At 32.5% G+C, this 288,358-nt stretch overlaps 2 protein-coding genes across 3 annotated transcripts; both read left to right on the top strand.

Moving 5' to 3' along the window:
• Window positions 1–28,007: 28,007 nt before the first annotated feature.
• On the top strand, window positions 28,008–57,595 carry LOC130449136 (uncharacterized). Its single transcript, XM_056786828.1, has 7 exons — window positions 28,008–28,095; window positions 28,887–29,154; window positions 30,795–30,988; window positions 41,439–41,687; window positions 52,874–53,057; window positions 54,922–55,094; window positions 56,929–57,595. Exons 2-7 carry the CDS (start codon window positions 28,947–28,949, stop codon window positions 57,133–57,135), a joined length of 1,215 nt encoding a protein of 404 aa, XP_056642806.1. The 5' UTR covers window positions 28,008–28,095; window positions 28,887–28,946; the 3' UTR covers window positions 57,136–57,595.
• A 106,752-nt stretch (window positions 57,596–164,347) lies between these two features.
• On the top strand, window positions 164,348–285,588 carry LOC130448545 (lachesin). Of its 2 annotated transcripts, none has more exons than XM_056785958.1 (10): window positions 164,348–164,449; window positions 200,467–200,564; window positions 257,331–257,538; window positions 280,822–280,980; window positions 281,057–281,185; window positions 282,385–282,522; window positions 283,348–283,497; window positions 284,238–284,285; window positions 284,456–284,557; window positions 285,223–285,588. In XM_056785958.1, the coding sequence occupies exons 1-10, from the start codon at window positions 164,377–164,379 to the stop codon at window positions 285,354–285,356; spliced, it is 1,239 nt and encodes a 412-aa protein (XP_056641936.1). In that variant the 5' UTR covers window positions 164,348–164,376; the 3' UTR covers window positions 285,357–285,588. The 2 variants fall into 2 exon arrangements, with proteins under 2 accessions (XP_056641936.1, XP_056641937.1); XM_056785959.1 differs by lacking the exon at window positions 164,348–164,449 and adding an exon at window positions 199,136–199,192.
• The last annotated feature ends 2,770 nt before the right edge of the window (window positions 285,589–288,358 follow it).

Below are 288,358 nucleotides of genomic sequence, written 5' to 3'. Positions count from 1 at the left end.
TACATCTACATCTGCAGTAGAAGAGATAATCTGTTTTAACACGTCAGTGAACATCTCAGAACATCAGATCCAAAACTAATTAAAGCAACGTGCTAACCAGAAATCCAAACTCAGGATCTAGAGGATTTCCTTGTTTCCTTGGAATGTTTGCTTCAATTCTAATGATCCTTTGGTACAAACAAGATTTCAGAAGTAATCTGGAAAGCTTCAAGGGCTTCGTCGACAACAATCCAATGTTTTATAAAAACTATACCAGAGCTTACACTCTTGTGATTGCTTCTTTGCTTTCCTTTATTCTTTCGTGGATTTAGTGGATTTCAATGAAGGAATCTACTTAATCTAACTGGATGATATGATAGGTCTTCACTTCTTGTAATGTTCTGAAGGTTACTTCCATGATATTCGCTTTAGATCCAACTTTCAGTAGATCTACTAGATCCTGATGAACTAAACGGCGTTTACTATTTGCTTCAAGTTGATATTTTACTCAAGAGCATCTCCACTTTGTAGATACGTCGTCTTAGTCTTGTCCACCAAGTAATTTTCGTTTTGTATTCCAATCTAGATCCAAGATGATTCCTAGGTATTTGTTCTGATGTCCAAGTTGTCTTCTGGTGGATTTTTCGAAGTAAACAACTTGAGTTTCAACCGCTGGATGCACCTGGTGGTAATGGTATGGTATTGATCACCTTGAGGATTCATTATAATGACTGGTATTGAACTGTACGACAAAACTAGCTAAAACAAATGTATTTTCCAGTACAAATCGGCGACAAAACATATGTGAATTCGTACATAGTTGTACTAGAATGATTGCTTGGTTATTTCCCACAATTATATTTATATTTTACATAAAAATGATGTGGTAACATTGATAAGACGTTGATGTGATCTATATCTTTGTTTTGAACCAATTTCCCAAACAATGGTTGGATTTAAATTGATTCTATTCAAATAGATTGTGTCCAAGTTTCATTTTGTTATTATCAACATAACATAATATTTTAATGTTAATGTAAATCGAGTTGATATCTAAATTATCCACGATGTATTTCAAACAGGATATAAAACTCGTAAAACAGTAATAAAATATTCTCGGTGGTGCTGTAATTGTGCTTAATGAATATTTATTGGCATCTCGTCGGTGTGTTATGTTACATTATACGGGTTTTGTGCATGAGCAACACCAATAAAGACTATCTACCAGGGACGTCACAACGAACATGTTTCATTTCACTTTATAAAACGATTACAGGATGTCTTCTCGAAACAAACACGTTTCTAAAGCTATTAGACCACTTGGTTAAGTCTAAACTGGTTCCATTTAGTTGTTTGATCGATTAACTTCGAGTATGACTCTAGAAAACTTGAAACTTTAAGACCACGATGTGGTGTTGCATCTTCTTGTTGGAACCAAACACTGCGCTCTAGTTTTTTCCTGTTATTTCGATTTGGAACTACCATAATTGAGTCCAGAAGTACTTCTATAGGAAAATAAACCAATACAACTTCCTCTGACGATTTATATCCAAGGATAAACTATTTGGAGGCGCTGGATGTGTTAGAATCCAGTGGTGAGTACTGACAATCATCTCCTGGGAGTTGATTTTTGTATAGGTGCAGTCTTCCTAGTCTTGCAGATTCTGCAGTATCCCCATTTCAAGACTTCACCTCGAACATGCTTCATTCGACTTTATAAAACGATTACAGGATGTCTTCTCGAAACAAACACGTTTCTAAAGCTATTAGACTACTTGGTTAAGTCTAAACTGGTTCCATTTAGTTGTTTGGTGGATTAACTTCGAGTGTGACTCTAGAAAACTTGAAACTTTAAAACCAAGATGTGGTGTTGCATCTTCTTGTTGGAACCAAACACTGCGCTCTAGTTTTTTCCTTTTATTTCGATTTGGAACTACCATAATTGAGTCCAGAAGTACTGCTATAGGAAAATAAACCAATACAACTTGCTCTGACGATTTATATCCAAATATAAACTATTAGGAGGCACTGGATGTGTTAGAATCCAGTGGTGAGTACTGACAATCATCTCCTGGGAGTTGATACTTGTATAGGTGCAGTCTTCCTAGTCTTGCAGATTCTGCAGTATCCCCATTTCAAGACTTCACCTCGAACATGCTTCATTCGACTTTATAAAACGATTACAGGATGTCTTCTCGAAAAAAACACGTTTCTAAAGCTATTAGACTACTAGGTTAAATCTAAACTGGTTCCATTTAGTTGTTTGATCGATTAACTTCGAGTATGACTCTAGAAAACTTGAAACTTTAAGACCACGATGTGGTGTTGCATCTTCTTGTTGGAACCAAACACTGCGCTCTAGTTTTTTCCTTTTATTTCGATTTGGAACTACCATAATTGAGTCCAGAAGTACTGCTATAGGAAAATAAACCAATACAACTTGCTCTGACGATTTATATCCAAATATAAACTATTAGGAGGCACTGGATGTGTTAGAATCCAGTGGTGAGTACTGACAATCATCTCCTGGGAGTTGATACTTGTATAGGTGCAGTCTTCCTAGTCTTGCAGATTCTGCAGTATCCCCATTTCAAGACTTCACCTCGAACATGCTTCATTCGACTTTATAAAACGATTACAGGATGTCTTCTCGAAAAAAACACGTTTCTAAAGCTATTAGACTACTTGGTTAAGTCTAAACTGGTTCCATTTAGTTGTTTGGTGGATTAACTTCGAGTGTGACTCTAGAAAACTTGAAACTTTAAAACCAAGATGTGGTGTTGCATCTTCTTGTTGGAACCAAACACTGCGCTCTAGTTTTTTCCTTTTATTTCGATTTGGAACTACCATAATTGAGTCCAGAAGTACTGCTATAGGAAAATAAACCAATACAACTTGCTCTGACGATTTATATCCAAATATAAACTATTAGGAGGCACTGGATGTGTTAGAATCCAGTGGTGAGTACTGACAATCATCTCCTGGGAGTTGATACTTGTATAGGTGCAGTCTTCCTAGTCTTGCAGATTCTGCAGTATCCCCATTTCAAGACTTCACCTCGAACATGCTTCATTCGACTTTATAAAACGATTACAGGATGTCTTCTCGAAAAAAACACGTTTCTAAAGCTATTAGACCACTTGGTTAAGTCTAAACTGGTTCCATTTAGTTGTTTGATCGATTAACTTCGAGTATGACTCTAGAAAACTTGAAACTTTAAGACCACGATGTGGTGTTGCATCTTCTTGTTGGAACCAAACACTGCGCTCTAGTTTTTTCCTGTTATTTCGATTTGGAACTACCATAATTGAGTCCAGAAGTACTTCTATAGGAAAATAAACCAATACAACTTCCTCTGACGATTTATATCCAAGGATAAACTATTTGGAGGCGCTGGATGTGTTAGAATCCAGTGGTGAGTACTGACAATCATCTCCTGGGAGTTGATTTTTGTATAGGTGCAGTCTTCCTAGTCTTGCAGATTCTGCAGTATCCCCATTTCAAGACTTCACCTCGAACATGCTTCATTCGACTTTATAAAACGATTACAGGATGTCTTCTCGAAACAAACACGTTTCTAAAGCTATTAGACCACTTGGTTAAGTCTAAACTGGTTCCATTTAGTTGTTTGGTGGATTAACTTCGAGTGTGACTCTAGAAAACTTGAAACTTTAAGACCAAGATGTGGTGTTGCATCTTCTTGTTGGAACCAAACACTGCGCTCTAGTTTTTTCCTTTTATTTGGATTTGGAACTACCATAATTGAGTCCAGAAGTACTTCTATAGGAAAATCAACCAATACAACTTGCTCTGACGATTTATATCCAAATATAAACTATTTGGAGGCGCTGGATGTGTTAGAATCCAGTGGTGAGTACTGACAATCATCTCCTGGGAGTTGATTTTTGTATAGATACAGTCTTCCTAGTCTTGCAGATTCTGCAGTATCCCCATTTCAAGACTTCACCTCGAACATGCTTCATTCGACTTTATAAAACGATTACAGGATGTCTTCTCGAAACAAACACGTTTCTAAAGCTATTAGACTACTTGGTTAAGTCTAAACTGGTTCCATTTAGTTGTTTGGTGGATTAACTTCGAGTGTGACTCTAGAAAACTTGAAACTTTAAAACCAAGATGTGGTGTTGCATCTTCTTGTTGGAACCAAACACTGCGCTCTAGTTTTTTCCTTTTATTTCGATTTGGAACTACCATAATTGAGTCCAGAAGTACTGCTATAGGAAAATAAACCAATACAACTTGCTCTGACGATTTATATCCAAATATAAACTATTAGGAGGCACTGGATGTGTTAGAATCCAGTGGTGAGTACTGACAATCATCTCCTGGGAGTTGATACTTGTATAGGTGCAGTCTTCCTAGTCTTGCAGATTCTGCAGTATCCCCATTTCAAGACTTCACCTCGAACATGCTTCATTCGACTTTATAAAACGATTACAGGATGTCTTCTCGAAACAAACACGTTTCTAAAGCTATTAGACCACTTGGTTAAGTCTAAACTGGTTCCATTTAGTTGTTTGGTGGATTAACTTCGAGTATGACTCTAGAAAACTTGAAACTTTAAGACCAAGATGTGGTGTTGCATCTTCTTGTTGGAACCAAACACTGCGCTCTAGTTTTTTCCTTTTATTTGGATTTGGAACTACCATAATTGAGTCCAGAAGTACTTCTATAGGAAAATAAACCAATACAACTTCCTCTGACGATTTATATCCAAGGATAAACTATTTGGAGGCGCTGGATGTGTTAGAATCCAGTGGTGAGTACTGACAATCATCTCCTGGGAGTTGATTTTTGTATAGGTGCAGTCTTCCTAATCTTCCAGATTCTGCAGTATCCCCATTTCAAGACTTCACCTCGAACATGCTTCATTCGACTTTATAAAACGATTACAGGATGTCTTCTCGAAAAAAACACGTTTCTAAAGCTATTAGACTACTAGGTTAAATCTAAACTGGTTCCATTTAGTTGTTTGATCGATTAACTTCGAGTATGACTCTAGAAAACTTGAAACTTTAAGACCACGATGTGGTGTTGCATCTTCTTGTTGGAACCAAACACTGCGCTCTAGTTTTTTCCTTTTATTTCGATTTGGAACTACCATAATTGAGTCCAGAAGTACTGCTATAGGAAAATAAACCAATACAACTTGCTCTGACGATTTATATCCAAATATAAACTATTAGGAGGCACTGGATGTGTTAGAATCCAGTGGTGAGTACTGACAATCATCTCCTGGGAGTTGATACTTGTATAGGTGCAGTCTTCCTAGTCTTGCAGATTCTGCAGTATCCCCATTTCAAGACTTCACCTCGAACATGCTTCATTCGACTTTATAAAACGATTACAGGATGTCTTCTCGAAACAAACACGTTTCTAAAGCTATTAGACCACTTGGTTAAGTCTAAACTGGTTCCATTTAGTTGTTTGGTGGATTAACTTCGAGTGTGACTCTAGAAAACTTGAAACTTTAAGACCAAGATGTGGTGTTGCATCTTCTTGTTGGAACCAAACACTGCGCTCTAGTTTTTTCCTTTTATTTGGATTTGGAACTACCATAATTGAGTCCAGAAGTACTTCTATAGGAAAATCAACCAATACAACTTGCTCTGACGATTTATATCCAAATATAAACTATTTGGAGGCGCTGGATGTGTTAGAATCCAGTGGTGAGTACTGACAATCATCTCCTGGGAGTTGATTTTTGTATAGATACAGTCTTCCTAGTCTTGCAGATTCTGCAGTATCCCCATTTCAAGACTTCACCTCGAACATGCTTCATTCGACTTTATAAAACGATTACAGGATGTCTTCTCGAAACAAACACGTTTCTAAAGCTATTAGACTACTTGGTTAAGTCTAAACTGGTTCCATTTAGTTGTTTGGTGGATTAACTTCGAGTGTGACTCTAGAAAACTTGAAACTTTAAAACCAAGATGTGGTGTTGCATCTTCTTGTTGGAACCAAACACTGCGCTCTAGTTTTTTCCTTTTATTTGGATTTGGAACTACCATAATTGAGTCCAGAAGTACTTCTATAGGAAAATAAACCAATACAACTTGTTCTGGCCATTTTTATCCAAATATAAACTATTTGGAGGCGCTGGATGTGTTAGAATCCAGTGGTGAGTACTGACAATCATCTCCTGGGAGTTGATTTTTGTATAGGTGCAGTCTTCCTAGTCTTGCAGATTCTGCAGTATCCCCATTTCAAGACTTCACCTCGAACATGCTTCATTCGACTTTATAAAACGATTACAGGATGTCTTCTCGAAAAAAACACGTTTCTAAAGCTATTAGACTACTAGGTTAAGTCTAAACTGGTTCCATTTAGTTGTTTGATCGATTAACTTCGAGTATGACTCTAGAAAACTTGAAACTTTAAGACCACGATGTGGTGTTGCATCTTCTTGTTGGAACCAAACACTGCGCTCTAGTTTTTTCCTTTTATTTCGATTTGGAACTACCATAATTGAGTCCAGAAGTACTGCTATAGGAAAATAAACCAATACAACTTCCTCTGACGATTTATATCCAAGGATAAACTATTTGGAGGCGCTGGATGTGTTAGAATCCAGTGGTGAGTACTGACAATCATCTCCTGGGAGTTGATACTTGTATAGGTGCAGTCTTCCTAGTCTTCCAGATGCTACAGTATCCACATTTGATTAAATTTTGCACAAATTCCGTTCACTGGGTTTCTAGTAGCTGGAGATGTTTCAAAATGTGTCAGATAAAGCACACACCAGGCTTAAGATTTGAGGTAGACAAATAAAAAGAAATATTTACGATTGATGTGTTGTCGTGGTGAAAATTCAGTACCCTTCTGCGATTGGTGGATTTTTTCGACAACTTCTGGTAAACAAATGCATTTAGAAGAGCGAGAGGTACTTGGTGGGCGGACAGCTTTTGTTGGATTCGACCGGTTTTGAAAGTAAGCTGGAATTTCGTCTGGAAAGATCCAGGATTCGTCGCTTGGTACGATCTTATAGTAACAAATACTTTCGACAGTTCAATGTTCATGTAATATTGAATGTATGCGAGTGAAATTAATGTCCGACATTCATTTTTCTTCGCGATCTGTTCGTTTTGATTAATCGTAAATTATTTCGCATATTTTTCTTTTCCTTTAGCGGCGAACGGCACTCTCTTCGTGAAATAGGGAACGAAAAGATCTCGAAGACAAAAGGAAATGGGCTTTCAAGAGCATTAACGAGCGAAACTTCTGATGAAGCGACAAAGTGCTGATTTGTAGTGAAAGACTAATGGCTCTTTGACTTACAAGTTTCCGCCCAAAGAATTCTAAGCGACTACGGTCGCCAAATACACAACAACGTTGCCGGATTTAATGTACATAACTCGGGTATTCTTTCCTAAAAATAATCTATTGAAAAACATCACTAGATGTAGTTTTTAACATTTTGACAAAACTACTAGCAACGCGTTGTGATGAAATTCGATAAACTAATATCCGACTGTGGTAGAGGGCGCCAGTTATATGAAACTGGCAACATCGGCGAGGTATTTCCGACTTTATGGTTTTAGATTTTTGTGTTTCCGCCCTCGCGTACCAAGTTAATTCAATTGCTTGCAGGCCACTTGATTAAACGTAACGCGCTGGAAATCGCCCGGTGCTCCACTATGAAATGCCAACCGACTCCGCCCATATTTCTTTGATTCTTCTAATGAAGGCGCTAAGATTAATGAGGCAAACATTTCACCCCGCGTCTACTATGCTCCATCCCATTGATCATAGCGAAATTCTCAATTTATCACATGATTTTCAATTCAAATTATGACGTACTTGAACACGCTTCATACAACAAGGAGTCGAACGAAGAGACTTTTCAAAAAGGTAAATTATTCGATAATATAGATGGAAATGTATTGTTTCCTTTGGTTTTATTTTATTCTCCGTAGCGATAGAAAACTATACGGGGTGTCCCACGACGAGTTAAAACTATCTGTATAAGGCAAAATACTAATTTCTACGTTTGGGTTGATGAATCAACTAAAATATTTTCGAATATGGCTGTAACTTTGTTATTTTATATGAAACACCCTATATATTAATACATTTTTGAAATCTACATAAAATTTTGGTATACTTTTGTCTGAAAAGTTTCCTAGAAAATGCATAACTTTTTGAGTTATTAATTTTTTTTGTAAAAAATTTGACAGTTGCAGACCCTTATAAATTATTTTTTTACGAAAATACCCTTAAAGATATGAAAATGGTTTCTGTTCGGTTACTTTTAGAAAAGTCAGACGTATTTGAATCTACGTCGAAAAACTTTTTATTTTATACAGGGTGTGTATAAAAAGTGTTCAAAGTTTAACTTTATAAATATCAAATTTCTTTATTTTTTTAAATAGAACCACCCGGTTTTTTCTATTTTAATGCATTCAGGGGTAAAAAAATAAGGAAAATTCATGTATACTTTTTTTCTATACCTAAACCTTACCGTTATCCAGATATTTAATGTTTTCTGTAAATTTTTAGAGATGCAGGTGTGGTCTAACTTTGAACACTTTTTATACACACCCTGTATAAAAAAAATTTTTTCAACATAGATTCGAATACGTCTGACTATGCTAAAAGCAACTGAATAGAAATCATTTTCATATCTTTAAGGGTATCATCGTGAAAAAATAATTTATAAGGGTCTGTAACTGCCAAAATTTTTACAAAAAAATTAATAGCTCAAAAAGTATGCATTATTCGAGAAAAGTTTTTAGACAAAAATATGTCAGAATTTCACGTAGATTTCAAAAATGTATTAAAATACAGGGTGTTCTATTTGAGTGGACTTTCTGTTTCATATTATTAAATCTTAATTTTCAACCCTAAATATCCAAAAATTACTTATCCAAATCTGTTCCAACATTTTTTTGAGCACTGGTAAATAATTTCGGAAATTCTCCACCAGCAAAAAGATTTTTATTTGTGAACAAAATTCAGTTCGTAATGTCCTTGATCGTTGAATATAAAGTTGAGAATCCGCAAGCTCGGTACTAAACAACAATTTTCAAAATTGAAATTGATATAAACTGACATTTAAAAAATTCCATGGAAAAACAAAATTTATCGTTTGAACATTCCTTAGTTCGAATTTTGAACTTTGTTGATGTCTTGTGGATCTATAAACGCGTCCTGGAGATACCCTGGACAGAATCATCAACGACGAAGTACCAAGGTCGCAAAAAAAGCTGTTGACAATTATAAAGATAAAAAAAACATTTTACAAAACCGCAAATAGCTACTGCTACATAACTTTAAAGAAGAAATTGATGTAATTTAGACTTTTGCCGAGCAGGAAATTCAAAAAAAGAAAATTTCGATAACAAAAATTTTGTATTAAAACAACCTTCACTTTTCTTATTAATTTTTTTTAAATAGAATCACGAATCAAAGTTTTTTTTGTAATTTATTGTTGTCATAACTATCATACAACAAAATTTTCAAGGAATTTTCACAAGTCTAATTATCTGAAGAATGAAATTTATTGGTTTAGAAACTGGTTTTTCTAGTTTTATTTGTAAAAAAATTGTTTTTCTATATAAAATTTCAGTTTTTTGTATCAAAAAAGGCTTCTGATTATTCACAATTTTGAAAAAAAGGCTTTTCCAAATCTATTTTCTTGATAATTGGTTTTTATCGATTTAGAAAATGGTTTTTCCAAGTCTAATTTCCTGAAGAATGATATTTATTGGTTAAGAAACTGGGTTTTTTAATTGTTTTTTGTAAAAAAATTGTTTTTCTATATAAAATTTCAGTTTTTTGTATCAAAAAAGGCTTCTGATTATTCACAATTTTGAAAAAAGGCTTTTCCAAATCTATTTTCTTGACAAATGGTTGTTTTTGATTTAGAAAATGGTTTTTCCAAGTCTAATTACCCGAAGAATGATATTTATTGGTTTAGAAACTGGGTTTTCTAAAATTTTTTTGCAAAAAAATAGTTTTTCTATATAAAATTTCAGTTTTTTGTATCAAAAAAGGCTTCTGATTATTCACAATTTTGAAAAAAGGCTTTTCCAAATCCATTTTTTTGACAAATGGTTGTTTTTGATTTCGAAAATGGTTTTTCCAAGTCTAATTACCCGAAGAATGATATTTATTGGTTTAGAAACTGGTTTTTCTAGTTTTATTTGTAAAAAAATTGTTTTTCTATATAAAATTTCAGTTTTTTGTATCAAAAAAGGCTTCTGATTATTCACAATTTTGAAAAAAAGGCTTTTCCAAATCTATTTTCTTGATAATTGGTTTTTATCGATTTAGAAAATGGTTTTTCCAAGTCTAATTTCCTGAAGAATGATATTTATTGGTTAAGAAACTGGGTTTTTTAATTGTTTTTTGTAAAAAAATTGTTTTTCTATATAAAATTTCAGTTTTTTGTATCAAAAAAGGCTTCTGATTATTCACAATTTTGAAAAAAGGCTTTTCCAAATCTATTTTCTTGACAAATGGTTGTTTTTGATTTAGAAAATGGTTTTTCCAAGTCTAATTACCCGAAGAATGATATTTATTGGTTTAGAAACTGGGTTTTCTAAAATTTTTTTGCAAAAAAATAGTTTTTCTATATAAAATTTCAGTTTTTTGTATCAAAAAAGGCTTCTGATTATTCACAATTTTGAAAAAAGGCTTTTCCAAATCCATTTTTTTGACAAATGGTTGTTTTTGATTTCGAAAATGGTTTTTCCAAGTCTAATTACCCGAAGAATGATATTTATTGGTTTAGAAACTGGTTTTACTAGTTTTATTTGTAAAAAAATTGTCTTTCCATATAAAATTTCAATTTTTTGTATCAAAAAAGGCTTCTGACTATTTACAATTTTAAAAAATGTAGTTTCCAAATCTATTTTCCTGACGAATGGTTTTTATCGATTTAGAAAATGGTTTTTAGATAAAAAGATAAAAAAAAACAATTTACAAAACCGCAAATAGCTACTGCTACATAACATTAAAGAAAAAATTGATGTAATTGAGACTTTTGCTGAGCAGAAAATTCAAAAAAAGAAAATTTCGATAACAAAACTTTTGTATTAAAACAACCTTCACATTCCCTTATCAATTTTTTCAAATAGAATCACGAATCAAAGTTTTTTTTTGTAATTTATTATTGTCATAACTATCATACAACAAAATTTCCAAGGAAATTTGACAAATTTTAAAACGGTGTTAATTTCTTTATATTAATTTGAGTTTTGTAAGAAAAATTGTGGTGGGTTATTATTAGTTTCAACAGAAATATGGGGCAGAGTTGTTACTATTTAATAATTTAAAAGGATCAATGATTTAGTAGAAATTATGAAATTAATATTATATCAACGAGCCATTAATATATTATAGAAGAGAAACGAACGTCAAACGAAATGATAAATTATTCGACATGTGTGTAATGGGAAAGTTTATCTGCATTCAACAGAGCTGTTCATTCATCGTTATTTTATATCTATATTCGGCTTGACATTGATGTATGGTACGTGCACTTATTCATTTTACGACAGGCCGTCGGGACGCCCGCGTCGGTTTTCCGCCATAGGCGTTGCTTGCGATACAAAATCTCGTTAACATTTACACCAAAAAAAATCTACATACAACATGAAAGTACGTAGAAAATCCCCAAACAGATGATTTATTAGAACATATTAAAAATGTATCCCAGGATATTCGTGATTATGTCAGTTAGTACTTTCCAGCTCTATGGTTTCCAAGAAAACCATCAACTACTGTCTTAAAACTGATCCAGGCTTTTTTCTCTTTATTCCTGATTAATTTTACGAAAATATCACAATTCATAATTGTGTAACAGTCATTGTAGTATTTGAATTAACCGTTGAAACCTAACCTAACCTAACCTAACTTAACTTAACCTAGATACTTCTCTAAAAAATGAAATTTGATCACAATCAGGGGCTGCTGTTATCAACCACCTCATCAAGAAAAATCCATGAAAGAGTTTTCGATAAAAACAACTCCTGCTTTTGATTGGATTCCATTTTGTAGAGAAATATGTAGGTTAGGTTAAGTTAGGTTAGGTTAGGTTAGGTTAGGTTTCAACGGTTAATTTAAATATCACAATTACTGAAAAATAATTACAATTATTTGGTTTAACAGATTTTAACCACGATACTAGTATCTTGTCTTCACTTTTTGGAAGATTTAAGTCATTGAGAACTTGAATTTTGGATTCAGATTGAAAAACGAATTCAGAATGTACGGATACAGATGAACTTCGTGATTTCGGACTGCCTTCAGAGAGTAGTCGCTTTTCCAATGGCTCTTTTGAGTTTAGTTGTGTTTTTCGGTTTTTTATGTCAAAAAAGGCTTTTCACTATCCCCAATTTCGAAAAACGGCTTTTCCAAATCTATTTTCCTGACGTATGGTTTTTATCGATTTAGAAAATGGTATTTCCAAGTTTAATTTCCTGAAGAATGATATTTATTGGTTTAGAAACTGGTTTTTCTAAATATTTTTTACAAAAAAATTATTTTCCTATATAAAATTACAGTTTTTTGTGAAACGAAAAAGGTTTCTCTATCCCCAATTTTGAAAAACGGCTTTTACAAATCTATTTTCGTAACGAACGGTTCTTATCGATTCGGAAAATGGTTTTTTTAAGTTTAATTTCCCGAAGAATGTTATTTATTGGTTTATAAACTGGTTTTTCTAAATATTTTTTACAAAAAAATTATTTTCCTATATAAAATTACAGTTTTTTGTGAAACGAAAAAGGTTTCTCTATCCCCAATTTTGAAAAACGGCTTTTACAAATCTATTTTCGTAACGAACGGTTCTTATCGATTCGGAAAATGGTTTTTTTTAAGTTTAATTTCCCGAAGAATGTTATTTATTGGTTTATAAACTGGTTTTTCTAAATTTTTATGAAAAAAAAATGATTTTCCTATATAAAATTTGTTCAGAAATTCGTTACAAACGTGTAATTTTACAAGAAAATGAATTTTCTCTTTTTATTTGGCTCTTCTGAGTTTAGTTTTTTCAACAAATGGTATTTTGTGTCAAAAAAGGCTTTTCTCTATCCCCAATTTTGAAAAATGGCTTTTCTAAATCTATTTTCGTAACGAAAGGTTCTTAAAGATATAAAAAATGGTTTTTCCAAGTCTAATTTCCTGACGAATGGCTTAGAAACTGATTTTTCTAAATATTTTTTGCAAGAAAATTATTTTCCTATTTAAAATTACAGTTTTTTGTGACACAAAAAGGTTTCTCTATCCCCAATTTCGAAAAATCGAGTTCCAAATCAGTTTTCGTAACGAACGGTTCTTATCGATTCAGAAAATGGTTTTTCCAAGTTTAATTTCCACACAAATGGTTTAGAAACGGGTTTTTTTAAATATTTTTTGTAAAAAAATTGTTTTTCTATATAAAATTACAGTTTTTTGTTAGACAAAAAAGGGTTCACTATCCCATATTTTGAAAAAAAGTTTTTCAAATCTATTTTCTTGACAAATGGTTTTTATCGATTTAGAAAATGGTTTTTCCAAGTTTAATTTCCCGATGAATGCTATTTATTGGTTTAGAAACTGGTTTTTCTAAATATTTTTTGCAAGAAAATTATTTTCCTATTTAAAATTACAGTTTTTTGTGACATAAAAAGGTTTCTCTATCCCCAATTTCGAAAAATCGAGTTCCAAATCAGTTTTCGTAACGAACGGTTCTTATCGATTCAGAAAATGGTTTTTCCAAGTTTAATTTCCACACAAATGGTTTAGAAACGGGTTTTTTAAAATATTTTTTGCAAAAAATTGTTTTTCTATATAAAATTACAGTTTTTTGTGAAACAAAAAAGGTTTCTCTATTCCCAATTTTGAAAAACGGCTTTTCCAAATCTATTTTCTTGACAAATGGTTTTTATCGATTTAGAAAATGGTTTTTCCAAGTCTAATTTCCCGATGAATGCTATTTATTGGTTTAGAAACTGGTTTTTCTAAATATTTTTTACAAAAAAATTATTTTCCTATATAAAATTACAGTTTTTTGGGACACAAAAAGGTTTCTCTATCCCCAATTTTGAAAAATGGCTTTTTCCAAATTTATTTTCCTGACGAAAGGTTCTTAACTATTCAGAAAATGGTTTTTTCAAGTTTAATTTCCACACAAATGGTTTAGAAACTGGTTTTTTTTAAATATTTTTTGCAAAAAATTGTTTTTCTATATAAAATTACAGTTTTTTGTTACACAAAAAAGGTTTCTCTATCCCCAATTTTGAAAAATGGCTTTTTCCAAATTTATTTTCCTGACGAAAGGTTCTTAACTATTCAGAAAATGGTTTTTCCAAGTTTAATTTCCACACAAATGGTTTAGAAACGGGTTTTTTTAAATATTTTTTGCAAAAAATTGTTTTTCTATATAAAATTACAGTTTTTTGTGAAACAAAAAAGGATTCTCTATCCCCAATTTTGAAAAATGGCTTTTCCAAATTTATTTTCCTGACGAAAGGTTCTTAACTATTCAGAAAATGGTTTTTTCAAGTTTAATTTCCACACAAATGGTTTAGATACTGGTTTTTTTTAAATATTTTTTGCAAAAAATTGTTTTTCTATATAAAATTACAGTTTTTTGTTACACAAAAAAGGTTTCACTATCCCATATTTTGAAAAATGGCTTTTCCAAATCTATTTTCTCGACAAATGGTTTTTATCGATTTAGAAAATGGTTTTTCCAAGTTTAATTTCCCGATGAATGCTATTTATTGGTTTAGAAACTGGTTTTTCTAAATATTTTTTACAAAAAAATTATTTTCCTATATAAAATTACAGTTTTTTGGGACACAAAAAGGTTTCTCTATCCCCAATTTTGAAAAATGGCTTTTTCCAAATTTATTTTCCTGACGAAAGGTTCTTAACTATTCAGAAAATGGTTTTTTCAAGTTTAATTTCCACACAAATGGTTTAGAAACTGGTTTTTTTAAATATTTTTTGCAAAAAATTATTTTCCTATATAAAATTACAGTTTTTTGGGACACAAAAAGGTTTCTCTATCCCCAATTTTGAAAAATGGCTTTTTCCAAATTTATTTTCCTGACGAAAGGTTCTTAACTATTCAGAAAATGGTTTTTCCAAGTTTAATTTCCACACAAATGGTTTAGAAACTGGTTTTTTTAAATATTTTTTGCAAAAAATTGTTTTTCTATATAAAATTACAGTTTTTTGTGAAACAAAAAGGTTTCTCTATCCCCAATTTTGAAAAATGGCTTTTCCAAATTTATTTTCCTGACGAAAGGTTCTTAACTATTCAGAAAATGGTTTTTCCAAGTTTAATTTCCATACAAATGGTTTAGAAACGGTTTTTTTTAAATATTTTTTGCAAAAAATTGTTTTTCTATATAAAATTACAGTTTTTTGTTACACAAAAAAGCTTTCACTATCCCATATTTTGAAAAATGGCTTTTCCAAATCTATTTTCTCGACAAATGGTTTTTATCGATTTAGAAAATGGTTTTTCCAAGTTTAATTTCCCGATGAATGCTATTTATTGGTTTAGAAACTGGTTTTTCTAAATATTTTTTACAAAAAAATTATTTTCCTATATAAAATTACAGTTTTTTGTGACACAAAAAGGTTTCTCTATCCCCAATTTCGAAAAATCGAGTTTTCAAATCTGTTCCAATTGTTGTTCAAGTAAAGGATTTTCTTCTGTATGTGGTATTGAAGCAGATGTGGAAAGTAGATCAGAATGAGTTATAATTCACCTCTGATTGGATTCACAATTAAAAAATAACAATCAGTGTAAAAATCACTGGGTTCCCTCCAAATTCTCAGCACTGCTAACTTCGTTATTCTTTTCTTGGACCAGCCTACAATAAAACTTACCTAAACCTACTTCATTGTATTATAAGATAGTTAATACAATAAAAAAAGAAAAAATTGACTTGTAATTACAAGTAGAGCCCATCTTTTGTCTTGATTTTAACTTGTAGATTAAAGTAAGCTAGATATGCTTGACAAACCTTTAAATTTGTACTTAAATCAATATTTTCTATCTTAATTTAATAAATTGTACGCAAATTCCCATTGTAAACAAACGCACGCAGCTTTCTAATGTCCAAATTTTTCATTTAATACGTTCCGTTTCGTGGTTTTTCTTCAGCATTTCTGGAAAACTCGACTACTGCGCTGCTGGTCTTCGTCTGGTCGTCCAGTCTCGTCTAAACTTCACTCCTCAATATTTTACTGTTGTTAACGAATGTGGACGCCTATGTACGTCGTGTCGTGGTGCGGAGTTGTGCGGTGTCACTCCCCACTGACATGCTGATTGATTACACCCGCTACATTTACTAAATAACACACTTTACTGCTTCATTATTGTTTGCGTCGACTTAACGGACTGTGTGGCAGATATAAATTATATTTTGTTCTATCCTCTCTGTTCGTTTTATGTTTTTCTATTCGCTTAATTGCGTCGTCGAGGACATTTTTACCACTTTACAGGAATAAAAGGAAAATGATACGAATATCAACTACGTTTTTCATCTATAGATTTTCTATGGAAACGTTTATATCACGAAAAAATGACTTACGAAGAAATTTTTGGATGTTTCGTTTGGAAAATACGTTTAAGAATATTTGTAGAAGCAAAACTACAGCAATTTATTTTCTGAAAATCTCTTGGACATTCAACAAACTTTCGGGTTGTCACCAAAATGTCGAAAACGTGTCCAAAACTTTTAGAAATTGTACCAAAATTCTCAGCATTATCTAAACTGTTCTAAAACCTGAGTGAATTGACGCTACGGACGTTGTAGAACCTCTTGCTCTCGGAAAACTGTCCCCTCCATTCTTCTCAATGCTGTACTTTTCCCCACAGCCATTTTAGTTCCTATTCTACGTCGTCCTGCTTTAGCCAGTATGCAAGTTTGTCGACGTAACCTCTCCATACAATGTTAAAACTTATGCGCTAATACTCTTTGGTCTTGGCTTGAACCAAAGATGCGCCGAGGTGCTTTCCTCTCCCAAAAGTTGAGTCTCAAATGGCTTTAATACTGCACGGTTGATCCATTTTGGACCTGCTGAATCAGCATCTTCTGCTGTAACACAGTTTCCTATATCTCCAGTGCAGTCCAGATAGACCCAAGGTATTTGGAGAAGACATAGATTGTTTCTTCATTGAATATCATCTTTAAACTCTACGTCTTTTCTAATTAGCAGATCAACAAAGTCTATTCAGACCACCTTCTGTCTTAATAGGTTGTGTAGGGTTCTTCCAGGGTTAGTCTACAGTCATCAAGTGCTTCAGACTTCTCCTGACCTTCACCTAGTAGTTGGTGTTGCGCGACCACGTCTTATTAACTTGTCTAGAGGACAATGTCTCCCTCCTCGGGCTAGAGATTGAGCTTGGGGATTAGCATTTACCTAATTAACCTGGTTATAACTTCCGGAATGGTTGCAGGTAAAATATTGGCTTTTGTCCAGTCCAAACTTTATTTTATTGTTGTGTAAAGCTTGGGGTTGTAGAAGAGCCATGAAATCCGGAAACCACCTGAAGAAATTTTCGAGTGTGTCGCATTGAATTTTTGTTTTGAAAAGTTACAAATGCGAATCGCTTATCTCGGGGAGAGAGGCACTTCGGAGCTCCCTGCGGGACACGCCGACTCGACTAGTGAGTAATAGCCGTTGCCACTAGGGTAAGAGACTGCTGTCTGCTCTTCCGCCGCCACGTCCGTTGGCCCCTAACCCCAACAATTTATCTTCTCGGGAGCCTTATCCGCCACCCCCGAACGCTCAACTGCCGGCACTCTCAATATTTCTATCGCATCACTCACAGAACAAAGATTTATTATCATAATTTGTAAGACGTAACTTCGTCTCTTTGCCGGTGATGAATGATGTCACAAAATGAGGAAAGGAAAATGAACAACATTATTCACGGAGAAAATTTTCAAGTCGGCATATTGCACTTTCAAAAAAAAAATATCCCGTACGACAGTTTTTCGTGGAGGTTTTTCTTTGTTTCGTGGTTTGAAAAGATTTGAGTCGAAATAAATGCGGAAGCAATAGAATTATCATATAATACAGATTGTCTTCTGGAAGTTTATAAAAGAAATTTTCTTCTCTTCCGAACCAAACACTTCATATTTTTTTGGTTTTAAAAGCCGATTATTATCAAAGTTTTTGTTTTTTGTGAAAAATGAGGTTATTAGAAAAAATACAAGTTTCAAATTCAATCAACTAATCCCTTCAGTAGACTTTCAGGACGAAAATAAATCATTTACGGTCGTAATCAACATTCGAAAACACTTTGATTCCTTATTGTTCGAGGTAAACTCATAATTGTATTTGATAAATAGAAAATTTTGCGTTAAAATTAACGAAGATATAGCAGGGCCTTACCATATCAATGGTGGAGTACCGCAAGGTTCAGTTTTATCACCGTTGTTCAATCCATATTTACTTTTAACCTAATTTGAATGAATTAAATTCAAAGAACCCCTATATTGATCAAATAGATACATAAAATGCCAATTTTTGAACAAGTAGACTTGAAAAGCCAATTTTTGGTGAAAATTCAATTTTAAGAACCCCGATTTTTATCAAATAGATACATAAAATACCAATTTTTGAACAAGTAGACTTGGAAATCCAATTTTTGGTAAAAATTCAATTCAAAATACTCCTATTTTGATCAAATAGATACACAAAATACCAATTTTTGAGCAAGTAGACTTGAAAAGCCAATTTTTAATGAAAATTCAATTCAAAGAACCCCGATTTTGATTAAATAGATCCATAAAATGCCAATTTTTGAACAAGTAAACTTGAAAATCCAATTTTTGGTAAAAAGGTAAAAATTCAATTCAAAATACCCCTATTTTGATCAAATAGATACATAAAATACCAATTTTTGAGCAAGTAGACTTAAAAAGCCAATTTTTAATGAAAATTCAATTCAAAGAACCCCGATTTTGATTAAATAGATCCATAAAATGCCAATTTTTGAATAGACTTGAAAAGCCAATTTTTAGTGAAAATTCAATTCTAAGAACCCCAATTGTGATTAAATAAATCCATAAAATGCCAATTTTTGAACAAATAGACTTGAAAAGCCAATTTTTAGTGAAAATTCAATTCAAAAAACCCCGATTTTGATTAAATAGATCCATAAAATGCCAATTTATGAACATGTAGACTTGAAAAGCCAATTTTTGGTGAAAATTCAAGTTAAAATAAGCGAAGGTATAGCAGGGCCTTACCACATCAATGCTCTAGTACCGCAAGGATCAATTTTATCACTTTTGTTATATCCCTTTTTACTTTTAACTTAATATTACCTAAGCTGATGCCTAATTCTTCGGCCATATCGCTTACAGTACAACATCGGTCTTCCAAAATCAGTTTTTCTACAGCGTTTTCGTTCTTATCGCTGTTATTTTAAAACAACTTTGCTACTTTTTCTCTGTTTTTTCGGGCACCATTCGCACATTTGAATCTTGAACATGGTACGTCATTATCTTTCATGGATAAAAAGTGAGGTTACGCGGTCCCGGTTGTTTTCTACGCTATCTAACAGAGCAGTTTATACAAAAATTACAACTACCCTCGTATGAAATGAAAACCGAAAAGATGCGATGACGTTTGAATGTCTCTAACGCATCATTTTGTTAAGATAAATAAAATCTCGAAAGTGAAATGTATGAGGTTAGAGATTTACCAAAAATTATAGGTTTTATGAGTTTTACTTATACCGAACGGCGTTCGATATAAATTTTCCTTTATTCTGGTTGTGTCATACGAAATGGGGCAGTTTCCCCGATACCTAATGGTTATTGCTTCTCTCCAACGGACATATTGCTTTCCATCTACTGCAACGTGTGCTGGCCATTCATCACTGAATATACCTACAGCTGCACCGATATTCCGCGGTTCCCTTTCGAATACTTTCCTTTCGTTTTTCCGGAAAATGCAATAAGAATCACCTTGCGATTCCAATGATATACAATATGAAACTGTAATTCGGTAACAATTCATATACGGGATGTCTCAATTTAACGATGCGACTCTATCGTTTGTTTCAATTGATTATCAGAGATGGCGGTAGTTACGTGTTATTTGAAAGGTCTCAGTTCGACCAATATAAAAGCTGAACTGGATTTTGCTCTGGATAAGACTATTCCTTAGATATCGATAGTGAAATATTGGGTAGCAGACTTTAAACGGGACGAAAACCAGCATCGCAGTGGTCGACCAAATGGGAAGAGGATTTTTTTTGAAAACGCGTCTAAAAGAGTCAATTTTTGATTGAATTGAACCGAAGAAAACTAATTTTTGACAAAATTATATAAAAAGCCATTTTTCGATCAAACCAAATTCATATCAACCGATTTTTAAACAAATGATACTTAGCAAACTATTTTATAACAAAAATGAATTTAGAAAAACAAACTTTTAAAGAAATTAAATTTAAGAAACCTTTTTTGACCGCATGGAAATCGAAAAGTGAATTTTTTTTTCAAATTAGACGTAGAAATCCAATTTTACATGACGTTGTATTCAAAGAAGCCAATTTTCTATGAAATAAAACAGTAAAAACCAAATGTTACTGAGTGGAACCAATTTTTGTTAACACCAAAATTGAAAAGCCGTTTTGTACAAAGCAATTTTTTAAAAATTCATCCTTAAAAAACCATTTTACGACCAAAATGAACAAAAAATAACAAACTTTCTATATAGGGTCCATTTATAACCAAATTGAATGCCAATTTTTGAACAAATAGACTTAAAAACCAATTTTTGATAAGAAAAATTGAAAAAAATCCAAATTTTGATTAAATTGAGTCGCAGAATGACAATTTTTGAACAAATAGGTTTAAAAAGCTAATTTTTGATGAAATGTAAAGTGAAAAATTCAATTTAGTGACAAAATTATAATTATAAAGCCAATTTTTGGAAAAAATTCAATTCAAAGAGCCCCATTTTTGATCAAATTGAACCACAGATTGCCAATTTTTGAATGTTATTCGGAAAAGTCCATTTTTTGATAAAAATATAACTATAGAACCAATTTTTGAACCACAGAAACCCAATTTTTCAACAAATAGACTTGAAAAACCGATTTTTGGTAGAAAATTCGATTGAAAGAACCCCAATTTTGATTAAATTGAATCGCAGAATGAAAATTTTTTAATAAATAGGCTTAAAAAGATCATTTTTGACGAAATATGTATCGAAAGCCAATTTTTGTTAATTATTCAATTTTTATCAAATTTTTATCAAATTGTAACGCCAATTTTTGAATTTGATTCGGAAAAGCTCATTTTTTTCAAAAATTATTATCATAAAACCAATTTTTTAACCACAGAATCCCAATTTTGGAGCAAATAGACTTGAAAAGCTAATTTTTGGTAAAAATTCAATTCAAAATTTTTGAACGAATTTTTTATTCGAAAAAGTCCATTTTGTGACACAATTACAATAGTAAAACCAATTTTTGAATCACAGAATCCAGGAAAGTAAAAGGGTCCTTTTATAAGCAAATTAAACGCCAACTTTGAACAAATAGTCTTGAAGAGCCAATTTTTGGTAGTAATTCAATTCAAAATTCTCAATTTTGATCAAATAGAACCATGGAATGTCAATTTTTAAACGAATGTGTGACGAAAAATTCCATTTTGTGACAAAATTACAATGATAAAACCAATTTTTGAACCACAAGTACCCAATTTTTGAACAAATAAACTTAGTAAGCCAATTTTTGAACAAATAGTCTTGAAAAGCCAATTTTTGGTAGAAATTCAATCCAAAGAACCCCAATTTTGATCGAATAGAACCACAGAATGTCAATTTTTGAACGAATTTTATTCGAAAAAGTCTATTTTGTGACACAATTACAATGATAAAAACAATTTTTCAAGCACAGATACCCAATTTTTGAACAAATAGACTTGAAAAGCCAATTTTTGAACAAATAGTCTAGAAAAGCCAATTTTTGGTAAAAATTCAATCCAAAACCCCCAATTTTGATAAAATAGAATGCCAATTTTTGAACGAAGTTTATTCGAAAAAGTCCATTTTGTGACACAATTACAATAGTAAGACCAATTTTTGAATCACAGAATCCAGGAAAGTAAAAGGGTCCTTTTATAAGCAAATTAAACGCCAACTTTGAACAAATAGTCTTGAAGAGCCAATTTTTGGTAGTAATTCAATTCAAAATTCTCAATTTTGATCAAATAGAACCATGGAATGTCAATTTTTAAACGAATGTTTGACGAAAAATTCCATTTTGTGACAAAATTACAATGATAAAACCAATTTTTGAAACACAGATACCCAACAAATAGACTTGAAAATCCAATTTTTGAACAAATATACTTGAAAAACCCATTTTTGGTATTTATTATATATAATTTTATTCAAAGAACTCCAATTTTGATCAAATTGAGTCGCAAAAAGACAATTTTTGAATAAATAGGCTTCAAGCGGTATTGAACGATCGTCGACTGAAAGTGCACGATGTATTAGACATAGTAGGCATTTCAAAAAGTGAAATACATCGCATATTAACTGAAAATTTGGTAATGAGAAAACTGTACACAAGATACAAAAACAAAAAATGTTTCCATCGGGTGAACCGGATGAAACGTAGCTCCACGTGGATCTTCACACCCGAATCAAAAGAACAACCAAAACAATGGATTGAACTAGGTAGAACCGGCTCCAAAGAAGACAAAGACTGTTCCATCTGTAATCCAGGTCATGGTGTTGGTTTTTTTGGGATAATATCCATTAATCTTGGAAAAGGAAAAACTATTTTATTTATTCGCGAAGAAATAAAGCAAAAACGGCCGTTGCAAGATATGGTAAGGTTTAGAAATGTATGGTAATTGTAATTTAAGGTCGATTGGATTGATAAGTATAATGATTGTCCATTAAAACCAAAATCTGTGTATATAAATCAAACCCTTATAAATTTATTCATAGTAACATTAATCTTTTCCGTTATTAAAAACGAGAAATCATAAATAAACTTCCATTTTACAAACGGAACGGCAACAAACTATAAAATAAAAATACGTTGCCGAATTTAAATTTACAGTCATCCTCGGATAGTGTTAAGGAATTATACGCTCCGGCGGGTAAATGAGACGTGTCTACGTACATACATATACATGTCATCTAGACAGATATAAATAGGGAAGATGAACGGTTTCTTTTAGGCACTCGCTTACATTCGCCGTTTCTCAAGCATTACAAGCGTGAGGGTGATTTTTCACAGTCCGAGAAAGACTCGGGTGGAAAGCCAAGACGTACGGCCTGCCTCATCGCTCTCAAATTCTGTCGGCCCCATCTTTTTACTTCTTTTAGTACAGGCGATAACAACATTTTATCGAATTTTTATATCAAATATAGTTCAACGAAAAAAACGGGAAACAATCAATTTTCCCCTAAAGATTCTTGAACAAATATTAATTTTTGGGGGTGTTATTTGTGTTTTATCTGTATCTAATGGGGATTTTTCTAAGCTCAGAATCGCATTTGTAGAGCTCGTGCAATGTTACTCGAATATAAAATCCGATGTTCCTCGTCATTTTTTCTGTGTACTCGTTCCAACTTTTCCTCGCACTTTATCCGAAATTTAATAGATCAAATCTAAGAGTGATATAATTTTCACGTTTTCTTGAATATTGTTAAACATTATATCGTCTCTCAAACATTGTTTCTTCGTCGCAAATTCTATATTAGTTTGAGTATAATTTTCGAAATTTTCGCATCTTCAATACTTTCTCGTTAACCCTCGTATCAAAAATCAGGAGCTTGTGATGGAATAAAAGCTTCTTCTCGTTCAATTTTGATCAAATTCAACCACAGAATGCCGATTTTTGAACGAATGTTTGACGAAAAATTTCATTTTGTGACAAAATTACAAAGATACAACCAATTTTTCAACCACTGATACCCAATTTTTGAACAAATAGACTTAATAAGCCAATTTTTGATCAAATAGTCTTGATAAGCCAATTTTTGGTAAAAATTCAATCCAAATCCCCCAATTTTGATAAAATAGAACCACAGAATACCAATTTTTGAAAGAATTTTATTCGAAAAAGTCCATTTTATGACACAATTACAATTATAAAACCAATTTTTGAACCACAGATACCCAATTTTTGAACAAATAGACTTAATAAGCCAATTTTTGATCAAATAGTCTTGATAAGCCAATTTTTGGTAAAAATTCAATCCAAAACCCCCAATTTTGATCGAATAGAACCACAGAATGCCAATTTTTGAACGAATTGTATTCGAAAAAGTCCATTTTGTGACACAATTACAATTATAAAACCAATTTTTGAACCACAGGTACCCAATTTTTGAACAAATAGACTTAATAGGCCAGTTTTTGAACAAATAGTCTTGATAAGCCAATTTTTGGTAAAAATTCAATCCAAATCTCCCAATTTAGATAAAATAGAACCACAGAATACCAATTTTTGAACGAATTTTATTCGAAAAAGTCCATTTTGTGACACAATTACAATTATAAAACCAATTTTTGAACCACAGGTACCCAATTTTTGAACAAATAGACTTAATAGGCCAGTTTTTGAACAAATAGTCTTGATAAGCCAATTTTTGGTAAAAATTCAATCCAAATCTCCCAATTTAGATAAAATAGAACCACAGAATACCAATTTTTGAACGAATTTTATTCGAAAAAGTCCATTTTGTGACACAATTACAATTATAAAACCAATTTTTGAACCACAGGTACCCAATTTTTGAACAAATAGACTTGAAAAGCCAATTGTTGGTAAAAATTCAATTCAAAAACCCCAATTTTGATCGAATAGAACCACAAAATGCCAATTTTTGAACGAATTTTATTCGAAAAAAAACCATTTTGTGACACAATTACAATTATAAAACCAATTTTTGACCCACAGATACCCAATTTTTGAACAAATAGACTTGAAAAGCCAATTGTTGGTAAAAATTCAATTCAAAAACCCCAATTTTGATCGAATAGAACCACAAAATACCAATTTTTGAACGAATTTTATTCGAAAAAAAACCATTTTGTGACACAATTACAATTATAAAACCAATTTTTGAACCACAGGTACCCAGTTTTTGAACAAATAGACTTAATAACCCAATTTTTGATCAAATAGTCTTGATAAGCCAATTTTTGATAAAAATCCAATTTTTCAACAAATAGACTCCAAAAACCAATTTTTGGTAGAAAATTCGATTCAAATAAACCCAATTTTGATCCATAAGAACGAATATAAAATCCGATGTTCCTCGTCCTTTTTTCTGGGTACTCGTTCCAACTTTTTCTCGCACTTTATCCGAAATTTAATAGATCAAATCTAGAAGTGATATTCTACATTAGTTTGAACATAATTTTCGAAATTTCCGCATCTTCAATACTTTCTCGTTAACCCTCGTATCAAAAATCAGGAACTTGTGATAGAATGAAAGCTTCTTCTCGTTGTATAAGAGGCCGATTCTGTGCGTGCGTATGCAAATCGCGTAGTTGATAAAATGCAGATCGAAATTTTTGCGGGCTATCAACTATAATCATGATGTCAGGCTCACGCCCGACAGACATGTAAACCAGACAGTTAACTGACAGCCTGACTGCGCCGTACGGACAACTGACAGGAACAACTTGCTCGATATATATATATATATATATATATATATATATATACATATGTATTCAGCTGAAGCCGCAACGCAACACGCCACAAGGATGAATATTAGAATGGATCAGACGATGGGAGAAAATTTATTAAACGCACCTGCTTCACCCTACTACTATCTCTGCGGAACTATTAATGATCAACTATAATATATATGTTTGTTTTTGCCGAAGTCTTATGAAAATAAATTGATGATAAATTAATATTAAATAGATATGGGGGCTTTAGGGATAAATCCTATTTAACATCTACATAATTAACTTGTTGATTAGCTCTGTATTATACTTAATATATATAATCTCTTATAAATAAATAATAAAATACTTAGTATTCGAGAACTCATTGAATTAGTAGCGCCATCTTCAAGTTAACAACACAACTAAAATATAATCCAAAATAATTTATGTTAATATAATTAATATGAAGTGATATTTATAAAAACTGTTTATTGTTTCTATATTTTCACAAAGTATATAGTTCTTAATATAATATTAAATGAATGATTAATAAAATATTTCAGTTGACATTAATATAATGAGTAGCGCCATCTCACAAAAAATAGCATAACCTATATATTTTATAAGCGTCAAAATAAGCAGATTTCTACCGCGATACCATCTAAAAATGGTAATATTTATGTTTATCGTTTCATATATTTTCCCAATTTATTACAAAATCTTTGAAATATATAGTGTATAATATAATATTCGAGAGACGTTTAATAAAATATTACAGTTTACATAAATAGAATGTGTTACGCCATCTTAAAGACAGTAGCATAAGCTGTACCTAATATATCCGTCAAAATAAGCAGATTTCTTTCTGGATATCATTTGAAGAAAATGAAATTTATGTTAATCGTTTCATATATTTTCACAATTTTTCCAAAATCTTTGAAATATATGATGTTTAATATAATATTTGATAAACGATTAATAAAATATTTCAGTTGACATAAGTATAATGTGCAGCGCCCTATTACAAACAATAGCATAAGTCTCAAAATAAGCAGATATTTTACTCGTTACAAAATGATATTAATAAAAACTATTCATCGTTCCAAATATTTTCTCTGTTATACAAAAAATATTTGAAATATATAATGAGTAATGTAATATCCATTGACATAAAATAATTTTAGTTTAAATGAATAAAATATGCAGCGCCATCTTTGAGATAGTTCTATAATATCTATTACATTTTGTCAGAATTGTATTAGCGAAAACTGCAAATATTCTCAACAGGTTATAAAACTTTAATGTATTTATAGCCTGGTCAATTTTCGCAAATTTATAGAGTGGCAAGAAAAAAGTTGTAACAGAAAATTTTTGCAATAATGAGTAGTTATTAGTTCATATCATTTCTATATATATATAGGAGGGAGAAGTTAATTGCAAATATCAGAAAAATTCCAACTTAATTATATATAATGATGAAGTAGTCGATTTATAAGGTGGAATTATATTTATATCAATCACTTGGTATCCCTGCTTCAACTCCAAATGGTTTTTGTTTTTCGCCTATACGAAAATACTAAGATTTTTTTGATTATTTTTTCAATAAAGTAGTTCGTTATTATAAAATTTTCAACTATAAAAACGATATATTCAATAAATTTTAAAAAATTCAAGATGGCGTTCATTTCCCTTAATGTAGTAAACAGATTTGATAATAATGTTTTTATTTCCGCCAGGTTATTAATATTTTTTATTTTTCCAACAAATTGCGACTGGCCTATTTATTTTTAATATATAAAAAATAAATAGAAGAAATCTGCAGCGCTATCTTTGAAATAATTATACTACTTCAAACAAAGAGAATCGTATTACAGGAAACTGCGAATGTCTCATCTCAGTACTATTAAATCTGGATAGATGGCGGCTAAAGCATTTTGTCACGTTTAATAACAAAAAGAATTTAATAATTTCAGACAATTCTCTACATAAAAATTCAAAACTCAATATGTTCTTTCGAATTAATTATACAATCAGGATTTTAAAAGTGTTATAGTAGTTCAACTGGATTATTGTTGAATTAAAATTATTGGGAAAACTTCCGTGAATAATTATTTCATAGATGGCGCTAACAGCCCCATTCGATTCATTTTAATTCTATACAGATTACAAAATTTCTGGTGATTCTTAATTTCATTATATTTTGTTTTAACACGATAAAAACGATATAATTTAATAATTTGTGGCTAAATATATAGAATGATAACAGTATCTACATATATAAGTCTATTCGAAAGTTATGTAATCATATGAAAGATGGCGCTAGCATCTCCTTTTGTATCTTTTAGATTATAAATTCTTATGGAATGTTTGATTTTTATCAAATATCAGTTGATTATTGAATTTATTGATATGAATATTATATTTTGTAAAAAAGAGGTAAAAACAATGGAAGGAAACAACCACCATTATCTGTAAGTATGTGTCAGTTAGTAGTTACGTAATTTTATGTAGGATGGCGCTACTACCTTTTTTGTTTGTTTTTGTCTTTGAATTCTAAGTTTTATTTTCTATATTATGAATACTGTGATAATTAAATTTCTCTAAATATCCATTAAACGATGTATCAATAGTATTTATTCAATGATAAACAAAATATTACAACTGTCATTTTCTGTATATTATAAAGTAATCTGCTTATTTCGACATACGTCAGTTAGAGGTTATGTAGCTTTCTAGAAGATGACGCTACAAACATTTATTTATTTTTTGAAATACTGAGAATTGTGTCTAGACTAGAAATTGTTTAGTAACTTGTAATTTTTTTGTGCGTTTACGGAATAGAATAATTGTTTTCTACTCATAACGATTCATACGAATTATTTTAATATGAACTTTGTTACCAGGTTATCTTATATGCATTATAATATATAATTTCAGATAAGACAATTAGTAATAATGTTAAATCTTACTTTGTATTATATGAAGTACTATACAAATTTGTGTAGTACTACATATAATTGTATAGTTTTTTTAAATATGTACTGATAACGATCGATGTGTGTTCCATATACTTTATTAAAAATTATCATTCGAGTGGAATTTAGCGAAGGTTTTTATTGAATATTCTCGTTTCCCACAATTAATTGAAAATGTGGACAATTAGGTCCGAAGGTTATTCTTATTTTATCTCTAACCATTCAAGTATGCAAAGCGAAATAATCTCATACTTCTGATTTATAAAAAAAAACTTATTCGGATTTAGATAAATGAAATTTATAAGGAAGATTTGAATCGCGACAGTGTGTGAGCAGCACGTCGCACAATGGCGAAAAAAAACAGACAAAAAAAATATCAAAACAGCAACGGGGGGCACATCGAAGATAGTAGTAACTTAATATTCGATCCTATGTCGGTGACTTGGTTGGAAAAATACGATAAAATAGTTTCTAGAATATGGAATAAAGTACCAACTAGCGTTGGGAAGGTTATAGCGACAGTTGCTACTTTTTTAGTTGGAATATCAATAAATGGTAAGTACGAATCTTTGTTCGGAACAAAAAAAAATTGACATCATTCAATTTTGTGAACAAAAATTATATTATAAACTATTGTTGATACTTTAAAACGCGTATTCTCATATAGAAACGTTTTAAAATAACATCGTTGCCAAATTTATCTTTTTTCTTAGTCTATAGGGAAATTAAGTTTCTTATTTAGCCTCCTACAAATAAAGAATCGTAAAAAAACTCACGTTTTTGTTATTATTATATCAGGTATCATTTTAGTCGAGATTTTAAACGTTTTCAATGCGATTTTTTCCCTTACGTTCCTTGCGAAAGCTTGTATTTTATGTATATGTCTAGTTAGAGACTTCTTCAATCTTTCGATTGATTTATCACCTTTTAAAAATCACAATTTTATTTTCTTGATGTGTAGGGGGGTCAGTGTAAAGCTAAAACCAAATTTGCGGGGTCGCCATCTTTGTCCCACGGCCGCCATCTTGAAAATAGGGGTTGAAATGGTTTTTACGATATATCTCTTAAACTATTTATTTGATAAGAAAATTTTGTTAACATTTTTTGTTGCAAATTAAATTCTCTACAACTTTGGTCAAGTAACTTTTTGTCGTAAAACTATAAACAAAAAAGTTATGTATATATATATATATAATAAAAATAATTAATTAATAATTAATCATTAATAATATTGCAAAATTTGTATGATAACAACAAAATAAAAAAAAAATAAAAATAATAACTGATGACATATTATTAGTACACACGTATAATACAGGTGTAGTTAAAAGTACTGAAAAATGGTACTCACTTCGGAGCGCTGTAAAACCTTAGCTATTGACTTAATGAAAAAATGATGCAAATAAAAGTTGTTCCTCAAAAAACGATCTACAAAAATGGTCAGATATCATTTTATCGTAAAATGATAAAAAAAAGTTACATCGAAAAATTTTTTTCTGAAATTTCTGAAGATTTTCGCTTATAACTTTTTTGTTTATAGTTTTACGACAAAAAGTTACTGGAGCAAAGTTGTAGAGAATTCAATTTGCAACAAAAAGTGTTGACAAATTTTTTTTATCGAATAAATAGTTTAAGAGATATATCGTAAAAACCATTTCAACCACTATTTTCAAGATGGCGGCCGTGGGACAACGGTGGCGACCCCACAAACTTGGTTTTAGCTTTACACTGACCCCCCTACACATCAAAAAAATTAAAAAACAACCTAAAATGTAACTCTTCGAAATATTCCTACCAGACAGTCTGCGATAAACAGTGGCGTGGCTTAGTGAGATTCAAATAGTCTGGGGTGTCAAATCTCATACACATGTCTCGCATTTTTAATCTGATTGTTTTAACTTAGCATTAACTATAATAATTTAGTTCATAGATGTAGTAAACTGAGTCAGGATTTTTCTTATACAAATTCTAATGAAATGCTACGAAACTTCTGCTTGCCAGGGGAATTTCTACCGGTTTTTTTTTCTATGTAAACTACAATAATGAAAATTATTATTTAGTTCTAGTTTGGAATTGATCTAATTTATTTTCTGTACCGTAACTAGAGCTTGAAACAAGTTCGTAAACTAATTTAATGAACCCCTAAAGATTGTACCTGGAACTTTGCATTAAGATGTTTTATTTTTTTATTTTAGGCGACTGGGTAAATTTGTTCGTACATCTTAGGAAACAACTAGGTTATGCCACTGGTCGATCTCTAAGCGAGACTTCGATAATGTGGAATAGTATTTCTATAGAAAATCTGAGATTAACAAACTTTTCCTTTTATTTTATTTCGTCTTGCGTTGTTTCTTACACGATGTATTTTGGAGTCGGAGGATTTCTACACGTAAGTTACAACAAAAATCATCAAATCAATCATTAATTTATACGAGAACCACTCTGTATATTTTCGTAGTTATTACATCTTTCAAACCTTTTCACAAGAAAAAATTTCTTGGGGTTGATATTTGTGTCTCGGATCTCTAGTTTCAATATCTAGTCTGTCTTGATAAGAATCGAAGATTATTTTGTGTAATGGATGACATTTTCTATGTATACACCATCATTACACCATTACTACACCATTACTACACCAATACTACACCATTACTACACCAATACTCACGATATTACACGCGCGTTTCGATAACCAAGTTAACGTCTTCAGAGACTGGTGGTTTCGGTTCCAGAAATTGTATACACGTCATTTATTTTTGCCGAGAGGGTTGAAAAAATAAATAATGCAATACGACAATACCTCCAGTAATTTTTTTAAAAATGTGTTGAAATTATGAGTCACTCGAGACAAAACTAAAAACGACCCAGAGAAACTATTTCCGGAATTTTAAGCCTACTTATAGAGGGCGAATTTGTAAATATAGAAAAACTCAATAGTTCGGTAATTAAATCATTTGCACGAAAGTTCTTTCAAACAATATCAAATTTATAAAAATCGGTTAAACAGAACCGGACTTACAAACATTTTTTCGTAGTAGGATTCCCACTCTCCCCTACATCTTATTTGGAGAGATAGACTGAAACTTGTGGAATGAAAAATACGCTAAATTTATAGAAAAAATCGATTAAATTATAAAAAATACTATTTAATCGAGTATATGTTAAAAAATTTTGTTTTTTAATTTCATATTATTAAATATTTTAACGACGGCGTTTTTTAGTTGTCCACCCCGTATATAAACTAATATTAAATAATGTAAATGATCGTTTCTTACATTCTACAATAGATTGAATTATTAATTTAGCTAAATGGGGAACCTAGATTTATAATATTTGAAAAAAAATCATAATATCTATAAGATATGAAATAACGCCCTCTAGCATCCCCGTTCCTTATTAAATTTCTTAGAATTTATATATTTTGTATTAATGGACGAAAGTTCTTTCAAACAATATCAAGTTTATAAAAATCGATTAAACAGAACCGGACTTACAGACATTTTTTCGTAGTAGGATTCCCACTCTCCCCTACGTCTTATTTGAAGAGATAGACTGAAACTTGTGGAATTAAAAATGCGCTGAATTTATAGAAAAAATCGATTAAATTATAAAAAATACTATAGAATCGATTATACGTTAAAAAATTTTGTTTTTTAATTTCATATTTTTAAATATTTTAACGACGGCGTTTTTTAGTTGTCCACCCCGTATATAAACTAATACTAAATAATGTAAATGATCATTTTTTACATTCTACAATAGATTAAATTACCAATTTAGCTAAATGGGGTAGCTACATTTATAATATTTGAATAGAAATCATAATATCTATAAGATATGAAACAACGCCCTCTAGCATCCACGTTCCTTAATAAATTGCTTAGAATTTATATATTTTGTATTAATGGACGAAAGTTCTTTCAAACAATATCAAGTTTATAAAAATCGGTTAAACAGAACCGGACTTACAGACATTTTTTCGTAGTAGGATTCCCACTCTCCCCTACGTCTTATTTGAAGAGATAGGCTGAAACTTGTGGAATTAAAAATGCGCTGAATTTATAGAAAAAATCGATTAAATTATAAAAAATACTATAGAATCGAGTATACGTTAAAAAATTTTGTTTTTTAATTTCATATTATTAAATATTTTAACGACGGCGTTTCTTAGTTGTCCACCCCGTATATAAACTAATACTAAATAATGTAAATGATCATTTTTTACATTCTACAATAGATTAAATTACCAATTTAGCTAAATGGGGTAGCTACATTTATAATATTTGAATAGAAATCATAATATCTATAAGATATGAAACAACGCCCTCTAGCATCCACGTTCCTTATTAAATTGCTTAGAATTTATATATTTTGTATTAATGGACGAAAGTTCTTTCAAACAATATCAAGTTTATAAAAATCGGTTAAACAGAACCGGACTTACAGACATTTTTTCGTAGTAGGATTCCCACTCTCCCCTACGTCTTATTTGAAGAGATAGACTGAAACTTGTGGAATGAAAAATACGCTAAATTTATAGAAAAAGTCGATTAAATTATAAAAAATACTATATAATCGAGTATACGTTAAAAAATTTTGTTTTTTAATTTCATATTATTAAATATTTTAACGACGGCGTTTCTTAGTTGTCCACCCCGTATATAAACTAATACTAAATAATGTAAATGATCATTTTTTACATTCTACAATAGATTAAATTACCAATTTAGCTAAATGGGGTAGCTACATTTATAATATTTGAATAGAAATCATAATATCTATAAGATATGAAACAACGCCCTCTAGCATCCACGTTCCTTATTAAATTGCTTAGAATTTATATATTTTGTATTAATGGACGAAAGTTCTTTCAAACAATATCAAGTTTATAAAAATCGGTTAAACAGAACCGGACTTACAGACATTTTTTCGTAGTAGGATTCCCACTCTCCCCTACGTCTTATTTGAAGAGATAGACTGAAACTTGTGGAATGAAAAATACGCTAAATTTATAGAAAAAGTCGATTAAATTATAAAAAATACTATATAATCGAGTATACGTTAAAAAATTTTGTTTTTTAATTTCATATTATTAAATATTTTAACGACGGCGTTTCTTAGTTGTCCACCCCGTATATAAACTAATACTAAATAATGTAAATGATCATTTTTTACATTCTACAATAGATTAAATTACCAATTTAGCTAAATGGGGTAGCTACATTTATAATATTTGAATAGAAATCATAATATCTATAAGATATGAAACAACGCCCTCTAGCATCCACGTTCCTTATTAAATTGCTTAGAATTTATATATTTTGTATTAATGGACGAAAGTTCTTTCAAACAATATCAAGTTTATAAAAATCGGTTAAACAGAACCGGACTTACAGACATTTTTTCGTAGTAGGATTCCCACTCTCCCCTACGTCTTATTTGAAGAGATAGACTGAAACTTGTGGAATGAAAAATACGCTAAATTTATAGAAAAAGTCGATTAAATTATAAAAAATACTATATAATCGAGTATACGTTAAAAAATTTTGTTTTTTAATTTCATATTATTAAATATTTTAACGACGGCGTTTCTTAGTTGTCCACTCCGTATATAAACTAATACTAAATAATGTAAATGATCATTTTTTACATTCTACAATAGATTAAATTACCAATTTAGCTAAATGGGGTAGCTACATTTATAATATTTGAATAGAAATCATAATATCTATAAGATATGAAACAACGCCCTCTAGCATCCACGTTCCTTATTAAATTGCTTAGAATTTATATATTTTGTATTAATGGACGAAAGTTCTTTCAAACAATATCAAGTTTATAAAAATCGGTTAAACAGAACCGGACTTACAGACATTTTTTCGTAGTAGGATTCCCACTCTCCCCTACGTCTTATTTGAAGAGATAGACTGAAACTTGTGGAATGAAAAATACGCTAAATTTATAGAAAAAGTCGATTAAATTATAAAAAATACTATATAATCGAGTATACGTTAAAAAATTTTGTTTTTTAATTTCATATTATTAAATATTTTAACGACGGCGTTTCTTAGTTGTCCACCCCGTATATAAACTAATACTAAATAATGTAAATGATCATTTTTTACATTCTACAATAGATTAAATTACCAATTTAGCTAAATGGGGTAGCTACATTTATAATATTTGAATAGAAATCATAATATCTATAAGATATGAAACAACGCCCTCTAGCATTCACGTCTCTAATAAAATTGCTTAGAATTTATATATTTTGTATTAATGGACGAAAGTTCTTTCAAAAAATATCAAGTTTATAAAAATCGGTTAAACAGAACCGGACTTACAGACATTTTTTCGTAGTAGGATTCCCACTCTCCCCTACGTCTTATTTGAAGAGATAGACTGAAACTTGTGGAATTAAAAATGCGCTGAATTTATAGAAAAAATCGATTAAATTATAAAAAATACTATAGAATCGATTATACGTTAAAAAATTTTGTTTTTTAATTTCATATTTTTAAATATTTTAACGACGGCGTTTTTTAGTTGTCCACCCCGTATATAAACTAATACTAAATAATGTAAATGATCATTTTTTACATTCTACAATAGATTAAATTACCAATTTAGCTAAATGGGGTAGCTACATTTATAATATTTGAATAGAAATCATAATATCTATAAGATATGAAACAACGCCCTCTAGCATCCACGTTCCTTAATAAATTGCTTAGAATTTATATATTTTGTATTAATGGACGAAAGTTCTTTCAAACAATATCAAGTTTATAAAAATCGGTTAAACAGAACCGGACTTACAGACATTTTTTCGTAGTAGGATTCCCACTCTCCCCTACGTCTTATTTGAAGAGATAGGCTGAAACTTGTGGAATTAAAAATGCGCTGAATTTATAGAAAAAATCGATTAAATTATAAAAAATACTATAGAATCGAGTATACGTTAAAAAATTTTGTTTTTTAATTTCATATTATTAAATATTTTAACGACGGCGTTTCTTAGTTGTCCACCCCGTATATAAACTAATACTAAATAATGTAAATGATCATTTTTTACATTCTACAATAGATTAAATTACCAATTTAGCTAAATGGGGTAGCTACATTTATAATATTTGAATAGAAATCATAATATCTATAAGATATGAAACAACGCCCTCTAGCATCCACGTTCCTTATTAAATTGCTTAGAATTTATATATTTTGTATTAATGGACGAAAGTTCTTTCAAACAATATCAAGTTTATAAAAATCGGTTAAACAGAACCGGACTTACAGACATTTTTTCGTAGTAGGATTCCCACTCTCCCCTACGTCTTATTTGAAGAGATAGACTGAAACTTGTGGAATGAAAAATACGCTAAATTTATAGAAAAAGTCGATTAAATTATAAAAAATACTATATAATCGAGTATACGTTAAAAAATTTTGTTTTTTAATTTCATATTATTAAATATTTTAACGACGGCGTTTCTTAGTTGTCCACCCCGTATATAAACTAATACTAAATAATGTAAATGATCATTTTTTACATTCTACAATAGATTAAATTACCAATTTAGCTAAATGGGGTAGCTACATTTATAATATTTGAATAGAAATCATAATATCTATAAGATATGAAACAACGCCCTCTAGCATCCACGTTCCTTATTAAATTGCTTAGAATTTATATATTTTGTATTAATGGACGAAAGTTCTTTCAAACAATATCAAGTTTATAAAAATCGGTTAAACAGAACCGGACTTACAGACATTTTTTCGTAGTAGGATTCCCACTCTCCCCTACGTCTTATTTGAAGAGATAGACTGAAACTTGTGGAATGAAAAATACGCTAAATTTATAGAAAAAGTCGATTAAATTATAAAAAATACTATATAATCGAGTATACGTTAAAAAATTTTGTTTTTTAATTTCATATTATTAAATATTTTAACGACGGCGTTTCTTAGTTGTCCACCCCGTATATAAACTAATACTAAATAATGTAAATGATCATTTTTTACATTCTACAATAGATTAAATTACCAATTTAGCTAAATGGGGTAGCTACATTTATAATATTTGAATAGAAATCATAATATCTATAAGATATGAAACAACGCCCTCTAGCATTCACGTCTCTAATAAAATTGCTTAGAATTTATATATTTTGTATTAATGGACGAAAGTTCTTTCAAAAAATATCAAGTTTATAAAAATCGGTTAAACAGAACCGGACTTACAGACATTTTTTCGTAGTAGGATTCCCACTCTCCCCTACGTCTTATTTGAAGAGATAGACTGAAACTTGTGGAATGAAAAATACGCTAAATTTATAGAAAAAATCGATTAAATTATAAAAAATACTATATAATCGAGTATACGTTGAAAAATTTTGTTTTTTAATTTCATATTATTAAATATTTTAACGACGGCGTTTTTTAGTTGTCCACCCCGTATATAAACTAATATTAAATAATGTAAATGATCGTTTCTTACATTCTACAATAGATTGAATTATTAATTTAGCTAAATGGGGTAGTTATATTTATAATATTTAATTTTTAGATTGTAAATTCCGCGTATAAAAATTGAAAATTGCAAATTTTGAATCTCATTGTATTTATACGTACATACGCGTACCTATGTTATAAAATAGGTCTTAAAACTTTATGATAGACCTTTGTTTGCTCGCTTTCAAGCGACACATGTTTATACTGAATCGTAAAAAAGGTAATTGGCACCCTAGCACTCTATCTTTTTATTTCACCCGTCCGAGTGAAAAATCTGCGTGGAAACGAGTGTATACCCCTAATTTTCGCCACTTCTTCTTTTCTTTTTTGTGTGCATAAACCATTTTTCAATTGGACGATGTTTGTGATACCATGAGAAGGAAATAAAACGCTCATATCCTCAAATTTATACCTACAAAACATTTTCGTTGTATCTCTGCTCATTCTATTTGTACAAAATTGTTTGGAATGTTAAGCGGCGTATATTATTTAGTCAAAAAAAGTACTAGAGTACAGAGTTTAAGTTTAAATTATGAATTATAAGAATTGTTTGTTGCTTATTTGGACAAGAAAATGGCTTCTGGAATGATAATCTTTCAAAAAATAGTTTTTCAAATTTAATTTCGTCGAAAAATGGTGATCTCAAATTTAATTCGGACCAAACATGTCTTCCTCAAATTATATTTAGTTCTAAAGAGTTTTTTCAAATTCAATTTGGACAAAAAATGACTTCTCCAGGGATATTCTTCCTAAAATGGCTGTTGAAACATTAATTTGGACAAAAAATGGCTTCTCGATGAATATTCTTCCTAAAATGGCTGCTGAAACATTAATTTGGACAAAACATGGCTTCTCGATGGATATTCTTCCTAAAATGGCTGCTGAAATATTAATTTGGACAAAAAATGGCTTCTCGATGGATATTCTTCCTAAAATGGCTGCTGAAACATTAATTTGGACAAAACATGGCTTCTCGATGGATATTCTTCCTAAAATGGCTGCTGAAACATTAATTTGGACAAAATATGGCTTCTCGATGGATTTTCTTCCTAAAATGGCTGCTGAAACATTAATTTGGACAAAAAATGGCTTCTCGATGGATATTCTTCCTAAAATGGCTGCTGAAACATTAATTTGGACAAAAAATGGCTTCTCGATGGATTTTCTCCCTAAAATGGCTGCTGAAACATTAATTTGGACAAAAAATGGCTTCTCGATGGATTTTCTTCCTAAAATGGCTGCTGAAACATTAATTTGGACAAAACATGGCTTCTCGATGGATATTCTTCCTAAAATGGCTGCTGAAATATTAATTTGGACAAAAAATGGCTTCTCGATGGATATTCTTCCTAAAATGGCTGCTGAAACATTAATTTGGACAAAAAATGGCTTCTCGATGGATATTCTTCCTAAAATTGCTGCTGAAACATTAATTTGGACAAAAAATGGCTTCTCGATGTATTTTCTTCCTAAAATGGCTGCTGAAACATTAATTTGGACAAAAAATGGCTTCTCGATGGATTTTCTTCCTAAAATGGCTGTTCTATAATCAAATCGGACAGAAAATGGCTTTCTCAAATTGTATGTCATAAAGAGCTCCTTGTCATCAAATTTATCGAGATTGTAGTTAAAAATAAACTTCTATTTACTCCTGTAAGTAAGTAAGTAATAAGTAAGTAATATTCATATTGCTAAGAGAACGAAATTATTAACACTGTCACAATGAAGACCGTACAAATACATTTGTCCCACTCTGTATACATTATCTATGCAGTTACGTCATAAAATTAAAAATTTATTAAAAACTAGGGACGAAATAACTTATATTCGGGCTAGAAGTTTTTAGAAATACCTCGTATATAACTGAAATAATAACTCTGATTCCAATATTTCAAAATCCGTTTTGTTTCATTTTTATTGCATGAAAGTTGCAAACTAAGTACAAAATAATAGAGAAAATTTGAGGTTAGGAATCTGTTTAATTTTACTATTAAAGTTTTTGTTAGTGGCAGCCATGATGTAATGACAAGAGACACGTGACGTACAATATATATGCAATATTTCGATCTTGCAACATAAATTGCTCGACTATTTTTTTTTCGTTTCGTTTTTATATTTTTGTAATAGCTGTAATTATTTACTAATAGGTTGTTGGCCATTTGGAGTTGAAATAAATATTTGAATTTTGGTTTACTCGTTTATATAACACGTTGTTATAATTTTCTAATCGAAATTTCGATACAAATCTCACCTAAGAGAGTGAGAGATTAGATAAAAAGCGTACGTGTAAATTTCACTTATTAATCATAATTATTTTGGATTTTACTATCTAATCTGAACCCCCCATGCATTTGCTTTGTTTATTTACATATTTGAGAGATGATTTCTATGAATATTTAGTTGAATAATTTCCTTTGACAAAGAATGGTTTTTTCAAATATAGTTTGGACATAAATGGCTTCGTAAGCTTTTAATTTGTCTTGAAGAGATTTTTCTAATTTAATTTGGACAAAAAATGGCTTCTGGAATGATACTCTTTCAAAAAACAGCTTTTTCAAATGTAAATCGGACAAAAAATGGCTTCCTCAAATTGTATTATGACATAAGGAACTCCTTGACATTTAATATCGTTAAAAAATGGTGCTTTCAAATTTAATTTGAACAAAAAATGCTTGTCTTGATTCTTTTCTGTCTTAAAGAGCTTTATCCAATTCAATTTGGACGAAAAAGGCTGTTTTAAAATTAATTCGGACAAAAAATGGCTTCTGGAATGATAATCTTTCAAAAAATGGTTTTTCAAATTTAATTTCCTCAAAAAATGATAATCTCAAATTTAATTCGGACCTAACATGTCTTCCTCGAATTATATTTGGTTCTAAACAGCTTTTTCAAATTCAATTTGGACAGAAAATGGCTTCCCCAAATTGTAATGTGTCAGAAAGAACTATTTGACATTTAATTTGGACAAAAAATGGCTTCTGGAATGATAATCTTTCAAAAAATGGTTTTTTAAATTTAATTTCCTCAAAAAATGATGATCTCAAATTTAATTCGGACCTAACATGTCTTCCTCGAATTATATTTGGTTCTAAACAGCTTTTTCAAATTCAATTTGGACAGAAAATGGCTTCCCCAAATTGTAATGTGTCAGAAAGAACTATTTGACATTTAATTTGGACAAAAAATGGCTTCTGGAATGATAATCTTTCAAAAAATGGTTTTTTAAATTTAATTTCCTCAAAAAATGATGATCTCAAATTTAATTCGGACCTAACATGTCTTCCTCGAATTATATTTGGTTCTAAACAGCTTTTTCAAATTCAATTTGGACAGAAAATGGCTTCCCCAAATTGTAATGTGTCAGAAAGAACTATTTGACATTTAATTTGGACAAAAAATGGCTTCTGGAATGATAATCTTTCAAAAAATGGTTTTTTAAATTTAATTTCCTCAAAAAATGATGATCTCAAATTTAATTCGGACCTAACATGTCTTCCTCGAATTATATTTGGTTCTAAACAGCTTTTTCAAATTCAATTTGGACAGAAAATGGCTTCCCCAAATTGTAATGTGTCAGAAAGAACTATTTGACATTTAATTTGGACAAAAAATGGCTTCTGGAATGATAATCTTTCAAAAAATGGTTTTTTAAATTTAATTTCCTCAAAAAATGATGATCTCAAATTTAATTCGGACCTAACATGTCTTCCTCGAATTATATTTGGTTCTAAACAGCTTTTTCAAATTCAATTTGGACAGAAAATGGCTTCCCCAAATTGTAATGTGTCAGAAAGAACTATTTGACATTTAATTTGGACAAAAAATGGCTTCTGGAATGATAATCTTTCAAAAAATGGTTTTTTAAATTTAATTTCCTCAAAAAATGATGATCTCAAATTTAATTCGGACCTAACATGTCTTCCTCGAATTATATTTGGTTCTAAACAGCTTTTTCAAATTCAATTTGGACAGAAAATGGCTTCCCCAAATTGTAATGTGTCAGAAAGAACTATTTGACATTTAATTTGGACAAAAAATGGCTTCTGGAATGATAATCTTTCAAAAAATGGTTTTTTAAATTTAATTTCCTCAAAAAATGATGATCTCAAATTTAATTCGGACCTAACATGTCTTCCTCGAATTATATTTGGTTCTAAGCAGCTTTTTCAAATTCATTTTGGACAAAAAATGGCTTTCCCAAATTGTAATGTGTCAGAAAGAACTCTTTGATATGTAATTTGGACAAAAAATGACTTCTGGGATGATAATCTTTCAAAAAAACGGGTTTCTTGAAGTTTACATTCATATTTTCATATTTATTTCAGTGGTACTATTACGTACGTCAACGAGACCGACCGTACGAATGGAAGTGCCAACCGACGAAATGGTTGAGTCCAGAACTTGAAAGACACGAAATAATATTGGGAACATTCTCATTAACATTAAACATGACTGTATCAGCCATTTTAGCAACTTATATTGCAAACGGCGGTTACTGTACCGTTTATTACCAAATAAGTGACTACGGATGGTTCTGGTTCTTATTACAATTCCCAATCATCTATATCATTTTGGTAAGTGAGAAGAAAAAACAATAATAATGAAATTCCAAACATATTTAGTAATATTCGATGTTTGGTGTTGGTAATATTGTCGCAGTTTTCAAACCTGACTGTCTATTTGGAGTTAACGTCAAACTTTGTTATTATAATGACGTTTCTATGAACTGATCTCGAGTTTTAGGACGTTTCGATTCGAAACATATTTAGTAATATTCGATGTTTGGTGTTGGTAATATTGTCGTAGTTTTCAAACCTGACTGTCTATTTGGAGTTAACGTCAAACTTTGTTATCATAATGACGTTTCTATGAACTTAACTCGAGTCTTAGGACGTTTCGATTCGAAACATATTTAGTAATATTCGATGTTTGGTGTTGGTAATATTGTCGTAGTTTTCAAACCTGACTGTCTATTTGGAGTTAACGTCAAACTTTGTTATCATAATGACGTTTCTATGAACTTAACTCGAGTCTTAGGACGTTTCGATTCGAAACATTTTTAGTAATATTCGATGTTTGGTGTTGGTAATATTGTCGTAGTTTTCAAACCTGACTGTCTATTTGGAGTTAACGTGTTAACGTCAAACTTTGATATTATAATGACGTTTCTATGAACTTAACTCGAGTTTTAGGACGTTTCGATTCGAAACATTTTTAGTAATATTCGATGTTTGGTGTTGGTAATATTGTCGTAGTTTTCAAACCTGACTGTCTATTTGGAGTTAACGTCAAACTTTGTTATCATAATGACGTTTCTATGAACTTAACTCGAGTCTTAGGACGTTTCGATTCGAAACATTTTTAGTAATATTCGATGTTTGGTGTTGGTAATATTGTCGTAGTTTTCAAACCTGACTGTCTATTTGGAGTTAACGTCAAACTTTGTTATCATAATGACGTTTCTATGAACTTAACTCGAGTTTTAGGACGTTTCGATTCGAAACATTTTTAGTAATATTCGATGTTTGGTGTTGGTAATATTGTCGTAGTTTTCAAACCTGACTGTCTATTTGGAGTTAACGTCAAACTTTGTTATTATAATGACGTTTCTATGAACTTAACTCGAGTCTTAGGACGTTTCGATTCGAAACATTTTTAGTAATATTCGATGTTTGGTGTTGGTAATATTGTCGTTGTTTTCAAACCTGACTGTCTATTTGGAGTTAACGTCAAACTTTGTTATTATAATGATGTTTCTATGAACTTAACTCGAGTCTTAGGACGTTTCGATTCGAAACATTTTTAGTAATATTCGATGTTTGGTGTTGGTAATATTGTCGTAGTTTTCAAACCTGACTGTCTATTTGGAGTTAACGTGTTAACGTCAAACTTTGTTATTATAATGACGTTTCTATGAACTGAACTCGAGTTTTAGGACGTTTCGATTCGAAACATATTTAGTAATATTCGATGTTTGGTGTTGGTAATATTGTCGTAGTTTTCAAACCTGACTGTCTATTTGGAGTTAACGTCAAACTTTGTTATTATAATGACGTTTCTATGAACTTAACTCGAGTCTTAGGACGTTTCGATTCGAAACATTTTTAGTAATATTCGATGTTTGGTGTTGGTAATATTGTCGTTGTTTTCAAACCTGACTGTCTATTTGGAGTTAACGTCAAACTTTGTTATTATAATGATGTTTCTGTGAACTGAACTCGAGTTTTAGGACGTTTCGATTCGAAACATATTTAGTAATATTCGATGTTTGGTGTTGGTAATATTGTCGTAGTTTTCAAACCTGACTGTCTATTTGGAGTTAACGTCAAACTTTGTTATTATAATGACGTTTCTGTGAACTGAACTCGAGTTTTAGGACGTTTTCTATGAATGTTAACGGGTTTCAGAATGTGCTGCATATTTTCTTCACGCTTAATGAATCTTTCATTCCATTTATTGCCCTATAAATCAGCGAATTTAATAGTAGAAATTTCCGAATCACCTAGTATAGTCATTAAACTATAACTAAATCTACTACCCAGCCGGGTAGGTAATTTACCTGGGCATATCTTGTATTAAAGGGTCCGTAAAAGAGGTTAATACCCATGGGCGAGTTCGCTACGGACTTTTTTACGTTTAAGAGGTTACACTAATTTTTACGAGAATATCGTGCGACAGTCGTAAAAACGAGGTAAGTTCTTTTTAATATTAGATATGTTGCAAGTATATTTTTAAAAGCGACGATAGCCGAACGAGATAACCGCATAAAATGCGCTTCTTTTTCATATCCAGACCGACTTTATGAGTCGTAAAAGTAACGCTAAACTTATAAAACTATCGATCTAAATACAGATCGTCCGTTCCAACCGTCAACAACAATCTCTGGGGTTTACTTTAAACACGTTTAAATTCGTTTGTCGAAGTTTCAATTAACGCAATTTCTAAGAGATGGCGCGCGCGGACTCTTCCTTTTCAATAGCTCTTCTAAGTACACGATTTTACACCGTCGGTGTAGTTTCGTTCGTTAGCGAGTGCAGACACGGAAGAATTCGATTCAAGGGACTCGGAAGTGTGGATGAAACCTCTTCAAGAATTGTCAAACGAAGAAGAATTTGAAGAGGATCATCCACTAGAATTGAATTGAAGATATACTAAACGAAATTGACCGCAAATCAAACACAGAAGAAGGGAATATGTGATTAAGTTGAAAAAATCTCCCCAATCAAAGTGTACACACTGAAAATTCAGCATCTTTTTCAGATGAATCAGAGATACATTTCAGAGAAGATGAAAGCGGTAATGGTAAATCTGCAAATTTTCCTTATACACTCGACTCATTCTCCGATGGATTTCCGCAGCCTTCATCTTGTAGAAAACGAATCACACTTGGCTGTAGCACAACGCCGACTGACGCCTGAATGTTAACAATCGGAGGTTGAAAAGTAAACGCCACTCGTATCAGAGCAGTTGCTTAAGTTTTTCGGAATCTGTTTGGAGAGATCAAAGTCATCCAATCCATAAATTAGGTAATGTTTTTTTTCAAAGGCACCATATAGATCACTGGAGATGAAAAATGATAATTCAAACGGAATGTGGAATATAAGAGACTTGAAAATGTGATTCTGATATAGTAAAGTCGAAAAGTTTGTTCAGGAACATATGATAAATGACCCCAATCTTGATATGAAAATATATAAAGTTGTAGGAAATAATTTCATTAAGCTTGCCCATAAAAGACGAAACGCATTTTCCTCTATTATAGAGTAAATTATAGCAGCGAAATTTGTGAAATTGCTCGTCTGCAAAAAAGCTTAAATTAGTGTATAATCACAAAATTATGTTTCCACTTTAACACATTTTATTAGTCTCTCTGCTGTTTCTTAAGATTCGTTTAGGAAAAAAAATTAGGCCTGTCCAAATGAAAACGAATCTACATCGTTGTTTCTACGTTTTTCAATATACGATGTAGACTTAAGGACCTAGGAAGTCATGCATTCCAAATTCCACACACAATTAAATTGAATTTAACGAATGCAAGATGCTGATGAGGTCCCCGCACCAAATACCGAACAACTCGTCGGTTTATGTGGGAACGGTCGAGATAATTAACGAAACCAGAAAAATAGACAATCGATGAAGCATTTATTGAGTGAAGACCTAGAGGAAATGCCCTTAGAAGTAGACGTTTTCCAGGTACGGTATTTTATAATTTTGTTTTCCGAAGTCCCGGTCTAAAAACCCATTTTAGTAACATAAAAGAAGTAAATTGCTGGTCGTTGACATTCCCTTTCCTGAAAGAAAACTTTAAATTTTGAAAGTAATTAAACACCTCATAGAATTCTTCGGTAAAGTCGCACTAAAGCCTCTCCGTGCTTGCCGTTCTGATTACTTGCAAATGATACTTCAGCGAGGGCATATTGCACTCGACGAAATTATATACGAGACTTTGTTAGAGAAAAAAACGGGGTAGACAAAAGATAAAAGGAAACTGTCTACAGAGAATTTGATAAAATGCGATTGATGATGATGTACGAGGATTGTACGAAACTTGGACCAAAATAGCGTACGAATTAACATTGAGAAAAAATACAGTTGGCCAGCTTTTGCTGATGATAATCCGATCCACAGGTGAAAAGGATTTTGAAAAACCATTCAGGATATTCATAAAAACACAAGAAACAAAAAAAAAGGAGAAGGACAAACCAGGAAATGAAGGAACTGTATGATGTATAAGATATTTAAGATCCAGAAGATTCGGACAAAGAAAATGACTGGCAGGAGGAAAACTCAAGGATTAACACAGGCGTTTGGTACTGGAAGGTAAAGGCAAGGATATAGAAAGGAATTAAGGAAAAAATTATTACCACGTAATGTGTATAGATGTCCTGTGTGTAGTATAACATAAACACTCAATAACAAAAAATCGGACAATCAGATTTGGCCTTTTAATTTCATTTATTTGAATAAATTGATGTTTTCATTTGGTTGATTCATTTATCAAAAAAAAATTGCCACTAATATCGGATATTTCTCTATTTGATACGAGAAAGGACTCTGACCCTGTTTGGCATCGAAAAAATTGAATTTTGGACGTACTTTAAACGCATTTTTCACGAAAAGCTATTTGAAGGATAATTTAGAAATGTTTTAGAGGATTCAAATCGGGGGATTGAGCAGGCCAGTCCAGAACGTTGATTCCCATTTACTCCAAGTAACAATTCTGGAAACTTTTTGCCATTTTGATAGCCGTTATCGTAGTGGTATCGTGTGGACCCACCATTACATGCATTTTCCAACTTTTGGATCGCACCGACATTTGTTTGCACTGTCTAGTTTACACAGACAAAATTCTATAGTATTTTATGGAAATGTGTATCGTGTGGACCCAGCATTACATGCATTTTCCAACTTTTGGATCGCATCGACATTTGTTTGCACTGTCTAGTTTGCACAGACAAAATTCTATAGTATTTTATGGAAGTGTGTATCGTGTGGACCCAGCATTAAATGCATTTTCCAACTTTTGGATCGCACCGACATTTGTTTGCACTGTCTAGTTTGCACAGACAAAATTCTATAGTATTTTATGGAAGTCTGTATCGTGTGGACCCACCATTACATGCATTTTCCAACTTTTGGATCGCACCGAAATTTGTTTGCACTGTCTAGTTTGCACAGACAAAATTCTATAGTATTTTATGGAAGTGTGTATCGTGTGGACCCACCATTACATGCATTTTCCAACTTTTGGATCGCACCGACATTTGTTTGCACTGTCTAGTTTGCACAGACAAAATTCTATAGTATTTTATGGAAGTGTGTATCGTGTGGACCCACCATTACATGCATTTTCCAACTTTTGGATCGCACCGACATTTGTTTGCACTGTCTAGTTTGCACAGACAAAATTCTATAGTATTTTATGGAAGTGTGTATCGTGTGGACCCAGCATTACATGCATTTTCCAACTTTTGGATCGCACCGACATTTGTTTGCACTGTCTAGTTTGCACAGACAAAATTCTATAGTATTTTATCGTGTGGACCCAGCATTACATGCATTTTCCAACTTTTGGATCGCACCGAAATTTGTTTGCACTGTCTAGTTTGCACAGACAAAATTCTATAGTATTTTATGGAAGTCTGTATCGTGTGGACCCACCATTACATGCATTTTCCAACTTTTGGATCGCACCGAAATTTGTTTGCACTGTCTAGTTTGCACAGACAAAATTCTATAGTATTTTATGGAAGTGTGTATCGTGTGGACCCACCATTACATGCATTTTCCAACTTTTGGATCGCACCGACATTTGTTTGCACTGTCTAGTTTGCACAGACAAAATTCTATAGTATTTTATGGAAGTGTGTATCGTGTGGACCCAGCATTACATGCATTTTCCAACTTTTGGATCGCAGCGACATTTGTTTGCACTGTCTAGTTTGCACAGACAAAATTCTATAGAATTTTAAGGAAGTCTGTATCGTGTGGACCCAGCATTACATGCATTTTCCAACTTTTGGATCGCACCGACATTTGTTTGCACTATCTAGTTTGCACAGACAAAATTCCATAGAATTTTAAGGAAGTCTGTATCGTGTGGACCCAGCATTACATGCATTTTCCAACTTTTGGATCGCACCGACATTTGTTTGCACTGTCTACTTTGCACAGACAAAATTCTATAGAATTTTAAGGAAGTCTGTATCGTGTGGACCCAGCATTACATGCATTTTCCAACTTTTGGATCGCACCGACATTTGTTTGCACTGTCTAGTTTACACAGACAAAATTCTATAGTATTTTATGGAAGTGTGTATCGTGTGGACCCAGCATTACATGCATTTTCCAACTTTTGGATCGCACCGAAATTTGTTTGCACTGTCTAGTTTGCACAGACAAAATTCTATAGTATTTTATGGAAGTGTGTATCGTGTGGACCCAGCATTACATGCATTTTCCAACTTTTGGATCGCACCGAAATTTGTTTGCACTGTCTAGTTTGCACAGACAAAATTCTATAGTATTTTATGGAAGTGTGTATCGTGTGGACCCAGCATTACATGCATTTTCCAACTTTTGGATCGCACCGACATTTGTTTGCACTGTCTAGTTTGCACAGACAAAATTCTATAGTATTTTATGGAAGTGTGTATCGTGTGGACCCACCATTACATGCATTTTCCAACTTTTGGATCGCACCGACATTTGTTTGCACTGTCTAGTTTGCACAGACAAAATTCTATAGTATTTTATGGAAGTGTGTATCGTGTGGACCCAGCATTACATGCATTTTCCAACTTTTGGATCGCACCGACATTTGTTTGCACTGTCTAGTTTGCACAGACAAAATTCTATAGTATTTTATGGAAGTGTGTATCGTGTGGACCCAGCATTACATGCATTTTCCAACTTTTGGATCGCACCGACATTTGTTTGCACTGTCTAGTTTGCACAGACAAAATTCTATAGTATTTTATGGAAGTCTGTATCGTGTGGACCCACCATTACATGCATTTTCCAACTTTTGGATCGCACCGAAATTTGTTTGCACTGTCTAGTTTGCACAGACAAAATTCTATAGTATTTTATGGAAGTGTGTATCGTGTGGACCCACCATTACATGCATTTTCCAACTTTTGGATCGCACCGACATTTGTTTGCACTGTCTAGTTTGCACAGACAAAATTCTATAGTATTTTATGGAAGTGTGTATCGTGTGGACCCACCATTACATGCATTTTCCAACTTTTGGATCGCACCGACATTTGTTTGCACTGTCTAGTTTGCACAGACAAAATTCTATAGTATTTTATGGAAGTGTGTATCGTGTGGACCCAGCATTACATGCATTTTCCAACTTTTGGATCGCACCGACATTTGTTTGCACTGTCTAGTTTGCACAGACAAAATTCTATAGTATTTTATGGAAGTGTGTATCGTGTGGACCCACCATTACATGCATTTTCCAACTTTTGGATCGCACCGACATTTGTTTGCACTGTCTAGTTTGCACAGACAAAATTCTATAGTATTTTATGGAAGTGTGTATCGTGTGGACCCAGCATTACATGCATTTTCCAACTTTTGGATCGCACCGACATTTGTTTGCACTGTCTAGTTTGCACAGACAAAATTCTATAGTATTTTATGGAAGTCTGTATCGTGTGGACCCACCATTACATGCATTTTCCAACTTTTGGATCGCACCGAAATTTGTTTGCACTGTCTAGTTTGCACAGACAAAATTCTATAGTATTTTATGGAAGTCTGTATCGTGTGGACCCACCATTACATGCATTTTCCAACTTTTGGATCGCACCGACATTTGTTTGCACTGTCTAGTTTGCACAGACAAAATTCTATAGTATTTTATGGAAGTGTGTATCGTGTGGACCCAGCATTACATGCATTTTCCAACTTTTGGATCGCACCGACATTTGTTTGCACTGTCTAGTTTGCACAGACAAAATTCTATAGTATTTTATGGAAGTGTGTATCGTGTGGACCCACCATTACATGCATTTTCCAACTTTTGGATCGCACCGACATTTGTTTGCACTGTCTAGTTTGCACAGACAAAATTCTATAGTATTTTATGGAAGTGTGTATCGTGTGGACCCAGCATTACATGCATTTTCCAACTTTTGGATCGCACCGACATTTGTTTGCACTGTCTAGTTTGCACAGACAAAATTCTATAGTATTTTATGGAAGTCTGTATCGTGTGGACCCACCATTACATGCATTTTCCAACTTTTGGATCGCACCGAAATTTGTTTGCACTGTCTAGTTTGCACAGACAAAATTCTATAGTATTTTATGGAAGTGTGTATCGTGTGGACCCACCATTACATGCATTTTCCAACTTTTGGATCGCACCGACATTTGTTTGCACTGTCTAGTTTGCACAGACAAAATTCTATAGTATTTTATGGAAGTGTGTATCGTGTGTACCCACCATTACATGCATTTTCCAACTTTTGGATCGCACCGACATTTGTTTGCACTGTCTAGTTTGCACAGACAAAATTCTATAGTATTTTATGGAAGTGTGTATCGTGTGGACCCAGCATTACATGCATTTTCCAACTTTTGGATCGCACCGACATTTGTTTGCACTGTCTAGTTTGCACAGACAAAATTCTATAGTATTTTATGGAAGTGTGTATCGTGTGGACCCACCATTACATGCATTTTCCAACTTTTGGATCGCACCGACATTTGTTTGCACTGTCTAGTTTGCACAGACAAAATTCTATAGTATTTTATGGAAGTGTGTATCGTGTGGACCCAGCATTACATGCATTTTCCAACTTTTGGATCGCACCGACATTTGTTTGCACTGTCTAGTTTGCACAGACAAAATTCTATAGTATTTTATGGAAGTCTGTATCGTGTGGACCCACCATTACATGCATTTTCCAACTTTTGGATCGCACCGAAATTTGTTTGCACTGTCTAGTTTGCACAGACAAAATTCTATAGTATTTTATGGAAGTGTGTATCGTGTGGACCCACCATTACATGCATTTTCCAACTTTTGGATCGCACCGACATTTGTTTGCACTGTCTAGTTTGCACAGACAAAATTCTATAGTATTTTATGGAAGTGTGTATCGTGTGTACCCACCATTACATGCATTTTCCAACTTTTGGATCGCACCGACATTTGTTTGCACTGTCTAGTTTGCACAGACAAAATTCTATAGTATTTTATGGAAGTGTGTATCGTGTGGACCCACCATTACATGCATTTTCCAACTTTTGGATCGCACCGACATTTGTTTGCACTGTCTAGTTTGCACAGACAAAATTCTATAGTATTTTATGGAAGTGTGTATCGTGTGGACCCAGCATTACATGCATTTTCCAACTTTTGGATCGCACCGAAATTTGTTTGCACTGTCTAGTTTGCACAGACAAAATTCTATAGTATTTTATGGAAGTGTGTATCGTGTGGACCCACCATTACATGCATTTTCCAACTTTTGGATCGCACCGACATTTGTTTGCACTGTCTAGTTTACACAGACAAAATTCTATGGAATTTTATGGAAGTGTGATCGTGTGGACCCACCATAAGAGACAAATCTATATCCGTCTAAATCACAAGCAGATCTTTTTTAATTTTGGATTTTGGATGATATTTAACATCAAAGTTTCTGCTACAACTTATAATTTTTCGATTACAACAACCTAAAATCACCCCTCGTATTATTTTTCTTTTAAATATTGAAATTTGTAGTTACCTTCGACAATAGAATTATCCATGTGTGTATGGAACAGTCGATAAATTTTCCATTTTATGACATCAACTCGATTCATTTATTTGTGAATAGAGCCATTTCATATTCATTGATTTTAGAAGTTGGGTTAGGTTCGAATATAGGGTTAGGCCGATACGATTTTCAGTTAACATTGTTATAGTATCAAAATTCATATTGATAAAGTGTTAATGGTTATATAAATATAAATAAGTTGGTATTCAATCTCTTGCGGACTATAAAATCGAATCCTAACGCTAGTCACTTTATTGATTGATATATTCATAACCAGAAAGTTGCTATTAAAATTTAAATAATTGTTAATTGCATCCGTTTGTTCTTTCCCAATTAATGTCACCAAATAATCCAACGGGTTTCATATACGCGGCATCCCAAAAACAATGACGACTCGATAAGATAAAAAATGTCGTGGTTTTTACGATTTTACCGAAACCACTGACAACATTGTAATAAAATATATTTTGTAAGCTTGTACATCCCATAAATTTGTCTTTATATATGACTCTTATAGAGGGCGCTAATTACAACGTTTCATACTAAATAGTTACAGTACAAATTATTTTACAGTTTTCTACTTATCGTAGAAACTTTTTTTGAAAACGTACCTTCGGTTATTAGAGTTTCTCTTGAAAATGACAAAGTTTTATGCGACATTACCACAAAAAAGAGAAGTTTTAGAACCAAATTGTTCATGGTATGAAAGTGAAATTTATCGAATCGACTGATAAACAACTTCTACGATATTTTAAGGTTATGTCACTATTAATTAACCCCTCAGAAACTGTTTTTATAGAGGTATATTGCCCTAAATTGGGACAAACATACATAAAATTAACAACATTATGATATTTAATATTATTGAATTATTAAAACAATCGATTCAGGCTGCACCTTCGCGTTCAAAAGTCCCTAGAAAAAAATCTGTAGCCTTTTTTCTTTTTCTGATGTTAGTTTTCGGTCTTAGCTTCATAATGAGTAATATTTGTTGATATCCCCGTCCAATTCATCGAGGAACCTTCTTCAAATACCCCGTTTTTCATTATTAAACACTGCGCGAAATTTTCTCTTGGTATTCTGAAGACTTGTCGTCAGTCCAATCAAGGTAAACTGCTCGGGTTAATTTTCTATCCATGTCTTCGTTACCAGTCTTTTGGTAACGAAGGTAAACATCGGAAACAACGGACTAAACTCATGGTCAGCGTACTGGTCACTATTTTCAGATGGAATTCTTGTGGATTATTGAGGGAAATGTGTATCGGTCGACGTTTGATGGATAAAAAGCGGAAAAGAAATTTTTATTGAAACGAAGGTTCATTGGAATTGACCTTGATAAACTCCAGATTGATTTTTTGTTTATTATTTAGTATAAAAGCGTCATCAATGACTTTGCAATAGCAAGGGTATCGCCTGAGTCGTTTTTTTTTCTTCTAACGAGTGTAGTTACTATAAAATATCATTTTGTTCGTTTACAGGATTACGTAACGTATTGGATTCACAGGATATATCATTTCCCATGGCTGTACGTCAGATTTCACAAGCTGCACCATAAATATAAGCAACCAACTGCGTTTTCAGTTACTGCTATACATCCAGTGGAATCCCTTAACATTCAATTGTTATTAATCATACCATTATTTACGATTCCGGTACATTGGTGTAAGTTTCAACAATTATTTCGAAATTTTCAAAAAATTTAGAGGTTATTTTAGCGATTTTTTTAGGCTTTCTTAGTGATTTTTCCACTTTAACAACAGTAGTTTGTCTTAAATTGATTCAAAAACACGTTTTTAACTTTAAGGAATCATCTACATCATCTTTATCATAGTTAGCAGAAGTTTTGATGGTTGAAGCTGATTTTTAAGGGACTTACACACTAGTTTTTTATCTGAAAGAGATTTTACATGATTGTAGCACCTTAACGAATCTTTTCCTTCATCTACATCATCTTTATCATCTTTAGCAAAAGTTTTGATGGTTGAAGCTGATTTTTAAGGGACTTGCACACTAGTTTTTTATCTGAAAGAGATTTTACATGATTGTAGCACCTTAACGAATCTTTTTCTTCATCTACATCGTCTTTATCATAATTAGCAGAAGTTTTGATGGTTGAAGCTGATTTTTAAGGGATTTGCACACTAGTTTTTTATCTGGATGAGATTTTACACGATTGTAGCACCTTAACGAATCTTTTTCTTCATCTACATCATCTTTATCATAATTAGCAGAAGTTTTGATGGTTGAAGCTGATTTTTAAGGGACTTGCACACTAGTTTTTTATCTGGATGAGATGTTACATGATTGTAGCACCTTAACGAATCTTTTTCTTCATCTACATCATCTTTATCATAATTAGCAGAAGTTTTGATGGTTGAAGCTGATTTTTAAGGGATTTGCACACTAGTTTTTTATCTGGATGAGATTTTACACGATTGTAGCACCTTAACGAATCTTTTTCTTCATCTACATCATCTTTATCATAATTAGCAGAAGTTCTGATGGTTGAAGCTGATTTTTAAGGGACTTGCACACTAGTTTTTTATCTGAAAGAGATTTTACATGATTGTAGCACCTTAACGAATCTTTTTCTTCATCTACATCATCTTTATCATAATTAGCAGAAGTTTTGATGGTTGAAGCTGATTTTTAAGGGACTTGCACACTAGTTTTTTATCTGAAAGAGATTTTACATGATTGTAGCACCTTAACGAATCTTTTTCTTCATCTACATCGTCTTTATCATAGTTAGCAGAAGTTTTGATGGTTGAAGCTGATTTTTAAGGGACTTACACACTAGTTTTTTATCTGAATGAGATTTTACACGATTGTAGTACCTTAACGAATCTTTTTCTTCATCTACATCATCTTTATCATAGTTAGCAGAAGCTAGCAGAATGGTTGAAGCTGATTTTAGGGGAATAAGTACTTTCGCTTTTTACTGACATAGAGCGTTGCTTCATTTTTTGAATGACTTATCTAGTGTTGTAAGTTGCGGGTGCAAAAACTATTCACAACATATTTTACTGCTGCATCTCCATTTAACTCAAATAATCAACATTTGCGACCTTTTCTTGAAAAGAATCATCAATGGTGATGAAAATTTGGTCCAGTAGTTTGTCTTAAATTGATTCAAAAACACGTTTTTAACTTTAAGGAAGAGAAAGAAGTCGTTGGATGATAGATCCGGTGCATAGGTTGGACGTTGTTGCACTCATCTTAAATCTGTGCTACAAACATACAAAAAAAGCACGCAAGATTGAAATTGAGCTGCATAAAATCATTTGATGCTTTCCTCAAGTCTTCTAAATAAGATTTGAAAGATTTCCGTATGGAAATAATCCACCAGCACTTTGAATGTTTGTTGTAAACTATTTTCATTGTTGAATTAATTTTGTAATTCATTTCTAATCAATCTGTGTGCAAAATATGATAAAAAAATCGCTTCTTTATCCAGTTTTCGAATAATTCTAACCTCAAAATATCATTATTATTATTATATAGTGAGTTAACGATATATTTTTAGTGTCTTACTACACGGTGGTAATTTACAATTATTACCATGGAATAATCGACCATTCCGGAGTAAATTTTAAGGCTTATTGGTGGCAGCCGTGGCAACCAGATGCCATTTTCCACGATAATCATCATCAATATTTTCACGTCAACTTCGGATTCAATCTATCAATATGGGATAAGGTGAAAGAATATGCCATGTAATTGCACGGACTGCTACTTTGGTTAAAAAACATCTAAAACGACTAACTATATATTCGATTCCAATATTTCTTTCAATTGAGGATACTCAGAGGAGTAGCAATCCATGTAATTGTATTAACTAAGAACTAAAGACGTTTAACTATGGTATATCGTACAAAATTTTATCTCCCGATGATTTTTTGAGTTATTTATAGAGATTTTCTAATAGTTCGAGTCCTTCAAAGCAACAGTTGCTTTATTTTTCATCAAAATACGTAATACCATGGTATCAGCTACAGATCAATGGAAAAAGGATTGGAAAGGAAGGTAGATAGTAGCAAAACCAATTATTGGAACCACCTACAAGGGTTGAGACAAGCAAATACCCTTCTGGGAAACTACAACCAGAGTGGATCTGCCTGATGTATCACCACAAGTAAAAACACTTGAAGATACTAGACCTAGCAGAGGACGAAACCTCCATCCACATTCTCTCGATGTTTAAAACACTAAGAAGCTCCGGAGCACTACACCTGGGTGCTTATGAAATAGAAGACGAAAATCTCTGGTAATTAAAACCATCCTGAAAGTTTAACATTGAGATTAGGAGTCGCTAAGGATCAGATCTGGTGGATATAATGGAAAATTTTCGGATAACTATGATAGTTATTCAAAATTAGTTAAAAACAAAATGAGACGTCTGGTTATTTTCGTTATAACTTACCAAACTATTCATATTTGAAAAACATCAATAAAAATCCTTGGATCAGGACGAAATTTCAAAAAAGAAGCTTCGCACTCCCGGTGCTCAATCTCTCTAATTGAAAGCTAAATGTTGGGGCTCCAAAAGGTCGTTAAATAACATCTCTATAGTGTCGTCTTATTTGGATACTGAAACGAATAATACCCGCTAGAAAAAATATATTTCAATTCGATTTTTTTGAAAATTTACTCCGCAGCTTATTAACGAATCTTCTCCGGTCTAAATATTCTTAATCAAGGATATAAAAGATTGATTAATTGTTTTTTAACTATAGATCTAGAGACTCCCAATATTCGATTTGAATTTTCATACGAAATTAATGCGAAAGTCATTAAATATCCACCGTATTTGTCCGATTTGGTTATCTGCGATTTCTGGTAAGTCTTCAGCATAAACGTGGTCGACGTTTTACTCTCAAAGATGAAGCAAGAAAATTCCAAAAAGAAATTGAGTACCCACCATATTTTCCTGATATTTCGCTCCGTGATTTTGATCTTATTCAAGAGGTGGTTGGCACTACGACATCTTTCGCGGCAAATGATAATAGAAAGAAATGTTGGTTGCTGTCATTTGTCTTAAGAAAGATAAAGATATTTTCGTGTGACTAACGTTGAAATTGCCAACCAATCAGGGCACTTTGACTTGAAGTTTTTGACGTCAATCAAACACGTCAAGTGTCAGTCACTCACTGATGACGTGGTCGTCTTCGTCCGTAAGCTCCATCTATGTGTACTTTATCTTCAACTTTATCTTTATTTGTATTTATCTTGCTGTGCTTTCCACGAAAATTATTCCGTTTAAGCCATTTAATCTGGCGTCATCGAAATGTTTGGACATTTACTCGTGACCTGCGTTTAGGTTTTCACATTGTCTGTAGATCTTTGAGGTTAGGTATCGTTAGATTCGAAGCTGGAAGACCTAGTAGGACGAAGTTGATGGTATTCAACTGTATTTGGATACTAACCTGACGTATTACGTGCTAAAAAATTGACTACATATTAGAGATAAAAATCATCGGGAATAAATCGATTTATATTTTGTTTGTTATGATAATTATTGTGTATTTCCCAGTTACATGGTACGTTTAGATTGAAAGATCGCGTCTACAGAGAAGACATCTTCTTCGGAAACGGTAAAGCGATCCAAGAAGTTAGCGAGGCGGAACTTTTGGAAGATATAAAAGAAAGACAATCCGAAAACCCTTTGGCCTATAAAAATAATAAATTGGATTACGAATTATCGCCAGCACAAATCAAAAGACTCAAATCTAAAAAATAACAGCTTAGGAAGTATTTAAATCGGATTTCAAGAGGGTTAACTCGTTGAGAAACACGAGTTAGAAATCGATTGTGAATTTGTTATTTTATGAAGAGAATTATTTATGGTATAGGCAATTTTAAGTAAATATTATTCAAAAATTGTTTATTTTTTTTTATTTTAATATTTGAAATGCTCGGAAACTAACCCTTTTTGTTTTAAATTTACTAATTCATCGACAGATACCTCGGCATCTTCCACAACGTACATAATCTGAAAATTATTGATACCATCGTCAGTTTAGCATTAATTTTGATGCACCCCGTACCAATCCATTTCAATAGATCTTCTCACAGTCAGACATCCAGTATTATACTGGATTTTGTTATTAGTTTCGGCTTTTTGGATTTGTTTTCAGCTTTCAATCTCTCTTTCCGAACCTTTGATGCTGCCGAAACTTTTTCTTCATCTACATCATCTTTATCCTCGTTAGCAGAAGTTTTAATGGTCGAAGTTGATTTTTAAGGGACTTGTACACTAGTTTTTCGTTCGAATGAGATTTTACATGATTGTAGCACATTAACGAATCTTTTTCTTCATCTACATCGTCTTTATCATAGTTAGCAGAAGCTTTGATGGTTGAAGCTGATTTTTAAGGAACTTGCACTCTAGTTTTTCGTTCGAATGAGATTTTACATGATTGTAGCACATTAACGAATCTTTTTCTTCATCTACATCGTCTTTATCATAGTTAGCAGAAGCTTTGATGGTTGAAGCTGATTTTTAAGGAACTTGCACTCTAGTTTTTCGTTCGAATGAGATTTTACATGATTGTAGCACCTTAACGAATCTTTTTCTTCATCTACATCATCTTTAGCAGAAGTTTTAATGGTTGAAGCTGATTTTTAAGGAACTTGCACTCTAGTTTTTCGTCCGAATGAGATTTTACATGATTGTAGCACCTTAACGAATCTTTTTCTTCATCTACATCATCTTTATCATAATTAGCAGAAGTTTTAATGGTTGAAGCTGATTTTAAAGGGACTTACACTCTAGTTTTTCGTCCGAATGAGATTTTACATGATTGTAGTACCTTAACGAATCTTTTTCTTCATCTACATCGTCTTTATCATAATTAGCAGAAGTTTTAATGGTTGAAGCTGATTTTTAAGGAACTTGCACTCTAGTTTTTCGTTCGAATGAGATTTTACATGATTGTAGCACCTTAACGAATCTTTTTCTTCATCTACATCATCTTTAGCAGAAGTTTTAATGGTTGAAGCTGATTTTTAAGGAACTTGCACTCTAGTTTTTCGTCCGAATGAGATTTTACATGATTGTAGCACCTTAACGAATCTTTTTCTTCATCTACATCATCTTTAGCAGAAGTTTTAATGGTTGAAGCTGATTTTTAAGGAACTTGCACTCTAGTTTTTCGTCCGAATGAGATTTTACATGATTGTAGCACCTTAACGAATCTTTTTCTTCATCTACATCATCTTTATCATAATTAGCAGAAGTTTTGATGGTTGAAGCTGATTTTTAAGGAACTTGCACTCTAGTTTTTCGTTCGAATGAGATTTTACATGATTGTAGCACCTTAACGAATCTTTTTCTTCATCTACATCATCTTTAGCAGAAGTTTTAATGGTTGAAGCTGATTTTTAAGGAACTTGCACTCTAGTTTTTCGTCCGGATGAGATTTTACATGATTGTAGTACCTTAACGAATCTTTTTCTTCATCTACATCGTCTTTATCATAATTAGCAGAAGTTTTAATGGTTGAAGCTGATTTTTAAGGAACTTGCACTCTAGTTTTTCGTTCGAATGAGATTTTACATGATTGTAGCACCTTAACGAATCTTTTTCTTCATCTACATCATCTTTAGCAGAAGTTTTAATGGTTGAAGCTGATTTTTAAGGAACTTGCACTCTAGTTTTTCGTCCGAATGAGATTTTACATGATTGTAGCACCTTAACGAATCTTTTTCTTCATCTACATCATCTTTATCATAATTAGCAGAAGTTTTGATGGTTGAAGCTGATTTTTAAGGAACTTGCACTCTAGTTTTTCGTTCGAATGAGATTTTACATGATTGTAGCACCTTAACGAATCTTTTTCTTCATCTACATCATCTTTAGCAGAAGTTTTAATGGTTGAAGCTGATTTTTAAGGAACTTGCACTCTAGTTTTTCGTTCGAATGAGATTTTACATGATTGTAGCACCTTAACGAATCTTTTTCTTCATCTACATCATCTTTAGCAGAAGTTTTAATGGTTGAAGCTGATTTTTAAGGAACTTGCACTCTAGTTTTTCGTTCGAATGAGATTTTACATGATTGTAGCACCTTAACGAATCTTTTTCTTCATCTACATCATCTTTAGCAGAAGTTTTAATGGTTGAAGCTGATTTTTAAGGAACTTGCACTCTAGTTTTTCGTTCGAATGAGATTTTACATGATTGTAGCACCTTAACGAATCTTTTTCTTCATCTACATCATCTTTAGCAGAAGTTTTAATGGTTGAAGCTGATTTTTAAGGAACTTGCACTCTAGTTTTTCGTTCGAATGAGATTTTACATGATTGTAGCACCTTAACGAATCTTTTTCTTCATCTACATCATCTTTAGCAGAAGTTTTAATGGTTGAAGCTGATTTTTAAGGAACTTGCACTCTAGTTTTTCGTTCGAATGAGATTTTACATGATTGTAGCACCTTAACGAATCTTTTTCTTCATCTACATCATCTTTAGCAGAAGTTTTAATGGTTGAAGCTGATTTTTAAGGAACTTGCACTCTAGTTTTTCGTTCGAATGAGATTTTACATGATTGTAGCACCTTAACGAATCTTTTTCTTCATCTACATCATCTTTAGCAGAAGTTTTAATGGTTGAAGCTGATTTTTAAGGAACTTGCACTCTAGTTTTTCGTCCGAATGAGATTTTACATGATTGTAGTACCTTAACGAATCTTTTTCTTCATCTACATCGTCTTTATCATAATTAGCAGAAGTTTTAATGGTTGAAGCTGATTTTTAAGGAACTTGCACTCTAGTTTTTCGTTCGAATGAGATTTTACATGATTGTAGCACCTTAACGAATCTTTTTCTTCATCTACATCATCTTTAGCAGAAGTTTTAATGGTTGAAGCTGATTTTTAAGGAACTTGCACTCTAGTTTTTCGTTCGAATGAGATTTTACATGATTGTAGCACCTTAACGAATCTTTTTCTTCATCTACATCATCTTTAGCAGAAGTTTTAATGGTTGAAGCTGATTTTTAAGGAACTTGCACTCTAGTTTTTCGTCCGAATGAGATTTTACATGATTGTAGCACCTTAACGAATCTTTTTCTTCATCTACATCGTCTTTATCATAATTAGCAGAAGTTTTAATGGTTGAAGCTGATTTTTAAGGAACTTGCACTCTAGTTTTTCGTCCGGATGAGATTTTACATGATTGTAGTACCTTAACGAATCTTTTTCTTCATCTACATCGTCTTTATCATAATTAGCAGAAGTTTTAATGGTTGAAGCTGATTTTTAAGGAACTTGCACTCTAGTTTTTCGTTCGAATGAGATTTTACATGATTGTAGCACCTTAACGAATCTTTTTCTTCATCTACATCATCTTTAGCAGAAGTTTTAATGGTTGAAGCTGATTTTTAAGGAACTTGCACTCTAGTTTTTCGTCCGAATGAGATTTTACATGATTGTAGCACCTTAACGAATCTTTTTCTTCATCTACATCATCTTTATCATAATTAGCAGAAGTTTTGATGGTTGAAGCTGATTTTTAAGGAACTTGCACTCTAGTTTTTCGTTCGAATGAGATTTTACATGATTGTAGCACCTTAACGAATCTTTTTCTTCATCTACATCATCTTTAGCAGAAGTTTTAATGGTTGAAGCTGATTTTTAAGGAACTTGCACTCTAGTTTTTCGTTCGAATGAGATTTTACATGATTGTAGCACCTTAACGAATCTTTTTCTTCATCTACATCATCTTTAGCAGAAGTTTTAATGGTTGAAGCTGATTTTTAAGGAACTTGCACTCTAGTTTTTCGTTCGAATGAGATTTTACATGATTGTAGCACCTTAACGAATCTTTTTCTTCATCTACATCATCTTTAGCAGAAGTTTTAATGGTTGAAGCTGATTTTTAAGGAACTTGCACTCTAGTTTTTCGTTCGAATGAGATTTTACATGATTGTAGCACCTTAACGAATCTTTTTCTTCATCTACATCATCTTTAGCAGAAGTTTTAATGGTTGAAGCTGATTTTTAAGGAACTTGCACTCTAGTTTTTCGTTCGAATGAGATTTTACATGATTGTAGCACCTTAACGAATCTTTTTCTTCATCTACATCATCTTTAGCAGAAGTTTTAATGGTTGAAGCTGATTTTTAAGGAACTTGCACTCTAGTTTTTCGTTCGAATGAGATTTTACATGATTGTAGCACCTTAACGAATCTTTTTCTTCATCTACATCATCTTTAGCAGAAGTTTTAATGGTTGAAGCTGATTTTTAAGGAACTTGCACTCTAGTTTTTCGTTCGAATGAGATTTTACATGATTGTAGCACCTTAACGAATCTTTTTCTTCATCTACATCATCTTTAGCAGAAGTTTTAATGGTTGAAGCTGATTTTTAAGGAACTTGCACTCTAGTTTTTCGTCCGAATGAGATTTTACATGATTGTAGTACCTTAACGAATCTTTTTCTTCATCTACATCGTCTTTATCATAATTAGCAGAAGTTTTAATGGTTGAAGCTGATTTTTAAGGAACTTGCACTCTAGTTTTTCGTTCGAATGAGATTTTACATGATTGTAGCACCTTAACGAATCTTTTTCTTCATCTACATCATCTTTAGCAGAAGTTTTAATGGTTGAAGCTGATTTTTAAGGAACTTGCACTCTAGTTTTTCGTTCGAATGAGATTTTACATGATTGTAGCACCTTAACGAATCTTTTTCTTCATCTACATCATCTTTAGCAGAAGTTTTAATGGTTGAAGCTGATTTTTAAGGAACTTGCACTCTAGTTTTTCGTCCGAATGAGATTTTACATGATTGTAGCACCTTAACGAATCTTTTTCTTCATCTACATCGTCTTTATCATAATTAGCAGAAGTTTTAATGGTTGAAGCTGATTTTTAAGGAACTTGCACTCTAGTTTTTCGTCCGAATGAGATTTTACATGATTGTAGCACCTTAACGAATCTTTTTCTTCATCTACATCATCTTTATCATAATTAGCAGAAGTTTTGATGGTTGAAGCTGATTTTTAAGGAACTTGCACTCTAGTTTTTCGTTCGAATGAGATTTTACATGATTGTAGCACCTTAACGAATCTTTTTCTTCATCTACATCATCTTTAGCAGAAGTTTTAATGGTTGAAGCTGATTTTTAAGGAACTTGCACTCTAGTTTTTCGTCCGAATGAGATTTTACATGATTGTAGCACCTTAACGAATCTTTTTCTTCATCTACATCATCTTTATCATAATTAGCAGAAGTTTTGATGGTTGAAGCTGATTTTTAAGGAACTTGCACTCTAGTTTTTCGTTCGAATGAGATTTTACATGATTGTAGCACCTTAACGAATCTTTTTCTTCATCTACATCATCTTTAGCAGAAGTTTTAATGGTTGAAGCTGATTTTTAAGGAACTTGCACTCTAGTTTTTCGTCCGAATGAGATTTTACATGATTGTAGTACCTTAACGAATCTTTTTCTTCATCTACATCGTCTTTATCATAATTAGCAGAAGTTTTAATGGTTGAAGCTGATTTTTAAGGAACTTGCACTCTAGTTTTTCGTTCGAATGAGATTTTACATGATTGTAGCACCTTAACGAATCTTTTTCTTCATCTACATCATCTTTAGCAGAAGTTTTAATGGTTGAAGCTGATTTTTAAGGAACTTGCACTCTAGTTTTTCGTCCGAATGAGATTTTACATGATTGTAGCACCTTAACGAATCTTTTTCTTCATCTACATCATCTTTATCATAATTAGCAGAAGTTTTGATGGTTGAAGCTGATTTTTAAGGGACTTGCACACTAGTTTTTTATCTGAATGAGATTTTACATGATTGTAGCACCTTAACGAATCTTTTTCTTCATCTACATCATCTTTATCATAATTAGCAGAAGTTTTGATGGTTGAAGCTGATTTTTAAGGGACTTGCACACTAGTTTTTTATCTGAATGAGATTTTACACGATTGTAGTACCTTAACGAATCTTTTTCTTCATCTACATCGTCTTTATCATAATTAGCAGAAGTTTTGATGGTTGAAGCTGATTTTTAAGGGATTTGCACACTAGTTCTTTATCTGGATGAGATTTTACACGATTGTAGCACCTTAACGAATCTTTTTCTTCATCTACATCGTCTTTATCATAGTTAGCAGAAGTTTTGATGGTTGAAGCTGATTTTTAAGGGACTTACACACTAGTTTTTCGTCCGAATGAGATTTTACATGATTGTAGCACATTAACGAATCTTTTTCTTCATCTACATCATCTTTATCATAGTTAGCAGAAGCTAGCAGAATGGTTGAAGCTGATTTTAGGGGAATAAGTACTTTCGCTTTTTACTGACATAGAGCGTTGCTTCATTTTTTGAATGACTTATCTAGTGTTGTAAGTTGCGGGTGCAGAAACTATTCACAACATATTTTACTGCTGCATCTCCATTTAACTCAAATAATCAACATTTGCGACCTTTTCTTGAAAAGAATCATCAATGGTGATGAAAATTTGGTCCTGCACAGTAACATAGATTATGGAGCAAACATTAGGAATCAACACAAACCACATCGAAAGCTCAAAAACATCTAGGAAAGCTCATGATGTCAGTTTGGTGTGATTGTGAGTTTTTTTGAGCTGCTTCCAAAGAACCAAACGATCAATTATGATGTTTACTGTCAATTGATGAAACTGGATGAAATAATCAAAAAAAAACGGTCAGAATTGTCAAATCTGAAAGGTTTAGTGATCAACCGTGATAATGTAGAGTGGCAACTCGAGGGAAACCATTGGACTAGGCTGGGAAATGATGCCACATCCCCTATACAGCCCTGATCTGGCACCATCTGATTACCATTTATTTCGAAGTTTGCAGTATTCTTAGAATGGTAAAAGTTTCAATCGCACCTGGTTCAGTTTTTTGTCGATGAGGACCAGAAATCTGATAAAAGAAAAATGGAAAAAGGTCATTAAGCAAAATGGAAAATATATTATTGATTAAAAACTATTTTTTGTTTTATTTTATACTACAAAACCGAAATTACTTTGTTACTAACCCAAATATCTGATAATTCACCTTTAGAATTTTATCGTATAGTAAAAATTCATCAGATTTCGTCGATTTTTTTTTAAATATTAGTTTTTGTGGTAAAAATATCATGTAAACATACTTTTTCAGGTTTAATTTTTGATAATTTTCTATAAGTAGAAGTATGAAGTTTATAAAAAAAGATAAAAATGATAAAACTCCCTGTCAAAATTGACATTTTCTAACATATTAACTGTATCATCAAATACAAATGAATAAAATAATTTGTAACGTAAAGTTGATGTTTCTTTACATCGAAATAGATTCTTCGATATTCTTCAGGTGGTAATTCACCGGAAAATTCCCAGGAAAGTTATTAATAAACTCTCCTTACCTTGTTTAAGCTCAATGAAAGAACCTTGGGGTAAAATCACACCCTAAAACCTCCACTTAAGATTTTGGAGAAGCGTCTCGAGATATTCAGCCTCTTCATTCAAAGCAAAAGTCTACTGAACTTCATCCAACTTACTAAACCAGTATTTTCACCCTTTGGATCATTACTTACCCTCTAGCAAGGATCTACGAAGAAGTTACCTCCCCAAATGTGAGTTGGGTCGGGTTTAAAACGTCTCGATTTTTCTACGATTCTCTGCGGAAAAAAAAAACATTTTTTCCAGTGTATTTACTGTATTTAAGTTAATAAAATGAACGCATTTATCTTCCTCTCAGGTTTTCTGGTTTCAAAACGGTTCTGGTATGTGTGCAATAATTGGTAATTGTAAAGAAACGGCAAGTCAAAATAAATAAGTGACTTGTATGCGAAGTACAACTCAACTACAAGTATTTTTTTGAAACACCGGCGGAATTCAAATTCGGAAAATTAATGTAAATTCACGACGCGTTTCTAGCGAGATTCAATATTTAGTTGATAAACATTCACCCCTTTTTACTCTTTATTCAACGTACAGGATGATTTTGCAATAATCGTTTGAAATAATTTGTTTAAAATATGCATTCGACAATATATTTATGGTGTTATTTTGAATAGCCCGCTATTTCGGTAAATGTCACTTTTGAAGCTGTCATTTTTTGACATTTGACAAGTAGAAACTACGCCATTAATGAAAATGCGTTCAACAATGCGTTGAAATTATTAAAATTCACTATAAAAATGGTGAAAGTTTGGCAAAGACGGTTCGTGAAACTAAAACGTTTTTGGGTCGACGTGAAGCACCTTCTCGGACCCCAATACAGAAATTGGTGGAAAAATTTGAGCTGTTGGGACAAGTTAGTGATGTGAGGAATAAAACCCGAGCACGTCGCTCAAGAACAACTGAGAATATTGTTGATGTAGCCCAAAGTGTTGAAGAAAACCCAGGTTTGTCCATTCCACAAACGTCATTACACCGTATTTTGCATAAAGACTTGGGTCTTAAGACCTATAAAGTTCAGTTAACACAAGAACTCAAGCCGGCCGATCATCGACAACGTCGTGTCTTTGCTGATTGGTCCTTGAAATGCATTTCCACCTTGGTGGTTACGTCAATAAACAAAATTGTCGAATCTGGGGCTCGGAAAACCCAAGAGTTATTGTTGAAAATCCTCTCTATCCTCAACGCGTGACTGTTTGGTGCGGTTTATGGTCTGGCGGTGTCATTGGACCTTACTTTTTCGAAAATGAGGCTGGAACAACAGTTACGGTGAATGGATTGCGTTATCGAGAGATGATTAATGATTTTTTATGACCGGAATTGGATGGTATTGATTTGGACAACGTTTACTTCCAACAAGACGGCGCTACGTGCCACACTAGCAACGAAACCATCTCGATCTTTTACGGGAAGAGGTGATCACAATTGGCCACCGAGATCTTGTGATTTAACACCCTGCGACTTTTTCCTTTGGGGCCACGTGAAAGTTAAGGTCTACGCCAACAGTCCAGCATCGATTCGAGACCTCAAAGATGGAATTCGTGAGGCTATCGAGGACATAGGGCAGCCGCTTTGCAATTTGGTTACCTTCCTCTTTACAATGAAATAAACATCCGATTATTGATCTCAAAAAATGGCATTTTAGATGGATGGAATTTTAGAATAAGGGCTACAAAATTTGCCCCAAATCTACCAATAATCGCTCAGTAAAGTTGTACCAAGAATGTTATAAAAATTGGGATGACAAGCAAAGAGGTTCAATCTAAATCTTTCCGTATCGAAAGTTAACAAGATAATAAAAATACACAAAACATTTGATCGAAATAGTCGAAGAAACATCTCCAAGCCGCCCACTACAACACTACAACCAGATTCCAGAAGCCTGGAGATGAGCTGGTCGAAACTTTGAACTAGAACTTCTTTTAACAAAGAGAGAAAACAAATTTTCCAATAAAATGAAATATATCAGAATTAGACATTCCACGTTTTGTACATTTTTTTTTCTTTTCCGTATTATCTGAGAAACCCCGATACGACTGTAGTGAATAATATCGTGGGTTTCCTCCACTGTCCATAATCAGCGAAATCGGATAATATGGAAATTCTATATTATTGTTTGGTCTCGATGACTCGAGCTGTTCAACCCAGAATTGATACATTGCAAAGTTGGTGTTGATTTAAACGACAGGGGTGCGATTTAACAAGTTGGCGTGATGATTTCTGAGGGCTAAGATAGAGTGTTGACAAATGGTTAGGAAACGGGAAATAAACACAATTTGGGGCGTTTCTCGTTAGTCAATTATAAACAGAATCATGTTACGTCGTATCAAATATTCCTGGCAGCTAAACAGTTTACAGGACGATCTGGTTCAGGTTAAGGAATATTATTCATATTAATTCAGAATTAGATCGAGAGATTTTCCGGAATTGTATCCACTTTATTATACCTGGTGGGAAATTAAGAACCACCGTCGGCTTCGAAAATTATTTTCGCACTTTAAAGTCCATAGTTATTCGAAAATATAAAATTGGGAAAGCAAAATTTTTCGATATTTACTCTTCGATTAATTCTGAGTATATTTCATTTCAAAAGTTTTAGTCTATACCTTCGAATAATAGATGGGGAAAAGTGGGAAAGTTGGTTAATCGAAAATGTGACTCCCAGATCAAGAACCGATCAATTCTCACAAATTTCCACACTATTATTTATTACATGACGAGTGAAACGCTTTCAGAAGTTTCAATATTGACACCAAATCAATTTTCATATACTCCAACTCCATCGATTCTTTCGCGGACCCCTGGACCAACTGGACAACTTCTAAAATGACAATTCGGCTTTTCTATTAACCGACTTACCCTGATGTTGGGTATTCTGTATTTAACGGGCCCTCATCCCTCCTTTTGTTATTTTTTTTATTCTTGAAGCTGCAGTATGATCTGTTTCTGAGATACGGTAAGTTTTATCCAAAAAAAAACTTCAAATCAAAGTTGTAGATCTTAAAATTCTCTACAAAATTGGTTTTTATGATTTTCTTTCTAGGAGGTACCATTCCTTATACATGATAACACAAATTTCCTCACCACCTGTGAGTTTTTGGCCTACTCCACTAACTGTAATGACAATTTTTGGATAATTTAATTGTTGCGTTAACTGTTATTTCGATTTCTTCAGATATTTTGATCGAATCCCATACTCTACTTCAACAGTCACGTTTTCCTTTTCCTGGATGTTTATAAATCGTTCAAATTATTGGCCTTTTCATTGAAAATCACAGGAAACTTCCTCTACTATATTCAACTGGACATTTGAGCAGGTTTGAGCTTGGCAATTGGTACACAGCAACAAATCAATATCTGCAACTACGATTGTTGCGTCAAATTTTTCTATTGCTGTTTCGAAACTTTGATCCAAAGTTTTTTTTTTTTTTTGATAAAACTAATTTGTAATGGCGAACCCGAGCTCGTTCCACTGATATTTTGTGTCTAAATTGACCGGACTATTATATACCAGATTCGATCAAAGCTTTCACCTCTCAGTTATTGAGATCTACTTGAATGTATAATGCGCGGTTTGCTGTAAACTAACTACTTACTATCCTATATATATATATTTAACTAGTTTTCATTAATAATTATAAGTATCCTTGCCCTTGATTCTTGGAAGTTTGCGTTTGAAATTGATATCTCAAAGGGAGCTTATTGAGGCTTAAAATATACCTCGATTCAATGGTATTAATCAAAATTCAAATATCAGAGAATCGTAGAAAATACATAATTAAGAAACTAATAGATTTTGTTAAAAGAATTAACATAAAAAAATTTAACTATACAAGGATGATTATGAAGTTATGATGTACGAGGTCTAGTTATTAAGAACTGCGCGCCTAGATGGCGCCCTAAACGGGGAGGGAGGTAAAAAACGAGTAGTGTGTTTGGTATTTAGATATCTTGTCTATGCACGACTCAAAACACGTTTCCGTCACCATTATAGTATTTGGCAAAAGCGATTTTAAACGAACATGCTATAAATTGTTGCAAGGGGTCTATGGGGACAATTCTCTATCTCGCGCGCGTGTTTTTGAGTAATATAAGTGCTTTATTTAGAGCCGAAAGAGCACTGAACATGACCAGCGCTCAAGTCGTCCTGTGACTGTTTCAACATGACAAAAGTTTGTGCGAAAAAATCTGACTCCTGACCAAAAACTTTTTCGTCAACGAGTCTGCTCGGATTTACTCGAAAGTTTAGAAAAAGATCTGCTTTGAAAGGGACCTTTGAATTAATGGAAGTGGAGGAAAAGCAAAAAAACAGCAAATCTTCTAAAGGCACTCACCAAAGAAGTGCAGACCACTAAAATCGTCATAGAAGTGCCTGGTTTGACCTAGAGATCATCACTATCACATGTGACCAAGTTGATAGTCCGGATAATCGCGAATCCATATAACTGAGGGTCGGATAATCGCGAATCCGCTTTACCGAGGGCCGGATAATCGCGAATCCGTATTACCGAGGGCCGGATAATCGCGAATCCGCTTTACTGAGGGGCGGATAATCGCGAATCCGCTTTACCGAGGGCCGGATAATCGCGAATCCGTTTTACCGAGGGCCGGATAATCGCGAACCCGCTTTACTGAGGGCCGGATAATCGCGAATCCGTTTTACTGATGACCGGATAATCGCGAATCCGTATAACTGAGGGCCGGATAATCGAGTTTCTACTGTCCTTTCATTTGAAAACCTTTAGCCCAACCAATATAAAAACTGAACTAGATTCTACTCTGAGGTGACGACTCTAGAAACATTGAAGGAAATTCACAAAGTGTGAGTTAGTAGACTGAAAAAGTGCGATACATCGCATATTAATTGAAAATTAGGGCATGTGAAAGCTGGACGCGAGATGGGTTCCGCGTTAGCTCACAATGGAACAAAAACAGTATCGTGGAGATGTTTCCATCGAGTGTTTCATAGAAATAAATTCGAATTTCCATCCATTACTCCACATCCAAGTCAAAATAATGGACCGAAAAGGGAGAACCGGCTCCAAAGGAGGCGAAGACCGTTTCGTCTGAAGTTTACTCTGGTTATAGTTTTCCAGATGAGTTTTTAGCCCAATAATTGATTTCCCTTCTATCTTCGCCTATCTTGGAGCACGTTTTGTTCGCAGACTAGGTGGTCAAAGATTTTCCAACATTTATTGGCTATTTTCAGGAGCTGGAGGATTCTTATTATAAAAAGTGTATCTGAACTTATCGAACATCGTTGGGTAAAGCGTTTTTCCGAAATATTTGTGTTGATCCAGATACTTCTGGGTGCAACTTTAAAGAGTGGTTCGAACAAACGATAAATCTTCCTCCTCAGAACTGTATAACATTAAAAAATAATGTAAATTAGTTAAAAATATGTCTTGCAGGTGCAAAATTTAACTTTGGGGTGTATATCGGGTTTTAGATAAGTCATTATAGAGTATTTCGATTAATTCCTAATTGAAATCATCACTTTTATCGATTATAATTATTAAAAGTAATCTAAAACCACGGTAGCGGCGGCGTTGATGTAACGATTCTTATAGCCAAGACAGCGCGTCACCCTCTAGTGCGGTGACGGTGTCGACGGCGGCAACCGGAATAGTTTGCGTGCCGCGAACAGAATGTGTTTCTTGCGTGATTTTATTCGATTCGATTTCTCAAAATAAAAACAAAAGAAGTTCATCTGTGTGCCTAAATTATATTTTTCACTTAACTTTTCACACATATTTCAATTCATGACACCGCGATATTTTTCGAATATACACAATCATCTACCACATCTCCAAACACCCTCAAATCCCTTTAAACACCCTTAAAATATCTACGAAATCTCTGTGGATTTTTTTTAAAAGTATTTAATCAACGAGCGTTGTTCCATGCGATTCATTTTGATGCTGAAATCATTTAGATGTAAAAATATGTTGTAATACTTGATAATTATGAATAAAAAATGCAAAACGAATAATTTTTGATATACGAATAACTTTGTAACGACTTTATACGGTTTGTATGAAACTTTGAGAGAGAGTTAAATAGATTTTCTGACATTATTAAATAAGATTTGCTACTGTATATTTGTTAAGGGTTATATTCAGCGTAACATTCATTTGCTTATATAATTTGCGAATGATACTACTCCAGTTAAATTGGTTTATTCCATGAGAGAGGATTATGCGTTATTTGTTAAAATGCGTATTCAAGCCAATTTGAATAACTTCAGCTATCATTAGATTTGATGATAGCAGGAACGTACCTACTCGAATAAATCGTTTACTAAATGAATGTAGAGGAAAAAATATTTTGTTGCACAAAGGACGAAACCTCCAGCTCCGAAGCACGACTCCTGGGAACCCTTGGAGTAGACGACGGCAATTAAAACCATTTAACATTCTAGACTTTTTAAAATGATCGATGGATCAGCCGTAAACACAGGAGGATTCCATGGATCCTTTGGGTCGCAGACGAGACCCCAAATTTAATTATACGTACAAAGGACAAAACAGATTCTACAGAAGGTCTTTTGAAAATAAGAACGCAGAAATTAGATTCTGCTTGATGTTTGATACAAACAAAATGCGTCGCAACCAAGTCCAAACACACTGTCCAGTAGCCAAATTTGTCATTGGACAACAGATCAATCCTACATAGTGTCCAAAGTCTCCAAATCAAGCGGAAAGTCAGGGATTCTGGTTCTAAGTCCACCCGATCTCAAGGATCTCGAGAGGACCCAACCTATGAACAGTCCATTTCAAATTTGTTGAGCTTTTGTGGTCTAGATTAAACGAATTTACTTTCTCCTGGTGATAAAAACTCAAAAATGTCAGTTTTTGTAGGAGTTCCACATCAAATTTTCCATTAACATTATGAAAAAAATTAAAGAATCGCAAGAAAAGGTACCGCCGAAGACAAACAGATGATACCGAAGAAGTAGTTGATTTGTATCGAATCAAATAGAGTTGGGTGTCGCGTTTTTTCCGACTGAAAAGGAAGAACCGGCTCCAAAGAAGGTTTTTTCATTGATTATATAGAAAAAGAAAAGAAATGATAATACATTTGATTAAGAAAAAAGTGTTGTTTCATCAAGACGATACACCAGCTCAGACATTCGTTGTTGCAAAGGACAAAATTGATGAAATAAAGTTTGAATTGCTACCTATTAGCCAGATTTACTTCCTTCGGACTATTTTTTCTTCCCAGACTTGCAAAAATGCGTTTTTTTATTGGGCCACGTGCTTCTGGGACCACGCACATATTTTTATTTATGAATTTGGTATACAAATTCGTTTTTTTTTTATTTTGAGTACGAAATTTTGGAATTCCATAATGCCGGCACGATTAACGAAAAAAAAATAAGCGTTTATGTGGGCGCGGAACTTAATATTTGTATTTGATTATAGTCCGTTCATACCAATTCATCGCAAAACCGAATTAATACGTAATAATTATAAACAACAAAAACGGCGTCGTGTAGATGTTTCTATCTGGCGTTTGGCGATGTTTCACATAATTAAAGCCGAATTTTTGCACAGTTTCATAACCATGGACGAAATATAGGTCCATCATTTCACAACAAAACCAAAACAATGGACTGATAAAAGAAAACCGGCTACAAAAACAGGAAAGACCATTGTATGTGCAGGCAAGGTCATGCTGCCGGTTTTTTCGATTGCGCGTTGGATAATTTTCATTGAAAAAGGAAAAACTATCAACGGAGGGTATTATACGAACTTTTTGTAAAGTTTCAGCCAAGATATCAAATCAAAATTGCCGCATTTGATTAAGAAGAAAATGTTGTTTCATCAAGACGATGCACCAGCTCAGACATTCCTTATTGCAATAGACAAAATTGATGAAATAAAGTTTGAATTGCTACCTATTAGCCAGATTTACTTCCTTCGGACTATTTTCTCTTCCCAGACTTGTAAAAATGCGTTTTTTTATTGGGTCAGGTACTTCTGGGACCACACACATATTTTTATTTATAGCAACTGTTATGAATTTGGTATACAAATTTGTTTTTTTTTTATTTTGAGTACGAAATTTTGGAATTCCATAATGCCGGCACGATTAACGAAAAAAAATGAGCGTTTATGTGGGCGCGGAACTTAATATTTGTATTTGATTATAGTCCGTTCATACCAATTCATCGCAAAACCGAATTAATACGTAATAATTATAAACAACAAAAACGGCGTCGTGTATATGTTTCTATCTGGTGTTTGGCGATGTTTCACATAATTAAAGCCGAATTTTTGCACAGTTTCATAACCATGGACGATATATAGGTCCATTACTTCACAACAAAACCAAAACAATGGACTGATAAGAGAAAACCGGCTGCAAAAAGAGCAAAGACCGTTGTATGTGCAGGCAAGGTCATGCAGCCGGTTTTTTCGATTGCGCGTTGAATAATTTTCATTGAAAAAGAAAAAACTATCAACGGAAGGTATTATACGAACTTTTCGCAAAGTTTCAGCCAAGAAATCGAGTAAAAATTGCCGCATTTGATTAAGAAGAAAAACATTCGTTGTTGCAATGGACAAAATTGATGAAATAAAGTTTGAATTGTTACCTATTAGCCAGATTTAGCACCATCGGACTACTGTCTGTTCCCAGACTTGACAAAAATAGTTCGTAGTCAAAGATTTTCCAATAATGAAGGGGTAACATCGGTATTTAATGGCTATTTTGAGTTAAAAAGAGATTTCGTTGAAAAATAAATACAGTTTTCCTAAAATTTTTGTGTTTTCTTCATTGTGACCATCCTCGTACATCCATATAAATTCACTTAGTTCTTAAAATCACTGAAATCCATGCTAGAAAAACTACTAAACTTCTTTATATATATATATATATATTATATATATATAATAAAACACTAAAAAAACCAAAGAAGTTATATATCAAGTGCCTTGTACTAAATATGACGATGTCTACATAGGGCAGACATCACAATATTTAGAAAATAGATTAAGAACTCATCCATAGGATAAAAAAAAAAACAGAATTGCTTTAACGAACCATGAAATATCGAAAAAAAAATATATAAATTCAATTATACAGATTCAAAAATTCTTGGAACGGAATCTAATACATGAAAAAAGAGAATTTTTGAACGAAAAAGCTATAATTGATGAAATAATTTAACAAAAACTAATAGTTCTATTTTGTAAATCATAAAACTACGAATAATTTAATATTTGAGATGTAAGGACTAAGGAAAAGTTAATTTTTCTTATTTGAAGAAAATTCTAGTTGGATTTAATCCACATTTCGATATTCAGGTGATTGATTAATTAATATTAATACGCGAATTGTCAGTGTCGAATATTTTGACTTGAATAAAAGTCGAAACGTCAAATTTTTTGCATCTTTTAAAAAATTATCAAAAAGAAAACTAATTTTGGAAAATAAGAGACCTAAAATCGAGAGCATTTCGATGCATTAATATATCAAAAGGTCTAAGAAATAATTAATTAATATTGAGTTAATAATTTGATAATTAGAATTTTAATTACAGTTGACGAAGACCGATTCGAAGTTACTACTTCTGCGTTAATTATTTCTTTTTAAAAGTTAGGGTGGTGCTTAAAAAAGTCGAAAAAACAAACTAAAATATGTTCTTACCTGCGAAAAACCAATTAGTCATTAATTAGAATTGAATAGGTTCGAATCTCATTACTGTTAACGTTTCAAAATCCTTTACGATCTGTTTGACCACTATACGTTACGAAAAAATGTTTAATTAAAACACTTTAGTCGTGTGGGTATTTTAAACTCGATTTAAAAGTAAAACTTCACAAAATAAAGTAAAATGACGCCATAGGAATAAAATCACGAGGAGATAAATCGGGTTACCACAACTAGTACCCGATTGAGATTGAGGTTAATTCAAAGATTCCATTTTTTGGGTGTGTGGCGTTGCACAGAATTTTGTTGGAACTAAATGATTCTCAAGCTCGATTTGAGAAAATTTTCTTTTACATAACGGAGTTCACCATTGGTCTTGGGACTACAATTTCCTCAAAGAACTTGGAATCATTAATCGCAGCTGCATAAAAAATGATGAAACGTTTAGATGATTTATGATTGATTGTTTCTATATTCTCTATTGATCAAATGGATGGATTCCAGTGACCTAGTGACCATTATAACAATTAATTTCCAGTGGCTAAATGATAACGAAATAAATTTCTAAAAAAAATGATTACGGTTCTGTTTAAAATCCGGAGATTTGCTGATGCTGCAAGTGATTCTGGTTATTAGGAGAAAATGAAAGTTTCAATCAAGTTTGCGATTTGTTAAGACGTTTCCAGAGAGATCGAGACACTGATGAGTTTGTTTTAAACAGACGAGACGCCAAGAATATATTAACTCATTTCGAAGTTGTTTTCTCAACGTTTTGACTTCAAATGTCAGTTAATTTTCTTTACGCCGATATTTAAAGCAAATATTTTACAATGGTAATGGAAATTTGCGCTTAGATCGACATAATCGAGATTAAAATCAACGAAAGTTTATTGTCGATTAGGCTCGAGAGATTTTCGAATTGAAATATATATATTTGTTTGATGGAAATATGGAATTTTTCCATAAAACTGATTACAACGTTTCTTTGTAACAACGAAAACAAACAATATCGAAAAACTTCCTCCGTATTCTGATGGTGACAGTGTATTTGTTCAAATTTCATCTTTGTACGTTGTTTTCGTACCTTTCATGAAAGATTAAAAGCGTTTGTCAGACTCCCTTTTAAGTTTGTCGGTCTGTGAAAAATATTTACGTAGTTGACCAAATCCGTTTTATCCTTTCATTCAAAAACGAACGTTCATCTAAAATGTTTAACGTTACACAACTGGAGTTTTGTTTTTGTATTTGTTAATCGGACCGCGAACTTTAACTGTTTTAAATTACCGTTACCCCGCCATGAACAATAAGTTTGTTAACGTAAAAGTAAAACTTTGTTATAGTCCGTTCATACCAACAAAAACGGCGTCGTGTATATGTTTCTATCTGGCGTTTGGCGATGTTTCACATAATTAAAGCCGAATTTTTGCACAGTTTCATAGCCATGGACGAAATATAGGTCCATCATTTCACAACAAAACCAAAACAATGGACTGATAAGAGAAAATCGGCTACAAAATGAGCAAAGACCGTTGTATGTGCAGGCAAGGTCATGCTGCCGGTTTTTTCGATTGCGCGTTGGATAATTTTCATTGAAAAAGAAAAAACTATCAACGGAGGGTATTATACGAACTTTTTGCAAAGTTTCAGCCAAGAAATCGAGTAAAAATTGCCGCAATTGGGTGAAAAAAAAGTGTTGTTTCGTCGAGACGATGCACCAGCTCAGACATTCGCCAGATTTACTTCCTTCGGACTATTTTCTCTTCCCAGACTTGCAAAAATGCGTTTTTTTATTGGGCCACGTGCTTCTGGGACCACACACATATTTTTATTTATGAATATGGTATACAAATTCGTTTTTTTTTATTTTGAGTACGAAATTTTGGAATTCTATAATGCCGGCACGATTAACGAAAAAAAATGAGCGTTTATGTGGGCGCGGAACTTAATATTTGTATTTGATTATAGTCCGTTCATACCAATTCATCGCAAAACCGAATTAATACGTAATAATTATAAACAACAAAAACGGAGTCCTGTATATGTTTCTATCTGGCGTTTGGCGATGTTTCACATAATTAAAGCCAAATTTTTGCACAGTTTCATAGCCATGGACGAAATATAGGTCCATCATTTCACAACAAAACCAAAACAATGGACTGATAAGAGAAAACTGGCTACAAAAAGAGAAAAGACCGTTGTATGTGCAGGCAAGGTCATGCTGCCGGTTTTTTCGATTGCGCGTTGGATAATTTTCATTAAAAAAGAAAAAACTATCAACGGAGGGTATTATACGAACTTTTTGCAAAGTTTCAGCCAAGAAATCGAGTAAAAATTGCCGCAATTGGGTGAAAAAAAAGTGTTGTTTCGTCGAGACGATGCACCAGCTCAGACATTCGCCAGATTTACTTCCTTCGGACTATTTTCTCTTCCCAGACTTGCAAAAATGCGTTTTTTTATTGGGCCACGTGCTTCTGGGACCACACACATATTTTTATTTATGAATATGGTATACAAATTCGTTTTTTTTTTATTTTGAGTACGAAATTTTGGAATTCTATAATGCCGGCACGATTAACGAAAAAAAATGAGCGTTTATGTGGGCGCGGAACTTAATATTTGTATTTGATTATAGTCCGTTCATACCAATTCATCGCAAAACCGAATTAATACGTAATAATTATAAACAACAAAAACGGAGTCCTGTATATGTTTCTATCTGGCGTTTGGCGATGTTTCACATAATTAAAGCCAAATTTTTGCACAGTTTCATAGCCATGGACGAAATATAGGTCCATCATTTCACAACAAAACCAAAACAATGGACTGATAAGAGAAAACTGGCTACAAAAAGAGAAAAGACCGTTGTATGTGCAGGCAAGGTCATGCTGCCGGTTTTTTCGATTGCGCGTTGGATAATTTTCATTGAAAAAGAAAAAACTATCAACGGAGGGTATTATACGAACTTTTTGCAAAGTTTCAGCCAAGAAATCGAGTAAAAATTGCCGCAATTGGGTGAAAAAAAAGTGTTGTTTCGTCGAGACGATGCACCAGCTCAGACATTCGCCAGATTTACTTCCTTCGGACTATTTTCTCTTCCCAGACTTGCAAAAATGCGTTTTTTTATTGGGCCACGTGCTTCTGGGACCACACACATATTTTTATTTATGAATATGGTATACAAATTCGTTTTTTTTTTATTTTGAGTACGAAATTTTGGAATTCCATAATGCCGGCACGATTAACGAAAAAAAATGAGCGTTTATGTGGGCGCGGAACTTAATATTTGTATTTGATTATAGTCCGTTCATACCAATTCATCGCAAAACCGAATTAATACGTAATAATTATAAACAACAAAAACGGAGTCCTGTATATGTTTCTATCTGGCGTTTGGCGATGTTTCACATAATTAAAGCCAAATTTTTGCACAGTTTCATAGCCATGGACGAAATATAGGTCCATCATTTCACAACAAAACCAAAACAATGGACTGATAAGAGAAAACTGGCTACAAAAAGAGAAAAGACCGTTGTATGTGCAGGCAAGGTCATGCTGCCGGTTTTTTCGATTGCGCGTTGGATAATTTTCATTAAAAAAGAAAAAACTATCAACGGAGGGTATTATACGAACTTTTTGCAAAGTTTCAGCCAAGAAATCGAGTAAAAATTGCCGCAATTGGGTGAAAAAAAAGTGTTGTTTCGTCGAGACGATGCACCAGCTCAGACATTCGCCAGATTTACTTCCTTCGGACTATTTTCTCTTCCCAGACTTGCAAAAATGCGTTTTTTTATTGGGCCACGTGCTTCTGGGACCACACACATATTTTTATTTATGAATATGGTATACAAATTCGTTTTTTTTTTATTTTGAGTACGAAATTTTGGAATTCTATAATGCCGGCACGATTAACGAAAAAAAATGAGCGTTTATGTGGGCGCGGAACTTAATATTTGTATTTGATTATAGTCCGTTCATACCAATTCATCGCAAAACCGAATTAATACGTAATAATTATAAACAACAAAAACGGAGTCCTGTATATGTTTCTATCTGGCGTTTGGCGATGTTTCACATAATTAAAGCCAAATTTTTGCACAGTTTCATAGCCATGGACGAAATATAGGTCCATCATTTCACAACAAAACCAAAACAATGGACTGATAAGAGAAAACTGGCTACAAAAAGAGAAAAGACCGTTGTATGTGCAGGCAAGGTCATGCTGCCGGTTTTTTCGATTGCGCGTTGGATAATTTTCATTGAAAAAGAAAAAACTATCAACGGAGGGTATTATACGAACTTTTTGCAAAGTTTCAGCCAAGAAATCGAGTAAAAATTGCCGCAATTGGGTGAAAAAAAAGTGTTGTTCCGTCGAGACGATGCACCAGCTCAGACATTCGCCAGATTTACTTCCTTCGGACTATTTTCTCTTCCCAGACTTGCAAAAATGCGTTTTTTTATTGGACCACGTGCTTCTGGGACCAATTACATATTTTTATTTATGAATATGGTATACAAATTCGTTTTTTTTTATTTTGAGTACGAAATTTTGGAATTCCATAATGCCGGCACGATTAACGAAAAAAAATGAGCGTTTATGTGGGCGCGGAACTTAATATTTGTATTTGATTATAGTCCGTTCATACCAATCCATCGTAAAACCGAATTAATACGTAATAATTATAAACAACAAAAACGGCGTCGTGTATATGTTTCTATCTGGCGTTTGGCGATGTTTCACATAATTAAAGCCGAATTTTTGCACAGTTTCATAACCATGGACGAAATATAGGTCCATCACTTCACAACAAAACCAAAACAATGGACTGATAAGAGAGAAACGGCTACAAAAAGAGCAAAGACCGTTGTATGTGCAGGCAAGGTCATGCTGCCGGTTTTTTCGATTGCGCGTTGAATAATTTTCATTGAAAAAGAAAAAACTATCAACGGAGGGTATTATACGAACTTTTTGCAAAGTTTCAGCCAAGAAATCGAGTAAAAATTGCCGCAATTGGGTGAAAAGAAAGTGTTGTTTCGTCGAGACGATGCACCAGCTCAGACATTCGCCAGATTTACTTCCTTCGGACTATTTTCTCTTCCCAGACTTGCAAAAATGCGTTTTTTCATTGGGCCAGGTACTTCTGGGACCACACACATATTTTTATTTATGAATTTGGTATACAAATTTGGGCGCGGAACTTAATATTTGTATTTGATTATAGTCCGTTCATCCGAACGATATAAAAAACTTTTCATTTCTTCATTATCACTATTTAAATTGATTTTAAAAAAAATATTTTGTTGTAGTCGCTTAAAGAAGCATTTCAATCAGAAAAATATAATTTATCGATCTACGTAAGAGGTGAGGGCGCTGTTATTGTCTCCGGAGACTTTTTATGGCAACTCGGAGGTTGCCTATTAACCTTTTACAGCACCCTCCGCAACGATATTTTACAAAGTAAATATCATAGGCCAGTCGTTTCAATTATAATTTCATATACCGTAATTGTTTAAATTATTTATTTGACCCCAAGTTCAAAGTATCATTACATTTGATATACCATACGAATATGGTTCCAGAAGTACCTGGTCCAACCTAGAGATGGCGCGGTAGTTGCTTGTACTATACACTGTATTAGTTTTAGTGAATTTGTAAATGTATACAATACTTTGGTCTTAGCCCAACGACTAGATTCTACTCTGGGTGAGACTGCTCATTCGATATCAACAGTAAAATATTGTATAGCTAAGTTTAGACGAGACTGTACGGTTTACGAAGACCAACAACCCAAAGGTAACGAAATGTTGAAGAAAATCCACGAAACGGAACTGGATAACCGTCGATTTAAAGTGGGAAAACAAGCAGAATTACTACTTCTGTAACCATGCTTGTATTTAGGTCCTGTGGTAGATTGCTGAAAGTTATTTTATGTCTTATAATCAATTTGCAATTGCAGTAGCACTAAGCAAATCTGCTAGTATGAGATGATTGGCTGCATCTGATGAAACAGCTACAACGTTGAGATTTAGATAGAATCTAATTATAGTATGGAAAATTTGTGCTAATTACAGTATATTACAAGACTTAGTTCTTAATGAATTTATCGGCTTTTTTCCTGGTCTATTAACTTACCACTAACAATATTTTATAGAGGACTATTAAGGTATAATGAAGATATTTACATGCGTAATATAATTTTTGCCAGAAAGCCCAATAATTAGGTACATGGAAATTTCAGTATAACTTCTTCATTATTATGAACGTTTTTGAGAACGAACTAATTTAATGGCCGGAATTATATTCGCCAACTAGTTCCGTAATAAAAAAAGAACAAAGTCTTTTCGTTCTTTTATTTTTTATGATTGTAACAGACACGTAATTATTTCTTTTGTTAAATAATTGATTTAACTAATCATCACGGTTTTGTAAGACATCGCCGTATGCGCGTAAACGTTCCGATCGACGTCTGAACGCCAGACGCAGCGTCAACTGTCAATACATCTCAGACGCGAACGACGACGTCTCGTCCACAACACTAGTGTTAGGCAGGCAGCGTAGAGCCAAGTCTTTGGTGGTAATTATATGAAGAATCGGATCAAACATTTCCTCCTCGATATCATTCGTTTCCGATCCAGAAATTGAGTTCAATAACAACAATTGTTTTGTTCGATTGCTGAAAAAGTCGCGAACTGCAAATCGGATCCAGATCCCACCGTTACAATACAAGAAAATCTCCTTCTGGAGTATGTTTGGTGCGACTCAATTCGAGCGAATCTTCAATCTACAAAAGATAGAGATTTACTTGTCTAAACAGTAAGTCTCACTGCAAGGACTTCTTCTGACACTTCCTGAAGCATACCTACCTACTTAACGTTTAGAATCAGTCAATGGCTCAATATTTTACAATCCAATAAAAATGCACAATCACTTGCCAATTGAAATCATCGTTTCCCGCATTTCGCAAGACATATTTTGTTACTGATTTGAGTTTTCTTCTGTATAATGAAATTTTATTATATTTGTATCTTTATTTAGTTATTTTTATGTTTGTTCAAGATTCAGTTTACAAATTGTAACAATATTTTTGACAATTAAGCATTTTTTTCTCAACTAGTGCTGAGTATATAATAAAACTACCATCGAAAAGGCACAATTCGAAGAGAAAGTTGCTTGTCACTTTTCGTTTGTTTCTTTATCAAATTTCGACATTTTGTGTTGACGCCATATACGACGTTTACGCCTCAATGGTTCGAAATAATTAAAGACGCGGCGTACAGCGTTCGAATTGCGTCCAAGGTGTCCACACGCGAGCGTCAGCGTCTGAAAGCCGACGGCGTTTATAGGCAATTAGAAAAAATCATATTAAACAGTCAAAAATATGAAAATTCGGATCGGTGATGGTTTCGGGATGTTTTGGAGGAAAAATGATTGGAGATCTGGTCAAAATTGAAGGAATTTTGAAAAAAGAGGCATTACAAATATTAAAGGAAGCTTCACCACGCTCTGGTCAACCCCTGAGTGACCTCTTTCTACTTTACATCGTTGGAACATCCTGAAAAACAAATAGAATCAAATAGACGACGATTATTTATCGACATTATCTTCTTGCTTTCTGCTTTCAGTATCTACTAGTGCCGTTTAACTTTGTATCAAAAATGATTCTGAGAAGTAGTTGTATCCGAACCTAGGGGATGATTTCCAATAACAAAAAACGAATCCTCGCTTACGCACAAGATGTTTGAAAGGAAAACAAAAGGATATGGACTTCGCATAAAGGAACAAGGTATATGAATAGCTGCAACCAATCAAAAGCGACGATAGAGTCGATGAAGTCCAGGAGTTCGAATACCTGGAAGTGACAGCGACAAACGGAGAAGGTGAAACCAGCGAAATCGACAGAAGACTTGCGGGAGGTAACAAAACGTTTGGAGCCTTAGAGAAAGGGATTTACTGAGAGAAGATGGTCAAGCTGAGATGGAATATGTGGTTAGAGAAAGGGAAGATCCTTGTTAAAGGATGAAGGAGCGAAGATAGAAGCATTCAGAGAAGATTTAGAAAGAATTGGAATAGAGAAGCAGCCGCGAACAAAAATATAGTGAAGCGGACTCCAAGCTTTGTGCTTATAAGATCTGTTAAGCAAAAACTATTGACTGGTAGTGTATACTTTATGGAAATATAATGGAAATTTCATGATGAATTTGTTGGTTTAACATCGGTTGGGACAAATAAATTCTACTAAATTCTTGATTTCTTTATAGATGCATGCGACTAATTTTTTACGTCTCGTTGCAAGCGAGAGAAAGGTTTTGTAAAAGGTTAATAGACAACCTCTGGGATACCGTAAAATGCCCCTCGAGACAATAACATCGCCCTCTGTTTTTACATCGATCGATATATTATAGTCCTCTGGTTTCTACTAGCTTGTTATCGCAATAATAGAAACGTCTGTAAAATATCGATTATGAATTAGATATCAGACTCGATAATTTAATCAAAAACATTTTTTTTTTATTCCATTCTGATCTTACAGACTGAAAGTTATGAATAACTACGATAAAAAAAGGGTTAATACGTCTTTTGAAGGGATGGTACAAATGGTACAAATCGAGCAGAAACCCATGAATTTTCTATACAACACGTCAACATGTTCGAAAAATCCAAACAAGCGGTTTATTTACAGTATTTCTTTTAAATAATTTCGAAGAAAATCTATGTATTTTGTTTCTTTTTGTTCTAGAGCTTTGTAGAATTTTATTTAGGTGTATAAATGTGAAAGTGACTTATTTAAGTGATATTTATAAGTAAATTATTGTAAGTTAAGTGTAAAATGAGTTAAGAGCTTAAGACTAGACTAGAAAGAGTGGAAATAAAAATATTATAGTATAGTCGAAGAGCTGAATAACCTCATTGATTCCAAGTTGTTGTATTCATGGAAATCACTTGATTATTACTTCTACTGGTTCAAACCTGTACATAGTATGACCAGACAGGTTTTAATATCTGTTTCTTTTCTTTCTTTGGAATCTTGGACGTCTAATTCTAAATTTGTGATCTTTTGGAACAAGTAGAAATGTTGGAAGATCGTCGACTGAAAGTACGACTTAGCAGACATTCCAAACTGAAAATTTGAACATGAGAAATCTGTGCACAAGATGGCTGCCGCGTTTCCAAATACCGTTTCATTTGGAGGTTATGGTGTCGGTTTTTTGGGATTATTTTTGATCGACTTTGATCCTGAAAAACAAAAAAGTTTCTTTTAAATTAATAATATAGAATAAGCAAATAAATGTCCTCTAACACGGTCCGAATATTGTCTATTTGGCATTGAAACTTTTCACATTAGATTTGTGGCGGATGCCATAAAAAGAAATTGGTATTTTCGAGTTATGTGGAGTCTTTTCTTTGCGTTTATTCTTCGGAAACTTCGAAATAGACCAATCAAAACATACAACAAATAATTTCGTCATCAACGTTTTGAACTCGACTCGAGTTTACATAAGATGTACAAAGTTAATGAACCTCTTCGTCAAACACAATCTTCTTATTTTAATCCCATCGATATATTTTCGAAATACTAACATCATTCAATAGAGACAGATTGATTAGGAGGTAAAGTAACACCGTCTACTCGTACTCTAAGGTATCGAAATTAACTGTGTTGCCCCGCGTTGATCAAACAACACCCGACTGACAATCAATCTAGTTGGCGCCTTGTTGAGCTGCGGCGAGGGCAAGTGACTTAATAATAAATCATAACTTTTAATTACGTAACCTCCTCATATTTCATTTGCTAATGGAGGTAATTGGATGGATGAACTTTTCATTTGGAGACAAGTCATTTGTCGAGATTTTCCCTTCGGAGGTCTCCTCAGCTTTGAAATTTCAATTAATCGTTCATATTATTTTTATGTTTAGAAAATTTATGCGACTACGATTTTAATTACCGAGTTTCGAAAGTTTCGCGGAAAATTTTTAACAAGCAAAACGAGCTTAAATTACAGTAATTTCTGACTGATTTATTACTTGTATCAATCATGATTAATGTTTATTTTTCAAAGGGAATCAAACAAGCAGAACGTTGTCGTTTGTTGAAGACGATTCGCGTCTATAAATTTTCCTAATACTGAGAATCAGTGAAGGTTTTTTCTGCTGGCGAGCAAAATAATTTACCATACCAAAATCGATGATTATCTCTCCTCTACCCAAGTATAATCAGCGATTATTCTTAGTTTGAAGACACGACGTGGATAAGCCCCGTATTTCAATTCCGATATCGAGTATCCGTTGTCGCAATCTGCGGTTAGACGTGACTAACATCACAGCGACTTGTCCTTGAACGTCTGCCCCAACCGCCGCGTCTTCTACTACGTCTTAAGAATGTTAAGGATCGGAGAGAACAAGCCATCTACCTTGTTGACATAGATAATATATTTTCGTCTTGTATATATTTTTTAGAGTGTATCAATTCCTTAATATTCTCCACCTTTTTTAACATACGCCGTGTTTCAATTCCGATATCGAGTATCCGTTGTCGCAATCTGCGGTTAGACGCGACTAACATCACAGCGACTTGTCCTTGAACGTCTGCCCCAACCACCACATCCTCTACTACGTCTTAAGAATGTTAAGGATCGGAGAGAACAAGCCATCTACCTTGTTGACATAGATAATATATTTTCGTCTTGTATATATTTTTTAGAGTGTATCAATTTCTTAATATTCTCCACCTTTTTTAACATACGCCGTGTTTCAATTCCGATATCGAGTATCCGTTATCGCAATCTGCGGTTAGACGCGACTAACATCACAGCGACTTGTCCTTGAACGTCTGCCCCAACCGCCACATTCTTTACTATGCCTTAAGCAGACCATCATAGAAGCTAGAAAATAGAAAATTTTGTAAATAAGAACTAAAAATATACGTCCCGTAAGATCCTAGCAAAATATGCCACCAGAAACAGTACAAATTATAAAATTATGTCAGGGAATGTTGCATGAAGTTATTAAGGTCAGAAATCTCCAGAGGAAAAAAGTTATTTCAACGTTATTTTATAGTTATTTTATACAACAGGTAGATCAAGAAAGTGAAATTAATAACGACATTGAAAAAATTATGGGTGTAATGACAAACAAGAGATTGCTACAACAAAATTCTTCATGGAAAGACCACGAAGAAGCTGACGAGAAATAACAGATAAGAAGATAAGGCGGCTGGAACTAGAAGATGGTGGATAGAATTAATAACGATGAAGAATATGTTGAAGAATATTTCGAAGCGAATACATAGAGTCTCTTCAGTATCGTTTTTCGGTGATAAAGAATTGATGAGGCCAATTAGAACCGATGAACGTAGATTCTGCTTGGAGGAAATCAATATTTCATCTCGATATGGAATAACTCGTTATCACAAACTTATGCTCACATAAAATTGTTTAAGCCACTAAATTGGTCACAATTACAGTGTCTGACGTGCGTTTCGATTACCAAGTTATCGTCTTCAGAGACTTTGAAGGTAATTTTCTTTAAACTCGTACAGATATTGAGACTTTTGAAACTGGAAAACGAGCTGTGAATGTAAATACAGGTCGCAATGAAGAAATAAACGAATACTGTTGGAATTTAATCCCAACAATAGTAATTAGTGTTATTTCGCGGAATATATAATGTGCCGAAGCAATTAACAAAATATAGGTAATATATTTATATTTATTCCTCTCTGTTTTTAGTTACTACATTACAATTATTACTAGTATTTGCATACATTAACTTAGTATGTGGTTTTACTTGATGAATTCATTAAAATTTATACGAAGTTAATGAGAAATTCGTTTGCAATTTAATTTATTTTCATTGGATGGTTAATGTTTATTGAAAATGACCAGTCACAAATCAATTTTGTCCTGACCAGGACGGAAATTTACTGAAAATTATTATGAAAAAATATCTTCAAGAAGACGTACGGATTGTAATTTATCTAAAAAACTACTAAAAAATTATTTGTTACCTCATAATACATTATTTGACACTCGATGTTGCTTGATAGACATTCTGTGAGTACAAGATATCAAATTGTTCAATATTTGACAGTTTATGGGTGGCCAAAACGTCGTTTATCATATTTGTTAACTGTCTTAAATAATAAATATTGTTTACTTAAAATTGGCATCAAGAGAAACGTAAAAAAATCAAGTCACATGACTGTTTTGGTTATAAATTGCACTAACTACCATCTCGCGGAAAAAATTAGTACTACAAAATGTATTTATGAAAATAATTAAAGACGTTAATAATTTTCATATTGCTTTTTATTTGAATTAGAGTTTTATTCCACTCGACGACGACCATTCTTGAATACAGAGACATTGATAGCATTTTTTCGATATATCCTGTATAATATTCTGTATGCGGAGTGGACACAATGATGATTTTTTGACATCGATTTCTTACCCTACCTTTTAACCCCCTTGTGACATCGACATACGCCTTGTATATACCTTTTTAATCCGTTTTTGAAATCGATAGCATTTTTTTACATACACCCTATATATACCCCTTTTGATATCGTTAGTATTTTTTTTCCGATACAATTTGTATACGACTTTTTGATATCCTCGTGACATAGATGGTTTTTTCTTACGCTTTTTTACTTCCATTTTAATATTGATAGTTATTGTCGACCCTGTATAACATGTATGACTGTATAGAACGTCTCCCACCCCACGGCCTTTTTGACGTCGATATCAATATTTTCAATATCCTCCACCTTTTTTAACATACGCCTTGTTTCAATTCCGATATCGAGTATCCGTTGTCGCAATCTGCGGTTAGACGCGACTAACATCACAGCGGCTTGTCCTTGAACGTCTGCCCCAACCACCACATCCTCTACTACGTCTTAAGAATGTTAAGGATCGGAGAGAACAAGCCATCTACCTAGTTGACATAGATAATATATTTTCGTCTTGTATATATTTTTTAGAGTGTATCAATTTCTTAATATTCTCCACCTTTTTTAACATACGCCGTGTTTCAATTCCGATATCGAGTATCCGTTGTCGCAATCTGCGGTTAGACGCGACTAACATCACAGCGACTTGTCCTTGAACGTCTACCCCAACCACCACATCCTCTACTACGTCTTAAGAATGTTAAGGATCGGAGAGAACAAGCCATCTACCTAGTTGACATAGATAATATATTTTCGTCTTGTATATATTTTTTAGAGTGTATCAATTTCTTAATATTCTCCACCTTTTTTAACATACGCCGTGTTTCAATTTCGATATCGAGTATCCGTTGTCGCAATCTGCGGTTAGACGTGACTAACATCACAGCGACTTGTCCTTGAACGTCTGCCCCAACCACCACATCCTCTACTACGTCTTAAGAATGTTAAGGATCGGAGAGAACAAGCTATTTACCTAGTTGACATAGATAATATATTTTCGTCTTGTATATATTTTTTAAAGTGTATCAATTCCTTAATATTCTCCACCTTTTTTAACATACGCCGTGTTTCAATTCCGATATCGAGTATCCGTTGTCGCAATCTGCGGTTAGACGCGACTAACATCACAGCGACTTGTCCTTGAACGTCTGCCCCAACCACCACATCCTCTACTACGTCTTAAGAATGTTAAGGATCGGAGAGAACAAGCCATCTACCTTGTTGACATAGATAATATATTTTCGTCTTGTATATATTTTTTAGAGTGTATCAATTTCTTAATATTCTCCACCTTTTTTAACATACGCCGTGTTTCAATTCCGATATCGAGTATCCGTTGTCGCAATCTGCGGTTAGACGCGACTAACATCACAGCGACTTGTCCTTGAACGTCTACCCCAACCACCACATCCTCTACTACGTCTTAAGAATGTTAAGGATCGGAGAGAACAAGCCATCTACCTTGTTGACATAGATAATATATTTTCGTCTTGTATATATTTTTTAGAGTGTATCAATTTCTTAATATTCTCCACCTTTTTTAACATACGCCGTGTTTCAATTCCGATATCGAGTATCCGTTGTCGCAATCTGCGGTTAGACGCGACTAACATCACAGCGACTTGTCCTTGAACGTCTACCCCAACCACCACATCCTCTACTACGTCTTAAGAATGTTAAGGATCGGAGAGAACAAGCCATCTACCTAGTTGACATAGATAATATATTTTCGTCTTGTATATATTTTTTAGAGTGTATCAATTTCTTAATATTCTCCACCTTTTTTAACATACGCCGTGTTTCAATTCCGATATCGAGTATCCGTTGTCGCAATCTGCGGTTAGACGCGACTAACATCACAGCGACTTGTCCTTGAACGTCTACCCCAACCACCACATCCTCTACTACGTCTTAAGAATGTTAAGGATCGGAGAGAACAAGCCATCTACCTAGTTGACATAGATAATATATTTTCGTCTTGTATATATTTTTTAGAGTGTATCAATTTCTTAATATTCTCCACCTTTTTTAACATACGCCGTGTTTCAATTTCGATATCGAGTATCCGTTGTCGCAATCTGCGGTTAGACGTGACTAACATCACAGCGACTTGTCCTTGAACGTCTGCCCCAACCACCACATCCTCTACTACGTCTTAAGAATGTTAAGGATCGGAGAGAACAAGCTATTTACCTAGTTGACATAGATAATATATTTTCGTCTTGTATATATTTTTTAAAGTGTATCAATTCCTTAATATTCTCCACCTTTTTTAACATACGCCGTGTTTCAATTCCGATATCGAGTATCCGTTGTCGCAATCTGCGGTTAGACGCGACTAACATCACAGCGACTTGTCCTTGAACGTCTGCCCCAACCACCACATCCTCTACTACGTCTTAAGAATGTTAAGGATCGGAGAGAACAAGCCATCTACCTTGTTGACATAGATAATATATTTTCGTCTTGTATATATTTTTTAGAGTGTATCAATTTCTTATTATTCTCCACCTTTTTTAACATACGCCGTGTTTCAATTCCGATATCGAGTATCCGTTGTCGCAATCTGCGGTTAGACGCGACTAACATCACAGCGACTTGTCCTTGAACGTCTGCCCCAACCGCCGCGTCTTCTACTACGTCTTAAGAATGTTAAGGATCGGAGAGAACAAGCTATTTACCTAGTTGACATAGATAATATATTTTCGTCTTGTATATATTTTTTAAAGTGTATCAATTCCTTAATATTCTCCACCTTTTTTAACATACGCCGTGTTTCAATTCCGATATCGAGTATCCGTTGTCGCAATCTGCGGTTAGACGCGACTAACATCACAGCGACTTGTCCTTGAACGTCTGCCCCAACCACCACATCCTCTACTACGTCTTAAGAATGTTAAGGATCGGAGAGAACAAGCCATCTACCTTGTTGACATAGATAATATATTTTCGTCTTGTATATATTTTTTAGAGTGTATCAATTTCTTATTATTCTCCACCTTTTTTAACATACGCCGTGTTTCAATTCCGATATCGAGTATCCGTTGTCGCAATCTGCGGTTAGACGCGACTAACATCACAGCGACTTGTCCTTGAACGTCTGCCCCAACCGCCGCGTCTTCTACTACGTCTTAAGAATGTTAAGGATCGGAGAGAACAAGCTATTTACCTAGTTGACATAGATAATATATTTTCGTCTTGTATATATTTTTTAGAGTGTATCAATTTCTTAATATTCTCCACCTTTTTTAACATACGCCGTGTTTCAATTCCGATATCGAGTATCCGTTGTCGCAATCTGCGGTTAGACGCGACTAACATCACAGCGACTTGTCCTTGAACGTCTGCCCCAACCACCACATCCTCTACTACGTCTTAAGAATGTTAAGGATCGGAGAGAACAAGCCATCTACCTTGTTGACATAGATAATATATTTTCGTCTTGTATATATTTTTTAGAGTGTATCAATTTCTTAATATTCTCCACCTTTTTTAACATACGCCGTGTTTCAATTCCGATATCGAGTATCCGTTGTCGCAATCTGCGGTTAGACGCGACTAACATCACAGCGACTTGTCCTTGAACGTCTGCCCCAACCGCCGCGTCTTCTACTACGTCTTAAGAATGTTAAGGATCGGAGAGAACAAGCCATCTACCTAGTTGACATAGATAATATATTTTCGTCTTGTATATATTTTTTAGAGTGTATCAATTTCTTAATATTCTCCACCTTTTTTAACATACGCCGTGTTTCAATTTCGATATCGAGTATCCGTTGTCGCAATCTGCGGTTAGACGTGACTAACATCACAGCGACTTGTCCTTGAACGTCTGCCCCAACCACCACATCCTCTACTACGTCTTAAGAATGTTAAGGATCGGAGAGAACAAGCTATTTACCTAGTTGACATAGATAATATATTTTCGTCTTGTATATATTTTTTAAAGTGTATCAATTCCTTAATATTCTCCACCTTTTTTAACATACGCCGTGTTTCAATTCCGATATCGAGTATCCGTTGTCGCAATCTGCGGTTAGACGCGACTAACATCACAGCGACTTGTCCTTGAACGTCTGCCCCAACCACCACATCCTCTACTACGTCTTAAGAATGTTAAGGATCGGAGAGAACAAGCCATCTACCTTGTTGACATAGATAATATATTTTCGTCTTGTATATATTTTTTAGAGTGTATCAATTTCTTATTATTCTCCACCTTTTTTAACATACGCCGTGTTTCAATTCCGATATCGAGTATCCGTTGTCGCAATCTGCGGTTAGACGCGACTAACATCACAGCGACTTGTCCTTGAACGTCTGCCCCAACCGCCGCGTCTTCTACTACGTCTTAAGAATGTTAAGGATCGGAGAGAACAAGCTATTTACCTAGTTGACATAGATAATATATTTTCGTCTTGTATATATTTTTTAAAGTGTATCAATTCCTTAATATTCTCCACCTTTTTTAACATACGCCGTGTTTCAATTCCGATATCGAGTATCCGTTGTCGCAATCTGCGGTTAGACGCGACTAACATCACAGCGACTTGTCCTTGAACGTCTGCCCCAACCACCACATCCTCTACTACGTCTTAAGAATGTTAAGGATCGGAGAGAACAAGCCATCTACCTTGTTGACATAGATAATATATTTTCGTCTTGTATATATTTTTTAGAGTGTATCAATTTCTTATTATTCTCCACCTTTTTTAACATACGCCGTGTTTCAATTCCGATATCGAGTATCCGTTGTCGCAATCTGCGGTTAGACGCGACTAACATCACAGCGACTTGTCCTTGAACGTCTGCCCCAACCGCCGCGTCTTCTACTACGTCTTAAGAATGTTAAGGATCGGAGAGAACAAGCTATTTACCTAGTTGACATAGATAATATATTTTCGTCTTGTATATATTTTTTAGAGTGTATCAATTTCTTAATATTCTCCACCTTTTTTAACATACGCCGTGTTTCAATTCCGATATCGAGTATCCGTTGTCGCAATCTGCGGTTAGACGCGACTAACATCACAGCGACTTGTCCTTGAACGTCTGCCCCAACCACCACATCCTCTACTACGTCTTAAGAATGTTAAGGATCGGAGAGAACAAGCCATCTACCTTGTTGACATAGATAATATATTTTCGTCTTGTATATATTTTTTAGAGTGTATCAATTTCTTAATATTCTCCACCTTTTTTAACATACGCCGTGTTTCAATTCCGATATCGAGTATCCGTTGTCGCAATCTGCGGTTAGACGCGACTAACATCACAGCGACTTGTCCTTGAACGTCTGCCCCAACCGCCGCGTCTTCTACTACGTCTTAAGAATGTTAAGGATCGGAGAGAACAAGCTATTTACCTTGTTGACATAGATAATATATTTTCGTCTTGTATATATTTTTTAGAGTGTATCAATTTCTTAATATTCTCCACCTTTTTTAACATACGCCGTGTTTCAATTTCGATATCGAGTATCCGTTGTCGCAATCTGCGGTTAGACGTGACTAACATCACAGCGACTTGTCCTTGAACGTCTGCCCCAACCACCACATCCTCTACTACGTCTTAAGAATGTTAAGGATCGGAGAGAACAAGCCATCTACCTTGTTGACATAGATAATATATTTTCGTCTTGTATATATTTTTTAGAGTGTATCAATTTCTTAATATTCTCCACCTTTTTTAACATACGCCGTGTTTCAATTCCGATATCGAGTATCCGTTGTCGCAATCTGCGGTTAGACGCGACTAACATCACAGCGACTTGTCCTTGAACGTCTGCCCCAACCACCACATCCTCTACTACGTCTTAAGAATGTTAAGGATCGGAGAGAACAAGCCATCTACCTTGTTGACATAGATAATATATTTTCGTCTTGTATATATTTTTTAGAGTGTATCAATTTCTTATTATTCTCCACCTTTTTTAACATACGCCGTGTTTCAATTCCGATATCGAGTATCCGTTGTCGCAATCTGCGGTTAGACGCGACTAACATCACAGCGACTTGTCCTTGAACGTCTGCCCCAACCGCCGCGTCTTCTACTACGTCTTAAGAATGTTAAGGATCGGAGAGAACAAGCTATTTACCTAGTTGACATAGATAATATATTTTCGTCTTGTATATATTTTTTAAAGTGTATCAATTCCTTAATATTCTCCACCTTTTTTAACATACGCCGTGTTTCAATTCCGATATCGAGTATCCGTTGTCGCAATCTGCGGTTAGACGCGACTAACATCACAGCGACTTGTCCTTGAACGTCTGCCCCAACCACCACATCCTCTACTACGTCTTAAGAATGTTAAGGATCGGAGAGAACAAGCCATCTACCTTGTTGACATAGATAATATATTTTCGTCTTGTATATATTTTTTAGAGTGTATCAATTTCTTATTATTCTCCACCTTTTTTAACATACGCCGTGTTTCAATTCCGATATCGAGTATCCGTTGTCGCAATCTGCGGTTAGACGCGACTAACATCACAGCGACTTGTCCTTGAACGTCTGCCCCAACCGCCGCGTCTTCTACTACGTCTTAAGAATGTTAAGGATCGGAGAGAACAAGCTATTTACCTAGTTGACATAGATAATATATTTTCGTCTTGTATATATTTTTTAGAGTGTATCAATTTCTTAATATTCTCCACCTTTTTTAACATACGCCGTGTTTCAATTCCGATATCGAGTATCCGTTGTCGCAATCTGCGGTTAGACGCGACTAACATCACAGCGACTTGTCCTTGAACGTCTGCCCCAACCACCACATCCTCTACTACGTCTTAAGAATGTTAAGGATCGGAGAGAACAAGCCATCTACCTTGTTGACATAGATAATATATTTTCGTCTTGTATATATTTTTTAGAGTGTATCAATTTCTTAATATTCTCCACCTTTTTTAACATACGCCGTGTTTCAATTCCGATATCGAGTATCCGTTGTCGCAATCTGCGGTTAGACGCGACTAACATCACAGCGACTTGTCCTTGAACGTCTGCCCCAACCGCCGCGTCTTCTACTACGTCTTAAGAATGTTAAGGATCGGAGAGAACAAGCCATCTACCTAGTTGACATAGATAATATATTTTCGTCTTGTATATATTTTTTAGAGTGTATCAATTTCTTAATATTCTCCACCTTTTTTAACATACGCCGTGTTTCAATTCCGATATCGAGTATCCGTTATCGCAATCTGCGGTTAGACGCGACTAACATCACAGCGTGCTTGTCCTTGAACGTCTGCCCCAACCGCCGCATCTTCTACTATGTCTTAAGAATGTTAAGGATCGGAGAGTACAAACTACTTAAAATAATTGTATTATAATTTAATATTTTGGGTTTGTATGGTTGTACATGGTTTTTATGACTTATACATCGAAAATCTTGAAGTAAATCAGATTTAAAAATATAAGAAAATTCGGGGGGGAATCATCATTGATATATAATAAAGTAAAATGAAAAAATAAAGAAGTAATCTACTTAATTCTATATAAAGTCTATATTTTTGAGAAGTAATAAATCTCGTAAACTTTTTAATGCTTTCGTTGGTTAGAGAAGAAGAGATAAGTGATAGATGACTCGATCTGTCCTTGGTATTATCTATTAAACAGACATCGGATTGACGTTTTATATAGATTATACCAGTACGAGATTATTTTTTTTTTTTTTCGTTTTATTTAGTTCTTCGGAAATCGAAACTTTTCTGTCTCTGTAAACCAATACATTTCAATAAACTTCAATGCTTTTAGTGAATTTAAGCAATCACAAAGAATTAGGCAATTTATCGCGAGCGGTTTCAAAAATTTTTGATTTTATACAATGCGATCGATGCGGTGTCCATTGTGGGTCCCGTCATTCACAATCAAATGCCTGAACGTTTTAATCCAGAAAAATATTTAGGATAACGTCTAAAACCATTCCAGCATTTATTTTCAACGATCAAAGATCAAAAAAAAAATCGAGAGTGACTAAATGCCACCCCGAGTATATTTTTTAAATTATACTTTCGAAAATTTTGAATTATATTAATTTCAGAATGTATCTGGACTGCATACTGTCAAACATCGTGTTGGATGGACCTCCCTGATCAATCCCCCTATCAGGAAAGTGGATAGAGGCTCAATCCTGCATGAACCACATGTCTCTACGAATGTTTAGAGAAGAATATGGGTGGGAAATCATTCTGGAGCAATTCTTAGTATCGTTATCTTAAAAAAATGTACTTTCGATACATAAAAATAATTTATGATATTTTTCTTCAGAATGTTTCTTTATAGCGAACGGTTCCTTGGCATATACAACGATCTAGATATCTACGTATCTCCTGAACCATAAATATCACCGAGCTAAACATGAATTAATTTTTTGTTAATTTTCCATCTTTAGATTGTACAGGTTGTCCTTGTGAATGTTACGGATTGTGAAACAACCAACTTTAAAGACTTATAACTCGAGAACGAGGGGGTGATATCAAAAAAATTCTGTCGCAGTATTATTTTCACGCCATCTATTTACTCGGTACGAAGTTAACATTGCGGTAGGTCCCAGGTTCAAGTCGCGCTGATGCCATTTTCCATTTTCCTATTTATGTAGAGTGATAATTATTTTTAAGTGGCATTTATACATACCGGAGAGAAGAATTGATACATTTAGTGACACAAATTCGTCCGTTAATTTGTTCTAATCTTGATTAAAGTGTTTATAATAATAATAAGTATATAATATATTTTATAACAAGTTATTTTGATAGAGTTTTCGCTAGTAGAAAAAGTATAGTGTGCAAATTCGTGGGTAAAGGACTTTTTTCGACTAATGTGACCTTCTACGCTATCTAAAGTGGGTCGTTCAGAACTTTGTTGGAAAAGGATTTTAGTCTTTTGTTCAGCAATATCAAGTTTTTTGAATTTGGTGCAATTATTTATGAAAAAATTAATTTTTAAGATGTAAAATTTTGATAACGTCTCTTGTCACTAAATTTCACGTAGAATGGAGATTTTTTAATATATTTTACAATCAAATTGAATATTCAAAATGACATTTGAGGCGTTCAACATTTTTTGCGACCTCAGTAGTTATTTTGTTAATTTCTTCAATTATCCTAACTTTTAAATCAGCTATATTGTTTAGTATATTAAAATATACTTTAAACTTTGAATAACGCAATAAAAAGTAATCGAGAGGAATCAAATCGGGGGATCTAGTCGTCCATTCGATCGTTCCACGTCTTCCAATCCACTTATTGCATCAATGGTTGCCTAGCTGCAGCTGGGATGATGAAGACCAGCTTCCATACCATCTCGTAGGTGGTCCTGGTGGTCAAGATGTATTCGGTTATTCTTCCTTTGGAATCTTTGCAGTTCTCGGTCCTCTTCCAGTTTGCTCTACCTCTTCTTAATGTTAATCTTCGTTTTCTTCAGTATAGTTGTTACATCCTTCGATAGTACTCTATCAAATGCTTGGGTGAGATCTATAGGGTGAGTTCTGAATCCCTGCTGTTCTTCGGAGATGACACTGAAGATTTAGTGGAAAGTTTTTGTACCGCATTTATCAAGCTAATACCTCAATAATTTTGAGGATCGTTCTTTTCACTTTTTTTGAAAATTGGAATCTGGATACTTTGTTCGTCTTGTTGGTAGTTGATAGATCGAGCTGTTTCTCATTTTGGTGATTATCATCAGGAATGTAGACACTGAGAAGTTAATTAAAAAATCTAGATAACTAACCTAAATGTTTAAATGTAGAAAACACTGTTTGGTTTATGAACTTCTACATTTTGTCAATTATCAATTCGCAGAATTCTTGTCATCTATTCGGATCATCTCCAATCCATGTGATGGGCTCAAAAAATCGATTTTTGTTTTCATAAATTGCTTTCTTAACATTTTTAGAATACTGTAGTAAAATCATTTTTGAAAATTCGAAGTGGTTTTAAAGATACAGCAGGTAAAAGAAAGAGCTGGCCCCCTTTTTACATATATACATTTATACAAGCTTAGACAAGTTTCTACAGGCTTTAAAAGAGTTCCAAGAGGAAGAGGAAGGAATAATCTATGGACCAGGCATCGCCGATTGATGGTAAGTTGAGATTTTCATAGTTTTAAATGGACTTGAAACTTTAAATTGTGTTTTTCAAACTTTCCTCCGTAGTATCTTAAAAACGGCTAGACGGAATGACTTGAAATTTCCAAAATTTCGATTTTTTTATAACAAAAAACAAACAAAAAAACGCATGTCTACCAAAAGTCCAATTTTTTGTATATTAATTTGATAATAGTTCATTCCGTGCATTAAGGGATACAGATTTTTTTTATTTATACAAACTTGGACAAGTTTCTACAGGCTTTAAAAGAGTTCCAAGAGGAAGAGGAAGGAATAATCTATGGACCAGGCATCGCCGATTGATGGTAAGTTGAGATTTTCATAGTTTTAAATGGACTTGAAACTTTAAATTGTGTTTTTCAAACTTTCCTCCGTCGTATCTTAAAAACGGCTCGACGGAATGACTTGAAATTTCCAAAATTTCGATTTTTTTATAACAAAAAACAAACAAAAAAACGCATGTCTACCAAAAGTCCAATTTTTTGTATATTAATTTGATAATAGTTCATTCCGTGCATTAAGGGATACAGATTTTTTTTACTTATACAAACTTGGACAAGTTTCTACAGGCTTTAAAAGAGTTCCAAGAGGAAGAGGAAGGAATAATCTATGGACCAGGCATCGCCGATTGATGGTAAGTTGAGATTTTCATAGTTTTAAATGGACTTGAAACTTTAAATTGTGTTTTTCAAACTTTCCTCCGTCGTATCTTAAAAACGGCTCGACGGAATGACTTGAAATTTCCAAAATTTCGATTTTTTTATAACAAAAAACAAACAAAAAAACGCATGTCTACCAAAAGTCCAATTTTTTGTATATTAATTTGATAATAGTTCATTCCGTGCATTAAGGGATACAGATTTTTTTTACTTATACAAACTTGGACAAGTTTCTACAGGCTTTAAAAGAGTTCCAAGAGGAAGAGGAAGGAATAATCTATGGACCAGGCATCGCCGATTGATGGTAAGTTGAGATTTTCATAGTTTTAAATGGACTTGAAACTTTAAATTGTGTTTTTCAAACTTTCCTCCGTCGTATCTTAAAAACGGCTCGACGGAATGACTTGAAATTTCCAAAATTTCGATTTTTTTATAACAAAAAACAAACAAAAAAACGCATGTCTACCAAAAGTCCAATTTTTTGTATATTAATTTGATAATAGTTCATTCCGTGCATTAAGGGATACAGATTTTTTTTACTTATACAAACTTGGACAAGTTTCTACAGGCTTTAAAAGAGTTCCAAGAGGAAGAGGAAGGAATAATCTATGGACCAGGCATCGCCGATTGATGGTAAGTTGAGATTTTCATAGTTTTAAATGGACTTGAAACTTTAAATTGTGTTTTTCAAACTTTCCTCCGTAGTATCTTAAAAACGGCTCGACGGAATGACTTGAAATTTCCAAAATTTCGATTTTTTTATAACAAAAAACAAACAAAAAAACGCATGTCTACCAAAAGTCCAATTTTTTGTATATTAATTTGATAATAGTTCATTCCGTGCATTAAGGGATACAGATTTTTTTTATTTATACAAACTTGGACAAGTTTCTACAGGCTTTAAAAGAGTTCCAAGAGGAAGAGGAAGGAATAATCTATGGACCAGGCATCGCCGATTGATGGTAAGTTGAGATTTTCATAGTTTTAAATGGACTTGAAACTTTAAATTGTGTTTTTCAAACTTTCCTCCGTAGTATCTTAAAAACGGCTCGACGGAATGACTTGAAATTTCCAAAATTTCGATTTTTTTATAACAAAAAACAAACAAAAAAACGCATGTCTACCAAAAGTCCAATTTTTTGTATATTAATTTGATAATAGTTCATTCCGTGCATTAAGGGATACAGATTTTTTTTACTTATACAAACTTGGACAAGTTTCTACAGGCTTTAAAAGAGTTCCAAGAGGAAGAGGAAGGAATAATCTATGGACCAGGCATCGCCGATTGATGGTAAGTTGAGATTTTCATAGTTTTAAATGGACTTGAAACTTTAAATTGTGTTTTTCAAACTTTCCTCCGTCGTATCTTAAAAACGGCTCGACGGAATGACTTGAAATTTCCAAAATTTCAATTTTTTCATAACAAAAAACAAACAAAAAAACGCATGTATACCAAAAGTCCAATTTTTTGTATATTAATTTGATAATAGTTCATTCCGTGCATTAAGGGATACAGATTTTTTTTACTTATACAAACTTGGACAAGTTTCTACAGGCTTTAAAAGAGTTCCAAGAGGAAGAGGAAGGAATAATCTATGGACCAGGCATCGCCGATTGATGGTAAGTTGAGATTTTCATAGTTTTAAATGGATTTGAAACTTTAAACGCGTTTTTTTTCTTCAAAACTGTGTTTTTCAAACTTTCCTTCGCCGTATCTCAAAAACGACTTGACCGAGTGACTTGAAATTTATAAGTTAACCGTCAACACATGTAAACGCATGAAATGAACTATTAGCAAATGAAAATTTCCAAAATTTCGATTTTTTTATAGCAAAAAACTAACAAAAAACGCATGTCTACCGAAAAGTCCAATTTTTTTTTTGTTTTCTCGATTTTACGAGGCGGGGGTGTTCAAAACGTTGTAAATCAAGTTCTACACAACATTTTTAGCTTAAAATAGAAAAAAAATACTAAAAACAGCCCTTAACTCTTGAATTTAACTGATTAACTTGAGATTTGTCTTTTCCTCATTCTCTAGAAGTAATTTGAACATTTCTACTTATTTTTCACATGTCCAGAGTGTCATGAAACTTTTTTATGAAAAAAAAAACAAATACGGTTGAAACTGATAGATAAAATTATAGAAAATGTTTATTCGAATGTCGGTTTTAACGGTTTTATTCGAACATTTGCGTAATCAACCACGTGTTGAAAATTGTAGAGTTTCCCTAAAACTGGTAATTAAGTCACAAGTTTCTTGGTTGTAAGTTAAAACATAGAAATCAATTAGGAAAATTCAAGGAATAATTTCTATCCTATTAAAAGTTATATCGCCGCTTTCTGATATAACTTCAACGATAAGGAAATATATTATATCCTCTCTAGAAGTTTAGATACAAGTCATTCAAAATGCGTTAATCAAAAGTTGGTGTAAGAGTGATAGCTTCGAAATACGTGAATGCCTCTTCCATTTGTCAACATTCATCCAATGTTATTTGCTTCCCTGAAGCGTAAAGTGTATAAAGTTGGGAAAATCAGCTAAGTGGTTCATTTTTACTACTTGAAAAATATAAATAGTCAAGGTTTTATGCGATGAACGTGAGCCATATAAATTTTTCAACTTTTACGAAACGTCGAGGGAGATGTGCTTACAAGCACGTCTACAACATCAACGAAAATTTTCTTCCCAGATGATTAATGAATTACATAATGGAATATACAACATACTATACAAGGATGATCCCAGTTGCTTGCACGACACTGCTCCTTCTCAAACAACACTTAAACATCGGGTAGCAAAGTTTAGACGAGACCGAACTATCTAGGAAGACCAACAAAGCAGTGGTCAACAAAACAGCTTCGTAAAGATGTTTCCATTGAGTTCTTTGACAATATTTCACGTTCCATAAACGTGGTACCATCAAAACATACAAAGGAGTAGTCGTGGTGTGGGTTTTTTGGGATGCGAGTGAGATAATTTCCATTAAATATGTTGCAATGGAAAAAACAGCGTCGTGTAGATGTTTCCATGGAGTTTTTGGTACCCAAAACAAGATCTAGAAGTAGATGCTTAATGTAGAAGACTCTACTCAATAGTATAGTTTTTCCATTATCAATTGCAGACTATTAAAACCCTTCCCGACAATTTTGTTTGATCAACCATAGGCGTAGATTTACTGTAAACAAATCAGTGGTAACGTTGATCATAGAGGTGGAATGGAGATTTACAGTGAATAAAGTTGGTTCTAACAATCACCCAAACGATAATAGGTAAAAAATCGACGCGATTTTCCATTTCTAATTATTTATAGATTCATCAAAGTTGATGCGACGACTGAAAGTTTCGTTTAATAGTTTCCTGGAAGCCTGGTGAATATAAAAGATGTAATTGTATTTATATTTTAATTTCCGTTTCGTCCACGAACGAATTAAGAGATGACAGAATGAATAAACGCTTTCTTCTTAACACGATATCATCGATTGTTCGTTCTACTGTAATACACCAATTTACGATACTCTAATATATATTTCTATCATGAAAATTCTATTTTTTTTTTTTTCGTTTTCGAACGAGATTACGGGATATATTCTTAAGTATATAATTTTATTGTTTCAAAATATAGAGGTACGTCTAACTAGCGCTTATCGCCGACCACATGCTACAGACTTGAGGTATACAAAAATGGAAATCAACTTCATATTGTGCGCAGCTGATAATAATAACAGTATGATAAAGTTCTAGTAGTCGGTATATTACCCATTATTATTACTTGTGTTGCATGTTAAATTGGTCAAGTCGAGCTGTCGAAGTATGAGAAACGAAGATTGTTAAAACAGATTACGTAGAAATGGCCATGGGTATAACATAAAAAAAATTCGACGGAATAAATAACTTTTAAACAAAATTATGTCATATGAAAACTGGAAAAATTATTAATAATGATATACTGAGTGTTTACGTAACATAATTTACCGATTTTTTTCAAATAAATCGTTTTTTAGTCGACGCCATCTGGAAATTGTTCGTTCTGTATTCATTTAGTTGCGTTTTGAGTGTTCCGTGTAATGAAAGTGACAGATTCGTACTGCAAAACACTTTCAGAACGCTCCGGAGTACACAACTTTAACAGTTGACAGTTGACAGTTTCATTTCGATGATTTTGCATAACCTTAAATTTTTAATTGTCTGAAATTATTTGTTTTAACCGAAGTTTTGTCTAAATTACGTAACATAAACTAATTCAACGGAATATATTTGGATTTTTAGCCGAATATACGTAACGGAGAAACTTTTAAACAAAATTATGTCAAATAAAAATAATTAATAATGATATACTGAGTGTCTACGTAACATAATTTACCGATTTTTTTCAAATAAATCGTTTTTTAGTCGACGCCATCTGGAAATTGTTCGTTCTGTATTCATTTAGTTGCGTTTTGAGTGTTCCGTGTAATGAAAGTGACAGATTCGTACTGCAAAACACTTTCAGAACGCTCCGGAGTACACAACTTTAACAGTTGACAGTTGACAGTTTCATTTCGATGATTTTGCATAACCTTAAATTTTTAATTGTCTGAAATTATTTGTTTTAACCGAAGTTTTGTCTAAATTACGTAACATAAACTAATTCAACGGAATATATTTGGATTTTTAGCCGAATATACGTAACGGAGAAACTTTTAAACAAAATTATGTCAAATAAAAATAATTAATAATGATATACTGAGTGTCTACGTAACATAATTTACCGATTTTTTTCAAATAAATCGTTCTTTAGTCGACGCCATCTGGAAATTGTTCGTTCTGTATTTGTTTGCCTACTGAAAGTTGCGTTTTTAGTGTTCCGTGTAATGAAAATGACAGTTCCGTACTGCAAAACACTTTCGGAACGCTCCGGAGTACACAACTTTAACAGTTGACAGTTGACAGTTTCATTTCGATAATTTTGCATAACCTTAAATTTTTAATTGTCTGAAATTATTTGTTTTATCCAAAGTTTTGTAAATTACATAACATAAACAAATTCAACGGAATGAATTTGGATTTTTAGCCGAATTGACGTATCGGAGAAACTTTTAAACAAAATTATGTCAAATAAAAATAATCAATAATGATATACTGAGTGTTTACGTAACATAATTTACCGATTTTTTTCAAATAAATCGTTTTTTAGTCGACGCCATCTGGAAATTGTTCGTTCTGTATTCATTTACATACCGAAAGCTGCATTTTTAGTGTTCCGTGTAATGAAAATGACAGTTTCGTACTGCAAAACACTTTCGAAACGCTCCGGAGTACACAACTTTAACAGTTGACAGTTGACAGTTTCATTTCGATGATTTTGCATAACCTTAAATTTTTAATTGTCTGAAATTATTTGTTTTAACCGAAGTTTTGTCTAAATTACCTAACATAAACTAATTCAACGGAATATATTTGGATTTTTAGCCGAATATACGTAACGGAGAAACTTTTAAACAAAATTATGTCAAATAAAAATAATTAATAATGATATACTGAGTGTCTACGTAACATAATTTACCGATTTTTTTCAAATAAATCGTTCTTTAGTCGACGCCATCTGGAAATTGTTCGTTCTGTATTTGTTTGCCTACTGAAAGTTGCGTTTTTAGTGTTCCGTGTAATGAAAATGACAGTTCCGTACTGCAAAACACTTTCGGAACGCTCCGGAGTACACAACTTTAACAGTTGACAGTTGACAGTTTCATTTCGATAATTTTGCATAACCTTAAATTTTTAATTGTCTGAAATTATTTGTTTTAACCGAAGTTTTGTCTAAATTACGTAACATAAACTAATTCAACGGAATATATTTGAATTTTTAGCCGAATATACGTAACGGAGAAACTTTTAAACAAAATTATGTCAAATAAAAATAATTAATAATGATATACTGAGTGTCTACGTAACATAATTTACCGATTTTTTTCAAATAAATCGTTCTTTAGTCGACGCCATCTGGAAATTGTTCGTTCTGTATTTGTTTGCCTACTGAAAGTTGCGTTTTTAGTGTTCCGTGTAATGAAAATGACAGTTCCGTACTGCAAAACACTTTCGGAACGCTCCGGAGTACACAACTTTAACAGTTGACAGTTGACAGTTTCATTTCGATAATTTTGCATAACCTTAAATTTTTAATTGTCTGAAATTATTTGTTTTAACCGAAGTTTTGTCTAAATTACGTAACATAAACTAATTCAACGGAATATATTTGGATTTTTAGCCGAATATACGTAACGGAGAAACTTTTAAACAAAATTATGTCAAATAAAAATAATTAATAATGATATACTGAGTGTCTACGTAACATAATTTACCGATTTTTTTCAAATAAATCGTTCTTTAGTCGACGCCATCTGGAAATTGTTCGTTCTGTATTTGTTTGCCTACTGAAAGTTGCGTTTTTAGTGTTCCGTGTAATGAAAATGACAGTTCCGTACTGCAAAACACTTTCGGAACGTTCCGGAGTACACAACTTTAACAGTTGACAGTTGACAGTTTCATTTCGATAATTTTGCATAACCTTAAATTTTTAATTGTCTGAAATTATTTGTTTTAACCGAAGTTTTGTCTAAATTACGTAACATAAACTAATTCAACGGAATATATTTGGATTTTTAGCCGAATATACGTAACGGAGAAACTTTTAAACAAAATTATGTCAAATAAAAATAATTAATAATGATATACTGAGTGTCTACGTAACATAATTTACCGATTTTTTTCAAATAAATCGTTCTTTAGTCGACGCCATCTGGAAATTGTTCGTTCTGTATTTGTTTGCCTACTGAAAGTTGCGTTTTTAGTGTTCCGTGTAATGAAAATGACAGTTCCGTACTGCAAAACACTTTCGGAACGCTCCGGAGTACACAACTTTAACAGTTGACAGTTGACAGTTTCATTTCGATAATTTTGCATAACCTTAAATTTTTAATTGTCTGAAATTATTTGTTTTAACCGAAGTTTTGTCTAAATTACGTAACATAAACTAATTCAACGGAATATATTTGGATTTTTAGCCGAATATACGTAACGGAGAAACTTTTAAACAAAATTATGTCAAATAAAAATAATTAATAATGATATACTGAGTGTCTACGTAACATAATTTACCGATTTTTTTCAAATAAATCGTTCTTTAGTCGACGCCATCTGGAAATTGTTCGTTCTGTATTTGTTTGCCTACTGAAAGTTGCGTTTTTAGTGTTCCGTGTAATGAAAATGACAGTTCCGTACTGCAAAACACTTTCGGAACGCTCCGGAGTACACAACTTTAACAGTTGACAGTTGACAGTTTCATTTCGATGATTTTGCATAACCCTAAATTTTTAATTGTCTGAAATTATTTGGATTTTTAGCCGAATTGACGCATCGTAGAAACTTTTAAACAAAATTATGTCAAATAAAAATAATTAATAATGATATACTGAGTGTTTACGTAACATAATTTACCGATTTTTTTCAAATGAATCATTTTACGTGATCGAATGATATATACAGATATACAATTTGCATTTTTACACCCCCTGTATATTTTAATAATGTATCTATGGTTTCCTAGCTTAACCTGTAGATGTCACTATATAAACTACAATATTTTTAAAACCCACAGTATAACGTTCGTTATCACTTGGTTAACATAGATTACTGATCCTAGACAGATATCATATTTCGTAACGCAGATCCTCACAGGACACGGATCGTCCGGTTCCCTCACGTGAGACGCCCGATGACTTGTTTATCCTCTGAGGGATTGGGGATGTCCCGTGGGAATACCAGAAGCGGGAAAAGGAAATATAAGCAAGTTGCCGCCAATAACAGAGACTGTAGACGAAATAATACAAGACAAAGAGAAATGGAAGGATATAACCTACATAACCCAAGTTATGAAGAGACAAGGATAAGGCATGTCCACGTTACGGCCCGCTCCAAGGAAGGCATTACCTTCCACCCTATCTCATAGAGCAAAAAAAAACGGTTAGGTTAGGTTAGGTTAGGTTATGTTCAGATTAGGTTAGGTCTGCCGATGTAATGACAACTTGTTGTCCTTCCGGCGCACGCAACTCCCCAGGGATGCGAAAACAAGGAGGGTGGTTTAGTGGGTGAGAGTCCTACACAAACTCACAGCATTGCACCCGCCCGCTGTGAGGACTGCATTAGCTTCCACCCTACCTTGGGGCAAAGAAAAAGATTAGGTTAGGTTATGTTTAGGTTAGGTTAGGTTATGTTTAGATTAGGTTAGGTTATGTTTTGTTTAAGTTAGGTTAGGCTAGGTTATGTTTAGGTTAGGTTAGGTTAGGTTATGTTTAGGTTAGGTTATGTTTAGGTTAGGTTAGGTTAGTTTTGTTAAGTTTAGGTTAGGTTAGATTAGGTATCTCCGGTAGTAAATATTGCCCGTATTATCAATAGTCTATGTATAGAGTTTCATGATGTTCGTCGTGGGGGTGGTTTATCATTCTCTTACCAAATTTGTTTATAAATAAAAGAAATGTTTAATTCAATTTTTTACACGTAGAAATAGATACATAGTAGCAGATCTACGTCTATGGAAATAACGACTGACTTGAAATTCTTAATTTTGAATTTCCAATCGTTTTTATTTCCTTTTTGATTTACGATTCTTTTGAAAAGTGTTGCGTTCCAAATGTACGGTTTTGCGAAGGTAAATACCTAAGCAACTATATTTACCGTGCTTTTAAAACGATTTCCACATTAATAAGGTAATTCATTCGAATTTGATTACCAAAATAACCTATTTTCAAAAAAAAATCGCTACTTCTTATATAACATTCCAATGAGTATATTAGAGTAATTGTCGCCTCTATTTGACACTTAAATAGAAAATTTAACATTACAAAATCAATTAAGTGTCATTTGTTTTCTCTATAAATTTATTCTAAGACATTTTCGCTTTGGCTCAAAGTCTTTCCGAGAAGCTCCGGGATTATCTTTAACAAGTTTGCCGTTTCTCTGGTTTCGTGTTTGTTGCAAACACTTTCTTTCTTAATACACTATAAAACATAATCCGTTCAGAGGGAAGAATTCGACGTATATAAGACACGAACCAAGAGACGGTGACTTTTATGGTCAAAATTTACAATTAGCGCCATTCGTGTCTGTTACGTTTTAGTAAAACTTACCTTGGGAAAAGGATAATTTATCATTTTAATCGTTTCCTTTAATTTATACGAAGATATACGAGAACTGAAATAACTTATAAATATACGGCGTGGAACAGAAAAAAACAACATTAACAGTAATGTAGAAGATGTTGAAAATGTTCAACGTAAACTTCTTAGCATCGAACTTGATTCGTCTTATAAAGCCACCTCAGTTAAGAGGTTCAATTTTGTATATAATACTTTCGATATTTTCTACAAAAAGTCTAATGGAATCAGTTCAGGAGACAGTGATAGCTTTAGTATCGATCCGCGCGTCTCTATCCACACCAATTTGGTTTAGGTACTGCCGGAACTTGATTTGGTAATAGAGCGGTACTTTGGGTGGAATTATTTAGAAAAAATGATAAAATAAATATTAATTAACTAATTTTTCTTTTTTTTTGCATAACTATTAGTATTAGTTTCTCTTTATTTGCATTAATGGTTGCCTAGCTGCAGCTGGGATTATGAAGACCAGCTTCCTTACCATCTTGAAGGTGATCGTCCTGGTAATCAAGATGTATTCGTTTTTTTTCCTTTGGCAATCTGTCATCCAACAGTTTGTCCACGTGGTTTCTCCATTTCCTTCGCCGATTTCTCATCCATCTCACTGCATCCTGGATGTCACATATCTTTCTAATTTCTTCATTTCTCAAGCAGATGTTTCATTAATTGTGGGCCACCAAATGTCTGGGGCATGACTGGTTTTGTCACAAAATACTAGGCGGTAAAAAGGAGGGAGATTTATGACTGTAATGAAGTGAAGAATCAATTTGGAGAAACAGAACTGAAGAAACTGATAAGATCCGCAAGAGTACAGTAGCTGGGTTACATGAAGAGATTTTAGAGCAACAAATGGTAGACATAGATCGAGGAGGGAAGAAAGATGGTACGCGGAGCGGATGGAAGACAGAGGAATGGAAAACGAAAGCAAAAAATAGGAAAGAAACCAAGAAGATCTGCGTTAGATCTTGATGACTGTGTCATAAAATCAATCAATTCGGCTTGGTTGGTCGAATACGAAGTATTTTCTTGAAGTGAGAGCTTGTCAGAATCACTAAAAATCGATTTGATGTGGTGATGTAGATGTGGTAGATTTTCCGAATGAAATATGGGCTTGGTAACAACTCCATAGCATTGATGAACCAAATAGAAGATGACCACTGGAGTAAGACGATTCAACGGTTTTCGCAAAACACCAAGGCACCCATTTTTTATCTTGATTTGCAGCAGGAGCTCCAAAATAATGAATCTACAAAGTTTGAAGCAAAAAAAACTGTAATACTGTTAAAGGAATGTTGATTAACATAAAAGCCAAAAAAAAATCAATTTCTTTCTTGCTTTTGGACAAAGTTTACGCAGGAGATTAACCATCGGACTATTACGAAACAGAATAAATGATAAATTACGGTTTACATTCCACATATATCGAGAGTTTTAAAAATTTCATCTACCACAAAATGTATGCTGCCAATTCATCAGTATAGTATCGAAAATTCTCAAACGTATATTACCAAGAGTTTTCCTAAACTGTACGTCTGTTAATTTGAAAGTTGTTTATGAACCGTGTCTTGTAGATCATAAAAAATGTAGAGCGAATTAGAGAAGTTGTTGAAGACACTCTTGACAACTACCTCGAGATGTATCACGATATATATTTCATAATAACGTTAAGCAATGACATAATCCTAAATGTATCAGTAAAATAAAGAATAAAATAAAATTAATTGCTTTCCGACACATTTTTGCTTAAATATCAAACAGTTACTACCGATAAATTTCGATTTTTAAATAATAAAATATATTAAATAATAAAACTACGGCTTAAATTACAACTAAAACAACTTTCTGTGATTTTTCTAAGGCTTTCGATCGTGTTAATTACTTACCAACAGATGTTAGCTGGTAATGGTTGATACAACGATGTCTTCTTTCAATCCAATACAATGTGGAGTGCCTCAAGGCTCAATACTGGGCCCTATGTTGTTTCTTAGACATCAGCGTTGAAATTTTTCTCTTTGTGATCGATACTAGTGTCTTTTCATACCATATCTAGTGATTCAACCTTTTCTTTATCACTTATTTTGTAACCGTTGCCTACCAGCACTTTTCACAATAGCTTTTGGTCAGGAGTCAGATTTGTTGTCACCAACTGCGCACAGATTTTTGTCACGTGTAATTCCTCGTGTAAAATTTTTCTTTATTGGCGTTTAGTCCATCCAGATGCTTATTCGACGATCTGCACGCACAATTTGGTCACTGTTTCCGAAGTTGAAACAGTCATAGGACAACCTGGGAGCTGGTCATCTTCAGTGCCCTCTCGGCCATCACTACACCACTCAAAATCGCGCGCACGTGATAGTGAATTGTCCCCTTGGGCTTTTGATTGTATTAATCTTGATATTTATCAACAAATTGCAGTACTATGATTCCAAGGTTCAATCCACACCTCACCAAAAGATGTTAGCTGGTAATGGTTGATACAACGATGTCTTCTTTCAATCCAATACAATGTGGAGTGCCTCAAGGCTCAGTACTGGGCCCTATGTTGTTTCTTAGACATCAGCGGTGAAATTTTTCTCTTTGTGATCGATACTATTTTCTTTTCATACCATATCTAGTGATTCAACCTTTTCTTTGTCACTTATTTTGTAACCTACCTGCACTTTTCACAATAGCTTTTAGTCAGGTGCAATTCCACGTGTAAAATTTTTCTTTATTGGCGTTTAATCCATCCAGATGCTTATTCGACGATCTGCACGTACAATTTTGTCGATTTTGGTCACTGTTTCCGAAGTTGAAACAGTCATAGGACAACCTGGGAGCTGGTTATCTTCAGTGCCCTCTCGGCCATCACTACACCACTCAAAATCGCGCGCACGTGATAGTGAATTGTCCCCTTGGGCTTTTGATTGTATTAATCTTGATATTTATCAACAAATTGCAGTACTATGATTCCAAGGTTCAATCCACACCTCACCAAAAGATGTTAGCTGGTAATGGTTGATACAACGATGTCTTCTTTCAATCCAATACAATGTGGAGTGCCTCAAGGCTCAATACTGGGCCCTATGTTGTTTCTTAGACATCAGCGGTGAAATTTTTCTCTTTGTGATGGATACTAGTTTCTTTTTATTATCTATTGTTGTGCTAGATTTAATAGTAATGAAGTCTGAGCTATTAAATTTCATAGTTTGAATAAATTGTATTTATATATATAGAATTTACCCTTTGGAAGTCTTTTTGTACTACATTTAGAATGAATTTTCCACAACTAATTATTTTCAACTGAACTTTTTTAGCGTTAATTAAAAGTTACTAGAAAGGTTAGAGAAAACAAAGTGTTCAAATTAATTGAGAACCCTTTATAATGTAACCAATTATAAATTAATCCGGCCAGGTGGTTCAAATATATTTTATATTTCAATGAAAATACCCTTTTCTTATAACGAATTTACGAGGATGATCCCAGAATAAGAATCGTCGAACAATTTCGTCCATCTAGGAACGGAAAATAATCAGAAGGGGATAAGTCTGGCAAAGAGGGAGGATGAGGTATTAATTCAAACTTTAATTCAATAATTTTGGTCATGATAATAACGGATGTGTGATGTCTTCTTACCAAAATACATGCTACAACCGAATATTGAATTATAAAACGTATATAGACGAGTTAAATGTGAGGACGTTTGGTTTAAACATGATACCAGACGTGAACTGGTCACTTTTTGTGTGTCATTCGCGTTTTTTTTTTCGGAAAAGTAGATTTTAAATCGTATGTTTATAAATAATAATGGTATTTGGAATCGTCTGAACTAGAGACATCATTTGATTGAATTATAAAGGGTTGTAAAGAGGGTTTAACACGGTTTTTCCAAAGCTGGTCTGCTACTAGAAATTTCTAAAACCTCTTCACTCAGTTTTGGAGACTGAGTGAATTAAATGAATCTCAGTAAACCACGCCACTGTTTATCACAGACTGTCTGGAAGAAATTGTGTACAGACGGCTTTGGCCAATAGAAATGGATTTATGTTAAAGATTCGATGTTTTGATTTGTAAACAGTGATGAGTCCTCGCGGACTAACGGTTTGTTATATGTTTAACGAAGTTTATACGGGGGGTAAACGTTATTTTTCGTTTATTATTTTGTTCATTGATCACGCGATCGTTTCGGTACAGACGGAAGCATTTCATAAATAAAATAAATTCATAACGTAATGGCCATTAAAACAATATGCATAAATAATGAGGATGACAATGGAATATTCAATATTATACATGGAGAGATTAAAACGGGCCAGAATTCGTGCTACAATACAGACATTTCGCCATTGAATGGAATAGATGATTTAGTGGCCGACTGGAACTCGGGTGAAGAGTTCCGGTATGCGCGGCCCTCCTTTACTCATTTACACCACCTCTTGGGACCATTATGTTCTTGCGGCCACTCTACACGACTCCCACGGTCTATTGTTCCCGGCATTCATTAAGATTACCGATAATATCACAACTGCTATAACTTAACAACTCGCTACTCTCCACCCCGGTGTCTAATGAAGTACTTAAATCGAAACTGAGGGAAAATCTGCTATTTAAATGAGTCGTAAATATTTGATAATAAAAGGGAATAACTAATTACATACATTCGTTAGACTCCCTCGCCAAATTTATTCTTCATACCGATGGAAATTGTAAGTGAAAATACGGAAAATCATCCTTATTTCATTTACCACACTAAACTGAAAAAGATTACGAGGGTTTTTTGTCGATTTTATCGATGATTGTCTTAAAAAAAACTTTATATGCCGATGTCTTAACTGCTTTTTCATTTCAACAGTTAATGGTAGGTACAAGGGCCGTTTTTTTCAACCTCCGATTACTCCGTGTACATACTACGCGGGCAGAAGACAACACTGACATTCAGGCGTCAGTCGGCGTTGTGCTACAGCTCTATAAGCTGCCAAGTGTGAATTGCGAAGTTTTCTACAGGCTGAAAGTCATAGTGGTGTAGAAATCCATCGGAAAATGAGTCGAGTGTATGGGAAAAGGATCAAGGATGCAAATATTTCGTTTCGGATGACTAGGTTGACAGAGTGGTTAATAAAACCACAGATTGCTTTCTTTTTTTTTTTCTGAAATGAACCAAAGAGAGTCGAGGACTACTTGAATTCATTGTAGGCAGTTTTTTTTTCAAGAAGGTATTAAAAATCTTGTCCACAGATACGACAAATGTCTTCGGTGATTATGTCGAAAAGTGTACCAATCTTTTGGTAATAAAATTATTGTTTTATAAGAACTTTCCTTTTATTTATAACTCATCGGAGGTTGATAAAAAAAACAGTTCGCTTACTTTTGGAAGTGACAGCTTCTTCTGTATCCCTAACTTCAATATTTCGATTTTCCAGCATCATTTAATCAACTATTTCGATGATATCATCACTTGCGGCTGTTTTGGTCCGTGCCGAAAGCTTGAACGCTTAATCCTAGTAGTCCAAAATGTTAGGATCGTAAATTATGATGCGTACACATGTTTTGCATTTGAAAAACAAATATTTGGTAACTCAATTTTCTTGTTTCCGGAAAAATCGGTTGTCGAAGAAAAACTAAGCGTCAAAAATTATGAAATATCACTTGGTGTTGACACGAAGCTAGCGGGAGTGGCCACCAGGTCGGCGTTGTCATCGAGGAATGGATTTAGCTACTTTCTCTTGGTGTTTGCTACGAGGTAGAGTCTAAAATTGTCATTTTCGAACGCCTTCTACTGCTGGTACTTATAGTTTAAGTATTTAAAACAGACTTTCTGTATCGCAATATTTCAAATATCGTCTCGAGTCTCGTCTCGAAAGCGAGACTCACAAACGAGATTGTACTGGACAAAACTTGTCGATATTCTTTAAATCATTCATAGATTATATTAAAATGAATGTTAACAACATTTATATAATTACGTAAATAGATTTAGTAATCGCGGATTATTCATTTGAACCTGAAAATTATAATTTTTCAATCGAGCACTTCGTGGAATATGAAATCAGAGGTTTTGATTCCATATTTTCCTTTATGAAAAATTAAAAAGCACCACTACGAGACAAACACGAATACAGAACAAATATTTTTCACTGAAACAGAAATAAGTGTGTAATCGATTATAAATTGTTTTTTTATACCAGCAGAAATTGTGATAAATAGTTTTCTATTTGAAGAATTCTTAAATCGAAAAAGCCGGAGTGAATACAAAGAAATAAAACAGTAATTTATTAGTATATGCAATGGTTATAAAATTATAATTGAAGAAAATTATTTTAGATACAAATATATGAATAAATTTCAATTTCAAAATCACGAACCGCTTGGTTCTAGATTAGTTCGTGAAAAAAATTTGTAACTGAAGTCAACTGAAATAACATCCAACCCCAAAAATTACAATTAATACAATTAATATCAAGAACGAACTAACAATATTCATTCTAAAAGTTATTAACAATAATTTAATTAAATTTAATCTTAACGCTTTTTATTTTGAAGAATATTCTGGAATTTGCTTCACGTAACTTTTTTTTATACATTTTAGTTGTTCAATGATGACATTATCGATGTTAATCCTGTGATATTAATCAAATTTGATAGAATAATAAACGAAACCTTTCCATACGTTTTTTCCATTGATGGAAGCGGTGCTGGAAGTCTTCTTTCGTGAAGGTCTTTAGGAGATACGCCGTTTTTTGCTTTACCGCTTCCATTAATTCAAATCGGGTCCCTTTCAAAGCAGATCTTTTTCTAACCTTTCCAGGAAATCTCAGCAGACCCCTTGAAGCAAGAACTTTTGATTAGGAATCAGATTTTTTGGCACCAGCTTCGGCAATCATCCGGAGTTGAAACAATCACACGGTGACCTGAGCGTTGATCATTTTTAGTGCTTTCTAAACACTCATTAAAGCGTTTTTAACACTCAAAAACACGCGCTCGAGATAGAGAATTGTCTCCATAGACATCTAGCAACAATTTATACTATAATTACTATAATAGTGTTTTGACACGTGCGCACTACTTGTTTTTTAACCACCACCTCGTCTAGGGCGCCCTCTAGGTGGGTAGTCTTGTTAGTTAATAGCCAGACCTCGTATAGTGTAACCAGAAATGTTTTAATTCACTCGATGCTGCATGGAATCAATATAGTTTGTAAGCAATTACATAGCAAGTGTCTTTGACTGATCCTTGAAGCACTTGTCTTTCATTTTCTTTTACATTCTATACGAATTCTTGCTAGTACCTTAGCTAAAAACACCGACAATTTCCTGGTTTTGTAACCAAACAACAAGTTGTACCACCTCGAAAGTTATTTGATTCGATTCATTAAATCTTCCTGCGGTCCATTTGACCTGCTGGAAATTCTGTAATTGGTTAAATATATTAAGAGCGTGTTAGATCTGGATTAATGCAGTTTGTTGTTCGTTAAATGATTTATGGTACTTGAAACAAATTGAGAGGGAAGCTTCTAGGACGTCGTTTGAAATGATATCATTCGAAAATGATTCGTTAGCAGCTTCAATTACTTGTTTGAACGTATGGAAAGTGGTTCTATATCTTCGGAACTTCGTTCTTGAATAAAAACCTTGAAAATTTTGGTACTATGGACCTAAAAAAGTTTCGTAGCAAATACTAATCCATATACGGTCTTCGGATGCAGCTCCATTACGACTAAAACTTGACAAAATGGCGGATTAGAAAATCTAGAACGTTAATAAGAATATTACATTGGAAAATGGGATATTTCCACTATTTTTTCATTGTAACTGGATTGGGGAAGAAGTTTTAATATTGAAAAATTATTAGTACAAACCCTGCAATATGTTTTTGGCAGTTATATACAACTGTATTATTAGTGGCTTTATATACGTTGTCGTCTTGTGACATTTAAATCGACGAAAGACCTTTCAGACGTGAATAATGTCACTCTAGACAATAATTTCCCCGATATGCTCTTAATGGTATTGTGAATGTCACTGTTTCATCACATCCCTTCGATTTTTATTATTTAATTTTGCGTATAATAAAAAAGTTTCTTAAAACTACGATGAAATTCGTTTCGAATTTATTACGACTTGTACTTTCTACCCAAGGTCCAAAAGATGAATTTTTATGAGTGTTAACGCTCTCGGGACAAAATAGAAGGAAATATTTAACAAATTCCGTGCAAAAATCGTTTCAATAGCAACTGGAGGATCCAAAAGTAAGACAGGAAACAAAATAAAGGTTCAACGACGATTCTTCAGAGTAAATTCTAAACTTTTACTGTATAATTCACCAAGAAGCGCTTCGTGTCTAAACAATTTCGGCCAAAATAGTTGAGATGATGAATTTGGTGATCAAAATTGTTAAGAACGTCTTTCCCATACAAAAGATACTGTACCAAGTGCTTTTTTTGTCAGATATATGTCTTCTTAAGGTCCAAAAGATGAATTTCTATGATTTTTAACGCTCTAGGAATAAAATAGAAGGTGAGGTATAACAAATTCCGTGCAAAAATCGTTTCAATAGCAACTGGAGGATCCAGAAGTAAGACAGGAAACAAAATAAAGGTTCAACGACGATTCTTCAGAGTAAATTCTAAACTTTTACTGTATAATTCACCAAGAAGCGCTTCGTGTCTAAACAATTTCGGCCAAAATAGTTGAGATGATGAATTTGGTGATCAAAATTGTTAAGAACGTCTTTCCCATACAAAAGATACTGTACCAAGTGCTTTTTTTGTCAGATATATGTCTTCTTAAGGTCCAAAAGATGAATTTCTATGATTTTTAACGCTCTAGGAACAAAATAGAAGGTGAGGTATAACAAATTCCGTGAAAAAATCGTTTCAATAGCAACTGGAGGATCCAGAAGTAAGACAGGAAACAAAATAAAGGTTCAACGACGATTCTTCAGAGTAAATTCTAAACTTTTACTGTATAATTCACCAAGAAGCGCTTCGTGTCTAAACAATTTCGGCCAAAATAGTTGAGATGATGAATTTGGTGATCAAAATTGTTAAGAACGTCTTTCCCATACAAAAGATACTGTACCAAGTGCTTTTTTTGTCAGATATATGTCTTCTTAAGGTCCAAAAGATGAATTTCTATGATTTTTAACGCTCTAGGAATAAAATAGAAGGTGAGGTATAACAAATTCCGTGCAAAAATCGTTTCAATAGCAACTGGAGGATCCAGAAGTAAGACAGGAAACAAAATAAAGGTTCAACGACGATTCTTCAGAGTAAATTCTAAACTTTTACTGTATAATTCACCAAGAAGCGCTTCGTGTCTAAACAATTTCGGCCAAAATAGTTGAGATGATGAATTTGGTGATCAAAATTGTTAAGAACGTCTTTCCCATACAAAAGATACTGTACCAAGTGCTTTTTTTGTCAGATATATGTCTTCTTAAGGTCCAAAAGATGAATTTCTATGATTTTTAACGCTCTAGGAACAAAATAGAAGGTGAGGTATAACAAATTCCGTGAAAAAATCGTTTCAATAGCAACTGGAGGATCCAGAAGTAAGACAGGAAACAAAATAAAGGTTCAACGACGATTCTTCAGAGTAAATTCTAAACTTTTACTGTATAATACACCAAGAAGCGTTTCGTGTCTAAACAATCACGGCCAAAATACTTGAAAAGATGAATTTGGTGATCAAAATTGTTAATTACGTCTTTCCCATACAAAAGATACTGTACCAAGTGCTTTTTTTGTCAGATATATGTCTTCTTAAGGTCCAAAAGATGAATTTTTATGAGTGTTAACGCTCTCGGGACAAAATAGAAAGAAATATTTAACAAATTCCGTGCAAAAATCGTTTCAATAGCAACTGGAGGATCCAGGAGTAAGACAGGAAACAAAATAAAGGTTCAACGACGATTCTTCAGAGTAAATTCTAAACTTTTACTGTATAATACACCAAGAAGCGCTTCGTGTCTAAACAATCACGGCCAAAATACTTGAAAAGATGAATTTGGTGATCAAAATTGTTAATTACGTCTTTCCCATACAAAAGATACTGTACCAAGTGCTTTTTTTGTCAGATATATGTCTTCTTAAGGTCCAAAAGATGAATTTCTATGATTTTTAACCCTCTAGGAACAAAATAGAAGGTGAGGTATAACAAATTCGGTGAAAAAATCGTTTCAATAGCAACTGGAGGGTCCAGAAGTAAGACAGGAAACAAAATAAAGGTTCAACGACGATTCTTCAGAGTAAATTCTAAACTTTTACTGTATAATACACCAAGAAGCGCTCCGTGTCTAAACAATTTCGACCAAAATACTTAAGATGATGAATTTGGTGATCAAAGTTGTTAAGAACGTCTTTCCCATACAAAAGATACTGTACCAAGTGCTTTTTTTGTCAGATATATGTCTTCTTAAGGTCCAAAAGATGAATTTCTATGATTTTTAACGCTCTAGGATCAAAATAGAAGGTGAGGTATAACAAATTCCGTGAAAAAATCGTTTCAATAGCAACTGGAGGATCCAGGAGTAAGACAGGAAACAAAATAAAGGTTCAACGACGATTCTTCAGAGTAAATTCTAAACTTTTACTGTATAATACACCAAGAAGCGCTCCGTGTCTAAACAATTTCGACCAAAATACTTAAGATGATGAATTTGGTGATCAAAGTTGTTAAGAACGTCTTTCCCATACAAAAGATACTGTACCAAGTGCTTTTTTTGTCAGATATATGTCTTCTTAAGGCCCAAAAGATGATTTTCTATGATTTTTAACGCTCTAGGAACAAATTAGAAGGTGAGGTATAACAAATTCGGTGAAAAAATCGTTTCAATAGCAACTGGAGGGTCCAGAAGTAAGACAGGAAACAAAATAAAGGTTCAACGACGATTCTTCAGAGTAAATTCTAAACTTTTACTGTATAATACACCAAGAAGCGCTCCGTGTCTAAACAATTTCGACCAAAATACTTAAGATGATGAATTTGGTGATCAAAATTGTTAATTACGTCTTTCCCATACAAAAGATACTGTACCAAGTGCTTTTTTTGTCAGATATATGTCTTCTTAAGGTCCAAAAGATGAATTTCTATGATTTTTAACCCTCTAGGAACAAAATAGAAGGTGAGGTATAACAAATTTCGTGCAAAAATCGTTTCAATAGCAACTGGAGGATCCAGAAGTAAGACAGGAAACAAAATAAAGGTTCAACGACGATTCTTCAGAGTAAATTCTAAACTTTTACTGTATAATACACCAAGAAGCGCTCCGTGTCTAAACAATTTCGACCAAAATACTTAAGATGATGAATTTGGTGATCAAAGTTGTTAAGAACGTCTTTCCCATACAAAAGATACTGTACCAAGTGCTTTTTTTGTCAGATATATGTCTTCTTAAGGTCCAAAAGATGAATTTTTATGAGTGTTAACGCTCTCGGGACAAAATAGAAAGAAATATTTAACAAATTCCGTGCAAAAATCGTTTCAATAGCAACTGGAGGGTCCAGAAGTAAGACAGGAAACAAAATAAAGGTTCAACGACGATTCTTCAGAGTAAATTCTAAAGTTTCACTGTATAATACACCAAGAAGAGCTTCGTGTCTAAACAATTTCGGCCAAAATACTTAAGTAATCATCTAATTTATTGCGAAAAACCATACAAATAGATAATTTTTTTAAGAATAAAATATTGGTATGATTATGGCCGTTCAAAATTTTGGCTTGAAAGATTAGCGACACCTAGTAGAGGTACAATCGTATGCTTTGATGAAAATAACGTTCTATTCATTAGATCGCGATGTTTAGTTCATTCTTTTGGATTTAAATATTTTGTTACAAAAGCATTCATTAAGCGTGTGAGTTGTTAAAGCGGAATCGGATATCTGATTGAATGATTATCCCCGATTCATTCGTTGAAGAATGCCGAATATGAGAGAGCTAGAAAATTATCAACAAACGTTTCAGCTTACACTCGAATGTACAATGAATGTATTTATGGAATGTGTAGTTATTCACTAAACGAGAAGGTTTAAATGAGAATTTCATTTCTAAAACTTGAAACAATTTATTGTTTTGTAATAATAGATTAGATCTACCATAATCTCGAAGGTTTTGGACATGTACTACTAACTAAAACGTGCTATTGTGCTACAATCAATACCATATTAGTGCTATATATTGCTAACTGTAGTTGCTATAATATAAATTGCCATCTAGTTTGCTAGATATCACCAAATATAGCTAGATATTGCTAGGCGTAGCTATAAATTAACGAGTACTGTTATTTCATTGCTATATATCGCTATAAATTGCTAAATAAAGATGAATATCGCTAGATATTGCTATATGAGGTAGGATATATACATATTGCTGTTTATTGCTGCTCTAATAATACGAGGATTGCTATATATGAGGTTAAATATCGATATAAGTCGTCAAATATTGCTAAATAGGGTTACATATCGCTATATACCTCTATAAATACCGCTTTTATTGCTGTATATTACCAAGTATAGCTAAAACGAAGTATATATCTCTATATATCGTTAGATAGAATCATATATTGCTAGACATAACTAGAAATTGATGAGAATTGCTACTCTAATAATAAAGGTTGCCACACATTGCTTTATATCGCTATAAATTGCTAAATAAGGATAAATATCGCTAGATATTGCTATATGAGGTAGGATATATACATATTGCTGTTTATTGCTGCTCTAATAATACGAGGATTGCTATATATGAGGTTAAATATCGATATACGTCGTCTAATATCGCTAAGTATCGTCAAACATTGCTAAATAGGGTTACATATCGCTATATACCGCTATAAATACCGCTGTTATTGCTGTATATTACCAAGTATAGCTAAAACGGAGTATATATCTCTATATATCGCTAAATATCGCTAGATAGAATCATATATTGCTGGACATAGCTAGAAATTGATGAGAATTGCTACTCTAATAATAAAGGTTGCCACACATTGCTTTATATCGCTATAAATTGCTAAATAAGGATAAATATCGCTAGATATTGCTATATGAGGTAGGATATATACATATTGCTGTTTATTGCTGCTCTAATAATACGAGGATTGCTATATATGAGGTTAAATATCGATATAAGTCGTCAAATATTGCTAAATAGGGTTACATATCGCTATATACCTCTATAAATACCGCTTTTATTGCTGTACATTACCAAGTATAGCTAAAACGAAGTATATATCTCTATATATCGTTAGATAGAATCATATATTGCTAGACATAACTAGAAATTGATGAGAATTGCTACTCTAATAATAAAGGTTGCCACACATTGCTTTATATCGCTATAAATTGCTAAATAAGGATAAATATCGCTAGATATTGCTATATGAGGTAGGATATATACATATTGCTGTTTATTGCTGCTCTAATAATACGAGGATTGCTATATATGAGGTTAAATATCGATATACGTCGTCTAATATCGCTAAGTATCGTCAAACATTGCTAAATAGGGTTACATATCGCTATATACCGCTATAAATACCGCTGTTATTGCTGTATATTAACAATTATAACTAAAACGAAGTAGATATCTCTATATATCGCTAAATATCGCTAGATAGAATCATATATTGCTGGACATAGCTAGAAATTGATGAGAATTGCTACTCTAATAATGAAGGTTGCCACATATTGCTTTATATCGCTATAAATTGCTAAATAAAGATGAATATCGCTAGATATCACTATATGAGGTAGGGTATATACATATTACCGTGTATTGCTGCTCTAATAATACGAGGATTGCTATATATGATGTTAAATATCGATATACGTCGTCAAATATTGCTAAGTATCGTCAAACATTGCTAAATAGGGTTACATATCGCTATATACCGCTATAAATACCGCTGTTATTGCTGTATATTACCAAGTATAGCTAAAACGAAGTATATATCTCTATATATCGTTAGATAGAATCATATATTGCTAGACATAACTAGAAATTGATGAGAATTGCTACTCTAATAATAAAGGTTGCCACATATTGCTAAATATCGCTAGATATTGCCAAGAATTGCTAATTAAAGGTAAATTTCTCTAGAAGTTGATAGATGAGAAATATATAGCTACATGCTGCTATTTATTGCTGCTCTATCAATATAAATAGCTATATAAATAGCAAAATGTTGCAGTACGTTGACAGACATCGCTTTTTATCGCCAAATATCACTAAATATCGCTAGATAGAATAATATATTGCTAGATATAGCTAGAAATTGGTGAGAATTGCTACTCTAATAATAAAGGTTGCCAAACATTGCTAAATATCGCTAGATATTGTCAAGAATTGCTAACTAAAGGTAAATTTCTCTAGAAGTTGGTAGATTAGAAATATATAGCTACATGCTGCTATTTATTGCTGCTCTATCAATATAAATAGCTATATAAATAGCGAAATGTAGCAATACGTTGACAGACATCGCTTTTTATCGCCAAATATCACTAAATATCGCTAGATAGAATAATATATTGCTAGATATAGCTAGAAATTGGTGAGAATTGCTACTCTAATAATAAAGGTTGCCACACATTGCTAAATATCGCTAGATATTGTCAAGAATTGCTAACTAAAGGTAAATTTCTCTAGAAGTTGGTAGATTAGAAATATATAGCTACATGCTGCTATTTATTGCTGCTCTATCAATATAAATAGCGAAATGTAGCAATACGTTGACAGACATCGCTTTTTATCGCCAAATATCACTAAATATCGCTAGATAGAATAATATATTGCTAGATATAGCTAGAAATTGGTGAGAATTGCTACTCTAATAATAAAGGTTGCCACACATTGCTAAATATCGCTAGATATTGTCAAGAATTGCTAATTAAAGGTAAATTTCTCTAGAAGTTGGTAGATTAGAAATATATAGCTACATGCTGCTATTTATTGCTGCTCTATCAATATAAATAGCTATATAAATAGCAAAATGTTGCAGTACGTTGACAGACATCGCTTTTTATCGCCAAATATCGCTAAATATCGCTAGATAGAATGATATATTGCTAGATATAGCTAGAAATTGGTGAGAATTGCTACTCTAATAATAAAGGTTGCCACACATTGCTAAATATCGCTAGATATTGTCAAGAATTGCTAACTAAAGGTAAATTTCTCTAGAAGTTGGTAGATTAGAAATATATAGCTACATGCTGCTATTTATTGCTGCTCTATCAATATAAATAGCGAAATGTAGCAATACGTTGACAGACATCGCTTTTTATCGCCAAATATCACTAAATATCGCTAGATAGAATAATATATTGCTAGATATAGCTAGAAATTGGTGAGAATTGCTACTCTAATAATAAAGGTTGCCACACATTGCTAAATATCGCTAGATATTGTCAAGAATTGCTAACTAAAGGTAAATTTCTCTAGAAGTTGGTAGATTAGAAATATATAGCTACATGCTGCTATTTATTGCTGCTCTATCAATATAAATAGCTATATAAATAGCAAAATGTTGCAGTACGTTGACAGACATCGCTTTTTATCGCCAAATATCGCTAAATATCGCTAGATAGAATGATATATTGCTAGATATAGCTAGAAATTGGTGAGAATTGCTACTCTAATAATAAAGGTTGCCACACATTGCTAAATATCGCTAGATATTGTCAAGAATTGCTAACTAAAGGTAAATTTCTCTAGAAGTTGGTAGATTAGAAATATATAGCTACATGCTGCTATTTATTGCTGCTCTATCAATATAAATAGCGAAATGTAGCAATACGTTGACAGACATCGCTTTTTATCGCCAAATATCACTAAATATCGCTAGATAGAATAATATATTGCTAGATATAGCTAGAAATTGGTGAGAATTGCTACTCTAATAATAAAGGTTGCCACACATTGCTAAATATCGCTAGATATTGTCAAGAATTGCTAATTAAAGGTAAATTTCTCTAGAAGTTGGTAGATTAGAAATATATAGCTACATGCTGCTATTTATTGCTGCTCTATCAATATAAATAGCTATATAAATAGCAAAATGTTGCAGTACGTTGACAGACATCGCTTTTTATCGCCAAATATCACTAAATATCGCTAGATAGAATAATATATTGCTAGATATAGCTAGAAATTGGTAGATTAGATATATATGGCTGTATTTTGCTATTTATTGCTGCTCTATTAATATAAATTGCTATATAAATAGCGAAATGTAGCAATACATTGACAGACATCGCTATTTATCGTTAAATATTGCTATAAATGGCTACATATCGTTTTATATTAACAAATTTTTGCTAGATAAATCCAGATAAGGCTACTTATTACCAAATATTTCTAAATAAGGCCACAATATATTGCTGAATATTATTAGAAGTTGCTTGTTAGCAGCTGTCGCATATTTGTAGATTTTCCAAAGTATTATTATATATTATAATGTATATAATTGTAGCTATATTTAGCAAATTACACTAAATAAAACGTGGTGTTGTGTAAACAAAATAAATTGAAAGTTTAACTCGATCTCTTTCACTTTGATCACCGTTTATTCGTTTCTCTTAAATTAATTGCCAATTAATACTCAAAAAAAAAATGGGAATAAGCAAATTGTTTAGACGTCCCGACATTGGAAAAGGGGAGGAAAATAATATTCGATCAAGTTCACAGACATCTTCGTTCGAAAGAACGAAATCGGTTTTGATCATTGACCTTTGGATGAAAATTTAATTTTTGGCCGGAACCGTCGCCGAACGATCATATCTGTGGATATAACGTTTAGATATTTTTTTTTTATTTTTATAAATTGTAAATATCCCCAGACGGCGAACAAAAAGCTCGCATACACAACTACCTGATATACCAAACAAACTTTTCGAAGAAGTTCCCCGGCAGGTAGTTTTTAATCCGATATTTCCGAAAGAGCGAAAGTTTCCGCGATGATTTAGCGCTAGCCCAAGAGAATGTATTTATTGATTTCGGTAGTTGTGCGAGTTTTCCCTTTGGAACAGCTACTATAAATTATATTGTTATCTGGATCTATACATGACATGTCTGTCGCTATATATCTTGCTAACACATTGTTATTCATCGTTATCATGAAAATCTTTCCACCGGAAAAAGTATTCTAATTTGTTGCCTAATTAAGCTAAATTGAAAGCATTGATTTAAAAACACTCTAGGTAGGGTGCTATAGTTGAAATATAAATATTTATTTCCCGAACAATCCTATAGACTGCGCCAAATTCAATGGCCGGAACAAAGCGAAACTTTTTCGGTTTTCACTATATTAACAGTTAATTGAAAATGCAAATCGTGAGAGAAAGAGATAAATGAAATGCAAAGTGAATATCAAATATCTGCGATGTATTTAGAGCAATATGAAAATTTAGTTGGTGGATATTTTCCTCGTATGTTTACGAGTTTCTACTAAAATTTGCCATGGAAACTATAAATTGGCAGGTATTTTCCCGAAACATATTGTTCATTGAATGTTTCAATGAATATTTGGTTTTATTGTGTGAATATCAGTTCCAAAATGGATGTTTTATCTTTCGTGTTTGGTGGAAAATATAATCGAACGTGTTTTTTTTTGTTTTAATTTTTCTGCCACATCTGTTGCAGATATATTTGTGAGTAATTTTGAAAATATGCTGCGTTTTATGAAAGTTACGTTGTCGCTTTAAAAAGTCTAATATTTAGTGGTGGTTTTGTGTTATAGGATGTCTCAAAATTTGCACTCGTTTTCACAGCAAATAAAATAATGTTGGGGCACACGTTATTTTGTATTTTTAAATGCAGGACTTTCCTATTTCACCTGCAACCGTCCTAATTGAATTCTTTGGAAAATTCTTGACTTAATTCATGTACAATGTCCTTATAAAGAAGGCTGGCATTGCAGCTCAGGAGTTTGTCCTATCTGGACATGAAAATATCACCATCAAGTATCAAGGTTGGAAGTTATATGTCCTGGCGTAGTCACGTGATCGATTTAGCCAAGGTAGCTTCACAAAAATTTGGAGTTCCTTTTAAGACCAAATAGCTTTTTACCTCGCAACAGTTTCTAAACCTCTACAAGGACCAGATTCTAAGTCATACAAATTGAGAGGCTTAGTTTTGACATATTCTCAGAAAAAATCTAATGGTGTCAGATCGGAAGATCCTGTTGACCATTCTATAGTTTAGTTTCTCTACTGCATTTTTGAACAAGCAATACCGATTTTCTTTTTACTAATTGTTCATTATTTTGAAATGTTTTGTTAAATAGGCAAGCAACTTATGAATTAAAATGGTTTATATTCCCAAAAATGAATTTTTGGAGATTATTTTTATGAAAACTGGCTTTCATAAGATTAGTTTTACTCCAGAAATCAATTTTCCAATTACAAAAATTGCTTTTTCTAAGTTTAATTTTAAAGGAAAGCAATTTTTTGAGTGGAATTTCATCGTAAATGGTTTTTCTAAGTTGAGTTCGGACGAAAATGGTTTTTTCAAGTTCCTATTTCCAAAAATGAATTTTTGGAGGTTAATTTTATGAAAATTGGCTTACATAAGATCAGTTTTATTCCAGAAATCAATTTTCCAAATAAAAAAATTGCTTTTCGTAAGTTTAATTTGAAAGGAAAGCAATTTTTTGAGTGGAATTTCATCGTAAATGGTTTTTCTAAATTGGATTAGGACGAAAATGGTTTTTTCAAGTTCATATTTCCAAAAATGAATTTTTGGACATTAATTTTATGAAAATTGGCTTTCATAAGATCAGTTTTATTCCATAAATCAATTTTCCAAATAAAAAAATTGCTTTTCGTAAGTTTAATTTGAAAGGAAAGCAATTTTTTGAGTGGAATTTCATCGTAAATGGTTTTTCTAAGTTGAATTCGGACGAAAATGGTTTTTTCAAGTTCATATTCCCAAAAATGAATTTTTGGAGGTTAATTTTATGAAAACTGGCTTTCATAAGATCAGTTTTATTCCAGAAATCAATTTTTCAATTGAAAAAATTGGTTTTCGTGAGTTTAATTTGAAAGGAAAGCAATTTTTTGAGTGGAATTTCATCGTAAATGGTTTTTCTAAGTTGAATTCGGACGAAAATGGTTTTTTCAAGTTCATATTCCCAAAAATGAATTTTTGGACATTAATTTTATGAAAATTGGCTTTCATAAGATCAGTTTTATTCCATAAATCAATTTTTCAATTGAAAAAATTGGTTTTCGTGAGTTTAATTTGAAAGGAAAGCAATTTTTTGAGTGGAATTTCATCGTAAATGGTTTTTCTAAGTTGAATTCGGACGAAAATGGTTTTTTCAAGTTCATATTCCCAAAAATGAATTTTTGGACATTAATTTTATGAAAATTGGCTTTCATAAGATCAGTTTTATTCCATAAATCAATTTTTCAATTGAAAAAATTGGTTTTCGTGAGTTTAATTTGAAAGGAAAGCAATTTTTTGAGTGGAATTTCATCGTAAATGGTTTTTCTAAGTTGAATTCGGACGAAAATGGTTTTTTCAAGTTCATATTCCCAAAAATGAATTTTTGGACATTAATTTTATGAAAATTGGCTTTCATAAGATCAGTTTCATTCCAGAAATCAATTTTCCAAATAAAAAAATTGTTTTTTCCAAGTTTAATTTGAAAGGAAAGCAATTTTTTGAGTGGAATTTCATCGTAAATGGTTTTTCTAAGTTGAATTCGGACGAAAATGGTTTTTTCAAGTTCATATTCCCAAAAATGAATTTTTGGAGGTTAATTTTATGAAAACTGACTTTCATAAGATCAGTTTTATTCCAGAAATCAATTTTTCAATTGAAAAAATTGGTTTTCGTGAGTTTAATTTGAAAGGAAAGCAATTTTTTGAGTGGAATTTCATCGTAAATGGTTTTTCTAAGTTGAATTCGGACGAAAATGGTTTTTTCAAGTTCCTATTCCCAAAAATGAATTTTTGGACATTAATTTTATGAAAATTGGCTTTCATAAGATCAGTTTTATTCCATAAATCAATTTTCCAAATAAAAAAATTGTTTTTTCCAAGTTTAATTTGAAAGGATAGCAATTTTTTGAGTGGAATTTCATCGTAAATGGTTTTTCTAAATTGGATTAGGACGAAAATGTTTTTTTCAAGTTCATATTCCCAAAAATGAATTTTTGGACATTAATTTTATGAAAATTGGCTTTCATAAGATCAGTTTCATTCCAGAAATCAATTTTCCAAATAAAAAAATTGTTTTTTCCAAGTTTAATTTGAAAGGAAAGCAATTTTTTGAGTGGAATTTCATCGTAAATGGTTTTTCTAAGTTGAATTCGGACGAAAATGGTTTTTTCAAGTTCATATTCCCAAAAATGAATTTTTGGAGGTTAATTTTATGAAAACTGACTTTCATAAGATCAGTTTTATTCCAGAAATCAATTTTTCAATTGAAAAAATTGGTTTTCGTGAGTTTAATTTGAAAGGAAAGCAATTTTTTGAGTGGAATTTCATCGTAAATGGTTTTTCTAAGTTGAATTCGGACGAAAATGGTTTTTTCAAGTTCATATTCCCAAAAATGAATTTTTGGACATTAATTTTATGAAAATTGGCTTTCATAAGATCAGTTTTATTCCATAAATCAATTTTTCAATTGAAAAAATTGGTTTTCGTGAGTTTAATTTGAAAGGAAAGCAATTTTTTGAGTGGAATTTCATCGTAAATGGTTTTTCTAAGTTGAATTCGGACGAAAATGGTTTTTTCAAGTTCATATTCCCAAAAATGAATTTTTGGAGGTTAATTTTATGAAAACTGACTTTCATAAGATCAGTTTTATTCCAGAAATCAATTTTTCAATTGAAAAAATTGGTTTTCGTGAGTTTAATTTGAAAGGAAAGCAATTTTTTGAGTGGAATTTCATCGTAAATGGTTTTTCTAAGTTGAATTCGGACGAAAATGGTTTTTTCAAGTTCCTATTCCCAAAAATGAATTTTTGGACATTAATTTTATGAAAATTGGCTTTCATAAGATCAGTTTTATTCCATAAATCAATTTTCCAAATAAAAAAATTGTTTTTTCCAAGTTTAATTTGAAAGGATAGCAATTTTTTGAGTGGAATTTCATCGTAAATGGTTTTTCTAAATTGGATTAGGACGAAAATGTTTTTTTCAAGTTCATATTCCCAAAAATGAATTTTTGGACATTAATTTTATGAAAATTGGCTTTCATAAGATCAGTTTCATTCCAGAAATCAATTTTCCAAATAAAAAAATTGTTTTTTCCAAGTTTAATTTGAAAGGAAAGCAATTTTTTGAGTGGAATTTCATCGTAAATGGTTTTTCTAAATTGGATTAGGACGAAAATGTTTTTTTCAAGTTCATATTCCCAAAAATGAATTTTTGGACATTAATTTTATGAAAATTGGCTTTCATAAGATCAGTTTCATTCCAGAAATCAATTTTTCAATTGAAAAAATTGGTTTTCGTGAGTTTAATTTGAAAGGAAAGCAATTTTTTGAGTGGAATTTCATCGTAAATGGTTTTTCTAAGTTGAATTCGGACGAAAATGGTTTTTTCAAGTTCCTATTCCCAAAAATGAATTTTTGGACATTAATTTTATGAAAATTGGCTTTCATAAGATCAGTTTTATTCCATAAATCAATTTTCCAAATAAAAAAATTGTTTTTTCCAAGTTTAATTTGAAAGGAAAGCAATTTTTTGAGTGGAATTTCATCGTAAATGGTTTTTCTAAGTTGAATTCGGACGAAAATGGTTTTTTCAAGTTCATATTCCCAAAAATGAATTTTTGGAGGTTAATTTTATGAAAACTTACTTTCATAAGATCAGTTTTATTCCAGAAATCAATTTTTCAATTGAAAAAATTGGTTTTCGTGAGTTAAATTTTAAAGGAAAGCAATTTTTTGAGTGGAATTTCATCGTAAATGGTTTTTCTAAGTTGAATTCGGACGAAAATGGTTTTTTCAAGTTCATATTCCCAAAAATGAATTTTTGGACATTAATTTTATGAAAATTGGCTTTCATAAGATCAGTTTTATTCCATAAATCAATTTTTCAATTGAAAAAATTGGTTTTCGTGAGTTTAATTTGAAAGGAAAGCAATTTTTTGAGTGGAATTTCATCGTAAATGGTTTTTCTAAGTTGAATTCGGACGAAAATGCTTTTTTCAAGTTCATATTCCCAAAAATGAATTTTTGGACATTAATTTTATGAAAATTGGCTTTCATAAGATCAGTTTTATTCCATAAATCAATTTTTCAATTGAAAAAATTGGTTTTCGTGAGTTTAATTTGAAAGGAAAGCAATTTTTTGAGTGGAATTTCATCGTAAATGGTTTTTCTAAGTTGAATTCGGACGAAAATGGTTTTTTCAAGTTCATATTCCCAAAAATGAATTTTTGGACATTAATTTTATGAAAATTGGCTTTCATAAGATCAGTTTTATTCCATAAATCAATTTTTCAATTGAAAAAATTGGTTTTCGTGAGTTTAATTTGAAAGGAAAGCAATTTTTTGAGTGGAATTTCATCGTAAATGGTTTTTCTAAGTTGAATTCGGACGAAAATGGTTTTTTTCAAGTTCATATTCCCAAAAATGAATTTTTGGACATTAATTTTATGAAAATTGGCTTTCATAAGATCAGTTTTATTCCATAAATCAATTTTTCAATTGAAAAAATTGGTTTTCGTGAGTTTAATTTGAAAGGAAAGCAATTTTTTGAGTGGAATTTCATCGTAAATGGTTTTTCTAAGTTGAATTCGGACGAAAATGGTTTTTTTCAAGTTCATATTCCCAAAAATGAATTTTTGGAGGTTAATTTTATGAAAATTGGCTTTCATAAGATCAGTTTTATTCCATAAATCAATTTTCCAAATAAAAAAATTGTTTTTTCCAAGTTTAATTTGAAAGGATAGCAATTTTTTGAGTGGAATTTCATCGTAAATGGTTTTTCTAAGTTGAATTCGGACGAAAATGGTTTTTTTCATGTTCATATTCACAAAAATGAATTTTTGGAGGTTAATTTTATGAAAATTGGCTTTCATAAGATCAGTTTTATTCCATAAATCAATTTTCCAAATAAAAAAATTGTTTTTTCCAAGTTTAATTTGAAAGGATAGCAATTTTTTGAGTGGAATTTCATCGTAAATGGTTTTTCTAAGTTGAATTCGGACGAAAATGGTTTTTTCAAGTTCATATTCCCAAAAATGAATTTTTGGAGGTTAATTTTATGAAAACTTACTTTCATAAGATCAGTTTTATTCCAGAAATCAATTTTTCAATTGAAAAAATTGGTTTTCGTGAGTTAAATTTTAAAGGAAAGCAATTTTTTGAGTGGAATTTCATCGTAAATGGTTTTTCTAAGTTGAGTTCGGACGAAAATGGTTTTTTCAAGTTCCTATTTCCAAAAATGAATTTTTGGAGGTTAATTTTATGAAAATTGGCTTACATAAGATCAGTTTTATTCCAGAAATCAATTTTCCAAATAAAAAAATTGCTTTTCGTAAGTTTAATTTGAAAGGAAAGCAATTTTTTGAGTGGAATTTCATCGTAAATGGTTTTTCTAAATTGGATTAGGACGAAAATGTTTTTTTCAAGTTCATATTCCCAAAAATTAATTTTTGGACATTAATTTTATGAAAATTGGCTTTCATAAGATCAGTTTCATTCCAGAAATCAATTTTCCAAATAAAAAAATTGTTTTTTCCAAGTTTAATTTGAAAGGAAAGCAATTTTTTGAGTGGAATTTCATCGTAAATGGTTTTTCTAAGTTGAATTCGGACGAAAATGGTTTTTTCAAGTTCATATTCCCAAAAATGAATTTTTGGAGGTTAATTTTATGAAAATTGGCTTTCATAAGATCAGTTTTATTCCATAAATCAATTTTCCAAATAAAAAAATTGTTTTTTCCAAGTTTAATTTGAAAGGATAGCAATTTTTTGAGTGGAATTTCATCGTAAATGGTTTTTCTAAGTTGAATTCGGACGAAAATGGTTTTTTCAAGTTCATATTCACAAAAATGAATTTTTGGAGGTTAATTTTATGAAAATTGGCTTTCATAAGATCAGTTTTATTCCATAAATCAATTTTCCAAATAAAAAAATTGTTTTTTCCAAGTTTAATTTGAAAGGAAAGCAATTTTTTGAGTGGAATTTCATCGTAAATGGTTTTTCTAAATTGGATTCCGACGAAAATGGCTTCATTGAGTTTTTTTGTTACATAAACAAAAACAAAAATAGTAAAAAAACTTTCCCTAGAATTGCTTCACAGGATTCAATTTTGTTTCTACGAGTTCAAATTTTGTGGTTAGGAAAAAACGCTTCAATCCAATCTGTAGAGAATTTTATGCTGCACATTTTTTATTCCGTCACTTTTTTTCGAAATCTTCGTAGTTTTCAAGTTATTCGCGTTCCAAAATATTTTTAAGCTGGAAATTTTGAGGTTAGGAACAAATATCTGAGACCCTTTTTTGTAGAGAATTACTACATTTTTTGTAACAGCAGTTTTTTGAGTTTCAAGTCCCAAAATTTCGAAAAATTCGTAATTTTGTTAAGAGCTACTAGACTTATTCAGTATCCCAATCTATAAAATCAAAAACGCACAATTTAATTTAAGATTTAAGCTCAAAATTCCCTGTAGACTAAAACAAGTTGAAGCGTCAATTATTTGCATCAAAATAATCGTAGAATCAAGACAAAAAAAAAATATAAAAAGATCTGAGAAGTAAAATTCGTATCGCGATTTAATTTGTACGGTAAGGAATAATTTCAGCATGGTCGAAATCGAAGTACACGCGTCCGTTATAAAAAATCCATCAGCAATACCTAGAACGGCACAACCCTAATATAATTTGGATAAAATCGTGTAGCAGCAGTACCCTTTTCGAATTGACACGTAACGGAGGAAAATCGATAGAAGTGGCAGTCAGGCACGCGAATCCAAAGGTATAATGATTATGGTAACAACGTAAATATAGTTTATTCTACATAAATAGACGCCGTGATTGGTTCGTTAACGATTTATCGTCATATTCTCTTCAGTCACTAACCCGACTCATTCGCTTTATCGTGTTTGCTGGGAGTGCGATTAATCAAATAACCAACTTTCTGTTTGCTCTTTATTTCTACCCCACTAGGCTCTCAATTATTCATGTTCAATCCCATTCTCACCGCATGAAATAATACTTAAATACTAAGGTACACACACACACACACACACACACAAAAAAATATCTTGTTTCGAAAAAATTAACTCCCCATCTTCATATAAGAAAAACGACTCTAAACATCTTCGAGGTTTGACTTTTTTAATGGTGAACGTACTCAGAACTTGTTGTCGTGCTATTCGAGATGGTTACCAACATAAAATGACAATCGACCTCAATCATAGACCAAATCTGACAAAAGTAGACGCCAGTTCAACTGAATATTCACAAATTGATGTGATTTAACCTCAATAGGCATGAAAATACATCAACGCATTGTTCATGGACAAGATCTGGCAAAAGTAGACGCCAGTTCATCTAAATAATCACGAACTCAGAACGTGTTGTCGTACGAGTGCTATTCGAGATGGTTACCAACATAAAATGACAATCGACCTCAATCATAGACCAAATCTGACAAAAGTAGACGCCAGTTCAACTGAATATTAACAAATTGACATGATTCGACCTCTATAGACATGAAAATACATCAACGCATTGTTCATGGACAAGATCTGACAAAAGTAGACGCCAGTTCAACTGAATATTCACAAATTGACATGATTCGACCTCTATAGACATGAAAATACATCAACGCATTGTTCATGGACAAGATCTGACAAAAGTAGACGCCAGTTCAACTGAATATTCACAAATTGACATGATTCGACCTCTATAGACATGAAAATACATCAACGCATTGTTCATGGACAAGATCTGACAAAAGTAGACGCCAGTTCAACTGAATATTCACAAATTGACATGATTCGACCTCTATAGACATGAAAATACATCAACGCATTGTTCATGGACAAGATCTGACAAAAGTAGACGCCAGTTCAACTGAATATTCACAAATTGACATGATTCGACCTCTATAGACATGAAAATACATCAACGCATTGTTCATGGACAAGATCTGACAAAAGTAGACGCCAGTTCAACTGAATATTCACAAATTGACATGATTCGACCTCTATAGACATGAAAATACATCAACGCATTGTTCATGGACAAGATCTGACAAAAGTAGACGCCAGTTCAACTGAATATTCACAAATTGACATGATTCGACCTCTATAGACATGAAAATACATCAACGCATTGTTCATGGACAAGATCTGACAAAAGTAGACGCCAGTTCAACTGAATATTCACAAATTGACATGATTCGACCTCTATAGACATGAAAATACATCAACGCATTGTTCATGGACAAGATCTGACAAAAGTTGACGCCAGTTCAACTGAATATTCACAAATTGACATGATTCGACCTCTATAGACATGAAAATACATCAACACATTGTTCATGGACAAGATCTGACAAAAGTTGACGCCAGTTCAACTGAATATTCACAAATTGACATGATTCGACCTCTATAGACATGAAAATACATCAACACATTGTTCATGGACAAGATCTGACAAAAGTAGACGCCAGTTCAACTGAATATTCACAAATTGACATGATTCGACCTCTATAGACATGAAAATACATCAACGCATTGTTCATGGACAAGATCTGACAAAAGTAGACGCCAGTTCAACTGAATATTCACAAATTGACATGATTCGACCTCTATAGACATGAAAATACATCAACGCATTGTTCATGGACAAGATCTGACAAAAGTAGACGCCAGTTCAACTGAATATTCACAAATTGACATGATTCGACCTCTATAGACATGAAAATACATCAACGCATTGTTCATGGACAAGATCTGACAAAAGTTGACGCCAGTTCAACTGAATATTCACAAATTGACATGATTCGACCTCTATAGACATGAAAATACATCAACGCATTGTTCATGGACAAGATCTGACAAAAGTAGACGCCAGTTCAACTGAATATTCACAAATTGACATGATTCGACCTCTATAGACATGAAAATACATCAACGCATTGTTCATGGACAAGATCTGACAAAAGTAGACGCCAGTTCAACTGAATATTCACAAATTGACATGATTCGACCTCTATAGACATGAAAATACATCAACGCATTGTTCATGGACAAGATCTGACAAAAGTAGACGCCAGTTCAACTGAATATTCACAAATTGACATGATTCGATCTCTATAGACATGAAAATACATCAACGCATTGTTCATGGACAAGATCTGACAAAAGTAGACGCCAGTTCAACTGAATATTCACAAATTGACATGATTCGATCTCTATAGACATGAAAATACATCAACGCATTGTTCATGGACAAGATCTGACAAAAGTAGACGCCAGTTCAACTGAATATTCACAAATTGACATGATTCGATCTCTATAGACATGAAAATACATCAACGCATTGTTCATGGACAAGATCTGACAAAAGTAGACGCCAGTTCAACTGAATACTAACGAATTGATGTGATTCGACCTCGATCATTCATCGTGGCAAAAAAAAATTGGAATCAAATCGTGAACGATGACTTTCGACGTGGATTAAACCAACAGCTTTAACCCGATCAACTAGCTTCGAATGTCACAATTAAATCTAGAACTTCGAACCCAAGTTCTTCTGGTGAATATAAGCTCAATCACCATCATGTTGAAGTTAACCATTTTCTGATCCATCTGGATGAAATGAACGCTTGAATGATTTTTTTTATTGTCTTCTGAAACCGCTGCCGACGTTCTGGAAACCCAGCACGTTATTTTCCGATTCTCGCGATGTTTTCTATTCGGAAAAGCTTGTTAACCTATTCTTTGAACGTGTCTTTCTTTTTAGTGTTTTTCGACACTCATTTTCATTGCAATGTGAATACTCTTCTTGAAAGTTTATCCATTTTCCGGGCTTCAGCTCCAAGGAGTTTATTACTGACAGCTATCGTCTTGTATCTCTTGTTTTCTCGAAAAATTCAAATAGTTTTTCGTCTATTAGTAGTGAGAATAAGGAACGCTCTAAATAGGACGATCTACACCCTGAAATCGGCTCTGATTAGTTCTAAAATGTGTCTCAGTTTTTTTTGTATCTGTTTCAAAACCGCACGAGTAGTAAAGCCTTTTAGAAAATCGACATGTCCCATTGACATAGTGAATGAATACATTTATGTAGACATATATAACGTTATGGGGATGCCTCGCGTTTGTTTGGTTCAAACTTCAAAGGATCAAAGCCGTGGTAGCTCTTAGCCAATTGGAAAGTCGAGGCTTTTGCCGGATTCGCAACGTCTCTGACGAATCGTTAATTGTAATATTGCAGTTATACCCTGTGGAGACTAATGTTTCCCACTCAATACATTCCAATTAGTTTTAAATAATTGATTTGATATGGGATAATTTTAATATGTGTTGAAAAAATAAAAGAAACAGAAAGAAAACTTTTGAAACCCGAATGAATTCACGCCTAGGTTTAAAATAGTGCGGGCCATTCAATTTCAAAATGTTGTCAAACCTCCGAATTCTTTAATGCAGCTCCGATTTGACAGAAAAGACTGAAAATTTATAATTAAGTTCATCTAACCCTCCACATTAAGATCTACGTGTTCGCAAGGTGTTCAAATTGTTTTTAAGGGGTAAAAACCACCCCTTATCGAAAAATACCAATATTATACTTTTTCCTATATTTTTTCAATTCAAATGTTTTTCGTTTATGCAGCATAAATATCTTATCATATTGTATAATAGAAAATTCATAAATTTTGAAGTATCAACTATCAAAAATCGTTAAAAACTACCCTTTTTTGTCTAAATCGTTTTCTTGGTTCAAAATTTTTCGCCTCGAATAAATTTAATAGTTTTTACAGTTTGTTGAAACCTGATTAATCAATTTACTTCTTAATCCATATATATCTATCTATATTTTGAAGTATCAACCCTTAAAAATCTTTAAAAACCACCCTTTTTTGTCTAAATCGTTTTCTTGGTTCAAAATTTTTTGCCTCGAATAAATTTAATAGTTTTTACAGTTTATTGAAACTTAATTGATTAATTTACTTCTTAATTTATATATATCTATCTATATTTTGAAGTATCAACCCTTACAAATCTTTAAAAACTACCCTTTTTAGTCTAAATCGTTTTGTTGGCTCAAAATGTTTTGCCTCGAATAAATTTAATAGTTTTTACAGTTTGTTGAAACCTGATTAATCAATTTACTTCTTAATCCATATATATCTATCTATATTTTGAAGTATCAACCCTTAAAAATCTTTAAAAACCACCCTTTTTTGTCTAAATCGTTTTCTTGGTTCAAAATTTTTTGCCTCGAATAAATTTAATAGTTTTTACAGTTTGTTGAAACCTGATTAATCAATTTACTTCTTAATCCATATATATCTATCTATATTTTGAAGTATCAACCCTTAAAAATCTTTAAAAACCACCCTTTTTTGTCTAAATCGTTTTCTTGGTTCAAAATTTTTTGCCTCGAATAAATTTAATAGTTTTTACAGTTTGTTGAAACCTGATTAATCAATTTACTTCTTAATCCATATATATCTATCTATATTTTGAAGTATCAACCCTTAAAAATCTTTAAAAACCACCCTTTTTTGTCTAAATCGTTTTCTTGGTTCAAAATTTTTTGCCTCGAATAAATTTAATAGTTTTTACAGTTTGTTGAAACCTGATTAATCAATTTACTTCTTAATCCATATATATCTATCTATATTTTGAAGTATCAACCCTTAAAAATCTTTAAAAACCACCCTTTTTTGTCTAAATCGTTTTCTTGGTTCAAAATTTTTTGCCTCGAATAAATTTAATAGTTTTTACAGTTTGTTGAAACCTGATTAATCAATTTACTTCTTAATCCATATATATCTATCTATATTTTGAAGTATCAACCCTTAAAAATCTTTAAAAACCACCCTTTTTTGTCTAAATCGTTTTCTTGGTTCAAAATTTTTTGCCTCGAATAAATTTAATAGTTTTTACAGTTTATTGAAACTTAATTGATCAATTTACTTCTTAATTTATATATATCTATCTATATTTTGAAGTATCAACCCTTACAAATCTTTAAAAACTACCCTTTTTAGTATAAATCGTTTTGTTGGCTCAAAATGTTTTGCCTCGAATAAATTTAATAGTTTTTACAGTTTATTGAAACTTAATTGATCAATTTACTCCTTAATTTATATATATCTTTCTATATTTTGAAGTATCAACCCTTAAAAATCTTAAAAAACTACTATTTTATATCATTAAGAAGACTATCTAAACTCTAAAATGAACATTAAGGTACTAGGTAAGTTAAATTGATTCGGCTGCCATATTTTCGTTAGTTGTTACAGATATCGGTTGTTCGGAACGCGGCGCGTCGGCAACAGAGCCCGTTTTCAAGAATTTCCGGTACGTCTTCTACACTGTTGAACGATTTGTTGAACACGGGTACGAAAATTGTTCTATGTACGTAGATACTACAAAATTAAAAGAACTTTTTCTTGAATCGTGAACTTTTATGTGTAACTGCAACATGCTACGTTTCAATCTTTCTCGGCAGCGTTGTCAGACTTATGAGCGTCGCCGATTTTTCGAGATTTATCCCGATCCCTTTACCAAAAATTCAGTTTTAACTAAAAACCAACCACTTCCGATTGTTTTAAAGTTAATTAGATTTAAATTTGGAGTTAAAAGAAAACCCCGAGATCTTGATACTTTTGAGGAAGCAATGGAGTGAATTTTGAAATGACTTTATGCTTTTCTGCCGTCCCACAAAGCCCCTCGATAATAGATCATTATTCTATATTCTCTGGTGTCCGATTTCGTTTGTTCAGATTCCAAGTTGATAAAGTAGGTAACCATTTATAATACTGTCAAATAAAAAAAGAAAAAAAAAGATTGCTACGAGAAAAGGTGAAAATAACTTGAAATAACCACGCTAACGTTTTATTGTTGAAAAATATTCTAAAAATATTTAACAATAATAGTGATTTTGATGTACAATGTCTTCAAAGTCTCTGAAGACGATAATTTGGTTATCGCGCATCAGACAGTATAATTGCGAGTTTTGGTGTAGTGGTAGTGTAAACAGTCTTTAGTCTCGTCGAAACGCGCGTCAGACAGTATAATTGCGAGTTTTGGTGTAGTGGTGGTGTAAACAGTCTTCAGTCTCATCGAAACGCGTGTTGGACAGTATAATTGCGAGTTTTGGTGTAGTGGTGGTGTAAACAGTCTTTAGTCTCGTCGAAACACGCGTCAGACAGTATAATTGCGAGTTTTGGTGTAGTGGTGGTGTAAACAGTCTTCAGTCTCATCGAAACGCGTGTTGGACAGTATAATTGCGAGTTTTGGTGTAGTGGTGGTGTAAACAGTCTTTAGTCTCGTCGAAACACGCGTCAGACAGTATAATTGCGAGTTTTGGTGTAGTGGTGGTGTAAACAGTCTTCAGTCTCATCGAAACGCGTGTTGGACAGTATAATTGCGAGTTTTGGTGTAGTGGTGGTGTAAACAGTCTTTAGTCTCGTCGAAACGCGCGTCAGACAGTATAATTGCGAGTTTTGGTGTAGTGGTGGTGTAAACAGTCTTCAGTCTCATCGAAACGCGTGTTGGACAGTATAATTGCGAGTTTTGGTGTAGTGGTGGTGTAAACAGTCTTTAGTCTCGTCGAAACGCGCGTCAGACAGTATAATTGCGAGTTTTGGTGTAGTGGTGGTGTAAACAGTCTTTAGTCTCGTCGAAACGCGCGTCAGACAGTATAATTGCGAGTTTTGGTGTAGTGGTGGTGTAAACAGTCTTCAGTCTCATCGAAACGCGTGTTGGACAGTATAATTGCGAGTTTTGGTGTAGTGGTGGTGTAAACAGTCTTCAGTCTCATCGAAACGCGTGTTGGACAGTATAATTGCGAGTTTTGGTGTAGTGGTGGTGTAAACAGTCTTTAGTCTCGTCGAAACACGCGTCAGACAGTATAATTGCGAGTTTTGGTGTAGTGGTGGTGTAAACAGTCTTTAGTCTCGTCGAAACGCGCGTCAGACAGTATAATTGCGAGTTTTGGTGTAGTGGTGGTGTAAACAGTCTTCAGTCTCATCGAAACGCGTGTTGGACAGTATAATTGCGAGTTTTGGTGTAGTGGTGGTGTAAACAGTCTTCAGTCTCGTCGAAACACGCGTCAGACAGTATAATTGCGAGTTTTGGTGTAGTGGTGGTGTAAACAGTCTTCAGTCTCATCGAAACGCGTGTTGGACAGTATAATTGCGAGTTTTGGTGTAGTGGTGGTGTAAACAGTCTTCAGTCTCATCGAAACGCGTATTGGACAGTATAATTGCGAGTTTTGGTGTAGTGGTGGTGTAAACAGTCTTTAGTCTCGTCGAAACACGCGTCAGACAGTATAATTGCGAGTTTTGGTGTAGTGGTGGTGTAAACAGTCTTTAGTCTCGTCGAAACACGCGTCAGACAGTATAATTGCGAGTTTTGGTGTAGTGGTAGTGTAAACAGTTTTTAGTCTCGTCGAAACGCGCGTCAGACAGTATAATTGCGAGTTTTGGTGTAGTGGTGGTGTAAACAGTCTTCAGTCTCATCGAAACGCGTGTTGGACAGTATAATTGCGAGTTTTGGTGTAGTGGTGGTGTAAACAGTCTTCAGTCTCATCGAAACGCGTGTTGGACAGTATAATTGCGAGTTTTGGTGTAGTGGTGGTGTAAACAGTCTTCAGTCTCGTCGAAACACGCGTCAGACAGTATAATTGCGAGTTTTGGTGTAGTGGTGGTGTAAACAGTCTTCAGTCTCATCGAAACGCGTGTTGGACAGTATAATTGCGAGTTTTGGTGTAGTGGTGGTGTAAACAGTCTTCAGTCTCATCGAAACGCGTATTGGACAGTATAATTGCGAGTTTTGGTGTAGTGGTGGTGTAAACAGTCTTTAGTCTCGTCGAAACACGCGTCAGACAGTATAATTGCGAGTTTTGGTGTAGTGGTGGTGTAAACAGTCTTTAGTCTCGTCGAAACACGCGTCAGACAGTATAATTGCGAGTTTTGGTGTAGTGGTGGTGTAAACAGTCTTCAGTCTCATCGAAACGCGTGTTGGACAGTATAATTGCGAGTTTTGGTGTAGTGGTGGTGTAAACAGTCTTTAGTCTCGTCGAAACGCGCGTCAGACAGTATAATTGCGAGTTTTGGTGTAGTGGTGGTGTAAACAGTCTTTAGTCTCGTCGAAACGCGCGTCAGACAGTATAATTGCGAGTTTTGGTGTAGTGGTGGTGTAAACAGTCTTCAGTCTCATCGAAACGCGTGTTGGACAGTATAATTGCGAGTTTTGGTGTAGTGGTGGTGTAAACAGTCTTCAGTCTCATCGAAACGCGTGTTGGACAGTATAATTGCGAGTTTTGGTGTAGTGGTGGTGTAAACAGTCTTTAGTCTCGTCGAAACGCGCGTCAGACAGTATAATTGCGAGTTTTGGTGTAGTGGTGGTGTAAACAGACTTTCATTAATTAATTTTGGTCATTGGAATAACGGATGTTTTTGCTGGTGAAACGACACTCGCACTTTAGTTTCACCTTTTTCAATTTTTCAATTATCTGTGTGTGATCTAGTGATGAAATTGAAGACAAAAACAAACAAAAGACAAATTTTGACAATATTCCATATTTAGGATTCATCTTCAACAGTCCCACAAACGATCAGTGGACTAATAAGAAATATCGAGGGTTCCATGGACCAGTAGAGGTTAGGTTAGGTCCTAATGCTTCCAAGAGGAAACTGTCATATGTCAGACACAAATCCGCCATAAAGGTATGGAGTGATACTGATCAGAAAGATATCCACAGCGAAAGAATGGATGAAGGAAACGCAAATCGAGTGATGAAGAGTTAACGCGAGTTCAGGATGGAAACTTTTAACCTTTAAATTGAAGAAAAAGGATTTGAGTGGGTCGTACTGGTGTAAAATAGTCTTACACACGTACATCGTTGGTGGGGATACGCATTTTCTTCTTGTTCGAATAAAAATGGAGACGAAATGAACTGAATTATTTCTGAATAAACGTTTGGTTTAATTTTTGTTTATCGAATTAAATAAATCACCTTTTATACAGTTTTAATACCCCTATTATTTCAATAAAATATAATCAACTCGGTCATAATTCTTCCAATTTAAAAACGTAAATAGTGTTTTTTCTGTCGCATGTTCTTCCTCATTAAATTCTTTAAAGAGTTATATCACACTTGCACATTTGCGTTGAAACTAGTCATTAAAGGAAAATTAAGTAAAAAAATGGCCTCCGATAAAATACTTGGAAAAAAATGTTCGAGTCGGATGGTAAAATGGTTGATTTTAGTTGAAATAAAACCTCGTTGAAGGGATTTGATGATAGGGGAAAGGAATGTCGATTAAATTACACTTTGTTTACTGTATAACCTTCGTAAACGTATTTTTTTGCTTAAAAAAATTGCCGCCGTGAAAATTGTCATATTTACATATAATTTTCTTAACTCGAATGATTTGTTTAAATATTTATTTCGGAACTAATCTGAATAAACAACAATTTGAAAGTAAAAGTAGTAACGGTAAAACTATGAGGATGAAAATCAACCGTTGCTGTCAAAAGTTACATAGACGACAACATAAATAACAAACTAGAACCTACTTATTGTTTTTTTGAGGTGTAGTTCCCCACAAATTTTTATTTGATTCATGAAAATATTGATTGTTTTTTAAAATATATTACAACATACCACAATTCTTATCTAATTATCGCCCAGACGATGAAGAATACATAAGTATTCCAAGGCTCGGAAATGTATTAAGAATTGTACACTTTGGTGTTTAATTTTGCCACAATCCCACTACGTAAACGCTTTTATATTAATAAATATTAGATTCATCGATTTCAGCAATCAATTATTTGAATATTGATTTTTGAAATTGATGAATTTGATGCATTAAACAAAAAAGAACAAAATTTGAATCACCTCAATTCTTCATTTATTGATTTTTTCACAATGAATACATAAGTATTTGAAAGCTTGGAAATATATTAGAGTTAGTACATTTTGATGTTTAATTTTGCCACAATCCCACTACGAAAACGCTTATATATTAATAAATATTAGATTCATCGATTTCAGAAATCAATTATCAAGCGTTAATTTGAATATTGATTTTTGAAATCGATCAATTTGATGCTTTAAACAAAAAACAACAAAATTTGAATCACCGCAATTCTTAACTAATACATTTTTTCACAATGAATACTTAAGTATTTGAAAGCTTGGAAATATATTGGAGTTAGTACATTTTGACGTTTAATTTTGCCACAATCCCACTACGTAAACGCTTTTATATTAATAAATATTAGATTCATCGATTTCAACAATCTATATTCAAGCCTCAATTTGAATATTAATTTTTGAAATCGATCTATTTGATGCTTTAAACAAAAAATAACAAAATTTGAATCACCGCAATTCTTAACTAATAAATTTTTTCACATTGAATACTTAAGTATTCGAAAGCTTGGAAATATATTAGAGTTAGTACATTTTGACGTTTAATTTTGCCACAATCCCACTACGTAAACGCTTTTATATTAATAAATATTAGATTCATCGATTTCAACAATCTATATTCAAGCTTCAATTTGAATATTGATTTTTTAAATCGATCAATTTGATGCTTTAAACAAAAAACAACAAAATTTGAATCACCGCAATTCTTAACTAATAAACTTTTTCACAATGAATACTTAAGTATTCGAAAGCTTGGAAATATATTAGAGTTTGTACACTTTGATGTTTAATTTTGCCACAATCCCACTACGTAAACAAATTTATATTAATAAATATGAGATTCATCGATTTCAACAATCTATATTCAAGCTTCAATTTGAATATTGATTTTTGAAATCGATCTATTTGATGCTTTAAACAAAAAATAACAAAATTTGAATCACCGCAATTCTTAACTAATAAATTTTTTCACATTGATTACTTAAGTATTCGAAAGCTTGGAAATATATTAGAGTTAGTACATTTTGACGTTTAATTTTGCCACAATCCCACTACGTAAACGCTTTTATATTAATAAATATTAGATTCATCGATTTCAACAATCTATATTCAAGCTTCAATTTGAATATTGATTTTTTAAATCGATCAATTTGATGCTTTAAACAAAAAACAACAAAATTTGAATCACCGCAATTCTTAACTAATAAACTTTTTCACAATGAATACTTAAGTATTCGAAAGCTTGGAAATATATTAGAGTTTGTACACTTTGATGTTTAATTTTGCCACAATCCCACTACGTAAACAAATTTATATTAATAAATATGAGATTCATCGATTTCAACAATCTATATTCAAGCTTCAATTTGAATATTGATTTTTGAAATCGATCAATTTGATGCTTTAAACAAAAAACAACAAAATTTGAATCACCGCAATTCTTAACTAATACATTTTCTCACAATGAATTTGTAAGTTTTGTAAAACTTGGAAATATATTGGAGTTAGTACAGTTTGGTGTTTAATTTTGCCACAATCCCACTAAGATAATCATAATCTAACGTATCATACGTCGAAAGTCAGTCCCTTCCAATCTTTCCCATTTTTTGCTGTAGTTTTCCAATCGTGACTTCCTCTTTGTCTCTATTGTATCTTCCATCAACTTGTACCAACTTTTCCTTAGTCTTCTTCTTTTTTGTTTGAACTTCTTGTTCTATGACAACCATTTTTTGTTGCTCCAAAATCTGGTATTTTCTGGTATATTCGACCTAACCACTCTATCCTTTTGGATTTTATTATTTTCTTCAGTTTGACATCTCCAAATGAATTTCGCATTTCGTTGTTAGTTCTTTTCAGTCAAAATTCTGTCTTTTTTAACCCCCCAGTATTCTCCCGAGCTTCTCCCTTTTCCTCTAGGTCTTTCTGGGGATTTTCTTCATCACCCTCATCCTTGATTAGCAACCCAAGATTGATTTTGAGCTCCTTCTAAGGTCATCACATCTACTTGAAACATTGATCTTTCTACTTTTTTGAATCAACTGTTTCTACGAAGCTTTCGCAATTTCCTTCTCAAGTTGTTTCATCCTGTTTTGATCCTGCGTTGGTTTGGAAACGTTTCGATATTGTTTGGTTTGTGTTTATCTTCGTTTTCGTACGTTCATTTTGGTAAGACCGATAATGACGAACAAATAAGTTAAAATCCGTCAAGGGTCGCTTCAACTCCAAATAAACAGAACAAACACAATGATTACAATCATCAAAGCGGCATCCGACAATATTTAACCGATATTACAAGAACGAAGTAGAACTCACAGAGAGATTCTACGTATCGAGTTCTTCAATTTAGTGGTGAATAGCCGCATATGACGTTTAATTTCAAGAGCGGAATCCAGTTTCGATTTATGTTTGTATCACTCATGCAGCCTCTTCCGGTACAACAGAAACAAAACAATAACCTTTCTGTACATTTCGGAATCCATATACTGTGCCATGATTTTGATTAATGTGTCATTTTCGTCCTGCCGTTATAGTCGCGGGACACGATCCGAGATTAAATTCTTATTCAACAATAACTCAACCAGTTTCGATTCCAAAATTAAACTTTATTCTTCAAATAATACGAAGATGGTTTCCGGAAGTACCTGGCCTGATCTAGAGATGGCGGTAGCTGCTGGAAATTATTAGAAAGTTGTCAAATATCGTTCCGATTGCAAAGACGGTTTTTTGGGGATTCGCGTGGGATAATTCTAATTGATTATCTCATAAAAAGGACAAACTATCAGCGGATTTATTTATTACAATGTTTTAGCGAATAAATCTAGTAAAAATCGCTATATCATGCATCCTATTCTCCAGATTTAACCTTTCGTGTTTTGTTAGTCGTGCCAGGTACTTCTGGAACCATCCTCGTATAAAATTTTTCCAATAATATTAAGGAAAAATGTGCTCGAGACTTTATTTGAAAAACAAACAGTTAACAACTTTCCCCACTCCATTTTAATAACATCAAAAACACAATATATACTCAAGGGTTGAAAAACCAGACATATTTTTCATATTCATTACAGAATTAACAGGGTCGAACTACCCCTTAAGTCATAGATTAAATAATTGACTGGATATTTCAGCATTCTAGAAAAATTACTTAAACCGCGTCCTTTAGTTCTGTGGAATGTTCACGTGACCCAACGCGTGAGTAGCTTCATATTGAAAATTCCCTTTCTGAGCTAAAATATAATAGAAAAAGGACAGCTCAATCGACGAGATAATTCTTGTATAATGGTCGAATCCTCTTCAGCATGGATCAAAATGTAGAAACTGAAAAAAGGATTCTACCAAATGCTGAAAGAAAGATGGTTACAAATAGTACACTTTGGTGTTTAATTTTGCCACAATCCCACAACGAAAACGCTTTTATAAAAATAAATATTAGATTCATCGATTTCAGAAATCAATATTCAAGCGTCAATTTGTATATTGATTATTAAAATTAATGAATTTTATGTTTTTTTTAAACAACTAAATTTGAAAAATATCGCAATTTTCAACTAATTAATTGTCTGAATAATGAATTTGTAAGTATTTGAAAGCTCGTGAATATATTAGAGATAGTACACTTTGTTGTTTAATTTTGCCACAATCCCACTACGTAAACGCTTTTATATTAATAAATATTAGATTCATCGATTTCAGAAATCAATTATCAAGCGTCAATTTGAATATTGATTTTTTGAAATTGATGAATTTCATGTTTTTTCTTAAACAACCAAATTTGAAATACCGCAATTTTTAACTAATTAATTTTCTGAATAATAAATTTGTAAATATTCGAAAGCTCGTGAATATATTAGAGATAGTACACTTTATTGTTTAATTTTGCCACAATCCCACAACGAAAACGCTTTTATATTAATAAATATTAGATTTATCGATTTCAGAAATCAATTATCAAGCGTCAATTTGAATATTGATTACTGAAACTGATGAATTTCATGTTTTTTTTAAACAGCTAAATTTGAAAAATATCGCAATTTTCAACTAATTAATTGTCTGAATAATGAATTTGTAAATATTTGAAAGCTCGCTAATATATTAGAGATAGTACACTTTGTTGTTTAATTTTGCCACAATCCCACAACGAAAACGCTTTTATATCAATAAACATTAAATTCATCGATTTCAGAAATCAATTATCAAGCGTCAATTTGAATATTGATTTTTGAAATTGATGAATTTCATGTTTTTTCTTAAACAACCAAATTTGAAATACCGCAATTTTTAACTAATTAATTTTCTGAATAATAAATTTAGTAAATATTTGAAAGCTCGTGAATATATTAGAGATAGTACACGTTGGTGTTTAATTTTGCCACAATCCCACAACGAACACGCTTATATATTAATAAATATTAAATTCATCGATTTGAGAAATCTATTAACAAGCGATAATTTGAATATTGATTTTTGAAATTGATGAATTTTATGTTTTTTCTTAAACAACCAAATTTGAAAAATTCGCAATTTTTAACTAATTAATTTTCTGAATAATAAATTTAGTAAATACTTGAAAGCTCGTGAATATATTAGAGATAGTACACGTTGGTGTTTAATTTTGCCACAATCCCACAACGAAAACGCTTATATATTAATAAATATTAGATTCATCGATTTCATAAATCAATTATCAAGCGTCAATATGAATATTGATTTTTGAAATTGATGAATTTCATGTTTTTTCTTAAACAACCAAATTTGAAATACCGCAATTTTTAACTAATTAATTTTCTGAATAATAAATTTAGTGAATATTTGAAAGCTCGTGAATATATTAGAGATAGTACACGTTGGTGTTTAATTTTGCCACAATCCCACAACGAACACGCTTATATATTAATAAATATTAAATTCATCGATTTGAGAAATCAATTATCAAGCGTCAATTTGAATATTGATTTTTGAAATTGATGAATTTCATGTTTTTTCTTAAACAACCAAATTTGAAATACCGCAATTTTTAACTAATTAATTTTCTGAATAATAAATTTAGTAAATATTTGAAAGCTCGTGAATATATTAGAGATAGTACACTTTGGTGTTTAATTTTGCCACAATCCCACAACGATAACGCTTTTATATCAATAAATATTAAATTCATCGATTTGAGAAATCTATTAACAAGCGATAATTTGAATATTGATTTTTGAAATTGATGAATTTTATGTTTTTTCTTAAACAACCAAATTTGAAAAATTCGCAATTTTTAACTAATTAATTTTCTGAATAATACATTTAGTAAATACTTGAAAGCTCGCTAATATATTAGAGATAGTACACTTTGTTGTTTAATTTTGCCACAATCCCACAACGAAAACGCTTATATATTAATAAATATTAGAATCATCGATTTCAGAAATCAATTATCAAGCGTCAATTTGAATATTGATTTTTGAAATTGATGAATTTCATGTTTTTTCTTAAACAACCAAATTTGAAATACCGCAATTTTTAACTAATTAATTTTCTGAATAATAAATTTGTAAATATTCGAAAGCTCGTGAATATATTAGAGATAGTACACTTTATTGTTTAATTTTGCCACAATCCCACAACGAAAACGCTTATATATTAATAAATATTAGAATCATCGATTTCAGAAATCAATTATCAAGCGTCAATTTGAATATTGATTTTTGAAATTGATGAATTTCATGTTTTTTCTTAAACAACCAAATTTGAAATACCGCAATTTTTAACTAATTAATTTTCTGAATAATAAATTTAGTAAATATTTGAAAGCTCGTGAATATATTAGAGATAGTACACTTTGGTGTTTAATTTTGCCACAATCCCACAACGAACACGCTTATATATTAATAAATATTAAATTCATCGATTTGAGAAATCTATTAACAAGCGATAATTTGAATATTGATTTTTGAAATTGGTGTATTTTATGTATTTTCTTAAACAACTTAATTTGAAATACCGCAATTTTCAACTAATTAATTGTCTGAATAATAAATTTGTAAGTATTTGAAAACTCGTGAATATATTAGAGATAGTACACGTTGGTGTTTAATTTTGCCACAAGATGGTTACAAATTATTATAATATGAGTCGGAATTGGGAAAAAAAAGTTAACGATACCTCATCGTCTTCAAATATTCTTCAATTCCAATAATTTATGTATACTTTTTATGTTATAGATACCTCAAGTTTCATTATAAGATCAGATGTAATTTAATTTTATTGACTGATCAACAAGCGCCCTGACTATAATATCTACAGTTCGCGTATGCAGCATTTACGATTCCACCACGACAGTTAGTTCACTATACAAGAAAATCACGGCGCTTACATCATTTTTTCTTTTTTTTTGAATGCATGCTCGAAATAATTTTCTTGGTGATATGTTACTGGGCGAAAATAATTTTTCATTTACGGAAAATTTGCTGATTCAGACATATATATTCCACGAACGGGCTTTAATATAACAACACAAACCACATATGTACTTTTAGATTTCGTCGGTTTCATAAATTTTACGATAATAATTTTGATTTAAACACAATAAAAAATCTAATTTTATACTTTGAAGTCGTAGAGATAATCTAGTATGTTACTCGGTTATTATGGGGAAATTAATACTGGTGACTTCTAATATTCAAATTTTTGTTAATTTTTTTATATATTAACAACTTTATTTTGTTTATTTTTGTTAGTAGTTTCGTTATTTTAAGTCGCCAAATGATGTTTATAAAAGATAATCGATTTTTCAACCAATTAAATCGAAAATTCTAACATTATTTTCGTTATATATTTTTAATATGTTTGGATTTAATTTAAGTAATTGCTATCAAGTAATTATTAATAAAAAAAATGGTTTGTTTTAAAAATTTTCTATGACAAAAATAAACTATTCGTCCATTAATTGATTTTCATTAAATTCATTATTAATATCATTTGATTTAAATCATATATTATTCATAAATACTTTCTCGTTTCACTAATTCTATTAATATACGAGGGGGGTACCCAAAAATAACCGGAATACTCTTTACAAGTAATACATTTGTCCCAGCCGTGCTTCCACTATTCGAAACATTGTTTGAACTCATCAAATCGTCATCCTCTCATGTTTAGAAATAAGAAAAAGTCCCACGGAACCAGATCAGGCTAGTAAGGTGCGTGGGGCACCAAAAACTAGCCAACAGTGATGGCTGAGTGTGCAGGTGAAAGAACCGAGCTCCAAGACAGTCCCCTGATTGATCAATTGTCTGTATGCTCAAGCTCTCGAATTTTTCGGGCATTTGATGGACGTCCGGAGCGAGGTTTGTCATCAATAGACATTTTTAAATCGAGAAAACCACTAATACACTCAAGTATCATCTTTGTAAGCAGTTTTCTACATTAAAACAGTTTCAGTAGCGTTTTTACCGAGTAGAAAACAAAATTTTACGGTCACTAGTGACGAACAGAACGCGGTAGGTCAACGGCCCGCGCGGCGCTGAACTGTCGACTACTACTAAAGCTCCACCCATGGCAATGCTATTCCGGTTATTTTTAAGTACCCCCTCGTAATCGAAAATTTAAAAAACTTGAAAAAGAAACGTAAAATACATTGAAATAAATCTGGTTGATCAATCCAGTTTCTCGGGCACTAAGTTCGCAATTCCATGGAGAACTAATCAGTTGGGTGGTCTGTTCAGCTAAGTCCACAACACTTTCCAATCCACCACAAGGTCCAGATTCGTTCATATTTGGAATATTGCTTGCTCATTCGGAGCTTCGTTTCCAAGCTTCGACAATCAGAAACTTGGACATCTTAGAGCGTAGAAGAAAGACTCTGTTTCAATGATACAACCACGCCAGATGCTATTTCGACTTATCCGACATAACCCCAGCTAGTGCAGTATTTGTAAGACCTCAATAAGCAGACGTGATTCATTTTCTTTGGAGAATTGCAAGCTTATGGAATCAGCTACCAAAGCACAATATTCTGAATACTGTGTTGATCAGATTTGTAATACCAGGAATGTCTTAAACAAGTTTTCTGAACGAACCATCAGTATATATCATTTTTTCCATTGATCTGAGTACATTTTAGATAATTTCAAAGTACTAGTTTCTGGTAAATGATAATGCTGATACAGCAGATGTTGAATAGTCTCCGGTGGTTTCTGACACTTTCTGAATTTGTCGAACTGAATGAAATGAAATGTATCAAGAAGTTTTCAGTTTTTGGAAAGAGATATCTGCTAGTTAGTAATCAATACTGTTCTAATAGTAGATAACTTCAAGTGGTGGTTGTTGTTCTACGTTATCATTGTTGGTGTTGCTCTGAATAATCTTCTAGGTCCGTTATTTTTCCATTTCGAGTTTCTGCAGACGTTGCAGACGTATCTAGACTAAATCATCTACATTTAATTCGATGATAATAACTTTCTCGATGTGTACAGTACTCAAAATGGGTGGTGGTGGTGTATTTCTTCAGTACTGGTGGACTTGAGGATTGAGGTACACTATCAAACGCTTTCTTGTAGTCAACGGAAGCGATGTGTAATTGTTTCTGATTGAGGATATTCTTCTGGGAGCTCTTTGGGAGGGATATAAGTAAAACCCGGTGTTAAAAACATTCTATTGAACATTAACTGAGTTTCTTAAAGCGGTTATCCCTACAACGAAAGATCGATTATTCCCACGGGATAGTATATAAGTTATTAAATAGATCTCACGAGCAGTAACTACGAATCGCAACTTGAACTAACCACTCGTGATTGCAGTCTAAAGTAAATAGACGATGGATGCGCTTAGCGCCGAAGTTTCCAATATCACTTCAATTACTTGCCTACGATGTAACTTCCAAACTATTGAATATTACTTGTTGTAACTGAGTTTATTCGCTTTCGGATGCTGGATGAGAGACATTAACGCTAACTTAATTCATGTGAAATATTATTATATCTTCCTATAGAAATGTTCTTTATAAAATTACATGAAATTTATCAGCATCATCAGTTTGTACTTTTGTAAATTCTATTTGTGTGGCTTCAATAGAAATCTCGAAGATACTAATTGATTTTGTGCGTTTCTATCTGCTCAAAACGGTCAAAAATATGCGTCAAACTCAATAAACACACTCAATACGTCGTCAATAAGTCATTCCAACGTTTCTCTAACTTCTTGTGGTTGTAGAAGCTTCAATTTCAGTATTTGATCTTCGATTTGAGCTGAATTTCTTATCAGCGATCAATTTTTTGAGATCAGTAGTCATTTGGGACCAGATCTGGACTATATGGTTGATATAGAAGCAATTCGAAATGTATTTCGATCAATTTAACCATCGTTTCCATCGACTTATTAATCGGTGTATTGTCTTGGCGAAAACAGTGTTTTTTTCTATTCGTTATTGGTTGTTTCTCCCTTTTGGAGATAGTTAATGAACAATATTCCATACAAATCCCAAAATACTGGAGCCACGACCTTCCCAGCTGACTCTCGGACGCTTTGTACCTAGTTCACCGACTTTAGTCCACTTGGATGATGATGGTTGTTGTTTTTAATTGACTGTGAGATAAGAAAAACTTTCTTTGTTCAAATTTTCAGACATACTGCGTTCTGATACCCTTAGAGCCTCAATTATCTGACGAAATTTCAATTTACGATTAGATATAACCAATTTGTGGACTATTTTGATGTTTTTTGGGGTAATTACCTCAATTTGACGACCAGAACGTTCACAATCACCGTATAAATTCAACAAATACCAAAATACTGGAGCCACGACCTTCCCAGCTGACTCTCGGACGCTTTGTACCTAGTTCACCGACTATAGTCCACTTGGATGATGATGGTTGTTGTTTTTAATCGACTGAGAGTTGAAAAAATCTTTCTTTTCATATATACTGCGATCTGATATGTTTAGAGCCTCAATTATCTCACTTAAATACAATTTACGATTAGATATAACCAATTTGTGGACTATTTTGATGTTTTTTGGGGTAATTACCTCAATTTGACGACCAGAACGTTCACAATCACCGTATAAATTCAACAAATACCAAAATACTGGAGCCACGACCTTCCCAGCTGACTCTCGGACGCTTTGGACCTAGTCCACCGACTATAGTGCACTTGGATGATGATGGTTGTTGTTTTTAATCGACTGAGAGTTGAAAAAATCTTTCTTTTCATATATACTGCGATCTGATATGTTTAGAGCCTCAATTATCTCACTTAAATACAATTTACGATTAGATATAACCAATTTGTGGACTATTTTGATGTTTTTTGGGGTAATTGCCTCAATTTGACGACCAGAACGTTCAAAATCACCGTATAAATTCAACAAATACCAAAATACTTGAGCCACGACCTTCCCAGCTGACTCTCGGACGCTTTGTACCTAGTTCACCGACTTTAGTCCACTTGGATGATGATGGTTGTTGTTTTTAATTGACTGTGAGATAAGAAAAACTTTCTTTGTTCAAATTTTCAGACATACTGCGTTCTGATACCCTTAGAGCCTCAATTATCTGACGAAATTTCAATTTACGATTAGATATAACCAATTTGTGGACTATTTTGATGTTTTTTGGGGTAATTACCTCAATTTGACGACCAGAACGTTCACAATCACCGTATAAATTCAACAAATACCAAAATACTGGAGCCACGACCTTCCCAGCTGACTCTCGGACGCTTCGGACCTAGTCCACCGACTATAGTGCACTTGGATGATGATGGTTGTTGTTTTTAATCGACTGAGAGTTGAAAAAATCTTTCTTTTCATATATACTGCGATCTGATATGTTTAGAGCCTCAATTATCTCACTTAAATACAATTTACGATTAGATATAACCAATTTGTGGACTATTTTGATGTTTTTTGGGGTAATTGCCTCAATTTGACGACCAGAACGTTCACAATCACCGTATAAATTCAACAAATACCAAAATACTTGAGCCACGACCTTCCCAGCTGACTCTCGGACGCTTTGTACCTAGTTCACCGACTTTAGTCCACTTGGATGATGATGGTTGTTGTTTTTAATCGACTGAGAGTTGAAAAAATTTTTCTTTTCATATATACTGCGATCTGATATGTTTAGAGCCTCAATTATCTCACTTAAATACAATTTACGATTAGATATAACCAATTTGTGGACTATTTTGATGTTTTTTGGGGTAATTGCCTCAATTTGACGACCAGAACGTTCACAATCACCGTATAAATTCAACAAATACCAAAATACTTGAGCCACGACCTTCCCAGCTGACTCTCGGACGCTTTGGACCTAGTCCACCGACTATAGTGCACTTGGATGATGATGGTTGTTGTTTTTAATCGACTGAGAGTTGAAAAAATCTTTCTTTTCATATATACTGCGATCTGATATGTTTAGAGCCTCAATTATCTCACTTAAATACAATTTACGATTAGATATAACCAATTTGTGGACTATTTTGATGTTTTTTGGGGTAATTGCCTCAATTTGACGACCAGAACGTTCACAATCACCGTATAAATTCAACAAATACCAAAATACTTGAGCCACGACCTTCCCAGCTGACTCTCGGACGCTTTGTACCTAGTTCACCGACTTTAGTCCACTTGGATGATGATGGTTGTTGTTTTTAATTGACTGTGAGATAAGAAAAACTTTCTTTGTTCAAATTTTCAGACATACTGCGTTCTGATACCCTTAGAGCCTCAATTATCTGACGAAATTTCAATTTACGATTAGATATAACCAATTTGTGGACTATTTTGATGTTTTTTGGGGTAATTACCTCAATTTGACGACCAGAACGTTCACAATCACCGTATAAATTCAACAAATACCAAAATACTGGAGCCACGACCTTCCCAGCTGACTCTCGGACGCTTCGGACCTAGTCCACCGACTATAGTCCACTTGGATGATGATGGTTGTTGTTTTTAATCGACTGAGAGTTGAAAAAATCTTTCTTTTCATATATACTGCGATCTGATATGTTTAGAGCCTCAATTATCTCACTTAAATACAATTTACGATTAGATATAACCAATTTGTGGACTATTTTGATGTTTTTTGGGGTAATTGCCTCAATTTGACGACCAGAACGTTCACAATCACCGTATAAATTCAACAAATACCAAAATACTTGAGCCACGACCTTCCCAGCTGACTCTCGGACGCTTTGTACCTAGTTCACCGACTTTAGTCCACTTGGATGATGATGGTTGTTGTTTTTAATTGACTGTGAGATAAGAAAAACTTTCTTTGTTCAAATTTTCAGACATACTGCGTTCTGATACCCTTAGAGCCTCAATTATCTGACGAAATTTCAATTTACGATTAGATATAACCAATTTGTGGACTATTTTGATGTTTTTTGGGGTAATTGCCTCAATTTGACGACCAGAACGTTCACAATCACCGTATAAATTCAACAAATACCAAAATACTTGAGCCACGACCTTCCCAGCTGACTCTCGGACGCTTCGGACCTAGTCCACCGACTATAGTCCACTTGGATGATGATGGTTGTTGCTTTTAATCGACTGAGAGTTGAAAAAATCTTTCTTTTCATATATACTGCGATCTGATATGTTTAGAGCCTCAATTATCTCACTTAAATACAATTTACGATTAGATATAACCAATTTGTGGACTATTTTGATGTTTTTTGGGGTAATTACCTCAATTTGACGACCAGAACGTTCACAATCACCGTATAAATTCAACAAATACCAAAATACTGGAGCCACGACCTTCCCAGCTGACTCTCGGACGCTTCGGACCTAGTCCACCGACTATAGTCCACTTGGATGATGATGGTTGTTGTTTTTAATCGACTGAGAGTTGAAAAAATCTTTCTTTTCATATATACTGCGATCTGATATGTTTAGAGCCTCAATTATCTCACTTAAATACAATTTACGATTAGATATAACCAATTTGTGGACTATTTTGATGTTTTTTGGGGTAATTACCTCAATTTGACGACCAGAACGTTCACAATCACCGTATAAATTCAACAAATACCAAAATACTGGAGCCACGACCTTCCCAGCTGACTCTCGGACGCTTTGGACCTAGTCCACCGACTATAGTGCACTTGGATGATGATGGTTGTTGTTTTTAATCGACTGAGAGTTGAAAAAATCTTTCTTTTCATATATACTGCGATCTGATATGTTTAGAGCCTCAATTATCTCACTTAAATACAATTTACGATTAGATATAACCAATTTGTGGACTATTTTGATGTTTTTTGGGGTAATTGCCTCAATTTGACGACCAGAACGTTCACAATCACCGTATAAATTCAACAAATACCAAAATACTTGAGCCACGACCTTCCCAGCTGACTCTCGGACGCTTTGTACCTAGTTCACCGACTTTAGTCCACTTGGATGATGATGGTTGTTGTTTTTAATTGACTGTGAGATAAGAAAAACTTTCTTTGTTCAAATTTTCAGACATACTGCGTTCTGATACCCTTAGAGCCTCAATTATCTGACGAAATTTCAATTTACGATTAGATATAACCAATTTGTGGACTATTTTGATGTTTTTTGGGGTAATTACCTCAATTTGACGACCAGAACGTTCACAATCACCGTATAAATTCAACAAATACCAAAATACTGGAGCCACGACCTTCCCAGCTGACTCTCGGACGCTTCGGACCTAGTCCACCGACTATAGTCCACTTGGATGATGATGGTTGTTGTTTTTAATCGACTGAGAGTTGAAAAAATCTTTCTTTTCATATATACTGCGATCTGATATGTTTAGAGCCTCAATTATCTCACTTAAATACAATTTACGATTAGATATAACCAATTTGTGGACTATTTTGATGTTTTTTGGGGTAATTGCCTCAATTTGACGACCAGAACGTTCACAATCACCGTATAAATTCAACAAATACCAAAATACTGGAGCCACGACCTTCCCAGCTGACTCTCGGACGCTTAGGACCTAGTCCACCGACTATAGTCCACTTGGATGATGATGGTTGTTGTTTTTAATCTTTCTTTTCATATATACTGCGATCTGATATGTTTAGAGCCTCAATTATCTCACTTAAATACAATTTACGATTAGATACAACCAATCCGTGGACTATTTCGATGTTTTTTTTTGGAGTAATTACCTCAATTTGACTAAATACATAAATTCGTATCGAAATTTATGATTACGAGGGATGCTACTTAAGTTTTAGAATAGACAAATAAAAACAAATGTATTTAATTGGATATGGATTCATCGTTTTTCAAAATATTCTACATGGATATACTTTTGCATGCGTTTGAATCAATTTCTCCATTCCGATTGGGGTACTTGTAATTTGAACGCATCAACCGCCTGTTTAGACCTCTACAAGTTTTACCAGAGTGTTTAAAATCAGTTTAGATCACGATAAAATCGAGTCTGAATAAAAAATTGTTAGCGTCGTGAATGAAATCAAAGATATATGACAATTTTTTGAATCGAAAATCGTTTATGTTCTGGATATTGTCTTGTCAAAACCAGTAGATCAGAGAAACATTGACGCGAATGTTATACTCGAGTTACAAAAACGGGAGGCTGTTGTTGATGAACGAGAGGTGAAGGTGAAAGGAGTAAAAGCATTGTATTGTGAGACTACTAAATGGAGAGCATCGATGTTTGTTTTTATATGAGATAGATCGAGGGGGTTTTAAGAAGATTGGTGCAAAATAAAACGCGAGAGTATCGCGTATATATCTTGTTTTTGATATAAAACTCTCGATGTTTCGTGATTCGTAAGAATTCGAAAAGGTTTTAGAATATTCGTATAATACAGTATCGTATACTAAATTATATTAGTCCAGTGAGCAAAGGTTAAAATACGTTATGAAACACGGAATTCCATCAATTTCAAGCATGGATTTGCGTAAAATTTTGTAATCGAGTTTTTTTTAACCTTCACTTCAAAATAAACCCTATACCAATATTTACAAATTATTGTGAGGGATAAAAACAACCCCTTATTGTCGAAATTCAATAAAATAAAAGTTGTGGCGTTTAGAATCTTGTTATAATACAGAACGTATCCTAAATTATATTAGTCCAGTAAACAAAGGTTAAAATACGTTATCAAACGCGGAATTCCATCAATTTCAAGCATGGGTTTGTGTAAAATTTTGGAATCGAGTTTTTTTTAACCTTCACTTCAAAATAAACCCTATACCAATATTTACAAATTATTGTGAGGGATAAAAACAACCCCTTATTGTCGAAATTAAATAAAATAAAAGTTGTGGCGTTTAGAATCTTGTTATAATACAGAACGTATCCTAAATTATATTAGTCCAGTAAACAAAGGTTAAAATACGTTATGAAACACGGAATTCCATCAATTTCAAGCATGGGTTTGCGTAAAATTTTGGAATCGAGTTTTTTTTAACGTTCACTTCAAAATAAACCCTATACCAATATTTACAAATTATTGTGAGGGATAAAAACAACCCCTTATTGTCGAAATTCAATAAAATAAAAGTTGTGGCGTTTAGAATCTTGTTATAATACAGAACGTATCCTAAATTATATTAGTCCAGTGAATAAAGGTTAAAATACGTTATCAAACGCGGAATTCCATCAATTTCAAGCATGGGTTTGCGTAAAATTTTGGAATCGAGTTTTTTTTAACGTTCACTTCAAAATAAACCCTATACCAATATTTACAAATTATTGTGAGGGATAAAAACAACCCCTTATTGTCGAAATTCAATAAAATAAAAGTTGTGGCGTTTAGAATCTTGTTATAATACAGAACGTATCCTAAATTATATTAGTCCAGTAAACAAAGGTTAAAATACGTTATCAAACGCGGAATTCCATCAATTTCAAGCATGGATTTGCGTAAAATTTTGTAATCGAGTTTTTTTTAACCTTCACTTCAAAATATACCCTATACCAATATTTACAAATTATTGTGAGGGATAAAAACAACCCCTTATTGTCGAAATTCAATAAAATAAAAGTTGTGGCGTTTAGAATCTTGTTATAATACAGAACGTATCCTAAATTATATTAGTCCAGTGAACAAAGATTAAAATACGTTATGAAACACGGAATTCCATCAATTTCAAGCATGGGTTTGCGTAAAATTTTGGAATCGAGTTTTTTTTAACGTTCACTTCAAAATAAACCCTATACCAATATGCACAAATTATTGTGAGGGATAAAAACAACCCCTTATTGTCGAAATTCAATAAAATAAAAGTTGTGGCGTTTAGAATCTTGTTATAATACAGAACGTATCCTAAATTATATTAGTCCAGTGAATAAAGGTTAAAATACGTTATCAAACGCGGAATTCCATCAATTTCAAGCATGGATTTGCGTAAAATTTTGGAATCGAGTTTTTTTTAACCTTCACTTCAAAATATACCCTATACCAATATGCACAAATTATTGTGAGGGATAAAAACAACCCCTTATTGTCGAAATTCAATAAAATAAAAGTTGTGGCGTTTAGAATCTTGTTATAATACAGAACGTATCCTAAATTATATTAGTCCAGTGAACAAAGATTAAAATACGTTATGAAACACGGAATTCCATCAATTTCAAGCATGGGTTTGCGTAAAATTTTGGAATCGAGTTTTTTTTAACGTTCACTTCAAAATAAACCCTATACCAATATGCACAAATTATTGTGAGGGATAAAAACAACCCCTTATTGTCGAAATTCAATAAAATAAAAGTTGTGGCGTTTAGAATCTTGTTATAATACAGAACGTATCCTAAATTATATTAGTCCAGTAAACAAAGGTTAAAATACGTTATCAAACGCGGAATTCCATCAATTTCAAGCATGGGTTTGTGTAAAATTTTGGAATCGAGTTTTTTTTAACCTTCACTTCAAAATAAACCCTATACCAATATTTACAAATTATTGTGAGGGATAAAAACAACCCCTTATTGTCGAAATTAAATAAAATAAAAGTTGTGGCGTTTAGAATCTTGTTATAATACAGAACGTATCCTAAATTATATTAGTCCAGTAAACAAAGGTTAAAATACGTTATCAAACGCGGAATTCCATCAATTTCAAGCATGGATTTGCGTAAAATTTTGTAATCGAGTTTTTTTTAACCTTCACTTCAAAATATACCCTATACCAATATGCACAAATTATTGTGAGGGATAAAAACAACCCCTTATTGTCGAAATTCAATAAAATAAAAGTTGTGGCGTTTAGAATCTTGTTATAATACAGAACGTATCCTAAATTATATTAGTCCAGTGAATAAAGGTTAAAATACGTTATCAAACGCGGAATTCCATCAATTTCAAGCATGGATTTGCGTAAAATTTTGGAATCGAGTTTTTTTTAACCTTCACTTCAAAATATACCCTATACCAATATGCACAAATTATTGTGAGGGATAAAAACAACCCCTTATTGTCGAAATTCAATAAAATAAAAGTTGTGGCGTTTAGAATCTTGTTATAATACAGAACGTATCCTAAATTATATTAGTCCAGTAAACAAAGGTTAAAATACGTTATCAAACGCGGAATTCCATCAATTTCAAGCATGGGTTTGCGTAAAATTTTGTAATCGAGTTTTTTTTAACCTTCACTTCAAAATATACCCTATACCAATATTTACAAATTATTGTGAGGGATAAAAACAACCCCTTATTGTCGAAATTCAATAAAATAAAAGTTGTGGCGTTTAGAATCTTGTTATGATACAGAACGTATCCTAAATTATATTAGTCCAGTGAACAAAGATTAAAATACGTTATGAAACACGGAATTCCATCAATTTCAAGCATGGGTTTGCGTAAAATTTTGGAATCGAGTTTTTTTTAACGTTCACTTCAAAATAAACCCTATACCAATATGCACAAATTATTGTGAGGGATAAAAACAACCCCTTATTGTCGAAATTCAATAAAATAAAAGTTGTGGCGTTTAGAATCTTGTTATAATACAGAACGTATCCTAAATTATATTAGTCCAGTAAACAAAGGTTAAAATACGTTATGAAACACGGAATTCCATCAATTTCAAGCATGGGTTTGCGTAAAATTTTGGAATCGAGTTTTTTTTAACCTTCACTTCAAAATATACCCTATACCAATATTTACAAATTATTGTGAGGGATAAAAACAACCCCTTATTGTCGAAATTCAATAAAATAAAAGTTGTGGCGTTTAGAATCTTGTTATGATACAGAACGTATCCTAAATTATATTAGTCCAGTGAACAAAGATTAAAATACGTTATGAAACACGGAATTCCATCAATTTCAAGCATGGGTTTGCGTAAAATTTTGGAATCGAGTTTTTTTTAACCTTCACTTCAAAATAAACCCTATACCAATATGCACAAATTATTGTGAGGGATAAAAACAACCCCTTATTGTCGAAATTCAATAAAATAAAAGTTGTGGCGTTTAGAATCTTGTTATAATACAGAACGTATCCCAAATTATATTAGTCCAGTAAACAAAGTTTAAAATACGTTATGAAACACGGAATTCCATCAATTTCAAGCATGGATTTGCGTAAAATTTTGGAATCGAGTTTTTTTTAACCTTCACTTCAAAATATACCCTATACCAATATTTACAAATTATTGTGAGGGATAAAAACAACCCCTTATTGTCGAAATTCAATAAAATAAAAGTTGTGGCGTTTAGAATCTTGTTATGATACAGAACGTATCCTAAATTATATTAGTCCAGTGAACAAAGATTAAAATACGTTATGAAACACGGAATTCCATCAATTTCAAGCATGGGTTTGCGTAAAATTTTGGAATCGAGTTTTTTTTAACCTTCACTTCAAAATATACCCTATACCAATATTTACAAATTATTGTGAGGGATAAAAACAACCCCTTATTGTCGAAATTCAATAAAATAAAAGTTGTGGCGTTTAGAATCTTGTTATAATACAGAACGTATCCCAAATTATATTAGTCCAGTAAACAAAGTTTAAAATACGTTATGAAACACGGAATTCCATCAATTTCAAGCATGGATTTGCGTAAAATTTTGGAATCGAGTTTTTTTTAACCTTCACTTCAAAATATACCCTATACCAATATTTACAAATTATTGTGAGGGATAAAAACAACCCCTTATTGTCGAAATTCAATAAAATAAAAGTTGTGGCGTTTAGAATCTTGTTATAATACAGAACGTATCCCAAATTATATTAGTCCAGTAAACAAAGTTTAAAATACGTTATGAAACACGGAATTCCATCAATTTCAAGCATGGGTTTGCGTAAAATTTTGGAATCGAGTTTTTTTTAACCTTCACTTCAAAATATACCCTATACCAATATTTACAAATTATTGTGAGGGATAAAAACAACCCCTTATTGTCGAAATTCAATAAAATAAAAGTTGTGGCGTTTAGAATCTTGTTATAATACAGAACGTATCCCAAATTATATTAGTCCAGTAAACAAAGTTTAAAATACGTTATGAAACACGGAATTCCATCAATTTCAAGCATGGATTTGCGTAAAATTTTGGAATCGAGTTTTTTTTAACCTTCACTTCAAAATAAACCCTATACCAATGTGCACAAATTATTGTGAGGGATAAAAACAACCCCTTATTGTCGAAATTCAATAAAATAAAAGTTGTGGCGTTTAGAATCTTGTTATGATACAGAACGTATCCTAAATTATATTAGTCCAGTGAACAAAGATTAAAATACGTTATGAAACACGGAATTCCATCAATTTCAAGCATGGGTTTGCGTAAAATTTTGGAATCGAGTTTTTTTTAACCTTCACTTCAAAATAAACCCTATACCAATATGCACAAATTATTGTGAGGGATAAAAACAACCCCTTATTGTCGAAATTAAATAAAATAAAAGTTGTGGCGTTTAGAATCTTGTTATAATACAGAACGTATCCCAAATTATATTAGTCCAGTAAACAAAGTTTAAAATACGTTATGAAACACGGAATTCCATCAATTTCAAGCATGGATTTGCGTAAAATTTTGTAATCGAGTTTTTTTTAACCTTCACTTCAAAATAAACCCTATACCAATATGCACAAATTATTGTGAGGGATAAAAACAACCCCTTATTGTCGAAATTCAATAAAATAAAAGTTGTAGCGTTTAGAATCTTGTTATAATACAGAACGTATCCCAAATTATATTAGTCCAGTAAACAAAGTTTAAAATACGTTATGAAACACGGAATTCCATCAATTTCAAGCATGGATTTGCGTAAAATTTTGTAATCGAGTTTTTTTTAACCTTCACTTCAAAATATACCCTATACCAATGTGCACAAATTATTGTGAGGGATAAAAACAACCCCTTATTGTCGAAATTAAATAAAATAAAAGTTGTGGCGTTTAGAATCTTGTTATAATACAGAACGTATCCCAAATTATATTAGTCCAGTAAACAAAGTTTAAAATACGTTATGAAACACGGAATTCCATCAATTTCAAGCATGGATTTGCGTAAAATTTTGTAATCGAGTTTTTTTTAACCTTCACTTCAAAATATACCCTATACCAATGTGCACAAATTATTGTGAGGGATAAAAACAACCCCTTATTGTCGAAATTCAATAAAATAAAAGTTGTGGCGTTTAGAATCTTGTTATGATACAGAACGTATCCCAAATTATATTAGTCCAGTAAACAAAGTTTAAAATACGTTATGAAACACGGAATTCCATCAATTTCAAGCATGGGTTTGCGTAAAATTTTGTAATCGAGTTTTTTTTAACCTTCACTTCAAAATATACCCTATACCAATATTTACAAATTATTGTGAGGGATAAAAACAACCCCTTATTGTCGAAATTAAATAAAATAAAAGTTGTGGCGTTTAGAATCTTGTTATGATACAGAACGTATCCTAAATTATATTAGTCCAGTAAACAAAGGTTAAAATACGTTATCAAACGCGGAATTCCATCAATTTCAAGCATGGATTTGCGTAAAATTTTGTAATCGAGTTTTTTTTAACCTTCACTTCAAAATATACCCTATACCAATATTTACAAATTATTGTGAGGGATAAAAACAACCCCTTATTGTCGAAATTCAATAAAATAAAAGTTGTGGCGTTTAGAATCTTGTTATGATACAGAACGTATCCCAAATTATATTAGTCCAGTAAACAAAGTTTAAAATACGTTATGAAACACGGAATTCCGTCAATTTCAAGCATGGGTTTGCGTAAAATTTTGTAATCGAGTTTTTTTTAACCTTCACTTCAAAATAAACCCTATACCAATATTTACAAATTATTGTGAGGGATAAAAACAACCCCTTATTGTCGAAATTCAATAAAATAAAAGTTGTGGCGTTTAGAATCTTGTTATGATACAGAACGTATCCCAAATTATATTAGTCCAGTAAACAAAGTTTAAAATACGTTATGAAACACGGAATTCCATCAATTTCAAGCATGGATTTGCGTAAAATTTTGGAATCGAGTTTTTTTTAACCTTCACTTCAAAATAAACCCTATACCAATATGCACAAATTATTGTGAGGGATAAAAACAACCCCTTATTGTCGAAATTCAATAAAATAAAAGTTGTGGCGTTTAGAATCTTGTTATGATACAGAACGTATCCCAAATTATATTAGTCCAGTAAACAAAGTTTAAAATACGTTATGAAACACGGAATTCCATCAATTTCAAGCATGGGTTTGCGTAAAATTTTGGAATCGAGTTTTTTTTAACCTTCACTTCAAAATAAACCCTATACCAATATGCACAAATTATTGTGAGGGATAAAAACAACCCCTTATTGTCGAAATTCAATAAAATAAAAGTTTGAACTTAAAAAAAACATTTGTAGGATTAAAATAAAGACCGCATGATGCTTTAGGATATGTTTTTTGTTTTTCAACCCTTAATCAAGGTATTCATATCAGTTATCTTGATATTATATCATTATTTTTACATTTTCTCATTCAAAATGTAGGATATGGAAAAATTATCAAAATAACAGCGAATTTCAGTAGTTTCCGAATGTATTCGTGACAGGGACACTCAAAAACATAAAATAAATGTACAAATATATAATTAGGGTAACAAAACAATATTTTTTTGACAAAACCGTGTTAACCTCGCTTTATTTTCTTCATTGCGTTGTTTTCTGCGTTTCCATATACCTCGAAAAACAGTGGGGAAGTTCGATTGGATTGCTGTTGATTTCTTTGTATCTAGTTCGAAAAAAAAAAATACCGAGAACATTAAGTATGCAAAAAGGAGTGGAAATTTGCGTTCCGACTGCGTTCTATCATAGTAAATTAATAAGAGTGTAAGATATCCTTTTAAGAAATCAAAATTCAAAGCTTGCGCAGTTCCTGATCCAAATACTACCGCCGTCGGCGTCGAGACGCGCTGTTTTTGGCCTCAGTCGACATGCGGCAGGGGCTTTTCGTACAACTCTATGGAGCAGGTACGGTGGAATGTGGTGTTTCTCATACTCGCGTTGGTGACTTTTACGACAACTTCACCCTTAGGTATGAGCATTTAATCCAATCACCCTAATAATTTCTTGTTGTATGCACGTTAATTAGTTGTAAGCAATTTTAGAAATGGAAAATTTCTGCTTTACCACTTTGTATAAACTTTATTTATTTCTGCGGATTGAAAAAATACGATTTGTTTATAATAATAATGTTTTCTAATGAATTATTTATAGTGAAATAATTAATTTTTGAACTCAATTCGAAATTAATCAGATAGCAACTTGTATGGAATGTATTGAATTGAAATTTCGCATATTTTCTCACTTTTGGTGAAATTTCTGAAATATCAATCAATTTTTTCATAATAAACATCTTTTATTTTGAATTTTTGTCATTCTATAACAATTTTTTTTAATAAATCCATTTGAATCTACGGCTTTTACCACGAAAACGTTTATACGAACTTCTAGACAAATATATTTCAAGAAAATTATTTTTTTTTAAACTATTAGTTGTATTGAATGATTTTGATTACACAGAACTCTAAAAAAACTTTTTAGACGACGTCATTTAAAAGTTATCCGTTCTGTATTCATTTACATACCGAAAGTTGCGTTTTTAGTGTTCCGTGTAATGAAAATGACAATTTCGTACTGCAAAACACTTTCGGAACGCTCGGAGTACACAACTTCAACACTTGACAGTTTCACTTCGACGATTTTGCATAACCTTAAATTTTTTATTGTCTGAAATTATTTGTTTTAACCGAAGTTTTGTCTAAATTACATTAAATAAACAAATTCATCGGAATAAATTTGGATTTTTAGCCGAATTGACGTATCGAAGAAACTTTTAAACAAAATTATGTCAAATAAAAATAATTAATAATGATATACTGAGTGTTTACGTAACATAAGTTACCGATTTCTTTCAAATAAATCGTTCTTTAGTCGACGCCATCTGGAAATTGTTCGTTCTGTATTTGTTTGCCTATCGAAAGTTGCGTTTTTAGTGTTCCGTGTAATAAAAGTGACAGTTCCGTACTGCAAAACACTTTCGGAACGCTCCGGAGTACACAACTTTAACAGTTGACAGTTGACAGTTTCACTTCGACGATTTTGCATAACCTTAAATTTTTAATTGTCTGAAATTATTTGTTTTAACCGAAGTTTTGTCTAAATTACATTAAATAAACAAATTCATCGGAATAAATTTGGATTTTTAGCCGAATTGACGTATCGGAGAAACTTTTAAACAAAATTATGTCAAATAAAAATAATTAATAATGATATACTGAGTGTTTACGTAACATAAGTTACCGATTTTTTTCAAATAAATCGTTCTTTAGTCGACGCCATCTGGAAATTGTTCGTTCTGTATTTGTTTGCCTACTGAAAGTTGCGTTTTTAGTGTTCCGTGTAATAAAAGTGACAGTTTCGTACTGCAAAACACTTTCGGAACGCTCCGGAGTACACAACTTTAACAGTTGACAGTTGACAGTTTCATTTCGACGATTTTGCATAACCTTAAATTTTTAATTGTCTGAAATTATTTGTTTTAACCGAAGTTTTGTCTAAATTACATTAAATAAACAAATTCATCGGAATAAATTTGGATTTTTAGCCGAATTGACGTATCGGAGAAACTTTTAAACAAAATTATGTCAAATAAAAATAATTAATAATGATATACTGAGTGTTTACGTAACATAAGTTACCGATTTTTTTCAAATAAATCGTTCTTTAGTCGACGCCATCTGGAAATTGTTCGTTCTGTATTTGTTTGCCTACTGAAAGTTGCGTTTTTAGTGTTCCGTGTAATAAAAGTGACAGTTTCGTACTGCAAAACACTTTCGGAACGCTCCGGAGTACACAACTTTAACAGTTGACAGTTGACAGTTTCATTTCGACGATTTTGCATAACCTTAAATTTTTAATTGTCTGAAATTATTTGTTTTAACCGAAGTTTTGTCTAAATTACATTAAATAAACAAATTCAACGGAATGAATTTGGATTTTTAGCCGAATTGACGTATCGGAGAAACATTTAAACAAAATTATGTCAAATAAAAATAATTAATAATGATATACTGAGTGTTTACGTTACATAATTTACCGATTTTTTTCAAATAAACCGTTTTTTAGTCGACGCCATCTGGAAATTGTTCGTTCTGTATTTGTTTGCCTACTGAAAGTTGCGTTTTTAGTGTTCCGTGTAATAAAAGTGACAGTTCCGTACTGCAAAACACTTTCGGAACGCTCCGGAGTACACAACTTCAACAGATGACAGTTTCATTTCGATGATTTTGCATAACCTTAAATTTTTAATTGTCTGAAATTATTTGTTTTAACCGAAGTTTTGTCTAAATTAATGAAATAACAATGAATGATGATGAAAAAGAAAACATCGGCGGCCGTTCTTAATTCGTTGCCGGATGAAAACTCTTTATGAAGTGTTGTGACCAGAAAAAGGCGAAAAGCGTAGTGCTCATTTTTCAGAAAAATTTAAAATCTGGAAAAGTTCAATAAAACAAGAAACAAAACAAAGTTATTGGAGAAGTTTTAGATTTGCGTCGTCTAAAAAATATTGTGTACGCCTCGGCTGAAATACTACTTTCAATCTTGGCATACAAGTAACTATTTTTTAGTTCAGTTATTTCGTATCTTTGGTCGATAAAATAAAAAAAAATTAGATATTAGTTTAAGTTTATCTGTAATCTCAGCCAGGATCAAACTGTACTTTCTTCCCGAGTAGAAAACAACTTTTGTATTTGTTGAAAATCATCAAATCCTGATACTTTTTCTTAAAATGAGCTCAATAACCTATTAAAAGGTCCTTTTTATGTTGGAAGAAAAAAATTAGTTTTTCTTCAAGCGATAAGAGGATGGTTTAAACAAAAAAAACCACAAAAACTTTAGAAAAAAATATATTTTAGCACCAAAAACTTTCGATACCCTTTTTATAATAATAAGAATCGTCAAGCTCCTCAAAATACCCATCTTTGACCAATCGAACCATTTTTTCAAGTATGGGAACAGAAAATAATCCGATGGAGCTAAGTCTGGCGATTGTGGTGCATGAGGTACCAAATCAAACTGTAATTCATCAATTTTGGTCATTGCTATAACGGATATTTGAGCTGGTGCATTTTCTTGATGAAACAACAGACTTTTTTTTAGGTTGCTGCATCGAAATGCGGAGAAATTTATGGTGTTTACGATGTGTGCGTTTCCGTGATGAAAATTTTGTGTCTCTCCCTGAAATAACCGTAAAATTCTCCAATTGTTCGAGATAGATCGACATGTAAGCTGTCAAGATACCGCTGATTCACTGGGCATTAAACATTTAACAGTTAGGAATCATTCGAAAATGCCTAGAAATAGAATAAAACTCGATTTTTGTTTGCCGCATGAATTGGTCGCACGGATTTAATTAAACGTATTGAAAGCTCTAACAACAAAGCTTTTTTTTGAGAGAGAGATTCATAATTTTGTGTTTGATAAGACTTGAAGAAAATATATAATCAAAATATACAATTTTCGTTCTTATTCATAGCAATCTTCTTTATTATCGTGTGTCTTATAGTCTTCATCGGCTTATTTTTTGTTGTCTTTCTGTTTGTCAATCTTTTTTACTTGTCTTGAATTGATCTTTCTCTGTAAACGTCCCCATTAGCTCAGTTGCCATATTCAACAATAACTCTTGGGTTTTCCGAGCCCCAGATTCGACAATTTTGTTTATTGACGTAACCACCAAGGTGGAAACGGTCCTCATCAGTTAAGATGATTTTTCGATGAAATTCCGGATCATTTTCATGCATTTCAAGAACCCAATGACCCAACTGAACTTTATAGGCTTTAAGACCCAAGTTTTTATGCAAAATACTGTGTAATGACGTTTGCGGAATGGCTAATTCCAAAGAACGACGAGGAATGGACAAACCTGGGCTTTCTTCAACACTTTGGGCTACAGCAGCGATATTCTCAGTTGTTTTTGAGCGACGTGCTCGGGTTTTATTCTTCACATCACTAACTTGCCCCAACAACTCAAATTTTTTCACCAATTTCTGTATTGGGGTGCTTCACGTCGACCCAAAAACGTTTTAGTTTTACGAACCGTCTCCGCCAAACTTTCACCATTTTTATAGCGAATTTTAATAATTTCCATTGCGTTGTTGAACGCATTTTCATTAATGGCGTAGTTTCTACTTGTCAAATGTCAAAAAATGGCAGCTTCAAAAGTGACATTTACCGAAATAGCGGGCTGTTCAAAATAACACCTATTATTGGAAAACCCTTTATATTAAACTTCACCGGTATTTTCAATTCTGTTAGTTCAACTCCTAGATATTGCACTCGCTCTAAATATTTGTCTTATAAATGTTTATTCATTTTGTAATTTTCGTCTTCATTCTATTTTTCATCAGCAAATCCCTCCAAAAATGATTTTTGGTTTTTCTTTTTCGCCGTCGGTTTAATCCTCCTCCTTGTCTTAATCCTTTTTTTTCTTGTTAACGTGTCTAGCCTTAAAACGCAGCTAAAGTTTACTACTCAGAATATACAGAGGGGACTTTTTGTAACTAGCTGTTTAGAAACGTACATAGAAAACAAAGAATTATAGTATTTAAACAGATACAAATTTTTGATCAAACTAGGCCTCAATTAAATCGATATCAAATCAAAATAAGGTTGAAAAAATTTCAAAACGTATTTTCCTCGAATTTCGTGTTTTTTATTTGAATTTTTCAGACGAATTTTGAGGTTATGTCAAAAAAGTGTAGATACAAAAGTTGTAGACCGTTTTATTACCTACAACTTGGCTATTTGACTTTTCCCATAGGACTTATAGTTTTGCCGAAAATCCCCCTTCCCCTTGAAGACCTCAGATAGGCCGTAAATCATTTTTATTATATTCTTTTCCTTTTTCAACGGGCTTTATCTTACTATTATTTTTTCAAAAATAATCGACCCTAGTCTGAGCCGTATATATATCACTCAGTTTTAATGATATACTACGTGTTAATATTCTATTATCCCATTATAATTTTAATTTCTTAAATGCATTTCGAAACATTTTAATAGAGTTACGACATTTGCCATTTAATCTGATTATTTCACACGCGAACATATTTTTTTTTTGTATTATTTAGACTTATTAATATCACTTTGTCGGGATGAAAATAACTCTCATAATATACCAGGGCTAAACAAAAAAATAATATGTTAATATGATGAATATCAAAATTCAAATATTTTTTTTTTGAAAATATAAAAATTGATAAAAGGATTTAACTTATTTTCTGTCATAAAACTAGTTTTTTTGTAATAATTTTTGATATAAAAATGAAAATTAACGTTTCGACTCATTTAAATCTACATACATAGGACAGACATCTCGATATTTATAAAATAGATTAAATGGTCATCAATACGATAAATAAGCTTCAATAAATTTCGATCTATCCTTAAAAAAATATTGAAAAAAATGAATTCTAAAACAGAAGAGACTTAAAATTAGAAACATTTAGAAGCATTAACATACAAAAAGGTCTAAGAAATAAGAAATTATACTTGTTTATATACGTAAAAAAGCTGTAATTCATTTCGTCATATTTTTTAGTCAGACGTTTCGAAAAGTGTGTGGAAATTGATGGAGAATATATTGAAAAATAACCGTAGATTGTTTTTTCGTCATTTCTTTATATGCTAGGCACTTGGTTAGATCCCAAGGCGTTCGGTACAAAATTTTGACAACACTATACTAGAAGCTGCCAGCTTCAAAATTCTCAGAACAAAATGCAAAATCCCAGAATCAAAATGAATGGAAACTTATAGCAAAAACAGCCAAATCAAACGATAAACTATAAAGAAAATGAAAATAAAGAACGAGGAGTAATCCACGTCAAAAAAAGATTTTAAAGCACCAAAAGCGATGGACATAATCCAAAGGATCGATGATAATAATGATATTACCATTTTGGTGCTCGGTTAAAAGTTTAACTCTAGATTATTATGTAATATTTACAATTTTGATCTTATTTTGAAATAGACATCGTGATCTGAGGAGATAATAATGATTGTAACTTCTAAACTGAATTAATTTATGTTGAAATTGAATCTTCTGAAGTGAATCACGACGATTGTTTCTAGAAAAGTAAAACAATTCTCGATATATTTCTGCAAAAGTGATTGGAGAATTCGTTGTTAGTGAAATTTATCTACTAAATCTCGAAAGATGAAGCTATTTAAATACCTCATTATACGCTTATTCGAAATCAATGTAAACTACGATTGTATCCTCGTTATTTTCTTCTTAATCTTTCGTTTCGTTACGTCGTATTTTTCAACTCTTCACATCAACAAATTATCAACTTGGTTTGAATAAAATAATGAGCCTCTTTTGACCTTTTTATTGGAAACATATATACACTCGAACTTTCAAGTACGAAAAGTTCCAATTATCTTGCGAGATTCTTGTTTGCGAAAGTTTTGTAATAATATTTACATTGTTGCCAGTGGTAATTGGTTAAGCAAACTGTTAACTGAACTGACAAATATTAAATTTTCCTATACACGGATTTGGTACACCGGAAAAATTGCATCGTAAGATCCTATTAGGATTACCTTATATGGTTTTTATCAGGATTGCCTCGTAAAATCCTCTTTATATGGTTGTATCAAGATTGCCTCGTAAGATCCTCAACAAGATTGCCTCGTAAGATCCTATTAGTATTACCTTATATGGTTTTTATCAAGATTGCCTCGTAAGATCCTGATTTATATGGTTTTTATCAAGATTGCCTCGTAAGATCCTGATTTATATGGTTTTTATCACGATTGCCTCGTAAAATTCTGTTTATATGGTTTTATCAAGATTGTCTCGTAAAAATCTGATTAGAATTACCTTATATGGTTTTTATCCTCGTAAAATCCTGTTTATATCGTTGTATCATGATTGCCTCGTAAGATCCTGATTTATATGGTTTTTATCAGGATTGCCTCGTAAGATCCTGATTTATATGGTTTTTATCAGGATTGCCTCGTAAAATTCTGTTTATATGGTTTTATCAAGATTGTCTCGTAAGATCCTCATCAAGATTACCTCGTAAGATCCTATTAGTATTACCTTAGATGGTTTTTATCAAGATTGCCTCGTAAGATCCTGATTTATATGGTTTTTATCAAGATTGCCTCGTAAAATCCTGATTTATATGGTTTTTATCAAGATTGCTTCGTAAGATCCTTATCAGGATTGCCTCGTAAGATCCTGATTTATATGGTTTTTATCAGGATTGCCTTGTAAAATCCTGTTTATATGGTTTTTATCAGGATTGCCTCGTAAAATCCTGATTTATATGGTTTTTATCAAGATTGCTTCGTAAGATCCTTATCAGGATTGCCTCGTAAGATCCTGATTTATATGGTTTTTATCAGGATTGCCTCGTAAAATCCTCTATATATGGTTGTATCAAGATTGCCTCGTAAGATCCTCATCAAGATTGCCTCGTAAGATCCTATTAGGATTACCTTATATGGTTTTTATCAGGATTGCCTCGTAAGATCCTGATTTATATGGTTTTTATCAGGATTGCCTCGTAAAATCCTGTTTATATGGTTGTATCAAGATTGCCTCGTAAGATCCTCATCAAGATTGCTTCGTAAGATCCTTATCAGGATTGCCTCGTAAGATCCTGATTTATATGGTTTTTATCACGATTACCTCGTAAAATTCTGTTTATATGGTTTTATCAAGATTGTCTCGTAAGATCCTCATCAAGATTGCCTCGTAAAAATCTGATTAGAATTACCTTATATGGTTTTTATCCTCGTAAAATCCTGTTTATATCGTTGTATCATGATTGCCTCGTAAGATCCTGATTTATATGGTTTTTATCAGGATTGCCTCGTAAAATTCTGTTTATATGGTTTTATCAAGATTGTCTCGTAAGATCCTCATCAAGATTACCTCGTAAGATCCTATTAGTATTACCTTATATGGTTTTTATCAAGATTGCCTCGTAAGATCCTGATTTATATGGTTTTTATCAAGATTGCCTCGTAAAATCCTGATTTATATGGTTTTTATCAAGATTGCTTCGTAAGATCCTTATCAGGATTGCCTCGTAAGATCCTGATTTATATGGTTTTTATCAGGATTGCCTTGTAAAATCCTGTTTATATGGTTTTTATCAAGATTGCCTCGTAAAATCCTGATTTATATGGTTTTTATCAAGATTGCTTCGTAAGATCCTTATCAGGATTGCCTCGTAAGATCCTGATTTATATGGTTTTTATCAAGATTGCCTCGTAAAATCCTCTATATATGGTTGTATCAAGATTGCCTCGTAAGATCCTCATCAAGATTGCCTCGTAAGATCCTATTAGGATTACCTTATATGGTTTTTATCAGGATTGCCTCGTAAGATCCTGATTTATATGGTTTTTATCAGGATTGCCTCGTAAAATCCTGTTTATATGGTTGTATCAAGATTGCCTCGTAAGATCCTCATCAAGATTGCTTCGTAAGATCCTTATCAGGATTGCCTCGTAAGATCCTGATTTATATGGTTTTTATCAAGATTGCCTCGTAAAATCCTGATTTATATGGTTTTTATCAAGATTGCTTCGTAAGATCCTTATCAGGATTGCCTCGTAAGATCCTGATTTATATGGTTTTTATCAAGATTGCCTCGTAAAATCCTGATTTATTTGGTTTTTATCAAGATTGCTTCGTAAGATCCTTATCAGGATTGCCTCGTAAGATCCTGATTTATATGGTTTTTATCAAGATTGCCTCGTAAAATCCTGATTTATATGGTTTTTATCAAGATTGCTTCGTAAGATCCTTATCAGGATTGCCTCGTAAGATCCTGATTTATATGGTTTTTATCAGGATTGCCTCGTAAAATCCTGTTTATATGGTTTTTATCAAGATTGCCTCGTAAAATCCTGATTTATATGGTTTTTATCAAGATTGCTTCGTAAGATCCTTATCAGGATTGCCTCGTAAGATCCTGATTTATATGGTTTTTATCAGGATTGCCTCGTAAAATCCTCTTTATATGGTTGTATCAAGATTGCCTCGTAAGATCCTCATCAAGATTGCCTCGTAAGATCCTATTAGGATTACCTTATATGGTTTTTATCAAGATTGCCTCGTAAGATCCTGATTTATATGGTTTTTATCAAGATTGCCTCGTAAGATCCTGATTTATATGGTTTCTATCAAGATTGCCTCGTAAGATCCTGATTTATATGGTTTTTATCAAGATTGCCTCGTAAAATCCTGATTTATTTGGTTTGTATCAAGATTGCTTCGTAAGATCCTTATCAGGATTGCCTCGTAAAATCCTCTTTATATGGTTGTATCAAGATTGCCTCGTAAGATCCTAGTAGGATTCCCTTTTATGGTTTTTATCAAGATTGCCTCGTAAAATCCTGATTTATATGGTTTTTATCAAGATTGTCTCGTAAGATCCTCATCTGGATTGCCTCATAAGCTCCTGATCAGTATTGCCTTATAAGATCCTGATTGGGATTACCTTAAAGGGTTCTGATCAAGATTGCCTCATGAGATCCTTTTCAGGATTATTTTACATATTCCTAATTAGATTTTCCTTGCATAGTTTCAGTCAAGATTGCCAAAATATTGACAATTTAATGACTAGGAGAACTGAATCGAAAATTGTCAAATTTGACGTATAAATTTATAGCTAATTCTTGACTGTATTATCTTTTATCATCGTTGTAAAAGGCTTTGTAAGAATTATTGAATCGTTTCGTTTGCCTGTCAACGAGACCGGGGAGTTTTCATAATAAATCAAAAATAAATTATAACGAGGCAAATTTAGATACGCCCTATTATTATTTTTCACTTTTTTGCTGTTCAATTAGACTGAAAAACTTGCCAGTCGACTTTATCTTAGTAATTTGAAATTTAGAAATTTGTTTGTATACCAATTATTCAAAATAGTATTCAATGAAATGAAAGATAAACAAAATAATATATCGTTATGAAAATATTTTCAACCTAACCTAACTACTTTTGAGCACTTTTATATGAGCGTTTCCGTTCTTCTTCTTTTTTTTTAGTACTGTCAAAAATACTTTACCTTCGACTGGTCTTCAAGTCTTCAATAATTTATAAGTTGTGTGTGTTTTTGAATTCTTATCATATATATTTTTACTATTATAAACTTCTTTTATTATTCTGCTTCACCACGAGATATTCAATTGAATCATAAGGATTTTTCCTAGTAAATCTTCTTATTTGGTTGTTGTTGTAAATGATCCCGACGTTCTAATAGAGCCCTAGATATAGTTTGGTCAACGGTAGTCACGAAGGAGCATTCACTATGTTCCTTAGTAATTTATTTTTGAATATTTGGATATTATACTGTTCGGAACTACATTATATCGAAGATAAAGTGGAATGAATCTTCAATATACAATACGTCGTCTCTTAAATCATCTCCAGGTACTTAAGTTTGAAGATAATACAATTTTCTTTGGTTTAAGCTCGTGCTAATTTAGTTGATTGTCTTAAATTCAGCTACATCTTCTTCATGAATGTTTAAAACAGCTAATATATCATCCGCGATGAGTTCTGAGTAGTTTTTTCTTTTCCTTATATCAAATACTCTTCACTGTAACAAGTTAGAAACTTACCTCGAAGTGGAAATACATTTAGAGACATTAAACGATGGAAAAATAAATTCTGGTAGGCCAAGAACGATCAGAACCAACAGTTACCTTGAGGAATTTGGTAAGACAAACAGCTACGTCTTCTTCTACGTACTTGGAGGATACCTAAAGAGCAATGGTTACATTCCCATCATAACAGACAAGTCCAAGAGCTCTTGCCAGACGATTTACATTATTTCAATCAATCAATCACAATCTACTTGGAAGATTTAATGGATGGAGCTCCATCACGCTTTAATTTTAGGAATCGATGGATCGGTAGAGGTGTAGAAGCTCCGATTCATTGCCCTTCTTGGTCATGCGATTTTAACAGTTTGGTGATACCTTTGAGTAAAAGTTTAATGACCTCATAGCTGACTACCAAACGTTTGGAAGACAGTAGCTGCGTCAAAATCGTAAGAAACGTCAAATCCATCTATCCATTCGTTTTCCTGGTTAGCTCTATCTTTCAGTTACATACTTTGGTCTGAATGGAGCAGATGGTTTGTTTGGAGTGTATCCCTTATGTTATTAGATCAAATCTAGTTTTATTTCGATTCATTGGTTCTCATTTTCCAAGTGATCCACCAACCAGTTGTTTCGATTGTTGTTTTTCATCGTCACGTCCAAATATTTTTTATATACGATATTTCTCTCGTTCAATTTAATTAAAAATTCTTCTCGCATTCTTGTGATATAGTTTCTAGTAGCATTCTCATTTAATTACAGGGTTATCGAAAAGTTTCGTTACCTTCTGTTTCAATTATAACGAAACTGAACTTTCTAAAACTCCATTGATAAATTTATTGTAATGGATACTTCGGAAATTTGCTTCTTTGATCCATTATACAAAGTTTGTTTTACAAACTTAGATGAAATGAATATCTACTTTGGTGGCTGTACTTTGAGCAAGAGAAATTTATATCAACGCAATTCGTATCAGATCCATTCTTCATTTTGTCACTCAATATCGAAAAGCCCCCGCGTTCCATTTTTATAATATTACGTTCAATAATAGGTAATTCAGATATATTTGACATACCAGATGGTTTTGCTTAATATAGAATGCAATTTTTGTAAATATTTGGCTTTTGTTAGGTCTTTTTCACGTCATCAACAATTCCATTTCCATTAATAGGATTTTTCTATCAAGGAAAAACTCTGATGGAGCCTCTAGCCTTGTTGGTCACTCCTAGCACCCAAATTTACCAGAAAAAATTCAAAAACCGCCGCAAATTTTACAAGAAATGTGGAAATCAAACGCAGTTGCATCGACGACAGCATAAATAACAAGTAATAACGACTTCCATTAGAAATACTACTGATTATTTGACAAAACTTTAATTCAAAATCAAAAACTTCATTAGAATGTGATTTTTGTAAATATTTGGCTTTTGTTAGGTCTTTTTCACGTCCTCAACAATTCCATTTCCATTAATAGTATTTTTCTATTAAGGAAAAACCCTGATGGAGCCTCTAGCCTTGTTGGTCACTCCTAGCACCCAAATTTACCAGAAAAAATTCAAAATCGTCACAAATTTTACAAGAAATGTGGAAATCAAACGCAGTTGCATCGACGACAGCATAAATAACAAGTAATAACGACTTCCATTAGAAATACTACTGATTATTTGACAAAACTTTAATTCAAAATCAAAAACTTCATTAGAATGTGATTTTTGTAAATATTTGGCTTTTGTTAGGTCTTTTTCACGTCCTCAACAATTCCATTTCCATTAATAGTATTTTTCTATTAAGGAAAAACCCTGATGGAGCCTCTAGCCTTGTTGGTCACTCCTAGCACCCAAATTTACCAGAAAAAATTCAAAATCGTCACAAATTTTACAAGAAATGTGGAAATCAAACGCAGTTGCATCGACGACAGCATAAATAACAAGTAATAACGACTTCCATTAGAAATACTACTGATTATTTGACAAAACTTTAATTCAAAATCAAAAACTTCATTAGAAAGTAATTTTTGTAAATATTTGGCTTTTGTTAGGTCTTTTTCACGTCCTCAACCATTCCATTTCCCTTTATAGTATTTTTCTATTAAGGAAAAACCCTGATGGAGCCTCTAGCCTTGTTTGTCACTCCTAGCACCCAAATTTACCATAAAAAATTAAAATCGTCACAAATTTTACAAGAAATGTGGAAATCAAACGCAGTTGCATCGACGACAGCATAAATAACAAGTAATAACGACTTCCATTAGAAATACTACTGATTATTTGACAAAACTTTAATTCAAAATCAAAAACTTCATTAGAAAGTAATTTTTGTAAATATTTGGCTTTTGTTAGGTCTTTTTCACGTCCTCAACAATTCCATTTCCATTGATAGTATTTTTCTATTAAGGAAAAGCCCTGATGGAACCTCTAGCCTTGTTCGTCACTCCTAGCACCCAAATTTACCAGAAAAAATTCAAAAACCGCCGCAAATTTTACAAGAAATGTGGAAATCAAACGCAGTTGCATCGACGACAGCATAAATAACAAGTAATAACGACTTCCATTAGAAATACTACTGATTATTTGACAAAACTTTAATTCAAAATCAAAAACTTCATTAGAATGTGATTTTTGTAAATATTTGGCTTTTGTTAGGTCTTTTTCACGTCCTCAACAATTCCATTTCCATTAATAGTATTTTTCTATTAAGGAAAAACCCTGATGGAGCCTCTAGCCTTGTTGGTCACTCCTAGCACCCAAATTTACCAGAAAAAATTCAAAATCGTCACAAATTTTACAAGAAATGTGGAAATCAAACGCAGTTGCATCGACGACAGCATAAATAACAAGTAATAACGACTTCCATTAGAAATACTACTGATTATTTGACAAAACTTTAATTCAAAATCAAAAACTTCATTAGAAAGTAATTTTTGTAAATATTTGGCTTTTGTTAGGTCTTTTTCACGTCATCAACAATTCCATTTCCATTAATAGGATTTTTCTATCAAGGAAAAACTCTGATGGAGCCTCTAGCCTTGTTGGTCACTCCTAGCACCCAAATTTACCAGAAAAAATTCAAAAACCGCCGCAAATTTTACAAGAAATGTGGAAATCAAACGCAGTTGCATCGACGACAGCATAAATAACAAGTAATAACGACTTCCATTAGAAATACTACTGATTATTTGACAAAACTTTAATTCAAAATCAAAAACTTCATTAGAATGTGATTTTTGTAAATATTTGGTTTTTGTTAGGTCTTTTTCACGTCCTCAACCATACCATTTCCCTTGATAGTATTTTTCTATTAAGGAAAAACCCTGATGGAGCCTCTAGCCTTGTTCGTCACTCCTAGCACCCAAATTTACCAGAAAAAATTCAAAAACCGCCGAAAATTTTACAAGAAATGTGGAAATCAAACGCAGTTGCATCGACGACAGCATAAATAACAAGTAATAACGACTTCCATTAGAAATACTACTGATTATTTGACAAAACTTTAATTCAAAATCAAAAACTTCATTAGAATGTAATTTTTGTAAATATTTGGTTTTTGTTAGGTCTTTTTCACGTCATCAACAATTCCATTTCCATTAATAGGATTTTTCTATCAAGGAAAAACTCTGATGGAGCCTCTAGCCTTGTTGGTCACTCCTAGCACCCAAATTTACCAGAAAAAATTCAAAAACCGCCGCAAATTTTACAAGAAATGTGGAAATCAAACGCAGCTGCATCGACGACAGCATAAATAACAAGTAATAACGACTTCCATTAGAAATACTACTGATTATTTGACAAAACTTTAATTCAAAATCAAAAACTTCATTAGAATGTAATTTTTGTAAATATTTGGCTTTTGTTAGGTCTTTTTCACGTCCTCAACAATTCCATTTCCATTAATAGCATTTTTCTATCAAGGAAAAACACTGATGGAGCCTCTAGCCTTGTTGGTCACTCCTAGCACCCAAATTTACCAGAAAAAATTAAAATCGTCACAAATTTTACAAGAAATGTGGAAATCAAACGCAGTTGCATCGACGACAGCATAAATAACAAGTAATAACGACTTTAGAAGTACTACTGATCATCAATCAAAAACTTCATACAAGGTGTTTCAAAAAAAGTAATAACGTCTGAAGGATACTTAGAAATTTATTTTTATAATAGAGGGCGCTAGTTACACGGTTCGTACCGAGTAGTTTTTAAATATTAAGCAAAATTTTCCAAAAAACTTTTGATAAAACTGGATACTGTGTATAGTTTTAAAAATATTTTGATTTAAATTTAAATTTTTTCAACGCCATTTATCTTGATTACGGATGGCGTTTAGAAAATTTTTTACTGAGTAAACCCCGAATATTTTTGAGGTTTCCATCTATTCTAGAGACGGAATAACCTCTTTTTGAAACACCCTGTACGTTAAATTGATATTCTCCTCGTAATGAATAAAAGTCTGTTGAATATTGATTGATGAATTTCATTGGAAAATAAAAAAGAAGATTGAAATGACTCGGCGAATCGTTTTCAAAGTTTTTTTTTTTTTCAAGAAATCTAACAAACAAGTCTAAAACAACTTTGTTAAAGTAAAGTATAAAAAGGATTTTCATATACTACGTCAAATATGATTAATACACAGACTAATTCAGCCGAGAAAATATTATTTGAAGTCGAATTACCGATGTTGATAAAAAATGAAATGGATTTATCAACTTTTGAAATTAATTTATGTGTAAAATTTACAAGTACGACCGTTTTTAATACAAAAAATAATACGACTACCCTGTTTAATAACTGAGAGGGGAAAATAGAAAACATTTGCCAGTAAATATGCCTTTAAATTATTGCGAAATGCGGGAAAGTTTTTCAATTGGCAAGTGATTGTGCACTTTTTTTACATTGTAAAATATTGAACACATTATATAAAGACATTGACTTCTGTTGGTGAGATATGACTTAAATCGTGCGAGAGGGGTTTCCGTGAAACCCTAGAACTGTGAATCAAAATATTATGATCAACACGATCAAAAACCTGGAGAAAAACCTTTGGAGAATCACAAAAAGTTGTCGCAGTGGAGTGATGGCTGTTTATACCAGAGTAGACATTATTTATTAAGAATAATTTAGCATCAAAAACACAAATTGGAAAGTATTTATCAACTTTTCGAATGGTAGAAAGTATCAAGGAGAACAGAAAATTTTTTCGAACAATTATAGTTTAATTTACTATATATCAGTACGTTTATAACAGTGCTAGCTCGAAGTATGTAATTTTCTCTGTAAAATTCTCGTCGTCATTATTTATAATCAATTTCTCAGAAAGTGATATTGATTTCTCGATAAGAAATTAATGGATTAATCACAGATTCCATCGGAGAAATCGATTCGTCATTCGATTATACATAAAATGTTGGAATATTGAAATAATTTCGTCAGTTTTTTGTGGTTGTAGTTGAGAAAAAAGCTGTGTACACATCTGACAACTTCTACAGATCTTACCAAATGATTTTAAATTGTATTTTTAGAACGTACAAGGGATTTCGATGATACAACGTTAGTTTTCCAAGGAAATGGAGTCTGCTCCTCTTCATTGTTAATAATTCTTTAGCCACCATGTCATTTTACCAAATCTAGGAATAGAAAATGATACAAGGGGGTTAAATCTAGTGAATAGGGTGCAATTCAAACTTCATTTCATCAATTTTGTCCATTGCAATGACGAATTTCTGAGCTGGTGTATCGTCTTGGTGATACAACACTTTCTTCTTAGCCAAAAGCTGCAGTTTTTGCTTTATTTCTTCGCTCAAACGTTACAATAAGTTCAAATAATAATCGCCGTTTATTATTTTTACTTTTTTTCTATATAATCAATGAAAATTATACCATGCGCATCCAAAAAACCGACACCATGGCCTTGTCTGCAGTTGGAACTGTCTTTGTCTTCTTTGGAGCCGGTTCTCCCTTTTTCAATCCATTGTTTTGATTGTTTTTTTGTATCGGATGTGAAGTGATGGACCCACGTTTCATCCATGGAAACATCCTCAGCATGTACAGCATTTTTTGAAATGTCTATTCTGGATTCGTCACCTCATTTGGTCGATCACTTCGTTTAAACTCGGTTACCCGATATTTTACTGTGTACTTTCTTAAATTTTTCAAGCAGCTACCGCCATCTGTAGATCAAGACAGGTAGTTCTTAGTTGTAAGTTAACCTCTAAGTTAAACTTCACTCGAAAGCTTTTATTTTCTACAGTCCGAAACATTTGGGGGTTTGGTACTTAAGCTAGAGGATGGATTGGTCAAATTGGGCCATAAATTATTTGAAAATTTGAGTTTAAGGTACAATATAACCTCAAAATATCAATATCAATTCTAATGATCGAAGTACGATATTAAAATAAGGAAAATCGAGAAGATTGAAGATGTTTAAGCTTGTGTGTGATAGCGAAAATCATTTAGAATTATTTGGAAAATGTGTGAGGTAATTTGAGCTTACCTATAATATCTTTTCACTTAAATAAACTTGGACGTTTTTCACTTTTCGCTAAACCTTTTCTTGCCTCAAGTTTTATTATAGCGCCGCGGAAATATCCCAAGAATAATGTATTAAAGCACATGAATGGCTCCGTTATTTGAACAAAACGAAAATCGCTTTACCGCAAACATTTACATAACTTCCCACTCAAATTTTTATTCCGTTTAGGATTTAATGAGATATGAAATAAGGGGACGATATTAAATCCTAAACTAAAGACTGAAGATTTAATCTCGTTCACTCAATTAGAAAAATATTGAAAACTTAACTTTCTATACTATCTTTTGGTTGTTCGAAACGGCGTTTCGGTATCAAATCATCATCTTCAGAGACCGAGGTTTCCCAACACGAGTTAAACTTTAACTTTGTTACTTTAAATTAAACACCCTGTATATTAATACATTTTTGAAATCTACGTAAAATTTTAGTTCACTTTTGTCCGATAACTTTTTTCGAAAAATGTATATTCTTTGAATTATTAATTTTTTTGTAAAAAATTTGCAGATCCTTATAAATTATTTTTTTACGAAGATACCCTTAAGGATATGAAAATGATTTCTATTCGGTTGCTTTAAGCAAAGACAGAAGTATTAGAATATATGTTGAAAAATTTTTCATTTTATACAGGGTGTGAATAGAAAGTATTCAAAGTTTAACTTCATAAATATCAAATTTCTTTATTTTTTTACATAGAACCACCAGGTTTTTTCTATTTTAATTCATTCAGGGGTGGAAAATAAGGCAAATTTATATATACTTTCCTATAGCTAAACTTTACCGTTGTCTAGAAATTAAATGTTTTCCACACCTAATAAAGAAATGTGATATTTATGAAGTTGAACTTTGAACACTTTTTATACACACCCTGTTGAAAATGAAACATTTTTCAACATAGATTCAAATACGTCAGACCTTGCTTAAAGTGAACAAACAGAAACCATTTTCATATCTTCGAGGATAATCTCGTAAAAAAATAATTTATAAGGATCTGCGAAGGTCAAATTTTTTACAAAAAAATTAATAACTCAAAAAGTATACATTCTTCGAAAAAAGTTTTTGGACAAAAGTGAACTAAAATTTTACGTAGATTTCAAAAATGTATTGATATACAGGGTGTTCTATTTAAAATAACAACGTTATACAGTATTTTGCCATATACAGATAGTTTTAACTCGTCGTGGGACACCCTGTATAATTAGTACAGGTAAAAGAGGATTAACCCCGAAATTAAATTGGGCGTTTCTGATTTTTGGTTACTGATAAGCCTAGCAACGTAATTACGGGCACGGGTTTTCGAAATTTTGGAACCTGTAACTTAAAAAAATTTTAAAACGCGAATAACCAGAAAACTAGGAGGAATTCGAAAAAACCTGCTAGGATAAAAAATGTAGAGCACAAAATTTTCTACAAAAAAGGTCCTCAGTTATTTTTTTGTTTGAGTCGCTATTTTTGAGTAAATCTCCCTTAACGCCAGAGCATCAGCTCGCGATTTGTGTGCCAATTCTTGGTTTCAAATGAACTAACTTTCAAAAAACGCGATCGTGAATATTCTCGGTTGATTTTTTTGCTTCAAAATTCCTCGTACATTTCGAGTTATTCACGATTCAAAATATTTCTCAGTTTCAAGTCCCAAAATTTCGAAAAATTCGTAATTTTGTTAAAAGCTTTATTACTTATTCAGTATCCCAAAACCTCCCCGAAATCTAAACAATCAAAACCGCCCAATTCAATTTAAATCTTTAGCTCAAAATCGCCTAATTTTCCTGTACTAATCTTGAGCTAAAAAAAACTTGTAGTTCCACAGGATTAAAAGAATCAATTTAGATGCAAAAAATTTATTTAATTCTCTTTGATTTCAAAAGTTTTCTCAAATTGAGTAGGAGGAGGTCAAAAACGCACTATACAACACCAGCTTTATTGCAAAATGCATTAGATGCTGATCCCACTTATGTTCAGCGGCTGCACCAATTCGTTTTAGATTTCTTTCTATGTAAATCAGCTTATTTTCCAAGAATCTAACCAAGAAAAATGTTTTGCATCATGGAAAGTAACCGTGGAATCATTTTGACGCGGCCTTTTTTATTCGACAGGTACCACAGAAATTAGTCCAGCTAGATATGAATTTTGATTATCGTGGAAAAGCTGAGAATTTAATCCAACGCAATTACAAGCTTCCAGGTTAATGTGTCTGACCTCCGACAAGTTTCCGGTTCTCTTTCTTTTTTATTTTGTTTGATTGACTCATCTGACTCACTGCTAGCCGTAACCTTTACCTACCATCAGATGTTTGATCTGTTCAACCCTATCATGTTACATAGTAAGGATACAATGCCAAAAGGTCAATGAAAGAAGTCCAGAATCCGCCAGAACTTTGCCCACAAGCAAACGTTACCTTCAGAAGAAGATTTGAAGAGTTAAAACTCAGGAAAACAGCTGTCAGGTATCAAAAATCATAGTGAAGTAGTGAAGACATCAAGAAGGAAAACAACAAAGATTGAATATTAATTTCAGAATAACTAAATTTTGATTAGAAAGTGGTTTTTTCCCTGTACCTTTTTTTGTGTCACAGCATTATTGCGTATAAATATCAATCGAAATGACAGTGTTGCCAGTTGACAAAATCAAAAAATTATTATCGGTTTCGATTCGATCAAATAACCTTTTCAGGATAATCAATTATAATTCGAAATAAAAATAATTCTTCAACTAATAAATCATTGAATTAATAGTTCGTTGCACTTATATCTGATAGTAAAATCGATTGTTATAGAAGTATAATTTTTACGTAATCGATTGTACTGTTGACATGTTGTGAACGTTACCGCGATTGACTTGACTTATGAGGCGTGCTGAATTGGAATAAGGTGCGTTTTTACGAGTTGACGCCGGGCGCCGCTTTGTCATCGCGTGGTTTCGAAAAATCCGGTTCCCCGACTTCGTATTTCCATGGAATCTTACGTATATTTATAGGAAAGTTCGAACCTTTACCCTTCATTTCGATGTTCGATACAGTATACACTGTCAAAATTTCACCAACAAAATCAATTTTAAAAATATCATAAATACCTGATTAGTGTGATAAAGTTCAGTGTCTCATTTGTCCTTTGTCCTGGTGTGATGAGTTAAATGTCCTTAAGATGAACTCAAATTGTTAGAAACGGGAAGAAATCGTAAGGACATGCCAGTCAAGATACGTTCTAGATTATAATAGAATCAAAAAAGGAGTAGATTTTAGTGACCGAGGTAAATCTGTACCATATTTGTAGTTCAAGGAGGTATTGTCGAAAGCTTTAGACCGAGAAGAGAAAAAATAAATGTTGGAACGATCCAGGACACCAAAAAAAATGTTCATGGTGTTACGAAAAGTTTAGGAAAACCATGACCCCTGAAGAACTTCGGGCATGTTGTATAGTTGTTAATAGTTCCATCGCGAGGTTAATTAACGCCATGACGCACTTAATAGTTACTGCGCGAGGTTAATTAAACCCCGTGGCGCACTTGTTGATAGTTACAGCGCGAGTTTAATTAAACCCCGTAACGAACTTGTTGATAGTTACAGAGCGAGTTTAATTAAACCCCGTGACGAACTTGTTGATAGTTACAGTGCGAGTTTAATTAAACCCCGTGACGAACTTGTTGATAGTTACAGCGCGAGTCTAATTAAACCCCGTAACGAACTTGTTGATAGTTACAGCGCGAGTTTAATTAAACCCCGTGACGAACTTGTTGATAGTTACAGTGCGAGTCTAATTAAACCCCGTAACGAACTTGTTGATAGTTACACCGCGAGTTTAATTAACCCCGTGACGAACTTGTTCATAGTTACAACGCGAGTTTAATTAAACCTCGTGACGAACTTGTTGATAGTTACAGTGCGAGTCTAATTAAACCCCGTAACGAACTTGTTGATAGTTACTACGCGACGTTAATTAACCCCGTGACGCACTTGTGGATAGTTACAGTGCGAGTCTAATTAAACCCCGTAACGAACTTGTTGATAGTTACAGCGCGAGTTTAATTAAACCCCGTAACGAACTTGTTGATAGTTACAGAGCGAGTTTAATTAAACCCCGTGACGAACTTGTTGATAGTTACAGTGCGAGTCTAATTAAACCCCGTAACGAACTTGTTGATAGTTACAGCGCGAGTCTAATTAAACCCCGTAACGAACTTGTTGATAGTTACAGCGCGAGTTTAATTAAACCCCGTGACGAACTTGTTGATAGTTACAGTGCGAGTCTAATTAACCCCGTGACTCACTTGTTGATAGTTACACCGCGAGTTTAATTAACCCCGTGACGAACTTGTTCATAGTTACAACGCGAGTTTAATTAAACCTCGTGACGAACTTGTTGATAGTTACAGTGCGAGTCTAATTAAACCCCGTAACGAACTTGTTGATAGTTACAGCGCGAGTTTAATTAAACCCCGTGACGAACTTGTTGATAGTTACACCGCGAGTTTAATTAAACCCCGTGACGAACTTGTTGATAGTTACACCGCGAGTTTAATTAAACCCCGTGACGAACTTGTTGATAGTTACAGCGCGAGTTTAATTAAACCCCGTTACGAACTTGTTGATAGTTACAGTGCGAGTCTAATTAAACCCCGTAACGAACTTGTTGATAGTTACTACGCGACGTTAATTAACCCCGTGACGCACTTGTGGATAGTTACAGTGCGAGTCTAATTAAACCCCGTAACGAACTTGTTGATAGTTACAGCGCGAGTTTAATTAAACCCCGTGACGAACTTGTTGATAGTTGCAACGCGAGTTCAATTAACCCGTGACGAACTTGTTGAAAGTTACAGCGCGAGTTTAATTAAACCCCGTGACGAACTTGTTGATAGTTACACCGCGAGTTTAATTAACCCCGTGACGAACTTGTTCATAGTTACAACGCGAGTTTAATTAAACCCCGTGACGAACTTGTTGATAGTTGCAACGCGAGTTCAATTAACCCGTGACGAACTTGTTGAAAGTTACAGCGCGAGTTTAATTAAACCCCGTGACGAACTTGTTGATAGTTACACCGCGAGTTTAATTAACCCCGTGACGAACTTGTTGATAGTTACACCGCGAGTTTAATTAACCCCGTGACGAACTTGTTCATAGTTGCAACGCGAGTTCAATTAACCCGTGACGAACTTGTTGAAAGTTACAGCGCGAGTTTAATTAAACCCCGTGACGAACTTGTTGATAGTTACACCGCGAGTTTAATTAACCCCGTGACGAACTTGTTCATAGTTACAACGCGAGTTTAATTAAACCCCGTGACGAACTTGTTGATAGTTACAGTGCGAGTCTAATTAAACCCCGTAACGAACTTGTTGATAGTTACTACGCGACGTTAATTAACCCCGTGACGCACTTGTGGATAGTTACTGGATTTTTTCATTAGCACTGAACGTATTAATAATATCAATATTTTTTTGGAATCTATGTTCAATTTTAAGCAATTTTTGAGCAAAAAAAGTAATATCTAATAATTATTTTAATTATAATGAACATGATACAGGGAATAGGTTGAAAATATATTTCAAATAAAGACAAAAGCTTTGGATATTTCCCTTATTTCTACAGGTAGATTCTAAGTTGTTTGTAATATAATTGGACCAGTAAGTTTGGCTGAACCAATTCGGAATTTCACCGAGCATTGTTTTCTAAATAAATTTCATCATTCATATACATAAATATAATTTAAGATCATCTTCTAAAGCTTTAAAATCTGCTCTTTTCTCGATAGTATCGAGTTTATTCCATTTATTTTTATTTTCTCGGTTTTAATCTGGTTTTTGAAGGAACTTTTCAAGATTTAATGACATTAAGAAAAGCATATTAAATTACTAATATCATTACTACAAACTGATTTGAGGTTTCTCGTACGAACCGAATAATATTTTAAGAAAGTTAAGTGAAGACATACAGAAACTTTAATTTTTCTAAAACCCACTCATAAATTTAAGGAAATCGATATTATTCAATTTTCAAAGCGGGTCTGATAAGTAATTTCAGTTTTCATATGTGAAAATTCTTAATTTAAACATGTCGTACAAGAAAATCTGTACAACACCAACTTAGCACCAGATTATCGGACAAGTAGAGATGTGTGAAGAGCTCCTACTCAAATATGATCCCTATTGATCCACTTAGACCTGATGGTGTATGTGAAACCAATCCAGATGTACATAAATTTTCAGTATATGAGATTTTATCCAAGAAGTATCCAGATAGTATGTGTACTTTCAACAAAATAACATGGGAAATACAATCAAACACCTTGGTGGTATTGAACTTGTACTATATCCAGCATTTAGTCCAGACTTTGCACCGTCGTATCATCATTTAATCAGATTCTTGGCGGGATTCGTGAAGAAATACTTAGTTTCGAAGGATATGTTGAATATTTCTGCATCTAATCTGAAGAATGGACACTGGATTTTACTTTTAGAAAGTCTGGAAACAATTTCCGTCACTGGTAAACACTAATATCGATTTGTTTTCCTTTTGGAAAGTCTGGAAACAAATTCCGTCACTGTCCAACAGTCATATCGATTCGTTTTCCTTTTGGAAAGTCTGGAAACAAATTCCGTCACTGGTAAACACTAATATCGATTTGTTTTCCTTTTGGAAAGTCTGGAAACAAATTCCGTCACTGATAAACACTAATATCGATTCGTTTTCCTTTTGGAAAGTCTGGAAACAAATTCCGTCACTGGTAATAACTAATATCGATTCGTTTTCCTTTTGGAAAGTCTGGAAACAAATTCCGTCACTGGTAATAACTAATATCGATTCGTTTTCCTTTTGGAAAGTCTGGAAACAAATTCCGTCACTGTCCAACACTCATATCGATTCGTTTTCCTTTGGGAAGTCTGGAAACAAATTCCGTCACTGGTAATAACTAATATCGATTCGTTTTCCTTTTGGAAAGTCTGGAAACAAATTCCGTCACTGATAAACACTAATATCGATTCATTTTCCTTTTGGAAAGTCTGGAAACAAATTCCGTCACTGGTAATAACTAATATCGATTCGTTTTCCTTTTGGACAGTCTGGAAACAAATTCCGTCACTGTCCAACAGTCATATCGATTCGTTTTCCTTTTGGAAAGTCTGGAAACAAATTCCGTCACTGTCCAACACTCATATCGATTCGTTTTCCTTTTGGAAAGTCTGGAAACAAATTCCGTCACTGTCCAACAGTCAAATCGATTCGTTTTCCTTTTGGAAAGTCTGGAAACAAATTCCGTCACTGGTAAACACTAATATCGATTCGTTTTCCTTTTGGAAAGTCTGGAAACAAATTCCGTCACTGGTAAACACTAATATCGATTTGTTTTCCTTTTGTAGAGTCTGGAAACAAATTCCGTCACTGGTAAACACTAATATCGATTCGTTTTCCTTTTGGAAAGTCTGGAAACAAATTCCGTCACAGTCCAACACTAATATGGATTCGTTTTCTTTTTGGAAAGTCTGGAAACAAATTCCGTCACAGTCCAACACTAATATGGATTCGTTTTCTTTTTGGAAAGTCTGGAAACAAATTCCGTCACAGTCCAACACTAATATGGATTCGTTTTCTTTTTGGAAAGTCTGGAAACAAATTCCGTCACTGGTAATAACTAATATCGATTCGTTTTCCTTTTGGACAGTCTGGAAACAAATTCCGTCACTGTCCAACACTCATATCGATTCGTTTTCCTTTTGGAAAGTCTGGAAACAAATTCCGTCACTGATAAACACTAATATCGATTCATTTTCCTTTTGGAAAGTCTGGAAACAAATTCCGTCACTGTCCAACACTAATATCGATCTGTTTTCCTTTTGGAAAGTCTGGAAACAAATTCCGTCACTGGTAATAACTAATATCGATTCGTTTTCCTTTTGGAAAGTCTGGAAACAAATTCCGTCACTGTCCAACAGTCATATCGATTCGTTTTCCTTTTGGAAAGTCTGGAAACAAATTCCGTCACTGTCCAACACCTTGGTGATATTGAACTTGTACTATATCCAGCATTTAGTCCAGACTTTGCACCGCCGTTTAATCAGATTCATGGCGGGATTTGTAAGAAAAAATTCAGATTCGAAGGATATGTTGAATATTTCTGCATCTAATCTGAAGATTAAACACTGGATTTTACAGAAAATTTTGCTTTATGATCGGAGAGACCTCAATTAAAGTACAATCAGTGGATTTTGGATCATACAATAACAAGACATAGTCTATAGTACTAGAACTGATCTTACGACCGTTCCAGAAGGATCAAAAATTGACTGGAAACATTCTTGAGCAGCATACGCACTGGAATAATCAAAATTGAGATCACCACGTAGAATTAATTTGATTTTTAAAAGTTTCAGGACTCCAGTAAGATCAGTAGTTTGTGACAGAAAGAATGCATTTCGAAAAAGTCGTTTTGTAAATTACTTCTATTGAATCTGGACATGAACTAATGTTCGGTGACGGCAAGAATCTCTGGAAAATTAACTTGTTCCTAGTAAAAGATACAGTTAATTTATTTTGTGTCTTGGGGATTGAATATTAATAAGGAAAAGGCCGAGCATGGTCAGTCTTTGAGAGGGTGCTTGCTTATCTGATCGCGTCATTTTGTTAATGTAATTGTAATATTAAATTGACTCTATTTGCGTGGATATTTTAGAGAACTTCGTCTCTGCAGATATCTCGTTATTTGAAGGTCTCGAGAGACATACATTCCATGTTATTTTTCTCGGTAAGTCAAGCTAGAACTGAACGAGAATAATGTAAAATATTACGCCCTTTATTATCTGTATAAAACCCACAAACCTTTTTTGTGAAACGTGTTCGTATTAACGGACATTTAGTCATTGAATAAAACGTGAACATGTTGTGAATATTACGTCATTCGAAATGAGTTCCGCACGTCAAACATTTCATGAATTTTTATCCGGAAAAGTTAAATTTGTTTAATTTTTAATGGTTATTGACATGAATAGAGTTTGGAATCATATTCGCTGTTAAATTTCCCAATTTAAAAGAATATTTATAATACACGACATTTTCTATAAAGATACTTGATTTAAAAAATGTGAAATCAGAATTTGTATTTAAATATATTTCTTTTCCCCCAAGGGGTACTAAAAATAAGCAAAATGAACCCGGATCCATTGAAGGTTTACGTATATAAATTCGATCTTCATCTTACCTAAGGAAATTCTTGGTTACCGTCAAAAATTACGTGTTTAAATATAACTAAAAACAGTTTATTCTTTATTCCCGTAGTTTCAGCAGAGTTTCGCTTGTAATTAACAAAAACCTCACCAACAGAAATCACCTTGTAAGGGTTGATGTCTTCTTGTGCCCCAAGGCTGATTACTAGGCACAATTTGAGTGAAATTTGAGCTGTTAGATATCTACTCGGACTAAACTGCGAGATTCGTGTTCAGAACTAAAGGCTCGATATTTTACAATACAAAAAAATGCACAATCACTTGCCAATTGAAATTAAATCGATGTGATATTTTCCCGTAGTAATTTGAGCCCATATTTTGCTGGAAAATGCCTTCTACTCTGTTAACTAATTATTTATAACAATAAATAACTACGATTTATGATAAATGTCTACTTAATGTCTCTTTATGACGTGTACAACGATCTAAAAATCTACATATACCCTAAACAATTAATTTTATCGAGTTAAACTCATAAAATTGTTGAAAAATCGATCGGAAAATTGATTATTGCTATTTTTAGATTGTACAGGTTGTCCCTGTGAAAGTAACGGATTCTGTACTGGGGGGATTACTCTGGAAGTAGCGTACAAAGGTTTTGTTGGACTAGTCTTGAAACAGTATAGTGCAGTACCTTTTAAAACAGTTCAAAGATCTGTAGCTTTTGCATATTTCGTATTTTGCTGTATCCCTTCGGATAAATACCCAACTATACCATTTTTTTGTCTTTCCAATGTGGAAATAATCCCACGGCTCTTCATAACGTATTTTATGGTGAACTAAAGCGCGGAGTTACTTTTTTAAGTTATTCCGAACGATTAAATCAAATTAATTGACTTGTGTCTGTTTAAAATAGAACGTAACCATGTAATTCCAAATATTTCATATAACTATAGATAAGGTAGAGAAAGAAGTAAAAAATCTCGTTCGTTAATCCTCTTCCTCCAAAGTATCGGTAAAAAATCCTCGACCAATTTCGGATACAACGTTTTTCACAGCTAAAGGAAATTACTTTTTATTCATAACAATGAACAACTTTCTAAAGGGTTTGAAGGGAGAGGTTCGTTTTTTCTTCCAGTATGCCCGAATTCGGAAAGAAACAGTTTTTATACATTTGAAAGAGTGAAATGTGGCAAACGTCTATTCGTATATATCCGAAATATATGTACAAGATGTTTCTATGTTTAAAAATTATGTAATCGAATGAAATTACTTCCTACAACAAAGTTTTCTTGAGTAATCCTTCTCATATCGATTCGTTTTCCTTTGGAAAGTCTGGAAACAAATTCCGTCACTGGTAATAACTAATATCGATTCGTTTTCCTTTTGGAAAGTCTGGAAACAAATTCCGTCATTGTCCAACACTCATATCGATTCGTTTTCCTTTTGGAAAGTCTGGAAACAAATTCCGTCACTGGTAATAACTAATATCGATTCGTTTTCCTTTTGGAAAGTCTGGAAACAAATTTCGTCATTGTCCAACACTCATATCGATTCGTTTTCCTTTTGGAAAGTCTGGAAACAAATTCCGTCACTGGTAATAACTAATATCGATTCGTTTTCCTTTTGGAAAGTCTGGAAACAAATTCCGTCATTGTCCAACACTCATATCGATTCGTTTTCCTTTTGGAAAGTCTGGAAACAAATTCCGTCACTGGTAATAACTAATATCGATTCGTTTTCCTTTTGGAAAGTCTGGAAACAAATTTCGTCATTGTCCAACACTCATATCGATTCGTTTTCCTTTGGAAAGTCTGGAAACAAATTCCGTCACTGGTAATAACTAATATCGATTCGTTTTCCTTTTGGAAAGTCTGGAAACAAATTCCGTCACTGGTAATAACTAATATCGATTCGTTTTCCTTTTGGAAAGTCTGGAAACAAATTCCGTCATTGTCCAACACTCATATCGATTCGTTTTCCTTTTGGAAAGTCTGGAAACAAATTCCGTCACTGGTAATAACTAATATCGATTCGTTTTCCTTTTGGAAAGTCTGGAAACAAATTTCGTCATTGTCCAACACTCATATCGATTCGTTTTCCTTTGGAAAGTCTGGAAACAAATTCCGTCACTGGTAATAACTAATATCGATTCGTTTTCCTTTTGGAAAGTCTGGAAACAAATTCCGTCATTGTCCAACACTCATATCGATTCGTTTTCCTTTGGAAAGTCTGGAAACAAATTCCGTCACTGGTAATAACTAATATCGATTCGTTTTCTTTTGGAAAGTCTGGAAACAAATTCCGTCATTGTCCAACACTCATATGGATTCGTTTTCCTTTTGGAAAGTCTGGAAACAAATTCCGTCATTGTCCAACACTCATATCGATTCGTTTTCCTTTTGGAAAGTCTGGAAACAAATTCCGTCACTGGTAATAACTAATATCGATTCGTTTTCCTTTTGGAAAGTCTGGAAACAAATTTCGTCATTGTCCAACACTCATATCGATTCGTTTTCCTTTTGGAAAGTCTGGAAACAAATTCCGTCATTGTCCAACACTCATATCGATTCGTTTTCCTTTTGGAAAGTCTGGAAACAAATTCCGTCATTGTCCAACACTCATATCGATTCGTTTTCCTTTTGGAAAGTCTGGAAACAAATTCCGTCACTGGTAATAACTAATATCGATTCGTTTTCCTTTTGGAAAGTCTGGAAACAAATTCCGTCATTGTCCAACACTCATATCGATTCGTTTTCCTTTTGGAAAGTCTGGAAACAAATTCCGTCACTGTCCAACACTCATATCGATTCGTTTTCCTTTTGGAAAGTCTGGAAACAAATTCCGTCACTGGTAATAACTAATATCGATTCGTTTTCCTTTTGGAAAGTCTGGAAACAAATTCCGTCATTGTCCAACACTCATATCGATTCGTTTTCCTTTTGGAAAGTCTGGAAACAAATTCCGTCACTGTCCAACACTCATATCGATTCGTTTTCCTTTTGGAAAGTCTGGAAACAAATTCCGTCACTGGTAATAACTAATATCGATTCGTTTTCCTTTTGGAAAGTCTGGAAACAAATTCCGTCATTGTCCAACACTCATATCGATTCGTTTTCCTTTTGGAAAGTCTGGAAACAAATTCCGTCACTGGTAATAACTAATATCGATTCGTTTTCCTTTTGGAAAGTCTGGAAACAAATTTCGTCATTGTCCAACACTCATATCGATTCGTTTTCCTTTGGAAAGTCTGGAAACAAATTCCGTCACTGGTAATAACTAATATCGATTCGTTTTCCTTTTGGAAAGTCTGGAAACAAATTCCGTCATTGTCCAACACTCATATCGATTCGTTTTCCTTTGGAAAGTCTGGAAACAAATTCCGTCACTGGTAATAACTAATATCGATTCGTTTTCTTTTGGAAAGTCTGGAAACAAATTCCGTCATTGTCCAACACTCATATGGATTCGTTTTCCTTTTGGAAAGTCTGGAAACAAATTCCGTCATTGTCCAACACTCATATCGATTCGTTTTCCTTTTGGAAAGTCTGGAAACAAATTCCGTCACTGGTAATAACTAATATCGATTCGTTTTCCTTTTGGAAAGTCTGGAAACAAATTTCGTCATTGTCCAACACTCATATCGATTCGTTTTCCTTTTGGAAAGTCTGGAAACAAATTCCGTCATTGTCCAACACTCATATCGATTCGTTTTCCTTTTGGAAAGTCTGGAAACAAATTCCGTCATTGTCCAACACTCATATCGATTCGTTTTCCTTTTGGAAAGTCTGGAAACAAATTCCGTCACTGGTAATAACTAATATCGATTCGTTTTCCTTTTGGAAAGTCTGGAAACAAATTCCGTCATTGTCCAACACTCATATCGATTCGTTTTCCTTTTGGAAAGTCTGGAAACAAATTCCGTCACTGTCCAACACTCATATCGATTCGTTTTCCTTTTGGAAAGTCTGGAAACAAATTCCGTCACTGGTAATAACTAATATCGATTCGTTTTCCTTTTGGAAAGTCTGGAAACAAATTCCGTCATTGTCCAACACTCATATCGATTCGTTTTCCTTTTGGAAAGTCTGGAAACAAATTCCGTCACTGTCCAACACTCATATCGATTCGTTTTCCTTTTGGAAAGTCTGGAAACAAATTCCGTCACTGTCCAACACTCATATCGATTCGTTTTCCTTTTGGAAAGTCTGGAAACAAATTCCGTCATTGTCCAACACTCATATCGATTCGTTTTCCTTTTGGAAAGTCTGGAAACAAATTCCGTCACTGGTAATAACTAATATCGATTCGTTTTCCTTTTGGAAAGTCTGGAAACAAATTCCGTCATTGTCCAACACTCATATCGATTCGTTTTCCTTTGGAAAGTCTGGAAACAAATTCCGTCACTGGTAATAACTAATATCGATTCGTTTTCCTTTTGGAAAGTCTGGAAACAAATTCCGTCATTGTCCAACACTCATATGGATTCGTTTTCCTTTTGGAAAGTCTGGAAACAAATTCCGTCATTGTCCAACACTCATATCGATTCGTTTTCCTTTTGGAAAGTCTGGAAACAAATTCCGTCACTGGTAATAACTAATATCGATTCGTTTTCCTTTTGGAAAGTCTGGAAACAAATTTCGTCATTGTCCAACACTCATATCGATTCGTTTTCCTTTTGGAAAGTCTGGAAACAAATTCCGTCATTGTCCAACACTCATATCGATTCGTTTTCCTTTTGGAAAGTCTGGAAACAAATTCCGTCATTGTCCAACACTCATATCGATTCGTTTTCCTTTTGGAAAGTCTGGAAACAAATTCCGTCACTGGTAATAACTAATATCGATTCGTTTTCCTTTTGGAAAGTCTGGAAACAAATTCCGTCATTGTCCAACACTCATATCGATTCGTTTTCCTTTTGGAAAGTCTGGAAACAAATTCCGTCACTGTCCAACACTCATATCGATTCGTTTTCCTTTTGGTAAGTCTGGAAACAAATTCCGTCACTGGTAATAACTAATATCGATTCGTTTTCCTTTTGGAAAGTCTGGAAACAAATTCCGTCATTGTCCAACACTCATATCGATTCGTTTTCCTTTTGGAAAGTCTGGAAACAAATTCCGTCACTGTCCAACACTCATATCGATTCGTTTTCCTTTTGGAAAGTCTGGAAACAAATTCCGTCACTGTCCAACACTCATATCGATTCGTTTTCCTTTTGGAAAGTCTGGAAACAAATTCCGTCATTGTCCAACACTCATATCGATTCGTTTTCCTTTTGGAAAGTCTGGAAACAAATTCCGTCACTGTCCAACACTCATATCGATTCGTTTTCCTTTTGGAAAGTCTGGAAACAAATTCCGTCACTGTCCAACACTCATATCGATTCGTTTTCCTTTTGGAAAGTCTGGAAACAAATTCCGTCACTGGTAATAACTAATATCGATTCGTTTTCCTTTTGGAAAGTCTGGAAACAAATTCCGTCATTGTCCAACACTCATATCGATTCGTTTTCCTTTGGAAAGTCTGGAAACAAATTCCGTCACTGGTAATAACTAATATCGATTCGTTTTCTTTTGGAAAGTCTGGAAACAAATTCCGTCATTGTCCAACACTCATATGGATTCGTTTTCCTTTTGGAAAGTCTGGAAACAAATTCCGTCATTGTCCAACACTCATATCGATTCGTTTTCCTTTTGGAAAGTCTGGAAACAAATTCCGTCACTGGTAATAACTAATATCGATTCGTTTTCCTTTTGGAAAGTCTGGAAACAAATTTCGTCATTGTCCAACACTCATATCGATTCGTTTTCCTTTTGGAAAGTCTGGAAACAAATTCCGTCATTGTCCAACACTCATATCGATTCGTTTTCCTTTTGGAAAGTCTGGAAACAAATTCCGTCATTGTCCAACACTCATATCGATTCGTTTTCCTTTTGGAAAGTCTGGAAACAAATTCCGTCACTGGTAATAACTAATATCGATTCGTTTTCCTTTTGGAAAGTCTGGAAACAAATTCCGTCATTGTCCAACACTCATATCGATTCGTTTTCCTTTTGGAAAGTCTGGAAACAAATTCCGTCACTGTCCAACACTCATATCGATTCGTTTTCCTTTTGGAAAGTCTGGAAACAAATTCCGTCACTGGTAATAACTAATATCGATTCGTTTTCCTTTTGGAAAGTCTGGAAACAAATTCCGTCATTGTCCAACACTCATATCGATTCGTTTTCCTTTTGGAAAGTCTGGAAACAAATTCCGTCACTGTCCAACACTCATATCGATTCGTTTTCCTTTTGGAAAGTCTGGAAACAAATTCCGTCACTGTCCAACACTCATATCGATTCGTTTTCCTTTTGGAAAGTCTGGAAACAAATTCCGTCATTGTCCAACACTCATATCGATTCGTTTTCCTTTTGGAAAGTCTGGAAACAAATTCCGTCACTGGTAATAACTAATATCGATTCGTTTTCCTTTTGGAAAGTCTGGAAACAAATTCCGTCATTGTCCAACACTCATATCGATTCGTTTTCCTTTGGAAAGTCTGGAAACAAATTCCGTCACTGGTAATAACTAATATCGATTCGTTTTCCTTTTGGAAAGTCTGGAAACAAATTCCGTCATTGTCCAACACTCATATGGATTCGTTTTCCTTTTGGAAAGTCTGGAAACAAATTCCGTCATTGTCCAACACTCATATCGATTCGTTTTCCTTTTGGAAAGTCTGGAAACAAATTCCGTCACTGGTAATAACTAATATCGATTCGTTTTCCTTTTGGAAAGTCTGGAAACAAATTTCGTCATTGTCCAACACTCATATCGATTCGTTTTCCTTTTGGAAAGTCTGGAAACAAATTCCGTCATTGTCCAACACTCATATCGATTCGTTTTCCTTTTGGAAAGTCTGGAAACAAATTCCGTCATTGTCCAACACTCATATCGATTCGTTTTCCTTTTGGAAAGTCTGGAAACAAATTCCGTCACTGGTAATAACTAATATCGATTCGTTTTCCTTTTGGAAAGTCTGGAAACAAATTCCGTCATTGTCCAACACTCATATCGATTCGTTTTCCTTTTGGAAAGTCTGGAAACAAATTCCGTCACTGTCCAACACTCATATCGATTCGTTTTCCTTTTGGTAAGTCTGGAAACAAATTCCGTCACTGGTAATAACTAATATCGATTCGTTTTCCTTTTGGAAAGTCTGGAAACAAATTCCGTCATTGTCCAACACTCATATCGATTCGTTTTCCTTTTGGAAAGTCTGGAAACAAATTCCGTCACTGTCCAACACTCATATCGATTCGTTTTCCTTTTGGAAAGTCTGGAAACAAATTCCGTCACTGTCCAACACTCATATCGATTCGTTTTCCTTTTGGAAAGTCTGGAAACAAATTCCGTCATTGTCCAACACTCATATCGATTCGTTTTCCTTTTGGAAAGTCTGGAAACAAATTCCGTCACTGTCCAACACTCATATCGATTCGTTTTCCTTTTGGAAAGTCTGGAAACAAATTCCGTCACTGTCCAACACTCATATCGATTCGTTTTCCTTTTGGAAAGTCTGGAAACAAATTCCGTCACTGTCCAATACTCATATCGATTCGTTTTCCTTTTGGAAAGTCTGGAAACAAATTCCGTCACTGTCCAACACTCATATCGATTCGTTTTCCTTTTGGAAAGTCTGGAAACAAATTCCATCACTGGTAATAACTAATATCGATTCGTTTGCCCTTTGGAAAGTCTGGAAACAAATTCCGTCACTGTCCAACACTCATATCGATTCGTTTTCCTTTTGGAAAGTCTGGAAACAAATTCCGTCACTGTCCAATACTCATATCGATTCGTTTTCCTTTTGGAAAGTCTGGAAACAAATTCCGTCACTGTCCAACACTCATATCGATTCGTTTTCCTTTTGGAAAGTCTGGAAACAAATTCCATCACTAGTAATAACTAATATCGATTCGTTTGCCCTTTGGAAAGTCTGGAAACAAATTCCGTCACTGTCCAACACTCATATCGATTCGTTTTCCTTTTGGAAAGTCTGGAAACAAATTCCGTTACTGGTAAACACAAATATCGATTTGTTTTCCCTTTGGAAAGTCTGGAAACAAATTCCGTCACTGTTCAACACTCATAAATTCTGTAGTTTAGTACAAATTTCATTTTCGATATATTTGCCCATCATATTATGATAATTGTCTGCTAAGTAAAAAATTTTAATCGAGTAAAAGAAAAATAAAAACAGCTAAATTTGATATTTTCGTAAGAATAATGTAAGTAAAAGTTTTTTTTTTATATTTCAGTCAAATAATTCGTGGCGAACTTTTCTAATTATCAGTCGGGGGTTCTTCGAAAGTCGGGTCCTGTTACTCAGGTGGCGAAAAGAAACTAGCGGAAAGTCCCCGGCTACGTAAAATTTATTGGGAGATTTTGTCGCTGTAGACTTTTTTTGTGATTAAATTTTAAAGTAAGTTGGATACTTTGAAGTACATGACCAAATTCAAGTTATGCAACGGAATATCGAACCACGTATATTAACGTACCTTTCCCAACTTCTTAATCCACTTCAAGTTCTTAAAAAGCCGCGGCCGTCAATTCTACGAGGCCATTTCCCATTTTTAAAGGTTATTTTCTTCAGACGAACAAAAAATATCAATTTATTTCAATGAAATATGTCTAGACTTCTTTAATTTCGTTCTAATTAAAAATGATGATTTATGATTGTTATTGCAATTTTTTTGACTTTATTAACGAATGAAAATTAATGAAATCAAATATTAGCATGTTTCTCATTCAAAAATTCGAGTTTCATCAACATTTAATAACAAATTTGATTATATACACATCGTTGTAATTCATTGCTTCTATGACACAGAACAATATCTTTTATTGACAGCTGTCATTAAATGATATCATATAGGTAACGCACATGACAACTAACACGTTTTATGTTTAGAACAGCTGTCATTTCTCTTGGAGTATCTCAAAAAATCGAAAAGGGACTTTAAATCGCAATTAATCGCTTCGAAATAGTTCAAAGTTCAGAAATAATTGGATCTAAATACGCTGAAACCTCATAAATACGCTTGAAGACATCATTAATCGTAAATAACATCATTCGAACAATCGACCCACAATCGATTATCGATGGAGAAGTATATTTGTTTTGAGAAGTTTCTATTATGGGAAAGAGCCAAAAATTGGCAGAGAGTTAAGTTTAAATCATACGGGGGGTGATGCAGCTATAAAACCTGGTTAAAGATGGCCGCTCAAAGCGTGCATCGTTATAATTCACTGACGCTGCTTCTATGACACGGAACAGTATCTTTTATTGACAGCTGTCACTAAATGATATCATATAGGTAACGCACATGACAACTAACACGTTTTATGTTTAGAACAGCTGTCATTTCTCTTGGATTATCTCAAAAAATCAAAAAGGGACTTTAAATCGCAATTAATCGCTTCGAAATATTTCAAAGTTCAGAAATAATTGGATCTAAATACGCTGAAACCTCATAAATACGCTTGGAGACATCATTAATCGTAAATAACATCATTCGGACGATCGATAACAATCGATTATCGATTTTCAAAGGAAAGAGATGATACAACTGTCTGATAACGATTGAGGGATATGTTTTTAGTAAAAATTATTGAAAATTAGCTTTTAAATTTATAACTATTCATATATATAGTGAACAATATGGAATAAATTGAAGTAATTATTTGATTTTACAGAGTTGCCAAGCTTTAGATCGCCCGTATCGAATATGACAGTAGCTGTCGGTAGGGAAGCCGTACTGAACTGCGCAGTAGACAATTTAAGTCCATACAAAGTAAGTACGTACATTTAGGATGTATTTGACGCTAATACGGACCTGATTTTTGCTTATAAACTTCTACATTAATATCGTCGTGATCAGTTCGGATTTCTCAATCAATTATTTCCCAAAAAGAAAAAAAAACAAATGAAGTCACGCAAGAATTTTAATGTGATGGTGTTTTTATGACAAATTAATTACTGGACTTTTCGACCGAAGTTTCTCTTGTGCCTTAATCAAAAGTTTTAATTAAAAAAGTTATTTAAAAAAAAAGATATAATTTAATGATTTTATCGATGCAAAAATTTCGGTAGTAATGCTAGTAGATATTATACGGTTTGTCCTATCACAATTACAGCTTGTTAATCACTAGTTGCTTCTCAAAAACAACATCGTCCAAATGTGAACCGTGCTACTCATTAATAATCGAGTACTACTCGTAAAATTGCTCAAGACGAGTATGAAGCTGCTCAGTGCTGTCGGCAGCATTTTCTTTGGTTATAACCACTGAATTTGTGCAGTTTGGGCACTAAGAAGTCATCTAACATCTCTGAATTTAATGTAACCTTTTACCTTCAAAAAAAATAATTCCTCCTTGACGAAATCAAACCTCTGACCAGTATCCAATCTTTCCACCAAGTGATTTTGTGAACCTGCAGCTCCAAATCTTCTGCTACGTAATATTCCTTGTTCATGCCATGACTTTTCCAGTCGTTCCACGCTTTGAAGTCGAAGTTGAAGTTAAATCTAGTGGATTTAATAAGATGGAGCAATTAGAGGTTATATTGGAGGTGAATTGAATGATTTCGACTATTAATTGATGAAATTTCGGTTTGGTTTTGGAATTAATTCGATCTAATCTAGAGTATTATTGAAAATTTAACCAGAAAAAACTGAATTAAAGTTTTGGAGTTGTTGCAGTGGAGACAATTGAAAAGAATGAAATATAGGTTATGTCATAACCTCTACAGTCATACAGCTGTAATCTACCGTGATTTATAGACATACATTAAATCGTCGAAACAGTTTTAAATTAGTGTTTTAAAAAATAAACTGGTTTCTAAGCAATTACTTCCATTTGGAACGTACAGAAAACAGTTCATTAAAATCCAGCTGGAGCTTACAATTAAAAACTCTAATACTTCCCTTCCTCGGGTTCGAGAGAAGATTTATTTTCACGAGACTCAGGTGAACTTTCCCGTCATATGGGTTAGAGACCGTTGTTGCGTCCAGCCAAGAAAGCTTTTAACTTTTATAATAATCCTAATACTACATGTGGTGTTAATATTTATAATTAATATCTACGTTTTGCTTTTAATTCCTCATATTTTTAAATCCACAACCATTTAAATACTTAATATTGCGAACGTAAAAATGATTGTATATACCTTACCACATGTTTGTTTCATGTGACAAAAATTAACGGTTTTGAGATAAAAAAACTATCTTCACTACACTTCACTACACTTCACTACACTTCACTACACTTCACTACACTCACTACACTTCACTACACTATTTCTGAGGGTACCAACAGTACTTTTTTTTGTTTCTCTTGATTTATTCTCGGCTAAATCGTTCTGGTTATCCTGCAATTACTTTTGATCTATAATATATCCTGATTCCTGTATCAATATCATCTGTAGTTCCATCGGTAGTAAACACTATAACTGTTACTTCGACACCAAAAGTTCCCATTCCACTTCACTACTTTTATTTTCACTTTAACTACGGAAAAAACTGAGTTGATGTTTCTCACAAAGAAACGAATACAGTTAAGACTGTTCTCTGGAGTCGCTGGAGCAAATATTAACGGACTAGAGCTGGAGAAACGAAAGGCTACTGATGGCGACGACTCACTTATCTTGTATGGGGCCAGACGTCTTGAAAATAAACCCATGACGATGTGTATTGAGTAACGCGAGATCCTAGAGGACTGTCTCTTTATAGGTTGTCCTAGTTGCGGCGGGGTATCATCCTCGTGGACCTCCTGGCTTTCGAGCGTAAGATACGGCAACCGTCGAACGTTCTAGAACAATACAGACGTGGCAACAACAATACACAGCTTCTTACTGTCAACAGTATCTCCACAACACCTGAGTGTCCGTATTGTGAACACGTGTAACCACTAGTTTGAAGAGTTTGATGCTGGGCAAGGTAGGATGGTATCAAACGAACATGAACAGACCCATCAACCAGAGATAATATTGGTTGGAGATGACACAAGATGGTGGTTTGGTAGGGAGTCCAACATATCCATGTTTCGTGGTGGATCCGTTGCTTGGATTCCGATTCTCCAAGCAACGCCCAGCTGGAGTTTGAAGAAACCGATGAAGGTCAAAAGGTATCTCAAGAACTGCGTTGGTTAGATGGACGTAGATGCATGTAAGAAAGATTTACACAAGTTTGAGGTTGCTGTGTTGTTTTATATATAAAAAACCTGAACTATATGATAAATTGAATGAAATAGAAATTTCGAAACATCTTTTTCCTTGGCTTATTTTATTTAAAAATAAATTTCCTCTTGTCAACTCATGTCTAATATACTTTTCTTTGGACCATTTAGTCGGTTTCTTCAATTATCTTCGATCAAGAATCATATTTCAACTTTTTTCGTTTTCTAGCTAATGAATTTTTTATTTGACGCAAGGAGCAGGTTGCATTTGAATTTTTGAATAACGTAATACGACGGACTACTTTTCTTGACAATAAACTTTTCTAAAAACGTAAAGATAATTCTCAAATGTTTATGACAGTTTAATAGTCGTCTTTCTCTTTATTTATTTCCTTTTTGATTATCATTTCTACCTCTAAAAACGACCCACGTAGCTGCGTAAGACAACTCAATGGAAAAATTAGAATCAGATACGAACTCAACGCAAAATGAAAGCTTCATGTAAAAAAATATGAACGGAACCAGTTTTTATTCGTATTGAAAGTGATTTAAACGAAATAATATTCGAAATTTGAATTTTAATATTATTTGCTCTCCAAATATGTTGCTGAGCAAACTCGTTGAGCCTCGGTGCGATCCAAAGGTGTAAAAATGGACTTTCTCCCACAGCCCAGGGCGGCCCTAGGTACTGCACTACATATTTTATTCCAAGCCTTCCACACGGCTCTAAGGACTGCACTACATATTGTTCTAGAGGTGTAGATTTTGGTCCAGAAATACTCAATCCAGTTTCTCACGCTAGCTTCGAACCGTCCAACATTTGGTCCATTGGTTTGTCACTGCTTTCGAGCTTCACCAGCTCTGGAATTCTTAGATGAATTGCCGGATTTCCTGGCTTTAGTTTCACTGTATGGATTAGCTTGTGGAAGAAAGGTTTGGTGGAGCTTCTAAGAATGTAGTGGGGCAGGTTGACGTACCGTAATACCTTCTACGACCACGTTTCTTGCGCGTCAAAGTCGTTGTACTTCAAACAAATTTGACTAAATGGAGTTTCCGGTTATTGTTAGTTGTAGTAAATCAGAAAATAGGGGATCACGACCTTTATCTACATACTCTACGTTCAGAATTAGCTAAGGGCTCAATATTATACATTGGAAATGCATAATCACTTGCCAATTGAAATCAAATTGATATTTGAAGGTTGAATCCTATTTCTTGACCCTCGTCGATGGCACTAAGTATTAAGATACGGGGATCCCACGAATTCTACTGACTGCGCCAATTAGAAATATCACTTTCGAAATTTTATTATTAAAAAACTTAAATCACATAAAAAAAGTCACAATTTCACAAAAGTTCAATGAATCCGATTAATTTCAACAATTGAATCGACCAATTTCGTTAAAATGGTATTTACAACATTTCTTTTTTATATTGAAATAAATTCCGATGAGGTATTTTAGTAAAATAATATTTTTATGGTTTAATTTTTAAATTCGTGTGAATTTTTTCGATCAGACCGCACGAATTCTACTGACTGCGCCAATTAGAAATATCACTTTCGAAATTTTATCATTAAAAAACTTAAATCACATAAAAAAAGTCACAATTTCACAAAAGTTCAATGAATCCGATTAATTTCAACAATTGAATCGACAAATTTCGTTAAAATAGTATTTACAACATTTCTTTTTTATATAGAAATAAATTCCGATGAGGTATTTTAGTAAAATAGTCTTTTTATGGTTTAATTTTTAAATTCGTGTGAATTTTTTCGATCGGACCGCACGAATTCTACTGACTGCGCCAATTAGAAATATCACTTTCGAAATTTTATCATTAAAAAACTTAAATCACATAAAAAAAGTCACAATTTCACAAACGTTCAATGAATCCGATTAATTTCAACAATTGAATCGACAAATTTCGTTAAAATGGTATTTACAACATTTCTTTTTTATATTGAAATAAATTCCGATGAGGTATTTTAGTAAAATAATCTTTGTATGGTTTAATTGTTCAAGTCGTGTGGATTTTTTCGATCAGACCGCACGAATTCTACTGGCTGCGCCAATTAGAAATATCACTTTCGAAATTTTATCATTAAAAAATATTAATCACACAAAACAAATTACAATTTCACAAAAGTAAAATGAATCCGATTAATTTCAACAATTGAATCGACAAATTTCGTTAAAATAGTATTTACAACATTTCTTTTTTATATTGAAATAAATTCCGATGAGGTATTTTAGTAAAATAGTCTTTTTATGGTTTAATTTTTAAATTCGTGTGAATTTTTTCGATCGGACCGCACGAATTCTACTGACTGCGCCAATTAGAAATATCACTTTCGAAATTTTATCATTAAAAAACTTAAATCACATAAAAAAAGTCACAATTTCACAAAAGTTCAATGAATCCGATTAATTTCAACAATTGAATCGACAAATTTCGTTAAAATGGTATTTACAACAATTCTTTTTTATATTGAAATAAATTCCGATGAGGTATTTTAGTAAAATAATCTTTGTATGGTTTAATTTTTAAATTCGTGTGAATTTTTTCGATCAGACCGCACGAATTCTACTGACTGCGCCAATTAGAAATATCACTTTCGAAATTTTATCATTAAAAAATATTAATCACACAAAACAAATTACAATTTCACAAAAGTAAAATGAATCCGATTAATTTCAACAATTGAATCGACAAATTTCGTTAAAATAGTATTTACAACATTTCTTTTTTATATAGAAATAAATTCCGATGAGGTATTTTAGTAAAATAGTCTTTTTATGGTTTAATTTTTAAATTCGTGTGAATTTTTTCGATCGGACCGCACGAATTCTACTGACTGCGCCAATTAGAAATATCACTTTCGAAATTTTATCATTAAAAAACTTAAATCACACAAAACAAATTACAATTTCACAAAAGTGAAATGAATCCGATTAATTTCAACAATTGAATCGACAAATTTCGTTAAAATGGTATTTACAACATTTCTTTTTTATATTGAAATAAATTCCGATGAGGTATTTTAGTAAAATAGTCTTTTTATGGTTTAATTTTTAAATTCGTGTGAATTTTTTCGATCAGACCGCACGAATTCTACTGACTGCGCCAATTAGAAATATCACTTTCGAAATTTTATCATTAAAAAACTTAAATCACATAAAAAAAGTCACAATTTCACAAAAGTTCAATGAATCCGATTAATTTCAACAATTGAATCGACAAATTTCGTTAAAATGGTATTTACAACAATTCTTTTTTATATTGAAATAAATTCCGATGAGGTATTTTAGTAAAATAATCTTTGTATGGTTTAATTTTTAAATTCGTGTGAATTTTTTCGATCAGACCGCACGAATTCTACTGACTGCGCCAATTAGAAATATCACTTTCGAAATTTTATCATTAAAAAACTTAAATCACATAAAAAAAGTCACAATTTCACAAAAGTTCAATGAATCCGATTAATTTCAACAATTGAATCGACAAATTTCGTTAAAATGGTATTTACAACAATTCTTTTTTATATTGAAATAAATTCCGATGAGGTATTTTAGTAAAATAATCTTTGTATGGTTTAATTTTTAAATTCGTGTGAATTTTTTCGATCAGACCGCACGAATTCTACTGACTGCGCCAATTAGAAATATCACTTTCGAAATTTTATCATTAAAAAATATTAATCACACAAAACAAATTACAATTTCACAAAAGTAAAATGAATCCGATTAATTTCAACAATTGAATCGACAAATTTCGTTAAAATAGTATTTACAACATTTCTTTTTTATATAGAAATAAATTCCGATGAGGTATTTTAGTAAAATAGTCTTTTTATGGTTTAATTTTTAAATTCGTGTGAATTTTTTCGATCGGACCGCACGAATTCTACTGACTGCGCCAATTAGAAATATCACTTTCGAAATTTTATCATTAAAAAACTTAAATCACATAAAAAAAGTCACAATTTCACAAACGTTCAATGAATCCGATTAATTTCAACAATTGAATCGACAAATTTCGTTAAAATGGTATTTACAACATTTCTTTTTTATATTGAAATAAATTCCGATGAGGTATTTTAGTAAAATAATCTTTGTATGGTTTAATTGTTCAAGTCGTGTGGATTTTTTCGATCAGACCGCACGAATTCTACTGGCTGCGCCAATTAGAAATATCACTTTCGAAATTTTATCATTAAAAAATATTAATCACACAAAACAAATTACAATTTCACAAAAGTAAAATGAATCCGATTAATTTCAACAATTGAATCGACAAATTTCGTTAAAATAGTATTTACAACATTTCTTTTTTATATTGAAATAAATTCCGATGAGGTATTTTAGTAAAATAGTCTTTTTATGGTTTAATTTTTAAATTCGTGTGAATTTTTTCGATCGGACCGCACGAATTCTACTGACTGCGCCAATTAGAAATATCACTTTCGAAATTTTATCATTAAAAAACTTAAATCACATAAAAAAAGTCACAATTTCACAAAAGTTCAATGAATCCGATTAATTTCAACAATTGAATCGACAAATTTCGTTAAAATAGTATTTACAACATTTCTTTTTTATATTGAAATAAATTCCGATGAGGTATTTTAGTAAAATAGTCTTTTTATGGTTTAATTTTTAAATTCGTGTGAATTTTTTCGATCGGACCGCACGAATTCTACTGACTGCGCCAATTAGAAATATCACTTTCGAAATTTTATCATTAAAAAACTTAAATCACATAAAAAAAGTCACAATTTCACAAAAGTTCAATGAATCCGATTAATTTCAACAATTGAATCGACAAATTTCGTTAAAATAGTATTTACAACATTTCTTTTTTATATTGAAATAAATTCCGATGAGGTATTTTAGTAAAATAAAATTTTTATGGTTTAATTTTTAAATTCGTGTGAATTTTTTCGATCAGACCGCACGAATTCTACTGACTGCGCCAATTAGAAATATCACTTTCGAAATTTTATCATTAAAAAACTTAAATCACACAAAACAAATTACAATTTCACAAAAGTGAAATGAATCCGATTAATTTCAACAATTGAATCGACAAATTTCGTTAAAATGGTATTTACAACATTTCTTTTTTATATTGAAATAAATTCCGATGAGGTATTTTAGTAAAATAGTCTTTTTATGGTTTAATTTTTAAATTCGTGTGAATTTTTTCGATCAGACCGCACGAATTCTACTGACTGCGCCAATTAGAAATATCACTTTCGAAATTTTATCATTAAAAAACTTAAATCACATAAAAAAAGTCACAATTTCACAAAAGTTCAATGAATCCGATTAATTTCAACAATTGAATCGACAAATTTCGTTAAAATGGTATTTACAACAATTCTTTTTTATATTGAAATAAATTCCGATGAGGTATTTTAGTAAAATAAAATTTTTATGGTTTAATTTTTAAATTCGTGTGAATTTTTTCGATCAGACCGCACGAATTCTACTGACTGCGCCAATTAGAAATATCACTTTCGAAATTTTATCATTAAAAAACTTAAATCACATAAAAAAAGTCACAATTTCACAAAAGTTCAATGAATCCGATTAATTTCAACAATTGAATCGACAAATTTCGTTAAAATGGTATTTACAACAATTCTTTTTTATATTGAAATAAATTCCGATGAGGTATTTTAGTAAAATAATCTTTGTATGGTTTAATTTTTAAATTCGTGTGAATTTTTTCGATCAGACCGCACGAATTCTACTGACTGCGCCAATTAGAAATATCACTTTCGAAATTTTATCATTAAAAAACTTAAATCACATAAAAAAAGTCACAATTTCACAAACGTTCAATGAATCCGATTAATTTCAACAATTGAATCGACAAATTTCGTTAAAATGGTATTTACAACAATTCTTTTTTATATTGAAATAAATTCCGATGAGGTATTTTAGTAAAATAGTCTTTTTATGGTTTAATTTTTAAATTCGTGTGAATTTTTTCGATCAGACCGCACGAATTCTACTGACTGCGCCAATTAGAAATATCACTTTCGAAATTTTATCATCAAAAAACTTAAATCACATAAAAAAAGTCACAATTTCACAAAAGTTCAATGAATCCGATTAATTTCAACAATTGAATCGACAAATTTCGTTAAAATGGTATTTACAACAATTCTTTTTTATATTGAAATAAATTCCGATGAGGTATTTTAGTAAAATAGTCTTTTTATGGTTTAATTTTTAAATTCGTGTGAATTTTTTCGATCAGACCGCACGAATTCTACTGACTGCGCCAATTAGAAATATCACTTTCGAAATTTTATCATCAAAAAACTTAAATCACATAAAAAAAGTCACAATTTCACAAACGTTCAATGAATCCGATTAATTTCAACAATTGAATCGACAAATTTCGTTAAAATGGTATTTACAACAATTCTTTTTTATATTGAAATAAATTCCGATGAGGTATTTTAGTAAAATAGTCTTTTTATGGTTTAATTTTTAAATTCGTGTGAATTTTTTCGATCAGACCGCACGAATTCTACTGACTGCGCCAATTAGAAATATCACTTTCGAAATTTTATCATCAAAAAACTTAAATCACATAAAAAAAGTCACAATTTCACAAACGTTCAATGAATCCGATTAATTTCAACAATTGAATCGACCAATTTCGTTAAAATGGTATTTACAACAATTCTTTTTTATATTGAAATAAATTCCGATGAGGTATTTTAGTAAAATAGTCTTTTTATGGTTTAATTTTTAAATTCGTGCGAATTTTTTCGATCAGACCGCACGAATTCTACTGACTGCGCCAATTAGAAATATCACTTTCGAAATTTTATCATCAAAAAACTTAAATCACATAAAAAAAGTCACAATTTCACAAACGTTCAATGAATCCGATTAATTTCAACAATTGAATCGACAAATTTCGTTAAAATGGTATTTACAACAATTCTTTTTTATATTGAAATAAATTCCGATGAGGTATTTTAGTAAAATAGTCTTTTTATGGTTTAATTTTTAAATTCGTGTGAATTTTTTCGATCAGACCGCACGAATTCTACTGACTGCGCCAATTAGAAATATCACTTTCGAAATTTTATCATTAAAAAACTTAAATCACATAAAAAAAGTCACAATTTCACAAACGTTCAATGAATCCGATTAATTTCAACAATTGAATCGACAAATTTCGTTAAAATGGTATTTACAACAATTCTTTTTTATATTGAAATAAATTCCGATGAGGTATTTTAGTAAAATAGTCTTTTTATGGTTTAATTTTTAAATTCGTGTGAATTTTTTCGATCAGACCGCACGAATTCTACTGACTGCGCCAATTAGAAATATCACTTTCGAAATTTTATCATTAAAAAACTTAAATCACATAAAAAAAGTCACAATTTCACAAACGTTCAATGAATCCGATTAATTTCAACAATTGAATCGACAAATTTCGTTAAAATGGTATTTACAACAATTCTTTTTTATATTGAAATAAATTCCGATGAGGTATTTTAGTAAAATAGTCTTTTTATGGTTTAATTTTTAAATTCGTGTGAATTTTTTCGATCAGACCGCACGAATTCTACTGACTGCGCCAATTAGAAATATCACTTTCGAAATTTTATCATTAAAAAACTTAAATCACATAAAAAAAGTCACAATTTCACAAACGTTCAATGAATCCGATTAATTTCAACAATTGAATCGACAAATTTCGTTAAAATGGTATTTACAACAATTCTTTTTTATATTGAAATAAATTCCGATGAGGTATTTTAGTAAAATAATCTTTGTATGGTTTAATTTTTAAATTCGTGTGAATTTTTTCGATCAGACCGCACGAATTCTACTGACTGCGCCAATTAGAAATATCACTTTCGAAATTTTATCATTAAAAAACTTAAATCACATAAAAAAAGTCACAATTTCACAAACGTTCAATGAATCCGATTAATTTCAACAATTGAATCGACCAATTTCGTTAAAATGGTATTTACAACATTTCTTTTTTATATTGAAATAAATTCCGATGAGGTATTTTAGTAAAATAATCTTTTTATGGTTTAATTGTGCAAATCGTGTGAATTTTTTCGATGAGACCGCACGAATTCTACTGACTGCGCCAATTAGAAATATCAAGATTATTCTAGATATAACCAGTGATTCGTTTTTTAGAATATGCAAAATTTCCAAAACAAGCATATAAAAAACAAATCAAAGAGATGGTTTTCTATTACGACGCATTCTACAAACAAAAAACGAGTTGATCCTCAAATTTATTGAAAAGTTTCTCTTTCAGACGTTCCCAGCGACACTTTTCAGGCGTTACTTAAAACAAAGATAAACGTGGGATCGTCATATGAACGACCATAGTAAATATGCGAAACTTCAAGTTTTATTCAAATTTTTTTAATAAATGTGCGGCTTTATCTAGTTTTCCAAAACATTTTAAATAACTATATTTTTTTCTCTAACCGGTTTTGTAATGTGTGCGGAGTAGGATCTCCGATTGCATATCTTCAGTGCCTTTCTGCATAATTTATTTCGTTTTGTTCTTTTATCGGGCATGTTTTAAACACTGCGAAAATAGATTACTTATCTCGAAAGTAGATTTAGAATACAATGAAGTAGAGAAAAATGAAATAAAAGGAAAATAAATGTGCATTATAAAACAAAAGCCCATTTGTCCGGAAAAATTCCATGAGGTCTTTTGGAATTTATTTCAATATAATTACAAGGAATTTGAGAGGAAAAATAATTATCCATTCTACGTCCCGGCTGTCTGTATTTCTGATGAAACATGAACGTTGTTCAACTAAAAAAAAAACGCTTCTTTCTATTCTTTTTTCCCCCCTTTTTTTGTAAATATAAAAGAAACAACTTTATAAGCTTTGTTTTAATTATACTCGATAGAATAAATTGAGTGCTCAAAGATCTCTATTTTAGAAACAATAAAAACTCCTCTACCGAGTAAATGGTAACTTTTATTTAAAAAAAAAATTACGAGGGTAGTCTCAGAAGTACATGGCAAGTTTGAAGACGCCAAGTTGTTTGGTGATACAATATTTTTATTTTAAAAAGCATTAGCTCAATCTTTATTAAAACTGAGCTAGATTATACTCTGGGTGAGTCCGCATCTTGTCCAAATGAGACAAACATAGTAGACAATTCGAAAAGTGCTATACAACATCACTGGATCCATCACTTCACACCCCAAGCAAAAGATTCATACAAAACAATAAACTGAAAAGTAAAAACCGGTTCCAAACAAGTTTCTAGTTCTACGTAAAATATTTTGGCTTAGCGATCTGTCTCTTCAAGTTAAAAACTCAACAATAGTCAACAATATCTTTTCCTAGGGAACAATCCTGTAGATCTAACGCCATTTTCTGATATTCCGATTCAATTTTCCCGCCATACGCACTTGTTTCAAAAAACGTTCTTCCGGCGGATAATCATTCCCGACTTGGTGATAATAATTCGAAGAAAGACCCACGGATTCGAATGGAATATTGACTAGCAGCCCCCAAACAACCTAGATTTAGTTCCTAGTGAATACCATACCAAAATTACATTGATTTGAACGTCAATAAACATGTTTTTCATTATTTTATAGACAAGCCTCGTATAAGGAAAATTATTTTGTTCGTTTTTGGTAGTTACCATTCATAATATGGGTTATTAAATCTTAAATACGAGGGTGAGTATGAATGGCGGTTGATTGAAAGGAAATAATTTATTATAAACATGAAAAGGTGTAATATGTATCGATTTTTTTTTATTAGAAACATACTCCATTAGTATTTTTGAGTTCAAGCGATTATAAAGTAGTCGAAACTTTATTTGCTCGAATAATTCGAAAAGGAAACATAAAAAAATCAATAGAGCATCGTATGGTGAATTGAATAAAACAAGTTTTCGTTTTTTAGATCTTTCTACATGGTTTTCTTAATGAATCCGCGTCATATTGGAGTTTTTTGGAGTATTCCTGCTAGACGGTCTGTGATAAGCAGTTGCGTGACTTAGTGAGGTTCATTTAATCCGTGATTAAATAGAAAATAGTTTTAAAAACCAGGTGAAAATTGACGTTGACATCTTATTGAGGCGTGTAACTTTTTTGACAACCCTCATTTTAATTATTATTAGATTTATATTCGGTAAAGAGGTTACGAGATGCGTGTGAAAAGTAACTTTTTTATAGTTTCGCGCAACAAGGTGATTAGAGGAAAAAATAATTGCAATCGTAACGTTATAAAAGCCATTTTCAAAAACAGTATTCGAGGAAAACGTTATTATGGAATATGCCGACAGGTTTATGACATTTTGCGAAAAAAATCTGCATAGAATGTAGGCGAAATTACAAAGAGATGATTTATATGATTCATAAAAAGTGATACGCGAACGAATTTGTTATCAACTTTTTGTATTTGATCTAAATATCTAATAACAAGTTTTAGTTTCAACTTTTTGAATTGAATTATTCAATAATGCGTCCCAAAAGTTTAAGATCATCCGTATCCCTATTAAAAACTCAACATCAACCCCTTAAAATGAAACAAATCTTATATTAAAACTATTAAAATCAATTTTTATTAATCCTAGTGATGTTTATTTACATTCTGCAATATTTTCGAAACGACACGTTTTCTGTATACAATATCAAGTCAAATAAACACGACACAGTAGGTAATGACGTAGTGAAATGCTTCCAAGATGGTTATAGATCCCTCCAAGGTACTCTTAACGGAATTTATAAAACTGTCGCTTTATTTCTCTACGGATTTCGATGCGGTTGTCGCTATTGAATGAAAAAGAAAAAATAAATATTCTATCTACTAGTTTCTGTATTTCAAACAAAACAAAATGTGATAAAGACATATCCAGACGAATAATCGCTTACCTCACACGTTTTCTATGAAGGTCATTCTATGTATTATGGATCTAGCAAATGAAAGCGACAACACTAAATGTCTCAAAGTATTTTAATATGCCACGAAACTAGAAGAGATCTTGTTCAAATCCGCAGGTTTCAATTGAATTGACATTTTTCTGTCAGTTCAAAAGATAAATAAAAATGGACAGTGCTTCTAGTGGTCAAATTTCTGAAGAAATACAAAGTTAAATACAAAACACCTACTATAACACCGATAAAGTCATGACGATGAAACAATGGCAACATCTAACAAACCGTCAGTCCACGTGGACTCATCATCTACACTATTTACCAATGAAAACATCAAATCGTAAACATAAATTCATTTCTATTGGTCGAAGCTGTCGGAAGACGTATGTAGACAATTTCTTCGAAGTATTCCTGCTAGACAGTCTGCGATAAGCAGTGGCGTGGTTTGGTGAGGTTCATTTAATTCATAAATTTCTTTAAATAAATAGAAATATAACTTTAGACCATGGGCGATTGAAGACAATGGAATTGCACAGACTGGTATGGGTTTAATAATAAAAAATACAGCAAGTTATTTTAAATATATTCGAATGTTTAAGAAAAGAAATCATAATAAGAATTGTATCAAACAACAATCCTTCATAATTCAATCAAATTATGAATCAAAATGTTTTTTTTCTTTTGTTTTATTTGCAAAGAATTCATTTTTTTGCTTTTAAATTTCGTTTTCCATAAAAAACATCGAATGGGGTACAGAAAGGACTCAGTTCATGTCTGGTATCATGTTTAAACCAAACGCCCTTACGGGCAGGTACATTTTACTCGTCTATTTACGTTTTATGATTTAATATTCGGTTATTCTTGACTTTCCATCGTCTTTGTTTCTTCAAAACTTTAACAAAAAGATATACGTATGTATTTTTTATATTTTTCTTATTGTCAATGTTAAGTACAAGTTCGCAAATCAGTTCCTTAAGCCGCTCATGTCCAGCTACTATGGAATATCAAAAATTTGGTGAATTCGCATTTTTTATGAATAGCGGAATTCGTTTGATGTTTATTTGTATATGTATAAATGTAATAAATAAAAAAAACGTTACAGTAGACATCATTTATTGATATTTTTTCATTTAATAGAATACGAGGTGAGGACAAGAAGTTAACTGAAATGTATCCGAAGAAATATATATTCATGGACCCCGTTTTACTTATAATATATTCCATAAACTAGTATAAAAGGATACAGGAATGGTTGTTAATATTAAACCTGTTGGAAGGACCAAATTGCTATCCTGTAAAATTGAAATAGACTAACGTATAATAAAACAAACCCTCGGGTAATAGTTACTTCGAAGTTGAATCAAAAGCATAATTATTATGATACGACCGCTGAACTGACCATGGGTTTAAGTTTACCAAGGTCGCTAAGTGGAAAGAGGGAAAATTACAGGATTGGTTTCAGACTTATACTGAATATTTCTGGGAAAAAAATGAAAAAATTACATAAACGTTGAATATTTGTCATGTCTCGAGTTAGATTTCGGCTTTACTATGCTGAATATGGAGCCCTAAAAGCTTCAAAAGCAATGAAACGAGGAATTTTTCAAAACAAGGATCTAAAAGTGACGAAACTGAATCAAAATTTAAGAAAAAACAGCGACTACTCCAAAATAATTGACATCTGTTGGCCAGGTAATCAAATAAAAAACTTAAATTAGACATTAAGTAAACGAAAAAACAGCAAAATCTACAGATTGAGTTGTATGTGTGGAACGCCTCAATTATTTCGGAAACATCCTGTATATTTTTAGCTTTTCGTAATCCTTGAGAAACACTTATCATTTTTCATCCAATGTTTCCTATACCTTAACGCTACAATTTCGGAGTTATAACTATATTTGAGTTATCAATGCAACTAAGAAAATTCTATTCATAACTTTAACTTATTTTCGAGAAATCAAAACCGAGAAATTATTGTGACGCAACACGTCGGAACGTCCAAAGTTTCAATAGAAAATTGACGTTTCGATCTGTTTATAACTTGACATTGACAGCTGTCAAAATTATACTGATTAATAGATAAACTACAGCATGAATATCAATGCAACTACGAAAATTCTATTCATAACTTTAACTTATTTTCGAGAAATCAAAATCGAGAAATTATTGTGACGCAACACGTCGGAACGTCCAAAGTTTCAATAGAAAATTGACGTTTCGATCTGTCTATAACTTGACATTGACAGCTGTCAAAATTATACTGATTAATAGATAAACTATAGCATGAATATCAATGCAACTACGAAAATTCTATTCATAACTTTAACTTATTTTCGAGAAATCAAAACCGAGAAATTATTGTGACGCAACACGTCGGAACGTCCAAAGTTTCAATAGAAAATTGACGTTTCGATCTGTCTATAACTTGACATTGACAGCTGTCAAAATTATACTGATTAATAGATAAACTACAGCATGAATATCAATGCAACTACGAAAATTCTATTCATAACTTTAACTTATTTTCGAGAAATCAAAACCGAGAAATTATTGTGACGCAACACGTCGGAACGTCCAAAGTTTCAATAGAAAATTGACGTTTCGATCTGTCTATAACTTGACATTGACAGCTGTCAAAATTATACTGATTAATAGATAAACTACAGCATGAATATTAATGCAACTACGAAAATTCTATTCATAAATTTTACTAATTACTTTTACTTATTTTCGAGAAATCAAAACCGAGAAATTATTGTGACGCAACACGTCGGAACGTCCAAAGTTTCAATAGAAAATTGACGTTTCGATCTGTCTATAACTTGACATTGACAGCTGTCAAAATTATACTGATTAATAGATAAACTATAGCATGAATATCAATGCAACTACGAAAATTCTATTCATAACTTTAACTTATTTTCGAGAAATCAAAACCGAGAAATTATTGTGACGCAACACGTCGAAACGTCCAAAGTTTCAATAGGAAAATTGACGTTTCGATCTGCTTATAACTTGACATTGACAGCTGTCAAAATTAAATTGATTAGAAGATAAACTACAGCATGAATATCAACGCAACTACAAAAATTCTATTCATAACTTTCACTTATTTTCGAGAAATCAAAACCGAGAAATTATTGTGACGCAACACGTCGAAACGTCCAAAGTTTCAATAGGAAAATTGACGTTTCGATCTGTCTATAACTTGACATTGACAGCTGTCAAAATTAAATTGATTAGAAGATAAACTACAGCATGAATATCAACGCAACTACAAAAATTCTATTCATAACTTTCACTTATTTTCGAGAAATCAAAACCGAGAAATTATTGTGACGCAACACGTCGAAACGTCCAAAGTTTCAATAGGAAAATTGACGTTTCGATCTGTCTATAACTTGACATTGACAGCTGTCAAAATTATACTGATTAATAGATAAACTATAGCTTGAATATTAATGCAACTACGAAAATTCTATTCATAACTTTTACTTATTTTCGAGAAATCAAAACCGAGAAATTATTGTGACGCAACACGTCGAAACGTCCAAAGTTTCAATAGGAAAATTGACGTTTCGATCTGCTTATAACTTGACATTGACAGCTGTCAAAATTAAATTGATTAGAAGATAAACTACAGCATGAATATCAACGCAACTACAAAAATTCTATTCATAACTTTCACTTATTTTCGAGAAATCAAAACCGAGAAATTATTGTGACGCAACACGTCGAAACGTCCAAAGTTTCAATAGGAAAATTGACGTTTCGATCTGTCTATAACTTGACATTGACAGCTGTCAAAATTAAATTGATTAGAAGATAAACTACAGCATGAATATCAACGCAACTACAAAAATTCTATTCATAACTTTCACTTATTTTCGAGAAATCAAAACCGAGAAATTATTGTGACGCAACACGTCGAAACGTCCAAAGTTTCAATAGGAAAATTGACGTTTCGATCTGTCTATAACTTGACATTGACAGCTGTCAAAATTATACTGATTAATAGATAAACTATAGCTTGAATATTAATGCAACTACGAAAATTCTATTCATAACTTTTATTTATTTTCGAGAAATCAAAACCGAGAAATTATTGTGACGCAACACGTCGAAACGTCCAAAGTTTCAATAGGAAAATTGACGTTTCGATCTGCTTATAACTTGACATTGACAGCTGTCAAAATTAAATTGATTAGAAGATAAACTACAGCATGAATATCAACGCAACTACAAAAATTCTATTCATAACTTTCACTTATTTTCGAGAAATCAAAACCGAGAAATTATTGTGACGCAACACGTCGAAACGTCCAAAGTTTCAATAGGAAAATTGACGTTTCGATCTGTCTATAACTTGACATTGACAGCTGTCAATATTATACTGATTAATAGATAAACTACAGCATGAATATCAATGCAACTACGAAAATTCTATTCATAACTTTCACTTGTTTTCGAGAAATCAAAACCGAGAAATTATTGTGACGCAACACGTCGAAACGTCCAAAGTTTCAATAGGAAAATTGACGTTTCGATCTGCTTATAACTTGACATTGACAGCTGTCAAAATTAAATTGATTAGAAGATAAACTACAGCATGAATATCAACGCAACTACAAAAATTCTATTCATAACTTTTACTTATTTTCGAGAAATCAAAACCGAGAAATTATTGTGACGCAACACGTCGGAACGTCCAAAGTTTCAATAGAAAATTGACGTTTCGATCTGTCTATAACTTGACATTGACAGCTGTCAATATTATACTGATTAATAGATAAACTACAGCATGAATATCAATGCAACTACGAAAATTCTATTCATAACTTTTACTTATTTTCGAGAAATCAAAACCGAGAAATTATTGTGACGCAACACGTCGGAACGTCCATAGTTTCAATAGAAAATTGACGTTTCGATCTGTCTATAACTTGACATTGACAGCTGTCAAAATTATACTGATTAATAGATAAACTACAGCATGAATATCAATGCAACTACGAAAATTCTATTCATAACTTTTACTTATTTTCGAGAAATCAAAACCGAGAAATTATTGTGACGCAACACGTCGGAACGTCCATAGTTTCAATAGAAAATTGACGTTTCGATCTGTCTATAACTTGACATTGACAGCTGTGAATATTATACTGATTAATAGATAAACTACAGCATGAATATCAATGCAACTACGAAAATTCTATTCATAACTTTTACTTATTTTCGAGAAATCAAAACCGAGAAATTATTGTGACGCAACACGTCGAAACGTCCAAAGTTTCAATAGAAAATTGACGTTTCGATCTGTCTATAACTTGACATTGACAGCTGTCAATATTATACTGATTAATAGATAAACTACAGCATGAATATCAATGCAACTACGAAAATTCTATTCATAACTTTTACTTATTTTCGAGAAATCAAAACCGAGAAATTATTGTGACGCAACACGTCGGAACGTCCATAGTTTCAATAGAAAATTGACGTTTCGATCTGTCTATAACTTGACATTGACAGCTGTCAAAATTATACTGATTAATAGATAAACTATAGCATGAATATCAATGCAACTACGAAAATTCTATTCATAACTTTTACTTATTTTCGAGTAATCAAAACCGAGAAATTATTGTGACGCAACACGTCGGAACGTCCAAAGTTTCAATAGAAAATTGACGTTTCGATCTGTCTATAACTTGACATTGACAGCTGTCAAAATTATACTGATTAATAGATAAACTATAGCATGAATATCAATGCAACTACGAAAATTCTATTCATAACTTTTACTTATTTTCGAGAAATCAAAACCGAGAAATTATTGTGACGCAACACGTCGAAACGTCCAAAGTTTCAATAGAAAATTGACGTTTCGATCTGTTTATAACTTGACATTGACAGCTGTCAAAATTATACTGATTAATAGATAAACTATAGCATGAATATCAATGCAACTACGAAAATTCTATTCATAACTTTTACTTATTTTCGAGAAATCAAAACCGAGAAATTATTGTGACGCAACACGTCGAAACGTCCAAAGTTTCAATAGAAAATTGACGTTTCGATCTGTCTATAACTTGACATTGACAGCTGTCAAAATTATACTGATTAATAGATAAACTACAGCATGAATATCAATGCAACTACGAAAATTCTATTCATAACTTTTACTTATTTTCGAGAAATCAAAACCGAGAAATTATTGTGACGCAACACGTCGAAACGTCCAAAGTTTCAATAGAAAATTGACGTTTCGATCTGTCTATAACTTGACATTGACAGCTGTCAATATTATACTGATTAATAGATAAACTACAGCATGAATATCAATGCAACTACGAAAATTCTATTCATAACTTTTACTTATTTTCGAGAAATCAAAACCGAGAAATTATTGTGACGCAACACGTCGAAACGTCCAAAGTTTCAATAGAAAATTGACGTTTCGATCTGTCTATAACTTGACATTGACAGCTGTCAATATTATACTGATTAATAGATAAACTACAGCATGAATATCAATGCAACTACGAAAATTCTATTCATAAATTTTACTAATTTTCGAGAAATCAAAACCGAGAAATTATTGTGACGCAACACGTCGGAACGTCCAAAGTTTCAATAGAAAATTGACGTTTCGATCTGTTTATAACTTGACATTGACAGCTGTCAAAATTATACTGATTAATAGATAAACTATAGCATGAATATCAATGCAACTACGAAAATTCTATTCATAACTTTTACTTATTTTCGAGTAATCAAAACCGAGAAATTATTGTGACGCAACACGTCGGAACGTCCAAAGTTTCAATAGAAAATTGACGTTTCGATCTGTTTATAACTTGACATTGACAGCTGTCAAAATTATACTGATTAATAGATAAACTATAGCATGAATATCAATGCAACTACGAAAATTCTATTCATAACTTTCACTTATTTTCGAGAAATCAAAACCGAGAAATTATTGTGACGCAACACGTCGGAACGTCCAAAGTTTCAATAGAAATATTGACGTTTCGATCTGTCTATAACTTGACATTGAGAGCTGTCAATATTATACTGATTAATAGATAAACTACAGCATGAATATCAACGCAACTACAAAAATGATTACCTGTCTTTAAAATCAGATTTTGGTTGATTTTACTAATTTTTTTCCTAATAAAGTCCAAAATTCCTTTCGTTTAGGCACATATACATCTATACAGGAATTAAATGCAAAAAACGGAGCTCGCTAAATGTTTCTTGTTCGAAGATTCAGTTTTATAGACAGACAGACGGGAAAATGCTGATAATGGCGTAATTTATATAAAAAAAACAATAACTATTCAATATTTTTACATACAAAATAATAATTTTTCGTTGTTCTTGATCTCGCGCAATATTATTTAGTGAGCGTATCGGTTCTGGATCATCCTTTCATGTCCCTCACGCATCTTGAATTGCTATTAATTTATGTAGAGGCGAAATGGAATGCGAGAGGAAGTAGGAGAGGTCTAACTTTGTTAATCTGCAATTAAATTATAAATGGAATTGGGAATAAGGTAGTTTAGTGAGATGAATTCAAAATTTCTAAGTGGAAAAAACGACGCAGACAACGATGTTAAAATTTCAAATTCTACAATTTCTAGTATCCAATAAAGATTTATCCAACTTATATTATATCGAATTACGTACTCTGTATATAATTTGAGGAATTTTCGTGTTCCTACTTCAACATATGATCGAATTGAACCTCATATTTGTTAGTTTGGGCAAAATATCTAAAAAGGATCATTTCTCTTTTATATAGAAGAGGTTTCTCTCAGGCAAACTGGAGAATTGCTTGAGCTCAAACTATACAAAAAAAAAGAGACAAAATAAGGAAGAATAAATCTTGAATCTGCTGTACATCATCAGCTGTCGTAAACATACATCAGAGCAAGCAAACATCAGGCATTCGACAGGATTTGTCATGTCAACCTTCTAAGTAAGCAAACTCACTAAGTAGGTTTCTTAAAGACCGATCCATCCAAGTCGCTGGACACAAATTTAAGGTCAACATTCAAATCCGAATACCCAAGCTGCTGTTTTTACAAAGAAACCTGACACTGCGGCTAAGGATTTGGTCTCAAAATCGCTACTTAGGTGTTGTAGTTTGAAGCAATATGTCTTAGCATAGTCCCTTTGGTCGAATTAGATAAGGTAGCTTCACCAAATTTGGAGTACTCTTCATGAATACTCAGCAACAGCTTTTAATCCTCTACAAGGCCAGATCTTCGTAGGATTGCTCGCACATTTGGAGCTCTGCTCCCAAGTATACCCTCAGGATGTTCGAGTCAATCCAGAAGACTTCTAGGGGATCCAAAGTTGACCAAAACATGGATAGCTTAGATTATAGAAGTAACATCGCCGATCTGACTCTGTTTTCCTGATAGTATTGCAGCAGATGCTCTTCGGAGCTTTCCAACAAAATCTCAATAAGAGCATCATCTGCAAGATCTTCGAGTTAATCCAGAAGACTTCTAGGCGATCCAAAGTTGACCAAAACATGGATAGCTTAGATTATAGAAGTAACATCGCCGATCTGACTCTGTTTTCCTGATAGCATTGCAGCAGATGCTCTTCGGAGCTGTCCAACAAAATCTCAATAAGAGCATCATCTGCAAGATCTTCGAGTTAATCCAGAAGACTTCTAGGGGATCCAAAGTTGACCAAAACATGGATAGCTTAGATTATAGAAGTAACATCGCCGATCTGACTCTGTTTTCCTGATAGTATTGCAGCAGATGCTCTTCGGAGCTTTCCAACAAAATCTCAATAAGAGCATCATCTGCAAGATCTTCGAGTTAATCCAGAAGACTTCTAGGCGATCCAAAGTTGACCAAAACATGGATAGCTTAGATTATAGAAGTAACATATTCGATCTGACTCTGTTTTCCTGAAAGTAATGCAGCAGATGCTCTTCGGAGGTGTCCAACAGAATCTCAATTGGAGCAGCATCTGCAAGACCTTCAAGTCAATACAGAAGACTTCTAAGTTGACCAAAATATGGATAGCTTAGATTATAGAAGTAACATATTCGATCTGACTCTGTTTTCCTGAAAGTAATGCAGCAGATGCTCTTCGGAGCTGTCCAACAAAATCTCAATAAGAGCATCATCTGCAAGATCTTCGAGTTAATCCAGAAGACTTCTAGGGGATCCAAAGTTGACCAAAACATGGATAGCTTAGATTATAGAAGTAACATCGCCGATCTGACTCTGTTTTCCTGATAGCATTGCAGCAGATGCTCTTCGGAGCTGTCCAACAAAATCTCAATAAGAGCATCATCTGCAAGATCTTCGAGTTAATCCAGAAGACTTCTAGGCGATCCAAAGTTGACCAAAACATGGATAGCTTAGATTATAGAAGTAACATCGCCGATCTGACTCTGTTTTCCTGATAGTAATGCAGCAGATGCTCTTCGGAGGTGTCCAACGGAATCTCAATTGGAGCAGCATCTGCAAGACCTTCGAGTCAATCCAGAAGACTTCTACGTTGACCAAAACATGGATAGCTTAGATTATAGAAGTAACATCGCCGATCTGACTCTGTTTTCCTGATAGCATTGCAGCAGATGCTCTTCGGAGCTGTCCAACAAAATCTCAATAAGAGCATCATCTGCAAGATCTTCGAGTTAATCCAGAAGACTTCTAGGGGATCCAAAGTTGACCAAAACATGGATAGCTTAGATTATAGAAGTAACATCGCCGATCTGACTCTGTTTTCCTGATAGTAATGCAGCAGATGCTCTTCGGAGCTGTCCAACAAAATCTCAATAAGAGCATCATCTGCAAGATCTTCGAGTTAATCCAGAAGACTTCTAGGCGATCCAAAGTTGACCAAAACATGGATAGCTTAGATTATAGAAGTAACATCGCCGATCTGACTCTGTTTTCCTGATAGTAATGCAGCAGATGCTCTTCAGAGGTATCCAACAGAATCTCAATTGGAGCAGCATCTGCAAGACCTTCAAGTCAATACAGAAGACTTCTAAGTTAACCAAAATATGGATAGCTTAGATTATAGAAGTAACATCGCTGATCTGACTCTGTTCTCCTGATAGTAATGCAGCAGATGCTCTTCGGAGCTGTCCAACAAAATCTCAATAAGAGCATCATCTGCAAGATCTTCGAGTTAATCCAGAAGACTTCTAGGGGATCCAAAGTTGACCAAAACATGGATAGCTTAGATTATAGAAGTAACATCGCCGATCTGACTCTGTTTTCCTGATAGTAATGCAGCAGATGCTCTTCAGAGGTATCCAACAGAATCTCAATTGGAGCAGCATCTGCAAGACCTTCAAGTCAATAAAGAAGACTTCTAAGTTAACCAAAATATGGATAGCTTAGATTATAGAAGTAACATCGCTGATCTGACTCTGTTTTCCTGATAGCATTGCAGCAGATGCTCTTCGGAGCTGTCCAACAAAATCTCAATAAGAGCATCATCTGCAAGATCTTCGAGTTAATCCAGAAGACTTCTAGGCGATCCAAAGTTAACCAAAACATGGATAGCTTAGATTATAGAAGTAACATCGCCGATCTGACTCTGTTTTCCTGAAAGTAATGCAGCAGATGCTCTTCGGAGGTATCCAACGGAATCTCAATTGGAGCAGCATCTGCAAGACCTTCTCGACAGGCAGGTTCGCCTACAAACGCCTAAAACTCATTTCTTTGAATCAGAAGTTCAAGATGAATATCCACAGGCATCTCCACAAGGCAGGCGCAACTAAATAAGTCAATCCACAGGGTGTTTCGAAGAAAATCTTGATTTAGATCATTTTTCCGAAGATTATCTCAACATAATTATAATTCCGAGACGAAATTTACCGAACGGAATATAAAATTTCAATAAACTCGGGATTATATATCAGAGTGGAGCGGTAATATTTTTTTGGGTTCGACATTGCGATATATAAATGTTTCAGGATCTCCATTATTATTCTTAGAGTATCATGCGATAAAACATCCACCCATACACCCATTTGAAATCATTTTATACCGACGGTTTTTCCTCTTTATATGCACCAACTGCTAAAAGTTTTCCGAGAAAGTAATCGAAATCGGAAGAGCGAATAAAATCGGATTTAATCTAAGCAAACCTTTGATGTATTTCTCGACATCTGTTCTCATTCTCTCTTATTACCTTCAAATAATTAAACTGAAACGTTCCTGCTTGAATAACGAGTTATTTCATCAGTTTTTCTATCTAATAGAAAGCGATGAATTTATAACAAACTCACTACATAAAATTAATCGTTAGTTTAATAGATAACAACGATTCGATTGATTTAAATCACCTTCAAAGTAAGTTATCACTAAATGGATAAATAAAAATCGAATAAAATACCTTCATTTGACTTAATTTGCTTACTGGTATTGAACAAGTTGATTGTCTGCAACCTAATTTAGCTAGTTTAGTCTTCTCTGTTCCTACCTGTACCGTGGTCTACCTGAACGACTCCTGGCTGTTAAATATATACCTTGACCTATCTAATTTGATACCAACAACATGCATGGTGATTTTGGATTGGTTAGATACGGCTCAAGTGCGATATCTTTAACATCATACCTCATGGTTAAATGGACAAGGTCCTTCGGCTATGAAAAAATTCATATTTTCAATGTGAATGGTCAAAAAAGTTAGTTTTAACGTCGTCCAAGTGATTCGACAGGAGTCTACACAAAAGTTCTTAGTGATTTTTGGGAAAATGGCAACTTAGTTTTATCAAAAAAGTGATTTTTCTGATCCTTATTTGGATATGGGTTTCGCGATTTTAATTTTCTCAAAAATAAACTTCAAAGTTATTAGTAATTTGGAGAAAAAAAAATTTTTGTAGGATTAGGGATTTTTCAAATTCAAAATGAATCAAATATTTGTATCCCAAAATTAATTTTGTCCAAAAATGGTTTTTTTTTATTTTGATGGTTTTCATATTGGATAAAGTGGTAAAATGATTGTCCAAATTCTAATTTGAATGAAAATAAGTTTCGCTATTTTGATTTGGATAAAAATTGACTTCTAAATATGATTTGGACAAAAAAAAAAGATTTTACAAGTAAAAGGAGACAAAATTCTATCTAAAATGGCTTTCCACTCAAAATTTGAACAAAAAATATCTTCTAAATGGTATTTCAATAAAAAATGGATCTTCAAAATCTTATATTTTCGAAAAATGGTTTATCTTAATCAAATTTGGAACAAAAATTCCTATTTTGAATTCATTATAAACCAAAATAAGTTTTAAAAACTCAATTTTGTTAAAAAAATGGATTTTCCATACCTATTTTGGATAATAAACGAAATTTCTTAATGTAATGAAAATCAAAATAATTTTTCCAAATTCTAATACGGACATAAATGGCTCTTCAATCAAAATTTGAATAAAAAATATCTTCTAAATTGAATTTCAATGAAAAATGGATCTTCGAAATCTTATTTTTTCGAAAAATGGTTTATCTTACTCAAATTTGGTCCAAAAATGACTATTTTGAATCCAGTATGAACCAAAATGAGTTCAAAAACTCAATTTTGTTAAAAAAATGGATTTTCCATACCTATTTTGGATAATAAACGAATTTTCTTAATGTAATGAAAATCAAAATAGTTTTTCCAAATTCTAATACGGACATAAATGGCTCTCCAATCAAAATTTGAACAAAAAATATCTTCTAAATTGAATTTCAATAAAAAATGGATCTTCAAAATCTTATATTTTTAAAAAATGGTTGATTCCAAATTTGGATTGGAGAGCCATTTATGTCCATATTAGAAACTTTTTTGTTTTTAATTACATTGAGAAAAATCATTTATTACCCAAAATAGGAATGGAATTCCATTTTCTTAACAAAATTGAGTTTTTAAAACTTATTTTGGTTCATACTGGATTCAAAATAGGCATTTTTGGACCAAATTTGAATAAGATAAACCATTTTTCGAAAATATAAGATTTTGAAGAACCATTTTTTATTGAAATTCAATTTAGAAAATGCTTTTTGGTGAAATTTTGATTAGAGAGCCATTTATGTCCGTATTAGAATTTGGAAAAACCATTTTGATTTTCATTACATTAGGAAAATTCGTTTAAAGCCCAAAATAGGCATGGAAAATCCATTTTTTCAACAAAATTGAGTTTTTGAATTCATTTTGGTTCATATTGGATTCAAAATAGGCATTTTTGGACCAAATTTGAGTGAGATAAACTATTTTTGGAAAATATAAGATTTTGAAAATCCATTTTGTATTGAAATTCAATTTAGAAGATATTTTTTGTTGAAATTTTGATTGGAGAGCCATTTATGTCCGTATTATAATTTGGAAAAACCATTTTGATTTTCATTACATTAGGAAAATTCGTTTAAAGCCCAAAATAGGCATGGAATTCCATTTTCTTAACAAAATTGAGTTTTTAAAACTTATTTTGGTTCATACTGGATTCAAAATAGGCATTTTTGGACCAAATTTGAATAAGATAAACCATTTTTCGAAAGTATAAGATTTTGAAGAAACATTTTTTATTGAAATTCAATTTAGAAAATGCTTTTTGGTGAAATTTTGATTAGAGAGCCATTTATGTCCGTATTAGAATTTGGAAAAACCATTTTGATTTTCATTACATTAGGAAAATTCGTTTAAAGCCCAAAATAGGCATGGAAAATCCATTTTTTCAACAAAATTTAGTTTTTGAATTCATTTTGGTTCATATTGGATTCAAAATAGGCATTTTTGGACCAAATTTGAGTGAGATAAACTATTTTTGGAAAATATAAGATTTTGAAAATCCATTTTGTATTGAAATTCAATTTAGAAGATATTTTTTGTTGAAATTTTGATTGGAGAGCCATTTATGTCCGTATTATAATTTGGAAAAACCATTTTGATTTTCATTACATTAGGAAAATTCGTTTAAAGCCCAAAATAGGCATGGAATTCCATTTTCTTAACAAAATTGAGTTTTTAAAACTTATTTTGGTTCATACTGGATTCAAAATGGGCATTCATGGACCAAATTTGAGTAAGATAGGCCATTTTTCGAAAATATAAGATTTCGAAAATCCATTTTGTATTGAAATTCAATTTAGAAGATATTTTTTGTTGAAATTTTGATTGGAGAGCCATTTATGTCCGTATTATAATTTGGAAAAACCATTTTGATTTTCATTACATTAGGAAAATTCGTTTAAAGCCCAAAATAGGCATGGAATTCCATTTTCTTAACAAAATTGAGTTTTTAAAACTTATTTTGGTTCATACTGGATTCAAAATAGGCATTTTTGGACCAAATTTGAATAAGATAAACCATTTTTCGAAAATATGAGATTTTGAAAATCCATTTTTTATTGAAATTCAATTTAGAAAATGCTTTTTGTTGAAATTTTGATTAGAGAGCCATTTATGTCCGTATTAGAATTTGGAAAAACCATTTTGATTTTCATTACATTAGGAAAATTCGTTTAAAGCCCAAAATAGGCATGGAATTCCATTTTCTTAACAAAATTGAGTTTTTAAAACTTATTTTGGTTCATACTGGATTCAAAATAGGCATTTTTGGACCAAATTTGAATAAGATAAACCATTTTTCGAAAATATAAGATTTTGAAAATCCATTTTTTATTGAAATTCAATTTAGAAAATGCTTTTTGTTGAAATTTTGATTAGAGAGCCATTTATGTCCGTATTAGAATTTGGAAAAACCATTTTGATTTTCATTACATTAGGAAAATTCGTTTAAAGCCCAAAATAGGCATGGAATTCCATTTTCTTAACAAAATTGAGTTTTTAAAACTTATTTTGGTTCATACTGGATTCAAAATAGGCATTTTTGGACCAAATTTGAATAAGATAAACCATTTTTCGAAAATATAAGATTTTGAAAATCCATTTTTTATTGAAATTCAATTTAGAAAATGCTTTTTGTTGAAATTTTGATTAGAGAGCCATTTATGTCCGTATTAGAATTTGGAAAAACCATTTTGATTTTCATTACATTAGGAAAATTCGTTTAAAGCCCAAAATAGGCATGGAATTCCATTTTCTTAACAAAATTGAGTTTTTAAAACTTATTTTGGTTCATACTGGATTCAAAATAGGCATTTTTGGACCAAATTTGAGTAAGATAGGCCATTTTTCGAAAATATAAGATTTCGAAAATCCATTTTTTATTGAAATTCAATTAAGAAAATGCTTTTTGTTGAAATTTTGATTAGAGAGCCATTTATGTCCGTATTAGAATTTGGAAAAACCATTTTGATTTTCATTACATTAGGAAAATTCGTTTAAAGCCCAAAATAGGCATGGAAAATCCATTTTTTTAACAAAATTGAGTTTTTAAAACTTATTTTGGTTCATACTGGATTCAAAATAGGCATTTTTGGAACAAATTTGATTAAGATAAACCATTTTTCGAAAAAATAAGATTTTGAAAATCCATTTTGTATTGAAATTCAATTTAGAAAATGCTTTTTGTTGAAATTTTGATTAGAGAGCCATTTATGTCCGTATTAGAATTTGGAAAAACTATTTTGGTTTTCATTACATCAGGAAAATTCGTTTATTGTCCAAAATAGGCATGGAAAATCCATTTTTTCAACAAAATTGAGTTTTTGAATTCATTTTGGTTCATATTGGATTCAAAATAGGCATTTTTGGACCAAATTTGAGTGAGATAAACCATTTTTCGAAAATATAAGATTTTGAAGAACCATTTTTTATTGAAATTCAATTTAGAAAATGCTTTTTGTTGAAATTTTGATTAGAGAGCCATTTATGTCCGTATTAGAATTTGGAAAAACCATTTTGATTTTCATTACATTAGGAAAATTCGTTTAAAGCCCAAAATAGGCATGGAAAATCCATTTTTTTAACAAAATTGAGTTTTTGAATTCATTTTGGTTCATATTGGATTCAAAATAGGCATTTTTGGACCAAATTTGAGTGAGATAAACTATTTTTGGAAAATATAAGATTTTGAAGAACCATTTTTTATTGAAATTCAATTTAGAAAATGCTTTTTGTTGAAATTTTGATTAGAGAGCCATTTATGTCCGTATTAGAATTTGGAAAAACCATTTTGATTTTCATTACATTAGGAAAATTCGTTTAAAGCCCAAAATAGGCATGGAAAATCCATTTTTTTAACAAAATTGAGTTTTTAAAACTTATTTTGGTTCATACTGGATTCAAAATAGGCATTTTTGGAACAAATTTGATTAAGATAAACCATTTTTCGAAAAAATAAGATTTTGAAAATCCATTTTGTATTGAAATTCAATTTAGAAAATGCTTTTTGTTGAAATTTTGATTAGAGAGCCATTTATGTCCGTATTAGAATTTGGAAAAACTATTTTGGTTTTCATTACATCAGGAAAATTCGTTTATTGTCCAAAATAGGCATGGAAAATCCATTTTTTCAACAAAATTGAGTTTTTGAATTCATTTTGGTTCATATTGGATTCAAAATAGGCATTTTTGGACCAAATTTGAGTGAGATAAACCATTTTTCGAAAATATAAGATTTTGAAGAACCATTTTTTATTGAAATTCAATTTAGAAAATGCTTTTTGTTGAAATTTTGATTAGAGAGCCATTTATGTCCGTATTAGAATTTGGAAAAACCATTTTGATTTTCATTACATTAGGAAAATTCGTTTAAAGCCCAAAATAGGCATGGAAAATCCATTTTTTTAACAAAATTGAGTTTTTGAATTCATTTTGGTTCATATTGGATTCAAAATAGGCATTTTTGGACCAAATTTGAGTGAGATAAACTATTTTTGGAAAATATAAGATTTTGAAGAACCATTTTTTATTGAAATTCAATTTAGAAAATGCTTTTTGTTGAAATTTTGATTAGAGAGCCATTTATGTCCGTATTAGAATTTGGAAAAACCATTTTGATTTTCATTACATTAGGAAAATTCGTTTAAAGCCCAAAATAGGCATGGAAAATCCATTTTTTTAACAAAATTGAGTTTTTAAAACTTATTTTGGTTCATACTGGATTCAAAATAGGCATTTTTGGAACAAATTTGATTAAGATAAACCATTTTTCGAAAAAATAAGATTTTGAAAATCCATTTTGTATTGAAATTCAATTTAGAAAATGCTTTTTGTTGAAATTTTGATTAGAGAGCCATTTATGTCCATATTATAAACTTACGTAGCTAATTAGTAGGTCTAATAAGTAATAAGCCTTGTTTGAAAATTAATACCAGATCCTCGAAAATTTCAACTTACGTCTAGCGAACATTTTGATGACGTTACATTAAAGTCAGAAACGCGAGAGCAGACACAGACACGGATATTTAAGACGAAAAGCACACAGTCAAAACTTGAAATGGCCGATTCAAGCTTTCGCTTCGTATTTGCATACAGAAAATCTTATATAAGCTCTAGTAATGGGACTTTTTCAAAAAATAATTCGAGTTCTAATATAACTTTCCACTATTTAGGTCAATTATTTTCATTTATATTCCCATTCAAGTCGATAATAACCGTAAATATCTATCTTTATTATACACCGAGTGACTCTTAATGAACTTACGTGTTTTTCAGTTTATTTTTTTCCAAACCACAATCCATTTATTGTTAATTGCAGTTGTCTTATTATTTTGTGGCGTTATCTATCTGAATAATCCCCCCATCTCCACAACACATGGATGATTCTGCATAAAACTGAAACTTCCCTCACATTTTAAGCGTTTCTGAAATATATAAAAAGCAACTCACGGCATTTTAATGGCTGGTAATTCAGGTTGAGTTTATTTCTGAACATACCCTTATACAAACTCCAACTACCCTTTACTTTATAACGTAAAATTTGATTTCTGGTATATTTCCATAAATTCGGCTGTTAAAACTCTGCCTCATCTTTTCAGAGACGACTTTTAATCGCCCATAAACCTCTACATAAACTAAGAAATTTGTGTTGTACAAGTTTTTTTAGGGTTTATCACGAGGTTAGTCTTTAAAACCGTCACATCTATAAATCTAAACGATATCAACTAGATAGATAAAAAAAATAAATGCAAAAACGAGGGTGAATAAATAATATTGTGGAAACATTGACTATAAAAATGTATGTATTGCATCCATCTTTATAGAAGAATGATCCCAGAAGTACCTAGCCTGACCTAGAGACGGCGGTAATTGTTAGTACACTATACAACATATGTTTCGAGTTTGAAGACTCCACGTTGCTTAGACTTGCTTGGAAATAATCAATAGCGAAGACTAATTCGACCAATTACTCCAGAAATGTTGAGGAAAATCCACAGAATGGTACTGGATGATCGTCGACCGGAAGTGCGCGTTCCGGCAGACATTTTGATGCGAGAAAGCTGTGGGCAAGATGGATGCCGCACTAGAACAAATACAGCGTCGTAAAGATGTTTTCAACGAGGTTTTTTTTATTTAATTCATCACAAAACAAATAATCTAACCCCGTATAATAAATATTTGAATTGTTTTATATTTTATGTCATTCAAATATAACCAGAAATATAAAAAAATCATGATATGCTCCGAGGGAAGATTCATAATGGCAACGCCGAGTTTTTTAGTGAATTACATCAGCGTCTGTAGAAGTTTTTTGTAATAACATAACAAAATTTTGTATCAGTAGAAAAAGCTTTGTATTATTACTTGTTTTTATTCTTTCCTCCAAAGATTTTTCTCCGTTTTTTTATGCTTATTATATAACTTCAATCAAATTTATTATCTCGGAGACATTAAACATGTCTACCAAATTAAGTTCGATGTAAAAAAGAAGAAGTTTTGTACTCGACAAAACAATGATTCGTCTATTAAACAAAGGAAACGTTAAACATTAAAATGAAAAAGGATTTTTTGGTTTTCAACAGAATTTAAATCATCATTTAGTATAAATTATTAAGCGCAAATGATTTTCACAGATTTCATATTTACGAGGACTGTTCAAAAACGTTTTGACTTCGATCTAAAAAGTTTTAGATACAGTACGAAATTGGGGATGAATGTCTATCGGAAAATCGTTTTTTGCACACTAAAAAAGTGTAATTTGCACTTGAAGTGTGAATCAAATGGAAACTCGATGTTTTTAGGCTACTAAAACAAAATTTTACGTTATAGACAGTTGGCTGGGACAGAAAATGGTAGAAAAAAAGCCAAACTACACGTCAGTTTTGCCAAATCTAGGTTTAAAACGTTCCTAGCGTCCACCAATCGAATTTATTATCTCGGAGACATTAAACATGTCTACCAAATTAAGTTCGATGTAAAAAAGAAGAAGTTTTGTACTCGACAAAACAATGATTCGTCTGTTAAACGAAGAAAACGTTAAACATTAAAATGAAAAAGTATTTTTTGGTTTTCAACAGAATTTAAATCATCATTTAGTATAAATTATTAAGCGCAAATGATTTTCACAGATTTCATATTTACGAGGACTGTTCAAAAACGTTTTGACTTCGATCTAAAAAGTTTTAGATACAGTACGAAATTGGGGATGAATGTCTATCGGAAAATCGTTTTTTGCACACTAAAAAAGTGTAATTTGCACTTGAAGTGTGAATCAAATGGAAACTCGATGTTTTTAGGCTACTAAAACAAAATTTTACGTTATAGACAGTTGGCTGGGACAGAAAATGGTAGAAAAAAAGCCAAACTACACGTCAGTTTTGCCAAATCTAGGTTTAAAACGTTCCTAGCGTCCACCAATCGAATTTATTATCTCGGAGACATTAAACATGTCTACCAAATTAAGTTCGATGTAAAAAAGAAGAAGTTTTGTACTCGACAAAACAATGATTCGTCTGTTAAACAAAAGAAACGTTAAACATTAAAATGAAAAAGTATTTTTTGGTTTTCAACAGAATTTAAATCATCATTTAGTATAAATTATTAAGCGCAAATGATTTTCCCAGATTTGATATTTACGAGGACTGTTCAAAAACGTTTTGACTTCGATCTAAAAAGTTTTAGATACAGTACGAAATTGGGGATGAATGTCTATCGGAAAATCGTTTTTTGCACACTAAAAAAGTGTAATTTGCACTTGAAGTGTGAATCAAATGGAAACTCGATGTTTTTAGGCTACTAAAACAAAATTTTACGTTATAGACAGTTGGCTGGGACAGAAAATGGTAGAAAAAAAGCCAAACTACACGTCAGTTTTGCCAAATCTAGGTTTAAAACGTTCCTAGCGTCCACCAATCGAATTTATTATCTCGGAGACATTAAACATGTCTACCAAATTAAGTTCGATGTAAAAAAGAAGAAGTTTTGTACTCGACAAAACAATGATTCGTCTATTAAACAAAGGAAACGTTAAACATTAAAATGAAAAAGTATTTTTTGGTTTTCAACAGAATTTAAATCATCATTTAGTATAAATTATTAAGCGCAAATGATTTTCACAGATTTCATATTTACGAGGACTGTTCAAAAACGTTTTGACTTCGATCTAAAAAGTTTTAGATACAGTACGAAATTGGGGATGAATGTCTATCGGAAAATCGTTTTTTGCACACTAAAAAAGTGTAATTTGCACTTGAAGTGTGAATCAAATGGAAACTCGATGTTTTTAGGCTACTAAAACAAAATTTTACGTTATAGACAGTTGGCTGGGACAGAAAATGGTAGAAAAAAAGCCAAACTACACGTCAGTTTTGCCAAATCTAAGTTAAAAACGTTCCTAGCGTCCACCAATCGAATTTATTATCTCGGAGACATTAAACATGTCTACCAAATTAAGTTCGATGTAAAAAAGAAGAAGTTTTGTACTCGACAAAACAATGATTCGTCTGTTAAACAAAAGAAACGTTAAACATTAAAATGAAAAAGTATTTTTTGGTTTTCAACAGAATTTAAATCATCATTTAGTATAAATTATTAAGCGCAAATGATTTTCACAGATTTCATATTTACGAGGACTGTTCAAAAACGTTTTGACTTCGATCTAAAAAGTTTTAGATACAGTACGAAATTGGGGATGAATGTCTATCGGAAAATCGTTTTTTGCACACTAAAAAAGTGTAATTTGCACTTGAAGTGTGAATCAAATGGAAACTCGATGTTTTTAGGCTACTAAAACAAAATTTTACGTTATAGACAGTTGGCTGGGACAGAAAATGGTAGAAAAAAAGCCAAACTACACGTCAGTTTTGCCAAATCTAAGTTAAAAACGTTCCTAGCGTCCACCAATCGAATTTATTATCTCGGAGACATTAAACATGTCTACCAAATTAAGTTCGATGTAAAAAAGAAGAAGTTTTGTACTCGACAAAACAATGATTCGTCTGTTAAACAAAGGAAACGTTAAACATTAAAATGAAAAAGTATTTTTTGGTTTTCAACAGAATTTAAATCATCATTTAGTATAAATTATTAAGCGCAAATGATTTTCACAGATTTCATATTTACGAGGACTGTTCAAAAACGTTTTGACTTCGATCTAAAAAGTTTTAGATACAGTACGAAATTGGGGATGAATGTCTATCGGAAAATCGTTTTTTGCACACTAAAAAAGTGTAATTTGCACTTGAAGTGTGAATCAAATGGAAACTCGATGTTTTTAGGCTACTAAAACAAAATTTTACGTTATAGACAGTTGGCTGGGACAGAAAATGGTAGAAAAAAAGCCAAACTACACGTCAGTTTTGCCAAATCTAAGTTAAAAACGTTCCTAGCGTCCACCAATCGAATTTATTATCTCGGAGACATTAAACATGTCTACCAAATTAAGTTCGATGTAAAAAAGAAGAAGTTTTGTACTCGACAAAACAATGATTCGTCTGTTAAACAAAAGAAACGTTAAACATTAAAATGAAAAAGTATTTTTTGGTTTTCAACAGAATTTAAATCATCATTTAGTATAAATTATTAAGCGCAAATGATTTTCACAGATTTCATATTTACGAGGACTGTTCAAAAACGTTTTGACTTCGATCTAAAAAGTTTTAGATACAGTACGAAATTGGGGATGAATGTCTATCGGAAAATCGTTTTTTGCACACTAAAAAAGTGTAATTTGCACTTGAAGTGTGAATCAAATGGAAACTCGATGTTTTTAGGCTACTAAAACAAAATTTTACGTTATAGACAGTTGGCTGGGACAGAAAATGGTAGAAAAAAAGCCAAACTACACGTCAGTTTTGCCAAATCTAGGTTTAAAACGTTCCTAGCGTCCACCAATCGAATTTATTATCTCGGAGACATTAAACATGTCTACCAAATTAAGTTCGATGTAAAAAAGAAGAAGTTTTGTACTCGACAAAACAATGATTCGTCTGTTAAACAAAGGAAACGTTAAACATTAAAATGAAAAAGTATTTTTTGGTTTTCAACAGAATTTAAATCATCATTTAGTATAAATTATTAAGCGCAAATGATTTTCACAGATTTCATATTTACGAGGACTGTTCAAAAACGTTTTGACTTCGATCTAAAAAGTTTTAGATACAGTACGAAATTGGGGATGAATGTCTATCGGAAAATCGTTTTTTGCACACTAAAAAAGTGTAATTTGCACTTGAAGTGTGAATCAAATGGAAACTCGATGTTTTTAGGCTACTAAAACAAAATTTTACGTTATAGACAGTTGGCTGGGACAGAAAATGGTAGAAAAAAAGCCAAACTACACGTCAGTTTTGCCAAATCTAGCTTCAAAACGTTCCTAGCGTTGGGAATTTTATTTTATAGACAACCCTCGTATTAGCGTCCATTTTCTGTTTGATTTTAGTTTGAATAAACCGCATTTGAAGATAAAGAAAGCGTTTTTCTATCAATACAACGACAAAATGACGAATTGCACCTGATCTGACCACCACCTGACTTTTTCGTGACTTTCTAACCTCAAAAAAGTCTACCACTATCATCAGCAAGGGCTCAGAGCTTTAAAGCATCACCTGGCCAAGTTAAAATGATAATAAAACATTCCGTAGCCAATGAATCATTTCCTGCATAAATAATTGCAATTGAAATATCAAATATCAATGTTGGAATCAATTAACATCGCCGAATCCATCATGATACATCTGCAATATTTTGTTTACCTCTCAGGTAATTGGATCACATAATTGAGGTATACGTAGTAGTATTTTGACCCGCATAGTTGTTTGTATACGAAACGAAACTACGACTTTCTAATTTAAATAAAAAGTCCATTGAAGAAATTAGCAATAATCCTATCTTGATCAATTTGTCTACTACAACGTTTCTAAACGTGTCAAGGTGTCCACGAAGAGTTTCAAAGTGATGAGTGGTCCTCCTGAAAAAGCACACATAGATTAGTGCGGTGAAACTTCATCCTACATGAAATAAATACGTTTCTGGTATCATCTATTTTCATAGTAATTCGTCTCATCAGCACAAAGCAACAAGCCATGATAATCATCTGAATTTAGACGCTTACCAGCGATCATTTCAAGTGCTGACTTTTTCAAATGTCCTCGATATGTCCAAAGATTACTGACGCATACATAAAATGATTTTTTATGTACTAGAAGAATCACAATTGAAAATGAGGTCGTTCAAGTGAAGGATGGTTTCTGCCACAACATGATAACTAACTTTTTGTGAACAAAAATTGAAAATAACAAATCAGAAGGTGTCATTTGTCATATAACTCACGAAATGATGGTTTTTTTTGTACGAAAAAATCGATTTCTATGTTTTTTTACGTAGTGTGTGTGTGAACAAAAGTATAAACATAAAGTTTCTCTAAAAAGTTGGTTGGAAGGTGCTTCACGTCGACCCAAAAACGTTTTAGTTTTACGAACCGTCTCTGCCAAACTTTCACCATTTTTATAGCGAATTTTAATAATTTCAATGCGTTGTTGAACGCATTTTCATTAATGGCGTAATTTCTATTTGTCAAATGTCAAAAAATGACAGTTTCAAAAGTGACATTTACGGAAATAGCGGGCTATTCAAAATAACACCTCTTATTGGAAAAACCTTTATAAAAACAACAAAAATTAAGAAAATAAATTTTTTTATAATATTAGGTGGATTTTTCCATTTTTGATGAATTTAAAAAATTATTATGAACAAATGAAAAAACTTTTACAACGGAATCTTGTTCAATATTTATATAAAAAGAAATTACAAAAGAAAAAAAATTTATTGACCTATTTTTTAAATGTTTACAGGAGATTTTATGAAAAACTCAAGTTTACGAAAAATTAATTATTTAACAATTAAATAACTCGAACAAAAATCGAATTAATAATTTTTTCGCATTCCTTCAAGTGTCTAGATGACACTATAATTTATTCAGATCTCTAAATTAACATTAAATGTTATAAAAAAATTATTTTCTTTTGCATGCTTCGACGACGACGACTACAATTTTCAACGTTAAATTAAAATTATAAATATTAGAGCTACGACTCCGGAAGTCGGGACTTTTTTTAACTAAAATTTCCTCCTCTTTCAACATCTTTTTTTAAATTCCATCTATCTTTCATATTTTTCGAAATATAGCTAAAAAACGAAAACTCCCTTTTTGTCTATTCGTTTTTTGTTTATAACAAATGGTAAATTTTGGTAATTATTTAAATTGGGTTAAAACCCTTCGATTTCGTTAAAATTTTAGTATGTTATAAATAAAATTACGCTGATCAAGAATATATATAATATAGGGCGCGGAAATCATCCCTTAAGGTACTTTTTTGGGTTCAAAGGATCAAACAATTGTAATGATTTTTCAGCGATTGTAATAGTTAAATTAATTAATTAAAGAAATAAAAAGGGATAAAATAAGACGATGTAAGAAGTTGGTTTGAAGTTTTAACTAACACCCTCTCCCCCTCCTACCCTTTTTTAAATAATCATGTAATAAAATGTATTTTATGAAAAAACTTAGGTTAGGTTAGGTTAGGTTAGGTTAGGTTATGTTATGTTTAGGTTAGGTTGTGTTAAGTTAGGTTAGGTTTAGTAGTTAAATATTACATCATATTTTTAAGAGAAAAATAATGTAAAAACCATTTTTTCATAGAGTAAACTGCAAATAATTAAATTAAAACAAACAGTTCGTATGGACACCCATTTGACATTGAGAATAATTCAAGTTAGAATCGTCTGTTGTATGACAATCAACTTTTATTGAAATTTAAAAATTATTTGAATGATTTTTTGGTAAATAAATGGAATCAATCTAGTTTAATAGGACTTCTACTACCGAAGAAGTGGAAAAACATGTTTTCGTCCGTTTTGTTTCTGATTTATAGTCACTACACTATAACCCATGGTGAGTTAACTAAAAAAAATGGCATCTCGCACTTAATTGGATAGAGAAAACAGGGTTGCCATATTGACAAACTGTTCAGTTAAAAGAAAAAGTTTGTACACAACCAAATATCATCGCGTACCGATTTCATAACATAAAGAAACAATTTTTCTCAAATTTAAAGACATATTAATAATAGGTATCATCAAAATATAGTATACGAGGGCTGTAGAAATAATTCTTAACCCTATTGTTTAAAAACAATAAAAGTAAGTTGGTAAAACCGTCGGTAAAAATGATTTATATATTTAGATGTCAATGTCAATGTCAATGTCAATGTCATATTTACATCAGCGTTGCCATATCTCAAAACGCAAATAGTTTATACGAATGATAATTGCAAGTATTGGAACGAATTTCGAAAATAGAAACGCTACTGTATTTGAACGGGAATAAATTGTATAAATTAGATACGTACTGATTCTAAATTCACTATTTCGAATGGGAATACGAAAACATTTGCTCGCAATTAGAATAATTATAAGGTAGAAGTGAGTTGTAGGCTTTCTCGTATTTATATCATGTACACCTGAGTCTTTTTAGAAGTAATGAAAGAAATAAAGCACCGGTACTCATATAAAACTTCAAAGGCGAACTAAATCTGTAATTTGTTTGGCGTAATTAAAAACTAACATGAGATTTTCAAATTATGTGTGTGTCTACACTTCGCTAGGTTCAAATATGAGTTTTACGCACCTTAAACATTGTCAAAAGAATAATTTTAATAAATTTTTTGTTGATAAAATATAGTAAAACAAACGATAATTATAAATTAAAGATGAAACAGTGTAAATATATTCATTTCGATAATCATTTGAGAAGTTATTAAACTAATACGGAATAATATGTTAGAGATAGCGATTAGAAGTAACCCCACACATTTGGCAACAACGCAATCTATCTATAAGCTTAGAAAATCTAAATTTATGCGACGTTTTTCAAATTCAGAATATAAATTATATTAAACAACGTAGCAATTTCAATATCTTGATTTTTCCCTAGATACGTGAAAAATAATAATATTTGACAACAGAGCAATATCAAAAAACTATGTTTTACAACACCTAAGCCATAATTTTTTGTTTCGTGTCACATTTTCCTCAGAATTTAGGAAATAAATAACGTTTGACAACAATGTACACTTCATATATTCCATAACAAACTGATTTTCCTGAGGGGTGTGTAAACATCAGGTTTGGCAACAACGTAATCTGGGAATACGTCCAATAACTCAACAAGTTTTTTATTTTGATTATTCCCTAGATAGAGAACAAAAATAAAGTTTGACAACTGTAAATTTCTTTGATAAATAGAACCTTTTTCTGTTTTCCCCAGATGCCTTGAAAAATTATCCTTGACAACAGCGAAATTTTGATATTTCAGAAAGAAATAATCTTCTAGGACACGTCAAAATTTGACAACTGTGTTATTTCTCCGAACATTCTTATAAACCAAATTCATAATTTTTGTTTCGTCTCACATTTTTCTCAGAATTTAGGAAATAAATAACGTTTGACAACAATGTACACTTCATATATTCCATAACAAACTGATTTCCCCGAGGGGTGTGTAAACATCAGGTTTGGCAACAACGTAATCTGGGAATACGTCCAATAACTCAACAAGTTTTTTATTTTGATTATTCCCTAGATAGAGAACAAAAATAAAGTTTGACAACTGTAAATTTCTTTGATAAATAGAACCTTTTTCTGTTTTCCCCAGATGCCTTGAAAAATAATCTTTGACAACAGCGCAATTTTGATATTTCAGAAAGAAATAATCTTCTAGGACACGTCAAAATTTGACAACTGTGTTATTTCTCCGAACATTCTTATAAACCAAATTCATAATTTTTGGTTCGTCTCACATTTTTCTCAGAATTTAGGAAATAAATAACGTTTGACAACAATGTACACTTCATATAATCCAAAACAAACTGATTTTCCCGAGGGGTGTGTAAACATCAGGTTTGGCAACAACGTAATCTAGGAATACGTCTAATAACTCAACTCAGGTTTTTTATTTTGATTATTCCCTAGATAGAGAACAAAAATAAAGTTTGACAACTGTAAATTTCTTTGATAAATAGAACCTTTTTCTGTTTTCCCCAGATGCCTTGAAAAATAATCTTTGACAACAGCGCAATTTTGATATTTCAGAAAGAAATAATCTTCTAGGACACGTCAAAATTTGACAACTGTGTTATTTCTCCGAACATTCTTATAAACCAAATTCATAATTTTTGGTTCGTCTCACATTTTTCTCAGAATTTAGGAAATAAATAACGTTTGACAACAATGTACACTTCATATATTCCATAACAAACTGATTTTCCTGAGGGGTGTGTAAACATCAGGTTTGGCAACAACGTAATCTGGGAATACGTCCAATAACTCAACAAGTTTTTTATTTTGATTATTCCCTAGATAGAGAACAAAAATAAAGTTTGACAACTGTAAATTTCTTTGATAAATAGAACCTTTTTCTGTTTTCCCCAGATGCCTTGAAAAATTATCCTTGACAACAGCGAAATTTTGATATTTCAGAAAGAAATAATCTTCTAGGACACGTCAAAATTTGACAACTGTGTTATTTCTCCGAACATTCTTATAAACCAAATTCATAATTTTTGTTTCGTCTCACATTTTTCTCAGAATTTAGGAAATAAATAACGTTTGACAACAATGTACACTTCATATATTCCATAACAAACTGATTTCCCCGAGGGGTGTGTAAACATCAGGTTTGGCAACAACGTAATCTGGGAATACGTCCAATAACTCAACAAGTTTTTTATTTTGATTATTCCCTAGATAGAGAACAAAAATAAAGTTTGACAACTGTAAATTTCTTTGATAAATAGAACCTTTTTCTGTTTTCCCCAGATGCCTTGAAAAATAATCTTTGACAACAGCGCAATTTTGATATTTCAGAAAGAAATAATCTTCTAGGACACGTCAAAATTTGACAACTGTGTTATTTCTCCGAACATTCTTATAAACCAAATTCATAATTTTTGGTTCGTCTCACATTTTTCTCAGAATTTAGGAAATAAATAACGTTTGACAACAATGTACACTTCATATAATCCAAAACAAACTGATTTTCCCGAGGGGTGTGTAAACATCAGGTTTGGCAACAACGTAATCTAGGAATACGTCTAATAACTCAACTCAGGTTTTTTATTTTGATTATTCCCTAGATAGAGAACAAAAATAAAGTTTGACAACTGTAAATTTCTTTGATAAATAGAACCTTTTTCTGTTTTCCCCAGATGCCTTGAAAAATAATCTTTGACAACAGCGCAATTTTGATATTTCAGAAAGAAATAATCTTCTAGGACACGTCAAAATTTGACAACTGTGTTATTTCTCCGAACATTCTTATAAACCAAATTCATAATTTTTGGTTCGTCTCACATTTTTCTCAGAATTTAGGAAATAAATAACGTTTGACAACAATGTACACTTCATATATTCCATAACAAACTGATTTTCCCGAGGGGTGTGTAAACATCAGGTTTGGCAACAACGTAATCTGGGAATACGTCTAATAACTCAACTCAAGTTTTTTATTTTGATTATTCCCTAGATAGAGAACAAAAATAAAGTTTGACAACTGTAAATTTCTTTGATAAATAGAACCTTTTTCTGTTTTCCCCAGATGCCTTGAAAAATTATCCTTGACAACAGCGCAATTTTGATATATCAGAAAGAAATAATCTTCTAGGACACGTCAAAATTTGACAACTGTGTTATTTCTCCGAACATTCTTATAAACCAAATTCATAATTTTTGTTTCGTCTCACATTTTTCTCAGAATTTAGGAAATAAATAACGTTTGACAACAATGTACACTTCATATATTCCATAACAAACTGATTTTCCCGAGGGGTGTGTAAACATCAGGTTTGGCAACAACGTAATCTGGGAATACGTCCAATAACTCAACAAGTTTTTTATTTTGATTATTCCCTAGATAGAGAACAAAAATAAAGTTTGACAACTGTAAATTTCTTTGATAAATAGAACCTTTTTCTGTTTTCCCCAGATGCCTTGAAAAATAATCTTTGACAACAGCGCAATTTTGATATTTCAGAAAGAAATAATCTTCTAGGACACGTCAAAATTTGACAACTGTGTTATTTCTCCGAACATTCTTATAAACCAAATTCATAATTTTTGGTTCGTCTCACATTTTTCTCAGAATTTAGGAAATAAATAACGTTTGACAACAATGTACACTTCATATATTCCATAACAAACTGATTTTCCCGAGGGGTGTGTAAACATCAGGTTTGGCAACAACGTAATCTGGGAATACGTCTAATAACTCAACTCAAGTTTTTTATTTTGATTATTCCCTAGATAGAGAACAAAAATAAAGTTTGACAACTGTAAATTTCTTTGATAAATAGAACCTTTTTCTGTTTTCCCCAGATGCCTTGAAAAATTATCCTTGACAACAGCGCAATTTTGATATATCAGAAAGAAATAATCTTCTAGGACACGTCAAAATTTGACAACTGTGTTATTTCTCCGAACATTCTTATAAACCAAATTCATAATTTTTGTTTCGTCTCACATTTTTCTCAGAATTTAGGAAATAAATAACGTTTGACAACAATGTACACTTCATATATTCCATAACAAACTGATTTTCCCGAGGGGTGTGTAAACATCAGGTTTGGCAACAACGTAATCTGGGAATACGTCCAATAACTCAACAAGTTTTTTATTTTGATTATTCCCTAGATAGAGAACAAAAATAAAGTTTGACAACTGTAAATTTCTTTGATAAATAGAACCTTTTTCTGTTTTCCCCAGATGCCTTGAAAAATTATCCTTGACAACAGCGCAATTTTGATATTTCAGAAAGAAATAATCTTCTAGGAAACGTCAAAATTTGACAACTGTGTTATTTCTCCGAACATTCTTATAAACCAAATTCATAATTTTTGGTTCGTCTCACATTTTTCTCAGAATTTAGGAAATAAATAACGTTTGACAACAATGTACACTTCATATAATCCAAAACAAACTGATTTTCCCGAGGGGTGTGTAAACATCAGGTTTGGCAACAACGTAATCTAGGAATACGTCTAATAACTCAACTCAGGTTTTTTATTTTGATTATTCCCTAGATAGAGAACAAAAATAAAGTTTGACAACTGTAAATTTCTTTGATAAATAGAACCTTTTTCTGTTTTCCCCAGATGCCTTGAAAAATTATCCTTGACAACAGCGCAATTTTGATATTTCAGAAAGAAATAATCTTCTAGGATACGTCAAAATTTGACAACTGTGTTATTTCTCCGAACATTCTTATAAACCAAATTCATAATTTTTGGTTCGTCTCACATTTTTCTCAGAATTTAGGAAATAAATAACGTTTGACAACAATGTACACTTCATATAATCCAAAACAAACTGATTTTCCCGAGGGGTGTGTAAACATCAGGTTTGGCAACAACGTAATCTAGGAATACGTCTAATAACTCAACTCAGGTTTTTTATTTTGATTATTCCCTAGATAGAGAACAAAAATAAAGTTTGACAACTGTAAATTTCTTTGATAAATAGAACCTTTTTCTGTTTTCCCCAGATGCCTTGAAAAATAATCTTTGACAACAGCGCAATTTTGATATTTCAGAAAGAAATAATCTTCTAGGACACGTCAAAATTTGACAACTGTGTTATTTCTCCGAACATTCTTATAAACCAAATTCATAATTTTTGGTTCGTCTCACATTTTTCTCAGAATTTAGGAAATAAATAACGTTTGACAACAATGTACACTTCATATATTCCATAACAAACTGATTTTCCCGAGGGGTGTGTAAACATCAGGTTTGGCAACAACGTAATCTGGGAATACGTCTAATAACTCAACTCAAGTTTTTTATTTTGATTATTCCCTAGATAGAGAACAAAAATAAAGTTTGACAACTGTAAATTTCTTTGATAAATAGAACCTTTTTCTGTTTTCCCCAGATGCCTTGAAAAATTATCCTTGACAACAGCGCAATTTTGATATATCAGAAAGAAATAATCTTCTAGGACACGTCAAAATTTGACAACTGTGTTATTTCTCCGAACATTCTTATAAACCAAATTCATAATTTTTGTTTCGTCTCACATTTTTCTCAGAATTTAGGAAATAAATAACGTTTGACAACAATGTACACTTCATATAATCCAAAACAAACTGATTTTCCCGAGGGGTGTGTAAACATCAGGTTTGGCAACAACGTAATCTAGGAATACGTCTAATAACTCAACTCAGGTTTTTTATTTTGATTATTCCCTAGATAGAGAACAAAAATAAAGTTTGACAACTGTAAATTTCGTTTATAAATAGAACCTTTTCCTGTTTTCCCCAGATACCTTGAAAAATAATCTTTGACAACATTCCTTTAAAGCAAAGTTTCATTTTTAATGAGCCGTTGAGTAAATTTAATTTGGCAACAAAGCAATTCCTATATTTCAGGAATGACTATACGTGACAACACTGTAATCTCCGTAATTCTCTGTTAACTTAATACACGGAGACAAATTATAAGAGAAAACTACAATTGACAACACTGTAATTTCCTTATATTCCAATATAGTAATTTTTCCGATCTTTTAAACACTGGGAATGACGTTTGACAGCAAGTCTAATTTATGTTATAGAAAATAAACTCACTTAAGTAATTTTTATCTTAAATTTCCCCATGTCTTCGAAAAAAAAATACTTGAGGCAACCTAGCAATTTCCAAGTTCTTCGTTTTGATCGTCTTCACGTTTCCCAACAAAAATAACATTTGACAACATTGTAACTCATCCAAATTTTCTCAGATTTTGAAGCAAAGTTATATTTGACAACTACGCAGCTTCTATATGCATTTGGCAACACTGTAATACGAGTATATTCGTATGTAACGAATTTTCGTTTTTTCAGTCGCCGAGAAAAATTACGTTTGGCAACAAAGTAAATTTTATATCTTATTTAGAAAATATCGCCCGAGGAAAGACAACTACGATTTACAACACTGTAAACTCCGTATGTTTCATTATAGCAACTCTGTTTGACAACATTGTAATAACTTCCTACGAGGGTCGTTACTTAAGTTCTGTGATAGACAAATATTCATAATTGGATATGGTTTTATCGTTTTTCAAAATATTCCCCATTGGAATCAATACAAAAAAAGAAGAGGTGCGTTTAGCAACATCATTTTTGTTATTCTGAATCCTGTTCGTTAAGTATCAGAAGCGTTTCCAAAACTTTCACCATACGTCCACACTGGCTTTAGGATAGCCTTATATACCAGTAACTTGGTTTCAATGGTTAATTCTACCAATTAGATCTGGCGGAATTTAAGTCCCAGTTGCTTCCTTTTGGCAACTGGTGGACAATCTTCTCTTTTCGTAGTGGACCTTACATGGTTTCATTTGCTTTGACCTGTCTATTCTTTTAACCAGATTTCCATTCGATTAAGATTATCCTGGAGATATTAAGATGCTTTTCTAAAGTTTGGATGTGAAGCAATATCATCTACGAAAGCTGCAACTTTGGTATCCCTACTGGAAAGAAAGTCTGCGGTATGCAGAAGGTAGAGGATAGGTTCCTTGCGGTACTCCAACTGTAACGGAATATATTGATCTTGCTGCTTGATCGGGAACAGCCTAACCGACTTTAGGAGGGAAAAAAATCGATGTGGTGGTTGTTTCTTTATCTTGTAGAGTAGACCTTCGTGTCAGATCTTATAGAATCCTAGATTATTGTCTGAGAAAGCTCCTGATCGGAAGGATTTCTTTTCTAGCGTTCTAGCGTTTTGCACCAAAGCCAAATTGATGATCTGGTATGAGTTTTTCATTCTCTGGAACTGGGGTCATCAATCACGTTATAATCCATAGTGAGGTCTGCTTCATTTGGTTCAAATACTTTCACCAGGTGAGGGTAAAATTGTTGTAGCCTTCCATAGGGAATAATCTGTGGTTCAATTGGGAGTTGAACAGCCTTAAGTGTCTTGGACTGATTTCAAAAAGCAGCTTCTTCAAATTCGTAGCTTTGTTCAAGTTGTCAGTTAGTCAATAATCAGTTAAGTGTTTGAGTTTTCATTTCTAGTAGATTTCTCTTCAACAATTAAGTGAAATGAATGAAAATCATTTTTTCCACTAAATCTCCTTTGTATTGAAACGTAACGTGCAAAATATGGTTTTTATTCGAATACGTTCGATGCCGACGAGTTTATTTTCTCGGTTTTCATTTTTGATACCGAGTATTATCGAAAATTCACTAGCATTCAAACGATTCCGAAAGAATCGTAATAAACATGAACAAAAAAATTTTATAACGAATTCGTGTTGGTTGAATACAGAATTATCGAATTGCGTGTATTCATCGTCGTCATTAGTCGGTGAAACTTTACGACCTAACTCTGTATTTCCAAAAAAAAAAACTAGTATAAATTAAGTGAATGGGAAAACACACGGTATTCGATGTATAATTCTAAATCGTCCAAAATACAACGTCAATATTTGGATTTATATCAAACAACTGGACAACAAACATGTTGTGTAGCTCAGTTCTATTGATTAGTTATTATTTGTTTTCATTTCGGATCTGATTGTGTTTCATCTCGAAGTATATGTCATTCCAGAACACATACTTTAGTGTATTTTCAATTCACCAACACTACACTTAACATGTAATTTATTTAAAAATATCGTTTTGATTAACTTTTTTCATACTTCTGTTACTATTAATTCGTTAACTACAACCAATTTATATAAGAAAAGAACATTCTAGATGTATCGGATTCACGTAAATCTCTAGAACGTCGAAAACAAACAAAAAGATCTTCTTGGAAATCGTCCCTATATACAAGGCGCAATCGCATCTGATTGTTTTTCATCTCGAAGTATATGTCATTCCAGAACACATACTTTAGTATATTTTCAATTCACCAACACTACACTTAACATCTAATTTATTTAAAAATATCGTTTGATTAACTTTTTTTATTCTTCTGTTACTATTAATTCGTTAACTACAACCAATTTATATAAGAAATTAACATTCTAGATGTATCGGATTCACGTAAATCTCTAGAACGTCGAAAACAAACAAAAAGATCTTCTTGGAAATCGTCTCTATATACAAGACGCAATCGCATCTGATTGTTTTTCATCTCGAAGTATATGTCATTCCAGAACACATACTTTAGTGTATTTTCAATTCACCAACACTACACTTAACATGTAATTTATTTAAAAATATCGTTTTGATTAACTTTTTTCATACTTCTGTTACTATTAATTCGTTAACTACAACCAATTTATATAAGAAAAGAACATTCTAGATGTATCGGATTCACGTAAATCTCTAGAACGTCGAAAACAAACAAAAAGATCTTCTTGGAAATCGTCCCTATATACAAGGCGCAATCGCATCTGATTGTTTTTCATCTCGAAGTATATGTCATTCCAGAACACATACTTTAGTATATTTTCAATTCACCAACACTACACTTAACATCTAATTTATTTAAAAATATCGTTTGATTAACTTTTTTTATTCTCCTGTTACTATTAATCCGTTAACTACAACCAATTTATATAAGAAATTAACATTCTAGATGTATCGGATTCTCGTAAATCTCTAGAACGCCGAAAACAAACAAAAAGATCTTCTTGGAAATCGTTGCTATATACAAGGCGCAATCGCATCTGATTGTTTTTCATCTCGAAGTAAATGTCATTCCAGAACACATACTTTAGTATATTTTCAATTCACTAACACTACACTTAACATCTAATTTATTCAAAAATATCGTTTTGATTAACTTTTTTCATTCTCCTGTTACTATTAATTCGTTAACTACAACCAATTTATATAAGAAATTAACATTCTAGATGTATCGGATTCTCGTAAATCTCTAGAACGCCGAAAACAAACAAAAAGATCTTCTTGGAAATCGTTGCTATATACAAGGCGCAATCGCATCTGATTGTTTTTCATCTCGAAGTAAATGTCATTCCAGAACACATACTTTAGTATATTTTCAATTCACCAACACTACACTTAACATCTAATTTATTCAAAAATATCGTTTGATTAACTTTTTTTATTCTTCTGTTACTATTAATTCGTTAACTACAACCAATTTATATAAGAAATTAACATTCTATATGTATCGGATTCTCGTAAATCTCTAGAACGCCGAAAACAAACAAAAAGATCTTCTTGGAAATCGTTGCTATATACAAGGCGCAATCGCATCTGATTGTTTTTCATCTCGAAGTAAATGTCATTCCAGAACACATACTTTAGTATATTTTCAATTCACTAACACTACACTTAACATCTAATTTATTCAAAAATATCGTTTTGATTAACTTTTTTCATTCTCCTGTTACTATTAATTCGTTAACTACAACCAATTTATATAAGAAATTAACATTCTAGATGTATCGGATTCTCGTAAATCTCTAGAACGCCGAAAACAAACAAAAAGATCTTCTTGGAAATCGTTGCTATATACAAGGCGCAATCGCATCTGATTGTTTTTCATCTCGAAGTAAATGTCATTCCAGAACACATACTTTAGTATATTTTCAATTCACCAACACTACACTTAACATCTAATTTATTCAAAAATATCGTTTGATTAACTTTTTTTATTCTTCTGTTACTATTAATTCGTTAACTACAACCAATTTATATAAGAAATTAACATTCTATATGTATCGGATTCTCGTAAATCTCTAGAACACCGAAAACAAAAAAAAAGATCTTAGAAATCGTTTCTATATACAAGGCGCAATCGCATCTGATTGTTTTTCAACTCGAATTAAATGTCATTTCAGAGCACATACTTTAGTATATTTTCAATTCACTAACACTACACTTAACATCTAATTTATTTAAAAATATCGTTTGATTAACTTTTTTTATTCTTCTGTTACTATTAATTCGTTAACTACAACCAATTTATATAAGAAATTAACATTCTAGATGTATCGGATTCACGTAAATCTCTAGAACACCGAAAACAAACAAAAAGATCTTAGAAATCGTTTCTATATACAAGGCGCAATCGCATCTGATTGTTTTTCAACTCGAATTAAATGTCATTTCAGAGCACATACTTTAGTATATTTTCAATTCACTAACACTACACTTAACATCTAATTTATTTAAAAATATCGTTTGATTAACTGTTTTTATTCTCCTGTTACTATTAATTCGTTAACTACAACCAATTTATATAAGAAATTAACATTCTAGATGTATCGGATTTTCGTAAATCTCTAGAACGTCGAAAACAAACAAAAAGATCTTCTTGTAAATCGTCTCTATATACAAGACGCAATCGCATCTGATTGTGATTCATCTCGAAGTAAATGTCATTCCAGAACATATACTTTAGTATATTTTTAATTTACTAACACTACACTTAACATCTAATTTATTCAAAAATATCGTTTTGATTAACTTTTTTCATACTTCTGTTACTATTAATTCGTTGATTACAACCAATTTATATAAGAAATTAACATTCTAGATGTATCGGATTCACGTAAATCTCTAAAACGTCGAAAACAAATAAAAATAACTTCTTGAAAATCGTTTCTATATACAAGGCGAAGTACATGTCATTTCAGAACACATACTTTAGTATATTTTCAATTCACCAACAATACACTTAACATCTAATTTATTCAAAAATATCGTTTGATTAACTTTTTTTATTCTCCTGTTACTATTAATCCGTTAACTACAACCAATTTATATAAGAAAATAACATTCTAGATGTATCGGATTCACGTAAATCTCTAGAACGTCGAAAACAAACAAAAAGATCTTCTTGTAAATCGTCTCTATATACTAGACGCAATCGCATCTGATTGTGATTCATCTCGAAGTAAATGTCATTCCAGAACATATACTTTAGTATATTTTTAATTTACTAACACTACACTTAACATCTAATTTATTCAAAAATATCGTTTTGATTAACTTTTTTCATACTTCTGTTACTATTAATTCGTTGATTACAACCAATTTATATAAGAAATTAACATTCTAGATGTATCGGATTCACGTAAATCTCTAAAACGTCGAAAACAAATAAAAATAACTTCTTGAAAATCGTTTCTATATACAAGGCGAAGTACATGTCATTTCAGAACACATACTTTAGTATATTTTCAATTCACCAACAATACACTTAACATCTAATTTATTCAAAAATATCGTTTGATTAACTTTTTTTATTCTCCTGTTACTATTAATCCGTTAACTACAACCAATTTATATAAGAAAATAACATTCTAGATGTATCGGATTCACGTAAATCTCTAGAACGTCGAAAACAAACAAAAAGATCTTCTTGTAAATCGTCTCTATATACTAGACGCAATCGCATCTGATTGTGATTCATCTCGAAGTAAATGTCATTCCAGAACATATACTTTAGTATATTTTTAATTTACTAACACTACACTTAACATCTAATTTATTCAAAAATATCGTTTTGATTAACTTTTTTCATACTTCTGTTACTATTAATTCGTTGATTACAACCAATTTATATAAGAAATTAACATTCTAGATGTATCGGATTCTCGAAATCTCTAGAATTCCAAAAAAAAAAACAAAACGATCTTCTTGTAAATCGTCTCCATATACAAGGCGTAATCACATCTGATTGTTTTTCATCTCGAAGTATATGTCATTCCAGAACACATACTTTAGTATATTTTCAATTCACCAACACTACACTTAACATCTAATTTATTCAAAAATATCGTTTGATTAACTGTTTTTATTCTCCTGTTACTATTAATTCGTTGAATACAACCAATTTATATAAGAAATTGACATTCTAGATATATCGGATTCTCGTAAATCTCTAGAACGCCGAAAACAAACAAAAAGATCTTCTTGTAAATCGTCTCTATATACAAGACGCAATCGCATCTGATTGTTTTTCATCTCGACTTAAATGACATTTCAGAGCACATACTTTAGTATATTTTCAATTCACTAACACTACACTTAACATCTAATTTATTTAAAAATATCGTTTGATTAACTTTTTTTTATTCTCCTGTTACTATTAATTCGTTAACTACAACCAATTTATATAAGAAAATAACATTCTAGATGTATCGGATTCACGTAAATCTCTAGAACGTCGAAAACAAACAAAAAGATCTTCTTGTAAATCGTCTCTATATACTAGACGCAATCGCATCTGATTGTGATTCATCTCGAAGTAAATGTCATTCCAGAACATATACTTTAGTATATTTTTAATTTACTAACACTACACTTAACATCTAATTTATTCAAAAATATCGTTTTGATTAACTTTTTTCATACTTCTGTTACTATTAATTCGTTGATTACAACCAATTTATATAAGAAATTAACATTCTAGATGTATCGGATTCTCGAAATCTCTAGAATTCCAAAAAAAAAAACAAAACGATCTTCTTGTAAATCGTCTCCATATACAAGGCGTAATCACATCTGATTGTTTTTCATCTCGAAGTATATGTCATTCCAGAACACATACTTTAGTATATTTTCAATTCACCAACACTACACTTAACATCTAATTTATTCAAAAATATCGTTTGATTAACTTTTTTTATTCTCCTGTTACTATTAATCCGTTAACTACAACCAATTTATATAAGAAATTAACATTCTGGATGTATCGGATTTTCGTAAATCTCTAGAACGTCGAAAACAAACAAAAAGATCTTCTTGGAAATCGTCTCTATATACAAGGCGCAATCGCATCTGATTGTTTTTCATCTCGACTTAAATGACATTTCAGAGCACATACTTTAGTATATTTTCAATTCACTAACACTACACTTAACATCTAATTTATTTAAAAATATCGTTTGATTAACTTTTTTTTATTCTCCTGTTACTATTAATCCGTTAACTACAACCAATTTATATAAGAAAATAACATTCTAGATGTATCGGATTCACGTAAATCTCTAGAACGTCGAAAACAAACAAAAAGATCTTCTTGTAAATCGTCTCTATATACTAGACGCAATCGCATCTGATTGTGATTCATCTCGAAGTAAATGTCATTCCAGAACATATACTTTAGTATATTTTTAATTTACTAACACTACACTTAACATCTAATTTATTCAAAAATATCGTTTGATTATCTTTTTTTATTCTCCTGTTATTATTAATTCGTTAACTACAACCTATTTATATAAGAAAATAACATTCTAGATGTATCGAATTCACGTAAATCTCTAGAACGTCGAAAACAAACAAAAAGATCTTCTTGGAAATCGTCTCTATATACAAGGCGCAATAGCATCTGATTGTTTTTCATCTCGAAGTATATGTCATTTCAAAACACATACTTTAGTGTATTTTCAATTCACCAACACTACACTTAACATCTAATTTATTCAAAAATATCGTTTGATTAACTTTTTTTATACTTCTGTTACTATTAATTCGTTAACTACAACCAATTTATATAAGAAATTAACATTCTAGAGGTATCGGATTCTCGTAAATCTCTAGAATTCCATAAACAAACAAAAAGATCTTCTTGTAAATCGTCTCTATATACAAGGCGTATTCGTATCGAGAATATATTGGAACGGGACCAGTTTCATGATTAATATTAGTTGGGGAATTCGATATTTACGTCCATAAAATCAATTGATACCACTACACTTAAGAAGAAGATCTAAAGTACGAAAATTACATAGTTATATGCTTATCTTCAGTTGTTTTATAAATATATGGGAAGAATCATGAAGACGAAGATAAGGAAAATACAACAGGGGAAGAATTACATAGAATCATCGATTTGAAAACTGCAATCGACTCAATAGATATAAAAATGGTATGAGATGGTATGGAAACTAGAATGGATTCGAGGGTAAAACGAGGAAATAGAGAAAAAATAGAAGAAGAAGTGAATAAATGAATAAAGACAATGAAATATCGTTAAAATCAAGAAATGCAAATCGTTGGTTGTAAATCAAAAGAAAGAACGAGAAGGTTTAGTAAAGAAAGGACGAGGAATAGATAGAGGAAACAAAAAGACAACATAAAAACAAGGAATGAAGACCCAAGAAGACTGCAATCTTAAATCTGGCAGCAGGTTCTATCGAACCAGATTCTAAGGTTCTTGATCAAGGATTTATAGAGTCAAATTTTTGCTCATATCTTCGTCGAAGGTCCAGGACTCAACTCGATAAAACAATACACAGAAAACGCAGCATCTAAGCATTCCTATTTTCGTTTCAAAGAAGATATTATGACTTTTGAAGAAGATACTCATCTGGTTAAAGGTCTTTCCATTAACTGGTTGTTAATCCACTCCCAATTTATAGTTGTACCAAGAATTTCATATTCAAACCATATTACTAACTGTGACGAATGAGAGTGCCCATCAGGCTTTCTAAATCTTCTATATTGTCAATAACTTTTACAGTATCATCTGCATAACTGATGCTGTATCCGTTTACCAGTATAATTTATCGGTTTCGCTAAATATACGCGCTCTGAGTACAAATTGAAGATGATTTGCTGCCTTGACGGACACCTCTTTTTATATATTCACTTTTTATGTGCGTTCTATTTCGATTCTAACCTAAAATTCGGTGATTAATGTTTATGAATAGTTTCCTCAAGTGATAATTATGCTCTCATTTATTGAATTATCAACAATTTACACCTGTCTTGTACGATTATAACATGATTTATAGGTAATGTAGAGAACCGGTTTCATATATCACGAAAACTGGACGGGGATAGATAAATTTATTACGTCGCTGTCAAACATTATTGTAAAGGTAATTCCTATATTTCAATCCCTCGTATCATCATTTATATTTCGTGAAAATGATTTCAAATAAACACCGACGTAATTATGATGAATTTCATCTAAAGTCTCTTGATACACACGTCATTTTACTAACAACAAAATGGAGGTTTATTAATAATTTTAATAGAGATGGGGAATTTTAACAGTTACGTGTTAACTGTTATTTGTTGTATTCTCCACATCGAACGGAAACGGACAGAGATCAATCGGCGGGAATTTCAATTCGTTTACCTCTAAAAACTTTTTGCATTCCAGTTTGTACAATTTCTTAGTGAGCACCAAACAACCAGGATTTAATCCTAATAGACAAAGTTTATGACATGAAACAAATTCGAGACATCTGGTACTGTCTATACAAAAAAATAAAACAGATAAATCAATAGGAGCGTAGAAAATAATTAAAAATTAATCTAAAAATTGAAAAATCTCAAGAAAATTTCGTTTATAAACACTGAGTTCGCGTAATTTTGAAAATTTTCGACGTTTCGGCGCCCACTTTTTTAGCCATCATCAAGGGAAGAGTGGGGAAGATCGAGGCATTGGAATCGTCGAAAAAAAGGGGGGATTCGTTGCGTGGAGTGGACCGAGGAATCGGATCACTTTTTACCAATGGACGAATAACCACCGCACCCCCAACGCTCTCTCGTGATAGTGGGAGATGAAATTTTCAAAATTCCCATCTGTGATCGTAGTTTTCGTAGTGGGACTGTGGCAAAATTAAACACCAAAGTGTACTACTTCTAATATATTTTAACATTAATTAATTGGGAATTTCGGTGCGTCTTATGGAATATATTTTGATAAAATAACGTCAATATTTTTACCTGTCTAATTTTAAATCAGAAGTGACCTAAAATCAGGAAGATTAAGAAACGTAATCATATCGAAAGGTGAAAAAAATAAGAAATTAAATTAATTTTTATTATTATTACACTTTAATATATACGTAAGTTATCGAAAGTTCGGAAATATATTAGAATTAGTACACTTTGGTGCTTAATTTTACCACAATCCCACTAATAAAATCCTCATAATACATTTCATCCTCCTCCATGAACCTGCGGCTCTCCGGATCATCCGTGATGACCATGGTGACACCACTTTCATGGGGGGTCTAAATTTGAACTCTAATTAGTACCAAAATTTCCAGGATAGTTTATCTTAATGGTAAAAACCCATAATCTCAATCGCTGTGATAGAATAAATTGATTCTTCGATGTTTGTATGAAATATTACTTTTTAGTCCAGTCAAATTAGACGAAACAAAATTGATTTGTGGATGCCACAAGTTTGTTTTTCTCATTCAGTACGACATACTGCAGCTTAAAATTCAAATTAGTAGTTTCAAAATTACAAAAATTTGTAGTTTTTTGGTAGAGTATTCATCGATTCATCTGTCATGATGTAAATTTTTCTTCAGTTTTAAGAAATCTTCTAAGTAGTATAAAAATTATTTTGAGACAATTTGACTGTACTAAACAAGGCCAAATATCGGCTTATCGGTTGTAAAAAATTCTTGTTAACTAAACTCGTTATTAATTCGTTGTGAAATCGGTTTAAAACTTGACCATTTTTACATACTAATATGACACGGGACGTTTATATAAAGTGAAGTTTGCATGGTCGAAATTAAATTAGAAAAACATATTGTTAACCAAAAATTATGAATATCGCTCTGTGGTCGGTTTAATATCCATTATTTTCCCGTAGTATTTTCCATATTAAATCAAATGAATTAATATTCGTTTTCAATAAAATACGCGAACCTAATTTACAGGACTGGATTAAGGATTTTGACGCCTCTTAGTCTGGTTAAATTTACTTTGTTAAAAGCCTCCACGAAAAATCAAAATTTATGGAATTTACTCGGTTCTAATCGTAACAAAATAGTGTTTGACGTTCTTCAACATTCACCACAACATATAGACCAAATAGCAGTTATATTTCTTGCAATATCAATTGCAGACAATCATAATTCGAGATTATGACTCTAGTCCAGACGATTCTTCATGGTTTTTGCTTCAAAATTTCGTTTTCTAGATAAAAACGAAGGGTATACAAAAAAAGTGCTCAGTACAAGTCTGGTACCCTGTTTAAACCAAACGCCAAGTACATTTTACTCGTCCATTTACGTTTTATGATTTAATATGGTAAATCAGACACAATTGTCGGTAATTAGACATTTAGTTTACTTGACATGAATCATTACATGTTTGACACATGCTAATTTACGTTCATACTCGGTATATTATGTATTTTTTACAGGTGGCTTGGTTAAAAGTGGATACTCAAACTATTCTCACAATTCACAATCACGTTATTACCAAAAATAATCGTATCGGAGTCTCGAACAGCGAGAAAAATATTTGGCATTTGCATATCAAGGATGTTAGAGAATCAGACCAAGGATGGTATATGTGTCAAATAAATACTGATCCTATGAAAAGTCAAATCGGATATTTAACAGTTGTCGGTGAGTACATTTCGTGGTAACCCCGTATCTAGAATAGTATTTTCATTTATTGCAATAGAATTGTCTACGAATATGTTTGGGAAATCGAATATGCCATAGAAAATTGTCATTTTTTCAAAATTAGTATCGTTGTTTGTGTTATTGTCAATCAAAAATATACCGGGTGGACAACTTCATGAAAAAGTACTTATAATACAAATTGTCCTGAGAAACACGTGGAAATTATCTTTCGAAATTGTATATATAATATTAGCGAAGCAAAATTTTTCAAAATCTACTTATATAAGTGACACGTTATACAGGGTGTCCCACTACTAGTTAAAACTATCTGTATATGGCAAAATACTGTATAACTTTGTTATTTTAAATAGAACACCCTGTATATTAATACATTTTTGAAATTTACGTAAAATTTTAGTATACTTTTGTCCAAAAATTTTTCTCGAAAAATGTATACTTTTCGAGTTATTAAATTTTTTGTAAAAAATTTGACCGTTACAGACCCTTAAAAATTATTTTTTTACGAGAGTACTGCTAAAAATATAAAAATTGTTTCTATTCGGTTACTTTTAGCAAGGTCAGATGTATTTAAATTTATATTAAAACATTTATTATTTTATACAGGGTATGTATAAAAAGTGTTCGAAGTTCAACTTCATAAATATCAAATTTCTTAATTTTTTTAAATGAACCACCCGGTTTTTTCTACTTTAATGCATTCAGGGGTAAAAAAATAAGGTAAACTCGGAAACGACTAAAAGTTGGAATAGGATTAGTACATACAATTTGATGTGATTTTTTTTACAGACCTTGACAAGATAAAGAAAAATACTTTTTTATTTCTTACTGCATATATATCAACGACTCAAAATAAAAATTTAATATCTGGATAATGTTAAGGTTTAAGTATAGAAAAGTATAAATGAATTTGCCTTATTTTTTACCCCTGAATGGAAAAAACCGGGTGGTTCTGTTTAAAAAAGTAAAGAAATTTGATATTTACGAAGTCAAACTTTGAACACTTTTTATACACACCCTGTATAAAATAAAAAAGTTTTCAACATAGATTCAAATACGTCTGTCTTTACCAAAAGCAACCGAACAGAAACCATTCTCATATCTTTAAGGGTATTCTCGTAATTAAATAATTTATAGGGGTCTGCAACTGTCAAATTTTTTACAAAAAAATTAATAACTCAAAAAGTATGCATTTTTCGAAAAAAGTTTTTAGACAAAAGTATACTAAAATTTTACGTAGATTTCAAAAACGTATTAATATACAGGGTGTTCTATTTTAAAAAAATAGAGAAATTTGATATTTATGAAGTAAAACTTTGAACACTTTTTATACACACCCTGTATAGAACGAAAAAGTTTTAAACATAGATTCAAATACGTCTGACTTTACCAAAAGCAACCGAACAGAAACCATTCTCATATCTTTAAGGGTATTCTCGTAAAAAAATAATTTATAAGGGTCTGCAACTGTCAAATTTTTTACAAAAAAATTAATAACTCAAAAAGTATGCATTTTTCGAAAAAATTTTATTCGCAAAAATATACTAAACTTTTACGTAGATTTCAAAAACGTATTAATATACAGGGTGTTCTATTTTAAAAAAATAGAGAAATTTGATATTTATGAAGTAAAACTTTGAACACTTCTTATACACACCCTGTATAAAACGAAAAAGTTTTAAACATAGATTCAAATACGTCTGACTTTACCAAAAGCAACCGAACAGAAACCATTCTCATATCTTTAAGGGTATTCTCGTAAAAAAATAATTTATAAGGGTCTGCAACTGTCAAATTTTTTACAAAAAAATCAATAACTCAAAAAGTATGCATTTTTCGAAAAAATTTTATTTGCAAAAATATACTAAAATTTTCGTAGATTTCAAAAACGTATTAATATACAGGGTGTTCTATTTTAAAAAATAGAGAAATTTGATATTTATGAAGTAAAACTTTGAACACTTTTTATACACACCCTGTATAAAACGAAAAAGTTTTAAACATAGATTCAAATACGTCTAGCTTTACCAAAAGCAACCGAACAGAAACCATTCTCATATCTTTAAGGGTATTCTCTTAAAAAAATAATTTTTAAGGGTCTGCAACTGTCAAATTTTTTACAAAAAAATTAATAACTCAAAAAGTATGCATTTTTCGAAAAAAGTTTTTAGACAAAAGTATACTAAAATTTTACGTAGATTTCAAAAACGTAATAATATATAGGGTGTTTTATATAAAATAACAAAGTTACATAGTATTTTGCCATATACAGATAGTTTTAACTCGTCGCGGGACACCCTGTATACTATAATCGAATTTTTCCATAAATATCTTTTCAAATAAGAGATTTTGACACGTTTGGATCATCTATTCCTAATCATTACAGACAATTCCAATCAATCACGTTTAAACTAAAATATATATTTGAATCCCAAAAAGCGCATTATTGGTTTCGTGTGAATCTACAAATTGTCGGTGTGATTTTGATACGAATCGTGTAACTAACGCCCTCTATGAGAGTCAGATATAAAAACAAATTTATTGGATGTATGTCATTTCGGTATTTGGTCGTTCGGAACCGTCCAGAACGCGTTCCGTTCGCTTTTTTACATCAGTGTTGCCATATCTTAAAACTTGAATAGCAATCCTCGTAGTTGACTGAACTGACATCTAGTAGACATCTTGTTGTCAATGTCAATGTCAATTATTTTGAAGTTCTGATAGAGAGGCTGCAATTTGTCAATATTGTTAAGCTAATAATAAATTTATCGAAGCATAAATTTTATTTTTTGTTATGTCTAGTATCATTTCTATAAACGATTTACAAAAATTTGTTATCAGACGCCATTTCTGGCGAAAATACCTACTCGTTTGATATTATCTGATACGCTGATGACGTAAATGTATATTCTTGTACTGATAATAGACATTTGGGGCGTTATTTCCCGTTTTGCCTGGTCTTATGTAGCCGGCATTCACAGACGGCTATCTTAACACAATCTTACATCGTTGCCAAATTGCACAATACATAAACATTCCTGAAATATGTCGTTTTTATCATTTTATCAAATTTTGGTTTTGATACGTCTGATATATGAAGTTATTTCAAATAAAGGGAGACGAAAGGAAGAAAATTTAACTACCAAAAAAGATTCATCCACAAATATGGATATACAGTATCTTCAAAACACTCAATGGCGAAGTGAAATTTGGCATAAAGGATTGGAAATTTAGCTTCTAAGATCCACATAACCCAAAAAATGTAAAAAAAGACTTATTGGAATGATATTGCAATTAAATCAAGCAATACTACTATTAAAAACACCCCCTGAACTACTAGAAGACCCCTTTTGTACAATATCTCACTTTTGATTACTCGCACTTCTCGACGATTCCCAGACAGTCCACTCGTCGGTTTTACAGTTTTTCATGATGAATAATTATTAAATATACATTAATATCGTGTCAGCTTTATTTTGTTATCATTACCATGAAATTTGGGACGAAGACACAGCGAAATAAAAGACGTGTTTAATCAATACTATTATTAAACATCCCCTGAACTACTAGACGTCTAATTTTTCCAATATACCATTTTTGGTTACTAGAAACGGCCTATCAAGAACTTTTAAAAGATTTTTTAGCTCTTCTAGATGATTTCCGGCACGTCCATTCGTCGTTACTACAGTTTTTCCGTATCTATCATAATTTAATATTTCATATTACTCATTATATTGTTTATTTCATTAATATCATCATGAATAATTATTAAATATACATTAATATCGTGTCAGCTTTATTTTGTTATCATTATCATGAAATTTGGGACGAAGACACAGCGAAATAAAAGACGTGTTTAATCAATACTATTATTAAACATCCCCTGAACTACCAGACGTCTCATTTTTCCAATATACCACTTTTGGTTACTAGAAACGGCCTATCAAGAACTTTTAAAAGATTTTTTAGCTCTTCTAGATGATTTCCGGCACGTCCATTCGTCGTTACTACAGTTTTTTCGTATCTATCATAATTTAATATTTCATATTACTCATTATATTGTTTATTTCATTAATATCATCATGAATAATTATTAAATATACATTAATATCGTGTCAGCTTTATTTTGTTATCATTATCATGAAATTTGGGACGAAGACACAGCGAAATAAAAGACGTGTTTAATCAATACTATTATTAAACATCCCCTGAACTACCAGACGTCTCATTTTTCCAATATACCACTTTTGGTTACTAGAAATGGCCTATCAAGAACTTTTAAAAGATTTTTTAGCTCTTCTAGATGATTTCCGGCACGTCCATTCGTCGTTACTACAGTTTTTCCGTATCTATCATAATTTAATATTTCATATTACTCATTATATTGTTTATTTCATTAATATCATCATGAATAATTATTAAATATACATTAATATCGTGTCAGCTTTATTTTGTTATCATTATCATGAAATTTGGGACGAAGACACAGCGAAATAAAGAGACGTGTTTCTATATTTCCCTCAATTAGTTTGTTTTTATTGAGTTCTCTGAAGAAAATTTTATGGGAAACAGTTTATAATTTGGTTTTCATGTGAATTATTTCGATCCCTAAGTATATGGAATAATGGGACATAAAAGAAGTGTTCCTCATGTTTGCTAAAGTTTAATAAAAGTCAGCATTATCGAAGAGATCGAAAACAAATAGAAAAACCAAATTATTGCTTAATAATAAGGACAGGCGATTAATCACAAAACGGAATTTTCCTAACAACGCGAAAGTTGAAAACAATTATTCACTTTTCCATATTTGGAGTCTCAAGAGAATTTTAATAGCGAGGAACAGTCCAATTACTGAGTTTTGCTGACTACCGACATTTAACTTTATAAAATCTTGCTTAAAAATACTAAGCAAAATCTCTATAAATCCCTTATGCAAAACTGAATAATACAAAATGCTGGAAAGTAATTTTATTAATGATTTTTTTTCTGTGTACCATCAATAACCAAAGGGATTGCAACAGTAACCTTTTGTATGTGCTCAACAAATTTGTATATATATATATATAGGCATCGCTTTCCCAAAGCAAACTACCACTAAATTTTCAACAAATTCTGTGTAAACCTCAAACCCACAATAGTCTATAAATTGCGGGAAGTTTCTTTGTAACAGACATCCACGAAGAACGAAGCCAACTTAGGCCAATCCACAAACAAATTTACTACAATATCAAACATAGATACATTGAATAATTACTTTCATAAATAGTTTAAAAATTCACGTTTGATTTAAACGATATTAATCACAAATCCAAAACTAGCTTCGCAGTCGTTTTGCAATAGTATTATTAATCATCTGAGATACACGTACGTGTTCTGCGCGCTCTTTCGATCAGATAAAATGACCCACGTCGTTGAGTGGCTGTATAAAGTCTTGGACAACGCGTATATTTTTTAGAATATCAATTGCAGATAATGAAAACTTTTGTTTGATCTACTATAGTTAAAAAGGCAATCGAATCATTATGAATTGAGCGGTGTTGTTTAGAGAAATGCGCTTAATTGTAGTACTAGTTGAAAAAATAATGTGTTTAGGTTGTCCTGTGACATTGACGTGGTTTTTTTTTGATTTTTATCACATTCTTGGTATCGAAAATTTACCACGTACAATAAAAAATACATCGGGATCATATTTACACTCTTGCAAATACATTTTAAAATTTCCCAAATTTATTTAAAACGCCTAAATCATTGCTTACCACTCAAGTGCCATCTAGCAGTATTATTGTTTGCCAACTTTTCTCAGATAAAAATCAGATTTATTGAATTATTTCAGGTTTTTTATCCTTTTTTTGGTTTTCCTCAAGTTTTTTGGTATTTAATGCATTTTATTTCGTGATATTTCTTTTTTTGCAACTTTTTCGAGATAAAAACCAAATTTATTGATTCATTTCAGATTTTTTATCGTTTTTTTTGGTTTTTCTCAAGTTTTTCTGTATTTAATGATGTTTTGAAATTTTTTTGATAATATTTCCACAAATTTTTGTTCTTTTCTACAATTTTTTCGAGATAAAAACCAAATTTTATGAATTATTTCCAATTTCTCCCTTTTTTTTCGATTTTTCCAAAGTTTTTTTGTATTTAAACCTGTTTTGCAATTTATTTTGAGATATTTCTGCAATGTTTTCGAGATAAATACCAAATTTATTGAATTATTTCAGATTTTTCATCTTTTTTTGGTTTTTCTGAGGTTTTGTTTGTATTTAATGCTGCTCTGCAATTTATTTGATGATTTTTCTACAAATTTTTGTTTTTCTACAATTTTTTCGAGATAAAAACTAAATTTATTGAATTATTTCAGATTTCTTATATTTTTATTTTATTTTTCCAAAGTTTTTTTGTATTTAAACCTGTTTTGCAATTTATTTTGAGATATTTCTGCAATTTTTTCGAGATAAATACCAAATTTATTGAATTATTTCAGATTTTTCATCTTTTTTTGGTTTTTCTGAGGTTTTGTTTGTATTTAATGCTGCTCTGCAATTTATTTGATGATTTTTCTACAAATTTTTGTTTTTCTACAATTTTTTCGAGATAAAAACTAAATTTATTGAATTATTTCAGATTTCTTATATTTTTATTTTATTTTTCCAAAGTTTTCTTGTATTTAAACTTGTTTTGCAATTTATTTCGTGATATTTCTGCAATTTTTTCAATATAAAAACCAAATTTATTAAATTATTCCAGATTTTTTATCTTTTTTTGATTTTTCTTTAGTTTTTTTTTTGTATTTAAACCTATTTTGCAATTTATTTGGTAATATTTCTACAATTTTTGTTTTTTTCTGCAATTTTTTCGAAATAAAAAACCAAATTTATTGAATTATTTCAGATTTTTTACATTTTTTTCGATTTTGCCAAAGTTTTTTTGTATTTAAACCTGTTTTGCAATTTATTTGGTGATATTTCTGCAAATTTTTGTTTTTTTTGCAATTATTTCGAGATAAAAACCAAATTTATTGAATTATTTCAGATTTCTTATATTTTTTTTTTATTTTTCCAAAACTTTTATGTATTTAAACCTGTTTTACAATTTATTTTGTAATATTTCTACAAATTTTTGTTTTTTTCTGCAATTTTTTCGAGATAAAAACCAAATTTATTCGATTATTTCACATTTTTCATCATTTTTCTATGACAAATCCAAATATATAAATTAGTGCAATCGAAATTTTAGTTGTAAGCATCCACCAAAATTTTAAATGTAGTAATCATAATTAAAATAACGGGAGAAAGGACTAATACAACTAATTGATCATGAGCTCGGAAGGTTTTGTGACGGTTTTATTCGATAGCACGCGAAAAGCTCAACCGAAAGTAGATTTTCCATCGAGCTCATGGTAACGGTGAGATGTAATTACTATGATACGTTTAATGGTATACGACAAAGGAACACGGCAGATTGAATAAAACAATTCCGCAATGGAAACAACGAGAAAAGAGAGTAATCACAAATGTAGTGACAGAAATCGAGTCGACAGAAACAGGCCACAACTCAAGAAAATTATCGATACAATTTTATGATATTGGAATTATTTATTAATAATTTCGCTTATATAATGTACTTTTATGTACTTTCTTACTTATATTCTAAGAATACCCTGATCTGTTTATCATCTAAAGTAAGATCTATGATAACCTCTAGTGCCTTAGCTGCAATTCTAACCTATAAATTTTCAGTTTCATTAATGTCGACTTAAACCAAATCAAACTTTCGTTATTAGCAATATAAATAGACATTATTATTGTGGGATTGTGGTAATCAAACACAAAAGTGTATTCTTTTAATATCCACTTCAAGCTTTCGAATAAATACGTAATTATCATCAGGGAATCATGGTCAAATATATTTTTCACAAAATTTTAAAATCATTATTTTTGAAAAACTATTAAAATGACTATGAGACATAAATATTTATATGAAAATTGCAAGAATTGAGCTTTCGCATGCACTTTATTCTCCAGATGTAGTCCCCAGTGACTTTTTCCTATTCTTAGACCTCGAGAAAATTCTTGCTATACAAAAATTGCGAAGGGATTATCGCCGAAACTGTTCTCAAACTTCGAGAAGATGTTCGCTGGACAGAAATTTTGAATTTATGAAGAGATTATCGCCGAAACTGTCCTCAAACTTCGTAAAGATGTTCGCTGGGCAGAAATTTTGAACCTATGAAGAGATTATCACCGAAACTGTCCTCAAACTTCGTAAAGATGTTCGCTGGGCAGAAATTTTGAACCTATGAAGAGATTATCGCCGAAACTGTTCTCAAACTTCGAGAAGATGTTCGCTGGGCAGAAATTTTGAACCTATGAAGAGATTATCACCGAAACTGTTCTCAAACTTCGAGAAGATGTTCGCTGGGCAGAAATTTTGAATTTATGAAGAGATTATCACCGAAACTGTTCTCAAACTTCGAGAAGATGTTCGCTGGACAGAAATTTTGAACCTATGAAGAGATTATCGTCGAAACTGTGCTCAAACTTCGAGAAGATGTTCGCTGAACAGAAATTTTGAATCTATGAAGAGATTATCGCCGAAACTGTTCTCAAACTTCGAGAAGATGTTCGTTGGGCAGAAATTTTGAATTTATGAAGAGATTATCGCCGAAACTGTCCTCAAACTTCGAGAAGATGTTCGCTGGACAGAAATTTTGAATCTATGAAGAGATTATCGCCGAAACTGTCCTCAAACTTCGTAAAGATGTTCGCTGGGCAGAAATTTTGAACCTATGAAGAGATTATCGCCGAAACTGTTCTCAAACTTCGAGAAGATGTTCGCTGGGCAGAAATTTTGAATTTATGAAGAGATTATCGCCGAAACTGTCCTCAAACTTCGAGAAGATGTTCGCTGGACAGAAATTTTGAATTTATGAAGAGATTATCGCCGAAATTGTTCTCAAACTTCGAGAAGATGTTCGCTGGACAGAAATTTTGAATTTATGAAGAGATTATCGCCGAAATTGTTCTCAAACTCCGAGAAGATGTTCGCTGGACAGAAATTTTGAATTTATGAAGAGATTATCGCCGAAACTGTCCTCAAACTTCGTAAAGATGTTCGCTGGGCAGAAATTTTGAACCTATGAAGAGATTATCGCCGAAACTGTTCTCAAACTTCGAGAAGATGTTCGCTGGGCAGAAATTTTGAACCTATGAAGAGATTATCGCCGAAACTGTTCTCAAACTTCGAGAAGATGTTCGCTGGGCAGAAATTTTGAACCTATGAAGAGATTATCACCGAAACTGTTCTCAAACTTCGAGAAGATGTTCGCTGGGCAGAAATTTTGAATTTATGAAGAGATTATCACCGAAACTGTTCTCAAACTTCGAGAAGATGTTCGCTGGACAGAAATTTTGAACCTATGAAGAGATTATCGTCGAAACTGTTCTCAAACTTCGAGAAGATGTTCGCTGGACAGAAATTTTGAATCTATGAAGAGATTATCGCCGAAACTGTTCTCAAACTTCGAGAAGATGTTCGTTGGGCAGAAATTTTGAATTTATGAAGAGATTATCGCCGAAACTGTCCTCAAACTTCGAGAAGATGTTCGCTGGACAGAAATTTTGAATCTATGAAGAGATTATCGCCGAAACTGTCCTCAAACTTCGTAAAGATGTTCGCTGGGCAGAAATTTTGAACCTATGAAGAGATTATCGCCGAAACTGTTCTCAAACTTCGAGAAGATGTTCGCTGGGCAGAAATTTTGAATTTATGAAGAGATTATCGCCGAAACTGTCCTCAAACTTCGAGAAGATGTTCGCTGGACAGAAATTTTGAATTTATGAAGAGATTATCGCCGAAATTGTTCTCAAACTTCGAGAAGATGTTCGCTGGACAGAAATTTTGAATTTATGAAGAGATTATCGCCGAAATTGTTCTCAAACTCCGAGAAGATGTTCGCTGGACAGAAATTTTGAATTTATGAAGAGATTATCGCCGAAACTGTCCTCAAACTTCGTAAAGATGTTCGCTGGGCAGAAATTTTGAACCTATGAAGAGATTATCGCCGAAACTGTTCTCAAACTTCGAGAAGATGTTCGCTGGGCAGAAATTTTGAACCTATGAAGAGATTATCACCGAAACTGTTCTCAAACTTCGAGAAGATGTTCGCTGGGCAGAAATTTTGAATTTATGAAGAGATTATCACCGAAACTGTTCTCAAACTTCGAGAAGATGTTCGCTGGGCAGAAATTTTGAATTTATGAAGAGATTATCGCCGAAACTGTCCTCAAACTTCGAGAAGATGTTCGCTGGGCAGAAATTTTGAATTTATGAAGAGATTATCGCCGAAACTGTCCTCAAACTTCGAGAAGATGTTCGCTGGACAGAAATTTTGAATTTATGAAGAGATTATCGCCGAAACTGTTCTCAAACTTCGAGAAGATGTTCGCTGGACAGAAATTTTGAATTTATGAAGAGATTATCGCCGAAATTGTTCTCAAACTCCGAGAAGATGTTCGCTGGACAGAAATTTTGAATTTATTAAGAGATTATCGCCGAAATTGTTCTCAAACTCCGAGAAGATGTTCGCTGGACAGAAATTTTGAATTTATGAAGAGATTATCGCCGAAACTGTCCTCAAACTTCGTAAAGATGTTCGCTGGGCAGAAATTTTGAACCTATGAAGAGATTATCGCCGAAACTGTTCTCAAACTTCGTAAAGATGTTCGCTGGGCAGAAATTTTGAACCTATGAAGAGATTATCACCGAAACTGTTCTCAAACTTCGAGAAGATGTTCGCTGGACAGAAATTTTGAATCTATGAAGAGATTATCGCCGAAACTGTTCTCAAACTTCGAGAAGATGTTCGCTGGACAGAAATTTTGAATCTATGAAGAGATTATCGCCGAAACTGTTCTCAAACTTCGAGAAGATGTTCGCTGGGCAGAAATTTTGAACCTATGAAGAGATTATCGCCGAAACTGTTCTCAAACTTCGAGAAGATGTTCGCTGGGCAGAAATTTTGAATTTATGAAGAGATTATCACCGAAACTGTTCTCAAACTTCGAGAAGATGTTCGCTGGGCAGAAATTTTGAATTTATGAAGAGATTATCGCCGAAACTGTCCTCAAACTTCGAGAAGATGTTCGCTGGGCAGAAATTTTGAATTTATGAAGAGATTATCGCCGAAACTGTTCTCAAACTTCGAGAAGATGTTCGCTGGACAGAAATTTTGAATTTATGAAGAGATTATCGCCGAAATTGTTCTCAAACTCCGAGAAGATGTTCGCTGGACAGAAATTTTGAATTTATTAAGAGATTATCGCCGAAACTGTCCTCAAACTTCGTAAAGATGTTCGCTGGGCAGAAATTTTGAATTTATGAAGAGATTATCGCCGAAATTGTTCTCAAACTCCGAGAAGATGTTCGCTGGACAGAAATTTTGAATTTATGAAGAGATTATCGCCGAAACTGTTCTCAAACTTCGTAAAGATGTTCGCTGGGCAGAAATTTTGAACCTATGAAGAGATTATCGCCGAAACTGTTCTCAAACTTCGAGAAGATGTTCGCTGGGCAGAAATTTTGAACCTATGAAGAGATTATCGCCGAAACTGTTCTCTAACTTCGAGAAGATGTTCGCTGGGCAGAAATTTTGAACCTATGAAGAGATTATCGCCGAAACTGTTCTCAAACTTCGAGAAGATGTTCGCTGGGCAGAAATTTTGAACCTATGAAGAGATTATCGCCGAAACTGTTCTCAAACTTCGAGAAGATGTTCGCTGGGCAGAAATTTTGAACCTATGAAGAGATTATCGCCGAAACTGTTCTCAAACTTCGAGAAGATGTTCGCTGGGCAGAAATTTTGAATTTATGAAGAGATTATCGCCGAAACTGTTCTCAAACTTCGAGAAGATGTTCGCTGGACAGAAATTTTGAATTTATGAAGAGATTATCGCCGAAATTGTTCTCAAACTCCGAGAAGATGTTCGCTGGGCAGAAATTTTGAACCTATGAAGAGATTATCGCCGAAACTGTTCTCTAACTTCGAGAAGATGTTCGCTGGACAGAAATTTTGAATTTATGAAGAGATTATCGCCGAAACTGTTCTCAAACTTCGAGAAGATGTTCGCTGGGCAGAAATTTTGAATTTATGAAGAGATTATCGCCGAAACTGTTCTCAAACTTCGAGAAGATGTTCGCTGGACAGAAATTTTGAATTTATGAAGAGATTATCGCCGAAATTGTTCTCAAACTCCGAGAAGATGTTCGCTGGGCAGAAATTTTGAACCTATGAAGAGATTATCGCCGAAACTGTTCTCTAACTTCGAGAAGATGTTCGCTGGACAGAAATTTTGAATTTATGAAGAGATTATCGCCGAAACTGTTCTCAAACTTCGAGAAGATGTTCGCTGGGCAGAAATTTTGAATTTATGAAGAGATTATCGCCGAAACTGTCCTCAAACTTCGAGAAGATGTTCGCTGGACAGAAATTTTGAATTTATGAAGAGATTATCGCCGAAATTGTTCTCAAACTCCGAGAAGATGTTCGCTGGACAGAAATTTTGAATTTATGAAGAGATTATCGCCGAAATTGTTCTCAAACTCCGAGAGGATGCTTGCAGGATAGAAATTTCGAACCTATAAAGAGGTTAACGCCTAACATTTTGAGGCTAGAGAAAAAACGTACAATAAAAATATGCATGTAGCTATTCGTAGAGCTAGAAAAACTATATATTGAACAATGAACATTGAAATGAATGAATATTGAAACGTGTATCAAACACTATAATCATTTGAGTTGTTTACTATGAATTAATAGATTTTTTTTGTTGCCGCTAATGTTCAATAATTTCAGCAGTGACAATCTGTATAAAACCTAAACTTTTCTTCTCCACTTCCAATTACTTTGGATTAGTGGATATTTTCGAGAAATTTCACCAGGCAATTGGACGCCGCCGCAACTTTTCAAAGCATTTCAAAGTTGTGTTTCAATCTATAATTACATATCCAGAAGTAGTATCATTAGAAAAAGTTTTTACGTATATGTCAGTTTTCTGGAGATTTTTCTCGACGTTCTATATTGATTTTTGCTTTCATCTATCTTTCAACTATCCATATTAATAAATATTCACTTTATACCTTTATAAATTGGGAGTTAAAGCAGCACGAACCTACTTTTCGAAGTTTTCTTTTTGGTAAATTGAATAGACGCTACCCCCAACAAAGACGAACATCCGTCAAATTCCTTATTAATAATTCAGTTGATGAATTATAAATTTGTAAAATGCAAAATACTGTATTATAAATTTATAATAATCGTTATTGATAACCTTTATGAAATCTATCGCTTTTTTTTTGTTTTAATTCAAAAAATGTACCGTCATGATCTTGCCTACAGATGGAGCTGGTTCTTCCGTTTCAGTCCATTGTTTTGATTGTTCTTTTGCTTCTGGACTGCTGTGATGGACGGAAACATCTTCACGACGCTGTTTTTGATCCATTGTAAGCAAACGCAGCACCCATCTTGCGCACAGCTTCCTCATGTCCAAATTTTTAGTTAATAAGCACTTTTTGAAATGTCTACGATCCTCCAGTGGAGTCGTCACCACATTTGGTCGACCTCTGCGATGCTGGTCTTCGCAGGTCGTACTAAGGAGCAGTCTCGGTATTAAAAACTGAAGAAAATTTAAGTTTAAATCTTCCAATTTCAATATCAAAAGACAATTATGCTAGGAACAATCAATAAACGTCGTTAAACATCTAACAAAATCGTCAGTCCACGTGGACTCATCATCTATACTATTTACCAATGAAAACATCGTAAATATAAATTGGCCGAGGCTGACGGAAGGCGTATGTACACAAGTGAGTTTAAATAACTAAAAGCAGCTTAAGAAACATATAAAAAAAAGTGAATATTGATATGATACGCTATTTCTTTTAACTAACAAGAAACATCTACGATTTATTCGAGTTTATGTTACAAAAGCGTCGTTATTTACTTCAATCTCGTTATTTTGTGTACATACACTTTCTCAAAATCGATATTTATTACTTTGAGCTCGGTTTTTGTCGAGATTAAATTTTTTAAAACGGATATTTCATAACGCCGAACGTCAGTTAATGAGTACATTTGCCCAACGGGTATATTCCTAAAACAGGGCCGTACTACGTTGAAACGGGCAATCCAAAAATCGTCTTTATCAAAAACAACAAAAGAAATGAAGCCAAGACTAAAACGATCATAATAAGTTCAAAAGAGAAGATTCACAAGATAAAATTATGAGAAACAAAATTCCTCCAAGACATTAACAGAATATGAAGGGACATTATCATCATCCATGAGTTTCGCCAAGCCTGGACCAGACTTTCAAACTAGCCTTGGGACTATCTAAGAAACCAAGTCTGTCCCAGGCCTTGATAACCAGTCTTGGGTCTCTCTGGACAACCTGGGCCTGGCCCAGGGCTGTAAACTAAGCGAGGGGCACTGTTATCATTCCAGAGCAGCGCCAAGTCTGGACCAAGAATGGTTTCCAAGTCAGGACCGGAGTTGTCTTGCCTTGGTCCAAGTATGGGCCTATACTGGGCCCATAGTAAAATCCTATATGGGTGGTTAGCTTTGTTCAAGCGATCTAGCAAAGGAAAAGGTCAGTTAGCCATTCAAAATGTGCTTCGTCATCATTTTAGTCAAAAAACAGTAACGAAACATCATGAATTTAACCATGAAAGTTTTACGTGATTTTTGAAAATTACAAGAACTGAAAAACATTGATTATTCTCGATACAAATTATTTAATGTGGACTAAACTAAACCAACATAAACAGAGTAAAGTTTTTTTTATTAAAAGGAAAAAAATTATGCTATAACGTCCATGGACAATGGGAAAATTAATTACTGTCGTCAGATATTTGAAAGAACCCTGAAAGTTGGTTCACCCTCCTTCTTGGTGGATCCAAACGCACATTTTTACACAGTGGATCCTATTTTGCCGTAGGTTAGTGATAAATAATCAAATTAGTTCATTATTCGTCAAAGCTCGTGCTATCAAAATGTTTCTACAGTAGAATATATCATCGAAAACGAAATCTACAAAATGAACCAAGTAACGAAAGCGAAATGTTTCGAAATCGTTCGTGATTGTAGAAGGAACCCACGAAATGACTTAATTCCGACTAGCCCAGATATAGCTAGCCCATAATCAACTACCCAAGTTACTGAAAAGTGCTTCCACGTATCGAGTAGACAACTAACAATTTTCCCAAAATTATCTTTATTTTTGGACAGTTTTTCGTGCGTCAACTTTTGCGCCAAAATTCACCTTCCAACGTTGATCTGATCCGACCAGATTCCAACCAGCCGGTTCCAATTTCCGTCCCAATGTTGGGTACTCCTTTAACGAGGGTCGTACGATATGTAATACGATAAATCTAATAATGTGTCACGTAGTAAACGCGACATCTAACGCCCTCTCGTGTACAATGTGAAAAATACTGAACTATATAACTTCGGAATAATCAATTTTTATAAATATATAATAAAATCTATGAACCGGTTATTTGGAATCGAGTACAGACATTAGGACAAAGTAAATATGTACTTTTTGTTCAAAATACAAATAATTTTTTTGTTGTAGATGATTTAGTAAATATGACAAACAACAAAACAAAATTTACAGTTATTGAATCCGATCTATTCTATTTTCATATTATACAAGGTTGATTAACTATGTGTGAACTATTAATGATAATGTGTTTACTTCCATAATTCGGTTAAGTTCATCCATAAATAACCACACAGTTAATGGTAGTTACTAATTAAATTATAACGAAGAATATTACCCTCCGAAACACGGTTTCGAATGTGTTCAATTTCTTATGGTGATTACGAAATATGATACAAAATACCATAAAAAAAAAACGTTATATCAAATTGTCGAGCACTACGGGACGAAATTATGATGGTAAGTAGACAATAGGAAGCTCAGTTATACCGGATGTCTCCCCATTTTAATCGGTTTGATCCTTCAATCAAAAATAGTTATAATATGATTTATTACGAGCTATCATATTTTCTAAAAAATACTACACCACCATTTATCACATTTTATTATTATTATCGTCTTCGGAAAAACCAACTTTTTTCAAAATCGAAACGCCAAACAGAAAAAATTTGCTCTAGTATCTTCCGATTCTATTTTTACAAAAGGATTGGAATGATTTTTTAACATAGTGAGTCTAAAATTGGTTTATAAATCCAGCAATAGATTAAGACAACTTTTTGGTAATCCAAAGAACCAGCTTTGGAGTGATCTTGATGAAAAAGTACGTTGGACAGACAAAGAGATCCGTCAAAATCCGGTTTAAAGAGCATCTAGTTCATTTAAAGTATGAACGAACCGAAACATGATGAAAAACAACCAGATTTTGAGTGATCTTGATGAAAAAGTACGTTGGACAAGCAAAGAGATCCATCAAATTCCGGTTTAAAGAGCATCTAGTTCATTTAAAGTATGAACGAACCGATAAAAAGATGAAAAACAACCAGATTTGGAGTGATTTTGATGAAAAAGTACGTTGGACAGACAAAGAGATCCATCAAAATCCGGTTTAAAGAGCATCTAGTTCATTTAAAGTATGAACGAACCGATAAAAAGATGAAAAACAACCAGATTTGGAGTGATTTTGATGAAAAAGTACGTTGGACAGACAAAGAGATCCATCAAAATCCGATTTAAAGAGCATTTAGTTCATTTAAAATATGAACGAACCGATAAAAAGATGAAAAACAACCAGATTTGGAGGGATTTTGATGAAAAAGTACGTTGGACAGACAAAGAGATCCATCAAAATCCGATTTAAAGAGCATTTAGTTCATTTAAAATATGAACGAACCAATAAAAAGATGAAAAACAACCAGATTTGGAGTGATTTTGATGAAAAAGTACGTTGGACAGACAAAGAGATCCATCAAAATCCGATTTAAAGAGCATCTAGTTCATTTAAAGTATGAACGAACCGATAAAAAGATGAAAAACAACCAGATTTGGAGTGATTTTGATGAAAAAGTACGTTGGACAGACAAAGAGATCCATCAAAATCCGATTTAAAGAGCATTTAGTTCATTTAAAATATGAACGAACCGATAAAAAGATGAAAAACAACCAGATTTGGAGGGATTTTGATGAAAAAGTACGTTGGACAGACAAAGAGATCCATCAAAATCCGATTTAAAGAGCATTTAGTTCATTTAAAATATGAACGAACCAATAAAAAGATGAAAAACAACCAGATTTGGAGTGATTTTGATGAAAAAGTACGTTGGACAGACAAAGAGATCCATCAAAATCCGGTTTAAACAGCATCTAGTTCATTTAAAGTATGAACGAACCGAAACAAGATGAAAAACAACCAGATTTGGAGTGATTTTGATGTAAAAGTACGTTGGACAGACAAAGAGATCCGTCAAAATCCGGTTTAAAGAGCATCTAGTTCATTTAAAGTATGAACGAACCGATAAAAAGATTAAAAACAACCAGATTTGGAGGGATTTTGATGAAAAAGTACGTTGGACAGACAAAGAGATCCATCAAAATCCGGTTTAAAGAGCATCTAGTTCATTTAAAGTATGAACGAACCGAAACAAGATGAAAAACAACCAGATTTGGAGTGATTTTGATGTAAAAGTACGTTGGACAGACAAAGAGATCCGTCAAAATCCGGTTTAAAGAGCATCTAGTTCATTTAAAGTATGAACGAACCGATAAAAAGATGAAAAACAACCAGATTTTGAGTGATCTTGATGAAAAAGTACGTTGGACAGACAAAGAGATCCATCAAAATCCGGTTTAAAGAGCATCTAGTTCATTTAAAGTATGAACGAACCGATAAAAAGATGAAAAACAACCAGATTTGGAGGGATTTTGATGAAAAAGTACGTTGGACAGACAAAGAGATCCGTTAAAATCCGGTTTAAAGAGCATCTAGTTCATTTAAAGTATGAACGAACCGAAACATGATGAAAAACAACAAGATTTAGAGTGATTTTGATGAAAAAGTACGTTGGACAAGCAAAGAGATCCATCAAATTCCGGTTTAAAGAGCATCTAGTTCATTTAAAGTATGAACGAACCGAAACATGATGAAAAACAACCAGATTTAGAGTGATTTTGATGAAAAAGTACGTTGGACAGACAAAGAGATCCGTTAAAATCCGGTTTAAAGAGCATCTAGTTCATTTAAAGTATGAACGAACCGAAACATGATGAAAAACAACCAGATTTTGAGTGATCTTGATGAAAAAGTACGTTGGACAAGCAAAGAGATCCATCAAATTCCGGTTTAAAGAGCATTTAGTTCGTTTAAAATATGAACGAACCGGAACAAGATGAAAAACAACCAGATTTAGAGTGATCTTGATGAAAAAGTACGTTGGACAAGCAAAGAGATCCATCAAATTCCGGTTTAAAGAGCATTTAGTTCGTTTAAAATATAAACGAACCGGAACAAGATGAAAAACAACCAGATTTGGAGTGATTTTGATGTAAAAGTACGTTGGACAGACAAAGAGATCCGTTAAAATCCGGTTTAAAGAGCATCTAGTTCATTTAAAGTATGAACGAACCGAAACATGATGAAAAACAACCAGATTTAGAGTGATTTTGATGAAAAAGTACGTTGGACAAGCAAAGAGATCCATCAAAATCCGGTTTAAAGAGCATTTAAAGTATGAACGAACCGAAACATGATGAAAAACAACCAGATTTTGAGTGATTTTGATGAAAAAGTACGTTGGACAAGCAAAGAGATCCATCAAAATCCGGTTTAAAGAGCATCTAGTTCATTTAAAGTATGAACGAACCGAAACATGATGAAAAACAACAAGATTTAGAGTGATTTTGATGAAAAAGTACGTTGGACAAGCAAAGAGATCCATCAAATTCCGGTTTAAAGAGCATTTAGTTCGTTTAAAATATGAACGAACCGGAACAAGATGAAAAACAACCAGATTTAGAGTGATCTTGATGAAAAAGTACGTTGGACAAGCAAAGAGATCCATCAAATTCCGGTTTAAAGAGCATTTAGTTCGTTTAAAATATAAACGAACCGGAACAAGATGAAAAACAACCAGATTTGGAGTGATTTTGATGTAAAAGTACGTTGGACAGACAAAGAGATCCGTTAAAATCCGGTTTAAAGAGCATCTAGTTCATTTAAAGTATGAACGAACCGAAACATGATGAAAAACAACCAGATTTAGAGTGATTTTGATGAAAAAGTACGTTGGACAAGCAAAGAGATCCATCAAAATCCGGTTTAAAGAGCATTTAAAGTATGAACGAACCGAAACATGATGAAAAACAACCAGATTTTGAGTGATTTTGATGAAAAAGTACGTTGGACAAGCAAAGAGATCCATCAAAATCCGGTTTAAAGAGCATCTAGTTCATTTAAAGTATGAACGAACCGAAACATGATGAAAAACAACAAGATTTAGAGTGATTTTGATGAAAAAGTACGTTGGACAAGCAAAGAGATCCATCAAATTCCGGTTTAAAGAGCATTTAGTTCGTTTAAAATATGAACGAACCGGAACAAGATGAAAAACAACCAGATTTGGAGTGATTTTGATGTAAAAGTACGTTGGACAGACAAAGAGATCCGTTAAAATCCGGTTTAAAGAGCATCTAGTTCATTTAAAGTATGAACGAACCGAAACATGATGAAAAACAACCAGATTTAGAGTGATTTTGATGAAAAAGTACGTTGGACAAGCAAAGAGATCCATCAAAATCCGGTTTAAAGAGCATTTAAAGTATGAACGAACCGAAACATGATGAAAAACAACCAGATTTGGAGTGATTTTGATGTAAAAGTAAGTTGGACAGACAAAGAGATCCATTAAAATCCGGTTTAAAGAGCATTTAGCATGAACGGATCGACAAAAACTGAAAATAAATAATTAATAACTAACGGTTAGGTAAATTGGAGTTGGGAGAGATTGACTACAAACAAGAAGATGCAACGGCACATTCTTCAAGGGCCGTTTTGAAGAAACACTTCCCAGAACTCTATGACAGAGCTAGAACTAGCGACAGCTTTCGTTTCATCAAAGCATTTCTTGGAAATGAAAAATCTAAAAATTATATTGAGTAATATTGACTAAAAGACCTGGTAACCTGGACAGGTTACCGGGAAATATAGGAAAGAGCTGGGAGAGCCAATGCATCAGGACTTACACACCATGGAAGAGCTCTAAAAGGATTTCTGGGATACGAATTTGATATCTGACCGGCGCAGGTACTTGATATGTCATAAAAGCATTAAAACGAAGTTTCTCAGTCTCCTAATTATACTAATAACGTTAGAAATTTTTTAAATGAAGACTCGGAATAAATGATATTTCTCCGTGTTTATGTTTAATCAATACACGCCTCAGTTTAACCTGTTAGTCATTTACGAAATCATCAAGGTGTAAATGTAAGGTACATAATTTACATATAACTTTTGATAATCCGAATTTACGGCCCCAAATTCAGAAACAATCATCGTGATGACATTCCGTAGATACACACATACACCTATCCAACCGTATGACATATCGTATTCGTCGCAATAATATTATCTACGAATTTGTAACCGGAATTAATAGATTAATAGGGTTGCTTTCGATACAGATGTCGTCTCAGGTTCAGAACAAAACACAAAGACGTATTATCTTATTATTCAAACGTTTGAATGTATAAAAGTATCGAAATATTTCAATTCAATTCAATATTTCTAACAACGGTACTTTGAATTGAAGTATTCGAAAGCTCGTAAAATATATTAAAGTTAGTCCACTTTGGTGTTTAATTGCCACGTTCCCAATAAGAAAACGCACAACAATCCAAGGATATTACAAAGAATGTTTGAAAGTATGAATTAAAACTAGTTTCTCATTTTTCTCGATGAAATATACGAGGGTATATTGACAAATTCTTATCCTACTATAGAATTTAATTGTCAAAATATTTTATTACTCAACATATTCTCCTTTTAATTGGATACATTTATTACAGCGAACCTGCAACGTCTCTAGACCTTTAAAAAGAAAATTTACGACCTTTTAAACTTTTTTTCAGTTGGGGAAAGAGATGATAGTCGGACGGAGCCAAATCTGGTGAATAAGGAGGGTGTTTGCATGGCAACATGAGATTTGTGTGCCGGGGCGTTGTCCTGCAAAAACAAAACACCTTTGGATAGCTTTCAGCGTTTTTTCTCTTTAATTTTTTCCCGTATTAATGTCGAATAGTAATCTCCAATTATTGTTCTACCCTTAGTATCCAAAAAAATCAATCAAGATTACCTCATGGCAACCCCAAGTAAGAACTTTTCTAGCAGATTTTTGGACACGAAACTTCTTAGGTCTTCTAGAACCGGAGTGTCGCCATTACATCGATTTTTGCTTTGTTTCTGGAACGTAGAAATGTACCCAAATCTCATCCATAGTAACATCATCTTCAATGGAAAATTTACCTCTTTTGAAGCTTGCAGTTCAAATTATCACGAAGGACATTGATCACCAAGGGTATTAAGTATCTCTTCGCAAATCTGCTTACCTTTTAACCCTTTCAAATACAGGTGGTGGACATTTTTTCTCTTTTAATTTATCGCGTAACTCTGGTTTACTTTTTTGGCGTCAAACTTTACACTTACACTTCTACTAAGTTATTGTTCGTTGCTATGGTAACGAAAATTGAAAAGTTCGGCACGAAAAATGGGGATAGAAATATACAGAAAACCTTCAATGAAACGTTAACAACATATTGTTTGTACAAATTAATACCACAAACCCCGATGTTTTTAATAAATAAATAAAAAAATAAATACGTCTCCGTCCGTTTCGAGCTTCGGCTATATAAAGTTATCATATAATGTTAGTTCTAATTCCCTTTGATCATCTCTCGACTTGTTTAAGCTTCGTTTCCCCTTGGAAAATATAACGTGACTTCGTTTCTGGCACTGATCACCGTTATAATGACTTCGAACTAAATTCGCCAGTTCGGGGGAGGTTTAGAGGGATGTGTGGTACAGATTAAGCTCAGGTAGTTTTCCTAACGCTAACGACTGGACTGCCTTGAACTTTACCTTAATGAGAACACTCATTATCGCTAACTATCGATATATATATATAAACAAGCGTAAAAAATAACGTTTCTGAAAACAGAGACGGTTCCAGATCACAACAACAACGGAATAAAAATATTTTTCATAAATATAATCCGTTTAAACATAAGTCACATTCTGTAACAATCATTTTAAAATAAATCGGGACCTCGCTGGTGTTTGAGTCCGACAAGAACTCAGAGAAACGCGACGAGTGGCTGGACAATCAGAAGAAGCCTTAAGGCAACTAAACTCGAGTCAAAAAAAAACCAGTTGCTGGTCCTAGATTAACCCCAGCCCAATGAGCAACTTGTCTACGATTTGGGGAAAGATTCGAGCAATATTGTGACTTTTGGAGGAGGAGTTTTGATGCCCGTGAACATACTGTAGACTCCTGACGGCCAGCGCGTAGCCCGGACTCAAATCCTATTGAACATTTACGGAAATAACTGTAGCCAACACGAAATCGGGCTAAATATTGATAAACCAATGTTTTTGAGATGCTGTAATCAGAAAAAGAATGGAAGGTACACAGATTTTTTGCTGCAGACATTTGACAGGTACATCTGATCTAATAGGAGCGTTCTTTTGAATGATAATCAATCGGGAGTGTTTGTTTGATATCAAAAACAAATAATAGATAACAAAGTTAACCTTCTGATCGTTCATATCTTTGTTAAAATCCAATAATATCAATTATAACGATCAACAGTTTTTTGCTTTAATTCATATACATACGGTGGCGTTTTGGAGTAGATTCGGCGTTTACAATTCATACTACCCTCGTAATAACAGCCTATTAATCGTAAGAGTGTTTAAAAACGACAAATTTATTTAAAAAAAAAAATATTTTCGCTTCCCTTTCGTGTCACGGATCCCTCCGGTTTTAATTGGTTTATCATAATTGTGATCGGAAATTATGATTTACGTGTAATGCTTTCAACTTCTTAACTTGAAAATTTTCCGTTTTCATTTAATCCGAGCACGAAATTTATTTTTTTTTTCTTATATGTTAATAACGTAGCTGACTAATTGCATTTTTTGTTTGTTAAACCGTTCGTTATATAAACCGGAGTTTTATTAACGGTTGGTTTTAAATAATCAACTATTTCCGTTTTGGCCTAGTACCACCGGATATACTCGACTATCCGACAAGTACGGACATGGTTGTGGACGAAGGTTCCAATGTGAGTCTTCAATGTGTAGCAAAAGGTTCTCCAGAACCATCAATAATGTGGAAAAGGGAAGATGGAGAGGTGATTCGTTTTCAAAATGGAACGGAAGGTATAAATAAAATCATATAATTCGAATTTGTTGATTGTTTTCGTTGTTACGCACTGTATAATATATTTTATTTCAGTTCTTAACGCTATCGGACCAGTTTTAAATATAACAAACGTCAGAAGAGAACATATGGGGCCGTATCTTTGTATAGCGACGAATGGAATACCGCCATCTGTCAGTAAAAGGATAAAGCTTGTAGTTCAATGTAAGCTGTATTATCGACTCTATTTTTTTTACTATACTTTTTTATTAAGAGATGTCGCTTCGCCAATTATTTATTAATAATTTTCTAAATTGTTCCAAATTAAAATACCTACATCGAAAATTTTCAATACCTCACATTATTCTGAAAATGCGTTCGATAAAACATTAAGGTGAAGTAGAAAAAAAATTAAACTTTATCTGATCTCAAACGTCTACATTTTTTATTCTAATATTTGCTTTCATTTTCACGTGCCACTATAATTTTGCGTTAAGCGATATTTATAAATAGGTTTTTGGTTTATTTTTTCTCACGGTTACGAAGCGAAATATACGAAATAGTTGTAGGGAAATTTCTCGTAGCACGCGATGCACTATTCAAATACTCAATTTGGTCTCATCAAACGAATAAACAGAAAAAGAAAAACCTCTAAGGTACAAAATCTATTGTTCAACTATCAATTAAAATTTCCATAACATACTATAATAATCAAAAATCGTAATACGAATTCTAATCATAAATTACTTTTACAACCAGTTAGCAGACGTGACAGATAATTTACATGGTTGCCGCGTTGTCAGTTTTTCCGATTACTATCATGATTACATTGAATTCAACCGATAAGAAATAAAGAATAAACCTCAAAATTTTGCAAATGGTATATATTCTAAATTACATAAGTTTAAAACATTAATTTTGACGCAATATAAAATGCAATTAAAAACTGGCAAACAGAAAAACGTTATATTCTGACATTTCGACAATAATTAATCTTGCAACAGCGCCTACAAACGGTTAGAATGTAATTTATCTTGAAACCCGAGTAATCATTTTACTTACACTTTAGATATTTAGATTTTGTTTAGTGTAATTGTGACTTTAAATGTCAAAGTTACGAATTTAATCTAAAATTTACTTATTAATACGTGAAAAATTTACATATTTTATTGATTTAATTAAACATAAGCTATATAATTAGGTTTGTTTCGTACCGTTATGTAGAATTAATACAGAAACTATAAAAATAAAGGTTCAAAGCGACAAATGACCTTGAGTTTTTCACATATTGAAATAATTGAGTAAATTTCATCCCTAATTGGATATTATAATCATTGAAATACTTTCGATGCTTAAGCACCCACCCTGTATATACGTTTTAAAAACAAAATAAGTTTCCAATTTTTATGTCTGTTACGTTTAAGTTGCTCCTTCAGTTTGGATACAATATCAGTTAATAGGCGCTTACGATGACCAGCAAGTTACCCTGGAGTGTTTCTCCCAAGCTTTTCCAAAGTCAATAAACTATTGGACCAAAGACAATGGAGAAATTATTCCACACAGTAAGTAGAATCGTTCTAAGAACTATACCGTAGGGAAATGATGGAAAGGATACAAAGCGAAACGGATTTTAGTCCAGTTGATATTGCAAACGAAAAGATTTTAGTGGAAATAATTATCAAAAGTCACAAAAACATTTATAATGTATAAACTGTTTTCTGTGTCCTATCCTGTATAATATCGTTAATTTTAATTCGTGTTATTACTTATGAGGGTTTTTTTAACAGTTTCAAGTATTAATCAAATATGAAAATTAAAATTTTACTATAATTTATTTATTTTATGTATAGAAAGAAAAAGTTATACACGTAAAACTATAATAAACATAATTATAGTTGCGTAATTATTTCGTTTGACGATGCAAGCGTTCATTCACCTTTGAAGTGACACAGTTGCCAAATCTCGACGTGTGCGGATGTTTCGTTTGTTTTTTCGAATATGCTACCCTTAAACATTTGTTTCATTTGCTTAAATTAATATTGGAATGAAAAATCATATTTTTAACGTATCTCCAATAATTTCCTTACTTTGGTAAAGTTGGAAAAAAAGCGATCGGACTAATTAAAGATAGTTGCAAGTCGCAATCTCGTGGGAGATGACAGGAATAAAGGGCAAACGGGTATTCAGCCATTCAAACGAGACAAGAAAGTATAAATTTACAAGTTGCAACGCTGTAACGAGCCCATCGATTTTCTATGATCGAGTGTTTAATAGTAGGTACGGAGACATGAGAACTTTGAAATTAGATTCTGCTTTTGATTTATTATAGGAAATATTGTAACTGACTTTAAACCTTGTTAAACGATTGAATTATTATCGTTTTGCAGGTAATAAGTTTGTTCCTGAAATTATCGAAGATGGATTCAAGGTTCATATGAAACTCAGGATCAACTTGTTAGAACCAAAAGATTACGGTGTTTATAAATGCATATCGAAAAATTCTTTAGGGGATATGGAAGGAACAATCAACGTATATAGTAAGTTTTTTCTAATTCATTAAGCTACATTTATCTAAGATTCGTAAGATTCTCTTTGGTATTTTTATAATTGCTGAAAAAAAAACACGCTTGGCAACCGCGTAAAAACTTTATATACACAAATCAGTGTCATGCGCGAACGTACTAATGCCGTAAGTTGTTATTTTGATCTTAACTTCGGCGGCAAATTTGAAAATACGTTAATCTATAGGCTTTAGAAGTTACCTCACATCAAAATTGTGATATTTTGAAACACGTAGTAACTATATTAAAATAGGCAAAAAATAAGTAAACTTTTTTGGGCTTTGAGTCCATGTGGGGATATATAACTTTTGAGAAATTAATTATATCTGATCTCTAGCTAACTCGATTAAGACTCCATTTTGTATTATGTCATGCATGGCGCGTCTAATGTTGCCATTAATCATTTAGGATTATGTCTTAATTAATTAAATTTTCTCAAGAATACTATTATAGTTATCTATGGTTTCACTTAAATTCTGGAAATAAGTGCTCTTAAAATATTTTCTAATCTTTTAATTAAAAAATTTTCCTATTTTTTATCAGTTCGCAAAATTCAAAACAAATAAAATTGTAGTGAACTATCTAAATATAGGTAATCTGTGGTTATACAACAATCATTTGAACATTTGCGCAGACTCTGGGGCGAGAATATTAAGATAAGGTTATATATTTCTATACCTATGTTTACAAATGAAAATATTTCATTTTAATTTCAGGAATTCCTAATCCAAATCAATATTTACACACCAATAAAAAGCAACAAGGTAAGATGCCCAACAATTATTTTAATTAGGATATTTGTATTTAGATACCAATTTCTGTAAATAAAATAAAAAATTGCACTTCTAACAAAATGCTGTTAATAATTTCTTTTTATTCATTTCATTTTTTTTATTACGTTGTATGAAAGGTGACACGAATTTTTTTCTTTCAGCTTACGAAGACAATATTTCTTTTAGCGGCTCCAGTCACAAGTATCGCGATTCAGATTTAAAAAGATCAAGAAACGATACGTCGAGGAGAGTTAGTTTAGAAGGTGAGATAATAGAAATTTCTTTATGGTGAATTTTAAGTTTGAATACATGGTGAGTGATTTATTATAACTTTGTAAATATTGTTTTTTTGGTCAATTTCTATGAGAATCGCATCAAATCCATTTCACTGTGTATTTGTATCTATTCTCTAAACTCAAAAACTAATGAATATACTTTCATGCTAATTTCACTGATATACTAATTCATAAGAAAGTATTGGGTGTGTTTTTTGTCGAGGTTTTGTGTGAAATGGTTAATATATGACGATAATTGTTGGAAGTGCCACAAAAAAATTGATTCAGTGTCAGAAGAAGTTCAGTCAGTGTCAGAAAAAGTTGAATCAATGTCATAAGCAAACTGAGACATCCATTCAGGTTATTGTACTATTGTATTCTAACCTAAAATGGAATTGTCATTACAAAAGTGAAATAAAAATAAATTTCGTAAATTTTAACCAATCAATCACTAGGTACTAACAAAACAAGGTGCCGCATCTGATTCGAGTAAAATTAAATGGGACGTAGAATTTGAGTTCGAATTAACTGAGATTTCATGCAAAACGAACGTTACGTAACTATTATATTGGGTTTAGATCAAGATTTTTAAGTAATTATAGCGGATGCGACAAACAAAACAAGATGTTATTGATTTTTTTGCGTTATTTTAGGTATTGTAGATCTTCAAAGTTACCATAGTCCCAGCTCTGCTCATCGTTTCTCTCTACGGTATAGTCTAATAAAATTAGCATCACTTGTATCTACAATGCACTACGTTAAATTTATCCATTCGAACATATCATAATTTCTTTTTTTTTTTTTTTGAAAACGGATCATAAATTAGGACTGTGGGCTATTTTTGTACGCTTGAGATTAGAATAGACTTAAATTTAATAAACAGCTCGAGGCATATCCTTAAGAAAAGAAAATCATTGTATATATTTTGAATGTAATTACATATATTTAAGAAAATAAATTGTATAATTATTTCGTTTTTATATACAAACCTTCTTAAACTACATACCATTTTTTGAAGTTTGACAACGTTGATCAACTGTGACCTCGTACTTCATATCCATCAATTTCCATTAAAGTTACCAGGTAAGTTTGATGAAATTAAGATGCAGTGTTGCCAAAATGATTAGATTTCCACGTTTTTTAAAAATTAAATATATAATAACAATAATTGGGAGAAAAAATACCATATTTTTTAAAATGCAAAACATACAATTATCTTTGTATACATAGTGTATTTTAAATCGGTAAAGCAAAGAGAGAGCTTCAGCGTTGCCAACTCTACGTTTTTGTAAGTAAATCTACATATTTTAAACTTTTCCTGCAAAATTACGAACGTCGATCTCATAATCTACGTATTTTCTTTTAATTTGTACTAATTATGAGAATAACGTGATTCTTTAGACTGAAAAAGCATATTTTCAATTACTTCACTTAAAGTGTAGCACAATTTATGCAAAACTTTTTAACATTGCCACTAAGCAGTGCAAATGTCGAGCGTCTTAATGAAAAGTAACATCAGAGACGAACAGAGATACGTTAACGGCATTACTTTCCACGAAAAATGGATTAAAAAGTAACAGCGAGTCTACACATTAAAATGTATCCCCCCTTTTTCAAATAAATTGTATAATTAAATACTCGTTCTATTTAAACGCACCTACCCTTATTTCTTTATTTCATACAGAAAACTATTTCGTTTGTTTATATAGTTTTCATACACAATTTTTGCTAATTTCAAGTAATTTTCTAATCAGATCTGGCAACACTGGTGAGAGTTATTATTTGACACGTAAAAATGCAAACATTGCAGCCAACGCATTAATGTTACTTAGCAATTCGGTATATGATAATTTCTAGATTTGAAACGAATTAATTTTAGTAAACATACAAGATGAGATTGATATTTTAATCAATTCAGAAACTCAAGTTATGATAAGTTACGTTTATTTAACCTCAAAGTATTTATTACGATTCCATAAACAAACGAGTAACAGAATTGCATTTTTCAATGTTCAATACACGTCTAGTAGTTTTGAAAGTGTAATATATTAAGAACTTGTAAATAACTATCGTGTCCCTTACATAATTTATAATAGAATAAAAGAGAAGATTGAAAATAACGGAATGTACACCGCAGAAATCTTAACTTAGTTGGATGGATAATCTAGGGATTGAGCGCATCATTACAAATAAAAAAAAGAAGAAGGATTGTGCACGTGTTACTGTATCACTAATTAATAATAAAATTATGATTTACTGAGTGAATATTGAGTTTACCTAATTTTATATTAAACACGACAGAAAATATTTGCTCAAAATGGTTTTAATCAGCTCTGTATTGGTTATCTCGATATCGGGAATAGTGCAAAAACTATTCGTTTTTAATACATTTTTTTCTAATTTTTTGGAAATCAAAACTTTTTGAATCATTAGTCATGATGCTGAATTTGAAGTCGTTAGTCTATTTTTTGGCACATCGTTTTGAAAATCTTACATACAGGTCTGGAAACGAGGGTAGCGGTGCAGGATCATATCACGGGCACTAAATTACCTCACTCTGTAACCGCCAGATCTGTGTTAAATTATGTTAACCTAATAATACTATATAGTTATTTTTTTATTAAGTAATGAATAGTTATAGATAAAACTGGTTAAATGTAACGAAATAGTTGTACGGTTTTATATGTAACTGTGGACCTACCCACGTCCATCTGTAGATATCAACGCCGCTAAGGAGCAGTATGCTCGAATATAACAAACAGAACTGGAATAGTAGTGTACGGACCTTGAACCAAACACTCTGTAAGCTTGGGCACTGAACTGATATCATCTTGTCCAATAGACAAGCATCTATTAGAGCTTTAAACTACAATGTCATAAACTTCAAAATGAATGAAGACAAGACAAGAAGAATGGATTCTGGGATACACTGGAGTGGAGAGAAACGAAATAGCTGACAGAGTTGCTAAAGTAGAAGCAAATAAACCCTTCATAGGATCTGAAACCTTTGAAAAACAAGGTAGATGGTAGTTATTGGAACAACCTACAGGGGTTGACTCCTGGAGAACTATAATCAGGATAGATTTATACTAGTCTATACAAGAACAATCTACGAATACTAACTGTAGTTTTTTTGGGGCATTGCCGTCTCAAGCAAAGTTCAGGTTGTGTTATACAGAAGAAGAAACCTCGATTCACTTACTGTCGAACTGGAACACGAGAATTTATAACTTGAGGAGTATAAGACACAAAATAGAGTAGATGAGATGAGTTTTGTCGAGATAGTGACGCCTCAATGGATGTCTTGAAGATGCTAGGTGGTTGAGTACAGAATGCAAGACGAGTACCACAAATAGGGTTGTGAAGAATGAAATATTGGTGAAAAGGAATGAAAGATGTGTTGCTCTGATGCTCTAAAGGGCATAAAACTTTTAGAGAGGTAGAAGAATTTGGTTTTTTTGCTGTATCTTAATTGTTTTTTAAAAAGTACCTAAAAAGTTGATTGTATGAAAAATGGATCACTAGGTATGCAGATTCTTCTATCATTCCTTAGAAATGTGAGAGACCAAGAATAACCAGAGGTTACATCTCGAGGTGTATTACATCTTGAACTTTCTAATAATGAAAGACAGGAGTCTTGTGGAATTAGTGCCGCCTCAATGGACGACTTGAAGACCCTAGGTAGTTAGTGGAGAAAGCAACTTGTGGATTCTGGTATATAGAAGATGAAATTTCTATCCATATTTTTTAAAAGTGTGAAATACTGAGGATCCCAAGTGGTGGAGCAAA

The sequence above is a fragment of the Diorhabda sublineata genome, chromosome 9, assembly GCF_026230105.1.
Source record: "Diorhabda sublineata isolate icDioSubl1.1 chromosome 9, icDioSubl1.1, whole genome shotgun sequence".
In the NCBI taxonomy this organism is placed as follows: Eukaryota; Metazoa; Arthropoda; class Insecta; order Coleoptera; family Chrysomelidae; genus Diorhabda; species Diorhabda sublineata.
This window is presented reverse-complemented; position numbering and strand designations above follow the sequence as displayed.

Excerpts from the sequence above, each read along its gene's own strand:
- LOC130449136 (XM_056786828.1), top strand. The coding sequence starts at position 28,947 with ATGGCGAAAAAAAACAGACAAAAAAAATATCAAAACAGCAACGGGGGG. Across the intron at positions 29,155-30,794 it reads AGTTGGAATATCAATAAATG|GCGACTGGGTAAATTTGTTC; the intron begins GTAAGTACGAAT and ends TTTTTATTTTAG. Across the intron at positions 53,058-54,921 it reads TACGATTCCGGTACATTGGT|TGTCTTACTACACGGTGGTA; the intron begins GTAAGTTTCAAC and ends ATATATTTTTAG.
- LOC130448545 (XM_056785958.1), top strand. The coding sequence starts at position 164,377 with ATGGAGCAGGTACGGTGGAATGTGGTGTTTCTCATACTCGCGTTGGTG. Across the intron at positions 280,981-281,056 it reads TTTTCAAAATGGAACGGAAG|TTCTTAACGCTATCGGACCA; the intron begins GTATAAATAAAA and ends ATTTTATTTCAG. Across the intron at positions 284,558-285,222 it reads GAGGAGAGTTAGTTTAGAAG|GTATTGTAGATCTTCAAAGT; the intron begins GTGAGATAATAG and ends GCGTTATTTTAG.